At 45.2% G+C, this 227,192-nt stretch overlaps 5 protein-coding genes across 23 annotated transcripts; 2 read left to right on the top strand and 3 right to left on the bottom strand.

Moving 5' to 3' along the window:
* The first annotated feature begins 37,270 nt into the window (after positions 1-37,270).
* On the top strand, positions 37,271-82,949 carry MAP7D3 (MAP7 domain containing 3). Of its 11 annotated transcripts, XM_037407772.1 has the most exons (21): positions 37,271-37,406; positions 51,518-51,619; positions 52,468-52,548; positions 53,959-54,122; positions 56,936-57,050; positions 58,007-58,039; positions 63,082-63,183; positions 65,640-65,738; positions 66,143-66,241; positions 67,336-67,461; positions 69,585-69,730; positions 70,100-70,230; positions 70,809-71,053; positions 75,505-75,640; positions 76,760-76,940; positions 78,076-78,180; positions 78,446-78,499; positions 79,277-79,370; positions 79,816-80,014; positions 81,126-81,421; positions 82,795-82,949. In XM_037407772.1, exons 1-21 carry the CDS (start codon positions 37,322-37,324, stop codon positions 82,800-82,802), a joined length of 2,601 nt encoding a protein of 866 aa, XP_037263669.1. In that variant the 5' UTR covers positions 37,271-37,321; the 3' UTR covers positions 82,803-82,949. The 11 variants fall into 11 exon arrangements, with proteins under 11 accessions (XP_037263669.1, XP_037263670.1, XP_037263671.1 ...); XM_037407773.1 differs by having other exon boundaries at positions 58,007-58,027; positions 81,126-82,949; XM_037407774.1 differs by having other exon boundaries at positions 69,609-69,730; positions 81,126-82,949.
* A 2,053-nt stretch (positions 82,950-85,002) lies between these two features.
* FHL1 (four and a half LIM domains 1) lies at positions 85,003-118,028 on the bottom strand. Of its 3 annotated transcripts, none has more exons than XM_037407785.1 (6): positions 117,816-118,028; positions 89,009-89,190; positions 88,135-88,312; positions 87,509-87,678; positions 86,748-86,934; positions 85,003-85,991 (listed from the first exon to the last, which is right to left on the bottom strand). In XM_037407785.1, the coding sequence occupies exons 2-6, from the start codon at positions 89,162-89,164 to the stop codon at positions 85,834-85,836; spliced, it is 849 nt and encodes a 282-aa protein (XP_037263682.1). In that variant the 5' UTR covers positions 89,165-89,190; positions 117,816-118,028; the 3' UTR covers positions 85,003-85,833. The 3 variants fall into 3 exon arrangements, with proteins under 3 accessions (XP_037263682.1, XP_037263680.1, XP_037263681.1); XM_037407783.1 differs by lacking the exon at positions 117,816-118,028 and adding an exon at positions 97,450-97,557; XM_037407784.1 differs by lacking the exon at positions 117,816-118,028 and adding an exon at positions 97,450-97,557 and having other exon boundaries at positions 85,003-85,988.
* A 14,291-nt stretch (positions 118,029-132,319) lies between these two features.
* SLC9A6 (solute carrier family 9 member A6) lies at positions 132,320-157,350 on the bottom strand. The gene is made up of 16 exons (XM_037408006.1): positions 157,074-157,350; positions 149,788-149,987; positions 149,315-149,392; positions 148,572-148,648; positions 147,546-147,658; positions 145,088-145,193; positions 141,447-141,588; positions 141,108-141,213; positions 140,792-140,880; positions 140,467-140,580; positions 138,807-138,918; positions 138,226-138,379; positions 138,017-138,047; positions 136,716-136,795; positions 135,974-136,079; positions 132,320-135,699 (listed from the first exon to the last, which is right to left on the bottom strand). Exons 1-16 carry the CDS (start codon positions 157,333-157,335, stop codon positions 135,424-135,426), a joined length of 2,046 nt encoding a protein of 681 aa, XP_037263903.1. The 5' UTR covers positions 157,336-157,350; the 3' UTR covers positions 132,320-135,423.
* Positions 157,351-158,513: 1,163 nt separating this feature from the next.
* On the top strand, positions 158,514-163,469 carry MMGT1 (membrane magnesium transporter 1). The gene is made up of 4 exons (XM_037408007.1): positions 158,514-158,647; positions 159,122-159,174; positions 160,123-160,226; positions 161,176-163,469. The coding sequence occupies exons 1-4, from the start codon at positions 158,566-158,568 to the stop codon at positions 161,336-161,338; spliced, it is 402 nt and encodes a 133-aa protein (XP_037263904.1). The 5' UTR covers positions 158,514-158,565; the 3' UTR covers positions 161,339-163,469.
* Positions 163,470-173,670: 10,201 nt separating this feature from the next.
* On the bottom strand, positions 173,671-215,627 carry LOC119157168 (integrator complex subunit 6-like). 7 transcript variants are annotated; one of them, XR_005107416.1, is made up of 19 exons: positions 215,272-215,602; positions 215,104-215,181; positions 196,118-196,267; positions 195,512-195,601; positions 195,021-195,204; positions 194,040-194,168; positions 191,873-192,036; positions 190,610-190,762; positions 188,874-189,006; positions 182,906-183,000; positions 182,049-182,159; positions 180,152-180,367; positions 179,544-179,667; positions 178,829-178,971; positions 178,235-178,466; positions 177,072-177,464; positions 175,117-175,210; positions 174,396-174,697; positions 173,683-173,957 (listed from the first exon to the last, which is right to left on the bottom strand). XR_005107416.1 is itself a non-coding variant. In XM_037407733.1 (18 exons), exons 1-18 carry the CDS (start codon positions 215,380-215,382, stop codon positions 174,598-174,600), a joined length of 2,700 nt encoding a protein of 899 aa, XP_037263630.1. In that variant the 5' UTR covers positions 215,383-215,602; the 3' UTR covers positions 173,671-174,597. The 7 variants fall into 7 exon arrangements, 4 of the variants coding, with proteins under 4 accessions (XP_037263630.1, XP_037263632.1, XP_037263633.1 ...); XR_005107417.1 differs by having other exon boundaries at positions 173,686-173,957; positions 174,320-174,697; XM_037407733.1 differs by having other exon boundaries at positions 173,671-174,697.
* Positions 215,628-227,192: the final 11,565 nt, after the last annotated feature.

Below are 227,192 nucleotides of genomic sequence, written 5' to 3'. Positions count from 1 at the left end.
ACCTCCTGGTTTGCCGTGGAAGCACTCTGAGCTTCCCAAGATACGGGGAATGAGAGGGAAGCCTTGCATGCTCAAATACTTTCCCCAAATCAAGCATTATTGTGGCTTTAACTCCACATGTGCTTTTCTGATTTACGCAACTGAAGGTTCCACAGTGATTCTGAAACTAAAACAGCTGAGGAGGGATACAATTCCTCCTTATCCTGTAAGTGACATCAACTATGGAAACCCAGAACATAACCATGGGTCTTACCGCTGTGACATCTGCTTTACTTTCATCTTCAGTTCACATGGAAAGACACAAAAAGTCAGAAGCTGGTTAAAATCAACTGGCACAAGTTGGATTTTAAGGAAAGCAAACAGCAGAAACTCATTGCGCTCATTAAAATAGAGCCTATTGCCTTAAATGTTATTGGGACCTGACTCTCTCCGTTTCACAGTACTTCCAGGGGTACATCATGATAAAACAGAACATCATGGTGCATTGATGCTGCCTCATGCAGAGAGCAGAGCGGGTCTGTACAGTCAATGAGTGTGCTCACCAGAAGGCTACTGCAAAGTAGACTGCCTGCAGATGGTGCTGGGCACGTCCAGCACTCCTTTCTCTGCACAGAACACACCAATATCTATGGGGACACAGTGGCTCTGCAGCCCAACTGTTTACATGGGACACACCTACCAGACTGTAGGTCAACATTTAATCATGTCAACAAAACATAATAGTATCAAGCATTTAGATTGTGCAACTACTATAACCTCTATGCAGAGATAAGGAAAAGTAAGTTTTAAAATCAGAAAATAACAAGTTACATACATGAGTCCTCTTATAGGCGCTGTTTTGTGGATAATTACCCCTGCAAGCAAAAGAGAGTAGAATAATTATTGCATAGTAGGCATATAAATATAACATGCCCCATTCTGCTGTCACCTAAAAAAATAAATCAATCATGCAACCACAATAAGCCAGACCTTGCAGCAGAGAAGTTATCTTGAATTCAGCATGGGTATATCCACATCAATCGCCAAGACCAAGTGCTGTAACCGATATGCACCCTGCCAAAAAACGCTTCTTCCAGAATGGGACCCACCCTTCTCTTACGGTTTTCCGAATCAGACTGACCTCATGTAAACAGTGCCGTGTGTTACTGTATTGTCACTTGTAAAGCAAGCAGTAACTGTGGAAGTCAGAAAAGAAAGTAGGACGTTGAAATATGCGTCAATTAACAAAACTCCACATCTGTACAAGTGATACATTTATGAATTGCTAAATATCCCTCTCAGCTGCTCACAGTTCGGATATGAATACAGCTGGATTGGGCTAAAAGGTATGAAACAGAGGAGTCTTGTGCAAAACATGTTGTTTCCGAGCAGAGTTTTGGAACTGTAATATGCTTTCATTAAGCACTGCCACACAAAAGCCAGCGTGTACCTACTTCCACGAACTAGACAGCCCGCAGCGGTCTGCGACCCTCGCTCTGTGGATGGATGTGACCCCATGGCTCCTTTGCACTCACACGCCATCGCTGAAACAGGGCTTCAGAGCTACTAATGTGAATGATCCCTGCAGGTACCAGCGCTCTGCCCTACTTTCCATGTCCTGCAAGTCCCAAATTTTTGTACTTTTGGAATTGCCAGGAGGGCTCACCGGATACATCAGCCCACCTGACTCATTGCTCACACACTGCAGAGGCAGCGAGGTTTAACCTTCACCACGAAACAATAGATCTGGCCAAAGATCTCAGTTTGGCACCAGCTACTTGCCTTGCATTATGCAGGATATATATTTCCAGGTGAATGAGCCCAGTAAAAAAAATGTGGGTGTTCCATGTGATCGCAGTTGTACAGATCTGGAGGTTTGGTTTACACCCTTGTCAGGGGACTGGTCAGTTGTGAAACGAGTATTTGGAACCTGGCTGCAATTTCGCTCAAAGGACAGAGGGTCAAGGTGATGCCACTGTACAGCCAGAGGCTTGCTTACCTGACTTTAAAGTCTGTCACAACAAATTCTTCTCCAGTAAATATGACATTAAACTGGAAAGAAAACAACATTTTCATTAACTTGATTTATTGATATTTTATCTAGACCTGCTTGTAAATTTAGAATTGTCATCAAAATTCTAAATCCTGGTGAAAATGGCTAAAAATTTTTGCAAAATGTCAACACTCTTCCCTTCCTTCAGAATTTCATTTTATCCTGTTAAAAATGCGTTGGATAACACGATTCTGAAATGCCACAATATTGTTACACAGATACTCCTTTCTGTGTTGTCCTATCAGCTTGCATTCTGCACCAGCTGTCCTCATCATCTGATACTTGCTAGAAACACATGAGAATGAGAAAAGCAAGCTACTCACCCAGTTTTCAAGAAGCTTCCTTGCATCATAGTGATTGGGGGGTCTCTCAGTTTTGTAGAAAAGAGAGAAGTTCATGTCAACATTAAAGAAGCTGACTGTAAGAAGAAAGCATAAGTAAGATGCGTCCTGTAGTTTGCACGGAAGGTGCCTGCACCCCTTCCCATCTCCTCACCCTCTGCTGAACCCCAGCTGTGCTTCCCATTCCCATGGGGTCACCAAGGCTCTTTGGGAAACCCCAGACTCCAAGTGTCCAAGTCTAGATCACTGCTACATTGCTAGGAATCTTATGAAAGAGCCTAAGGGCCCAAACACGTGGTGATCACAGTTTAACAAACAAGTTGTGGTTCGTGCTTGTGGGTGCACCCAACTTGGCTTCTACTGCCTGCCAAGAGAGCACAGGGGGAGACAGGAGGGTCTGCTGACATACAAACACTTTGCTAAGCAGCAATAGCTTAAATATATGTGACTGAGTCTTAAATTGTCACGTGCGTGGTGTCAGTGATGATCATGTCAGCATTTAAGACAGCCATTTAGCACTTACGTGGAACGGTACCATTGGTGCTACTGGTTGGAGGTCCATTGGTACTACTGGTTGGAGGTAAGGGAGGCAGCGTGGGAGCCCTTGTTGAGGATGCTTCACCCGAGCCTGCTGAAAAGAACATTAAAAAGCCTAAGAATCCGCAGTGGCAAAAGCATGAGGAAGAGCATAGTCCAGGCGTGAGAGAGGTGCGAGTCCTTCAGCAAAGGTCATCATAAGAAAGAGCTGCTGCTGTTCCACGGACCTCTGCAGGGTGAAAATACACCTGCGTGTAGGGCTGGGGGGTTATTTCTCCAGGGGTAACTACAGCATAACAAGGGAGAAAACAGAATTTGCAAAGTTTAGATCACAAGGAAGACCAGAGTTCATGCAACGCTATCTTTTTTCATTGCTTGTGTTGGAGAGCGGTTATCTTTCTGTTCCCTTCTTGCTCATGTAACCTGTGCCAGCCTTCAGGAAAAGGCATTTGTCAAATGCTGAACACGAACAGGTTAACATGCAGTAATGCATGTGAGATGAGCATTGATAATCATGGTCTCTGGCTTAATGATAACCTGGCATAAGGATTCCCATTATAAATGCTGGCTGTTCTGCCTGCTGTTTTCAAAGTAAAGAATTCCAAGAATTTGTTTGTAGCTAATTTTCCTTGAAGTGAATCACCTTGTCAAACCAGATAGGAGTTTTACATTTCACATGCAATCTGCCACATCACCAGGCAGACAGGGACAAAAACGGGTGATGTTTGTCACATGTACTACAGAAAATTGCAGTGAACCGAATCACCGTGTAACAATACAGACCTCAGTGTTGAAAGAAAAGCAGGATCACAACACTTTGCTCTAGAGGTACCGTTTCCTTGCTATGCTGGTAATTTGTGTTTTTTCCTTCACTCACATGACTGTCAGAGGCTTGACATTCTAACTCTGACTAAGAGAAATAAATTTAACGTATGAATACAAAGCCAAATGTCTATGAACACTGTTGGAAATAAGTAGGATAAGGCCACGCTTCATAAAACATTTTCTCTACTGTAGTTCAAGGTAAGGAGAATCATTCATGCTTAAAATATAACAGCCCGTCTCTGACCCATTCAAATCAATGGCAATACATCCACAGAGAATAACAGAAACAGGGGCTGTTACCAACTTGAAGCCTCCTATTTTTATCCTAAATAGCTTCAAATTAGTTTGTGAAGTTGAAAGGACAGATGAAGTCAAAAGCCCCTTCTGAACAGGCACACTACAGTACACAAGCATCTGCTTCCCAGACAAACTAAGCCACAGGCTGTGCACTCAGCACAAAGTCAAACCGGAGCAGGAGGACAATAAATCTAGCAGAAGTCCAGCTCCGAGTTGTCTCTCCTAGATTTGCTTTTGTAGACTAAGCTCAGACCCTTCAGTCTTCATCTCAGACCTTCAGCCTCCAAAATACTCCTCCAAGGTGCCCGTCTGTGCTTTGGTGTCATCTCATGCTCTAGGAAACAGTAGCTTCACCCCCCCCAGCACCATCAGCAGAGGCAGCACGCTTAAACCTGGCAGAGAGCTGAGCCAGGAGGCTCCTCCACACCTGGAGGCAGCGGCGTGGGAAGCAGGAAAGATGCACGGGCTCTTCCAAAGATCAAACTGTCCAGTGATCTGCTTTTGCAGAGCAGTGCTCTCTATAGCACAGCCTCTGCTGCTCCCAGGGCATACAGAAAGCTGTAAAAATAGCAAGCTTGCTTTTCCCGTGATGCTTGATGAATCTTAGGTTTTCATTTGGATGTCTCTCCTTTTTACTTGGGCCTTTTGCTTCTTAGATAGTATTAAACTGTTGGAAAAAGAGAGGACTAATTTACTCGGCTTCACTCTTCCACTAAAAAACACTAGCAAGTCCAGGAGCAAGCTGCCACATCACCATTTCAAACTTGCTGCCTGCAGTAGGTCAGAAACATGACCCGATATAATGGATATTTGCTGATTCTTTATTTGGAAAAGATCCGCAGGCTCAGATCATATAGCTGCAAGACAGACCTAGATATTCAATGCACAGACCTCCTACCAATAGCTAGCTGCTAACGCTTTTAGACATACACATGAATATGCAGAAAACAAGAAGCCAGAAGTATCTACTAAATTAAAAGCAAAAACCTAGAAATGAAAGAGAACAACTCCTTGAAAGAAAACAGAAGGACCTGAAAGTAAGGGGATGTGCTTTTTCCTACAGCACCCATGCATGCCAAGCCCTCCCCATCCTCACAACACCTACTACCGTGAGAATACAATGAGCAAAACCTGGAGTACCTGACTCCCAGTGCTGCGGACAGGCAGATACTCCAGCATCCCCAGTGCCTTTCATCCCACAGCTTAAACTTCTAGGGGAAACCTCTATGCCTTCCTGTGGTGTGAACGGCAGAGATGGATTCTGCACGCACCACTGCGATGCTACAAATAATTAGTCCCTGGTTTCAAGCTGATAGAAAACGAGTGTCTCGTTATAAGCTTTTTTTAAGAACTGCTGTCATAGAGGCAGTGTGATGAGAACACAGAAGGGCCAACGCTGTGCAGACATGCCCTAGCACTAGAATAAATTCTTTTCTCCTTCCTTACAGAACTACAGACATGGTATTAGGCTATGATTTAGCAAGCCATAAACCAAACTATTTGCACACCCAGCGTTTAACTTGTCCTCCTGTCTGTTACAGTGCTGTAGATCCTCTCCAGACGATAGGAGGAATCTGCACATAGCTGGGTGATTACAGGCTCCGCTCAGTTCCGGTTGTTACCAGTGTGATGTTTCAAAAACCATTGCCTCAGGGGTGATGTACGATTACCATCCAGTGTCAGTCAGGATGAATCAGAAAAATCTGCTAGGGAAAAAAAAATAATAATAGAGAAATGGCCAAACAAAACCCAAACGCATTCTAATCAGAAATGTAAATCACAATGCTGTTTTCATCTCCTGACAAATGAAGCATAGTTACAACTTCACAGTTTTTAATTTATTTCTCTTTCTCGTTATCACCTGAAGAAACGAAATATCTGTTTATTCTCACACGTCAAGGATCATTACCAGCAGGCAGGTGTGGGACTAGACACCTGCATCCTGTAACTTAATTTGCTTTAATTAACATGCATATAATTCCATTCACGAAATGAGGGCTAAGGCGTGATGACAGATGAGATCTGAAGCTAGAAAAATACTGTACCACTGACATTTTTAAAGTCCTAGTTATGGATTTTGATTTGATAATTTAATAAATGGGGGTTTTGGCATCCTGTAAATATGTATGGTTTCCAATAGAAAAGCAGCAAAAATTAGACCAACCTATGAGAGAACTGTAATAAATACATTTCTTTATTATTAGCAGTCTTTTTCAGATATTGTCTATTCATCCCTCTCCCAGATTATTTAAAATTAAGAAAAAAAAAAAATCAGTGTGTGGGTGAGGTAGGGGGCGGAAGAGAGGAAGACTGTGAGTCAGTGAGAGGATGAGAACATGCACTTTTACTTCTACACTTCTAGTAAAGGCTGGTAAAGAAAAGGATCATCTTCAAGAACTCCGGGGGAAAAAGCAAAGGCAGAACAATAACTTTACTCCTGTTATTAAGCAAAGCCAGTGCAATTATAATCCCTTATAAATGACAATTATATCCCTTCTAAAATGTTAACACACCCTCTTAAGGCTGCTTCCTGCTACATTCATATGAAAAGCTTCACTCACTTTGTCTAAATGAGCCCTGGCTTTTCAAAAGTAACTTAAGGTTTCCAAAACAAAGCAGGTTGCCCAACTTCCCAGCACAATTGCACAAACTGCCAGCCGTCAAGGCGGACCAAGCAATGCACAGGTCTATAAACAACACATATAAACACAAGAAGCAAACCTTGCAACTAGCAGTTGTTATAGGGCATAAGTAACAACGTGAGACGTGACATTAGCATTGAAACGGCACTTCCCTGTGATATTTCATTACACAGCAACACTTCGGCACAACTATTTCTTATACGCATGCTCCAGACGTCCTCATGTAAACTCAGTATGTATGACCCCATACGGACAATCCACACAAACTACAACCGAGCGCAGCTTCCCCTGTCTGACAGACATAAATCTCAGTATGTATTTATGCACTCACTGTTATCCCTACCTAGCGCATTGTCAGTACATCTCTGCGCAACAGCTAGCTCACGCATTTCAGTTAATTATAGGAAGGAGTAGATTTATAGTGGAAGCAAAGGTCTTGCCAAGGTCTGACACATGACAGATTCTCAAACCCGATGAAATTTTATGAACACGGTTGTAACTAGGACTTCAAAACAGTCATCTTGGTTATTGCTCTTGGGAAAACATCAGACTCCAGTAACCCTTCTCCCAGTATGGAATGCAATGTGGACCCAGCGGTTCTCGGCACCATAGGCAAGAGTAGCCTCAGTGCCTGCTGGTGTAGTTCATCACTTGTGAGACACTCTACTGCTTCTCCTTGCTCCCTTTGAATATTTGGGCCAATGTTTTCCAGACTGAATGTCTAATACAGGCTGCACTGGAGAATCTGAACTAGAGGAAATCACCTGGTTCTTGGGGACTGCTTTAGAGGGAAAAAGTGTTTTGACCATTGAAAGCCTCTCTCTAACGTGCTTTGTCTCACTAAAAAGCTGCTCAAATTCATCCAGGTTATTGTTTCTGAAAAATCAAAATCCAGGAACACCGAATGGAGACGTTGATTTTAGGTACTAAACTTTTCATCAGCAAACATGACTGAGCTGCTCACAACTCTTTGCCAAGCCAAGCACATGCCTTCCCCACAGAGCGAGTGGGCCCAAGGGCCAAAGTGTTAATTGGAAAAGGGAAACTGAGCCTTCCTGCCCCCTCATCATCAGATCATGTGTGTTGTCCCCCCCAGTCAGGGACCCAAGCGAGGAAATAGCTCGGGCAACAGGCGGTGCAGGAAGAGGACTGCCGGGACAAAGGCAGCGGGGCAGGGAGCCAAGAGCAGACGGGAAGGTTGTAACTCACAGCAATTGTCATTAGTGCCCCAGTTCTGTGGTGCAGAGCAAGGGGCTGTGCAGTGAGGTGTGTGTGGGGGGAAAATCCATCTGAGCACAGGTTTCGGCAGCAGCTGGTGGTTTCCTGATGCTCTTCTCATTGCCTCGGGCCCTGGTTCAATGAAACCTGGGAGCAGGAGATGGGAAAGCGCAGTGGGAACTGAAGTCAGCAGGTGCTGCGCTTGATGGAGACATGCTGACTGACGGGGTACTCCTTGAATTCTCAAGGTGGACACCAAAAACGTCCTATTACTTCAAACTGGGCCCCTGCTTTCCCTGTGAAGCCATCAGCTTACTGACAATTAGTGAAGATGCGCTCACTATTATTGTGGAGCACTTAAATATCGTAGCTTGTCATTAGTTTTACACAAGTCAGTCAGTCAGTCAATCTTGGTCCTCTGTTTTAATACTGTGTACTTTAAATACCGTGTAGTACATACAGACATCAGGATTGGATGATAAGGTAACCTAAACCACTGCTAAGGTGCTTTTCAATGAAGCAGTATCTAGGGCACACAACGGACAGGATTCCTGCAGAAAAGTGATTGCTATCATCTGACTAATGGCTCTAGTTAAAAATATTGGAAGAAAATTTCTGCATCCAACTGACCTTGCTGAGTGCCGGGCAGGCTGGTGCTCCAGCAGAAGGATGAGCCACTAGGAGGTTCATCTAAAAGATGCCACCTGCCAGCAGCCTGCAAGGGAGTTCAGCGGCAGAGCCTGCACCTGCCCGCCTCCCCTCACCCACCACCTGTGCATCTGCTTCCAGAAAAGCCTGTGTGGGGCGAGCAGGCGACGTGTGCGTGGCTGCAGCTGGGCCCACTCCTGGCCTCAACCACAACAGCAGCGACTTGGAGGCTGTTAGACAATCCCTGTGTCCTGAGCAGTGCAGGGTTCCCTACTCTCTGGGTGTGATCCCCAGCAACACACAAGCTCCAAGGAGACAAAATATTGCAAAGACTCACCACAGTGCAGGTGACGGTCCGCAACGGGAGTGATGCTGCTGAAGTTCCAGTACTCTTCCTTCCAGCTGACAGTATTGCCCATGGCGCACTCCAGCAGCTCTTCCTGACCCATCACATGGTCCCACATTTGGAAGTAGTACAAGCTACCAATGAAGCTGCTGCTTACCTGCACAATAAAGCCATTTTTTCTTTTGTGCAGATGACCCAGCACCAGGCTACCCTTGGGTTTCAGGCACTCAGCGCTGCCAATGCTTTCGGTGTGCACGAGATTACCATTGCAATAGACCTCCAGCAGATGTTTCCTGGTGTCCCACAAGAAGCACACGCTATACCACACAAAAAGGGCCAGATCGATCTCAATGTCTCGTCTGGTGCCGAAAAGATACAGTCTCAACTGCTTGTCTTCTCCAGAGAGTCCGAGCTCTATGTCATTTATGTCGGTGGAGGTGTTGTTAGCGTCATAGGAAAAGGCTGCCCAAGAGCTGACATTTGCAGCCCGGTTTAGGTCAATGCATACCGTGAACTGACATAGCTGAGGGATGCTGAAGTTGACTAGAGACACGTACTTATCATTCCTTCCCAGTAAATCCAGTCTTTCTCCATGCAGGTAACGTGCTTCTGTAAGCAAACAACATTAGGAAAGAGGGTAAAGAAGGGAAAAAAAATGTCACTTCCAAAGAAAAAGCTGCAATGTGACCTCATTCAAGTACTTCCCTGAATGTTGCTATTTCTAGTTTCTACTGCCTTAGAAATTTAATTCTGAGACCAAGCACACTACCAGTAAAGAGAAGAGTTTCATTCTGCAAAGGAGCAGTTGAAGTCCCCAAGACATGCCAAATAGGAATCAATACTGAATTCAGGTCTAGGGTCCACATGGCCCGGTCAGTATGGGTGTCCGGTGCAAAGGTCTGGGTTCAGCACGCTCTGGGTAAAGAGCTGTTTGCAGGTTTGGCTCCCAGATGACATATCACACCCCCAACCTGCAGTTTTTAGTTCAAGCTTTCTGCTAAAAATAAAAATCATGTAGACTGTCCTTTTCTCAGGCTCAATAATTTGTTTGGGCATCTTTTTTCTTCATTACTTTAAATTATTTCATTATATCTTTACAACCTACTTAAAAGGTTTTGCTGACAGAGGCAACCTCCCTGAGTAATACTAACCGCAGACCTACACAGGCAGTGAGTAACTTGCTCACATGTGGCCCCATCTCTGACTTCAGAGTAGCAGAGTAGTAGCTGCAATAGCTCTAACTCAGCCAGCCTCCATCCCTGGAGCAGTTTGGCAGGGGCACCAGCGATGTGAAGGGTATTTCCCTCCGCTTGTCTGGGTTTTGCACTCCGGGTTAAGTGTCTTGTATATCTGGACAGGAGGCAGCACAGCACAACACTAAGACACGTACCTCCATTCTGGCTCCTGAATTTACCACAGCCTCCTACTCCGTGAGTGCCACCGCAGTCACCACCAGCTGCAACAACGTCCCTTTCCCAGGCACCGACCCCTGTGACCACGCACAAAGCCACGGAGCAGCACTGCTCCACAGGCAACACATTTAGGCAGCAGCACGTGGTCACCAAAGGCAGGAGCCAATCTTCCCACCAGCTCCGTCCACCACCAACAGAGTGTTTCTTTTTAGGGGGGGAGGTGGCCCCACGTGCACCAGCAGAATGGTAATTAATCACACTCAAATTGTGAGGCAGGCCCCTCCTGCACAGGTGATCTGCATCTCTAATTTGCCATTACACTCATGTGTTTCCATGTGCTTCGCTGATTCAGGATATATTTCTTCTAGATAAGAATTACCATTATGTCGAGTCTTTTATAAGCACATGTAGGGGCTTTTTTTTACAGCATTTTCCTCAAATGAATTTAAATTTTTCCAAATTTGATTGCCAGCCAAGCAAATCAGGCATTATAAATCCCCCTAAGTCTAACCTGACCAATAAATCTCCAGCGACTATTTGCACTTCTAGTAAAGGTCATACACATCGTGGATTGCAAAAGTAGCTGGCACTTCTCCCCATCTGCTTCACATGCTCCAAATTGGAGGCAAGTAGGAAATGATCTATCTGCAGAGTCTAATTCTCTGTAGGTGACCAGGAGTGGTGCATTGCTGTCCCAGCATAACCTTGTGCACTTGAAATGTAAAGAGAACATTTCTATTACGCATAACACTGCTGTCTTTCATGTCTGTCTCAGCAATAAAATCAGCTCCACTGAGCATCTCGGTGTGTTGCGGAGCGTGCACTCACATCCTGGTCTAGCTTCCACCACTGCAACTCCACTAAGATAGTGGTTTGCACCCAAAATAATTATTTTCCCCTTGAGTGGGAGTGCGTAGGACTCGGAACAGCAGTGTATAACATCATTCGGTGGAGGGCCCTGGGTGGGATGAGAGTTCGGTTCCTCTCCGCTAACACGCCAGCCTCTGCCTTAGTGGGAGAAAGCCCTTGCACATGACATCACATGGCCGGTGCTGGGGCTGCAGGAGAAGATCCGTGACGGAGCTTTAGGAGATGCAGAGAGGTGGGTGTAGCTACTCAATTATAGCTCGAGCAGTGAGTAATTCATTACAGCACAAGAAAATGCAGCAGCCGTCTTCAGCCCTACTTTCCAGCAGCTGCAGGGCCCCAAAAGGGTAAGAAGCCAGTTCCCATGGGTTTCTCCAAGGGATGGGAATCCCTGTGGGATGTACGATCGGCAGAACTGGCACCCATTCCACAAGTGACCAGAGCACCATTGCACCTCTGCTGAGACATCCTGAGAAATCACCCTTTCAGGGGTCAAGCCTCCCACTGTCTTACAGCAGCCGGATTGGGAACCTGCTGCCGAAGCTGAGAAAGTGGGTACCTTTGGCAAGACCCAGACGTTAAATCAGTCTTTTTATTATGCAGGCTGTACTTGGAAAGAGCTTATTTTTTCCTCGACTGCACTGCGCTCTGGAAGTGACCCCAGTGCTACAGGGTGCATTTTAGAAGCATGAATTATCTCTGTGCCCTGTATTGTTCTCGAGGAGAAGCCGAAGGAAGAAATAATAAAAAAAAAACCAACACAGAACTAATTATTGTTTTGCTGGGATTTATGGTGGAGAAAGGGTATTGAGTGTGTTCATGAAGCACAGCTTACTGTGTTTGACTCAGGGCGTGAATTATTACTGGGTAACTTGGTTCTCCCAGTAGCTTCATGCTTTTCCCAGAACACCATGAAGTGAGTAAATGCACAGCTCTTACTGTACAGCAACCAACGTAAAACTCATGAAAACTGTACAGAACTGCAGGAAGACACCCAGGAAGGAAACAATGGAAAATGGCAAAGCCAAGAGGCTTTTCACCTCCCAACATGGACAACAGCTGTGATGCAACCAAAACCTGACATTTCACTCCTTGCCATATTTTCTCGTTTGTACTGACTCATCTGTGCCCCAGACTGAGCCAGCATCCCAGGAGAGAGTGCGCATCATGCCCAGACCTGTAGGTCTGCAGGCCAACATATGCTCAGGGATAGACAAGGACCCCAGTACCAGCTGCAGTGAGAAGGGAGAGGTCCAGAGCAAGAATAACTGCTGCACTGGAGCCGAATGAGAGGAAAGTGGGCTCCTGTATAGATACACTGTGTGTGCACAAAGCAGGAAACCAGCAGACATCCCCTGGGCTGGGGGATGCCCAGAGCCCACTGGCAGCACCATCCCTGTGGTTAATCCTGAGGGGTATTACTGTACCTGCCAGGAGGAAAAGACGAGCAGCAACCATCAAGATGTAAAGAGCCTTGTCAGAAGAGCGGTGTCCAGGGCCACACATGAGCCTCTTCATTCTTCAGGCATGTTCTGAAAGCAAGATGTTGGTGAGCACCCCCCTACCACACAGCTGGCTGAGAAATTCACACTGCTCCTGCAGTTTGCTGAAATGGCATTCACAGCACAGGAGCCCAGAAGTCCTCACTCCCCACGACCAAGCTGAGTCACCAGATCAGTAGTCTCTGTGAAGGTCACAGCTACACAAACCCTCTGGTTCCTGCTGGTTTCTAAAAGCGATGAGCTTCCCACAATTACACTGTGTGTGTTTTGTCCATCTCTCACAATCTGCAAACCTGTTGGCAACTTTCAACCTGCTTTGACAAAAGGAGTCCATGTCCGAAGTGGTGAAGTTCCCACAAACGTGGGGAAAACAAGAAGGCCGGTGAGGTCGAGTTGGATGTGCTGACCCACGGTCATACCCCACAGGCTTTTCTGGGATGGCAGCAGACAGGGCGAGAGGCGTGCGGAGAAAGAGGACACAAGGCTGCTCACGGACAGCACAGTCAAAAAAAGTGTTTGTTCTCACCACTGGGCTTTGTCTACAGACAAACTTTCATCAGTTTAATTAAGCCCTGGGAACATACTTGTAATTGGGAAGGGCTAGTTCCAGGGTGTAAGCATACACTGAACCCTTAAAGCAAAATCCAAATCTGCCACTCTAAATTCAAAGGAGTTTGTCCTATTTTGTGCTTCAGTTTGATTGAAGTTGCTTCAAAGATGACTGTAGCTAAAGCAGAGCAACGGAGTGGACAGAGAGCCTCGATGCCCGAGACGCCCCGCCTGCCCCCCCGTGCCCCGCACACTCCCCCGTGCTCTGCTGTCTCTACTCACTTCACCAGCTATCAAAGGCGAGGGCTTATTCTTGGTTTAGGAGCACACTGCGTTAAATCTTCAGCTACTGAGGAGATACATGAAATGGCTGTAAGGGTGGACGAGGCCCTTAGATTGTCTAAGCGGCCCAGGAGCCGCCTGGCTTCACATCAGCCATCAGCCCTCAGCCCTCCCCTGGGGCTCCCCGCCGAGGGTTACTGCACTCACCACTGGCAAAATGGAAACTGTCCCGTTGTGCCCAGACATGTAAAATAAACATCAGGCAATTATCAAAAAACCTGAACTAGTAAAGCTCACTCCGTTTCCTTTTAGAACTGCGCTTTACAACACTTAGGAAGTTAGGGAATGTTTTCCATTTACTGCTGTGACAACAAATCTCTTCTCCCAGCCTTCTCCTTTATTACTCCAGAAATTATTTGCTGACTCTTGCAGTACCATTTAAGGAACAAATCACCATGCTTCCAGCCTGTGGTACCTAAGCAGGACTTGTTACATATTTCGGATGATTCATCCTTTCTCCTAAAAACAACATAGTCATTAAAAGGTGCTGCTTAAAAACTCACCTCCCTGTGTAGCACAGAAATGAAGGCAGATTTTTACCAGGTGCTCCACACTATTTCTTCTGCCAGATGCCAGAAGACCAGTGAAGAGAAATATGAAGAGAAAATCAGGTGGGATGCTGTGATGTTTTCAGTGGTTCAGGCAATGAAGAGCGAGGGATTTCTGTTCTGAACTCACATTTCTTAGGTCCTGGAAAACCTGCTGTGACAACAAATCTCTGCTCCCAACCTTGTCCTTTATTACCCCAGCAATGATTTGTTGACTTTTGCAATAACATTTAAGAAACAAACCATTATGCTCCCAGGCTCTGTTATGTCACAGGGTTTTATTAAGCTTTGTCCAGAGCAAAGTCCAGATCATGGTGCATTATAAAGCATAAATTAGAAAGAAGCAGCTGACCTGAAGAGCTCCCCTTCTTTCTCATTCAGAAGTGACTTCAACTAAAGAACAAGAGGTTGCAATTTTCCCACAACAGCTGTCTAGCCTCTGTTTGTAGTATATAGCACTATAATGTAAAGATCAACCAGTATCTTTCTTCCCTCCTGCAAGAAATTGATCAGTTATTGTCAGTTATATAAATTTTAATTATATTTATAAATCAGTTATATAATTGTAAAAGTATTAAATATTGCTTGCTACTGAGAAAGACTTTGTGCGTTGAGATTAAGGAGGGAGTGGCATGAGGAAAGGATGGTCCTGCGCGGCTGTCACTTTGGCTAGCTAGAGGTTAAGTCTTGAATTTTGTGAGTTAGGTCCAGAGGGGTGAAGTGGCTTGCACAGAGCCCTGGAGGGCTTGCTCCTCTCTCCTGCGGGAGTGTGATCATATATATTTTGGCAGTGGCTCCCAGCAGTTCAGCTCCCTCACTGGGTCTGATTAGGGACATAAGAGGAACTGGAGACAGCTTGAACCTCCCAAGACTGCTTAACTTTGCAGTTCATCCTGCTCCTCCAGATGCTCTAGTCTCCAAGCAAGATGGAATTGTCCCTGTCTTCTGCTTTTCTAAAGAATTTAGCCATCCCTCTTCACCTTCTTCCTGACAAATCTGTTTCTTCCTCTTGGTTACCCCCGTATAAACTCCAGACTTCAGGTTTCTCCCCTAAGAGCTACAACATCACCCCTTAGCCAAAGTGCTTCATACCTCAGGAACGCCTCCCCTGCCTTGTCTTCTCGCTGTGCACCAGCACAGAATCCCTCAGAGCCAAGCAGCCATGGCCCAGCAACCTCCAGCCACAGCCAGCAGGTTTCTTCTATTTCTCTTGTGGGCAGATCATATTCATGGAAATTGCTAGGCATGCCCTGCTTGCCTCATGAAACCCATGATGCATCGTTTTGAGTATTCACGTGAACTCTTGCATGGAGAGCCTTTCTTCAGGCAGGGGACTGATCAGGGCTTTTCAAGGGTCGGTGCTTCAGAAGTCATCTTTTTGTCCCCATCAGCATTTTGTACCCATTAAACAACTATCGTGGCATCACGGTGTGGAAGGAGTTTTTACTGCCACCCCTGAGCAGCTATTGAGAAGGTTTAGCTGTTCCCTTTCTGTACTTCCTCCATCTTCTCTCTGTTCCCCTGGTTTTCAGTTTAGTTTGGTGTTGGTAATTATTCAACACAAGCTGTTTATCAGCTTCACCAGAGATTACTGCAAAGGGTCTGGCATGCCATGGGAGGGCATCTCCTCTTTAACACTAAGTCACAGCAAAGCCTGACCTAACGGCCAGCACACCGCATCCACTGCTGCTCAAAACTTCCCCGAGAAGTTTTAGAAGAGGACACTTGGGACTCAGAGCAGAAAAACCCTGTGATTAAGGAGTACAATGAAATGAAGAGAAGCAGAAAACGAAGAGAGAACACATTCAGACTGACTAGAACCATTCAGATAAAAAGAAATTTTGCTTTACTTTGGATGTGCGAAGATTTTTGCCAGGAGGTTGCTATGGTGACTTTTCAGCTCTCCCAAAACTCCTCGTACTGTAATTACATCTCAAAGCCTGTGAGCTGTGAATCTTTGATTCTTTGGAGGAAGAATGTGGGTGGCTGACTCTTCAGGATGTTTTTCAACCAGCCATTTTTATTCTAAAATAACACAAAAAGATTCATATACATGTGCCTTTAACAGCTGCTTACAGTTTCTATGAAACCTTCTGGCCTTGCTGGCTGCCATCCTCCCAAGACCTTCTTGAATAATTTTTAACTAAAAGGCTCCCTTTTCAGATCACCTCAGTCCTGCATTATGCATCAGCGAAGGTTATTTAGAGGATGTTTAGCTCCCAGTTGGACTGAGCTTTCTTTATACCACCAGACATTTAAATGTGGTCCTTAAACTAAAACATGCATAATGATGGGAATATTTTCACATTTCCTCAGCTTTTGTTGTTTACTTCAGTTGTCACTGACTGAGCGCTGAAAGCACAGGGTCTGTGCAAATATCCCTCGCATTTTCTAGTCAATGCACCTACCCAGTTCTGCACATAGCGCACCATTAAAAAAGAGTTAAGGCCAGAAATACATACCCTTCGAATCAGGAACAATCAGACCACTGTTGTTCGAAATAAACAGTATAAAAATATTTAACAGCAAGTGGACCCAGTGTTAAGTTTCAACATACAATTGTTATTCTTTTTCTTCAAAACAGAAGCATCGGGGTGCCTTGCACGGCCACACAGCACAGAGACCTGGCTGCACGGGGCGGCTGGCCGAGCCGGGGGGGCTGGCACTGCCCTCTGGACACTGAGCTGTACATAGCGTGCTTGGTCATTAATAATCCTGCAAATTTTATTGTAAAGTATTAGATTAATTCACTAAATAAGGGCAGGGAAAGATAGCAGGCTGTTAATCTTCTCTTTCAAAAACCTTGCAAGACGTAACTATTACCAAGTATTTTCTGAGAGAGCTGACAGCTAGCCCATTTATCACAAATTGGTTTTAGTACAAAATTGACTTTTTTCATTCCTTTATTAAGTTCAAAGCTGGGAGAAAATCTTTTTGACCATGATTTATTGAATCCTGTAGTAGGTATTTTAGAAGCCTGGGTAAAACACTTATGAAGCTGTAGGCGTTCAAGAAATACAACTTAGAGAATACAACCACACCTTCAGATTTACGCGGGTCCTTTGCTCCAGGCTGATTCTAGAATGACATATGGTTTGTTCTGTCAAAATATCAAAATATCCCAAGCAGCTATTTTTAGAAGGAAAAAAAATTTTCTACATTAATTTTTTTAAAAAAGACTGATACCTTTAAAATTCAAATTGGACCAAACATTTTGAGTGACCCAAAAGAATGTGTTCTGAAACATGCTTTCCTTTTTCTTTCTTGGTTGTGTTTCAACATGGGAAGTAGTAGAAATTTTAATGAAATTACAATCCTGTCCCGTCCCCCCAAGCAGTTATCAATGGTTCCTGGAAGAAACCTAGCATCAGCAAACCTTTTGCACCTTGTTTACCGCAGTCTGCTGTGCCATCACCTCGTGTTGCCTTTCTACATGGCAGAAACGCTGCGTGAACTTCCAGAACATGATGTTCCGCAGGATTGCTGCCGCTCTCTTTCCCTTCCCCGGTGCCGTGGCTCCGCTGTTTCAGCAGAGTTGCCTGGGCAGGGGCATTTGCGTGTCTGTCCGTGCAATCCTCACCGGGGAAAACACGTCCCAGTTGTTTATCCGCTTGCATCTAGCTCATTGCCATGCAATTGCTGAGATGCTACTACCACTTTGCTCACCAGATATTACAGCTGGAGCACTGGGAGCAGTGTGCAGCTGCCTACACGTGCTGACCCATGTAACCACATATGAGCAGTATCTATTTGCTCTTATCAGCCCTTACTTTTTTTCTCCATTTTTTCTCCGTGACCAAAAAAGACACAATCACATCTGGACATCTGTTTTGCAGCTGCTCTTGGTCTTACTCCACCTCTGAAATCCTCCCAGGTCCCAGGAACCCCAGCTGGTGTCCAGGCATTGAGCTCAGGGCTATTCCTCTCCCCCCAGCCAAGCACCTTTCCAAACACTTGCACCAGGAGCATGGCCACAGCACGCTGCATCTCATGTGAGGTTCCTGGTGGCTCCCTGTCAGGTGGAGTGGCTCACCTGGCCTTTCACCTGTCAAAAATACTGCATCACCACCAAGGATCAAGCCTCACCAAAATTTCTCACGGCAAATTAAGTGGAGAACCTTCTGCACGACCCATGAATCTCTCTGCAGCACCTGGCAGGTGGTTCATCGATCCAGTCTGCTGCTGTTACAACCACAACGCGTAACTGCTGGGATGGAAAGCGTTACTTCCATGCAACACACCTACACGCCACTCCCTGGCTTAATGGCCCCAGCGAGACTGCCACACGGAGATGGACACAAATTACAATGTCAGTCTCATAACTGATTTTATTCGTAGTGTCACCTCCTAGTCCTCTGGAATTATGGATTATGAATATTGCCTTGAAAGCAATTTGATGTTATGAGACTTTGGAACTGGACCTTTATGGCATAAGTGGTTAATATTGTATTAGACTCACATTGTGGGACATTTAAGTAACGGAAGAGGAAAGAGGAGGGAAGCTGATGTAGATATGAGTGGCTGGTGGCTGTGGTGGGAGTTTAAAGATTGGGAGAAAGGTTTGTAGCAAAACTTGCGTGAAATGAAAAGGCAGATACTAAAATGACCTGTTTAAACCTGGCTGGTCTCCACAACAAGGTACGATTAAAGACCCCAGGTCTGCTCTGAGAGAGCTAGCTCAGCTGCACTGCTCTGCACGAGCTGATTTACCACAGTGCTGTCTGGAGCACGGGACAGCTAAGTCCCAAGCATATCCAAAAGGGTAATGTGAGTCTCTAAAAGGGACTCTTACACAATCCCCCCACTTCTGCCGCAGCAGTCTTCACCATGTGAAGTGCTGGATTACATTTAGCTGCCCTGGATGAAGCCAGCTTTGCCCTAGGGGCTTCCCCCGCTCCCCAGGAGAACGTGATGCTCAGATACACACAGACCGGCCAGGGGAGCGGACTGAGGGGCACAGGGCTTTGGACTTGGTGAGCTGCAGTGAATACTCCTCACTTTCCCCCACTTCTTCAATTTTCCTCACTGGAATCTCAATCCCAGGTGTCTGCCTACCAGGCAATAAGAAGCAGCAGTGGTTCTTTCTGCTACAAAAGAAACTTAATTAATAAATACACCCTGCGATGCTGCAGAACTCTGTGACTTCCAACTTTGGCTTGAGAAGCATGAAAAGTAGGTCATCAGAGTAAGGGTTCAGCCTAACTATGCCTCTTACTAGGTGAGCACACCAAAGATGCACAACAAATAGCAGAAGGACCTCCAGCCACATACCATAATGGTTATGCAGATAAGCCACCAACACAGGTTTTTCTTTTTTAAGGTATTTGTGACAAATAGGAGGAACTATTTCTTACGAAATTTCATTTATACCTTATTCTGAGCAAGTTCTTGTCCTTCCTTTGTCAAAAGTGTAATCGTTATAGCCAAGAAAAGGCATGCAAGGTCTTAATTACACTGGGTGAAATGTAAAGAATTTAATTTAATGGCTATTAAAGAAGTGACAGATATCCACTGACTTCGGTGGCGAGACAGTTTATTCCTCACACACTCGGAGCTGAACTCTGGCAGACTGATGCATGCAGATGTTTGCAGATCATGGGCTGACTGGGGACCACTGGATGTCACTGTTGCCCCACACAAGTTTTGCTGATGGGCCTTTTCCTGGGCACACAGCAGGTGGCTCCTGCAAAGAAAATGCTGTCATTGAAGCAAGAGTAAAAGCAGCAGCATAAAAAGAAGGGAGCTGCTTACTTTTCAAAAGCAGCATTAAAAGAAAGAGTAGAATTGCAAGAAATGGGGACTGAATTTTTGCTCAGCGTTCATTGCTGTCCTCCAAGGGTGACGTCAACTCATCTCCTTGGGGTCTGCAGCAGCGTGAGCTCAGAGCCCAGGCACACACACAGTCCTGCAGAAGGTATCATGTGCCAAGCTGACACATGCTGGAACGAGACACGGATTGTGTCCCTGTCAGCTACGTGTTACTGCTTAATGTATGAGCCCAAGAGACCGAAAAGGCGGTTAGGCACGGCTCACAGCGCGCTGTGATCCATCTGCAGAACAGGAGAGCTGGTCTGCAGCATCAGTTAGTCCTCTGCCTCTCCTTCAGCTCCTTTTAAAATATGGTCCTGTCCAGATCCTGGGCAGATGTACAGTGCAGGAACAAACCCAGAAAAACAAACATAACAAGAATACTGTCCCGTGGTTAATAATTTCCACTGCCATTCTTCCACAAGCCAGAAACACCTTCTGGAAGAAAGGTAAGCACTGTAAGCTTACTTCCTTACAGGGCTCAGGTATTTCTTAAAGTCATCTTTAAAATCGTTTGTGCCAGTGAGAGAGAGTCCCTCTTGTGCAAGACCACCACAATTCCAAACCAGAGATTTGGCCCTGTGCCTTTAATGTGTGCCAGGTTACACTTCAAATTCCCCCTTCCTTGGTAAAATCTTAGTGATATTCATGTAAATATGATGGAGTAATGGTCCTCATCTGAGCTTAATACTGCTGTCCGGGCAGCAGTTCAGAAAGACAGGGACCTCCATAACAGTCTGTAGAAGGAGCTTCCTTCAGGTTGCTGAGGTCTGATTCTTCTCTCTGACTTTTCCATGCCTGGTGGTTGTGGTTTCAGGAAAAACGATCCCCTGCTTCAAATTTTGCATTGGACCATTTGCATTGGAAACATGCCCTGGTCCCACTTTCTGGCTGTTCCTCCCCATGCGCAACGGGACTTTCCCTGCTGCCCTTTTCATTCAGGCTGTTCCACCAAGTGTGCAGAAGGGCACTTCTGATCAGTGGTCTTCTCAAACAGGGTTCATGATGGGATTCCTAAATTCTCCCACATTTGCAGCTTCCCTCAATACATGTGAATGGAGGAAAACGCTGATCCGAAGTTTCCTGATACATGTGCCTACATTTAGTTTCCTGAATACATGCGCCTACATTTAGAAATTACTTAAAGGCTGGAAACTCACTGTTCGTAACTTGAGGATTTCTGCATTGTTATGGTGCTGCTAGTCAAAAATATGAAAACCCTGGGTAGTCCTGAGAGCCACCAAAACTGGGCGGTTCAGCAGTGATAAAAGACTAAAAATTTCGGACAGTCAGCTGGGGCTGAAAAGACACAAAAGCAACAGGAAGAAATCTTATTCCATAATAGCCTGTGGATATACGGCTGCAGATGTGGAAGACAGAGCAGCACAGCAGTGGCAGTATTTCCTCCACAGCCACTGCATCCAGCTGGGGAGTCAGAGCTGCCTGAGCGATGCGAACTATTCTGCTAGGAAAGTACGGATGACACAGAAACTCAAATAGATAAGTGTCATAGCCAAGATTTTTTCCACAGCCTGAATTCAGCGTTTCACTCATCGCTGCTTTTCTCATTCCCTGTGGCTGGGGAATTTCTTAAAGTGATAATAACACTTTCCCGAGACATGAACTAAAACCCTGTAAGAGCTTTACAGTTAAACATAATAGGATGAGATTCATAACTTATGTAAATGGATATAAATTTCTCCCTCTGCTTATGCTAGATCTGGTTGTGCAATCAGGGACCCAAAACACAGGGACTGTTACCAGCTAACAGGACAGTGCGCTGGCACATCAGCCTTTGGTACCCCCAGGACAACTGAGCTGCTAAGAGCCAACAGCCCTTCTCTAACATGTCTTATAGGCTATGATTTATCACTAGATTTTATTTTATTTTATTACCAAGCAATGCTGGGAGTCTTTTCACTTAGGCTCTTGCTCACCAGAGAGAAATGTGGTTTACCCATTAATTATGGGTACTAGATGTGAGTGGGAGGAAGAGCTTTCGTTTTCTCTCCATTCCAGATTAACATTCCATATGTTGACTACGTATGTCTGGTGAGATGGAAAAACAGTGATGCAGAGGTAAAGCCTGGTAAATCGAAACACTCTCTGTGGCCTGCCTTGAAGATGCCTGTGATTCTGGTGCACTTCTCATGCAGATAGTGTGCACCACACATACAAATTCTGCCAGCAGATCCCAGTGACTCCTCATTTCATGAGCTGAAAAAACAAGCCATGTCTTTTCCCTCCAGAAATTCCTCCAAGCTGAGGTTGCAAGTGGCCTTCAAAGGGAGAAAATGAAGATGGTACCCTATTCTAAGATGGACAGATAGAAGCCGGAGTGGTTGGTTGTTCTTCAACTCTATCTCAAGCCATCCTTCACCATCACGCAGGGAAAAGGGGCCCAGGGGCAGGTCAGCAGGAGGGATGATGTCCTGGCTGCCAGAGGGCCTCCTGCCCTGCCTGCAATATCCAGACCACCGTCACAACAATGCTCATGTCACCAGTTTTTGCTGAGGGTAGAAATGGGTTTGTCCTATGGCTGACCATCTGTTTTATCTCTGCTACCACAAGGCAAACCTTAGGCAATTCAGTGGTTTGATCCAAACGTGTTTATTTTAAGTGCATCCTGATGCCATCCGCACTCTGCTCAGAAAGTGTTGATTGGGAATTTCATGAGACACCCCTTTAACTCTTTTAATTCCTCTGCAAATAGGCAACTGCCTTTACTTAGCAACTGCCTGACTCATTTCCTCTCTGAGCAACCCGCTGGGTTCACCCTGCAGTACTTGCAGTACTTCCTCTTCACATTTTCTACATCTTCTGATATTTTTTCCTTTTTTAGCTGAGGCAGGCCGTTAAAAATAGCAACAGGATTGTACTGTGTGTTTGTAAAATCAATACTGCCACCCCAGAGATCTCCTCAGGCCCTTTCTCAGAATCATTCCCTTTTCAGTTTTATAATTATTGTTAAATCTTGAGGCATGAGAAAGAATTCATTTTAGTAGTCTTAAAGAAAATAAAAATCTTTATGAACATATCAACTTCTTCAATATAATTCAGATTTATGTTTTTAAATACTTCTGAAATAATATTGACATTAACGATCCCACCAGAGTAGGAAAAACAGACTTAAGGGATGAAAGCTTTTTGCTATCTTTTTATTTTCACCACGTGCCTAGAGCATATGCTAGTTTTTGATGCACTTTCCTATACTAGTTTAAGTATCACCTAGAACTGACCTAATACAGACTACAGACTTTTTTTTTTTTTTTTCTTGTAAAGAGAAACCAAAATTTCAGTGTGTGAAAGCCCAAACCCTTTAACTGCTCAGGGGAACAAGCTGTGCTGTGCCAATCAAGACCATTTCAAAGGGGGAGAAATCAGCCCTGCTTTTAGGTAAAGAAGTAGTTTGGGATTTATCAGCTGTGGTAGCATTGCTTTAAGAAAAAGGTGAGCCTGTCCCATTTCAGAGCAAGGGCTATGCTCAGACTACGGAAAATAAAGCTTAAATCTGAGACTTCCCCATGCATCCAGTAAAATGTCCTTTCTGAAACCAGAAATGCTCAACAGCTAGTGACATGCTATTGCCACCCATGCTGGCAGAACCCCAGCCTGCACTGTCCCTGGGTCTAACCCATCCTCTGGGAATGGTCAAGGAGGCACCTCTTCCAGGAGCACGCCATTCAGCCTGGCACTGCTCTGGGCAGAAATGAGCCACAGCTGAAAGGGTGTCTGAAACTTCTGGGGCATGGGAGATGCTTAAATCTAAACCTCAGTCTGAACTCTGACCTTTGCAGCCCCTCCGAACATTACATCTGCTCTGCTCGGGGAATTTGGGAGCCAGAACTAGCTTTTCATTGTGCTCTCCCAGCTCACTTCTAATTGAATTTTGCTTTAACGCTTGTACATGAGAATGAGTGGTAATTGAAGGGGAGGGGACCCTGCTCAAGTCAGAAGTGTGTACGTTCAGCTGATTTATAGCAGGTAATAACCAGGGCTGCACTGGGTTGTTCCCGTTGGGAAGAGAGGCTGAAGGCAAAAGTCAGGTATTTACAATACTGTGCCTTGTTTTCTTGAACACAGAAGAAGAAAACCAAGCAGGGCTTCTCCTACTCACCATTCCCAAATCAGGGTCATTAGCATGGCCTATGCCCAAGGCAGTCTGTCCTCCTGTTACTTCAGGAGTCCATTAGATGACTCCTTTTCTCACTGACACGCAAACCACCCAGCTTGCCCCACATCCTCTAGCCTTTACCTTTGCAAGCACAAGCTCTGACATGCAGCCCATTGCTTTGGCTGGGAAACCAAAGAGAAACGTCAACCCTTAGCTGTCATTTCAGAAATAGGTGGTAATTGGTCTTTCTATTCAGTTTCCAAGAGCACAGTGGGAAGCGAACCGCCAGCTTTAACTGAGTCTGCACCCTTCACCGCACATGAAGCATTCATAATTCCTTATTTATTCCGTTCTGCCACAGCCTGCTGGAGATAAATTCCAGATCAGATGCTACATAGTATCCTTCTGTGCTGTATCCTGCATTTAGTCACTCCACACAGGCTTGCACCTTATTTCATGTGTTAAACCACGCAGTGTGTTCAGGTGAATGGTTTCTTAAGAGGTGTACTGCATCAAAGGCTTTTAAGGGAAATTGTCCCATGAGGGCAGGATGAAATCTGAATGCAGAATACAGCTTTGTGCTTGTACCACTTCTCTCTGGAAATGAGGTATTTGTCAGAAAAGCAGCAAACAGGCATGAGTAGTTCTCTCTATATTTCTGCAGGTGGCACCAAGCGTTTAGCTCTGGATATATTTGTTCTTTTCAAAAGCTATTTTGAATATCTAAAAGATGCTCTCTGTGCTGTTCTATGAACTGTTCCTGCATCACAACCTATATACTAGAATTATGCATAGACAAAGCCATAGGGTCTGTTTTGATCCTTATCCCTAGATGGTGGTGACATTGGCTACATCTCACTGAAGTGATGCAACACTTCTTCCACCAGCTCTAAGTCCCATCTCTCTGTTCTGTACCAGTCCGCACTCCTATCTGCAGGATTTTGGGGGTTTTTTTTTACAACCTCATAAGCCTCATTTAATATTTCAAAATCTTAAATTATTTTTTTTGTTGTTGTTTCAGGCCCTCATTCCTCTGCTTTGCTTCTACAAGACGGTCTCCAGAAGGAGTACTCCCTGGCCGATGACCACCACAGCCATGCGTGGCTGCGATGTGTCAGCTGGTGGAGAAGTTTCATGGTGCAACCTGCTTTGCCACAGCTTCTCCCTCCATCCAGAGAGAAGCGGATCAACACTCCACGTTTACATTAGCCAAGAAAAGGAGTGAAGGGCACAGGGGGAGGAATGATGAAAACAATGCAGCCTTCCCTCTTGAATAGCTACCTATGCAATATGAGGCACACAGAGGTAGCAAAACCACATTATAAAGGCATTTAAAGGCAAGGCTGTTGTGCCGCACTGTGCAGAGCCTCTTGCAGCAAAATATCCTGCTCATCTGCACACCCTCCGGGGGCTGCACAGCACATGGCCCCTCTCCAGCTCTGAGACCCCACGTGCCAGGCCCAGCTGGTCAGTGGTTCACCCATCAATCCTTGTTGTTTCTGGGATTGCGGTGGGAACCGAGGTGTGAGGCATAGATAGCCCCAGCCAGGAGGAAGACTGGACAGAAGCCAGTGGCATGAGCAAGTATGGGGTTACAGCTGAGGCAAGCCAATAGCTTGCTGCACCCAGGGAGGGGGTATCACTAACTAGTCCCCTATCCCCAGCCCCGCAGTCCCACCCACGCCTTGCACCATCCACCCAGCCTTGCTTGGGCTGCTGCGGGAAGCTGTGCCCTCACACCCCGTCCACAGGGCCACTTGTCTGCCCACTGAGTCCTGCAGAGACACCACAGGGCTGGTCCCACAGGGCCAGGGCATCCTTCCCTTTGAGCAGCGAGGGCTGCACAGCCCCGTGTCAGACCGCACCAGAGTCCTGCTCCACGATAGCTCTGGCTAACCCGCACGCCCACGCCGATTCAGTGACCCAGGGAAGGACCCAGTAATAAAAGTGGACCCTGGTCAAGAAATACAAACTAAGTATCAATATTCCTAACTGTTTGCCATCACTATAAAACTTCAGTGCCACAAGCTCTCAGATTTGCAAATTTTAAGCTCCTCCACAGCTAGGCCGGGTGCTTTGAGTTTTCGAGGCTCAGTTGGGGATTATCAGTCTTTGCCAGTTACCTTTTTGGGTGCTCCTTCACACAGATGGCCTGACTGGCTGCATTGTGTCAGAACCAGATTGCATTTCACTGCAGCCTTTTGGAGCTGTTACTCTATCCCCAGGCTGACATATCTCCCATACTTGCGTGCAAAGCAGAGAGAGACAGTTTAGTGGCCCAAGCCCAAAAACGTTATGACTTATTAATTTAGCAATGCATTTTATTTACCATGGGCAGCACTGGCCAAAGAGCAAAGTGAGGAAGTCAGAGTCATCTTTGTCTCCAATGTATCAAAATAAAAGAAAGTCTATAGCACTGTGCAGTCACACCCAGAGCAACCAGGAGCTGCTAGGCTGGACACTGGAGGAAATAAATGGAGATAGATGATGCTATACCTGTCCTATCCTCCTCCAGTCCCACCCTAAAAAGTACTCCGCCTTGAGAGGATTGTACGTAGGTTTGGCACTACACCCACTACTGTTATATTTGACAGCGATTTGTACTATTCTTGATTTTCTTAGCTGGGCTATCCATGTTCTCAAGGTACATACACTGTAAATTGAGAACCGATGAAGATTTTCCTTAATTTCCTTGTGTCATGGGGACACCAAGTCCTGGATTATTTCACTTAGGAAACATTTCTGGCCTACAGCCGAGTGTGCTGCTGTGTACTGGAGCATGTACTTGTTACAAATATGTTATAGAAACATTATAATACTTAAAAGGTAGATAGTGTCTTATAATTTCAAAGCACTGTGTAACCACTAATTAAGGTTCACGGCATCGCCTTCAAGCAGATAAGGAACCACCACTGAAAAGTAAATAGCAGCCAATGCTTATTACCCTGAGGTCTGAACTACAGTAGTTATTTTTCCAGGTGTGGAACAGCAAAATAATTGAGTTTGCTCAGATGCCGCTGCACAATAATAACTGGCAAATGTCAGTATTTAAATGGAAACTCCAAATGGAAACCCCCCACCCCCACCCACTCTCCTACCCACTCACCAGCAGAAGCTGCACAGCTGAAGCGCTACCACAACAGGGCTTGTCAGAACTTCTTTTCACACGACTTACACAGCCCCGATACCGCCCTGACTCAGCGGGGTGCAGGCTGGCGGAAAACCATGTCCCCAGGAACCCCCTGCGAAAAGACAAGGCTACAGACCTGGTGGGCTGAGCAGGTCGTTTGTCATACTAAGAAGAAGAACCAGTGTTGCTGGTGGAAAGCAAGCACCTCATGCTCAGCCCTACCGAGGCACTGGGTGTTTCTTTCTTTTTCATTTCCAATAGCAGAGCAAGCTTCAAAGGGCTCCTGCGTGAGCAGCCTGCTTTGATCCACTGCTAAAACACCTTGAAATTAGGCATCTCAGATGCCAAAGCAGGCGCTGCATCACCACAGTAAGGCAAAGGAGAATCTTCAGGGCTTTTCAAACGTCTCTCCCTGTTGCTTCTTCACTGCACAAACCATGCAACCTCAGCAACACGCTTGCAGCTGATTCTATACACATATGGGTATTATCACCGTGTTCACAGTAATTTATAGTAGGCCACTTACCACAGGATTTCAAACCACTTGGGTCTCACCAAATGCGAAAGCAGAAGTCATGGCAAATAAACTGGTAGAAACTCTATTAGCAATTCTATGACCTGTGCTAATAGCAGTCATACTGAAAGCCATTAACTCCCAGAAAACAAGAGCCCTAGAGGTTTCTGTTAGCTTGGTAAAAGGGTTGGAGCGTATCAAAACTGAAGAGTTTGCCTTGCAAAGCTCACTGAGTATGTGCTCAATGCTTTACCGAAGCTGTTTTGCTGGTTACTGGGTGTTCAGGTGGTTGGTGGCTGTCGTCTGTGGTTTACTGTACATGGGTACGGGAAAGAACTGCAATGGGTACTCTGGAGGGTTCTTCTGGAGTTAATATAATTTATATCATCACCCAGCATTTCACAAAATATATCTAAAGGATTCCCACATGCTGTTCCTAGGGTTCATTTATGTCAGAAATATTCAAATGTCTCGCTAGTTTGGCCCTTAAATTCCTAGAAGAAAGAAACCTCATTGTCCTTGCCAAAGATGTAAAGCTAGAAGGTAACAGACTGGACAGAGTGGATTTCTCGGAGGGCTATAACCCTGCATGTTGCTGAATTCATGGCCCACAGCATCAATTTACTCATCATGATGCACTTACCTATTATTTTACACTCACAGCGCTTTGAAGAACTGAGCCAGTGCTCATTACAGGCAGCGACACTGGAGGCCTAATTGCAGAGTACACCACTGATTACATTTGAGGGGGGTGTAATAACTGATTGGCTGTGCATGCAAAGTGGAACTGGCATACTTTTAGCATCTGCGTGATTTGTATCTCTGACTTAGAGAACTCCAGTTACTGTAGACAAGCCTCACATATATCACCTTCACACAATCCAGTCAGGGATATCTTGTTACCTGCCTTGATCATTTTATAATAGGAATTTTGATTAATTAATTACCTTTTTCATAAATGGAGCACATGCCCTTTTTCTGTGGTGGAAAGACTACTTCTGTTGCAGCTCACAGCTGTACTTTGACAATGCGTTCTGCTAGGAAAACTCTTTGCTCAGTGATCTCCCCAAAGAGCAAAGCACTCCTTGCTTTATTGCTTCAGAGCTGAAATGCTTTCCTTAGATTTTAATCCTGAAGACTTCCCAAAACTTGACATTAAATCAAAAGGAATCATGGAATGGTTAACTTTTGAGGAAGAGACGACTAGAAAATGCTCAAGGAGAAACATCTGGCTTTTCTCTTCCTGCTCCATGCCATCATTCAGGGCTTTAAATGAAGAGTAACCCAAATGGGAAAGCATGAAGCCTGCTTATGACAGATGCTAGCGATTTGCTATGGCTATCCCTGCAATGCAAGGCACAGTTTCAAAAATAAATGGCACTGCTGTGATTCTGTAGCAACCTCACAAAACAACCCTGCCAGGCAGGGAAACTGGCCGCAGATGGGCTGATGCTTGTGTTTTAAAGCTGTCGGGTCCAAATCCAGCCACTTATCACTCCTTCCAGACTCTGAGGTCCTCAGTAGCACAGTTCTTATTGGGCTAGTGTTTACCAAGAGCTGTCTAATGGGTCCAAAATTGGCTTTTGGGTTAAATTAAAAAAAAAAAAAAAAGTGGAAAAAGAGATTTTTGTTTGGATAAAGTGAGCAGAAGTCTGATCAGAATCTGACCCTGCATCTCTCACTGTGTGTGCATGGATGTGTGGGTGCAGGGAGGCAGAGGAAATATGTGAGAGAAGTCATAAAAGCTCCTAGATAATGCTTCTAAAGTATTTCTAAGCCATTGCACAAGCAACAATATACAGAGACTTAAATTCAGACACAAGGGACCTATTTTACGTGGACAGAAGAATACTCATGTGGAATACGCTTACAAAGAAGCTTCTTTAGGCAAAACAAACAAACAAACACTGGAGTCATTTATCTCCTTGCCCTCTTTTTGTGCTGGAATACAGGAGCTTCACAGTGTTACAGTCTAAAACCGTGGCAGGGGCCTCCCGCTGCCCCTGCTGAGTTCATCTGCAGAATCCCACTTCAGTTCGTTCAGCTGGTCAGGAGTAGAGGGCCCATTTCATGGGAGGACAAGGTAGGGTCTATGGCAAAGCAGCCTTTGGGACCAGGGTCTTTCCAAGCCGTGTAAGAAGCCAGTGGGAATCGCCAAAGCAGCAATCTCCAAGCCAAAACAGGAAGGAACACCGCGGATTTCTGTAACAACTATACAGCTAGAGCCTCTTCTCTAAATACTTTTCTTACAAAAAGGAACTACTTTGTGTTTGCCCAAGCGTTATTTCAGTATGAAATTGGTTTTTAAAAACTGATGAAGTAATCCAAAAGCTAAAAATCTTTCTTGATACTGCTGAATAGGACCCATGTTCAGTTCAATACCACATATTGGACTTGGAAAGGTTGGATTAATTGAATGGGGAGAGGCAAATTCGGCAGCAGAATTAACAGATTGTAACTCCCAGACAAGAAATGGAGCCACAGCTTCTCAGCAGTGTGAATGCAGCCAGCACCTATCTGTGCCAGACATGCATATGGTCTTTTATTGTGCAGCCCTAACAGCATCCATCTCTCACATGAGCATCTTTGGCCTCTGACAGAGAGGAAAGCAAATTTGACGTACGACTTGCTAGTGCCCACTCCCATGTGTAGGGGAAGGGTCCCCTTACAAGCTGCTTGAAACAGCAGCTAGATGGCATTGGGATAAAGGAGGGATTTTCAGGGAAGCAAATCCCAAAATACTGCAGGAAATTGAAATTTGGATTAAATTAGCTCCAGCTATTAAGTGCATTAATAAAATCGTTATTGGATTTTTGAGTTTTGGTGGATTTTTGCTGTTGCTGCTGAAAAGCAGTTTCTTCCTCCTCTTCCCCTTTGTGAGTGGGGTAGTGTAACTGTCATGGCCAAGGTTCTTCTTGGCTGGAATTTGCTTTGCTTTGGCGTGGGAACAGCTGGGCAAAAAGATACACATTGCTTATACCAAAGCTGCACAGGGAATCACAACAATGTAATGAGGCTATTAAATGTAGGCCTGCCAAGATATCTAGGAAGAGCAGGCAGCAATATGAAGCACAAGGTCTACACAGAGCTTGGGAAACAGGAGCTGTTTCTGACTGCAGGCAGAGCTTGAAACTCCAAGCAAACATCTTACAACAATCTCGGAAAGCAAAGACTTCAGACAAAGCTTCTACCCTTGCACTAAGAACCTTCCCCATCATCACTACAACCCGCTCTTTATTTTTGCTTTTTCCAAAAGCAGTGAGGCAGTTCTCGGGGACTCTCCTCTGCTCTGCCAAGGAGCTTTGCACATAATAAACCCAGCATGACTGACTGCTCTTCTTTTTTGTCCAAGGAGACTTCTTTGAAAACTGATCTTTCAAAAGAAGCCACCTTTGAGCTGTCAGAAAGAAAAACATCTAAGCAGCATTGAGTTACTGAGAAATACTTTCATGCTCAGGTAACTGAAAAATTATTCTGTATTCTCAAATTTCCCACAAGGACTCACTTCTAGACAGGGATCAATCAGAAGGATATTTAGATCATTACACAGATTTGAGGAGTCTTCTAAGAGTCTTCAAAAAATATCCCCTCAGTCAGATGCGCAGCACTGTTAGCGTGATACTGTAACTCCACAACGGTGTTTTATCTCAACACCACTTGGAACAATACAATATTCATAAAATGCCACTGCTGGAATATATTATCTCATCAGCACATGATGATAAGATTAAATTGTTTAGCATTAGAAGTGATAAGGATTACCGTATTAGCGTTTAGCTTGTTGGAATTGTATTACTTAGTGCCATTGACAGTAATCACATCAAAATTCTGGATAATTTCAGATGATTCAGTAATACCTACCAGATTGTGCTGTAAGCAAAGGGAAATGCTGGAATCTTCACAGCCAGTGCAGCATTTGTACAATGACTCAATGTGATGGGATTTGTACCTTAAGAAAATTGACTGAGCTGATTCACCTTAATCTTTTCCTTGGGAAATGTACTGCTCCAAATCACAGCAGGTCAAGACAAAAACAAGTAAGAAAAATATTATAAAAATTAGCCAGCTGCTCTACAGATCCTGCAACAAATTCTGGACCAGATTTGACCTCTCTGGGGCAGGGAGTAGCCTGCTGCCATCTCTGTTTAGCCACTACTACTGCAGGCTCCCAGACACTGGCAATACAAATAAAAACCGATGACAGCATTAGGTGAGCACTTGCAGTGAGCACTTGAGCACAGAGCATCTCAGTTTAGTTGAACAGATGCAGCTCTTACACACAGTGTTTAAGCAATCATTTTCACAAAATTGACCCAAAAGCGCTAGCTTTTATTTTTCACCGTTATTTGTTTACTGCCTTCAGTGTGCTCAACCTACCAGACACACACACACGCATATACACATAAATACAGTAACGGTCAACCTCAGGGAGAGCTTCTGCTTGATGGAAAGCCATCGAATAAATAAGTACATACATAAACACTGAAAAGACAAGAGATGGTGAGAACAGGCCTCCATATCCCTATTTTGACCCCAGCAGTAACTAAAATGTGGATGCGAATACGTACGCTAAGGCAACACATAGGTGTTACTCTATGAAATGAGAACTGGTGGGCTTGCACAGGATTACAGAGAGGAAAGGAGCGGACTTGTTTCCACATGTATTACATGTGTATGTTCTTTCTCGCTTTATTCCTTTTTGTATAAATGGGTCTCCTGTCCTTACAGAACTATTAAACGGCAAAGGATGATCCAAGATAGAGAACGGGTGTCACGCAGTGAAGTGTCAAACCTTTTCTGCCAGCTGCCCAAGGCAGCCACACGATCACAGTGTCTTCCCATTTTCCCTTGGACTCATTTATCTTTTGTCACTGCTTAGTGTACTCTATCTAAATTTAGAAGGCAGTTCTGCAATCCTTGCACTGAACAATACTTGTTCTGGCCAACAGTCCCAAAACCCACAAGCAGGAATTGTAGAATCATGGAATCACAGAGCCAGAAGAGACCTCAAGAGGTCATGCAGTCCTTTTTCCTGCCCTCTGATCAGACCTGACTTTCTGGGCCGACACTCGTTCAGCCAAAGATCGCCCATGCTGGAGTTTTACCACTTCCCTGGCAATCCATTCCACCATGCTTCCCTATCCCTACCTGAAAATGTTTTCCTTAAAATGAAACATTAATCTTCCCTGATTAAAATCAAGTCTATTGTCTTCTATTCACTCTGTTTCAGTCAAGGAAAGCAGATTATCACCCCTCACTTGCCTCTTCTTTTAGACTAAAATAAATTTCCCAATTCTTTAATTTTCCTCATTCGTCTTCTCATAATTTTTGCTGACTTCCTCTAGATCGTCCCCAGTTGGCTTGTATCTTCTAGGGCAGTAGTCCTGCTGATGCTTCACCATCGCTGAACTGAGTGGAGGATCGCCCTATGTCCAAGAGGCTACTCTTCTGTCCGTGCTCTCAGGCAGGGCACTTCCCTTTTCACAATACCATTGCACTGTTGACTCATGCTCAGCTTGTGACATGATTATTTTCTGCTCTATCTGCTATTTAGCAAGCTGCTCTCTGCCTTGTCTTTCTGCAATTAATTATTCCTGTCTAAATGTTTTATCTTGCATCAGTCCCTATTTATCCTCATTTCTCCTGGACTATATTGCCAGCTTTCAAAATAATTGTGAATTCTAAGCTTGCTCTCTAACATATTAACAGTGCATACAAATGTTATAGAAATGCTTTCCGTTCCATCATCCAGGTAACTAATAAACATACTGGACCAAGGACAAACTAAAGGCTTGATTCTGTATCTCCTGTATTAAGCAATACTGCCTGATAATTTTACATCTAAGGAGTTATTCACCCAGATAAATAGAAGTCAGCTTGAGACAGGACTGAGAAATGAGGTATAGATATATTAGTAACACAGACTGTTGCAGGTACTTGTCCCAGCAGGAGAGTAATAAAAAAGAATGTGCAGTTAAAGCCCATTTGGAAAAAAGATTGGACGGCTACAGTAATTTTCATGCCACCAATTTTCTTTCCATCGGCCCTGGCAGTTACATTCACCACAGGAAACCCACTATAACCTGTCACAATACGTGCCTTACACTTTTGGATTTAAAACATTTTGAAATACTTTTTCACCATTTTTCAAGATCCTATGGACGGATATATATATATACACACACACAGAGATACATCTAATTTCCTTGGTTTAGCTCTTATTCAGCGAGACACTGACATAAACAAAGTTGAATACACATGAACATTTCACCATTAGATACTTCAATGATCAAAGCTATAAGGATCTGTAGGCTCACAGAAAATCTGGGGGCTGTTTTTCTGAACTAGAATATAAAAATTGTTATACCAGATTTCAGACTAAATCCAGTCAAGCACAACATCTAATATTGTGTAACACTGGATACTTTAGGAAACAGAGTAAGAAATAGATTAATGGGTGGGTGCTTCTTCCTTGACATCCCATCCTCCCCCGATCTACCAATGACTTAACTATTTTCCTAACTAGCTGCTTTTTTTTTTTTTTTTTTTTGCATGTGCAAGCTTCTACTTGACTAATTTCATCTACTATTAATTTTAACTAATTTCAGTATTTGTTAAACTGAAATGGATAGTATAAAACCCCTGGAATCTCAAATTGCATGCAGTGCCAGGGCTCTATTGATTTTCATCTCGTAACGCAAATATGCAGCCATCAGTGATTTGGCCTGAAACAATTTTGAAAGATTTGTCAGAAACTATCACATGAAAACTAAAACGACAGAAGAAATGACTGTAAACTTAAATTATTCAGTTTTCCACAGGGACAGTGGAAAAAAGGACAGTCTTTAGAGGATTAGAATAAATTGGCTACTGCAATCAAATCTGCAAATGCTGCAGAATTGATTGGAAGTGCTGCTGAAGCCACGCAAGGTCAAAATTTTAATGAAGTTCCACTAAAAATGCATAAGCAGTAATTGCATGACTGAACTGGAAATCCGAGAAACAAGGTTAAACAGGAAATAAGATGGAAGTTACAGTTACAATTGCTGCTGCATTAGCTCAAACATTCCTAAATGGCTCATCATAGAAAAAGATAACACATTTCCACATTGGGACAGATTTTCTCAGCTCAGTTCCTGTGTGTCTAAAGATAAAAGATATGTATATGAAGGAGTATGTATATGTATGGAGAGCAGAATGGGACAATGCTCCACTTCTACCTCAAGAGTCCTTTTATCTCTCATGAATTTGTATGTGCTTGGCCTTTTTATTTTAAGTTTACAGCTTCCACTGTCCCACCATAAATATCCTGAGTGTGCAACACTAGGTTTATTTCCCTTCCTGTAATTTATACCTTCTGCACTGAAGCTTTGCATGTGCAGAATATCAGACACGGTAAATTGCAAGCACTGAGGCCACTTGTATATGTGTCTGTCGAAAGAACAGAAAATACCATTTCATTCGAAAATTAATTTTAGCTGCCCATTCCGTTTGTGAGTGTTGCCTTCAGTAGAGCGATTGCTCCTGTGCCAATTGTCTCATTTCTCTCAAAGGAACAAAAAAATGGATAAATAGACATTGACTCCTTTTATTGCACAGTGTGTTAAGGAAAATCTGTAAGCTAAGGAAAATATTTGTAACCTAATGAAAATTCAGAGGCACCCCAAAACATTCATGAGAATTTTACTTTTGCAGATTCAGAAAAGTACAGCCTTGTAACTACACATTACTTATAGAGCTTGCAAAAACATAAAAATTACATTCTATTAGGCAGTTTGACCATTTTTTTTGTACCACACCTATTGTACATTATGCTGTAGAGAATCAATATAAACCATTTTGGTGATATTTTCTGATAGCTGTTGATGAAAAGAAGATGGAAAAAGACCTGGATATGGAACAAGGAGTCAAGAAAACAGGGCTGGTTTTTTTTGCTGTGCTGCTTTGTTCATGACATAACTAGAGACTTTGATTTCAGTGACTCAGTTTTCTCATCTGTAAAATGAGGATGACATCTGAGTGTCTCCCGGTGGAATGGTGACATTTAATTTCAGCATGTGTATAAAGGACATTGAAATTGCTGCATGACAAGGTATTATTACTACATATTATAAACACAAACTTGGGAAATTTGGCACCGCATGTTTCGGGTTTTTTCACCCTTTAGCTGCCCTTTTGTTTTAAATAATAATAATTGGCATTCTATTAACACTGAGAGGAAACAACAGAAAAAGGATTCTCTGTACACACATGCGAAAGTGGGGAAAGCCAATATAACAAACAAGAAACAAAGAACAGGGCAAGTCTGTGGTCTGTTATATTCAAGTTAAAATGGAGTCTTGCTCCGAGTTCTTGTAAAGTTCCTTTTTACTCTTTTGAAACACGACATGATCTTACTGCTACTTTTTTCTGGATTCTTCCCATTCATGGGATAAATCTTTGGCCTGCTGACAGGTAAACTTTCCATTTATGATTCAGATGGAGTTTTCTGCACAAGGTCCAGCCTACTCTTTAATACGGCCACAGATGCTGTTTTAGCCTCACTCTTCCCAAAGCATAAACCCAGAGGCAAAACGAGAAGAGGCTATTCCAGAATTCATTGATAACCAACTAGACAGCTGACAGATTCAAGTTAACATAGAACAGTATCTGGGAATTCATTCGATGGGGTTTCAGTAAGTTTTTTCCTGACTGGCTGGACCACTTCACCCTTAACCACACTCTTCTTTTGGGAACGCGTACACCAACAGGGGTACTTGAAACACGGGCCTCAGCTCCCAGCCCTGTGGCAAGCCAGCCAGCGCTCCGTTACGCAGGCGTGCAATTCAACTCGTGGATCTGTCTGCTGCTTTCCTGTGAACTGGTGAACCTAAATTTCCACAGGACTGATAAACAGAGAATGGGCTTTACCTTTAGCCCCCGGGCTGCTCAAGCTAGCAGGCTGTCTGCAGCACCCAGCCGCATCGGCAGCTCCAGCCCGTGCGAGCGCTGCCTGCGTTCTACCGCTTCAGGCCAATGCGGCGTTCTCTGCAGCAGGGAACTCTGCCGACACACTCTCATCCTCTCCAGGTGAGACGAAATTTTGGGTCAGCATCTGGAAACATAGCCCGCTTTCCCCTCTGCTTCAGCCTCTTTGCTGGAAGGTGAGTTTACAGGCAGATCGTTTGTAATGGCAGGGCAGTGCGGGCAGCTGGCCCAGAGGTGTCCCTCTGATTGCTCCCGATCCGGAGGCCATTCCTCACCATTCACGGTGGGATAAATCTGCAGCTGTGGGGCCATAAATGCCCCGCGGGCCGGTTACTGAGCTGGCCCTGCCGGCCCGGTGCGCAGGCCGCGGCCTGGGGTGCTGCCCCCCCCTCAGGGCCGGGCCCATGGGCCCACTCCCGTGGAGCGCCGGTTCCTAAGGGCCTCGACGCCGCTTCCCGCGGCCGCCGCCACCTGCCGCCCCAGGCGGGACCCCTGCGGGGCGGGCCGAGGGGCAGCACCGCAGCTCGGTACGCCCCGGCGCGGCCCCCAAAGCCCCGCCCGGCCCGGCCCGGCCCGGCCCGGCCCTGCCCCGCGGCGGCGCTGGCGGGCGGTGCGGAGCCTGCGCACTGCGCTCCCGCGTCCCCTTCTGCCCGGCCGCCAGTCGCGCGTCCCGGCGCTGAAGATGGCGGAGGGCGGCGGCGGCGCGGCCCCCCCCTCCTGCTCTTCCTCCTCCTCCTCCTCCTTGAAGGGGCTGCGGGAGCAGATGGGTGAGAGCGGGCAGCGCGGCCCCGGGAGGGGACGGAAAGGTGGTGGGGGAGGGGCGTCTGTCCCGGCGGGGGCCGTCTGGGGACCCCCGTGATGTGGTGGCCCAAGGGCACGGCCCGCCGCTGGGGCCGGGTCGTGTGTGTCCCCCCCCCCCGGTGGCCTTCAGCCCCGCAGTAGCCCGGCCCCTCCCCGGGCGCGGGGCAGCGGCAGCGGGGCGGCGCAGGCCGGCGGGCTTTGTGTCCGGCTGGCGGCGGGCTGAGGAGCGGCTGCCCCCGCGCCGCCCGGCCCCGGCCCCGCTCCCCGGGGCTGTGAGGCGGCCGAGCGCCCCCGCCCCCCCCCGGGCGGTAACTGCTGACTTGGGACCTCCGGCAGCTTGTGGCAGCAGCGGGGCGGGATGCGGCACCGCTCCGTGACACCGAGCGGCCGGGTTTCACTCGTTTCTTGACGGTCTCAACTTGTCGGTTCCTCCGGTGGCTCCTGGCGGCTGCTGCCGGTGCCTTGTCCCGGCGATGTGGCCGGTGGCTGCTCTGATTCCCAAGTCGGGGACGCTCTGCGGCATTGATTCCTAATCAGAGATCAGATAATGCCTCAGTCATTTTAATTACTTGGGGTTTTTTTTTAAATCTTTTTTTTTTTTTTTTTGCCTTTCATTTTTGAACCGGTGTTTTAAGGCTAAAGAAATTCTGCGTTGGTTTTGGCCTTGGGTGTGTTTGTGTGCCTAGTTATAGTTAAGATTCTTAATATCGTACCCTAAAATGAGTATTGTGCATGCATGATGTATGTTCCAAGCATACTTCCATGGCACATCTCCACATCAGCTTTGTGGGTGAGCCATTAGAAAAGGTAAACATTTTCTTATCCCAGACAAAAAATAAATAAGGGAAGGAGAATTGTGGTTTGATCTAAACTAACTAACTTGGACCGAGTACAAAAACTACTCACTTGATTGTTTTCAATGTACCTGGGTAATTAAATAAAGAAGAGTACTGGCAAAAAGTCCTGGATGCACAACTTTCATCTGGCAGTCTTTCTCCTGCAGTGTGCTCTGTGTCAGAAATATTACTTAATTACTTTTTATTTCTCTTTCAAAATTAAGGCAACTTAGCGCTCCAGAAGGATAACAATCAGCCAAAAGATAGTGCTTTTCATCTGCACAGACCACATCTATTTGATCCTTATCCTTCCTGCTGGAATTGCCGAATTTTCTTTTGAGTATTGGATGCACTTACGCTGTGGCTCCAAAGTTTTTTCTAAAGAGGGGCACCCACATTTGCTGACAGCTGTCATGACCTAGATTTAGTCCCAGAACCAGAGGTGAAATCTTCCTTGAACCGGGCAGCTCCATCTCCCTTTAGATGTGCACATGTTCTAATATGCATGTCATGTTAAAAAAAAAAAAAAAACAAACAAAAACCAAAACAAAATACACCAACCAAACACTCAAAAAAAAAAAAACAAACCCAACTAGATCCTAGAAAGGCTAGACCATGAATTTTTTTGCCTGAGGGGTTAGAAGTCACTGAACCAGAATCTAAACTTCAGTTTACATAGAATGCATTTCTAGCAGTTACATGCTGGAAGATGAACTCACTGCTAATGTGGATTGAAGCAATGCTGCCTGTGAGTGTTGGGGCCACTGCAGTTCTGCTCCTGACTTCTTGTCAGTAGCACTCCCACGCTCTCTGGGGAAAGCAAATGATGTTTAGAAACCATCCTTGCAATCCGGTGGTCAGCAGTGGAATTTGCAAGATAATTGCTGCTGCATTTGCTGCTTTTGGAGAAGTTGTGAGCAGCAGCAATCGAGCCTGATACTGCAGCTGCTTGGAGAACAATGTAGAAAAAAAAAAAAAAAAAAAGCAGGAAGAAACTGCACCCCCATGCTACCGTTTGGCAGCTTTGGAGAGGGACATAACTTTCTGCCTTTCTGAGCTCAGTTGGCTGCGTGGAGAGCTGCTCAGTTCCAAAATGCCTGCTAACTAGAATGCTCGCACCCAGTTTCTGCTGGTCTGTGGGCAGTTACGCCCTTCACAGTCTTAATCAATCTGGAGAACAAACATCTGTACAGTACAAAATACGGTGCCGTGCACCTTCAGGCATTTATCAGTGAACTTCTGGTTGAGAATTTCCTGTTTAAGGGCAGTAAATATGAATGAGCAGTGTCTTGCTGAGAAGACACGGCTCTTTCTAGTAGTTTGACTAGGAGCTGTATGTATACCTTCTGTATAGTTACCTTTTGCATAGGTTTCTGTGTGGGTCCTTATTACAGGACGCTGCTGGGTTCCTGTTCTCTGCCTCTGCTCTCTATTACCGGCCTCTTGATACTGGTGTGATCTGTGGCTGATTGGTGCTTGTTAATTATTTTAGGCCTTGAAAGTGTAGAATCTTACAGTGCCACTTCTGTACCATTGTGGTAAGTTTAAAGAGAACATTTTTCTTGCCAATTCAAGCTAGCATTGAGGCAAGGAAAAGGTGTTTCTCTTTCTTTGCGTATCAACTGTAATTAAGACTCTGCAGGCCAAATCATGCCTGCTGTTGAGTTCTGCAATTCCTTTGCAATAATTTTCTGCCCTTACACACTTGTCCTATCTTATTTCCCTTAGGTGCACTACAAAAAGCAGATTTTGCTACTACAACTAGAAGCTAGTTAATGTTTCTGTCAATGATGCATGAACATAACATCAGAAATTAATTGTGACTTGTACACTGTGAAACAGCAGTGCATAAATAGCAGTTGCTTACTCCGTTCTTGTGATCCGTGCTTGCTGCTGTCATCCTTCAGGGATGAAGAGGAATTTTTGCTCCTATTCTAATACCATAAGCACTGCTGAGCTTGTTAAGGTTTGAGAAGAGTGGAATAGTCAGTTACTTGTGGTTTACCCAGTAAGTGAGGTTTTTCTTGAGTCGTATGAATAATCAGAATAAAAATACATATAATTCAAGCAGCTGTAGCCTACATTTATTGTTTTATCTTCATTTTGACTGAAATACTAGAATCTCCTATCCTGTCTTGTAGTATCAGTGGTAGAGAATGTGTATTTGCTTTTGCCGGAGCTCAGCTGCACTGTTGCTAGGATTTTCCCCTAGTGTATTGAATCACTGTTCTGAAGGTTGTTCGAAACAGTACATTAAAATGCTAGATGTATACTTTCCCTTCCAAGACCTACACGATCTTTTGGGAAACCTGTCTCGGGACATGTGAAAAAAATAAAGTGCCTTTTCAAGAAATCTAGCTGCAGGCATAATTCCCATGACCTGCATGGCCAAGCCCAGTTTGGTCAGAAGTTGTCTAATAAAATAACAACTTCATTCTGCCTAATCAGTTGTTTCTCTCTGTATAAGTGACACTGACTTTTCCATCTTGCCTGGAGCACAGTTCCTAGTAACTTCTTTACCAATGTATATACACAGAATTGCAATGAAAATAAGCATCTAATATCTAATAATGAAGCATCGTTGCTCAAGCAAGTAGTCAGGAGCATGTGCCGATTTGTCTGGTCCCTAGGTAATAGTTATAAAACGTAACTTAAGTACACAAGTTTGTACCAACACCTATGGAAGTACTAGAGAGTGCCATGGCAGAGTCTCACCGCAGAAGATAGCGAGTGCTGTCTAGAGAAAATAATTAGTGATTCAGAAGTGTGCATCTATCAGCTGATGAATTGACCTCTGCGTCAGAGCTGCCTGCTGGAAGAGAAAGCATTTACTTTTGCATTTGCCTCTTGAAAACTTGGGGTTTACAGAGTGTTCGTGAGTAGAGGTGGGCTTCAAAACTTGTCTGGGAAGCTGCAAGACCAGGAGACTATTCCTTTGCCAGGTTTCTGATAGCATGCGTGTGCTACAGTAAAAGCATCTTGAGCATTCAGTTGTCCGTCTTGGTGGTTTTTGTACATATGACTCGTACATATTCCATCTGTGGAGCAAAGGTGGCCCAGTGACTGGGGCATTCACCTGGCATTCATGAGGTCTGGCTTCAGTTTCTTGTTTTGTCAGACTCCTAGTAACTTTGGCGAAGGTCTTTAAGATTTTTCTTTTTTCCCTGCATGGAAGTAGTACTATACCGCTTTACAGAGAGAGTGCAAGGTGATAAATGCAAAGAACTGCACAGAAATTGGATTTCACGTAGATCCCAGTGGCGAGAGAGAACATTCCCAAGTCAGGCTGAGAACTTAATTTAATTGTAATGGCTATGAGCCTTAATTTCATTTTCTTCTTGTTCACGGAAATGCAATAGCACAGAGTAGGGGTAATTTCATGCTGATTCATAAAGATGTATGCTATGTATTAGGTGCTTAACATTTTGAAGATTGCTTCCAGTTGTAAGTGGTTTATAAAAAAGGTTTTATTCTAAGTTTAAATTCTTGAGTTTTCTCCAAGTGCATTCAAAAAAAAAAATCCTCCTTGCTCTAAAGCAAAAAAAAAAAAAAAAGGTGCATATACAGCATATTTTTTTACTTTCTTATACAGAATGTTCCATTCTCTACATATGTCTTCATGTGTCAAAATTATAAAAGATAAATTTGGATTCCATGCTTCAGTTCAGATGGAAGCATTAAACAAATAATGATTTGCAAGGATCTTAACTCTAGTGGTGTGAGCACAGAGATGCTGTGGCTTGTACTATCCCTAACTGTGTGTAGCCTTAAAATGTGACTAGAATTTTAAGGACTGCTGCTTCTTGTGTTTTTCAAAAAGAAATCAGGAATATTTAAAGTACTGATAGGCTATTGTTAATTTTTAGCTCTTAAAAGTGGTAAGAGGGTTAAGAAAAGCAGCATTGTGTTACTGTGAGACAAACGGAAGAAATACTCTGATTAGTCCTAATTGTAGGGGTGTCAAATGCTGTCGTCTTTAAACTTGATTAAATAATTGGAGATGCTTGCAGTCCTATTGTAAAAGGATACCCTGAAAAATAAAATTCTGAGCGTGCAACTCCAGTGACTTCTGTGGATATGATTGATCAAATGACTGGTCATATTTTAAAAACAGACTGGGGACTTCAAATTCCTGGTCTGCCACAAATAAATTAGCATCGTTTAGCTTCCAATTACGCAGCTTGCAACCAGGTACTTCTTAGTGGATGATATGCTTTGGATGTGTTTGCATGTGCCTGTCCAATAATTAAAACTGTTTTAGATGCTGGCGATTAACTTGTTTGGAGTATGGGATTCATGGAATAAAAATCCAATGTTGCTCAAACTGTTTTCGTTTGAAAGAGAAGCCTCAGCTGCCCGGCATAATGCCTCAGCCACCCACCCTATATGCCTGTGGTGTTCACAGTGTACATAAATGGACACGAGCATTTGCTTTTAAGGAAGGATGGCCTAGTTGCTTGACATTTGTTTTCTTCTAAATTATTTTTATTTTCCAGTCAGTTTGGAACTTCTGCTTTCTAGGTGAAGGATCTGCAGCTGAAGTTGCCTTTGAAGAAGACAGTTACCGCTGTGCTCAGAATACCTCTGTCCTTCCTCATGGTGTTTTTGCCTTCATAATGCCCAGGGAACTTTTAAAATACTGTTTTATAAGTACTTAATTGGCTCTTAATTTACAGACACCCTCCGCTGCTTAAATGCACTGACCTGAATCTTGGGAGGGAGCAAAGATACTGTAGTGGCGTGTGAATTGCCTTCTCTGAGCAAGTGGTTTAAAGCTTCCAAGTGTTAAAATTCCTCTCCCAAGTCTGAGAGGGATTGTCTACAAGAATATAGAAACCCTGTAGAGATCTTTATACTCAAAGAATATAATTCTATAGAACACATTGGTTCATTTGAAAGTTTTATCCTCTGCTTAGTTTTGCCAAGATAATTTCTTAAAGAAGCATGTTTTTGCAGCACAGTATTGATCAATGATACGTAAGTTGCATTCTGGACATTCAAAACCAAGGTCAGTCATCTCCAGAGCAGATCAGTGAGTATCACCTTACTTTCAGATTTCTCTGAAAGACTTTCTGCCACTGGGTAATGAATTAAGCAAAAACATAGTTTCTTTATTGGTCTCATTTGCCCTTTTATCCTGCTTGGTTTTTTTTTTTTACACCCGTTTGTCATTTTTCATTTAGCCATTCTTTAAGCTCTTTGGGGCAGGAACTGATTACTTTCCACTTGCAGTGGGATGCCTCAGAGCTTCTATTATTTTAAATAGTTAAGCATACAATTTTAAGAAAACTTGTAGTTTAATTCCTTTTACTTTTTATACCACTGTGTTCTGCTTTAGATGGTGGTTTGCTGCATTAAACGCCCTGTGGACCTGTCAGTGTCTTAGAGCACTGTTCTGGAGTGATTTGATTTGAATCTGGAGGCTGGTCTCTGAGGGTAAATGCCAGCACAGTCATGCTGCTTCTGAAGCAGAAAGAGTGAATGGGCTCTGAAGTTGCATCAAGTGTAAAAGGCAAAAGCAGTAGTTTTCACTGCTATCATGTAAAGGAGCTATTATCCTTCCATCTGAAGAAAGCTCAAAATGGTGTTTTCACAGGGTTTGTCTCAAGTTTGTTGTGACTTGCAGTGCTAGGCAGTGTTCTTCACTGGCATTGTTTGGGCTGGGTGTATTAAACAATAGCCAGCCTGCAAACGAGAGGACAAAAGCATTTACACAAGAGCATGCTTGGAGCAAGCAAAAGAAACCAAACTGCTCAGAAGGGGGAAAGGAGCGGATAGAAGTTAGCTGATTTCCAGCATTGGGGATAGTACAATATAAAAGAAAGAAATAATGCAACGTGGAACACAGGTGTGAAAGAGGAGAACAGAGTAAAAGTTTATTTTGAAGTTGCTTTTTGCAGTGGCTATGCAGGAGTGTGACCAGCAGTCAGTTTAAGGCAGCCTCCAGAGCTGGAGGAGTAAAGCAGAGAGCACTGATTTCGGTCTGTCCAGCTTTTGCCAGCACTTCAGCTAGAAAAATCATAGGAACTAAACTGCTCCCAGCAGGTAGAAGTGGGACTGCTCTGACATCGGTTAAGCCATTCCAGTGTGAGGGACAAAACATGCACTCCTGAGGCATCGGATTAAAGAAAATTATCTGTGCAGCAGAGTAGTACTCTGTGTTTAAAACTCCGCCACTTTACCTTTTTGGTCCTTCTGTAGCTCTTAAACTAGCATCTGGTTCTGTCAGGTTTATAGTGTTTAATCTGTATACACCTATATATAAGTATTTAACTTAAGTCACATAACTGCTAAATTTCACAATGAATCCACGTGAAATTATGTAAGGGCATATAAACTGCTTTTATTTTAGTCCAGTGTATTAGGATACTTTGGAATTTCTGCTATGCAGAAACAGGTAAATTACTGATTTCTGTTACACTTGGGAAGGTTCACAAGGGACTTTTAGTCATAGTTTATTGCATCAGCATTGCAGTCAGCATCCAATCTGTCTTTTAAAAAAATCGCTCAAGGTGGATGAAAGCAATTTCTGTTTTGCAGTTGGTGAGAAGAGTTTATAGTTGCCAACCCGCAGGAACTGTGCAGAAACATTCTCTTTACATCTAAAATGCAGCTTTAATGTATTCTGGTGGAGAATTTTACAGATTACACATACCTTAGTTCCTTGCTCTTTCACTGAGAAACACGAGTGCACCAACCTTTCCAAAGCTGGCTTCCCTGTGGCTGTGTCTTACTAAGACTGTGCCTCTAGACAGCAAAGACAAGACAGCAGTGAATGGCTGTTTGCTAAAGAACGTGAATGGGACTGTAAAGCTTGTATATCCTTTATGCAGGAAGCATCAGCTCTGAAGAGAGGTCATTGTGCGGGTGAGCTTGGTAAGCACGATGCAATAAACAGATTAATAACTAATGCCAGGTAGAACAGGGAAGCAATCTGAGTTGCAGAGCTGGGAATGTGTGAATTGGAGAAGTGTCATCTTTGGAGGGCCTTTTTGTACAAATAGTGTTAGCATTATCAAAAGACATGTGAAAGATTGTGTTCTTTTAAAGAAAAGGGTGACAAGTGGGTCATGCAGAATGAAAAACCTTTTCACGTTTCTTTGGTAAGGTAAGGAAGAACCATGGGGAAGAAGAGAGTGGCAAAGGGGAAAGTGAAGGCAACAGAAAGCCAGTAAGTTGGTGAGAGTAGAGAGTCCGCTCTGGTTCATTTCTTTTTTTCAAGTGGTGAATAACATACCTTACTAATAAAGAACCCCAAATTGTGAAGCTGAGTGTTTCCAGAGAAAGGGGTGGATTTAGCTTGTCAGCCCTGTGTACAGAGTACAGGCAGTGCTTCTTACCCACGTTACGATGGCTTCTGCAAGAGTTAGTGGCATCTTTTTCCTCTTCAAGCATTGTGCTGGCAGTTGCTTTTCCCATTAAGTAGAGAAACGTAAGTCTTGGCTGAGCAATGTGAGTAAGGTTAAAATAAGAGAATACAAGTGACAGCAGTAATCAGTAAGACTCCATAGGAGATACGTTCACAGTATGTATCGCTAGCGTTTGGACTAAGGGTGGTACTCGTCTGATATGGCTGTTGGACAACGTTACAGCATCTCTGACTGTAGAAAGTTTTAGAGGCGACTGCCAATTTTTGTAAGGACAAACTTTGATTCCTTGGTCTGTGTCAGTATTATATGCAAGTTTGGCTTAGCTTATGTGCTTCCCCTAGGGAAAAGTGTACAGGGATCAACCCACAAATTAACTAGCAGCCTTCTCTGATTGTGATCAAGGCTGAATGAATACAGTAACATGTCTTTGAGATTGCTTCAGCTGTATCTTTGTAGGTTTCCTTTTAAGAAATAAGTAGTGTTTTGTTAATTATGTGTATAATTTTTTGTAATGTTTCCAGCTCTTAATCTGAGTGTGGATGCTTAAGGATAAGTAAAAACATATTCTTGCAAGTATGTCTCAAATACTTACTTGTGGAGCTGCTAACTCATAGACTACAAAGGAATGCTTCTGTCAAGTGTTTTCCAGTGGGATCGATACTTGTGATGAACTGAAGAAATCATCCTAAACTGCCTTGAACATTGGGAAGAAAACCATGTTATTGTACAGAATTAACTGCAGAAATGGGCTTAAGGGGAGGAAAGCATATAAAGGTAAGAAAATAGGTATCCCGTGCAGGGAATAAGTATAAAACAGAAGTCTGGAATAAGGATAAGACAACAGGAAGTCTTATGGCCTGCTGAAGCTGAGAGACAGCGTGCATTGCTTTCTGGAGATCCGTGTGCTTCCCATCTGGTGACTGCCCAGACAAAACAGGAGAACCATCTGCCTTCCAGCTGGTCCGTCAGAAGGTGCCTACTGGGAGGCTCATGTGTTGCTTGTGGAGCCTGTCAGTCCTTGCAGCCCAAAGATGGGACATCAGGATCACTGGGGGAAGACAGGGAAAAGAGGAATGCACGCAGAGAGGGCTTTTCTGTTCATCATTAGGAACTTTGTTTTGTCTACCAGTTTTTGTGAGGGTGCATCCTTCTTCTGATGTCCTTTGAACAAGGAGTAATGGTGTAAAACCAATACCCAATTTTAAAACATCTAACGTATGATCTTGCATCTGTTGGTCTTAATTAATGAGTGGAAATCAGCTTAAAAGACAGTGTGCAGAAATCTCAAATTTGAGTGCTGACTTCCCTTGACTTTCCTGAAAGCGGGTACAAAAATTATTGAAAGAAAAAGGATCTGAACAGTGTTACTTAAAAGGATTACTGTCTGCTAGAGAAACAGTAGCTGTTTGTAGTGGAGCAAGATTAAAATGGTATCTTGCAGATTTGACCTGGTTTGCTATAGAATCAGTTGTTTTTCTGTGAAGTTCACTTTTAGTTTATGGATTGCTTGTTGGCTTCTTGTTACCTGCTTTAAGCATTTATGAAAACACTTTGATTCATAACAATGCTTAACATTCAGGAGACCTCCTAACTTTTGTTTCAAAGGCTTGGTCTGGGATTTGTTTGTTTGTTTGCTTTGCATAATGAGTCATTAAATCTGAAGAACCAGAAGGATTGCTGTGAAAGTTGGCACATTCTGATCTCCCACCCGGGAAGGGAAGAGTGAGCAGGGCAGCATCTGACTGGGTCTCGGGTACCAGGAGAGGATGGAAGCCCTAAACCTCGCTAGGTAAAGGGATGGAGCTGGTTCACTCCCTAATGAGGTTTACTAAGAACAGCAACTGTATGAGTCCTTGGATAGTCTGGGCAGGGGCCAAGGGTATTAACTCGGTGCAAGGATTGAAATAGAAATCAAGTTTTATTTTTAGCAGCAGTCTCTTCAGGGCATATTGGAAACCTGATCGGTGAAGGGAAGTACCGTCATGCTCAGTACAAGGGAGGCACCTCTGTACCTGCGCCGTTAGCGTGATCGTGAGCTGGAAGGTGAAGTTGGGAGAGTTGCCTTTATCTGGCATGTTGCTTCCCACCTGGTGCTTGCCGTGGTTTGGTTTATCCGTGATATGCTTGGGCAGGCGCATAGTGCTAAATGGTGAGGAGGGTGCAGAAGGAGAATGGCTTCCCAAATTACCTGTCCATTTTATGTTCCAAATAGCCCTATTTTATTATGCATGAACACAGATATTATTGGCCACATGTGTCGCTTGTACTTTTACTAATTTTAGCTGAAATATTTAAGGTAGTCTACTGTAAAACAAGCACAGACATTATGCTGATCACAAATTAATAGTTGTGAAGGCCTTTAGTGACTACAGTGGGAGGGGAAGCTCAGAAATGAGAATTAATTTGCCTCTAAGAGGATTTTTTTTTTCTCCGGGAAGCGGGCTGAATGTGTCTGTGAAGACACCCCCCAGTAATGCAGCACGTGACACAGGCTGTAGTGAAATGGTTGTTAACTGGTTTCCTGTTCTTGGGTATCCTGATTAATTACAGAAGTATTAGGCTTATTTTACAGAGATAGTTAGAGTTTGTGGGAAATTCTTTTCAGTGAAGCTTTTCTCCATAGCAGACTACTACATTCGTTATGGAAGACTAGGCAAAAAAATGACAGGCGTCTGTGCCAAATAATATTTAAATGTATTAGAAATTAAGATTTCTTTTATCATACTAGGGCAAAATAAAATTGTATTTTTTTAAAGGTTGCAGGGTAGGATAGTATGCAATTAATTTTCTCTTACTGAGGTAGAATGTGGATTTTGAAAGTTACAGTTTCATACTGTAAATTTACCGTAAAATTGACAAGGGCTGTAAAACCTGTCTGTTGACCTGAGACTGGGTGAAATTGAGCTCACGCATCTTGGGGATGCATGTCATGTGATGGCTGTGTCCCTTTTAATAGCCTTTTGTTCAAATCCCCCGTTCACCTTAAATGTAATAATGGCTTTAAACTGAGAGCGGGTAGACTTAGATTAGATATTGGGAAGAAATTCTTCCCTGTGAGGGTGGTGAGGCGCTGGCGCAGGCTGCCCAGAGCAGCTGTGGATGCCCCATCCCTGGCAGGGCTCAAGGCCAGGCTGGACGGGGCTGGGGGCAACCTGGGCTGGGGGGAGGGGGCCCTGCCCATGGCGGGGGTTGGAGCTGGGTGGTCTTTAAGGTCCCTTCCAACCCAAACCATTCTATGATTCTGTGAATTTTAGCTTCCTGTTAGTTAAATGGATTGCTTTTCTGTAACACAGAAATGCATTCCTAATACCTTTAAATCTGCTACTTTCAAATTTGTAAGCATGTTGTTTCTATGCAAATAATGAAGTCTTGAAGCACTGAACATAAATATTTTTAAGTGACGTACAAAAAAAGCCCCTGATGTGTAAAATCCTTTGGCTAAGTATTTCTGGACTTTTTTCATCTCTGTGTCCTTTGCAAACTGTACTGTTTCTGTAACCCACTTTCCTGTTCTATAGAAACTCAAGTAATTTTTTGCAACTTTAATTAATTAGGATGAACTAATTGCTTTGCAGATATGACACATTTTTTAAATGAGTGCCTTCTAATCATGAACATTACTCAAGTGTTTGTTTATTTTTTTAAATGAATAAATACATAATCCCCTACATGCATTGTGACTGGTTTGTTAAGCAAGATTCTGATGATAATATTTCTGCAAGTAAAATAAGATGATTATTCTGCCAGTTTAAATTGCAGTTTGCTTCTTACTATAACTTGGTTACAGAAACTTCGATGTTTCAGCTTTGAGAGCCGAGGCAAAATTCCAGTGTTTGGTCTTAACTAAACCTGGTGTAGGCGTAGGGTGAATTTATTCTGTTGGGCTCATTTCCCAGCTGCGCTGGGATGGATTGGCTCGGTCTGCCTGTGTGCCCGCTGTCTCTCCTCCCTTGCTGATGGAGACTGAAGAAAAGATGCAGCTGGGTTTCTGTATTTGTCTTAACTTGAAATGATACCTGAAGAAGCTTATGTTCTTTCAGCCTTTGTGATCCACAGAGGTGTCGTTGGATATAAATGCGCTGGTTCTATATTCTTCCTCTTGGAAAAACTTGCAATAGACGGGTTTTCCTCAGGCTGTTTCAACATCTAATTGTGTTGAGAATACATAATTTTGTTGTTCTCCACTTCATGAATTTTTGGGCTAGATTCCCATCCACATGACATGCAGCGGTGTACAAAATCAGGTTTTTGACTGACTTTTGGTCTACATAGTGAAATTACAGTGAGCCCTTTTTTAGCTGTTCTCTTTACCAATTGGTAATCTTACCGTGTCGCGGTATATCTGGTCTCTGACTTGTTTGAAAAGAGCCTCAGAGATGTATGGGATGGAACTGAGGAAGACTTTTGTTTGGTGCTGCAATGAAAAATTAATTCAAGACATGGCAACAGCTGCGGGTGACAATTTAGACTTGCTGAATAAGTATTGTAATCGGCATTTATCACTGACATCACATGGGATTAAACACTTTGAGGTGATTGTTCTTGGGCACAGCCTTAGGGAGGGTTATTACCATGACACAACTAGTTGTCATGGCAATGCATGGAGAAGAGGGAGACTCTTCCTTCCTCCTTTGCATTCTGCACTACTCTATTAAAGGGAAGCCTGAGATCATTGGCAAAGCTGTCATCGTCTTTTTTTAAATGTAACACCAAATTCTGCTATTCGTCCTTTGCGTTATGGTTGAAATCACAGCATGTTATGCATTAATGTTATGCATTACTTCTGTGGATTGCCTTTATGTTTAAAAGAGGCGTCGACTTCTGCTTTCTTATATTTGCTTGATTGTGTGGTGTGTTCTCTTGCTTCCCCTGAAGTTGGGTGTTTCTGGAAGAACCAAGTTTATCATCCCGTATCTGTCAACCAAGGTGAGAAAAAGGTGTCACTGCTGTATAAGGACGCTCCTGTTCAAAGCTGTGCAGGAAAATGGGCTAATACTGTCTTACAGGTTGCCCTCCCTGCTTTTCCTGTAAGGCTTCACCTTCACACCCTAAAAGGTGATTAGTTAAAGTGAAAGTTGATACAGAAATAAAGAAAATCTGTGGAAAGTGATACAGTAAATTAGTTTCCTGATGACTTAATGAGTTTCGTTATTTAGTGAAATTAATATTGCTAGCATTTCGTTTCTGTATGATTAACTGGGAGCCGTAGCCCTGCCACTCACTGTGCTCACCTTGGTGAAACTCGAGTAAGGTGAATGGGTCTCTGCACAAGTGCTCAAATTACTGTTTTAGAATCCAATTTATAATTAAAATTTATTTTTGAAGATCCAGTTTTAGAAGTACATTGTAAGCATCCCTTAATGGTTTACTTTATGCAGCTAATCCACTTTCTGTTTCATGTCCTGAACTAATGAAAGGTCTTCATAAACCTTTCCTTGCTTGGGTCTCACCAGAGTATGACTCTACTGGTGCTGATCAGCTGTTACATATATGTGTTCAGCCCACAAATAGCATATGCTGGCAAAGAGTTTTTATTATTAAGTGTAAGTCAGACTCATAATTTTGCTAAATGTTGTTTTTCCTTCTTAGAAAAGTTGTTGAAGTTCTATTTGTTTGGAACTCTATGGTCCTTTACCACACATTTTAAAACATAAGGTTTTGTAACTGTTGTTTTCACAGAGAAAAGTTGTGCCAGGTTTGAAGTCTCATTCAATGAGTTTGCTTTTTTTTTCTTGCAAGTTGAGCAGTCCCAAGTTAGTTATTCAATAAAAGTATCTGCAACCTCGGATAGAATTTTATGTGTTTATTTGAAGGATTGGTTAAGTCTTGGTTGTAGAGATTTTCTTAATATGGTACCATTCTTTCTCACAGTTGCTGCAGCCCAAGCCATAGCAGAAGAAAGAAGAAGCCAAAGTGGTGTTAGCCCTATTGCAGTCCAGACCTCAATAAATATAAAGACAGCAACTAAACCAGGTATAATTATTGGTCACTGTTGTTAATGAAGTGCCAGGTTCACAAGGGAGAGTTAGTAGGGAATGAATAAAACGGCTTTTAAAAAGAAGTTTGATGGTCTTTTTTTGCAGGAAGCATCGGAGTGTAAAGCACCTGGTAGATGGTTTGTAGATTCATTGAAGGTCTGGTTTTGATGACAGACTTTTTCTTTTGACTTGCTCAGAGTTCAGTTCATAAAATTGCCTGTATTTTCAGCAGGGTTTTTGTTCTGGTTTTTGAGAGGGGGGGTTGTGCTCTGGTCAGGTTATCAGTCAGTTCACTTCTTGCTGAAATTCAAGTTTTTATACCTGCAAGGACTTAAGCAGTCTTGGTTCTGCTTAGCCTGCAAACTACCTATCCTGCGGTGCTTTGAATTTGTCATGACAGGTGGACTACCTGTTCTCAGATTGAGTTTTCCTAGATTCCTGTAATTCTTGATCATAGAAATGAATATGTACAAGAATGAGGATCAGAGCTGAATTTGGAATAAATGTATGTTCTCACACATCTGACTTCTGGTCAGGCTTGCTTTTGACTGTGCATGTTGGGCCTTTTAATATTGTGTCTGCTTTCTGCCACACCTACGAAAAATAGTGAACTGGTTGTTGTGAGGGAATGGGAAGGGGCAGGAAGGAAGGAGGGTATTCAGCTTCCTAGGAATTTTTCAGATGATGCCTTTAATCTCTATATAGGTTGTGCAGTGCTTTGGTGGTATGTGTGTATCTCAGGAGGTTCTGTTATCCTTTTGATACTAAAGACTTTTGACTTTTAAATTTGAACATTCAAAATAACTGATGATTATGTGTCTTCAATTTTTTTTCTTTTGACAGTGATAGATGGTTCCACTCTAAGAACAGAAGAAAGACAAAGACTGGCCAGGGAGCGCAGAGAAGAGCGGGAAAAGCAACATGGTATTTTCATGTTTCATTTAAAATATAATTTCCTAAAATGTTTGTGATAAGGGAATAACTTATTTTCTTACTCCTTTTGTTCAGTCATTGGGGCTTTTTCAGCTTCCTGAGGACCAGAGACAAGGTCTGCTCTTGGTCTCGCATCAGTGACTGTCTGCGAACCTGAATGGAGAAGGATTAGATTTGAATTCCAGAGATTTTGGGCTTCTTGAAGCTGTATGTCACTTTTGACCTTCCATTTCTTAGTGACCACCAAGCGAATTTAGCCAGTTTCTTACTGAATACCTTAATGAGAACACTGCTGAGAGTAAAAGTTTTAGCTTAGAACTGGTTCCCTGAAGACTGATGTTTGGGGAATGCTGATTCAGAGAAAACGGAAAAAGATTTAGCTAGTTGAATGGCTTGATTGCCTTGAACACTGCTTCCCTTGTTTCCTAGCGCACTGAAATGACTCCTGGATTGAAGTGTCAGCAGTATGCACTTTATCCTAGCAAAGAATCTGGGACCCAGAGAAGAGCGTAAAACTCTTGCCCAGCTTTATGCTGCTTGTGACGTGGATCTGTGCAGCAAGAGAGGAGAGAGTCACAGTATGCCCTGCAGTCCTGTTTCTTGTCTCCCAGCTTGTAAGGAGCACTGTCTCTCTGGCCTGTGTGTTTGTTAATAGAAAAGCACAGACACACAGCAGTGGGAATGATTGTGTTATCCTGACATGGAGAGAGGAAAGGACTAGAACGCGTATAAACTCAGAAGTGGTTTGGGGACCTTATATGTGTAGTAGATACTGCCTGTTCATTTCTGGTGTAATTATCTGGTCTCTTGGTTCATTTTATCTGTCTACCCATGGAAAATACTTCTGTGTATACAACCACGAGCTTTTTTTCACAGGACTTGAAGCTTCCTCTTAAACCGCGCACAGCTGTTCCTAGGTGGAGGCTGTGGAGAATAGTGACATAACAATTACGAACTCAAAAGCAGTAACTGTGGGGTTTTCCCATCTTGTCACTCAGTGCTTTAAATCTTTTCATTGTATCTTGTTCCAAAAAAATTAAAATCGCAGCGTAGAAAATTCTGTCTTGTGACACTCAACTTACTACTTGCTTATAAAAACTTGGCTATTATGATGGCAAGAAAAGTATGTGCCTAACATAGGGTATATGCATATCCTGACATTGCTGTCTAGACAGTAAAGTCTGATGGCAGGAAAGGTTCTAATTCCAGCCTAACCTGAGGACAGAATTAAAGACTCCTCTGTCGTCAAGTGCAGCATCATCCAGCTCTGCAGGCTAATCTTGCTGTATCTTTCAGCTTTGAGTGGTGGGAATTCTGCTTGGTAGTCTCTTTCCTGTAAGTTGCATTGTCATGTCAATGAATAGTTAAGTTTGATTTTAATTTTTTCCTAAAAATTTACAGCTGCCAAAGAGACACAAATCCTTGAAAAGGAGAGAAAAGCAAAACTCCAATATGAAAAACAGTTAGAAGAAAGGCAGAGAAAGCTAAAAGAACAGAAGCAGAAAGAGGAACAACGGAGGGCAGCAGTAGAAGAAAAGAGAAAACAAAAAATAGAGGAGGAAAAGGTACTACATATCTAAGTTCTGCAGTTTTAAAGAAATTCCTACATTGTTTTCCTACGTTACCATGCTCTGAAGTGCTGTGAAATAGAAAGTTACAGAAGTGGTAAACGTATTGGAACATAAAAATATTTTCCACATCTCTACAGTGGGCTATATAGACACATGTCCTCCTTCCTCACCCCAGGCCTAGCTTTAGCTATACCCAAGGCACTCAGGACTTCAGGAGCTGTGGCTGTTGCTTGGCTACTGGTTGTTTTTCATATGAGCAAAGACCTCACCCCATATTCCTACATTTCTAGATTTCTTTTGGTGCACTTTGTAGATTCTGTTTGTAAACCAGCATGGGTAGCAGGTGTTAGAGTTTTCTTATTTCTGTGTTTTGCTTACTGAGAGCCCCACGGTGGCCTAAGAGGCTCGTGTTCTTTCAGTTCTTCAAAATTACGATTTGTTACTCTGTGTTGAGCAGTTGATAATGTTATCTGTGTAGTTAACCATTTGCTGCTTTGAACTGTGTATTGACTGATTTCACTTGATTCTTTGCCTTTGCTTTGGTTGCACATGGACCAGCAGAGCAGATTTTGAGTTACGGAGCTCATTGCAAATTGATAGAAGCTGAAAGTAGAAATAAATACATGAAGTTCTGCCATCCCTTGTGAAGAGTAAGTCTGTTAGTGCATATTAAATGTGATGCACGTTCTGAAAGGGTACATTTCCAGGGTGTCAGCAGTAAAGGTATGGCATGCACTGGGCTTCCATAAGGTAGTTGTAAGAACTTGCTGTGGGTCATTGTTGAAGAGCCTGCCTGGCGGACTGTTCCGTTGTAGTCCAGCCATTGTTACATTCTCCTAGCAATACATCTTTTTTTACCCTTTTTGACTGGCAGTATTGTACACTGGTGTTTGGTTATCTTTAATCAGCTTCTGGGTGTGTTCAGATTGATATTCCATTTGAACTTCATGGAATAGTTTACATTGCTGGAGAACAAGCAGAAATGTTTGGGTGGGCCTTGACTGCAGTCCAGTGCAGTATCATCTCTTTAAGCAACTACTTGAAGCAAAAAGTGTCCCTTATGCTTCAAGAGGTGTTACCCCAAGCCTGTAGTACATTTATTCGTGTAATTTTCAGGATGGTGGATATGTTCAAAGTGGCCACTGGAATGAATAATCAAGGAATACAAAGACTAGCCAATGACTGGCTGGTGTTAACCTTGTCTTTTTGGTCCCTGGAGGAAGGTGACCTTGTACGTTGAGAATTACATACGAAGAATCCAGCAAGTGGAAAAATAGCGTGCATTTGACCTGTAAACTTTGTTTTCAACCAGAAGGTGAAAACAGATCATGACTTTGATACTCTGACATTAGAAGATCATTGCTTTTAAAGAAACTAGGGCAATATTTGCCAGCAAGATACCACCTACAGTTGTAAATTTAGTAGTGCATCAAAAAATACATAGCCTCCAACATTCTTGTTTAGTACTTCAGCCAAGTCTTCCTTGGATAAAGTAGAAGCAGCAGCACAATAGCAAATAACATGGAAAAAGTAGTTCACTACCTAAGAATCTTGAAGACAGCTAGCTGTGGCTAAGATTGAGACATCTGTCTTCTCACAGTTACTCTTATTCTGTACAGCTGTGCAACTTTGTATGTTGCTATCTTGAGCTGATAACTCATGTTCCGTTGTTTGTAAAGTGAAGCTTGTGTCTTTAACTATGACTTTGAAGAATTGCCGTACTGCAGATACCTCTGTGGAAATAGCATCTACAGATGACATAATGTCTGGGTACTTCGGCACCTTAGGTAAACTCTAGTTCAGGGTTCCTTAACAGAGGGGAAACTAGGCTTTATATTACAAACAGAAAATTATTTTTTTTTTGTCAGTGAACAGAATCATTCCTGCAAAGTTTACTTTGTCTGTTATACACTACAATTGTTTTAGTTTGTGTTGTGAAATGGTGTTGAAAGAAGGTGAAAGTCTTGTGTCCTCAAGAGGGAGAAATGTTTGGATAATGAGTCCCCTTGGCATCTTACTGCAATGTATCAGCAGTAAATACTGCTTCAAAAGATCACTTGGGATACAACTGTTCCAGGAGAGAAATTTGTTGTTGACATGTGGAACCTGGCTGAGAAGAAACAGTCTAGTGTGGTTGCAGTTCATCTTCATGCACAAGAGAGAGGGATCCCCCATTAGTAGTTACTAGTCCTGGAGACAGTAGTGAAAGCTTCTTTCAGTCCTCTTTGTCCTGTCAGCAGTGGTTGCTGAGGTCTGGACTTGGTTGGTCTTTTTTGTAGTTTTGCCTTCATGTCTTGCTATTTCTGCTTTCATCATATCTCTGTTAATGCCAGTATCTGTTAAGACTTGGGTCAGTGTTTGCATAGTTCTCTGAAAATACAAATAACCTTATACTTGGTATGTTATAATGGAGAATTTTTATCACCTTTTAGAAATAACTTCAGAATATAAGTAGTTTAAAGAGTGAGAAATTAGTTTTGCTCAGATTGGCATTCATCCCTATTTAGAAAATAAGTAGTGATGTTTGCTGAATAGGAAATCTGTTTGGTGGCTATTTTAAGTAAAGAGTAGAATAGATAATCTGTGCTTTAGCTCAACCTAATCATGTTTGCAGTGTTTTGAAACCATTAATTGCTCTTAACATTCCTTGCATAATAGTTTTTGTACCAAACACTTGTTATCAGGCAGTATAGGTAAACCAGATTTTAAATCATACTGGGAGAAAAAAAAAAAATTGCATATTTTTGTCTTCTGGCATAGCTGTGCTTTATAGTTATAAGCTTCATAGGGATGTTGTTTGATGATAGGAGCGATATGAAGCAGTTATGCATCGTACCTTGGAACGGAATCAGCGACTGGAAACACGACAGAAGAGATGGTCGTGGGGAGGATCGGTAACTCCAGATTCAGAGAGCAAAACAGGTAAGTAGCACCTTTTCTAGCGTGGCTAAAATCACAGCATATTATGTGTGAACACTGGCAGGTGCAGCGCTATTCCTAGGGACCTGGGCATGCTTTCCTATCTTGGATCTTATAACAGGATCTACAGGTAGCTCGTGAGGAAAGAGTCATATCCATACTTGCCCTGAAATGCTGCTCAGAGCTATTTTTAACTTTGGGAAGAGCTACAGAGAAGCCACAAGGGAAATGCAGCACCTGGCAGCATTGCATTGCCAGCCCCAAACCATCAGATAAAGGGAATCGTAATGCAGAATGTTAAAATAATTGAGTCCTTCAAATGCAGTGCATGTAATGGTGTGCTAGGACTGATGATAAACAGAACAAAAAAAACCTGTTGTACTGTAATGCTACATCTAAAAGATTTTAAACACAGCCTTAGAGTTACAGAATGCTAACTGATTATTTGAACAACCAGTAAGGAGATGCGGTGGGTAGTGTCTGAGCTTCTTGGAGGACAGGTTCTATTCTGGATTAGGTGATGCATTTTTAACACTGTTCAATTTGAGCACAGATTTTTTTTTTGTATTTCACACAATTAACTGTTCCTGCTTGTAAACATTCTGAAATCAGAGCAGCAAATCAGGATTGTAATGGAAGGGATCGTTCCATGCACTACCTAACTGGAAAACACACCCCACCCCCAATAAGTAACTTAACATAAGTTATTGTCCAGAAATGAAATAAAACAAAAAATGCTTCAAGTCAGCCTATCTTCTTAATTGGTGGAATTGTACTGAATGTGATTTAGTAGTCTTCTGTCAGCTTAGTGTGGACTTTTTAGTGTTTGTTTATAACATGTTTGAAAGTGCTTTGATATAAATTATTGTTACGATACCCAGCTTCCCCATTTTTTGGTTAACTTGCATTGTTTGCTATTTGACCTTGTGACTTAGCTTACAAACCTTCTTCTTCTACAGAACAACAGACTGCAGATGAAGGTGGATCTGGTGGTATTGATTTCTAAAATGTCCTTTTTCTGTTTTACACTCACTACTAACCTTTTAAACTTGAGCTCTTGTTTCTCTGAAACTAAGGAAAACCATCTTCTTATAGATCTTTTCCTGGATCTTGGCCAGCCGTGCAACAAATGTGATCCCTAAGTAGAAAGCAGCCCCCCTATGTTTTTAACTATCCCTCCCAGCTAATTAAACTACAGCTTAAGTTGTGGCATCCTGAGGGAATTTTCAGGGAAAGGATATGTGCCTTTGGGTTTTTAAAGATGAGTGGATACAGCATGGGGGAGGAGAATAGAAATTCTTAGTGGCATTTATTTGAATATAAATTAGTTCAGTAGTCTTAAGCTTTTTTTTTCTTTTTTTCTTTTTTTTTTTTAGGGAAATTTCAAACCCTTTCATTGTTTCCTAATTTGCAAAAAGTACATGGCAGGGTTTGGTCTGTTTTCTTTTTGCTTTATTTTACCAGCAATTGAAGTAACATTTGCAAAATAAATGATATTTTGCTGAAACTGTGTGAAAAGGAATGAATGCTTTGTTCAGTTTGATACTTTTTCCATGAAGAGTTTTGCAAAATCAGATCTGTCCAATTATCTAAACATAATTCTATGTATTAAATGTGTTTTCATTGGATTTCTGGCACTTCTCAGTGCACAGACTGAGCCATTCATATAAATGCTTTGGATCACTGGTATATTTGTCAAGGCTACATGGTTAATAAGCAAAATTATTTCTTGTAGCTGGTTTAAGATGATAGCTCTCAGCTGAGGCCTCGCTAAATCTGAATTCTAAAAATCTGTGCATGCTCACAGCGTTACTAATTCAATACAGCTGTCTCGTAATGCTGACAATATGAGACTTGAAAATGCAATGAAAGTCTGACTGAGTATGATTTAACTGCTGTGGCTTATTCTGGCAACACAGCAAAAGCATATGTATTTTATTTAACTTCTCTCTACCCTTCCTCTGCACAGCATGAATCCCTAATTTTCTCCAAAATTAGCCAGTTTGACTGGATTGGTTTACCTGTTTAACATGTGTTCCTTGGATACATATATAAATCCAATTACTGTATTGCACTTTACCGAATGTCATTTAACCTTGAAATGAGGAAATCACATTTGCCTTGCACGTTTAGGAAAGCACTATTTTTTTCTCCTCCATTGTTTTCTACCTTAATTTTAAAGCTAAACTTAATAACAAACGAAAAAAACGTGCTTTGCTCTCTCCTCCAGTCTTGTCTGTACTTCTGATCTAGAGGAAGATTTTCAGTGCTGGTGAAACACATAAAAAATGAAGTGTCTTCCAAAAAACATCTCCCAATGTAATAATACATGCTTAAGCTATACCTTATGCATCATACAGTAACGAGGAGGAGCAGATAAGTTCGGCTACAGTAGATCAATTTGGAGAACTTGGCACCACTTTTGAAACAAGTGACTGGAGATAAACAGATAATGCAGTGTTTGACTAGGACATTTGTGCATCCACTCTGTTTTAAATTTGTGTTTTGATTTGATGTTGAGGTTTCACATGTATAGCTGTTTACCTGGGGTGGATAATGTGAAATCATAATTGGATTTACGCTTGTTGTATTTATTCCTGTTTCAGGATCATTCCTGGCCTTTTACCTTTCCGGGAGCTCCTCACTTAATTGTTACTTAAAATCTACCCAAACCATATAGGATGCCTAAGTCCAGCTGGCTTTCTAAAAAATCCATATTTGGACCCTTTCACCTTACGTTTACATAATTGCTGGAAAGACAATGATTACCTGTTTTTTAATACTCTGGAAAATGACAGCCTGTGAGCTTTATGTCATCATGGCTGAGTAGTGCATCTTGTCAAACAACATACCTAGAGCAAGTTTCAATAGAAATTACTATTTTTTTATCATCAGTTTCTGTGGCAGATCTGGGTTTAAAGGCTCAGTTTCTTGAAATGAAAACCATTGGAGGAACAGATTTCACATACTCTTTACATTACTTTAGGACTAAAGGCTTTCTCGTCTATTGTATTGCTGTGCAAAAAAAATAGAAAATCAGCTATGTTCTTCCATGAACTGACTGTGTCAACAGTAATATTTAGGAACATTGACTGGTAAAGCAGCATTTGTGGGTGATAGAGGTAGTGTGCTCTGGAAAGGGACCCCCCTGTAATTGAACATTTCACTAAGCATCAGCCATTCTGTATTCTGTGCAGAATGTGATTCACTGAGACTGCAGCAAGTACCCCGCTGATGGCCTGAAAGTTAAAAATTGATGAAAGCCCTAGAGTCAAGTGTTACATTAATGACATTGCTGTCGGTGCTAAGATGAAACGTGCAGGGTGTGGGTCTGCCAAAAGAAATGGCAAGGCTGTGTAATAAAGCATCCTTGAGGACAGTCCTTGTAAATGAGGGAGGTTTAGTGATGACTGCTAAGCAAAACTAGATGTTCAGGTGCAACTGTAGTGGAGACATGTGCTATTAGAATAGAAATTGGGCTGCCAGAGTCTCTCCTTTCTAAATAAAGAGCTTTGTTGTCCTAGTAGAAATTTGGAAGGGAGTGAGAGATGGATAATCTCATTTTATTTAGCCTAATTTTGTCCAACCTCTGATAGGCGGTGCTGCAGCACCCTCTCTCAGTGAAACTCTGAGAAGCTAAGATTTAGAACTGTTATGTCTCATAATGATTTTCTTAAGATACTGAGTTTCCCGGCTCCTTACCCAATTGCAAGCCTTGCTGCATGGCAATTATATGCTTTCTTTGGCTTTGCTGCTACAGTGTGCTTTCCCCCTTCCATTAAAAAAAAATACAAATGTTTGGTATCACATGGGATTTCGCTGTATGCTTCTTCCACTTCAGATCACTTGATTTGTATGTAAGTGTTCAAAACTTTCCCCAAAAGAAGATATTTGAAGTATTTTTTCAAAAGATACTTTGTAAATACCTATATAACTGGACTAACTTATTCAAGAATATCCTGCCTGTCTTTTAGAGGTTTTTTTCCTAGTGAATTGTCCAGACCTTCAAAGTTTGCAGAAGCTATTCTGTGGGTGAGATATGGAAAAAGTTGGAGGCCATTTGATTGTATATCTGCAAATTTATTGATCAAAAAAGCATTGATGTCTTAAGATCTTATGCAATTAATACAAACTGAAGTTTTCTGGAACAAGAAAACTCACATATCAGTATGAATACCCTTTACCAATTCGATTTTTTTTCTGTCAAGACATCAGTTGAGATATTAGGTCATGCCCTCACCACTGCCCACTGAAAAAGAGACGTTTGTTGGGTTTTTTTGTCTGAACAGTCATGTTTAGCCTGTACTTTCTTCTTTTTTGAGTCTTGTAGAAGTTTCTTTACTGAACAGCATAGCCCACCTGCAGAACTTGTAAACCTGCTGGAAAATAATTACTTTGCTCAGCAGTTTATCTCAAGGAAGATCTCATTTTTTGCCCTCAGAGTCTTGGTAGGTTATAGACCAATTCTCAGATTTCATGCAAGTGCTGAAGTGCTAATTTGAACCAAGAGAAATATGTATGAATCATCTTCATGATGTTTGGAGGCCTTAGACTCACATGCTTGAGTTCAGGCAGGAGCCAGGGAGCAGACACTAGAGGGTAGTCTTTACCTTCACAAAGCCCCAAATGCATGTATTCCGTATATAAAACCTCTAAAGGCTGTCTTAGTTATCCCAGTACTCAGACTTCATTCATAAAATGGCTTTTTTTTTTTTTGTTTCTTGTTATGTCAGGAAAGTATCCACTCAGCTCTTTATTTCTTCAGTAGCCTCAATAGATCCCCCTTTTTCCCTCTTATCCCGTGGAGACTTGGCTCTTGTTCGCTGTGACAAGAGCTTGCCACTTTTGTAGCTTCAGTGCCGAAATCTTTTTCACTTGGTGTGATTTTGCAGGAGGGCCCTAGCTCAGGAAGCCTGGGTTGGGTACGTGTTTCAAAACTACAGTGCAGGGTCAGGGCTGTCCCTAGGAGTCCCTGTGTCCTGGCTCTTGCAATAAGTAGCTGCTACAGCATGCTGGCCAAAGGGAAAAGGTGCTGCCTCGGTGGTGAGTAGTGCTGCTTTTTCCTTTGGGTACTTACGCGCTAATATGCTCACATTAATCATCTTTGCTATCCAGTATGCCGGTAAAATTGATTACTTGTGTTTGATGTATAGAATTCCTTGTATTTATTATGCTAGTCCGCGCTACTTTGTGTGCATTACTGTTTTCTGCTTATTGAGTTTCCAATAGCAACAGGTATATGCTTTTCCAAGGCTTTCACACTCTGAAGTAGTGTTCATCCTGAAAGCACGTTATTTGAAATCAAAAAGTAGATATTTATCTAGAAAACTTGAAATTTTGCCATGCAGGATGTGATTTTTATGTGTGTATATGTATGTCCGTGTGTATACACGTACAAAAAAACCCCCAACTAATGCCTCTTGTGTCAATTTTTTCGGAAAAGTTGCAAAATTGATAGGAGGCATTAACTTCAGGACTAGCTTTTAGAGAAAAATTGGAAATTTCTAAAATAGTTACAGCAGCCCTTGGGAAGTAATCAAAAAGAAGAATGCTTTCTTGCATTTCCTCAGGACTTGCTTTTATCCCTCCAAAAGCATTTGTTTTGCTTTTGTTAACTAGTGATTGGAAAACGGCTTAGACATTCCGACGTAGAAGGAATGAAGACAGAAATTACTGTTTTTCAGGTTTTGTTGTTACTTTCTTTGTCTCACCAGTCTGGTAACAGCACACAACCTCAGCAGCTTTTGTCTTTACATGTTAGGAGCGCAGGATTTAAAAATCACTTGTTTGCATACATATGCATAATATCTTAGCATGACTCCACTAAAGTACATGCCTTTTCTGTGCACGTTACAACTGGTGCTAATTGTATCAAGTCTGTTCAAAGGAAAAAAAATATTAATTCTGTTTCTCATTAAGCAAAACTAGAAATAGCTTTCAGGATGTAATACTTCCGAAGGTAGCTCACAGCAGTGTGCCAAGGTTCTTCCTCAGGTATGAAGATGAATTCTAAAGTAAGCGCTTCTTCACACAGCCAGCAAGCGGTCCACCTCCACAGCAAACCTCAAACAGACAGAAGCTGTCATGAATAAACGGTTGTCATCATCTGCAGCGCTTTTAAATGCTTCTGATCGAAGTAAGTGTTTGTGTGTCTGCTGGTAGCAGGTGTACTGCTTAACTGTTACTTGGGGAGGAGACAGGAGTGGAATGATGCTCCTTTTCCTCCCTTGCTGTGTAGCTGACTTGATATTTTGATCTCAAATACATTTCATGCAATTTGTTAATCCAGCTTGACTGTTGAGGGCTTTGACCCAGTTGATGTGATCTCTGTTAGAGGAGAAGAGTAACGGTAAAAATTGCTGTTTTTTTATTTTTTATTTCTGTAATCATTCTACTGAAGTCAAATCTTGGTGAATGATTGATTCACAGATCATTTCATATCATCTTTACGGGTTTGCATGCCTTAAATCACACCCTAAAATTTCAGCAAAATAGAAATAGTACAAAAGTAGCGTTTGCCTTTTTCTGTTAGACAGTTTCAGTCATTTGATTGCCTGTGGAAAGGAAAAAATCAACTTAGTTTTGACATCTTTGTGTTGTGCCAGCCCTGTACTCTATAGACACACACTTTCTTTTTAATGTTAGAATTCTGCTTTAGGTAGAGAAGGATGCATGAAAACCCCCTGACACCTGTGGGAGTTTTTTGGGTGGGAGGAGGTGGTTTTGTTTCGATCTGGAGTTCTAGTATGATTGTAGCCAGAGCGTGCAGCTGACATGGTTTCCTAGACCAATAAATTGGTGTAATCTTGACACTGCTACTCAAATTATGCATTTCTTAAACGGTTAGTACACGCCACTGCTTGCAGGCATTCTGCATTACTTACTGTGCCAATGACTACCAAGAAATAGAAATGGCCTGGAAGTCAACTATTTCTTTAATTTTATTTTTTTAAGGGTTTCTGAGAATGTTTGCACTCTAGAATAGAAATCATCTACCAATTTCTGTGGCTTCCAGTCTCATTTTGAATTACAACTTTGGGGTGGATAAAGCTCCTGACTGCAGCGTGTCATGTTTAAAATGTGTCCCACACAACTAGTCTTAACAGGGTTGTAGAGAATGACATAGATCTCTGGTTTTCCCACTGTCTGATAAACCTGTACGTGTGAGTCTCCTCTCTGCCACCTCCCCTTTGCCCCGTCTGGATACATTCTGTAAATCATGGCAATCTTACCTTTTCCAAATAAAAACCCGAACAAATTATGAGACACAAGGAATTTTCCTAATCTACTTGTTAAGAAAAATAAAAATTATTTGCATGAGCACATATCATCTTGATTTAGCCTGAGATTTCCTTGTGGGGAATCTCCCCAGTGTTTCATAGGAGCCTGCCTGTATCCCAAATGTATTTTTGTTTTGGTTTGGGTGGGTGGTTGGTTTTTTTTTTTTCCAAAATGAAAAACTTTAATAAGCTAAATGTAAATGTAATGTAAAACCAAGTTCAGCTAGGTCTATGCTGCAGTATTCTGTCAGTCTGCAGCCTTTGATCAGATGAGCTGTGCTAGAGGAATCCCTAACGTGGACACAGCTAACGGTGATTTTGCTGGTTCATGTTGGAAGGTGATGCAGCAGAAAAGCTTGTACTCATACTCTGTATGCCGGCTAGGGAATTCAGTGAATATATCTGTACTGGCAGGGTTCTGAGTCACTGGAGACTGCTTGTGATTTAAAATTATTTTTATTTATAATGTGTCTGCAGGGTTCAGCTCTAAACATGAGTCAGAAACAGGGCTGTAAAGTACAAATTAAGGCACTAACAAAGGAAGTCACTAATTATCAACTAATTGGGATTGCTTTCAAACTTACTATCATACCTTGAAATCCTTTGTGAATCCTTGTTTGCTTTGGAGGCAGAATTCTTAAGTGGCCTGAAATACAAGAAGTTTGGACAGGACTCGAACTGATCCACGTGGTCAGAATGTAGAGGTGGACTGACTGGTTTAAATCACTACAGCAAATTAGAGCAGGTCTGTGCTTTTGATCTGGCATTCAAGAAGAATTGGATGTTTCATAAAAGATGGCTAAATTCAGATGACAGAAAATACAGTCACAGAATTAACCAGCTTCCTTCTGCTGTGCATAATGTGTGCCTGGGAAGGTGGAGGAGCAGAATGCGGAAATGGGAGGAAGATGCTTGGCTCTGGATCAGTGGAGTATTTCATCAACTGTGTTCGGTGTTAATTCTGAGCTTACTCTCACTCATACAGAATGTGAGCAGCGGCCTTTTTTAATATTATTTATTGATTTTTAAAAGGTGCACAAGAATGGCCTTGGTAAGGTCAAACACGAAGCCTATTGAGGCTGGCATCCTGCTGCTATGATCAGTAACGTACAGGAATCTGAGAAATAATGCTTTATTTCTTATATTATATATATATAGAGAGAGAGAGAATAATTCTTCCCTGATCCAGTTTTCCTGCTTCTGAAGGATTCATACTATAAAGTGACTTAATTATTCATCTGTATCTTAGGGAAGTGTTGGAGGAGACTTCTAAGCTTTTCAACATAATTAATCCATACGCTTTCACTTGCAGGTACCACAAAGAGAAGCGCCTCATTAAACAGACTGAATAACAAAGTTCCTCTACATTCTCAGCAGTCAGCCCTCAAAGGTTCACAGGTGGAACAGAAAGGTGCTAGAAACCAATTTGTTTTGGAGGAATGGGAGGCAGTAAATGGGAAAATTGAAGCCGACTTTAAACCATGTCCCAGTTTCATGATAAATGTTTTTACTCAGGCCTTCACTGCTGTGCATGTAGTCTGTGCACTGTGGCATAAATAGTTCTGTGCACTGCAGTGCCAGATATTGGGTAACTGGGTCTATAAACCAGGGTTTTCCCTCTGAAAAGTGGAAGGGTGGGGGGCCGAATAGAAAAATGGCAGCCAAACTGTTGAGCTCAAGAAAAAAAAAGTGCTTCGTCATGATAGATCAGTAGATTTAGCTGATTGGCAAAAACAAAGCATGGGAATGGCAGTTTAGAAAATCATACATATTTATATCTTGTTAAAAATAATCTTCCTTACGCTTGGTCTCTAGGAGGAACAGAAAAGAAGAGGAGCACATCTTTGAATAGAATGAGTAGTAAACCCCAGTCCTCTCCAGAACTAGAAAAAGTGAAAAAGGAAGAAAAAACAGGTGGTTGTTTCATAAAGCTGAATATTTCTTTTTAAAGCCATTCATAGTAAAGTTTGGATAGGCTTAATTTCACTAGTTTCCTTGGGGAACTTAAAGTTTTAGGACTTTTAATGGCTTTTTAATTACCCAGTGGTAAAGATAAAATTGTAAGGGGTAAAAGGTTAAATCTCGCCCTTTGGACAAAAAAGAAATCCTGTAAGAAGGACTTGGACTTTGTTAAATGGCACTGTAAGTAGATAGCAAAATGTCTCTCCACTTAAGAGAGCGACGTATTTGATAACTGGTAGGTTTAAATGTAAGATACAGTAAAAATGTCACTGGTATGTTCACTACTTAGTTAAATCTTACCTTTCCTTTCTTAAGCTCTCTTTCATTATTCAATTTAAAAGCAACTTCTCTGTTCCTGCTGCTGGCCTAAACTTTGTGCATGCAAATGAGGGAAGAAACCTGTTCTCACTTAAGTCTCTTTTGGTCTGTGTATTCTCCCCTAGGTTACAAATAACCTCTTTTCTAGGAACTCTTCCTAAAGCTGAAGACTAGCAACTTTTCTAATGTGTTTTTCCCCTTATGAGTTAATAATTCTGAAACTTTCCATTTTAGCAACTATTGCCAACAGTGGAAATTATACTCTGCTTCAACGTCTTCCCTGTATGGGAACCTGATGGGTGTTGTCCATGTGAATTTGTGTGTGCAAATGATGCCTGACAATAACCTTTTGCTTTGACTTGCAAGTCTTCTGTTTATTATGTCAGAACAGCCTTTCCTGCATAGAGAATATAGCTCTGAAGAGCTGGGTCAAAAACTTTTCGTACTTTGACCGACTTCAGCATTCATCTGTTGTATGCATGCCAGTCTTTGCGCATTAAAATGATCAGTATTAAGCAAGCCAAGGAGAAGCAGCGCAACGTAAGAGATTGCAATGTTTAACCCTTCCGTGCTTTTAGTTTGGATTTCCCTCTCCATGACTTCAGTATTTTTCTTCCAAAACTGTTGATTTGCAACAATGCTCACAGTCTTCCTTTGCTTTGTGCTTCTTGTCTTTTTCATTATATGATTTCATGTTGGATCCTTTTTGGTTTGTTCCCATCATTTAGCTCGTCGCTCCCAGCTCAGTCCTCTGGACAGTAGCGTAATCAGTCGCCTCCTCGCCCCCACACAGGCATCCTTAGCTAGGAGTAAAAGTGCTGCTACATTATCGGCTGATGGACAAGATCCCTCAGGTAACAGGAGGGCAGCAAAGCCTGAAAGTTTAATGTGGTTGCTTTTCAAGCAAGAACTTACATGATGGTTGCTAACTGTGCTACACTTCAGTGTGAATCAGACAGTTAATATGGGGTTATGTATAATATTACTTATCCAGACTTTTCTTTGGTCAGTAATAACCAATTCATCTACTATGTTGCATGTTTACAAACCCACAGAATAATACTGGCTTTTAAACTCCAGTGCCAGTTAACTTGCTGTGCAGAGAACCAGATGCTGGTGTTTGCTTTGGGTTTTGTCTGTGGTTTGGTTTTTGGGTTTTTTTGTTGGATTTTTGTTTTTGTTTGTTGTTTTTATTTTAACTGACAGAGATCTGCATTTGAGCATACCCTCAAATGAATCTGAGACTGGTCAGAGAACAGTGCTAGGAACTGAAAGGGGAAAACCCCAAACAAACATGTAATTTCAAAGGAGGCTGAAAGGAATAAGTGCAAAGCCTAATGTTCTTTAGGGGGAGAAATTCTTAAGAGGAACATGACAAAAGGGTTATCAACATAAAGACAGGGAGCCCTGAGCTGGCTTTGCTGAGGCTGATTGTAGAAGTAGAGGCATACTAGAAGGAGAAGGTACTGTAGAGAAACGCTGGCTGGCTCAAGCAATTTTATGTTGGTCCAGACTGAGCTGATAAGCCCACACTGTGGCTCAACCTAGTACTAGCGCAGGAATCTCTGCATCATGGGCAAGTCCTGGCTGCATCCCATATATGTCTTATAATTGTTATAGGTTGTAAAAATGCCCCAGTAAATACATACCTGGAACCAATGTGGAGTCCTTTCTCCTCTCTTGCCTTACAACTTGCATTCCCAGTTTTGCTTTTTTCCTCTTTAAATATGTTATTCCATCTTTATTTTTTATCTTCTGCCACTTAATGTGGTCCTTGATGACATTTCTACACTGCTCCCCTTGTGTAATAATCAGTTTTCACTTTTTTGGTTTGTAGTCAATGGTCATATTTTTGCACACCTATCTATGTGCTGCTTTTATTTTACCATGAATATTGCAGTTCATGTCATGTGGGGAAATACCATCTTTTTCACTGTTACTGACAGCATGTGACTTATTCACTATTGCTGATTTAAACGTAACTTTTACATTTTTTATCAGTTCACTTAGAGGTACTTTCTTCATTTCAGTAGAAACGTACCTGTGCTATTGCACAAACTATGCACAAACAGAATGCAGTTCTCCTTGCACAAATGCTGTAGATATAAAAATAAAATGTGTTTTCCATTAAGTTACAAAATTAGGTGCTAGCATCTGTCACAATTTATTCAGTCTACAGAAAAATCCAGTATCCAGTTTCAGAAGTAGATTTTTACATCTATGTATGCTTATCGATCTATAATTATGTTACTGAAAAAAAGTAATTAGAAGATCCAGTTTCCATCTTATGTGTGAAGAGATTGACGCTTCAGGTAGGAAAAGTACTTTAGTTTAACAGTTGACCTTTTTCTCCTGATAGGTTTCCTTTACACCACCTATTTTGATTTGTTAATGTGGATAAAGGGCACACACAGTAATAAAGAGGTCAGAGAGGGAAAGTAGAATAAAATAATATCGCACAAATGCTTATTTCACCACAGAAGTTTGTAAAGTAATGCTCACGTTCCTAATGTAATTCTGCTTTATAAATACTCTTTGAAAAGAAGGAAGATTTCCTCCTTAAGTATGAGGGAAGCACGCTTAAAATTTGAACCTGTCATGAGGAACTTGTAAAGAAAGATGCTAAGCCATTAAAACTCAAGTATTTGGGATTAGATGCAGCTTAACTAAAATTGAAGTAACACTGGTGTATTGCAAATTCAGGCATTTTTTGGAAAAGCATTTTATTTTTATCTGCTCCAGACTGCTGCTTTCAGAATGGTTTTATTCTTGGTGCTGTTGCTTCCAAAGTACTAATCGTGTGGTGGTGGTGTCTGTGTCCGTGACCCATTGCAACGTGCACTGCCTGTGGTGTTTCTCTGTACAGTTTCTAACACACACAATCTTTCTTTCTCTCTTTCTCCCTCTTCCTTTTCTCCTGTTCTTATGCTGTGCACTTGGTTCTCGTTTTGTCTTGTCAAATTCCTAACTTTTATAGAATCTCACCTCTGTCCTCGTTCAGCTTCAGCCAGTTCCATCAGTTCCCCAGTCCCAACTCCTAAAGTGCCCGTGCGCAGCCGTAGCATCGACAGATTGAAGTCCTCTGTATCTTCATCTGATGCAAGTTCACCAGATTCAACCCAGGTTTGTTGAAAATCCACAGGAATTAGGTTTGTATTAACTGGGGGAGATTTGAAACGGCTCAGGATGGAATCCTGTTTCAGCAGTTTCCTTGTTTATTGAAATGTTCAATAGCCTTTGCTTAAAAAACACATATTGAAATCCAGTTGGGATTTTCGTGGTCCTTGATCTCTCTGGTGTCATAAAGGCATATTGTTTGCTGCTTATGGTTCCCAAAGTTTAATTTAGGTAAACGTACTAACTGGGTCTGAGTTTTGGAACATAAAAGAAATGTACATCTTGTTGAGAAGTTGTGTGTGTGTTGGGGTGGTGGCTCCTCTATCTGTAATGTATTCTAGAGAGTGAGCATGGTTTTGGTTTTATGTATCTTAGAAATCAGAGACAGAAAAACCGTCCCCAGGTTCTGGTTTAAGACGCCCTCCCTCACCATCTGTGTCTGCCCGTAGAAGATCCCCCTCTCCTGCTAATTTGGTGAAGCGTCCTCCATCACCTTCTACAGTTAGGTGAGCATCCAGGCTAAGTATCTGCTTTTATTCAGAACAAAATGAAGTTTAGTTCCTATCTCGACAGCTGTGCTGTTAGAGTTTGGATGAGTTACACTATGCCGTGTTTATATGCATAAGGACTTCATTTTTGGTCCGATTTCCCTTTTCCACGGTAGGGATACAGCTCTTACTTGAACCTTTGTCTCTTCTGTGCAGACAAAATACACCCTCGTTTTCTGTACAGACTGTGCACTAAAACGAACAGGAAGCACGTGAGCTTCAGAATAAGCTGATCTGTCTGTATTAGTAGGAAATTTCTTGGATTGGAATTGCAGGGTTCATCCTTGCTGTGGAGTAAATGGGGGTCTAGGCTACCAGACCTGTTTTGATGTTAGCCCACAAGTAGTGAGTCCAGGTGCCCAGGGTATATTGGCATCCTGTATTTGATTTTTTTGTGAGGAAGGCACCAGTAGTCTGTGGGTGGATTTATTTTTAAAAGCAAGGTATGTAAATGTAAACTAACCAAAGTAGACTGCTGTCCACTGAAAACTGAATTTTTCAGTGTTGGCCCTGAGAAATATTCTTTATTCCAACAGACAGAAGACTCGCCCACCTTCACCTAGCATGTCAAAACAAAGGCCACCATCTCCTACTCCAGTCTCTAAATCTGTACCTGTCCAACGTCCACCTCTCACACCAGGTGTTATAAACATTACCAAAAAGAAAACTGAAGCAGAGAGCAAACCAAAGGATAAGAGCACAGAAGGAACAGGACAAGAGCAAGGTGTTTCACCAGCCTTGGACAAGGATGCGGTAGCAGCTAGCACAAAGACCAAAGAAGGTGAGTGTTTCTCAGTGACTCATGCACTTTTATTCAGGACATCTCCAGTGTGTGCTAGGACTGCTGAAATAATTTGTTCGTGAGGCAGACCGCTGGACAGTAGGATGCTTTAAGGCAGAAGCTGTTCATTGCTGATTATTTATACAATAACTTTATGTGGTATGACTTTTGGGAGTGGATTTTAGTGCAGCAGTCAGTTTGTTTGACTTGCAGATTTAAGTCAGGAGCTTTCGATATTACTGCTCGTACTGTAGTTTTAAGAAAAGCAGAAATCCAACCACGGTAGCTGAGGGAGCTACTAGATTAAGTTTGCAATGTCAGTAGTTAAACTATGCAAAGGTCTTTCAGTTCAGTTGGTAGTTCTTAAAATCGCTTGTGTAGAGACCTGCTTGGAGGAAGAAATCAGCTACTGCTGCATCACAGGCTGAGGGCCAATTTTCACAGAGCTAGAAGGCTGCCTCCGTTTCAGTTCCAGTGAATGTATAGTCAGTGCTGCCTCAGGAAAAAGTGGTCAGTTCACAGGTCACACTGAGAAATTATGATGGTGTATTAAGGAGAGCCATATACATAAGCAATTAGTCTCCTAGTCCTCTTCATTGTGCCAAGTAAGCACAGCCTCCATCCCTCTTACCGGAAGAATGCCATCTGCCATCTCCAGAACAGAATCTAGGAGAGCCTTCTGATGAGGTCTGACAGGCACTTCTCTGTGGAGAAGGACTTAGGGGAGACTTAACAGGAAAAGGAGGGATCTCTGGAATTTAAGCTACAGCCGGTGGGCAGTGCTGGGGGTGAAAATCCTTCAGACGCAAGGTAAGTGGGAACATATGCTTGCTGCACGTTACCGCATGTACGGTTCCTGTTGTGCATTCCTCAGCTGCTGCAGTTGTCTGTTATTTCTGAGGCTCTTCCTCGCACTGCTCAATGTTGGATGTGAAATAGTCAGCTGAAGAACTCATGTGTGGTACAGTTCTTCGAGCATGTGTTCCTCTAGAAGGAAGCCTGGATGTCATCGTCAAATGTGGATGTTTGTATGAAGTTGCACATCAGTCTTCAGTGTCACGTCATTTATCTTCACAGTCAGAATGTCTGTCCCTCGATGCGTTACTGTGATAAATGTCTTGCATGCCTCAGAGGGGGCATAATCAATTGTGATCAGCGTTGTCGATTGGTTGAAATCTCCGTTACAATGTGTCCTATTTCTGTAGCTTCCAGTTGTTCTGGAACAAGAACACCTGTCCTTGTTCTTTGGATGCCTCACCCGTCTCCTCTCTACACTGACTTCTGGAACTGTATTAACCTAGTTTATCTGATTCCACTTTATTCTATTGCTAATCTGCAAGCTAGTCATCTTTGTAGTGACTCATACTGGAGCTGGGCGAAGCTATTTTTCTTTGACGCATGAAAGATAAGGAAAACAGTGGACATGTTCTTCAACATAGAGATGATTTAATTTATGTCTTTGAATGTTTTGGTACACTGCAATATTGCTAAGTGAGGCAAAAGTCTTTGTTCTTAAAAAAAAAAAAAAAAAAGCTTTCAGTTTTCAAAGCAATTTTCATTTTACACATCCGTGTAGGCAACTCACCCTGTAAGTTGGTGCAATACCATATTCCAGACAGCTTCTGAAGTCAGAGTGCACCAGTGAATGGCATGAGGCAAATCAGTCTCTGGGTCTTGTAGGTTCAGCCTTATTTTAGCTTTGTGCACCTTTATCTTCATACCATCTCTTCTCCTTCAAGTTGAACTTGATTGCCCATTGTTGACAGACAGCAATCAAGTTTTTGTCTCGGTTTTTGTGTCTTCTTACTAAAATATACTGTTCTGCAGTAAAACACTTTTTATTTTTCAGTGACTTGGAGCAGTTGTCATTTCTGGCAGCAGCCTTTCGCAGCTTCTCTGAGAGTTAAAAGGCTTGTTTCAACTTAAAGCATAAGAAGTGCTCCTTCATGAGCTCTCACCTTATGCATGATGATAGGTAATAAACTATCATGGAGCCTCACATTTTTGTATCTGGGTAGCGAAGGCTTTGGAATATGATCCCTAGATTAATTGTGAATAAATGGCTTGCCTAGAAATGTGTTCGAATCTTCCCACCATCCAACTAACAGTACATTTCACAATTGTTCTGAGATACTTCTCTTGCCTGTTTCCCTCTTCCCCCTTCCTCACCAAAAAGTTCCTGGAGAAAAAGACCATTCTTATCAGGAATGGCAGTGGGAGTATAAGGAAGATAGAGCTGAGTGTAAAATGCTGGAAGAATCTTCTTAAGGCATGTTAGTGATCATGTTGGGAAGTCCCATGTCCTTACCTATGGAAACAGACTGTACAAGGGGTGCATGGACACAGAAGCACTATTGAAGTAACCCTATGGAAAACATCAGCAAAGCTTCAAAAGTGAAAATGCAGTGCGAAGGTCCCCCAGAGACCTGACATCTCCTACCCTTTCTTTTTATGCCCCCTGTTCTTTCCATATCTGCGGTGTTCTGAAATTGTGACTAATTCTCTTCTATCATTTTCAATACCAGATATTCATCGTCTTTCAATCTGTCATTATCACATTATAACCCTATAACCTAAAAGCCTAAAACCTTTAGGGCTTCTTGCTAAGGATTAAGTTGTCTTATTTAGGTTCAGTTTTGAGTTCCATTTAGATTGAACCTGACATTAAATGTCAACAAATTTTCATACACCTGAGATTCCAGTAGCATTAAAATAGGAGGACCACTGCATGGGTTGCTGTGCAGGTGCACAGTAGAAGATGGCCTGTGCTGTAAAAAGTGACTAGTCTAAACTGGCAAGACATTCAAGAGGTAGAGGGGAAGAAAGGCTTCTTGATTTCTTCACGGTTGTATACTGGCAGCACTAAATGAAACCTCCCTACTTTAAATTAAAAAAAATGCAGAATATAGGAGGAAAAGCACGTGCAAGTCATGAGCGGGCGGATCCTGCTAATGGTCCTTGTAACCGCAGAGTGGTCTGTCCTGCTCAGGGAGGAAGATTCCTTTTGACTGAGTTCAAATTTGGAACTGTCGTGGCTTATTCTTGTTTATACCAAAGTGACTGCATTTTTGCCCAAATCAGAAGCAATGCATGTTCTGGGGACATGCTTCTTTTTCAGCATGGATAAATCTAAATATTAGAAAACTTCTCTGTGACTGCACTCCCATCAGTGCTGGAATGCTTTTCCTAGGACTGCAGGAGCAATTTTTATGCACGAAACAGTGCCGTGATTCAGCTGCTGAGGGTTCACTCTGTGTAATTATGCCCTACAGCTGCAAGCAGTGATTACGTGTCCATGGGGCTTAAGCAGCTTTTCAGGTATTTAAAGTTCGTAATGATGGCATTGTGTTTTGAATTGATTTGTCTTTAGGTCGGAAGCAAAATAACCAACCAAACCCTGATGTCATTGTTCATTAAGATTACCTTGACTTGAAGGCTTTATAAATGTTAAGCAAACATCTAAGTGCTGATTTGTGAAATATCAGAAGGAAGGGCAGGCTCTCACCAACACTATGATGCCGTTGCTCTACGGACATCAAGAGCAAATCTTTAAATATCGAGATGCTGAGTTCTTAAGTTACATTCAAACAGTAATATTTCTAGAGTGGGAATAACTGATAAAAATCAGAGTTCTTTCAATATACATTGAGAGCCACTGGATGACAAGGAGTGTTGTTTTTTCCCTAATGTTAATTTATAATAATAGTATCTCTGATGTTCCGACACCGTAACACCAGGCAGGACATGAAGAAACATAAGCTGCAGGACTGTCAAATATCTACTAACTTAGTGGCTGGAGCTGTTTTAATCTCCATGTAAATTGGAAATTGATTTGTTGCTAAAATGTGTAGAAATACGGTATTACTGAAGTCATCAGTATGTGCCTTCAGGGCCAGATAAAATGGTGATTATTTGCACCATAAGATACTCTATAAATATAAAGGCATGAATATTAATGTTATGAAACGAGAAATCAAAAAAAACTAGTATTTCTTCTTTAGGGCTATGTGTGTTCAGTTTTTTTAGAAGGTAGATATGTGTACGAAGTTAAGTGTATATCCTAAAGCAGGTTTGGTTTTGTGGGGTTTTTTTCGTTTTTTTTAAATGTTTTTAAGTGTTATGGAATAAATATCTCTTTTCAGAATCGTGTTTCTAAGTACCGTGGGAACTGGAGAATAACTTATCGCCTGGAATATGACTGGATCAGTGTGGCTGAAATGAGTTGGGTTTATTTCAGTGTCAGTGAGATGTTGTGGCTCTCATCTCTTTAGGACTCCCCTTTGGCTCTTGTGGGCCGTTAGATCCAGGGCATATTCACTGAGTGACGAGTACTGATCAAAAAGATAGTGGGTGAGCTGGGCAGAGGAAAGATCCCACCTCATAGTGATAATGTCTTTCTTAATTTTAAGTTACTAGGGCTTTTTAACATCAGTTTCTTTTAACCTTTGCAGAATCAGGTAGCAAAACAGTAGCAGGGACCACCACAGCTGAAGAAGCTGCTAAAATCTTGGCAGAGAAACGACGTCTAGCACGGGAGCAAAGAGAGCGTGAAGACCAAGAAAGAATTCAGAGACAGGAAGAGGAAAGGTAACAATTCAGGAGAAGGAAGGGGTGCTTTCAGTGGTGGGGTCTGCTTGGAGTGGACGCTATGGCTGTACATGTTTCCTAAGATTTACAGAAACTTAAATTTAAGCTTAATGCAGTTCCTGAAGCAGAGACGGGCACTACACCATCAGAGTTGGGACAGGTTGCTGTGTGTATCGTTAATCTGTATCTCAGTAGATATGTAACGCATGATCCCTGTGCAAATCACAGCTGTTTTTTCCTTCCAGTCACCACTGGTGCTTCTATTTCAAAACTAGAGTGTGCTTTTTACACCACTTTGTGTTTGGTTTGTGTGTGTTTGTCTTGAAGTAGTCAGCCTCTATGTATTGAACTTTCCATTGAACTCGGGCAGGTAGTTTGATGGTACATTACACCTCCTGTTAGTGAGCCAAAATCTGGATCAGAAATGGTGCAGCCAAGTAATTCAAAGTAAGATACCACTGTGCGTTTGGTTCACTACATAGAAGTTGTTAAAATAAATTATTAACTTTGTGCTGACTAACTTTATTCCAGATCAGGGTTCACCTGTCTGTGCTTCTGTGAATGCAATGGAACATCAGATTGTTGACTGTTTCCACTCATAGGTCTAAAACTGTCATAAATTTGCATATAGTCTGCTATAGATGTTTTATCAGAAACATGTCATCAGATCTGTTGTGCATGTCTGCGTGATCTGGAGCGTACACCTCCAGTATATCTCCGGAATTCAGACTATAGAAGAAACAGTCTTTTAGGAAATCCAACTGGATTTGGTTGGCAGGTGATTAAAAGCCTCATTCATGTCATGGATGCAGGTGGCATTTATTAGATAGTTGTCATTTAATCCAGTTCTCAGTCAGTCGGTGCAACCAGCCTTGGTCTTGACTTACTTGGCAAAGAACGTTTATGTAGTTGTAGAGACTTTCTTCCAAGTTATTCTGCTTTTTCCTTTGACTGGTCTGGGTGGTGGCATTTGTAAATCCACACCAGGAAGTATCTTTATGCAGGTTTTTTGTGATTGGATAACTTAAAACTTTCTTGCTTTCCTCATCTGTCTCATGTGCATACACACTTGTAAAGAAACGAATACCCAGTCGGTAATCTGTGTCTTGGAAACACTAGAATCAGAGAAGAAGAAATGGCCAAGAGAGCAACTGAGGAGAAGGCACGACGGGAGGAGGAGTTCCGCAAGCAGGAGGAAGAAAAGAGACTGGCTTATGAAGAGCAACAAAGACAGGCTGAAGAAGAGAGGATCCGCCGGGAACAGGAAGAGCAGGAAAAACTCGCAGAGCTTCAACACCAGGTCTGCTTATCTGTAGGCTCCAACTGTGTTCCTCACACAAGCTGCTGACATGTTTTCGAGGGGGTTGTCTTTGATTTTTCTTCACAGAACAGTTTTGACAAATCTTTGTCAGGAATGATGTAAAGCAGAGTTCATCCTGTCTGAGATGGATTTCAGAATGTCTTGAAGTCCTTTCCTTGCCCTAGTCTATGTTGTGGGGTTGGTTTTTTCCAGCATTTAATAAATTCATGTGCGGGGCAGAAGCATATTTTGGAAAATTTTTTTGCCATCTGGGATGCTATTTTGCATATGTAAAGTATTTGTACTGAGCCCACTTCACCAGCTTACTGCTACGGATTATAAAGAAGGGGTCTGTCTGGAAAGTCATTTGGCTTGCTCTGATTTCTTTAAGAGAAAGATCGGTAGTGTTTCGGAGTCCATTTTTCTGGTTACTAGTTTTCTACGGCTGCTGTCTGTGTACTTTACAAAGGCATCCTTCCAGCTGAAGGAAGCTGTTTTGCAGAAAGTGGACTTTCTTTAAATGAGACTAATTTTGAAAATAAAAGCAGATTACATTCTTTGTGTTAAAAGAGCTGTATCTTACGGATACCATTGACATGGGTCTGAACATTTCTTTAAAAGCTTATTTAGGTTTATAACAGTTACTCAGAGTGTTAACTATGCTCCTGTCGTCTTTCCAGTCATACTGGAACAGTTCTTCCAGTGTAGAAGGAACAGAAGATACTCAGCACCAAGTATCTTGGTAGTAATACCTGACTGCCAAGGCTTCTAAGTTAATCGTGCCACATTTGGAATTCAATTGCGGTCTAGTTTATAAATTTTCCTTAGACAAATCTTCGTCCTGAAGTATAGTTTGAATCCTGAGTAGTTCAACAACATTCAAAAAATTTGCATAATGACAGTATAGCCTTGTGCATAGTTTTTCTTTTCAGATCAGTTTCTGAATGTCGTAGTAATATATATTTCATGTCAGTAGCTGGGTAGTTGGCATTTAGCTGCAATGTATGGTTAATATTAATAGCGGTTGTCTGGTGTTCCTGTCTGTGTTGAACCAGAATTTCTGTAACAGCTCTGCTTTTCACTTTTGAGAAGGAGTTGTGCACTGGGTGCTTTCTTCTTTTTGTCCTACCTTCAGAGAGAAGAAGCTGAAGCAAAAGCTCAAGAAGAGGCTGAAAGACAGCGGCTGGAAAGAGAGAGAATTATGCAGCAAAATATGCAGGAAAGGCTTGAAAGAAAAAAGGTACGCTGTTTTGAAAGCGGGGAGTTTCTCAGCCTGGCATAGTGGTTGAAGTGTTAAACTGCACAGGCAAATGGTCTCAGATGCATTTAATTAGAAGTAGTGCGTATGTTTTAAAAAAAGCTGAATCTAGCTTGTAAGCTTTAAAAACAGTGAATAAAGTAGTAAATTTATGAAATATGAAAATTTATTGTGATGAAAATTTAAACGAGGATCCTGAAATACAAAGCTCTCTATGTCATTTTAAATATTTTCCCTGTTTTAACAGAGAATCGAAGAAATTATGAAAAGAACACGAAAATCAGATCAAAATGAATCCAAGGTACTTTTTTGTTTGGATCTTTATGACAGAATAGGCCCTTCCCAGAGAAGGCTTTGCCTTGTATCGTGTCTTCCTCTGTTACCCTTACACAAACTGGCTTCCACGTGAAGTGCAAAGTTCTGGTGCACCAGAATAATTCTCAGTAGCTTCCCATTGCACACACATTCTTCTGCTTTGCTTGTTCTGACAAAAAAAATCTTTGATGCATTTTTGTTCAAGGCATATAGAAACAATGTGATCCGGCGTTACCACTTGCAGGTTGGTTTAAAAAAACCCACCGGGTAGTAAACCGTATGCATTCTACTGGGGCTATTTTTCCCCAGAAAACTTCAGTTCCTGGCTTTACCTGTTTGCTTAAAGCAAGTCTTGCATGCCCCTTGGATTGCTACAGTAAATGGGATATATTTTTGTTAGTGACCTAGAGTTTGTGGTAAATTATGTATATATTGAGGAATAGTTGTTCTTCTCCGAACATTTGAAGACCCAAGTCTTCATATAGCTGAAAATCATAAATATTTAGCACATACCTTGGAGAAATGAGGGGGAAAGGAACTCAGGAATAGTTCATAGGTAGGTGATAGAAGTGGGTCCCACACGTTTACGGGCCCTGACTCAGCAGAGTGTGTGTCGCTGGGTGACCTGATCGTCTGTTAGCCGTTGGGCTAGTGTGGCCTTACTGCTGGGCACGGAACAGTCCTGTGTGGGAGCTGTGATTTCACCAATTTGTGGAACACTGGAGGGTAGTGACTTATTTCAAATAACTCTCTGGCAATTCAGTTGCAGAATGAAGGGAAGTCTGCCTCTGAGGCTATGGAAGGAGAGGATATTGAAGAGGAGGAAGAGTTGGGTCTTGAGAAGCCTGATCAACAAGGTAAGGAAACTTGATCAAAAGTCAGGTCTACGTGGCCGTCAGTGTCTCAGTGATGTTTAAGCATTGTTAAAAAAGTCGCTCATGTAATAGCGATGTGATGGTCTGAGACGCAAGTCCCAGGAATGCTAGGGGGGCTCTCTGCTTTAACAGAGTAGATCATTGCCTGTTCTGTACCACAAGAGACAGTCAAAATGATTACAGAAATAATTTGAGTGTGAAATGAAGGCAGAATGCTTTCATTTTACAAGTGTATTTTTAAAGATGGAAAACACATTTCATGTCATTATAGGCAGCTTGTCTGTAGAGAAATGGATCTGTTGAAGCCAAGTGCCTCGAGTTTTGGCTAGGAAAGGTCATTTTGGCACTTGTATTTTATTCATTTAGAATAGCAATTCTGTTACTGAGGATTTATTTATTTATTTTCTTTCTTCCCCCCCCCTTTCAGGAAAGCTAAATGGCGTTGACTTACTTGAGGAAGCCAAGGGGGAGGCAGAGGGTTGTTTAGAGACCACGCATAGTTTGAACTCTACAGAATCTGAGGAACAAGATGTGTCAGAGTTGAAGGCCAGTGAAGTGTTTATGAATGGAGGCGATTTGAAAAGTGATGAGGGGTCTTTACTTGTTACTGAATTAAAGGATTCCAGGTGAGTCTATGTGGGTGGCTGCTTTACTGTCAGATCAATTACACAAGAAATCTCTCTCAGTTTAAATTAAATTTAGTGCCGTATGTAGCATTGCCTCAAATTTTGCGCCCCGCTAGCTTTGTGGTATTTCTCTGGCTTGCTCCAGGCATGTGGTGTGTGCATGCTGTCAGTTTATGGCTTCACACGGAGGCAGTTAGTTCAGGAGAATTGTTTAGATGGCACCGTGTTAACAGTACTGGCTTTGCTAAGAAGTGAGACCCACAGCCAGCAACATGGCAGTGTTATTTATAAAGAATGGTATTGGCTTGAAATATTTTCCCTTGCAATGGCTAGTGGTTCTCTTCATTAACAAACATTAAACACGAGGGAGAGGAACAACACTGAAAAGGAAGAATAACCTAAAAAAAGCTCTAGAACAGTTCCAGTTGCACTGAAACACCAGATACAACACAAAAGTCTCCCTTAATGGGATTTTTTTTTTTTAGTCTTTCAAATTTTATTTTTTTGAATATAAAGCATTTCCGTCTACTACTGGAAAATCTGTCCTCTGATGCTTGCTCCATTTGCTCATCTAAATGCTAATCATTTAGCACTGTGAACTCTTCTTTTTAAAGTGAAGGTGAATTAATACCGTTCCTCCAGTCATGGAATATAGACATTGTCATGGTTTTTTAAGAACGAATGAAAATTGATCACTCTGATTTAGGTTTAGGTTTTGAGTCCATTTTAAATATTGCTAGTCTTCTGAGGCTCGGTTTTGTGTTTAAAAAAGTCCTAGCTGGAGAAGAAAGGAAAAGCGCACAGTACTGAAATAGGAGATTTAATGGTGCAGGACTTTAAAGTTGTTGCTTGCTTCTACCAAATTTCTGGAGCCAGATCTTACCTGAGAGCTATTAGTATAGTAAAGGTGGCTATATGTTGGCGAGTTGTTCTTCCCCGTTGGCTCTTGGAGGTCCTGCATGGCAGATGGAGGAGCTTGTCTGGGAACGCCCTTCAGGATATTCAGTGCTTTGCAAAGTATGCAGACTGCTAATTGGCTGGCCTGTAATCAAGCTAAAGGTTAAACATGTAGAAATTGTAATACAAGTATCCATTCTCTTTTTTTTTCTAGCCACCCTGCAAAAGAAATGGTTATTGATGACTCAGTGAAGTTGGGTGTTAATGAAGCTGATCGTACAATTGAACTTATCCAGAATCTTAATGGAAAGTCTGGTTCGTGGACTTTTGAGGAGTTTATTGACATTGGAGTACATTCCAAGTCAGCCAAACTAAGCTCGGACAGCATCTCTGCTGGTAACTGTAATCAAAACTTGAATGATGCTGCTACAATACCTTCTAGTCCAAAATTGGCTTTTGAGGAAGATGGTGCAGTGAATTCATTGACCAAACCTATAGATGCTTCATCAGGTAATCCAAGCTGATTTCCCTGTCTGTCTCTTCCTCTGGCTAGGTAATTAACTTCCTTGCATTTTACTCTCCTTGCCTTAACTACGGCTTATTTTCAGGGCACTTTTTCCAATGTGTAGGCTGGAGGGAAGGCTCTTTCTTTAGTGCTTGTAGCTTGAATTCTGTCAAAAGGAGTCACCAACTGATGCCTTTTTAGGGACTTGCTGTAGACAGCAGCTAAGACTTGACATTAGGGCTCTTCCAAAGACAGAGCTGAGCCCCTGTGAAGCTCCTGTATCTCTTACCAGCACTCAAACCCATCTGTTGTATTTTAAGCTTCTTCTGAGATATCTTAAAAAGGCACGTGTTACTTTTGAAGATGCTAACAGTTTAAAAGGTGTCTGATGTAACTCTACAGACAAGACCTTTCCAATCCTATGCGCATTCTGTAACTTTTTGATGCTGACCTGCATGGTCTTACAAGGTCTCTTCAGGCTCTGGCAAGGTATTAGCTGTCCTCTCTACTTACTGTAGAATAGTCTTTCACTTCACTGAGGGGGGTAACACCAACCTTAAATTCCACAGACGGTTGTGTTACATTGTGGGAGGAGTAAGAAAGCTGCATACAAAATATACCGAATTTTTTGAAAGAAGCGGGGCTGCATCTGAAGCCACGTATACTTGAGAAGCCGAACCCTGATGCAGTACAGCATAGCATGTCAGAGAGGCTTCGGTAAGGTAGTTTCTGTAAGACTGAACTTGTCTGGTGTTGGAGCTAAACCCCAAATGGACATACTCACAGCAGGAGATCTCTTTCCGTGAGGTAAATGGCTGTGTGAACAGTTGAAATGAATGGTAGTGGAAAAAAACAAGACTTGCTCTCCACATTTTCTTTAAATGATGTGTAGCACTTTTGTTGATTAAAGTGTAGCACTTTTCTAGACTGAACTGTTTCCCGAGTCTCCTCTGTCACTCTGCGTCTTGTGAATTTTAGTCCCATGGACATAGCCTTATCGAGACTTTCCTTGAGGACACGACTAACCGGGGCCATGGTAATGGACAGATTTAATGTGACACTGCTGATCACGTTTTGTTCTGATCAAAATAATTAACTTTTTAGTGAAGAAAGTGTTGCCTTTTAATTTTGAACTTGAAAATGTTTAGACATTTAAATGTTTAGACCATGTTATGGTTTAAGAATTCTGTACGTAACTTTGAAAACTAATAATTGTATATAAAAAAAGAAAAGCTACTGCACTGATTTTTGAGCCGTAAGTAACCAAGTGGTTCTGTGCTCACTCACTGGATGTAGATTCTGACAGCGATGATAGACATATGTGGCATACACACAGTTATGATGGCTAAATGTTTTCTTCTCTTTGCTCTTTGGACAGAACTGTGAACACTAGAGACCTGGAAATATGATTGCACTTCAGTAATCCAGTGTTTTATCAAGTATCGAAGGCCTTGTTTTGAAAAGCTGCTTGTTTACCTTTATCCATCTTCAAGTTTGCAAAAAAAACAAAAAAAAACAAAAAAAAAACCAAACCACCAGGGGAGGGATGACAGACTTCTAATTTGCACCTTGAAACCTTTCAGGGAATCTACTGTGCTGATGTTCCTTTTCCATTCGTTTAGCTAATTGTTAGAGAAGATGTCATTGTTCAGATATCACTTGTTTCCCTTTTACAGACTTTACAGTAGCCCATTAGAGTCTATTCGTGTCGGTATCGTGTACAGCAGCATGCCACTGGAGGCTCCCCACTTAGCTACTGGCCAGGTTTTGCATATTCCTGAGATGGCACTTGATGAAACAGAAGACTCGTTAAGTGTGTGTTAAAGCTGCTCTTGCTTGTTGGTTCTTGTTCTATTTAAAAATGGAAAATTAAGTATCTTCGGTTTTGAATGGAGAAGAAAAATTGCCAGTTTTCTAATGTGATAAGATTGGCAGTTTCAAAATGCAGTATTGTACCATCACTAAAATGTTTTAATCTATTGGCAGACATCAAAACGTTCTACAGCATGTGCACTAATATATTACCAAAATGTTGAGTACCTAGATGTGTCTGTCACAGTGCAGTTCAACATGTCACGCTTTTAAAAATGTTTTCTTTTTGAATTACTTATTTAAATATATCTACACTTACAGAAGTATTATTTTATTGTGTACATAACAGTATTAGACCACTGAAGTCATGTTTTGTTCATGTTAATTATTCTAAGTGTTCTTGTTCTAGCTTTGTAACGGTGGCTGCAAGCTGCATATGTATCTCCCTTCTCCTAAAGCCTGCATTAAGTAATCTATTTAACCTAAACTTGCCTGCTCTTTACAGCATGAAGAGATTAACTAAGCGTCTTCTGAAAATTGCTACTAAAAGTAATAATGCGGTTTTGTTCTTATGTCTCCTGTAACAGATATATTGGATAAGTGATTACTTTAAAGAATAGATGTCTCAAATCCTGCTAAAAACCATTGGCTGATACTTCAGGTCAAATGAATCATCCAAATGGCAGCTGTGTTTTCAGTGGTTAAATGCAAATGGTTTTGCTGGAACTAAACGTGTTCTTTCCTGGACATCGCAGTTACAATAGGAAACCCTCAACCCTCTTACTCTTGCTGTTCGCTATTCAGAATACAGTAGAACTGTTTTAGACTTTAGAGCAGTGCCTTAGGTAAAAGGAAAAATGTATTTTTGTATGATAGCTCTTTCATTCTGGCAGAGACAATCATTCTAACAAAAAAATGCCAATATTTTTTTTTCTGTGCTGATGATATTTGTTGGATGGTCTGTTACAGCTCTATGTAAATATGTGCGCACTGTTAAATAAACTTTGCATTCGAACAATGCTTTATTTCTGTAATGCTAAACATTACCTTACTAGGAGTCTCCAACCCCTTGCCATGCTGACCTGCTTTGAGATGTACTCTGGTACTGCTCTAACTGCTCCACATTGCAGATTCCCAGAACTAGCAGCCTCTTTGGCAGCTGCGTTTGTGTGGCTGGGAAGGTATTTGTACTAACACCTTCAGACCTTGCTGCGTTTGTATATGCCGATGATGTGTTCATAACTGTTGAATTCTTTAACTTGCTTTTCACCGTAAGCCTTTGCCTTGTAGTACCAGCTTCTTTTTGTTCTAACGGTAAGTGGAGCAGTGACTATCTGCCTGCCTTTTGTTTTTCTTGCAAGGGTTCTTTGTTTCAGAGAGGTGCTTGTGAACAAAAGGGAATGACTGGAACAGCATCCAGTTGGTAGCCGTTTCTGTATTTCACAACTGTAGGGAAAAAAACCCCTTAAACCAGTGTTTGGTTTGCTGAAGGGTAGTAGATTGTGTATGGACAGTGGCTGTACATATGTTCTCCAAAGGGCTTTTTCACACAAGCTGTTCCTGGCAGATGGTCCCATGTCAGTTATATATTAAAAAAAATGAATTAGTTTATGGAAATTGTTGCTTTGGTCCTCAGCTATTTAAGGGTGCTATGGCAGAACAGCTGACTTCTTGCTTTGCCGGTTTCAGTGTATGAGAGTTGATATCAGCAGCTCAGCCATAAGAGGTGTCAGTCGTGTAAGACGGCAAAATGAAAAAACAGTTTTCCAGACTGTAGGACTCCAAGTAGGCACTACTCTCACTTTTATTAAATGGTAAGTCATACATTGACATGATAGGAGAGCTATTTTTAAGGCACTTCTAAATGCATATGCATTTTGTTGTAGTTGAAAGTTTTGTTGTAGTTGAAAGATTTACTACTTATTAATGGATTAATAATTGTATGTAGGCAGCCTCATTTAAACAATGATACAAAAGAAGCTGATGCGCAAACCATGCGGAAATCAAGACTAAAACAATTTTATGGAAACTTAACTAAAGCTGAGTCATCCTACCAAAACACTGTTATATGTAAAATGAAGCCGTTCCATACACGTGGTGCAATTTGGTATGGTAGGGTAAGCTAAAGTACGTGTTACTGAGCTGCTGTTAATGGTGTGATGTACGTAATGTACCTGTGCTTGTAAAAGCACAATAACGGATCTGTTTGATCCTGGGTGCAATCTTTACATCGCTGAGGTGCATGCCTTGTCAAACCCACTTCATTTAAGTGCCAAGCTTAAACGGATACCAGACAAGTTTTAAACTAGCTTTGGTTTAGTTTAAGCCACACGCAGATTATGGAGATCTCTAATGCTAAATCTAACGGCATTTCAGGCTTTTACACGAAGAGTTATTTGGAAACAAAGTTAGATTTTTGCAACGCTACATGCTTTTGTACTGCAGGAGCTTCAGAAGTCAAACCAAGTGTATTGAAGCTACTTTAGTTTTTGTACTAAAATGGAAGAAGTTAAAATCATTAACATGCAAAAACCTGCTCCTTTACCAGGACTGCTTTGGAAAGCAGGGCTCTAACATCCATTTTACAGCAGTTGCTGTCTGCTCGTTACAGTCGTTTGGGACACTCAGCACAGTAAATTTTTCCATTATGGCAAACAAAGCGCTTGTTGGCCAGACCACGGGCACACTTTGTGCATTTGAAACAATAATCGTGCCAGGATTCATCTTCGTAGTTAACCACACTGGTTCCTCTTCCAAATCCTGCTAGGAGAGAAAACAATTATAGGACGGCGATAGTAGCTTTTCCCTTGGCTGGGTTAGCCCACCAAACAGCAGATCCCATTCTTACTGGGTCCTGTGCTTCTGTAGTCTTGCAGACCATATTTGCATGCTTAAAATACTAGCCAATATCGCAACTGAACCACATCGTTTGCTGCTCTTAGAGGAACAGGCAGCTTTGCATAAGGCTTGTGTGGCTTGTGTCTCCAATAACATTTGTCCCTTGGATCTTTTTTTCTCCAGGAAACAGTCAAACTGGAGGAAAGATCAAGATGTAGGGCAAGGACAGGTTGGACTAAATGCCCTACCGGTTGGTATGGGCTCGGATCCATGCGCTAAAATGCAGAATGGAATGCGTCGCAGGGGACTGGCAGGATAGTGTGCACATTTCGGGGCACAGCTTTGTAGTCCAGTAACTGCTACTTGTAAGATACATCAGAAGCAAACGTCACTTTGGGGCAATAAACCACTGCTCTTTTTAGACATGAAAGTTGGGAGCCGTTCTAGTCGGAGAAGTTTTGAAGGTGGTAAATTTGAGGTGTGCGAAGAGCTCAGTTACTCAGGCTCCTCCCAGCAAGCGCATGTGGCTTCTGGTGGGATCACATGTGAATTGCTGGGGTTGGACTTTGCGATACTAGACCTGCTTCTGGTGTTAGCAGCCTCTGAGCTGCGTGTCATTGGGGATTGCTGTTCTGACCTTAAGCACCCACTGCCATCAAAGCTGCATTTAATCCAACATACCTGTAATAGGATTCTTGCAGCCAGCACACTTCTTGGCAACACATTCCTTGTAGCATTCGACACAGTAAAACTGATCCTCTACAGCTGTGAAGCGCTTCCCGCCCAGTTGCTTCTTGCAGTTGGAGCAAATGAAACACTCCGAATGCCAAGGCTGTTCCTGGTAAGTGAGGCCTCCAGAAGTGATGGGCTAGAAGGCAAAGAGCAGAGATGCGTTTTATAATTGGGAGGGAGAGAAAGAGAGAGGTGATGCGGGCACGGGATGTAGGGTAAGAGGGTTTTGTCAGGGAGAAGATCTCTTGGAAGTTTTCATTAAAATTAAATAGTGTAGCACGCTAGAGTTCCTCCAGCATGAAATCCTACGTGCCTGGAGCTTTCATAATTTTACCTGCAGTGACTGCAACTTACACAAATCAGTTGCCAAAGTTGTAAACCAGCTATCTTATAAAATAGTGTTGCTGCTTGAAGACACAATACCTACTAGACATAGCTTAAACCATCCCAAAGCACCTACAAGACCAGTGCCCGCTCCGTTTCGGCAGAGCTGCCATCGGCTAACCCTACAGCCCCTGCTCAGGTGCTGTAATGTGCAAGAACCACTAGCTCTCACATTATTATACCACCAGCTGCTTGCACCAGTGTCTCAAGGAAAGAAGCAGTGGTAGAGCTTCAGCATGATAAGCCTACAGGTTTGCTCTCCTAGCTTCCAAAAGATGTGTGAGAGCTAGTTCTGGCAGCTGCCTTTGCAAAGTGGAAGGACTTACGTTCTTGCATTTAGCACAGGTCTTGGCAAACTTGTGCTCATGGCAGGAGACACAGTAGAAGTCATCGCCCTTGGGGAAGAAACTCCCGGATCCAATCACTTGCTTGCACTGGCTGCAGGTGAAACAGTCCTTATGCCAGACCATCTTCTTGTACTCGACATTTTGGTCTCCTACAACAGACAGAAATAACTTGTTACATGGGATTTTGGACTGGTGGCAAGCTCCTCGCTCTGTGCAATGTAACATACCTGTAGGCAAGACCTGTCCATACCTATGCCCAGGATTCAATTGTAACATGGGCAAGGGATGAGTTGTCAGTTGCTGCATCAGACTTTAGCCAGGACCTTCTAGATTTTCTTAAAATATTTGTCAGACATTGTAGCCTAGTAGTAGTTCAGTAGTAGGGTGAACTAGCCATATAAGGGTTAACTGCAAAGCAGCCTTTCAACGCTTGCATAAAATGGACAGGTAAGAGCAAGAGTTAAAACTTGCACCATTTTGTGGCGCTCCAGCCTTCCACCATGATGCCCATACCCCTGACTGCAGCTTCCACAGCGCAATAAACCGCTACGGTTGTGCCCTAGAGCAGAACTTGGCAGTCGTACCCCTGTCACTGGCACCAGTACCTGCAATAATAGGCTTGAAGCAGCCCTTACACCTGGGTGCATCCTCGGTGGCCGTGCAGTTGCTGCACCAAACCTTGTTGTTCTCCCTTAGCATGAAGGGCTCGTTGACCAAGGACGTATAGCACTTGAAGCAGCGGAAGCAGGTGTCATGCCAGTAACGGTTCTTGAAATGCAGCTCCTGAAATGAACAGAAACCGAGTGAGCAATAAGCCCTTCTGTCTTGCTGAGCAACCCTAAACCCAAGCTCCTGTCTCATCAGCAAAGGACAGGTTCCTAAGCATGTCTGCATTCAGTGGCTGGAGGTGCAGCTTGTCTGCAAGCAGCTGGGAGGACATTAAACCAAACCCACTGACAGAATCACATTCACTTCAGAGTTCCAGGGTAGCAGAAGATGCTTTAAACCAACAGCTTTGAGATTTGAAGTTCTGTAAGCGTGAGATTCTCCGGTCATCAAGTTCCCTCTGGTTCAGGTATACGTTATTATTGCCATAAACCTGAAGCAATAAACATCTGACAGACTGACAGAAACCAGACCCCTAGGTTCCTGAGTGTTTCACCCAGATGGGATTTCTGCAAGTCCTGGGCAAGCTGGATTTCCTGCAGTACACTCTTCAGGACAATCCAGCATTTGCCAGCAGCTCACGTGACTGAATCTAGACCCTGAATTTAGCTCTTTGTCAGAAGGAGCCCATCGTGAGCATCCCTACTGCAGTGCTCCAGAACCTCTGGCTCTTTGCCCAAGGAGCACATGGCCCATCAGCCACAGGACTCACACAGAAGCTCGCAAGCAGACCAGAGCCAGGAAAACAAACAGGAGGGTTATCAGCATCTGCCCCATGTCTCCTCATCACCCATTTAACTGCTCAGCCCTCACCTTGGAGTCAGCTCCGATGGGTTTCTTGCACTCAATGCAGGTGTTGGCACAGATCTTCTCAAAGCACTTGACGCAGCAGTGGCGGCCCTCTTTCTGCACGTACTTCTTCCCATGCAGAGGGTCACGGCAGTAGTGGCAGTCAAAGCGCTCCGACATGGTGCCCACAGTGTAACTGCCAGGCCCTGCAGGAGGAGAGAGGGTGACGTTACAGCACGGAAGCCCTGATCACTGCTCCAGCTTCTGGGGAGCTACGCAAATAAGTATCAGGAAGATGGGTCAACAGTGAGCATGTGGTGACATCACACTCCTCCAGGGCTTGTTGGCAGGAAAGCGCCTTCCATGCAAGCACAGTTAGGGGCAATGTTTCATTCGGGCAGGTCAGTGGTTTATAAGACACACAGCTCTACCAACTGCACTGGCATTTTCCAGGTGCCTCCAGCTTGGGTGTATGTTGGGCCAACAAACGCTCGGGGAGGCTGGGTGCAGTAGGCAACCTGGGTTTGGTCACAGCAACCAGAAACTTGTACCCTTGCTAAAGACGGCAGCTGGGATGTCCCGGGTCACACACTGCCATTCAGGACGCAGAAAAAGAAATAACCATGAAGTCTCAGAAAAATGTGGGCTACAGCGTAAGGCCGTATGGGCTGAGTCCTGGCTGTGCCATGGAGCTCAGCAAGGGCAGGGGCTGCTCTGCCTCCTGGACGCGTCTGCTTGCCGCTGCTGTTGGCATGAGCAGTTGTGGTGGGCTGAGCCCGGCTGGGTGCTGGGTGCCCCCCGCTGGGTGCTGGGTGCTCCCCGCTGGGTGCTGGGTGCCCCCCGGGCCGCCCTGTCCCTGCCCTGCTCAGCCGGGCTGGGGGCAGAGACACAGCGAGGGGCTCCTGGGGCGGGATAAGGGCAGGGGGAGATCTCTGGCGCCTGGAGCCCCCCGGCCCCCTCCTGCCCCGGCCTGGGGGCTGCAGGGCTGCTGCTCCCACTTCTCACGCCTCTCGCCATTATTGTTCTTCCACAGGTCATTTCTCCCCCTTCTTAACCGTGTTACCCCAGAGGCGCTGCCACCGTCACTGCTGGGCTCAGCCTGGGCCAGCGGTGGGTCCGTCTCGGAGCCGGCTGGCACGGGCTCCATCGGACATGGGCGAAGCTTCTGGCAGCTTCTCACAGAGCCGCCCCTGCAGCCCCCCCGCTACCAAACCCTCGCCATGCAAACCCAACACAGCAATGCCCTGGTAGCACAAACACGTACAGCTCTCCCGACAGCCATCCAAGACACAAATGTGAAATTTCTGCCCACAGAGCGGCAGGACAGGCTCTGGCCGAGCACAAACCACAGCACTCTGCCTCCCGGGGCCCGGCCCGCGGCGAGCACGGCACTGCAGGGTCTGCTGGCTGGCAGGGGGACCAGAGTCCCACCCCAGTCTTTCCCCGTCACCTTCTTAAGCAGAAGGATACCAGACTCTTTTATTGACATATTTCACATCAAGCAGGGATAACGGTACCTGATCATGCGCTGAGAGCCGCTTAGCTCATAGCGGCCAGCCCACTGCAGGCCTTGGCGAGGTGCTGGCTGAAGCACCACATAATTTGTGCGCAGAGATCGCCAACCATGAGCACAGCAAAATAGTTTCCATGTTTCCAGCCTAAGCCCGCAGCCAGCTGCAGCCCTCTGAGGCCTTTTGTGCTGGATAGTTGTGCAGCTTCCAGCTTCCTCTTTTCACTGGGCTTTCACATACATAGTCATAAGAAAAAAGCAAGAAAAGATCTCCCTACATGTAAAGATACTTCTTTAGTTCGTGCCAGCAGGGCTCTGCCGAGGCACGATGCCACCATGGCCAGGGAGCCAGCACAGCAGTGGGTGTGGAGGCTCTTGACTGGAGGATTTTCCACTTTGACCACTGGTGCACACTCACACCCTGTCCCCAAACGCTCATCCCAGCCTGCACGCCCAGGCTCAGCCTCCCAGACAGCTCCTGCTAACAGCTCCCTCCGTTTCCCCACGCCCTTCCCCAGAAGCAGCCAGCACCACTCCTGCGAGGGGGCTGCAGAAGCTCCGGCAGGATTATGCAAGCCCACGGGGTCCCAGAAGCACAGCTCCATCCCTGCCGCTGCCACCCACGCCTGCAGCCCCCAGCACGGCAGCGCCCCGGTTCCCCCGCACGGCCAGCAACCCAGGACACAGCCCTGAACCTCCTGCACCACCACCGACCCGACGGGAGATGCGGCAGTGGTCTGGCAACGGGGGCTGCCAAGAGGAAAATTTAATTATTATTTTCTTGATAGAGCTGCAGCACCAGCAAGAAAGGGAGGAGGACATGGTCAGGCGATATAAATGGCTGCTGCTTCCTGCTGTGAGGAGGGGGAGGCGGTGAGCACCCCCATCACATATCCTCAGCCCGGAGCACCCCACCCAGCCCTGGAGCTGAGGGGCTCCTGACCGAGCTCCGCAGCACAAGGGCTGCTCGTTCCAGCCATGCTGCTCTAAGCCCCACCACGGCACCTTTATAAGCTGAAAGAGAGATTGGGGCTATTGGGGTGCAGAGAGGGCACACCGTTCCTGGCTGTACCCTCCTGGCAAGGGGGGGGGGGGGGGGGGGCGGGGATCAGCAGGACCCCGCTGGGCTCACCCTCGGCTGCAAGGTGCTGTGCAGCAGGGCTGCCGTGTTGGTACGGCGTGAGGACCTGCTTACGCAGCTTCTTCTTGGACGCTTGCCCACCCCAGCGGCTCTGGATTTACCATCAGCTGCATGGCCCGACCTGTCACCGTGAGAAATCCCCCGGGGCTGAGGGACCCTTGCTGCCACCTTCGTGAGGAGCAGGGCTGGGCGGCAGAGGCACCAGTGCAAGCGCACGTCGCCAGGTGAGCACACGGCAAACCTGACCGATCCTGACCGGGGCACAGCCCTGCCCAGCAAGCCCAGGCACTGCAGCAAGAAGCACGGGTGGCTGCTGCCTTCGCCATCTCCTTTGCCCACCCAGTTTTATTTACTTGGAGAGTAACGTGCTGCTGGCAGCACACCGTGAGCAGCCCTGACGCAGCCAGGTGCAAAGCCCCGGGAGGTGCCTGCCTGCAAATAGCTGTTTTGCTGTTATTTCAGAGCTCTTCTGCCACAGCTCTGGGCTCAGGCAGCTGTTGGGTAGTCAATGAAAGGTGCTGGGGCAGGAGACAGGACTCATGCCGTTACTTAGCAGATTTTTAAACCCAAGAGTCATCTCACTGTCTCCTCATTGTCACTCTTTCAACAATGTCAGGCCAGAACAAGCTGGAACGTTTCCCTTCCAGAAAGCAGGCTAGAATTCTGGAGAGGAGCATCATCACACAGGGAGGCTGCAGGAGAGGTGGGGACCAGGTTCACACCCTTCCCCTAAACCTTACAGAAGCGGGCTGGATGCCGAGCAGGCAGGAATTACACCCCAAGGGGACTGAGGTCTGGAGACGGCCAAGGTCAGGAGACGGCCATATCCTGCTGACTACACCAACGGTTGTGTTTTGCTGGTTCAAGTAAGTGAAACAAATAAACAGCTGGGAAACATGGAAACTATGTGAGCCACCGCCAGCTCTGCAGAGCTTTATCAGGCAAGCGGGTTTTATTTAGAAGAAGTGCAATTGCACAGAGTCCAGGGCAAATGGTTTTGAAACACTCCTGATCTCAGGTTTAGGGTTGCTTTCAACTAGAACACACAATCGTCAACATAGGGCTCAGGGAGTAACATGAACCTGTGTTCCCATGTAATGCATCATGCACTAATGTGAGACACACACACAGAAGCTCCACAGACAAGTTAGCACTGGGGCTGACAGCCCTGGGAGGTGTGCTGTACATGCAGACAGGCCAGCCTCCGCCTGCTTTGTGCCACCTCATGGACCAAAAAGCCCCTCTCATACGTAGGCTAGGGCATGAATTTGCTTCCAAGCTTTCTTTCCTCAGCAATATCATTCCTGATCCAGACCCGGGAAAGGCGCCACCATCCTCTTGCCTGCAACAAAGATGCACTGACCACGTTGTCCCAGCAAACGTGCTGGCTGCTCACCGTCTCTGCTCACCCATGCCACGCCAAGAGCCCACATCAGCCAGACCATCTCCTATAACCCTCCCACGGGAACATCCTGCCCAGGGGCTGGCGCACAAGACCCCAGAAGCTGTCAGTCTGTGGCAGAGCAGGGCCCTGCACTGGTAGCAGCTCTGCTGGAACCACCCAGATAATTTTCCCAGAGTGGAGCAAATGTCCACAGTGACCTCAGAGCTCTGCTGCCCTGTGGAAGGTGAATTTAGCGTCCTACTCCTGTTCCCCTAAGTGGTCCTGTCCCCTCTCACAGAAGGTAGACAGAACAGATATTAGTGGTGCTGTGTAAAAAAAATAAATAAATAAAACTTCTAAAGCCTGGTTGGCAGCAGATCATGCCTTGGAGATGTTTATCTCCTTAATAACCTGTTCACCCTCCAGCTGCACCATATCCCCACAGCTTAACTTTCCAGAGCTTCCAGCTATATTAACTGAAGCCTGTCTTTGCTGTCTGGAAAAAAGGCAAGTCATGAACCTAAGGACACACTGGCTGTATGGAAAAACCATGACTCCTCCTTGCTCTTCGTTGGGGCCTTTATTTTTGTGCACACTGCATAGCTTCCCCGAGCAAGCTGCGCGGCAGCTGTTGAGCACGCAGTAGGGATTCACACCAGTGGTACAACCACGCTACAGCAACGCAGTACTCAGGGTAAGCACTCATCAAATCACTAAAATCACAACTGCTGTACCTTTTTGCTTCTTTTCTCAGTGGCGTGCTTAAAACTACAGCAGTACACGCAGTTGGTTTAGCTTGCAAGTTATTTGAACACAGTTTCTTTGGCTGTACCTTTACACCAGACTACAGCGTCTCAGAGCTGGCAGCCTGGTTGAGTGTCTCCTGCTTAACCCCAGGAAAATCACATACCCTGAGGCCACGCACTGATCCAAACCTCATTGCAGCTTGAGTCTGGGGCCACAGAACGGGATTTAGAAAACAAGAAAACTATGGGCAGACTGGAACTATTCTCTGGTCCAGGCTGACGTCCACATGCAAAGGGTGTTCTGCTGGAGAGAAGCAGGTGAGAAGAGAGTGCAGGCTGCTGGGGAGAGGGGTAAGTGCAGTACATGCCCATCCTTAAATAGCCTAGGGGACCTTCAATAAAAATAAGAGCTCAAGAAAAATCCAGCACTACTTCCAGAAACTAATCTCCCTTTAAGCAAGGTGTCCCTCTCCCACCAGCCCTGGCAGGGTGCTGTCTAAATGTAGCTCCCTGATGGATTTGGCTACAGCTGGCCAGAGGGCAGCTGGCCAGATCAGTGGCCTTCTCAAGTATCAGGGTATTTGGCATGAAGATGCCCTGGAATTCAACCTTAACATTTACCTGACCACAGAGGTGCCAGTTAGCCACTTGCCCCAGAGAGCATCTGCTGCTTTTCAAAAGCAGCTCCTCAGCCCTTGAACAACCATGCCTTCATCTTTCAAAGATCTCAAATGTTCAGGGCCACCAGCTTCCACGCACCTCAAGGCAGACTGACAGTATGCTGTGGGGCAGGCACAGGACTGCCCCAGCTCAGCAGTCGGGATCTGGGCTACGTCTGCACCCTGCAGCATGGCAAGTTTTGGGACAGGAAGAGTACAGACCTAAGAAGTGCCACCCCACAAAAGCTGTTGCATTAACACAATCCCCTGCCTTTTTTGTCGGTTCCTGCCTGCCATCGCCCCTGTGCCCGTCCCGGCTCAGCGGAGCTGTGTACCACAAGGCAGCGTCGCAGAGGTTTGCACAACAAATGAAACTCAAGCGCTCAGGAAAGGGAGCCGAAGGCATAGCTGATAAGCAAAGCACTTAGCACAGGATATGTGTTAATGTCTCTGGGGAATATGTTTAGATGTGATAAACCACCAAAGAAGAACTTGAGGTGTGGTCTCTAAAAACAACCAGGGAAACTGTACCTAAACTTTAGGGATTATTCTGCCGCTTGGGAAAGATGAGGCTGAACGTGTTAAGCCTCTGCCCTATGCACAGCTGCATACTCTATGGCAATATGGAAGGGAAAGAGCAATTGCTCTTTGACTCTCCATCAGTTTTATTTTTCTCAGTAGACTGAGTACACGCAGCCCCCGCACCGCCAGGCATCGGCTACACCTGCCTATTTCACCTCAGGACCTGGCATCCCCATGCCTGTCACCTGGGGTACTATTCTCAGCACTCCTCTATGCAATGTCAAGTGGTTTGCTATAAATACCAGGGAATACCCTTAAAAGAAGGGTCCCATTAATCCAAGATGCAAAGAAACACTCAGGACTGCACTTCAAGGTCACTGGCATGCTGCTCCGGACAACAAACATTTGCAAAGCCAAAGGAAAGAAAGAAATCATTTGCAGGTCATTTTTGCTGGGGGGGCTGGCAGCAACGAGTGGAGAGCTGTGCTCTTCCATTGCCAGGCTGGGGCACGTGCAAGTCTCATACTCCATAATTCAAAAATTAGTCTGTTGATAAAATGGAAGCTTCTTTATTTAGACCAAGAACAGCTCCGAGTTCCTCAGGCAGTTGCCAAAAACATTCCCTACGGTCCTATTGCCACCATGTCTGAGCACATCCCAATCATTATTAAATCTTCACAGTTCTCAGGGGAAGTAGGGACATGCTATTAAAAAACACACCCCAGCCCCATAAACACTTCCCCCAGGGCTTGCTTTTGCACTTAATACAGAGCTCAGCTAAAGCTAACAAGGCTCCCCGTGTGCACAGCACCACTGCCTAGAGTAATGCTGAGCACTTAGAGTTTAAGCAGCGAAGCCCAAACCTTGCAAAATGAACCAAATCAGCTAAAGCAAGAGAGTCCTGCTCAGTAGCTGAGCCGTTCTGCAGCTGCCTTAAGCTTTGACCCTTGAGACTCCTCACTTATGTCCCCAGCTCTGCACAGATCTGCCTCCACCTCGGTAGCTGAATGCCTTTCTCATACCCAGGTGCCCCCAAGAGCCCAACGTAGTAAGCCTTTCTCCTGCTGTGGAGGATTCACCCCCCCAGGCCAGGCACTACAGCTGTCCCAGAGAGCGGGGCTCCCTGTGGCGTGTGGGAACAGACAACACATTGTAACTTGGGGGGGGCAGCACTCCAACCGCAGCATCTGATCAGAAGACACTTTAGCATTTTATATTACAGCACAACATCAAATCCATGGGTCCTTGCTCCAGAGGATACCCCCCCTGAGGAAGAAGACAAAGATACAGCGGGGAGTATAATGAAAGGATGCTACAGCATCCGTCACTCTTGTGAGCTCAGTTAAAAAAATAAGTCTTCTTACATTTTAATTGAATGGATTTCTCTTTTCAAACACCTTTGAGGTGCTTAAAAATGGTACTACAGAAATCAGATTTTACTCAGAAAAGTACCTCGAGTAATGTCTGTCTGCATCACAGAAGCAAATCCTACGTAGTTACATGCCATGCAAGAAGCCTGCTCTTGCCTTGTCCTGGGAGGCTGAGCGTGAGCTTGAACACCATGCTGTGACTTTCCTCCCCAGTTTTAAAGAGCCTCTATGTTCCAAACCAAATTTCACGAGCACACTGTCCCTTGGCTCCTGGTGTGCTGCAGCTCGATGGGATGCCCATGGGACCTTCCCCTCAAACTTGCCACCCTGTCCTGTCCCCAGGCACGTGCACCCTTCGGGCTATGTCTCATCAAGAGATGCAGTGCCCCTGCCATTGTATTTTGTCATGTGGCTGTAGAGATGTGCGGGTTGTGCACACAAATATGGTCATCTTCTAAGAATCAGATAAGATCGTAAAAATCCTGAAAGGCTTTCAGGTATCTGTAATTAGAGGGCTAGAGGAGATCAGTCACAGATGGGAAGATAAAACACATCTTTGTGCAACGGGGGACATGCAAAATGTGCTCTCAAGGTTCCTGTCAATATTAATGGGAAGGAAAAGTTTACATTTTCCTATCACTGGTGAGGGTCATCCCATTTGATCTACAAGCCAAACACAGAGAAGAGGGAGTAACCACAAACTTCCCACCAGAGCAGAGCAGAGCAAACCACCTGGGTTTACACACTGGGCTTCTGCATGCTCCCCTCTGCTACAAGTTTCCCCTGCTCCCTGCAAGGAGGAGCATCGTCCCCCGTTTTCACCTAGTCTTCCTCAAAAAAACAGCTGAGCCCCAGCCTTCCCACAGCAGCAGATACAAAAGCACTTACCATCCAATGCATTTTACCAAATAGATGAGGCTGCCACCAAAACCACGCTCCCAGCACCAGTCCCCCACGCTGCTTATAAGCCCATTTGCCATCATCAATTACAGCTGCAGATTACTGAGGCTTAAGGCCACATCCAAGAGCTATTTCCCTGATGGAGGAGCCTGCTAGCAAACCTTTGTCCCCATTTACCAGGCACTGCACGCACAGGGCTTCTCCCACAACGCTCGGCACCACGTCCACTTTACCTGTGTGCCTGTGGAAAGCCATGATTAACAGCCCAAAGTCACCAGCAGCCTCTTAGCGAACAGAGTTCACAGTCTCTTGGCCGATTAGGAGCTGCCCCGTTTGATAACATACATTTAAACGGAGGCTATTAATATGGACGGGGCTCCTACCAGATGTCCACTCCCCTCCACAGAGATCACAACCTTAATCCCCCTTGAAAATTCTTACCATTTTAGGTGATCCAAGGGAGAAGAATAGGATCCAGAGACCTCTAGGTCTCTGTAGGCAACATGTAAATACCTGCTCAGCTACTCAGCACCCAAATTAGTCCCAAAGGCAGAGTGTGCCTCAGGAACTTGACCCCATGCTAGTACTATTTGGCCTTGGCTTTAGAGCTAGATTGTGTCTCGTAACAGTCCTGAGCTAAATTACAGACCCAACATGAATTCCGCAGTGCCGTTGCTGAAGGCGAGAGGTGAATCACAGCCCCATGGGGGCTGGGGGGGCTGCAGTCCCAGAAACCAGCAAGGGGTTGTACCAGACAGGTACAACCTAGAAAGGATGTGGCTTGTACCCCTGGGGACCCAGCTGGTAGCCCACAGAAGTACCAAGAGATACGTTCACGGGTGGGTTAGACTTGGTTTCAACATGAGGGTCATGCTGAAGTTTTACTGCCAGTAAATTACCATACCTGGTCCTCCTCCAGCTTTTACCCTAAGGAAGCTCAAGGCATTAACTGAAGGAAGCAAGTCCCTGAACGGGAGCACTAGGAAAGCCAGGTTTCATGATGACGGGGCTTCTCTAGCACCTAACACGGCGGCTGGGCTCATTCCCCAGCACACGGCTTACAGAGGGCACTGGCTTGTGCCTCTGTCCTCTTTACTCAGGTGTCCACAAAGCTCCCTGGGAGACCCCAACTCCGCGGCTCCAACCAACCTATTCCCACCGCAGTCGTGACCGGGATGTGACCGGGAGTGGCGGGAGCTCTGGTTCTTAGAGCTCGCCCCGCGGGGACGCGCAGCCTGCGGCCGCACGCTCACTCCAGGTTATGCAATTGGTGGCAGCGCACGCTCAGGGCTGGGGGCCAGGGACACCCAGCTGCTAATCCCGCCTCGACACTGACTCACTGCATGGCCGTGGGAAAGTCAGTTAACCTCCCTGACAGACACTGGGAAGAGCCAATGTTTATCATTCCTTCCAGGGAGCCCATCGCGGTGGTGTCTGGCCTCCGCACAGCAATCAGCATCTCCAGCCCCAGTGGCCCTGCTGCAGCCAGGGGCGGGGAACACCTCCACTTCCCACGCACGCAGCAGGCTGTGCACAGCCCCCAGCACCAGGCTCAGTGACCCCCTGAGCCTTTGCACCCATCTTAGGGCCCCCGGGTAGCACACGCTGAAGGGCAACCTCTCACCAGCATCCCAGTATCTCCAGGTTTCCAGCGTGGCCTGGAAAAGGCCACACTTGACAGCATGCCATCCCAAAAGAGCTCAGCGTGGATTCACTTGTAGAGCAGATTGAGGCTGGAAAACATGCTAAAATACTAGCACGCTGAAACACTTTGGCTAGGAAAAACCCAACGTTATTCTGCCCCAGCTCATCTATAAACTCAAGCAAATTGTTTGCATAATTCAGATGGTAACAGGAACCCTAACAACTGGTATTTTCCTGTGCTAATCTTGCTGCTCGCAGTGTAATATTTACAGACATGAGTTCATTTTTGGCAATGCATGTAGAGTTTGCACCATTAACCATTCTCATTCCTTTCTAGCTCCCTACACAAAGCACTGGCATCCCTCCTGCCTGGCTCTACATTTCCTACTTCCCACAGTATTTCTCTTGTATTTCAACTGGAAATGGTAACCTTTGCTCCCTGTCCTAAAAGATGGAACAGCATTGCTGTGCAGTGTCAGCAGCTGCCATGTCCTACCCCAGAGGCGGCTTGCAAGTCAGCAGCAGTTTGACAGCATTGCGGAAGAGTAGGGACAGACACCTGGCCATCAAAATATTTCACGTGCATGAATACATGTGTGTCTGCAGCACGACAACATGGGCTGGAGGAGGTGGGAGGGAGGAAGCTCGACCAAACAACAGGAGGAAGACGCAGCCCTGCTTCATGAAGCTTCACCATGAAACTCCCTGGAGAAACATTTCATGGCACAGCTCGCTGCAAAGCCTCTGTAATTAAAAGGCCATTTTGTTTGAATTTGTGACCGGCTGGGCAAGCACAGCAGAAACGGGGTGGGGAACAACCCTTACTGAGAAGACAGGGCCGCTTTTGGGTTCAGCCATATGACCTTGGACAATTCTCATCATCTTCCCAAGCTCCCCTTTGTCCAATAAGCCCAGGTGATTAAATGCACTGGTGGTGCAAGGTGCAGCACAACTGCCAAGGAGGGACATAGTTGCTCTGTGAAACACGGCAGGGAGCAGAAACCCCCCAGGAAAGGGAAAGTGCTCCAGCCAGGAGGTGCGGCAGCCCCATCTGAGCCCTTCTCTTCTAGCCAGGCACCACGCGTCTGCAAGTCCCAGAGGGAAGAGTGCTACAAACAAGTCAGCAAGTGCACAGCAGGGCAGGCAGGCTTGGGTTTTCATGTTTTTAACATTAAACCTGTCCTGTAGGTTCTTCAGGACTCCAGGGAGCTGATGTGGACACACTGATCCCACCACACGGGTCTGACTGCAAAGCGCCGTGGCTGGGACATAGTGTCATCCACTCGGATGGACAAATGATTCACATTGTGGTTTCCAGAGTATTTTCTTGCCCCAACAATCCTGCCAGAAAAGGTCTGGGCGTCTCAGCTTGCTCACACATCCTGCTGTCACTCAACGGGAAGAAAGTCCTAAATAGAGCCGGTATAACCCAGGCATTGATGAACTATTAGTCACCATCATCAAAGAAAGAAGCAAGCAGCAGTAAATACGAGCACGAGGGGAGCACCTGTCCACCCCTTAGGGTAACGCTGTACCTTCTGCTTCCATACACACTGCTTAGCAATGCAGCTTGAACCTGCGCAGAGAAGCACACTAGCCATTCACCGGGCTGCCCGTAAAACGAGAGCACCGTGTTGCTCCCTACCCTCCCCGTCATGCAGGCAGGCACTGGGCACACTCCGTGCTCTCCCTCCAGCTGGAGAATGCCACTGGATAGCACAGGACCGGCACAGCACCATCAGCCAGGGCTGTGCCAGGCAGCACCGGGGGTAGAGGTCCACATCCAGGTTTGCTCCCACTCACCATTCATACAAACACTTCTTGCTTTTCAGGTAACGACACAGCAGGTTTAGCCTTTTTTTACATTTTAAATCTATCTTAGGTTGCATGCAATGTGTGTTCACCCACAGCAGAGAGCACTCCTTCTGCCCGTTGCAGACCCCAGTTAAACCTCCCTTGGCTATTCTGAGGCAGAAATCACGTTTTTAAATCATGAAGCCATCATGTTCTGAGGAACAAAATCATGTTTTTAAAGCTTTTTTGTTTTTCTAATATCAAGACAGAGTTTGCAGGAAACCAACCAATAAAGGAGTTGGGCTTAAAAGGTGAGAGGACACAAATACAGCTCTCCAAGAAAAAGTCTGCCTTTGTCCTTGCAGCTGGTCCATCAGCAGGATGGAGGAGGCAGCAGCCCCACTGACACAGAAATGCCAGGTAGGTTTGGGATCCCAGCCTGGCACCTGGGGCTGATCCAGCCCTCCAAGCACTCAGTATCCCATGTGCTTCCCGCTCCCAGCACTGGCTTCGCGCTGATGAAAGGCACTGCAGAACAGTGCTTGCAGACCATCCGGAGAGGGCTGCCAGGGGATGGCCCCTGCTCCTCCCCCCCCAAGCCAGGGATACTGCATGCCACCCACAATCACATCTGAGCCAAAATGGGGAGGTTCCACCTAGTCCTTTCAAACAGCCAATTCAGATCAAAACCAGTTTCTCTTTGCAGTGTCACAAACATGCTTCAGAAGGCTCAGCCTGGCTCAGTTCCCCCGTTCTGCATACAAGGATGCACCTCCGCACCCGTGAGGCATCCTGCAGGCACTCACATAAACGCAAGACAGAGACACGCTGGTTCACAGGGGATGTACCCACATCCAGAGCAAAGGGCATCACTGCAGTGACAGAGGGGACAAAGCTACCAGCCATCAGTCAAGCCCCGTGCCCTCAGGCAACCAGCTCGGAGGGGACGGTGGAGGAGGAAAGGGGCAGCACATGGCAAAAGCACACAGCGCGTTTTCCTTTCTTCAATGCTGAGCTCCAGCCCACAGCTGGGTCAGATTTGTGTGCTGCCCCTTTCAGTGCCAAGGGAAGCTTTTGGGATCAGCTATGGAGGTAGGGATAGAGGAACCGGGAATTGATTTATAAGGAAGCGGACACAGGCTGAGTAACCCTTCATGAACTCAGCTGTAGTGCGAGTATGAACAAAAGGGGGAAAAGAAGGCAGGATAAGAAGAAACAAAAAAATAAAGATGAGGATGTAGTAACAGACAGGAAAGAATGGTCAAGAGATAACAGAGCTGGAAATTAAGGCCTCTGAAAAACAGAAAAACTGGGAAGAAATATAAACTGCATTTTTCCCATCTGCCTCCATCCACAGGCTGGATTGTTTCCAGGACTATTCCCATGGCAGCTCCAAACTTATTTCCCCGCTGCCATCTGCTCTGTGGCTCCCCTCCACACACGCTCCTGACTGGCACTTCTTTCCATCACCTGTTGCTGACATGGCAGACCTCTGGCTGCTGCTGAAAGCCAAGTGACACCAAGGCCTGGGGGGAACATCTGCACATAAATCAAGAGCTGCTTTGTAGACCCAAAGCTTTGTTCAGCTTCTGTCCCAGCCCATGGCTATCCCAGGGTTGGAGCAGAGAAGCCGCAGCATGGTGGGGTGCAGGCACCACACAGACCCATGGCAGCTGCCCCAGGACCTGCAGGCTCCAGAGAGGACCGGGGTGAGAAGAGGCTGCAGCAACTCTAGGTGCTGCACAGGGCTGGCTTTGAATCAACTGCACAAGGAAGTCCATTTCCTCCTGTCCCTGCTCCCTGTGGCTCTTTGCTGTGTCACAGATAAGATGCCAGCTCCATCTTCCAGCAGCAAGGATGCCAAGTGCTTGCTGTGGTCCCTGCAGTTAGATTCAGATCTTCAGTACAAGCTCAGAAAGGGACAGTCCCAAAAGGTTGAAGATGATTTTTTTTTTTTTTTAAATAGCTTAGAAAGATAAATGCATTAGTCTTAAATACACTAGGTTAAACCTGGGCCATCTCTCCCTTTCCAGCTCCGTCTCCCCCATGTCCTTCTGCCTCAACTCAGCCTGCAGAAGGGAGATGTGAGCACACAGGCAGCAGACTGGGAGGCTCGCAAGGCTGCCCGCCACCCCCTTGCATGAACGGCAAGGTGAAAACAACAGATCTGAATGTGCCTGGACATCAGCCAGCCCTAAGGAGACACAACAAAGACTTCCTTTGCTCCTCTTTGGAGAAAGATCCACATGCGCTGCCAAGACTGGTCTGATTCAGATACCTTTTAAGAGCACTAAGCCCTTAACTGGGCTAAAAAGCCTCAAACCCAGCATTCGCCTCCTTCCTTCCCAGCAACCTTACAGCTGCACCAGGCACAGACCCACCCAGCGGGGCCCAGTTTGAGCAAAGCAGCCTCAACGCACTGCAGCCCAGTGTGAAGTCCTCCTCAGAGGTCATCTGCCATGAGAGGAGCAGAAATCAGCTCATTTACCGCAAAAGCAGCCAGGGGTGCCGCAGTGAGGCGCGCGGCGTTTACCGGGGAAGATGAGCCAGCAGGCGCAGGGGAAGCAGCCCGTGTCCAGCCACACAGGAGCCATGGGGACAGCATCCAGGTTAGCATCTCGGGGCCCCAGCAGTGCCACGCTCTCACCCACGCTGGCCAGGCCCCTGCAATCCAAGCTCCCACGAGGAGCCCTGGGGTTTCTGCTCACCGCAGTGCCAGGAGCTGTGGCTGCAGCACCGCAGCCGCACAGCACCCTGCCCTCACAGGTGGCAGGGGCGTGATACTTCTCGGGTACCACCAGCACTGCCACCAGAGCTGATAGGGTCCTCAGAGGAGCCCTCCCTGGGGCCAAGCAAGCTGCACCACAACTCAGCTGTTCTCCAAGTTATTCCACAAAGCTTCACGCTCAGGGCAGTGGAGCTCCTTAGGGAGGTTTTGGCCAGCTGCAGGGGTCTGTCTTTGTCCACGTTCGGATGCAGTCACGTGGAGGAGGAATGACCGCTGGAGTCAAACATGAGGCAAAGATTTGCCAGTCACAGCTTTCCCCCAATGGCTTAGCCCTGGCTTCAGAGCTGAGAAAAGTAACTTAAGTCCCTGTCAAATAAATACCACGCTGATCCCAGCCAGGCAGCACGGCAGTCTTTTCCAGGAAAGATGAAGTCTGATGAACACTCACAGCAATATAATCCTATCATACCCACACAATAAATGCTCATGTCGGGGCTTCACCGAGTTGTTAGTGAGCTATCACTGAAATAATATTTCACAACCCCCATCACTCTCTCTGCACTCCTAATTGCTTTCAATTACTTCTCATGGGCACAGCAACTGGCTGAGCGATGCTCTCTCCCAGTGAAGTTAAACAGCTCACTGTGGGGAGCGTGGAAGGAAGTTCAACTATTAGTTTGCATCACTGCTTGAAAGCTGGGTCATTCACCTTCCCTGGAAATCTACTCACAAGCCAGAAATTAGCAGCTAGCCAGACACGTGCTCTCCAGCATCCCCTACATGGGTTTCCAGTAGCTCTGCCATCCTCCTGTGTTCATTTAACGGGACCTGGCAGCAAGAAAGAATTGCAAGGCAGGAGCTGCAGGCTATGCCCAAGTTTTTCCTCCAAAGTGCTGGGAATGCTTTTGATGTGCTGTTTTCTAGTAAAACATCGTGTTCCCGGGCAGCTGCTGGTCAGATGGTTCTGCAAACCTCCCTCCTTTGCCCCCACAGCACGGTGGACCAAGCCATAACCCCGCACAAGCAGTGCTCTGCAAGACCAAAAAGCCTTGGTGTTTCCCCTTAAAGAGCTTTATTTTCAGAGCAGAAGAAATGGCTGACTGTGATTCTGGCAAGACATCCTCCAGAAATTCACCACTGGGAGACACTGATGACGGAAATCTTCAGCTCAGGTGGTCAGAGAAGGGTAAAGCAAAGGCTTCTCAAAAAACAGCTGGGCAGAAGCACGCTGCCTGGCTAAGGGCAGAGACAGGCCACCACTCCAATGAGAAGGACATGCCCTTCCAAGCCTTGGCATGCCAGTTGGGAAGACTCTCTGGCATCCAGCACACCATCAAAGCACCGCCCAGACTTGGCAGAGGCGCCGGGGCCATGCCCTAAGTGCTGATTTAGAGCTGAGCCTTGGCGTAGGGGTTTAGCAGGATAACCAGCCCATTACCCTGGGTGCACGACAGTCGCCTCGAGCAAGATTAGCATTTGGCTATCTACACCTTCAGTTGTTAGACACTGCTGGTGACTGAAAGGACCAAATCACCCTTGTTATGTGGCCATTTTAAAAATAACCTTTCCCAAAGCCTCCCAGTGCATAACCCTCTGTCTGTCTCAGCTCCAAGAGCTGAAGGAGATCAGCTTGCAGGGCTGACGGGTATTTTTGGGCACTCTGACTAACTGTCAGGACATATGCTGGGCATTCTTTACAAGGAAAAACAAAGCTGCAAAGTCCCCTCCAATGGGGGTGGATTGGTCACAAAAGTGATTCTCAAAACCTCCGATTTTGGGAGGGTTTGATTTAACTTCCCACTTCAGATAAGTGTGTTTTGAAATGGAAGAAGGGGTGGACTTCCTTGCACCCCGACACAATGAAGGCTCAGCCCGGCTGGGCCACATTGCACCAACAACAAGGGCAGGAGAAGTGAAAACCCTTCACCGTGGGACGGCTTCAAATCCACAGCTGCTTTTTTGGCACCACATCACATGGGCACTTGCTGGCCGTGCTAAGGAACATGCTCCAGGACAGGCTGGGGATGTTCTCCAGGACAAGCCAAGGAGAAGACACCCACCAGCGTGGGGTGAGGATGCCCACAGGCACGTGCTCGCTTGTAAGACAGAGCCGCGGTGCAGCCTTCCAAGACACCTTGCTCTGGTCCTGTGTTATCACACATTTCTTCTGCCGAAAGAGATGCCATTTAACTTTCCGCCTTGCCTAGGTTTATCTTGTAGCTAGAGCTGACCTCGGCCACCATTCGTGTTAGTATTTTGCAAATCAGCCCACCAAGCCTCTCGTTAAAGCCTTGTGCGTTTAACGACCACACATCCCGCTGCTCAGCCAGGCTCTTCACCTCTGTCCTTTTTCAAGGAAGTTGGAGCCCCTGCCCAACTAGGAGACCACTCGCACTGATCCTACTGAGCTTGCCTTGGCTGCTCTTCCCCAAACTGACCTCCAAGCGACTAAGGACTCGGGCAAAACCAGGTAAGTCAGCCAGACTTTGAGAAGAGCCTGGAGGCCGGAGATAAAGGGGTATTTTGCCAACGGTGTCCCTCTTCCTCCCTCCACACTCAGGAGCAAGGCACTCCCAGCTCAGCAACCCCAGAGCCTCGATGCCCTGCAGCCACTTGTGAAGTCCTCCTCAGAGGCCATGTGCCCTGAGAGGAGCTGAGATAGGCTGGTTCTTGCAAGTTCACTGACCACAAAAAAAAGAAAAAAAAAAAAGTTAAAAGCAACATGATCTGGTGTTTGGTTTTTTTTGTTGCAGTTCCTTGCCGCTTCTCCCAAGAGCATCTTTCACCAATCTGAGCATCTCAACAGCACTTCACTCCTATGCCAGTACACCAGCACTCACCCAGCTCAGTTTCTCCATGCTTACTAAGACAGCAAATATAGCACCTGTGTGCAACACCTCCCCAGCACCCTGGGACAGACAAGCCCAGAGCACCCCACATTTCCCCAGCACCGTGCAAGGCCTGGGGGCACTCTGCCTTTCACCCCAGAAGCTGTCCCGATGCTTTGAGCCCCAGTGCTGTCTCACCCCATGACGCTGGCTGGCCCATGCACTTGTGCTTTCCCCTTTCTCTGGCATATATCAAACCTTGCTCTTGTCATTCAGCAGAAACACTGCACCGAAAGCACACACAGCTTAGGGTGATGAGAGCTCTCTGAAGTCTCCACCAGTGCTTTCTGCATATTTTTCCCCCTGAGCTGCACGACAATTTCCACCGAGGATAAATGTTGTCAATTCAGTTTCTAATAACGGCATTAAAATGTATGAGCCATTTCTCTGGAGTCAGGGATAATATTTTCAAAGTGCCTATGTGTACAGGAATGTACAGGTCATTTTTCATAAAGTGATAAGGATCCCAGGTCTCACTGGAAATCATGTCAGATCAGAGCTGGGCAGGGGCTACACCGAAAAGCATGCTCTGCGGGGTTGGTTAGAAAACACCGATTCAAATGGTAAAAAAAAGGAACAAATATCTTTAAATCTTTCATCAGCGTTAGGATTCAATTTTAGCCAAAGCTAGAGAGACCCATCCCAGAATGGCTATCAGAGCCCTGCCCTGGCTTGTGGTAGCCCAGCTGAGTGTCATCGCCTGCAGGATGGAGGCTGTTTCGGAGAGGGAGGCAGGGGAATTGTCCCCCCCTAACACAATCCCACCGTAGGTTTTGGGTAACCTAGCAAAATTTGAGTTGCTTTAGTGTCTTTGAAAACGTTAGGATCGGTAGACTAATACTTGGCGAGAGACAGTTCAGGCAAAAGCAGGACTGGGAGGTGAGATTGCTTAAGCTGCTACATTTAATTTGCCTCTCATTTGCTGAAACAGCAAATACCTTCATCCCCCACCTCCACAGGGGCAGGCCAGGGTGATCAGAGGCAAGAGAAGGTCCCCCCTCCTCTCCCATGCTCCCACTGAGGGTCCCATAGCAGCACTGCACATTACAGCATTTCTATCTGTGCTCACCCCTGGAGTAACGGGCAAAGTCTATGGGCAGTTACACCTACTAAACACAAACTCTGAATAAGAAAAATAAGATACTTAGAAGAGTGTTTGATTTTAAACACAGAAATAAACCAACTGGAGTTGGTACAACCACTTATGTGTTTGATTAAGCCCTCCTCTGCTCTGTGGCTGGATCCAGGCCCAAAAAATTATTTTGTTTTCTTATGTAGCAGCAAGACAATAAATTCAGGGATAACGAGTGACACGGTCTGCAAAGGGAAACAGCCCTTCTCAATACAATTGCTGCTAGCTGTCAAACTACCGTCCAAATCAAACTATTAGAGGATCAGCTCCATGTGACAAAAAAGCAGTGCTAATTGCACACAAGTGCCAGAGAAAACTGTCAAAAAGCTAAAGCAGATGTGAAACAGTGGCTTGCTTGCTTCCACAACCAGCCTGTGCAGCTGCATCGCGTGAGAGCCCACAAGCACCCGTGTCCCTCTGGGAATGCTGCAGGACAATGGGGAAGGGGTGAGGTTTCCAAACCGTGGAGGACTTTTCCTGCATTAGCAAGGACTCTACTGTCCCTTTGATAAAGTTACTCCTTGAGCCAAATTCTCAGCTGTGCTAGAGCAAGCCTTGCCTGCTTTACGCTAGCATTGGGCAAGGTTAGTCTTGACCCTGGCCAAGTCCAGGCTTTGCAGAGTACAGCAGTGTTTTTAGCTGCCCAGAGTCGGCCCAAAAGCAAACGCGCCTCAATACCAAGTAGGTGAAATGCTGGGGTGGGGATACGCTACTGGGGGAGGACATGGGGAAGAGAGACATTGCAGACCTGCAGGGATGCCTGTCCCACTCCCAAACACTAGAGTCCTGTGCTTCACCCCACAGAAAAGAGGTGACATAAAGGAATATCAAACACCACATTAAACAATTCATTAAACAAGTTGTGTCTCACTTCCAAAGAAAGTGGAAAAAACCTAGAAATGCCCCCGTGGCATTCTTTCTCTGCTGAAAGCCAGGGATAGAATGCCACGGGGGCATTTGTAGGTTTTTTAGCTGCCTGCCAGCTATGGGGTAGTACAGGGGCTGGGGCATAGGGCTGTGCTATGCAGCAGTCACAGCTGCAGGGCCACACTGGGGTGGCCCAGGCACCCACTGACAGCACTGCCAACCCTCTGCCAGCTGTAAAAGACAGAGACCTGCAGCTGAACTCAGGTCTCTCACCCAAATCTCACTCAGCTGTAACTCCTGACATTAAAAAGCACGGTCTTTCAAATGCCAACGTACTCCAAGTATTAGGGTTTCATGAAGCCCTTCTCTAGAGCTGATGGCTGAATGCACTGGTGGCTGTGACGGAGCTGCTTCTGAATGCTGAGGGACTTGGTCATGTCACCAAAGCATTTCTCACATGGCTCCAGAACGGAGCTGGAAGAAATCCACCCACAGGCCTGGAAGGGACTCACAAGAACACAGAGACAGATCACTCCACGCTTGCAAAATTATAGTAAAAGACTTCCAAAATACAAAAATACCCCTACTGAAACCAATGCCTTTTATTATAGATGCGACCTTCATCCCTTGCTCCAGAAAGCCATGAGGTTAATCCAAAAAAAGACTGTGTTTTTGTACCATGTGAGTAGGTTCGTGGATTACATTTCAGGGGCTCAGCCTTTCTCTGCATTTGCGCTGTTGATAATTGTATTTGTTTTCAGCCACTGGCAACCATGTCTTTTAAAAGATTTGGTGAAATCCATCAGTGGGCCTCTGGGAAGTGGTTTATGCGTTCCTTTGTCAAGACAGCTGCCAGGTGATATGCTGATGTATTTCTACATAATTTTATGTGTTTGATAACTTAGCAACGGGGAGCAAAAACCAAGAAAAGGGAGCAGCAGAGACGACTGCCACACCTTTGCCAGCAACCCCTGTGCAGCAACCTAACGCAGAGGGACAAGCAGTACTTCCTCCCACAGACAGACTTTTTTTAGTTAAAAAACTTATTTTCTTCAGAAAATGTGAATTCATTGCAAGTATGTCTGGAAACATCTCTGTTGTAGCAGAGAGAGGTGCAGGCTGCTATCGGAGCCCCCTCCAACCCCAACCAAAGCCACGTCTCTCTTGCAGGGGCAGGTCCCACACCACCCTGCTGTGCCCTGGCAGGAGGTGATCCCAGCGGCTGTCCAAGCACAGGTCCTCCTGACACCTAGTGTCGCCTGCAGGCTTATTCCTGGGAGCAACTGCAGGGACAGGCAGACACAGAAAGCTGCCAAACCCTCTAGCATCGGTGCTTCAGAAGTCAAGTCCTGATCTACCTAAACTGGGGGCACTTCGGGGTGAAATAATGGCAGAATGCAAAATTCTAAGCTCCAGCCCTAGATATGTTGCAGAAGGTGGTGAGGATTATCCAAGTCCTTGCTGCAGCCCCTGGAGCGGCAGCAGAGGAAAAGCTCTGCCTGTCAGATACACCTATCTAACTAGCTGTTTAAACTAACCTACACGTCAAGCATCTCAGTTTTCCCCACAATCCTTGCACCCAGGGAGGTTTCAAAGATAGGGGAGGTGGTGGAGTAGGTCACCTCTGCAGCACCTTAACCCACCCCAGGGCTCTCCAGGCCATAGTCCCACCAGGAATGTCATTGCCACACTTCCAGGAACTGTAAAAGCCCAGGCTCAGCAGCCAGCATCATGCATTATCCCCTGCATGATCTCGTTTACAAGGCAAAAGCTCTCTGGCAAAACAGCTCACACAGCATCCAAATGTCAGTGGAGCAGACAGCGTTACTGGTGCTGGCTCCCTTTCCATCCGGCTGCTCCAGCTCAGGCACCAACATTGCTCAGAGGATGAGCTCATTGCTATTTCAGGTTGAATTTGCACTTGGCAATCTCCCTGGTAACCAAAACAAATTACTCATTGGTTTGTAACAGATTTATAGGTTGTTTGTTTCAGTGTCTAGTGAAGTACACAGAGAGTTTCACCACATCATAGCACCAGCACAGCCTGGGGTGTAAGAGTGTGGAGGATGGTATTTACAGCCATTGCTATGGAGATGGGCTGTGTTAGCAGCTCTCGAGGTCAGAGGGAAAGCTGATTTTGGGCCTGACCCCAGTGACAGAAAACTGAGAAAAAGAGGTGTGAGGCATGGCCATCGCTCACACACACCACAGGTGACCCCACATGGTAGCCTCCTGCCATCCCAGGCACCAGACAGGTGTTAAAGCTTAGTCCAGCACATCAGAGAAACCAGGAGATGCTGTCTGCAATCCTCTCCAGCTAGAAATCCCAAAATCTTTCCCTGAAACAAGTATCAGGAAGGTCTGACACTAGAATATCCACTAACACCAGCCATCATCAGTATCATTTCACATGTCAGGACTGTGAGGACACAGGACAGATATAGGACTTGCTGCTAGTTTATGTTCTTGGGCAGGAATTTCCCCCCCGTTCATCATCACATGCATCAGCACAAAGGGCACTGAGAAGCAGCACCAACCCAGGGTATTGCCTGCTCTGATCTGCAATGTGTAGAGTGCTCGAACGAGATCGGCGATGTCTGGTTTTGTCACACCTAGACCTGAGCCACAATACAGCTCAGAAGTTGCCCAAATCGCCTCTTACATTTAACAAAGGGTTTGGGGTTTTTTTGCAAGAAAGAAAAACTCTACCCTGATCAGCTCAACCCACTAACTGAAATGTTGGTCAAGATACATAATCCATGGCTAAGCCCCCAGCCCAGCCTGCTGAAATGAAAGCAGGCAAGTTGTGTCCCTTACCCACTGCAAAAAAATCATCCCACCACAGAGATGGATCCAGAGTCAAAGTTTCCACCTTCAGCTAAAGATCATTATAGCAATAACGGTGTAAGAGAGAAGGGGAGATTATGGCAAGAGGTGGATGACATACTCATACATCAAACAAAGTAAATCCGGACAGAACTAAACAGATTTTCATCCCCACCGACTGCAGGGTGAACAGGGGCTGTGCTCCCATCCTGCTCCAATGCTGCCATCCACGCCTTTTCCAGAGGCAGCGCTGAAATCTACTGAAATCTGTTATACATCCAGTGGCATTTACCAGGCAGGCTGTCCCAGAAGGGAAGCTTGACTGACTTTCAATGGGCAGAGCAAGGGTAGATAGGAAACAGTATTTGCATGTGTTGAGTGAAATATATAGCTCTGTGTATTTTTAAAGTTAAATGAGACCAGAGAGAGGGAAAGACTCTTGCACCCTGGACTGCTCTTTACCACCTCTCCTATGGTACTGTCAGAAGACGACCATGTCAAGTCAACGCTTAGACATCCCCAGGGAATTTTGAAGTGGAAGCAGATTAGTAGGAATTACTCAGATGTCTGAACAAGGATCATACATCTCTGTGCTTCTGGAGGTGCTGTCTGTGTTTGTATTCCCTCGAACCAGCGGCTGCCCTGCGACTAATGCTGTACTAAAAGAGCAGGACGTGGTGCCAGGTCCCCAGGATGCTTGCAAGATCCCAACACCGCCTCCGTGGGCTGTTCATCTGAACAGACGTCAGCTAGAACCACTCACCCAGCCCGTCGGCTGAATTAGGTAAATCACGCTAGAATCTCTGTAGTACCCAGCAGCAGCATGAGTGCACAGAGCTGTCCCAGGGCAGCATCTCTTCTGGGATGCAGGCAGTCCTGGGGATGACAAAACTACGGGATATTTTAAAGAGCTCTTTGCTATGCCAGTGCAATGAGAAGAGGGGCAAACCAAGAGGCACAGAAAAGTGTGAAAGGCTCAAGAGTCCAAAAATGAGACGGTAAGACAGAAGCTGGAAAGGCAGGCAGGCAGTGCCTCAGAAATGACTAATTCCAAACCTTTGCTCCAGTGTTTATTATAGAAAAGAGCAGATAAGAAAGGCGGATGATGATAACAACTGCCAGGGGCAGCCAGTCCCAAGTTAAACAAAGAGCAAATGCCTTGCAAGTAGCCTGCCAAGTCAGAATGGTTCCCACAACTTGGGGCACTTCTTTAAAAGAAAGGACATTATTTTCTCCCACCCCAGCATCCTATCATCAGTGGGGAAGCTATATTTAGGGCACTTTCATCGTTACTCTTAAGGGGATCTTCGGTCAGGGACCACTGGAAGCACACAAAACCTGAACATTCCCAAATGAAGGCAGTGGGGAAATGCTGAGAGCCAAACCTCTGCAGGAAAGCCAGCTAGCAATCACTGTGGGCTGGACCAGCCATGGGTTTAGTGTAATGAACCACTTTATTTTATTTAGCAAAAGAAGAAAGGCGCGTCCAGCACCCTCATTCATAAGACAGAGTTTTGGAGGACTGAGCAGATTTTTCACTGCCTCTGGCCAGCAAAACAGTGGAGAGCAATTCTTGCTCTGCCAGAAGCTCTGAAGTCCTCTGTTGCTTAGACACTGGTGTGACACAAGAACCCTAACATGCTGGGGTGGCTACTTCAGCATTAAAGCTAGCTTGAAGCAAAATAGGTGGATTATAGTTCCCTGGACCACCCATGCCTCCCAAGTGGACTCCCTCGGCCTACCCAGCACATGCAAGTGCTTGTTAACAGTGGTCTTTTAAACCCATCATCCCAGCAGATAGACGCCACGGGAGCCAGCCATCATTTGATTTGAAGCTCCCCCTATCTCAAAGAATCATAAAGCATGAAGGTCTCTGATGTCTTGAAGAAATACAGGAGTGGGATGATTTTCCAGGAGAGAAAACTTTTTTTTAGCTACTTCACCTTTTCTTCCTCCCCACCTGTATCACAGTAGAGAGAACAGGCTTGTCTTGTTGTTGCTCTGCAGTTCAACGAGTGAACTGGCTCTGAAACATTTTGGTCCAAATTATTAAATCTCAAGCTACACCCATCAGGCAGCCTCCTGTGAGTCAGGTTTTAGTCTCTTCTCTTCCACTCTGCTCCAGTTTCCCCTTTCCAGGGGTGGAAAGATATTAGAAACACGGAAGCCAAAAAGCTGCCCTGCAGCGCGTGTTCCCAGCAGGAAGAGTTTTTTCCTGTTCTTCATTAGAGGTCTGGGTGACAACTGATGCCAACAGACCACAAATGCAGCCATGTCACACCACTTTTAATCCCTCACAGTTAACGGCTGTTGACTGCCTACTCGTGTGCCAAACAGCCGGCTCTGCCCAGCAGGAGGAAGAGAGGGATGCATCCCAAATTACGTCAATCACTAGGGTCACCTTAAGGAATAATAATAAAAAAAAAAAATAAAAAATCAGGCACATCTGTGGAACGAGCAGGTCTTCTGAAAACACCAGTCCAGAGTCAAGAGGTTTTGAATTTCCTATTTACCAAAACAATGCAATTCTGTAACAGCATCCAAACCAAAATTGTAACTCTGCCTGCAAGTTTCCAGTCAGGCACACAGCAAAATACCAGCCCTTCCACCCTGGGCTGCAGCTCCATCACTGTCGGGAACTCTGTCCTGGCTCTCCAACCTTTTCCAGGGCACTCTTTAATACAGCCTTTTTTTGAAAGAATACTTCCTCAGGACCCTGCCCATCCCATTCCAGCGTGGCTATAAAGCAAGCCTTACCCTGCTTTTGAATAGCTCCAAAGCCCTAAATGTCCTTTTAGGGCTTGCATCCTATGGCAGGACAGGGCTCTTTGCCATCTCTTCAGGGGGAGATGAAAAAGCTGGAGAAGCACAAGAGCATCCATCCACCCACCTCTGTGCCCCAGACGACGCTGCGCGCTCTTGCTCCGACAGTGGGAATTTGCTCTGGCAGCGTTCTTGGCACCACACACTCCTGAATCACTCTGAAAGCATCAAGGGCCAAAACCTGCTTCAGTACATGTCAGGGACACGCAGGGATGCTGGACGCTGCCCCACCGACACTGCTTTCTCGTGGCTTTCCACATAGCAGCTTGGAGCAGAGCAAAGCCTTTGCGGGAAATACTTTTGAGCAGCAAAACGAGCCCATCTCTGGTAGGAGATACTTGGCTGTGGGCCTGGGGAGGGTGAGGGTACACACAGCACCTGCATCCCCTGGGAATGAGGGGAAGAAGCTGGGGCAGGGCTCTGTTTCCCCTGCCACCCTTCGTTTTGCGCTCTGCCTGTTCCATGGGGCTGAGCATCACCCAGGCTGAGGCTGCCCCCCAGCAGGTAGCCCTCATCACAGCCCAACTCTGCGACTGCCTCTAGCCACCGCAGGACAACCTCCCTGCACCCAGCAACTCTTAATCCTTCTTTAAGTGATTTTATTCCGCTAATTTACACGTTGTTCCAGAGCCGAAGTTTCCACAGTATTTTTGCCAAGTTGGCAGGCTCCCTTTGGATACAGGGGGTTAGGAGGGAGAAATGCTCATCACCAACTAGCCTGGGCCTCTCAGCTCCAGTTCATTCCCACAGAAACCAGCTGGGGAGACATCCCCAGAGCTGGTTTTGGGCTGCCTGTCTACAGAGAGCCCCAGTCAAAGCACATCAGGGAGTCAAAACACGCTGGGCTATATCTTGTCTCTGAACTCCAGGGAAGCCCCAGTGCCTTTGCTTCTACACCCAGCCAAGTGGCTGCAAACAGGGGTTTTACTGGACCCAAGGATAAAAGAACTGAAACCAGAACAATAAGGTACAGTCTTTCTAAAACCATGCTGCAGAAGTGGAAGCATGCATTTATCTAAACCACATTTAATCCTTTAGAGTCCTAGTGTCTCAAAAGCCATCTGCTTAAAACTCCTCTCCAAATCAGGGTATCTAAATGAAACATGAGGTCTCTTTCTTCCTCCCACACTTGCTCTGCCAAAATCAGACATGAAATGACTGATCTCAGATATTTCTGCTTTGTTACTCTCCCCATCCGCATCTTCCATAATAGAGAAATAAATAAAAATAAAAAAATAATAATAAAAAAGAGATCCCAGTGATTCAAAGTGAAGTATTTTGACTTGCAATGCATTTTTTATTATAAAAATCACAGGTCAGGCCTGAGAAGATTTAATGTACAGACTTTATTTACGTTACCTTTTCAAGCAACAGTGATTCCACATAGCTAAAGTTGCAGAACGGCCTCTGAAATCTCAGCTTTGCTACCTTTGCACTCCTACATGCACAGCATCAGGTGACAATGGCTGAGGACCACGAGGGTGAGAGGCAGGCACCAGCTGCACAGCTCAGCCCTCCACACATCTGCTGGTGACACCCACATCTCAGTGTGACCCCGGAGGAAGCCTGGCACCAGCCAGCCAGCACTAGCTCGTTGCTCTCCAGGAAGCTGCTCTGATGTAGGAGCATACCCAAAGCCTGAGCAAACGTTGCACGTTGCTGGTGGCGAGGCTTACCTTACCGCCTCTAGTGCCACTGCGACTTCATGTCACAGCAGCACCACAAAAGGGGAAGATGCTAAACACAGGCTGGACTGGATTGCCTCATCAGCAAAGACCAGAGGAATTTTCCAGAGTTCTTTAAGGCATTGACACCTAAATCCCCCGGTGCATCCACCGGACGGGGAGTAAACGTAAAAGGACATAATTCACACAGGCTGCTGCTGAGGGGACAATGTTATTCCTGGCTCACATCATTAGTTTTTTCCACTGAAGCACTGGAATTTTCAACCATTTCCCAGTACCCACCCAGAGCCAGGACCCGTATGTACTGACAGCAAGGAGGCGTTTCCAAGATGGAGATGGGGAAGGTAATCACAGCCGTGGTACCCAGGGACCACACCAAAGAGCACAAGTTTCCACCAGCAGGCACACAGCACAGAGAGGGCTGCGGGATACCTACTAACACTGAGCAACCTCCTTTTCGCATAGGTGTTACACCAAAGGAAGCAAGTTGTTCCTTGGGGGCAAGGAGGGCAGTGACTTAAAGTTTTTTTTATATCCTAGTGCAATGAGTGTGGACTGTATGGTCACATTCGTATGACATGAGTTTAGATCAGAGATAGAGCCCATCCTACAGCATTGTTCCCCTATTCATGGATGTGAACAGGGACCTGGCAGAGCTCCCACCAGCTGCTTTGTACTATATGCCTGGATTTTCCATTCACGGTACAGTTTGATGGAAAGGATGCTTCCAAAATAAAGGCCAGACAAGATGGACTGGAGAGTGTTTATTTTCAGGTATTTGAGTACCCTAAACATTGCCTCCTTTTGAGCAGCAGCCATTATTTACATCCAGGCAGAGAATTATACCAGCATACGTGGAGGCAAGCCATCATTCACTGCAAGGAATAACTTCTCCTGTTAGAAACACTTCAAGAGCCCAATCCTACAAACCTCCCCCAGCCAAAATTCCCCAAGAGCAGTACAAGTCAGAAACCACCTGTAAAACCCCAGCCCTGAACTGGTTTCCTCAGAGCCACGGTCCAAAATCTGAGGAATTACTTTCTGTTGGACTAAGCTCAAGGGGCGGGGGGGGGGGGGGTTGGCACTTGTGGTCTCAGCTCTGAAACACCTAACCCACATTTTTCTAGCAGGTATTAGTCAAGAATGAATTGTTATATACTGAGTTCACTGCGCTCTTTAAGGACAAATTAAGAACTGGTTTGTATTCAAGAATGCTGTATTTGAGGGGGGGGCGGCGGTGGAGAGGATGGTTTGTCACTGAAGTGTGTGGGTGCTTTTATCATTAAAAAAGAAAGTTTACATTTTAAAGCCATATTTGGTTGTTTGATCAGCTTTTTTTCTTTTTTTACATCATGGTTTAAGAATTTAATCAGTTTCCTTTCGGAAGTTTTTTTGTTGTTTTAAAAAAACACTCTTCCTCTCAAAACAAGGTAAAAGAGCAATTGGTAGGTGGATTGTTTTAATCATTTCCCTCCCTTGCACGTGCTAGATTGCAGCGATTTAAAAAGCAGCCACATCAGGTAAAAGCTTGCATTTCCATATTCCCCAATTCTGTCACTGCCAGCCTGCTCCCACAATTCAGATACTGTCCCTCACTTTCCAAGAGCATCGCACCACCTGAGAGCCCACAGAACAGCCACTGCTTCAGCCGTTTCCTCCCCAGCTGACATTAAAAGCTTCAAACAGGCACACCTGGTTGCCTGCCTAGGAAAACACACAGCTGACAGCTCTTACACAGCTCTGTACCACTGCAAACACTCCCTGAACAACCCACTCGGCTGGGAAGCAAAGAGAAAAAGCTGTATTTATACCCCAGTGGCTGCCTGTACTTTCAAAGCCACCACCTTCCAGGAGGGAATAGGTGTATCAGAAAAAGAGGATGCAAGAGAAATCTGAAGCAAGAATTGAGATAAATCCCACCTTCAAAGCACCCCGTAAAGCAGAGGCAGTTTCTAAGGTTAACTCGGGCAATCCATGAAGAAAACGCCTGCTAGAAAGAGTGTATCAGAAGTACATTATACACCCACAGACTTCCCATTTTCCCCAGCCCTGCTCTCACCAACCCTTCCCCAGCAGAGCAGTTACGAGGCAGAGAAAAGACCCAGCACAAGCCCTGAAATCCCAAGATCTGCAAAGCGTGGGATGCTGAAACGCTCCCTGCCCTGCTCAGCGAGATGATGCTCAAGAGGGAGAGACCGAGGCATGTGCTTACTGGCTGCCGGCGAGCCTGGGAGCTGCTGCGAGGCGGCTGCTGCCTGGAGGAGGGAAGGGATGGACCAAGCTCGGCGTGCGGCTGTGCACAGCACCTCGGCAGCAGGATGGATGCAGGAGCGCTTTGGTCCAGGGCCGTGCCTCCAGCCTTGTGGAGGCAATGCGGCTGGGCTGGGGTGTCCAGCTGGCGGGACAGCGGCTGCTTTGCCACTTATAGCAGGGAGGCGCGTTGCAAAAAAACGTGAGTCCAGCCAATAGTACCGTTCCTGCCTGGACAGCAGCTGGAGGGAGGTGGGGAACAGCCTGCTCCTCCCAGGGCCTCTGCACCGTCCACAGCAGGAAAACCCAACCAGCGATGGCACGTTGCCAGCATAGCCGTTCCCCTGCTTCCCCGTGACAGCAAACCGCCGTTACTGGGACCCATGGAACTCACAAGGCTTACTACCCCTAAAGTGCTAGGAGTTGTGCTCCCAGTCTGTTTCACACCAGGAAAACGTGGTAGAAAGCTTTGCTCATGGGCAGATTTGTCACCAGCCTCCCATACCATCCAAACTGCCCTCTCTCAAAGCTAAAGCTTTTCCTGGCAGCTGTGTTACAATATGTGTCACCTTCAGGTTCATAGACAGGGTTTCCAGGACAGAAAACAAACAGAAGGGGTGCGTTTCAAGTCAGCAGCCTGCAGGGAGGGAAAGAGCCCAGCTGAAGAGAGCACGGCAGGAAAAAAAAAAAAAAAAAAAAGCCAAAAGAGGAGTATTTTCTGCAAAGCAGATATGAGAAAAAGTACCGGCAGGTAGCAAGTCATTCCTATTTTTAAGCAAATCTTCCTGTTTGTGCTGCATCACATCAGACAGACCTGACAACATTCACATCTGTTTTCTTTTCCCCATCCCTTATCTGCCCCCCCCCCCCCCCTTTTTTTCCCCTGTTCTTATGTCTTCCTACTTTCTTCCACACTTCTGCTACTGGATATGTGGTCCAGCAAGTAAGTTGGGTTTTTAAAGGAGGTGCTTGCATTGGAGCTCTTGCACTACAAATAGGCTTTTGTGGTGCCCTGGAGAGCCACAGAGCTTCTGACTAACGGCAGGAGAGGCTGCATATCCTGGTGGGTATTTTGTGGATACACCACTGGTATCTCTGGAAAGCAGATCATTATACTCGAGCCAAGGAATTCTTTTGTTTAGTGTGTAAGGGCAAACACACTCTTTAAAAAAGCGTTTGTATTTCTGTGTGTCTCTATTCTTTCAACAGGTAAATCCCACAGATTCTTCCAACGTCGCATCATCCATATTAACAACATTCCTAGAGGGGACAAGAAATCAGGTGGACGGGAGGTTCAAGCTCAAACTGTCACCACTTGCCAAGAGCAACTTCAGCCACGAATAAAATACAGATATGAAACACCAACATTATTTATCATTATGGACTGAAGGTTACGTTTGATTTTCAAAGGGATCCAAATACCATTTCTAGCTCATTTTTCCAACAGCTCTCCCAACAAGCATAACATTTATTTAGCATCAGCACGAGCTTTTCTCTAGTGGCTGTCTGTAACCAACCATCGCCAACAAGAACATTAGCAAAAGCCACCTGCCCCTGAGGTATGATGTTGCTTACAGGAATGCAGCTGCAGAGCTCTGGGACTCAGGAGAGATCACAGACACGAGGATCCCTCAAGGATGGGACAGACAGAACATTCCCTATTAGATAAATCAAGCCAAGAGCTCCAGGAGAAACCAAAGCTGTAGAATGTGGGGATAAAAAGACAAACTAGGTTTTGCACAGCTGTAGAAAAATGTCACCAGGGGCAAGTTACTCCGCAGCCACCTCCTGCAGGGTTTCTTCCTTCAAATGAAGGAGCCTTCCTGCTTCTGGTCATAAACAGAAGTAGGAGGACACAAGAGTAGCAAGGGCCCTGCTCCAGGAGCACCTGTACCAGTGGAGCTTAGTTAATGCCCCTTCCCCAGAGATTGGTCATTACCCCTGCAATAAAGAATAGGAGTATGTGGGAACCGACCCTGCACCTTTGCAGATGCATCTTGGAAGATCACAACCGTGTTACGCATCCTGGAGAAGCACAAGTGCACCAGTAAGAAAACAACGCTGACAACAGGTACCTGCAGCTCACCAGCAGCATAAGCATTCCGTATCTGCAGGGAACATCATCAGGCTGCTATCAGCATCCCCTGCCTCTTATTTAAAAATATTAGAGGCCTTCCACATAAAACACAAACTACAGATTGCACCGTCAAATCCCAAAACCAGCTACCATCAAAACCAAGTCCAAGGCAGCGTGTCTCTTGGCCTTGCAGAGTAGCAGCTAAATACCAAACTGATCTATTTAACATGCCTCTCACTGATAACAGCAGAGCAAGTTGTTATTTGAGTAACTTATTGCTGTCGTTGGATCACAGCTCGAGGCCCGATCCTGCACTTGCTGCATCCCCCAGGTCCCCTTTGGCTTCCCTGGTCAGCCCCAGGGACACAATGTCACATCCAGAAAAAAGCAGCAGAATAAAGGTCTGCAAAGGCACGTGGCACAGAGCAAGTGCCCTACCCCACCTTCAATATTGCTGCTTCTCTCAGCAAGTGAGTGTTTGCAGGATCAGACCTCAAGTCTGCAGACTTAAAATGACCAGTATACCTGACAGAGAAGAACATAAGCACTCAACCTCATGCATATTGCAACAGTGGCTTTATTCCGTTTGGAAAAGAACAGAATATGATTTAGAAAGCAAGGACAGCAAGCAACCAGAGTCAAGAAAAAGGCACTTGGGCATTGCTGTATTACAGATACAACATAGCACTATAAAAATCTCTGCCAAAGCATTGGTTAAACAAGAATAAACTGCAAGAATGACACAACTCATTTCAAAGGATTGAGACAACTCTGAGTCAGCCCCATCCTATCACCATTGCTTGCTAAGGAAGATAATCAGTTACCCTGCACATTAATTTTTGGCAAACACAACACATTTTAAAAAAAGAAAAAGCACTCCAATGCTCCAATATATCCTTGACTAGTTATCCAAACAAAGTGAACTATGAGCAGAAGCACTTAAAACCAAGTCAGTTTAATTACTCACTCAAATCTAACTGCTAGGAAACTTTATTTGGAAATTGTGGAGCTTGTAGAGTCATGCAGGGAAGCTGCTCTACAGCCAAGCACTCTGCAAGAAACCCCGCAGGGGTAGGACACTACCCCAAAGCAAAGGGCTCACCTGAGAGCACAGGCTCGTCCACACCAGCGAAGACAGAGATGTATTTCGCATCGTCCTGTGGGTCTCCATACTGTTTTCACTCAATCCCTCTGCAGCCATAGACAGGAGGAAAGTCTTTCACGCAACGAGGCCGGTTTTTACAAGCTGATGCTCTGTGGAAGAAAGCCACGTGCATTTTAGGGTGAATCCATGCAGAATGATACTCACACACCCCTTGGGTGGGCTTGGCTGCCCTGGTTCCCACACACCAGGGACTGGGGATGATGCAGCCCACCCATGGTGTCCCCAGGCCAGGGCTGACAGCAGTGACAGCCACCCACTCACCTCTCCTCTGTGGGATACCATGGCCACACAGAGCTCTCCATGCCGAGAGAGATGACCTCCCTGCAGAAACCCTCCTCCTCCCTGTGTGCCAGGGAAGCACCTCTGCCCTCCCTCCCACAGCTGCCTCCACTCTCCCCTCAGCTACAGGTGAGAGTAATTACCACTCCCCTTCATTAACTGTCTCCAGACAGGCCTCCTTTCTCACAAGCAACATTGCTCCTTCATCCAAAACAGCTAGGAAGGGCTCTTTTTCCTCCTTTTTTCCTTCCGGTGTGGCCACTTGAGGGATGCGGCTATTCTGGGGGGCAAGGTGCCATCACAAACCTTCTTACTGCCCCAGCCGTACTGGCTCCCCGGGGTCACTGCCCTGACATTTGCCTAATTAACAGGCTTCATCCACGTAAACACAGCCACCTCCTTTCACCAGCCTCCAAGAGCGGGAGGCATTCCCCGCAGAGGCCCCTGTGCCACCTAAGTGGCTGTCCCTGAGGCTGCGGGGAAGTCACATTGTGCCCTGTTTTGGACCGGTTGGTTTCCTACCGGTACATAAAGCACCGGTGGCCCACAACAGGCCTCCCAGCTGAAAGAAGAGTCACAATGGAAAGTTGATCCCCTGAGGCCCCAGTGATGGCTTCCCCCCTCAAGCTGTCCTCTGGCTTGGGCTGGTTTTAGCCCCGATGCAGCACCCTGCAGGGAGACGCTTTAGGAGATGTGAGAAAAGGAGGCAGGGGAGGGAGAAGAGAAAAAGAATTGGGGAAATAGAGCTAATGTCCCTTGTGTCCCATCCCCCTCCCCTGAACCATCCCGCCATTGTGTTGCCGTGGGGGATGACTTGTGGCCAAGTTGATTCCTCACCCTGAGCAGCTGGGGCTCACCTGAAACCGCCTAATTGCCTCGCAGGCCATTAGCAAAAAGTCTCCAGGCAGGCGAAGTAATGGAAAAGCTGAAACATTTCAGAGTCATTCCTCTCAGGGAGCGAGTAAGGGTGGGGTTGTGGGAGGTTTTATAATGGTGTGGTTAAAACATCAGTGATGCAAACCCTTTTTCCATGGAGTTTAAACACATAACCTGCTGCTTTCCAAGTCGATGCAAACGAAAGCATCACAACCTGCTGGCCACGTCCCGCGATGCTCAGCGGGGAGCAGCCAGGCTGCCAGGCGCACCTCTGCAAAAAACCAGGCCATCCGTCGGCTCCCTGCCTTTGCATCCACTCTAATTCTTCCTGTCAACATGGTTTGGAAATCATATATGTGCATGGGAGCGAGGGGTCAAATTGCTGCTGAGGGGTGTCGATGGATTCATCTTCATCAGTAGTTGTACAAACCAGCACAGGATGAAGTAGGAAGTTCTCCTGAAGTCAGCGGGCAGGACAGTGAGATGCAAAAAAAAATAAAAAAAAAATTGTGGTTGTATTGGGTGACATGCATAAAACTGCTCAGCTTTCCACCATTTCGTGTCAAAGTGTGTCTGCAGCACAGCCCTACAATGCCAACCTGGATCGACGGATCAAAAGAGGTTTCCAAAAACTGGACAACCGCCCACTGAAAAGCTACTATCACATAAGCCCATGAGTAACGACAGTGACTACGTTATTCAAGGCATCACCACTACTCAGACTTTCCTGAGTGACACCAGAACCTGCACTTTGAGAACGAATCTAGCGAGAGATTGTTCCCACCTTTAAAAAGCAACTGCAGGGCTGGCTCAGCTATCAGATTAAGAGGAGCAGCCGTGTCAGCCCGCTTGGCGTCCTTTGGCAGAGGCCAAAATGCTTCTCCCAGTACAAGTTGCTCCTTCTGTGCATGGAAAATTACAAAGGTGACTCCCATTTATAAAAGATGATGTACCCGGGCCCCAAAAAAATGGACCCATCTGTTGACTCTCCGGCCCCAGCAAGGCTACATTTCGAAAAGACAACAGAAACGAAGGCTTCCAAGCATCTTTCCAGCAACAATATAAGTTTTCAAGGAATGCTGGCAGCAGACACAGCTATTTATCTGCAGCCTGCAGGGGGCTATTCAAACGCACCAGGTTTTCTGCCAAGGGTAGGGCTCGAGGTTTTCTGCTCTGTGGTCATTTGAACCCCAGTGTTTCCGTCCACATTCATGTGCCGGATCCCGGTGTCGTTTCCGCTGCCTGCTGGATCGCAGGCAGGGACGTGGGAGCAGCAGGCAGCTTGTGGCCCGGGTGTCACTCCACATGGGCACGCACCCACGGGACGTGGGAGCCCGGCGAGCACACACACCTCTGTCCCTCCACCCCCGTATGCCAGCCTCATCTGATCCCATCACTTGTGTAAACCCTGTCTAATCCTGAGCAGAGCCCAGAGGCTGCAGCATGGGCAGCAGTCCGGGCAGACAAGTAACTGCTCCTGCAGAACTACTGCTACGACTGAAGTTTTTGAGCCACCATCTGTCCAAGTCAAGTAAATTTCCATTGACTTGAACAACTGCTGGGTCACAATCTGCTTAAGTGTTTCCAGACTTTGGCCCTTCCAGCAAACACCTTGGCCAGCCATTCAACAACAGAAATCCATCAAATATTTGAGTATTTGCCTAAGAAAAACAGATAAAATTTGAGATGTGGTTTGGTTCTTGGTCTTTATCAATTATTAATTACTGGGTGGATACATATCCAGAGAGATTTAACAAAGTATTTAATAGCAATGAGGTAAAGCAACAGCAATATAATACAAAGGTTTACTTTTAACAGAGCAAAGGGATTTATGATGGTATGTATGATGGACACCTGAAACATGTTTATCTTTATCTTACTCTGCATAATTACCCTAACAGTGGTCTTTTTCCTTGGTTTCAGGCTCACCAGGAGTTTCACGTTCTGGATTTGAAAAGATGACTTCCAGGCATCAGACTGAAATTAGGCTCCTTTATTAATTTTAACTTTAGATTTTAGTCTTGGAAAAAAAAAATTAATTCAAGGTACCCACAGGCTAGTGTAAGTAAAATAAGTGTTTTAATAGCAGAGGAGGTTTTCAAAGCATGACAAATTTCATTTTGCTTGAGTCTGCAGCTAAAAATCAAATCAATTAGAAAGCTGAGGACCATGAAGAAATGCAACTGGATTCGATCATTGCAACGAACATGAGAAGCGATAGGCACAGCATGGGCTGTGACTTACAGCATTTGCCTACAGCTCAGGGGACCCAAATTAAATTTCTCATCCTGGTATAAACTTCTCGCTTGACTTTGGCTGAGTCACGTAACACCAGTCCCCCAGGCACTACCTGCCTGGCTCCAGGGCTCCTGGCTACACTATGGACGTACTCCAGAACGGAGCAGTGGTGCTCAGTGCCCACAGCCCCTCGCTTAAGCTGGTCTGGGGCTGCCTTTGCCCTGTCTACATCGCCAGGCTGGAGAGGTTCACCTCGTCTCACTGTGCCTCGGGTTCCTGTGCGTACAAAAAGACATAATAACACTGTTTGCTCCCCACGTCTCTCCTAGGGAGGTATGTTATCAAAGACATGCGAGCAGCTCGGCGGCGGTTTGAAATGCAGGTTTTACGACGACAGGTAGAAAGAGGACGAGCTTTTGGATGTAAAATCACCCCATGGAGGAGATTCATGTTCAAAAAGCATAGCTGAAGACATGGCATTACTGCAAGGGACTCACACAAACCTCCTTTGCTGCCACAGCCTCTCCCAGTCCGCTCCACTCAGGCATGGGATGGGATGCAGGAGTCACAGCCCAGCCCGCTCCCCTGCCCGCTGTCAGCGTGTCCACATCCCTCTGAATGCAAAGCCTCAGGCTGCGGAGCCTTTAGCAAATGATTTTCTGGCTCTTTGCACAGTGATTTTGTGTGACTCACAATTAATGTCAGCGAAAGCCTTATTTAGTAAGATAGTTAATGGCAGCTGTAGCCGTGCACAGGCTTGGATTTGGTGTGCTCCAAGGTACCAACCTAAACTACCCACGATGCGCCCATGGCTACACCGGGGCCAAAGTGAAGAAAGAAGCCGTTTGTCCAAGGACATGGATGCAATCTGGCCCAGGGGCTGGGACTGACTTGAAGACTGAAGTGCCTCTGGCTAAATCAAAGTCAAGTCTTTTTCTTATATATGAGTGCACTGGGACTCATACTTCCTACTCAGGCCTCCGCTGATGATAACAGAGAAGCCCCATCACCCCTTTTGCCTTTTCTGCACGTTCCTTGTGTCCTACAGCACCAACTGTATTTTTAGTTTCTCTGTCAGATCAATTTTCCAATTTTCCCTTTGCTAGAAAATATCATATTAAAATTATAAGGCTGTTTATGGAAGGCTTAGTCACAAATAAGGTTGGGGGTTTTTTTATTCCCTGTGCCAAACAATTTTTTTCATTCCCTGTGTCAAACAAATCAAGTGAACAGTATCTCCTTAAACTATATGCTTCGTGTTAACTTCATAGTTAGGCAAAAAGTAAATCTGTGTATGCTTTTCAAAGGCTTTGCTTCACAAACAACAACAAAAAGGAATAGTCATGGGAAAATTACAAACCTTTTGGCACTAAGGAAATTATGAATGCAATTTCCTGAGCTCAGTGTGCTGAAGGAGCTGCAGTAAATAGCTGTCAGGCAGCTTTCTCTACCAAAAGATTTTAGACATGATACCCAGCCGTGAAGGAAATTTGTCTGCGCTGGACTTTTGCTCTCCTTGCAGTTCGGATGGGATTTTCAACCGGTTTACTTCAGCTGGCATGAAGGGAGCATGGCTGTGCTTTCTTTGGTTTAAACCAAGTTTTCTAGCAATCACCTCTTATGTGAAAATGAGAGACCTCACTTCTTTGCTTGAATTCTGCTAAAGTGATTTAAAGATTATTTGAAGTCAAAGCTGAAAGAGACTCAAGAGAAAGATCTCAGATATATGCATGGATATAGAGGAGCTGTCTTCCTGCCATTTCCAAGCTGAATAAACGTCTTCAGTAAAAACAGACTGTGATTTTTTTTTTTTCCCCTCAGCAGCTCAAGCAAGGGTTGGAAACAGAAGAAGAAACTGAACCAACGGCGAGGGAAAATATTTGGCATTAGAGAGTCGGGATTTGAGGAAGAACGTGAGAGTTATGCAGAGGCTGTTTAGATTTTGATGAAGGAGTCTGTCTCAGGAGAGCGGCACGCGACAGCAAGGGGTGCTGGAGCCGTCCCCCCCGCAGGAAAAGGGCTCTGGGTGCTGCACGTGCACTTCCCACCTCCTTCACATACACCTGGCCCGGGCAGTGAAAATCACTCTAGACCGACTTCTGGGGGCTCATCGGTGACTTGTGCCCCCCTTCCCCGAGCTGCTGGCTGGGATGCAGGTGCTGGGTGGGTGCAGCGGGCGCTGCTGTGATGTGGCACGGTGTTTAGAACCGGCTCTCCCTGCCAGGACAGGTCAGCCGATGCCCTGGGTGCTGCCAGGCTGGCCTGGCTACCTCAGAGGAGTGCCGCAGCAACCCCCGGCTCCCTTCAGAGAGGCTTGTGCCCCTCCAGCAACCCCCTGAGTGTCCTTGGCAACTCAGAGCCACAAACATCAAGTGGTAGGAGCCAAGAGGGACCGGCCAAACATGAAACCTGGTAACTGGGCTATAAATATTTACACGCTGCGCCTTGGCTTTCCTCATTCTCATCAGGAGCATGGCCAGCCACAGAAGTCCAGGTATTAACTGTCCTGCTTGTTGTGGCTCAGGACTTTCAGCTGGACCATAACACCCACCATCTCAGTGTCCTGGGTCAGATCCGCTCCCAGGGAAGACAACAGATGCTCCTGTCCCCAGCCCAAGGGGCCAATGCATCCTGCTCTGATTCTGAGGTATCTGCAGCATTAGATTTGCCCACCGCCCCCCAGACCAGCGGAACGTTGTAGCCCAGCCAGCTCCATGCTGCTGTGAACACAATTTCTCCAGTGCCTCTGGGCACGACTGCCCGACCCCCAGCTGGGCTCTCATCCTTAGGGCAATGAAATTCAGTCTTGTGAGCATTGCTGGGGCCCAATGCCAGCTATGGCATCTCAAATTAAATATCTGTAAAGCCAGGATGATCCATTTTTTCCAGGGAATTTTTTACTCGGCCCCTACACCCTTGTCACAAGTGCCATCAGTCTATTATCAGCTCTGTCATCGGAGCACGGACAGATTCCAGCTGAAGCAACAAGTCACTGATGGGAGCTGAGTTTAGGCGTGTAACTGTGCCAAACGGCGCTGGCTTCTCTCTAGTGGGACAATAGCATTCAGCCCTCTAAGGCATCTGACCCAGAGCTGAGGCATGTTATCGACAGCAAATATCTCAGCAACAAAGCTCCAGCTGGTGAACCAGCCCATGCAGAGCAGAAACAAAGTCACAGTCACAAGGGAAAATCATTTGCCTTTTGTAAGAATTTGGAAATTCTCATGTGAGCAGCTGACGCAGCTCTGAAGTCCCAGAGTGGAAAGCAATCTGGACATACCTTGTACACTTGCAGGATGGTGCCTTGACCTGCCTCGTCAGAGGAATCCTTGATTTTGCACTTTGAGAAACAGACACCAATGCAAATAGTGACCTCAGACCACTCCACCAGATGTAATTTAGCTACAGCTTTAGGATGTTCATGTCTGTTCCAAACCTAAAAAATTATGACAAAGTATCTGGCAAAGGGAAAGAGTGTGTATTGGATCTGGCCCTTCTGTCACTGAGATCCAGAGGCATTTCCAATTCTCTCTTATTACACATCTCAAAAGCTTCAGAGACTGGGAGAATTTACACAACTTATCCAAACCCACCAGTGATTAATATTAACTGCCTGGGAAAGGGGAAGAACAAGCAATGCTGCATCTGTTCTCCTTCCTCTTACGCCTCTGGGAATTTTAGGAGCAAGCCGTATCACAGAAGAGCAGACTTAGCCATCCATCATCAAAGGGTACAGAGAAGATATTTCAAGGCACTGCAGAGAATGAGGATGCTGTGGGGATGTGGGAGACGTACTGCCCTTAGCTGTCTTTAAGGTTATGTCCTTGGAGATACTAAGCAGGAAAGGTGTATTTTGGTACCAGCACTGAAGGAGACAACAGCTCCTCTTGCGGCATTTGGAGAATGAACAGAGCAGGAGCTAGCCATGGGCTGCAGACACCAGGCTACAGAGCAGGGAGGAGGGGGAAGGTGTCCCTGGCAGAAGCATCAGGCAGAACTCAGGCTACAGAAGTCCCTCACAGACAAAAAAGACTCGGGTAGCTGCTGGGTATCTGCAGCTCTTGGGTGTAGTTTAGCATGTGCTTATAGGAGGAGGAAGGGCAAGGGAAAATATTTCTGTTGCTGTCTCAGCCTAGGCACATTTACATTGCAAAATGCCTTGATGTTCAGCCAGTTGGCAATTTCCTATTCACAAAGCATCCTCTGCACTGTGGTGCCTTCCCAGCTCAGTGCAGCACCCGTGTGGGTAGGCTAGAGTAACTAACCCTGCTGCTGCAGGTAGAAGAGCTGACACGCTGTGTAAAGCCCAACAGCTTTAATTTGTACACTTTTTAACTTTGTCCACATTCCTGGGAGCTGATGCATACAGAAAAGGGAGCAACGTTCACACATATCCTTAAAAGTAGTTATGACCACACTATTCTGCGAAACACACGGGGTTAGGAGATTGCAACCATATATGGGCTCCTCGGGGCTGGAGCATCTCCAGCACCCCTTGGAGGAGAACAGCTGGTGGAATTTCCTATGAAAGGCCAATTAATGAAGACCAAATCGTTTTGTATATACACATGTCTAAATATTGGACAACAGATTTAAGGCTCTATTACCCCAGAGTCCTGAACCTTACAGTCTCTCCTGCAGTCATTAAGGAATCTTGTAGCCTGTGACCGAGGCATCCCACATGGACTGCAAGGGCTGGAGTAAGGAAAAACACCAAGATGAACTATATATCCCAAAGTAATGCTCTCACCTCTGCAGCAGCCAGCACATCAAGACTTTCCTTGCTTCTTATCAGGCTTGTCCGAGGGACAAGAGCCTTCAGGGACGTCAGACCCACTGCATTGCTGTGCTGCTCTCCTTGCCATGGCAGAGACATCAAGGTATTGGGAGCCAAATTGTCCTCAGTGCTGCTCCTGCCAGCAAGGTGCAAATCAGCTGTTAACATGGTTGAAGGGACCAGGTGAGTTGTAAATGCCTTTATGTTAAGTGACAGCCACATCGCTCCCAGTTCAGCAGAGAGCAGAGGAGATGGAAAGCAGCAGGCATTGTTGCTTCACTTGCACTGGACACAGGGGTACACAAACACTCCCAGAGCCTCTGGGTTCTCTCATCGACTTGGCAGATTTTGTTGGGATTGTCAGCAAGGACACCATTTCTTCATTTCCCTTTTACTTGCCTTGTCTTCCAATTACTCTCCAATTACAGACACATGTGGCCAAAAGATTTTTTACAATTTAATATTGTAAGAATATATTTGGGCATCTAATCTAACTAGCACCTGAGAGGCACTTCCACCCCCACCTCCTCTCTTAATCTCACCAAGGTATTTTCTGCAGAATACTCCCCACAGCTAGTGACAAACATTCTTTGGGGGCTGTGACGAGCAGGAGCCAAGCAGAGAGAAAAGTCCCCTTGCAACAGTGCAAACAGCCATCATGTCCATGGACCAGCTGCAGATGACAGCAAATTCTAGTGCTGGGAATGGCTTAAAGTCTAAGCAATGCCCTACCTGGGAGACCTGAGGAGCCTGGAGGGAGAAGTGCCACGGAGGATGGGGCCCTGGCAGGATTGATGCTGCATGTGTGGCTTGAACCAGCTCTGAGATGTGCCAGCAGCTCCAGCAAGGGCTACAGCTTGTTTCTGAGGGGCTAAAACTGATACTGCAACCAGCTTGTGACCATCAGCCCTAAACTCCTGATTGGGAAAGCCTAACAGGGAAAAAAAAATGCCAACAAGCAGCTGACCTTAAAGAGGAAAGCAAGATGCAGGGTCCAAGCAAAAGGTCGCCTCAGCTGCCTCCAGACCCCTGAATGTTTGAGAAGGTGGTGGCTTCTGCAAAGGGCCTCAGGGTGTAAGAGCAGTCGGTGTAGCGACGGGGTCTCTTCTTTGGGCAGCTGAAGGCTGGAGCTGGATGGTGCCTAAGGCAGGGTGAGCGTGGCAGGGGATGGGGAGGGTCTCTGGAGCAGGGCTGGGCTGGCAGCCCCTGCCCTGCCGGGACCTGCAGGGACACAGCAGCGATGGACACTTACTGTCCTTCCCGATGTTGCCATCTAGAGGACCCAGCAAGGACAAGAGCTCCTTGCAGGCCACGATGAGATAAGGAAGAAGAATCAACAGCTTGCTTTTCTTAATTTTATCTCGCATAAGCGCTTCCCCAGCACGACGTGGAGACGGAGAGCCGAGTGCACGGGAATACAGGATTGCTCTGAAAACAGCCCTGTGATTTTTTTTGAGGCTGTAGACACCAGGCATTGGCCCATTTCCCGGCGCTTCACTGACCCCCACATGAACGTGGCCGGGTGGTCCGACAGCTTGACTGAAAGCTGTCCCTCATCAGCTCAGATTGAGCTGAACGAATAAAACGGGGACTGTTCAGCAAGCGGCAGCTCTATGGACCTACCTGGGGTGCAAATCCCCCTCCCCAGGCTACACAGGGATCTGCCTCATCCCTGCTTCCAGTGCCGCTGAACAGCACCTATCCAAAACCTTTTTGCATGGCTGAAACAACATGCCAGTTCGTGGCACAGCGAGCCCATCCCGGAGGATGTCTGCCTGCACGCTGGCTGGTCCCGGCTTCGTTTTTGGCACTGGAGATAGCCCTCACCAACGGTGAGCCCAAGGGCCTGAATCGTACCTTACTTCAACAAAGCAATTCACGTGTAAGGGGTGTGCTGCACTTCTTTTTGAGGGTTTGTGAGGGTAAAGAGCTGCCAAAAGGCATTTGCTCAACTGCTAAATCACATCCTTGTTTGTTTTAGTTACGTGCCCGAGTACGACACAAGCCCGGGCTGGATGGCATGTGAACAGCGGCATTAGCGGTGTTTATTCTGATTATCGGGATTTTGAGGTGTGAGAGTGCACGGTGGAATTAGCACCATTTCACAGTAAGAAAATAAAACACCGTTGTCTCCTGTCCTACTCCTGTGACTTCTAGTAGCAGAGGCCACCCATGACCAGCATGACACGGGACAAGTCCTTCTCACCTGCAGACTCACAGCGCTTTCGTGAGCTGCAGCCGCGTGAGGACCACGGTCCCTTTGGAAAGCAGAACAGACATTCCCTCGGCTATCCGCTGCTATGGATGGAAGACAAGTGTGTTTAACTAGGTTTCAGGGGTTACCCTCCTGCAGAGATACAGAGCTATGAACGATGTATTTTTATAGCATTCAAAAGATGAAGGTTGTCCTTTGTGAACCAAAGCCCTCAAAAACAGATTCCTGAAGTTTCTGAGGTGCCCTCTGTATCGAAGGATTGTAAAGCATTTGAACAACCAACCTCTCCAGCTGCTCCAACCGCACACAGCACCAAAAAAATCGTACAGATGGGAGACGGGGCAGAATCACCTGCCACAAGGCCGACTGCAAATTCAACAAAAACAGGACATAAAGGCCCACAAAAGCTCAGGAGCCTCGATTTTGCAAACACTTGGTAGCGATGCCTATCACGCAGGTCCACCCTCTGCCCCAGGGCAAGTGTGAGTGATACCCCCAACTGGGTTTTGCTGTTCACGGAGCCTGTTGGAGTCTCTGCTCCCCATCACCTGCTGCTGCAAGGGAAGACGGTCCCAGGGCTGGGCTGTGTCTCCGGAGCCGGGGGGGGGAAGGCAGGAGGTGTGCACCCCAGCCTGGCTGCCCTCCAGCCCGCCGGGTTCAGCATCTCCATCCATGGCTGCCGCCTTACCCGTTGGCCAAAGGCCAGGAACAAACTCGTCTGGAGAAGGTCAAGTGGCACATCGTCACTTTGCTACAGATTTATTTCTGTGTGAATTAATGAAACGGTACACACAATTCCAGAATTAAAAAAAAAAAAGAAAAAACAACCAACAAAAAAAACCAAACAAAAAACAAAACCCAAAACTTTTATAGGCCCATAATCCTTCTTTCACAGTACAATGCAACAGTAAAGGATTTAGTCAGTGTAAACAGAAGGTCCAACAGTGATCATCAGCTATCACAGATCAGCTGCACAAACACCACAACTACGGGGTTAATGCCATTACCACACAAATTGACAGTACCAGTACAAATCATAACTTTACCTACAATGCTTTTTCATGTGCAAAAACCATGAAAATTCAATTTACGGAAGGGCACCTTCTCTAAATCTTCGTGGGAGCTGTAAACTGCCTCCTTGGCGCTGTCTTATCTATTTGGCAAAAGGTCTCGGGGGCTGATTCTCCAAGGTACCCTGAACTTCATCTGCAGCAGGCAAGCCATCAGGGCTCTGCATCTGAAAAACAGGCACTCGCGCATCCTCTGCTGCAGCAGGACAAAGCAAATCATCAGCTGAGGATGAGTATCAGTCAGGTATTAAATCAATCTTGAATTTCAACTTAGATTCATTCACCAAGACCATTCAAAACAGTCCTGGCTATATTATGTATGGATCATAAGAGCTCACAGGTAACCCACAAAATCATCATTTAAATACTTGCATTTCTTTAGTGTACTAACTGAACCGTCACTGGCTTCAAAAGCTGAGGCTTACGGTAATGAGTTGGCAAGCTTAAAGAGGGTGGATAAATTACTGAAGTCAACGGGCGACTGAAAGAGAGGAATGCTACCAAGGTGATGCTAAAACCTTATGCTGCAGCCACCCGGCAGCGCTGGGCTGCAGATGTGCACCTCAGCTGAGGATGGCCCGGGAGGGAGCCCTGCGCTGCCCTTGCACCGCGCCGCTGCACGGGTCCTGCGATGGGACCGGGGGCTTGCAGGGGGAGCAGAGCCACGCTGTGCCTCCGGCTGCACCAACGCCAGCTTCGTAAATTGAATTCATAGTCAGACTATACAGGAAAAAACAAGAGGTAGTTATTTATTATACCTCTTCAAAAAGGCAAAACAAACAAAAAACAGGATGTAGAAGTGATGCGGTAAACCTAAAGTCAACAGGTACCTATTTTTTTTTTTTTCCTCCTTTTTTTGGGGTTTTTTTTAAACACATGAAGTTAAGTTACAGACATCATATCAAATGCACACTTTATGGAATTCCTGCATAGTAGGAAACAAAGAGGCTAGCGCTAATCCAACAGCTATGTTAACAGCGAGACTGCCATTTACTGGTGCAAGGAAGATGCCCTATCTCAATATAAACAGAGCATTACCCCTCTCGTAGAGGGGTCCGATGGCAACACTTATACATTTTGTTCAGAAGGAAAAAGAAAGCGTTTTCTTGGGGATAAACTGCCAAAATAATCAGCTTCACATCCATAAATTTAAGGCAATGTTACATTAGACCTGAGAAAACGAAAAAGAAAAAGTGTAGATTTATTTTCTCAACTATACATGTACACTCAAAATTTCAGTATTTTCTGTCTCCTCCAACTCTCAGGTGGTGCTGGGGAAAACAGCCGTGGGGACACTTCTCTGAGGTCTCAGGGTCAGATCCTGACAGATGCAGAGTTTGTTCCAGGGAAAGCTCACGGGAGCTGTGAGTGCTCGGACTCACCTGGCTCTTTTTCATATATTCTCTTTTTAAACATCTCTTTAAGCTCTCTGGAGAAGGTTAACTCCAGTACGAGCTTGTAGTGCACCAGTAACCCTGAAAGGTTTGTATAGCAAAACTGTAGCTAAAATAGACAATAAAATTACATACAGCAAATTTCTGTGATTTCCCCTTTTCAGGAGAAAAAGAAGGATGTCAGGGTTAACAATTTCACTGCACTTTTAGCCATTCCCACAACGACAGAGTAAATCCTTTTAACACTAGTGTGAAATCGCAAATTGTTCTGTGCTCTTCCTTAGAAAATAAAAATTTATAAAACCAACCAAACAAAAAAAATCAACTCGCAAACATTTCTCATTAAATGGTAAGAGACACGAGAGAGATCAGGGAGGGGATTACAGACACACAAGCATGCTAAGGAGTTATTAAACAAAGTGCAATGATTTTTTGACTATACAGGACGGACGGACAACTCCCCTTCAGCACCACCTGGATGCTCAGCACTTCTGGAGAGGTCCGGAGGTACCGTGTCTTTTTTTTGTAGCCATAAAGCTTGTGTTCAAGGTTGGCTGGGCTCCACGGCCCCGTGTGCAGCTGCGGTAGCTCTGCACATCTTAGCTACGCCTGTGACCGCAGGAGAAGAGATTGGCTTGCACAAAGACACAGCCGCTTCCCAAACGTGAAATTTAGTTACCAGTTGAGGATTTGACGCCTGGTTCTAGAAAGCTGCTTGAGCCACAACTGAAAGATGGACTCGGCTCTAAAATCTGTGCATGCCTGGTGTAGTGTCTGTGGGGTCACCTCCTCCTAAACGTGACTACAGACACAAACCCTCTCTCCCTCCTGCTCCCAGCCAAGCAGCCAGACACCCGCAGCCCGTGCTGTCAGCTTTGGCCGGTGCCTGCCGTTAGCCGGCTAAAGCAGGGCTTGGGCAGAGGGTCCCTAAAAAGCAGAAAGTCTCCAGGTGCCAGCTCAGGTTCCCACAAAACAAGCTCATCGCTGGTCACTGCCCGGCAAGAGGGTCTATGGGCAGATTTTTTGTGATATTTCAAATGTGACTACCCAAATATCAGAGACAAAAAAAAAAAAAAATATTAAAAAAATCCTCATCTGAATAGAAAGCGATTTCCACTGCTCGCCAGCACCTCCCTACCCTCCTCTCCCAGGCTCAAAGGATGAACAGGGAGTCAGCTCCTCTACTTACCCTGCTGGGAACTACACCCTTCGTCAAATCACACATTAAAGAAGCTCACTGTGTGCAAAAGACTCTTACGCTAAAACAGTTCCACCCTACACAGTGCAGTCAACACAGTTTTTAACTTAAATTTGCAGCTTGTTCTTCACAAGTGCTTGGCAGAGAATATTTATATTCTTCTGACACCATATAAATAATATTTATACAGCTTAGACATTTTGAGACATGCATTAGACTTTAGGTAGTACATATTTCTTGATCATATATGCAAATATTACTGTCAATTAAACTGAGCAACCTTATGCTGGACCATGTCTTGCGTTATCCAGGACGTTTGACGGTGGCTCTGAATCGTCCATGGGAAGGACCAAGCGTGTTCCCCGGATTACGAGTTCATGGTCCCCAAAAGCGAGCTCCCGATCAAGCGCATCTTCAGAGCTGTTTCCCACGAATCGCCGTGACGTGCCGCTGGATGCGACAGAGTCAGTGTTGACGGTGGAATCCCCGTAGGTCAGACTGATGTCCCCATCGTTCAAAATGAGGTCAGAGTCATCGTCCTTCAGCTGCTCTTGATTCTGGGCAACGAACAGGAGGAAAGGGCTGTTTAACTGCTCCTGAATAGCCGTGTTTGAAATCGCACAGTGGCGGTGAACAAGCAGACAGAGGCACCGAATCACAGACTCTCCTGCACCGTGACCATAACCAGACGTGCCATCCATCAGCCCCAGCACCGGATCCCCCCACAGGCTCCCAGCTCAACGCTGCAGAGCAGCATCCAAAAGCTACTCAGAAACATAAACATGTCAAACTCCACCAACACCATGACAGAAAGGACACTGATGGACTCACCTCGTACGCCTGTGGACTTGTCAGGCACCGGGCAATAGGCCCACAGCACCCAGGGAGCGTGGTCGTCAGAGGAGGACCGCTGTGTGTCAGCAGAGGCTTTAGATAGCTGTGCAGAGGGTTAAGGAAGAAAGAGGAACTGGCCAGTATCAGTCAAGTGTGGGGTGCAGAGGTAGTGGTGAGGGACTTGGTGTCTCCAGGCAATCGCAGGAAGGAAAGAAACACAAGTCCCTGGAAGCACAAGAATTACAGGGATGAGCAATAGGAATGCAACTACGCGCAGTGGGACGAGTGGACCAGGGCACAGTCCCGGTGAGAAAAGGCTCAGCAGTATCACTTATCCCATCACCCTGTCCCTCTCAGCCTGGCAAATCGCTCCTCCGCTGATCCGTGGCAAAGCATTTGCAAGAGAGGGGAGGCACAGACTGAGCAACGGGGCCACAAATGAGGAGCCCCCCTGCCCTTCCTGCGCACCTGCTACTGGCATCAAGGAGCCCCTGGGCTTCCAGCCTTGGCGAGCCCAGCTTTGAACTGAGCTACCACCGCAACCCCACAGACCGTGGGTGGAAACGGTCATTTCTTGCAGCTGCAGACATGAGGAGGCGCAAATCAAAAACCAGCGGTGTAATGGGAAATAAAGGCTGGCTCCTCTGCCAAGCAGGGAGCGAGTCACGCTCCAAGTCAGCAGAGCTGACCAAGCGGATGGGATGTGACATGGCACGTGCCAGCTGCCGTTCAAGGATACTTGTGATCAAAGTTGTACCACATGCGGAAAAGCCAGGCGCTTTCTGCTTTCGTACTCCTCCTCTCGCTCTCCGGGACACCCTGCAGGAAAGCAAAACATTAAACAGCAGCAGGGCAACGTGCCACGACCTGCATCAGGGCCAGGAGGTTATCCCCAGGGGAACGTAAGAAGACACGCACCTTCCCACTGCTTCTTCAGAAGAAAAATTTGGGTTGCCGTGGGTAAAAGCACGTCCACACCACAGCAGGTGCTTCCAGCACCGCACTCTGCATCTAGCAGCGTACGACAGCCTTAGGGAGGTGGTATCAAAGCACGGAGTGACCATTTCTCTGCTAGAGCCCTCCTGTTTCTGGCCCCAAGGTTTAAAGTGCCTCGGAGCCAGCAGCTGCATCTGGACATCACATTTAATAGTGACTGACAAGTCCAACCTCCATCAAATCTCACCTGAGATTTTTGTGTGCAAATAATTGTGTGTTATGGGGACTCCTGGCTTCCTTTTAGTCAGAGAAAAAATATAGAACTGTTTGGAGGGGACTGTGAATACAATTATGTATTTCACAGAAGTCTGGGTTTCAGATTTAGGGCTCTGGGCTGCCTTTAGCATTTGATGCTTTCTCTGCAGGAGGTGAACAGCTCAGTAAATGGCTCTCAATAAAATGAACCTCCAAGGTGCAGAGCCCACACCAAAATCAAGTCCAGCCACAGCCGCAGCACGACCAAGCTGCTGGTGCACGAGTGAGACAGCTCGGGGCTACCAGGCAGGAAAACTCCCAACACCGCAGGGCTCCAGCATTTATCCCAGCGTGGTCGGTGGTTCCTGGGCTGCCACATAACTACCCATAGGAAACACAGAGGCAAAAGAGAGGTTGAGGGTACCCTCAGGTAAAAGTTGGACAGAAGATGCTACATTAAATGAGTCAGTAAATGGCATTTCTGTACTGCTCTGGACACTGGGATGAGGCAGAGCACCTCCATGTCATGCACATATTGATATTTACTTCAAACCCAGCAAGGGAGAGACCAAATCTATTCTAGCAGTAATGTGGACTTACTAAACAGTCCAGCAGTTATTCTATGCCTTGCTCTCTGACCGAATAAAAGCAAGCCTCATTATAACCACCGAGAGCACAGAAAAGCCACGGCTCGGGCTGACTGCAAACTCATTCACTAGAGGAGCTAAAATCTCTCCTACAGCTGGGAGTGGAGCACAGACGGGCATTCACGGGCTCTCGCTGTAACCCCTGCACGGATCAGCACAGTGCGAACCCCTCTACAGAGGCTGCCAGCACCGCCGCACTCACCACGTTCTCCTGATCCGCATCCACACCGACTCTGTGGAGCAAAAAACAAGCAGAGGGTTAGCACAAGCAATGCCAGGTGGGTACGTGCCGTGGTCCAGGAGGGAAGGATGCGATCTTCCTCTTGTCTCTTCAAACTGAGCACCTTGAGATGAGAGTGGGATGAGGGAGAGGGCGCGCTGCGCCAGGAGAGCCCCACGCGTGCCACTCACCGGATATTCAGGCAGGACAGCATGGCCGTGGTGCCCCCGCCGAAAACCCACACCGTAAAGAAGACAATGAGAAGCGTCGTGCTGAACATCATCTGTCGGGCGTACGTGGCCGTGTCGCGGATGGCCAAGGCGAACGCCATGGCTCCTCGCAGCCCTGCGGGGGAAGGGACGGCGGAGGAGCTGCGTTAGCCCACAAGCCCAGGTGGCCGCCCCCACCACAGGCTTCCCCACCCAGGGCTTCCATCGTGCTGCCCACGTGTGGTCCTGTCCCTCTGAGGGACATTCACCACTGGAGGAGACCGCAATGCTGTGAAAGCAGGCGTTACCACCACTCCTTCCAAACCCAGCAAGGCAAACCCTCCTCCTGCCCCACGCTGTGCGCTGGAGCGCAGGGCAGGAGAAGTCACTCCTACACCTCAAAACCAAGGCACTCACACCACTGAGCCTAAGGGAGCCCTTCCCTGCCCGGCTAGACATTGCCTATAAGAGATTTAGAGTTGAATAAGGAATATGTCCAGGCGCTCAGGGGCAAGGAAGCGCAGATGGGCCACGTGGTCAGAGGCAAAGATGCGGTAACATACCAGCAAACATCATCATATGCTGTAAATTCGTTCCGATCTTATTTCTTCTCCCCAAATTCAGTAAAAATGACAGTGGGTAAATATTGGCAGCTCTTCCTAGGAAGATAGCAAGCTGTATTTGCACACGTTAAGGGAATGGCTCTTCCTATGTCTCCCATCGCATCCCACCTCTGCACGCAGAGCCAGTTTCTACTGCCTGATGGAAATGCTGGGGAGCCTCAGAGGCGCCAGGCACTGTGGGAAGAGCATGTTACTACCTCACCAAAGCAAAGCATGCATTGCAAATCAGGAATATCATACAGAGACAAGCACAAATAAACAAGGGAAATGATGAGAAGACAGGTTAGACTAGCGAGGGGAGAGAAAAAACACCATTTCCCACTGTATGCTCTCCCCTGCTGGGTCCGTTTTCCACCCCAAGAATTATTTGTCCTCTGTGAAGCTCAAGTTACCACAGCTACCACAACCCCTCTGACATTCCCCAGCACACCACACTTCACAGCTGGGTTTCAAGCTTTGAGCCAAGTCCCGTTCCCAAAGATTATTCAGTAAAATGAAAGCAGCAGCCGCTAAGAAGGAAAAAAATAATAATCTAATACTCTTTCTGTTTTCATAGCCTGCGAGATACAAGAATCACCAGCCCCTTCATATTGCTTTTTATCTTTGAAGCTGTATCTTTTAATACCAGCACCCAGATGGCAAAAATAATCTTGGAGCCAGTATTCAGCTCAGCCTTGAATAATATGGAAAATGCTTCCAGCTTTTATGTTCTTTCCTGAACATCATGAATTTGCATAAGAGACACATTTCATGATCTCTCTCATGAATGAGCTATTTCATCAGCGAGTTAGCCAGTTCCTACTGAAGAGGCACAGCACAAAATTTCCATCTAACCACACAAACGGCACTTCCCTGCTCTTCACTCTCTTTACCCCACTGCAACTCCACAGAAGCTCATCAGGGAAATCCAGCCGACCCCGCTGCAAACCCATGCACCAGCACTGGCAAAGATAACAAAGTGTTATTTACCAGTATAAACCTGCTTCAGTGCAGGCAAAGGGTGAAAATAATTCTGCTCAACTGAACTAGCTTCCTCGTGATACGAAAAAAATTCCTTCAAAATCCTTGTTTTTCTGAGACATACCAGGGCCGATAGCTTGTTTCTGTTAGCATCAGCCTACAGAAGGGGAAATCTTTCTCATGACATCATTCAGAGACATCTACTGCAGCTTTAACTGTGCTATTTGACCAACAAAAGAAGGGTTAACCGAGTGGAATAGCAGAGAAAAGAGGAAATAAATGACTATACCAGGCAGTTCCCATTTGCAAAGCCACCCCTGGTGCCACGCTGCACCACATTTACATCGGATGCCGTGTCCCTGCAGCAGCTGATTTGAATGCCCACAAAAGGAGAGAAGATGGGAAAGAAAAAAAAAAAAAAACAAACCAAGAAAACCCCACCAGAAAAGTTGGGAAAGAACCTCCATTTCCTTAAAATAACCAGTAAAGGCACCACTACATGGGAGAAATCCCCTTTTAAAAATAAATCTAGACTGACTGGAAAAAAGCCCCATACATTTGAGTGAAAAATACAAACTGGGAATGAGGCACCTCTCCTTTTTTTTTTTTTTTGTCTTGTAAAACGGGCTCCAAAGGATACAAAAGCCCCCACCACAAAGGTAGGGTTAAAGACGTGGTTCTGGAAGGTGAACAGTGCAAGTCCCATGTAGGAGAAGATGAAGTTTTCTGCCAAGAAATTCAGAAGCTCGAACAACTGAGAGAGAAAAACAAATTAAAAGCAAGTTAGACATTACACAGATTTAACAGAAAAAACATGTGACCCCATCCATCACGCAGTAAATACTTCTGCAGAAGCAACCCTAGTAAAATCCATCTGTAGAAAGACAGATACACCTAATTCTGGCTAGAGGGAAGGAAAAAATATTGAAATTCAGAGAGGCTGAGGGGGGCTGCGGAGCTCTCACCTGCTTCGTTCTGTGTTGGGACTCCGTAGATAAGTTGTTATAGGTATAGTGGGCCTGCGTGATCCCGCAGAAGAGCACGGCCACCACACCTGGAGAGCAGAGCATCACATTAGACCCCTGGTCACGAAAAGGGAACTGAGCTGCACCCCAGCAGTGTAGGCGACTTAATGCAATAACCCCAGAACCCAAAATAATTAAAACTTCTGAAAGCAGAGGGAGAGCCCCGGCTGCAATTGATACTGGGAGAAGCAAAACACCGTAGCCCCATCACCCCTGCCGATCTCTGTCCCAGATGCAGGACTGGGCTGGAGCTTGCCTGTAAAGCCACACGCTTCAGCCAGCAGGAACGTGCTCCAGGACATCAAGAAGAACAAGCCGGTCTCCAGCAACGGGAACTCCCGAAGTTTGGTGAACTTGGTGACGTTGCAGATGGTTAAGGATAATTTGGAGAGAAACTGTAGGCTAAGAGCGCTTCAAATCCAGCTGCGTATCACAGCAACACTACACAGCCTGCCCCTAACAAGGCTGTGGCGCTGCCTTTCATTAATTTAAGCAAAAAATCATGAAACAATGCACCTGGGTGAGATGTAGCACAGCAAAAAAAAAAAGAAGCTGCTATGCAAACACTTGGAAAAAAACCCAACAAAAAGGATATTAAAGCTGTCACAACTCCAGTAGCTGCTCCCATTGCAAAAGATCCACTGAATATCCCCAGGAAGATCCCGATGGACTTGAACATCGCTGTGACATCAAATGTATGGCTGTTGTCGCCCGCTGGCTGGTACGCAACAATTGAACTGGAAGAGAGAGGGAAAGCACACACAAGAACAACACGCTCCTCAGGCACCTCCACCATGAAGTGCTACGACCGCTGCAAACACCGAGCCTGAGAAACCAGGGAGACAAACCCCAAGGGATTCTAAAACTCCCCTGGGATTGCAGCATGCGGCGGCAGCACGCCCACCCCGTCCCCGCGAGTTCGGGACCCCCTTCACTCCGGGCTGGCTTTCTGCTGTTCAGCCACCCCTCCTGGGCACGGATCTGCATTTGCTCCTTCTAGATCTTAGAGAACATTGGACCGAAGCCCGTCTCTTGCACGATCTCCCACAAATACATTTGCTAGTCATCAGCCCGCCATTTATGATGGTATTCCGGGGGTTTGGCATCACCTTTCTATACAGTCAGGCAATCTGGGACCACAAAGCATTCAAGTGGGAAGCCTACATTTCTCCGTCGACTCCACAGAGGCGGCTGATGTGAATATCCCCTGGAGAAGTTATGCCATTTTACCGCATTTAACATGCACCACATTTATTTTGCACTGCTCCGAGTCCAAAGTGAAACGCTGCAGGGCAGCAAGGCAAACAAACGGCACAATGCGGTTCGCAGCAGCCACGCTATTACCTTCATCCACCAAACTTCAACAGACCTTTGCGATGAGATGGCAAATAGGTCTGCCGTGCTGATCCCGTCTCTGAACCTGCTCCCTCCTAACTCCTGAGGAGCTGAGCCTTGCGCCAGCCGTTTTGCTGTTTTACTTGGAAAGGCTGGGATACAGGGGCAGCCTTATCCATCTCCTAAATCCCGTTTTTTGACTCCTTACATCACTTTATTTGATGTAAACATATCAAAAACATCAACTTCCTAGTTAGCAATCCCTCGGCTGGCTCTGTTAAAACTCCTGGATGTGAACTTTCATCATTTTCTGTTTAATCCCTCAAGTTACGCTCAGCGCACACATCCTGCAGCCTTCCCCCCTAACGACACACAAACATTTTTCTGCAACACAATGACAATCCTCCCCTTTCCAACGGGTCACAGGTCACTTCCCTTGCTAAACTTCCTTGCTTTTAATACATTTCATTTTTCTGCATTGTCTTCTACGCTGCAAGCCACAGATTTCTCCCTGTGATTTAATTTCTTTTGTCAACCCCATTTCATACTTCCCATTCACCAGCATGCTCTTATTCTGGGGTTTGGGGTTGTTTGTTTTTAAAATCCAGACTGATTTCATTTCCCCTCCATAACCGACTGTTTGGATGTCGGTTTTGCATTTTAACCTCTTACAGTTTTGCTTCTGGTTTTGCTTTTTGCATCGCTGATAAGACATTATCCACAGCTGCCCTTTGTGTGCTTTACTTCCCCGCTCCCTGCCCACGGGGCTCCCTGTGGCATTTAGCCCCTGTGACACCTCCCCTCCCCTCCCAAACCGCAGCCCCGGCTCCTCGCTGCCCACCAGCTTTCGGTTCTGGGTTCAATTCCCCTTCATCCTGCAACTGCCCCGCCGCCACTACGCCAGGCCAGGGCAAGCCAGCACCAGGCAGGACAGAAAGGCACGGGGGGTCCCGGACTGAAGGCAGGGAGGAGAGGAGCCTCGGGGACACCCAGCTCCCGGTGGGACCCACAGAGTCCCCCAAGCTCCCCATCCTCCGCCGGCGTGGGGACAGTGCCTGCAGCGCCCGCTTTCACCATGTGCAAGGAGCTGACAGTGCTTCTCTGGGCAACCGCCGAACCCAGGCACCCAGCCAGCTGTGGCTGGAGCCCCTCTTCACCCCTGGGACAAGGTGAGACCCACCACCCATTGTCACCCCGGTGGCAGCTCCTCCATCAACACAGCCCACCTGCCCAGAAGCCACCCCATTCCCCATCTTCCCAACACACCCCTGCATCTCCTCACTGGAGAGCAGGTCCTGCCGTGCTTGGGGGAGCAGAACCATCCCCAGGCAGTTCCCCTACTTACGTCTCTGCCATGAAACAGACAAACGCCAAGCTAAATCTAAAAAAGAGGAACCATAAACGGGAGCTCTGGACTGCTCTTGTAGGCACTCTCCTCCTCGGTGCAAGAGGTCCTCACCTCCTCCTTGCACCCAAGATGTGGTTCTGTCCAGGTGGCTCAAGGCTGCCCTTGAGATACCTGCAGCGACCGATACCCACCGTGCTGACCCGCCTTACACTGCTTACGGGGACCCTGAAGACAAAGACCACAGCGAGCTTTAAAATGGGTACGGGTTCCCTGCTGAGCCGCCCCTGGCAAGTCAGCGTGCTGCTGGGCCGGTCTGCACAAAAGCATGGCTGCAAAATAACTGCTGGCTGCAGCTCAGAGCTGCTGGTTTGGTGCAAATTATCTTATTTCAGGGAGGGGGGTGGATTGAACTCAGCTTGTGGAAAGAGGAAGGCAGGAAATCAGAGCAACGGCTACAAAGCTGGTACCAAAACAGTGCAAGAGGCAAATCGCTGTGCGCTGTGCCGTCACCTACGTGCGCGGAGATCCACCACAGATTTCATTACTCTGACGTCGAACCCACCCAGTCCCACTCTGAACCTCCCGGCACAGGCTGAAAGACCCCGTCCCTTCCTCACTCAGGATCACTGCTTCAACACGGCCTGGCTGCGCAGCATTTACTCTCGCACTAGCAGTGACACATCCAGCACAAAAGCCAGAGCGAGCAATACAAACAGTTCCAGAAACCTCAACAGAAACATTCAATTCAGTAAATACAACCCATGCGGGTGGCGATACACAGCTCACAGTATGTTACTTGCTGCCTCCACCTCAGCAAAACCCACGCAACCAGCATGCTGGAGTGACATGTATTCCAGAAATATTTTCCGCATTAGTCTTAGCTATACATTAACCTGTCACCGTTGCAGATATTATATCTTTCCAAACAAATTCCCGTGATGACAACACAGTGAAAACGCAGATAAAATACGTCCTACATGCACAGGACATAAAATATTAAAGAATATAAAACATTTTTTAGAAAGCTAGCAAGTTTCCCGTGTGTTCAGTCCAGGGTATTAACTCTGGCTGTAAGAAGGACCATCTTCTTGATGCACAGAAAGCGCAGAGAGAAAGGGAACAGCTGCTTTGCCAACTATTTCCACCAAAACAAAAGCAGGTATTTGTGAATGGGAAGGAAGGCAGGCAGGAGCAAAGCCACCAGCAAGGGGTTTCAGTGGGATCCTGGGGCTGAAAAGCAGACTTGGTGCTATTCCCATTTCAGAGGGACATAAAAACTTCCTTCTGGCTGGGTCAACCACCATAAAAGCAAAACAAAACTTCCCATCACGCAGGGCAAAGTTGCAGGGACAACCTGCAATTTCAAGCTGCCGTCTGCAATGAGGAAATGAGTCAGAAGGTCACTACAGCTTTCCAGGACACTTAATAAGGAAATCTGTGCTTGCGAACACTAATGCTCCTATCTTACAGGAGCAAGGCCTAGTGGCTCCCCCCATGTCCCCCCTGACATGTAACATACATAACAATTAAAAATAAAAACAGAACACACTTACGAAGACAGCACTATGGCAACGGCATCATTGAGGACGCTTTCGCCAAAGAGAAGGGCATACAGCTCAACATCAACCTGGAGTTCATGGAATATGGCAAGAACAGTCACTGACAAATAGAAAAATAGAAAGACATTTAAAAAGGTGCCATTAATTCACTGTAATCAAAGACAAAAAGCCCCTTTTTAGAAAGCTGCCTTCCTGCACATCTGTGCAACTGCTGCGATGGTGCCAGCCACCCCCCATGCTCCCTTTGATAGTCATCCTTCTGCCCTTTCATTTTTAGATCTGCTTTATCATTTCCCTCCTCCTCCTTTCACTAAAACACATCCCGGGCATTAGATCTATTGAGTCTTTAGCGGGCAGATATGAGCACACTCTGCTCTTGAGCTTCCTGAGGGTTTGAGCTCATGGACTGGACCATGACACCACACTGACACCAGCTGGTGTCACCAAGCTTTTGGGATGCCGTTAGCTTGGAACACCAAGGAGAGCCTTCCTCCACCTGCAGAAGGCCAGACTTATCCAGGATGATGGCTATCTTTTCCCTCCATCCCTGATACTCCAAGAGAAATCCTCAGATTCAACCCAGGTTGACACACTGCAAGTGCCGGCACAGATGTGTTAACGTTTCAGACCTATCTGGAAAAAGCCAGGCATCGGCTCAAACCCCACGAGGGGGTTCCTTGTGATTTGCAGCCACATGGCAGAGATCGGAGTACCCTCAAGCCCTTCCGCGATCCAGCAGCTCCAGGAAGACAATGAAAATGCAGCAGATTTTGCGTATCAGCCTTGCAAAAAGATCACAACATCTAAAGCAAGCAAGATGTCGCACACGGTGCATTGTGCACAGCTCAGACTGCTGTGGAGGGCTGAGCTAATTCCAATTAACTTCTGTGAAAGTCCTTTAAAACAGCATTCAGGGACTCATCCATGCACACTGAAGGGGTTTAACCCATTTATGCCCAGGCAAACGCTCCATTTTTACCTGCGGGATTTTCTTGTTCCCATTTCAAAGCCTGAAGAAAGGATGCAACACCGACAGCCCGTCTGCAGCATTTCTAAGCATTACTTCTACCTACAGTCCTTGCCTGGCCTCTGCCCACCCGCCATCAGACCTACCACACTGCTGTCGTGTCTGGGAGCTGCTCCTTGCTTTGCCAGCGTGCCCCCTTCTCGAGGGTGACACCCTGGCTAAGTTACGGGGAGGATGCTCGGCCTCGCAGCCACGTGGGAACAGCTCCCTGCTAAAGGAACCAGTGGGCTGAATGTATGCCCACGTTTGGAGAAGTTGGGCAATGATTTTACCTTATTTTTTAAGTTTGGGTTTGGGGATTTTTTTTATAATAAAAGTATCAGCTGCAATAGCCGCACACCTGGCAAGTCTTAGGGAAACACAAAAAATAAATTATTAAAAACTCATGGGGAATACACATCTCAAATCTCCACCTGGCAGACAGATGCGGCTTACTCCCACGTTATGCTGCAGGTTATGTTCTGCAGCATCATTCTTGTTTATATGCATATACATACAATGCTCCTCATTTTGCCTTTGAAAACAGACATGACTCATTGTTAAGATGAGCAGGTAAAAGTCCCAGTTCATCTGGAAACGACAGCCACTGGCACTTGTTTCAAAAGGGCAGAAGGTTTGGTTTATCCAGGTGTGTGACCTCTCCCTTCCAAGCAAAACTGACCAATATCTGCATTTAAAAAGATCCACCAAAGCTACGTAACATCGGGAAGGAGGAGATGCTGCCACTCCCCAGCCCCACCAGGCTGGCCTCGAGCGCAGTAGCCAGGCTGCAAAGGAAGAAATTCAAGCCCTGTTCAGCAAAGGGAAGGAAGAAAGAGAGGCCTTTTTGTGGTCCTGTGGTTCTAGGGGAGGGTGGAACATGCAAACAGCTACCACGTAAAAGCAATCGTGAACTAAGCAAAACTCGGTTGGACGAGGCATGTTCTTCATAGTCTGGATTTATAAAGCCCATCAGTAGACCCAGATGTCACTACTGTCCTCAGTACTGCTCGTTAAGATCAATTTTCAATTAGATAAGCCCCTTCCAAAATCCCACCCACATGGAAGCAGAAGAAAAATCACTAAACTAAAACCATCAGCCGAACCTTCCCCCCGTTACACATCTTGCTGTTGGCACAGGGCGGCAGGGCCACAGAGGACCTGTCCCAGACCCCGGCAAAGTCAAGAGAGAGGCTGCCCAGGACCTCCCTGGAAACCAAGGTTCGGGAAAGCAGAGGTTTGGAAGGGATATCACCTGTGCCTGGAAGGAAACAAAAAGGCACGGAGACAAATTTGACTTCTAGGAATGTCACAAATAAATTAAACTCCAAAATTCAGAAGGAGGGAACTTGCAGGGGTTTCAGACTTTCTCCCCCGCTTCACCACAACTCAAAGCAGATCAAAACGGAGGTAAAATGAGGGGGAAAAATAAACCATGTAACATACCAGGGTCAGTAGCAGACACGATGGCACCAAATAGGAGGCAGTCAGTGAAGTAGAAGTCTCCTCCGAGCTGCCCAGTGACTTTCATCAGCGCTACGCAGCCATACACAACAGAGCTGGTGATTAGAAGAAGCAATTACTCATCTCTGCAGTGCATTAAAACGACATTCAAATGGGCTCAATTACCCTGAATTTGCCAGATTAACCCCTGAAGTTATCCAAACACAGGAACACCAAAGAACTGTACTGGATGAGCTGAGCCCAGCGAAAGCCCACAGCCACAGTCCTGGAGGCGAGTGTCAGGCCACGCACACCACAGCAGCGGGACTGAAACTCCTCCACACACATAACGTGGCTAAAGAAAAGCAGCAGCCACGCTTGTGGGGTCTTGTGAAAGTTTTGCAGTGTTTCACATTAACACATTCCAGTGGGATGACCTTGGCCTGACTTTGAAATGGCTGAAATTTTCAGCAAGGAATAGATAATGCGGATGCTGAGTTTGCTTGAAACCACCGGACTCTCCAGTGGAAAACACCCTACGCCAGCCTGCGTGCTGCTATTCAGAGTGGGAATCATCTAGCTCCCTCTGCGCGCCGGGATAAATAATTTGAAACACAATCTGTGCTTGCTAGGCACCTGCTCCCAGCAAGTAAGGACAGGACATGCGTTCACGATCCTGCCCTCTACTCTTGTGTCTCGCGCTTGTTAGGGCTGTGCTTTCACTAATTTGAAGTTACTGGTTTTTTCAAGACAATCTTCAAAGAAGCGTGAAATTTTCTTTGCCAGGTGTATAACTACTTTGCATGGGATGCTGAGAAATCACTGTGCAATCAGACAGTAATCGCCCTGTCCACGCAGCAGAAGTTTGGACAGTAAATAGTGGGTTTGGCCTCTGCTGAGCAGCGGTGGCAGGGAGCCTGTGTGATCCTTCAGGGCTGGGATTAGCAGCCGTAGCTCTGGTCTCAGGGCACTGCCCCCGAGCACGGCTCAAACCCCCACGGGAGAGCCCGACCAGCTCCAACCACTCACCCGATCACCAGGCAGGAGATTGCAGTGCCGAGAAAAGCGTACGCTAGGATGGATCCCAAGTTTCTGAAGAAGTGCCTCTAGAAGAAAGAGGCAAGGAAAAAATAAAATATCAAACCCGAATTATATTTTGCTAACCATTGATTTCAAGCCTGCACAGGCACCCGCACAGTGTCTGTAGCAACTTGGACCTGGCTCAGACACCACGAGCTGGCCAAGCACGGCTGAGCAGTGCCCAGCGCCACGGCGTACACTGCCAGACCAGCAGATCTTAATGCAGCCTTAATAAACATGAACACACCATTTTCTTCTACCTGTGTGTTTAATAAGGTACAGTCCTGGGAACCGATTTCCTAACCCAGCAGCATTCCTCCTTCCTTCTCCCGCCAGCTAAGCAGGATCATTTTCCTTTCCTTCCAAATCAGCATTTCAGAGAGCTGCTGCTTCCTAAAACATTCCCACCCTCCTATGTGTTTTGAAAGCAAGGATGGCTGGAATGGCCCCAGCTGGCCTCAACCCCCCCTGTGCAAACCCGTGCTGGGTACGGCTGAAGTCACTGACCTTCCCAGGGCAGAGGGGCAGACAAGACTGACCCCTCCTGCTTCCTACAATCCCACATGTCCTGGGGAAAACTGTACCCAGCTCCACAGCCTGGGCCTGCTGAGCAAGCATTATAGCACTCCCAAGTATTAAAAATGCTCTGGAGGCAGAGGAACTAAAAACATAGGCACTGTAAAGGCACGTACCCTTTTCAAGCTGTAGCCTGCATAAAATATAATTGGAGGAAGCAAAATGTTGAAAAACACTTCAGGATCAAAAGTCACCTGTTAAGAAAAAAACAAACAAAAAAACAAACAAAAAAAAACAACCAACAGTAAAACGGTTTGTTAAAGACTTTGAAAAACAAAACACGAATAAGAATGTCACATAAAATGTACGGGAGGAAACCTTGTACCCCTGACAGATGAAATGCTGTTGGGTCAATGCTGAGGATGTGTCTGGGATCTTTTGGAGACACAGCCCAGAGTCTAAACACTTTAAATTAAGATCAGCTGAAACTAGAGTTTCATTACATTGTGTTCAACTTATAGCTGATGACAGTCTGACCGAAGTTTAAAAGAAAATAATAAAAAAATCACTTAATCCAGCAGACAGAGGACTGGTCCCCACGGAGGGAGGGGGGAGCACTGCTCACCTCTTCAGCTGCTGACTCCCTTACCTTTCTCAGCATCTCGTTATCCTGGACATTATTGAGCTCCTGGGCACTGATTTCCCCCTTCAGGGTGTACTCGTAGTACTTCCCGCTGACATTCACCAGCAGTGTGGCAGGACTGGTCTGCACTTGGCAGCTCAGGGTCACGTTGTTGACATCGCTGGGGACATGGATGCCGTAGCGCAGGACCACACCGACCAGGACCCCTGGAGAGGGACACGTGTCAGTGAGACAAGCCATGGCAAACTCCCGGGACAATCTCTTTGAGCATGGGTGCAGCATCAGGCATGTCAGGATCCTGACCCTCTCGCTCAGCTGCTTAGCCCAACCACCGTCCAAAACTGCCTGAGCGGTACTGAACCATCTGCGTCCTTCCGTGAGCCATGCAAATGCTTCATGCTCATGTGGACTTTCTAACACCAGCCACAGACTGGTCCTGAAGGCTTTTAATCACCCAGCAATCAGCCAGAGCCTCCCTCCAGTGCAGCAAACAGCTGGCATTGAGGGCACGCTGGTTTTCTTAGGACAAGCACTCTGGTATTGCCGGGGCACAGCTGGGGACCTGGGCAAGGTGCTGCTCACGTGTGCCCGAACTGCCCACTGCACCTGGAAATGTGATGGCATCACATTCTGCCACTACAGAAATCCATTAAACCCTCCATTTTGGTAGAGGATTAAAACCAATACGCAGCAACCACCATGAACCCTTTGAGGATGGTGAGCATCCTCCACAAGATGCTGCAGCACCACACAGCCTCCTCCCACACCCGGGAGCTTTCGCACCACACCGCAGCGATCCCCGTTTTATGAAAACCATGGAAGTTTCCCAATCCAGGCCGACCACCCAGGTCTGGTCCTCACCCCCCTGCAAGCCTCAGCACTGCACCGGGAGCAGCAGCCCCAGGGCAGCCCCGTGAGCCAGCTCTGCCTCCGGCTCAGCCGCTGTGCAGGAGTATCGTGGGGTTAATTTGCAAGTCAGCAATTTATATGGCACTTTTCTTTTGCAGCACAGCTGATGAGCTGCGCTCTGAGGTCTCGCATCCAGATTAATGGTATTCACACAGTGCAGGCTCCTCCAGCTCCTTCTCACCCACACGGTGTGCCGAACACTCTGCTGGCAGAGCTTTTTGACATCTGCAGGCTGGGGAGGAGGGATGTCCCACAAGACACCTTTCCACGTAGCCTTCAGCACAAAAGGGTTTGGAAACTCCTTGATTAAGGCAGCACTGAGCCGCCACAGAAATCCCAGATCTTAACCCCATCTCTGAACCACACATTTATGAAAAGCTTTCAGACACGTGGGAACTCAACAGAGACCGCAACACTCAGGCGGCTTCTCCATTTGCCTCCTAGGATGCTCTTGCTGCTTTACTGTTGCCTTAATTAAGATCTTGCTCTGTGCTTTCCTACAGGCAGGGCACAACCCCGACTGGAGAACACCCAGCTCTTCCTCTGCCACCATCCCATGGGAGCAGAGCCTGGGCAGGAGTTCTGCCATGGCCAGGCAGGAGGCTGTGGAGTCCCAGCACACCCAGAATCTTCTGCAGCCAGTTCCCCATCTACCACCTGGTTTTTGCCTTCTCTTCCCTTCACAGTGGTTTTCCAGGATGAGATTTGCTCATTTTGCCTATGGCCAAGAAAAATGCCCCCGCCGCCCATCCCAGGGGATGTCGTGCACAGCAGGGCCACCCAGGCACGCGTTCAGACCATGAGCAGAGGCAGAAGAATCAGCTGCAGGCAGAGTCACCGCTGCTAACCCACCACACCAGTGACACAGGGTGGCTTGTCTCAGGGACCGGGCTGACAGACCAGGAGCTGCACCCAAAGCCCATCCCTGGTCTAACAGACCCGGGAGCTGCACCCAAAGCCCCGTCCCTGGTCTAACAGACCCGGGAGCTGCACCCAAAGCCCATCCCTGGTCTAACAGACCCGGGAGCTGCACCCAAAGCCCTGTCCCTGGTCTAACAGACCCAGGAGCTGCACCCAAAGCCCCGTCCCTGGTCTAACAGACCCGGGAGCTGCACCCAAAGCCCATCCCTGGTCTAACAGACCCGGGAGCTGCACCCAAAGCCCATCCCTGGTCTAACAGACCCGGGAGCTGCACCCAAAGCCCATCCCTGGTCTAACAGACCCGGGAGCTGCACCCAAAGCCCATCCCTGGTCTAACAGACCCGGGAGCTGCACCCAAAGCCCATCCCTGGTCTAACAGACCCGGGAGCTGCACCCAAAGCCCATCCCTGGTCTAACAGACCCAGGAGCTGCACCCAAAGCCCCGTCCCTGGTCTAACAGACCCAGGAGCTGCACCCAAAGCCCCGTCCCTGGTCTAACAGACCCAGGAGCTGCACCCAAAGCCCCGTCCCTGGTCTAACAGACCCGGGAGCTGCACCCAAAGCCCCGTCCCTGGTCTAACAGACCCAGGAGCTGCACCCAAAGCCCCGTCCCTGGTCTAACAGACCCGGGAGCTGCACCCAAAGCCCCGTCCCTGGTCTAACAGACCCGGGAGCTGCACCCAAAACCCATCCCTGGTCTAACAGACCCGGGAGCTGCACCCAAAGCCCCGTCCCTGGTCTAACAGACCCGGGAGCTGCACCCAAAGCCCTGTCCCTGGTCTAACACGGCACTTCTGCAGCGCAGCTGAGCTGCTCTTGCAAGGCTACAGGTGGTTTTAAGGCATGCACAGCTGACCATGTGCTCACTGCTTCACCCTGCACTGCACTGCTGGTACAGAACCACCCCGACAGTAGCAGAAAAGGTCCCTCTCGGCACAGCCAGGCACGGCCAGCAAGGAGAGCTGCTCCAGGGAACATCATGCTGCACTGAGCTGCTTTTACACCAGCGTCACTAAGAGGGGGACACCAAAGAGGAATGCTTTTGCTTACTTTTCTGCTAGCCTCTTTGTTCCCTGCAGTCATCCAGTGCTCCAGAAATAATAAGTACAGAAATGAAGGCAAGGATGTCAAGAACACTGAGATGCCACAGCACGTATATACACGAGCATGTGGCGGGGGGGTGCATGGCACCGCAGCATCGGGATAAAACACCCAGGCTTCCTTTCACCCAGAAGATGATGACCCCCAAGGTACCATGGCAGGCAACCAAAACTCTTCACTGAGATAAGATGAGCTTCAAAGGGTTATTAGGACTGTTAAGCAGCTTTAAACAGTCACAGTGAGAAGTCAAATGAAAGGGAGGAAAGCCAGACCGGAGCTCATTTACCTTCTATCCTTGCAACTGCTCCTCCACTCCTACGGAGCAGGCAGCACCAGGCACACCGCACTCTGCAGCCCTCCAGAGCTACCTGGGGTGGCTTTTAAAAAGCTGGTTTTTAACAAAAAAAAAAAAAAAAAAAAATTGATTTTAGATCTTCACACAGGAGCCAGAAACCTCCAGCAGCAGCAGCTGCCTGCCTTTGCTCAGATGGAAGTGCACCCAGTGACCCCTTCAATGCCCAGGCTCAGCACTTTGAGATGAGAGGCCCTGCAGGAGGAAGGAGGGAGGGATGGACAGACATCGCTGCTGGGAATTCAGAAGGGATCCTGACTCACCCTCCTCTCTACTCTTAATCCCTTGCCTGTCCTCACCGTCTCACTTGCCCGGGCAGCTGTTCCCTGCCCCGCGTGCCGGCCGTGCTCCAGCCACAGCCAAATTCCCACTCTGGCCAGGAATGAGGTAAGGGAAAAGGGACAGATAAACCTACAGAATCTGCCAAGACCACTGTGCTTGGGGGTCCCAAAATCAGGCATATTATCTTGCCCTGCAACATGCTGCCTGGGAGGCTCCCAGAGCTCTCTGGAGCAGGGTGGGAAAAGATGCCCACGTGCAAATATACATCCGCACAAATTGCTCCTGGGCACCGCACGTGAAGCAGCCAGCCATCACCCCAGCAGCTCCCGACACAGAGGTACCACCAGAGCTACTTACAGGGGAAGCACGGGGCTGCTCTGCTTAAAGCCAGTTATTCTGCCAGCGTTAAGATGACCCTACCTCCAGCCCGACGGTGGGTCTTTAACCGACCCCCTCCGCCACCTAATGATGCTCACCGGAGGCACCTGGGGCAAACCTGACGTAGATGCCAAGGTTTTTCAGACCCCAAACCCATCCTGGGCTCAGGCTACCTGGACCAAGGCCAGGGGAGCGTGTAGGTCCTCCTGGTTCTGACGGTCTCTTAGGAAATGGTTCAAATTCTCTTGGCACTTGAAGTGCCATCCTAGCAGCAACCCGTGAGCCGCTCTGCCAGTATCGACATGCTTTTGCAGCCAGAAGTTTTACAAAACTGAGCCCTGGGAGGGAGATGAGCAGAGGGAACCTGACACCGAGGAAGCTGCCAGCTGAAAGTGCAAGGAGTAGAGAAGCTAAAGGCAAAGCTGGTAAATTAATTGAGTTCTTTTATGCAAAGTGTAAGAGATTATTTTCATTGCATTTCTCCCAACTTCATTAAAAAGAATAAAAGCCCATAGGCTTTTTTTTTTTTTTTAAGGTGCTGTTGAACATTTCCGAGGTAAGGGTTTAAATGAAGACTAATATATTCACATCCAGGCACTTAACAACAATGGAAGCGCACAGGATCCCCAGGCAAGCATTAATCTGGACACCGAAAGGAAAGAAAAAATGTAGCAAGCAACTGAAGACATCCTGACAACAAGCAATTTAGACATACGTAATCCAGAGGCCAAGTGGGAACAAGTACAAGGAAACTACAGAAGTTCCTGCCACATCCACCATCAGACCCTGAGAAGAACTGAAACAAAATTGTTCAATTAACCATCCTAATGTTGAGTACCTGGAGGCAGAAACCTCATTTTAAACACCGGAATGAAGCTTAGGGGCTACCAAACACCTACTGTCTATCACCCTGAGATGACCCAGCCTGTGTCCAGCTCTTGATCATCAACTCTGAGGTGACAGCATGATTTGTAAGACAGAAATCCACTCAGAGCCAGAGCTTGTAACTTAGAGTAGAAAGAGAAACACAAAGGAAACTCTGATGTATTTCGGCAAGAAGTATGCAAAAATTTTATTTTAGTTGCTGGGGTTTTTTTAATTAGAAGAAAAAAACCAAATTGCTTTTCTCGCCCAGATCTCAGGGTCTGTTTTGCAGCCTGCCTGCTGCCACACTTCCACATTTTCAACGGACTTCCCCGGGGCTGAAGGCATGGCAGGGGGCCGGGACACTGAAGCAGAAGCAGTACCCGCTTTGCTCCCTGCAGCTTTTAAGCGGTCGCTGTAAAACAGCATCTCAGCATTCCTTGGGAAACTACACATCCCTTTTCCTATGCAGCTTTCACAACCTGAGCAGCAAATGCCAAGAGCCTCGGTAGCAGGGAAAAACTTGGAATTTTCTGCATGACCAGATGGGTGATGTTACCGATTTCACCAGCAATTCTCTAAGTGCAGTCTGCAAAAGAGCAGACAGAAAAGATTTGTTTTACAAATCCGCAGGAGACCGAACCGACCTGAGTTGTCCTCTGAGAGCAAAGGAGAGCACTCAGGTGGGTCAGGGAGAACAGAGGACCACGAAGCAGCAAACTCCAGGAGAAGAACAAGGTTAATGGCAAGTTTGAAAGCATGAAAGGAGTAGAAAGTCCACGAGCCAGCGAGCTCCAGGGCAGCAGAAGGAAGACCTGTGCTGGAAGCACGTGCTCCCACAGCACAGCTCCTGTCCCCGGGAGGTGACCACCCTTGCCCTGGGCAGGAGGCCAGCGATGCCTGCACCTCCCTCAGCGGTGGCTTGCAGGAATGCGAAGAGGCAGCCAGTATTTTGTGCCTCTGGGCTGATGCAAGTGTCTCCACCCCTTCGTTCAGAACGGACACTTCCAATGAACCGAAACGTAGGATCACAAAATCCAACAACCCAAATAGGTCAAGCCATAGCCTCCACAGCAACGCTTTCTGCTGGGCAGGGGGCTGGCCCACACTGGTGCTCTGACGGAGCTTGGTTGCCCATCACCCACAACCAGGGGCAAGGACAGCACAGAGAAGAGCCACTGACCACAGCACTCAGCAGAAGACACCTTTCCAATCCTAAACTCAACGTAGCTTGTCTAGATAAGGACCCATAGCTGTGTTAACGACTCCCCCAGCACAACTCACAGTCCTAGTTTGGTTGAACTCCAAGCCATGCCAGGTAACGCGGGCAAAGCCACGTACGGCACCTTCATACAATGGCAGGGCCACTTCATGTCACCTCAGTAAATCACAGGCCACCATTAAAACCCAACCAGCTATGGCTCCGCTCCCCCGACCCACGGGCACACGTGTGGGACATCTCACCCAGAGGTCCCGGCACGGCAGGAGGAGGAAGCCCCTGATCAGAGGCTCATGTGCACAGGTCCCTGAGCAGCAGGACATAAAGCTGCTGGCCCTGCGGGTCGCTGAGCATGGCAAAGGGTGGAACCATCTCCCCAAACAGCCTCTCCACTCTTCTTGGACAGCTTCTGGAAATTCAGGCCCTCTAAACACACAGTGGAAACATAACACCTGGCCACAGCGTTCAGGATGCAAGACTCCTGACCAGAGCACAGCCTGGTCCGTGCTGCCCCCAGCCCCACTCTCAGCCCTGGGGCAGGTAAGCAGGACTTGCCATTGCTTCGCGAGGTGGCTTCAAGGCCACTCGGCATGCGGTGATCCCCGACCCCACCAGCTTCACCCATGCCACCCTGCAAGACTGCCTGGGAAAACCCAACCCATTCCTCACCGCCAGAGGTTATGGAGTACCCCTGCCCCCAATAGCCCCCGACAGCCCCTGATAGCCCCCGACAGCCAGGGTTTGGGAACCAACCGACCCATCCTCCAGCAGCTGCCACATAACGCTCAGCACGGGGCCAGCCAGGACAGGGCACGCAGCCCAGCCATCCCAGCGAGATGGGAGCATCAGGCTGGGGATGCAGAGTGTCGGGGGGATCCCCGCATCAGGCTGGGGATGCAGCGTGTCGGGGGGATCCCCGCATCGGGCTGGGGATGCAGCGTGTCGGGGGGATCCCCGCATCGGGCTGGGGATGCAGCGTGTCGGGGGGATCCGCGCACCCCTCAGCCCACGCAGACACCCACGTCAACCCTGTCACAGCCCCTTGGCAAGGGGCCACCAGGCACCAGAGGAGGGAGCGGTGGGCAGCTGGTGGTCCCATGAAAGCGGGCGGCGAGGCGCCCCAGCTGGCCCAGCACAGAGCAGGGACTGGTCTGGATGGGGGTCCCAGTGCCCGGGGCAGGGTGGGCGGCGCTCGCTGCCGCTGTGCCCTCGGTTCCCCGGGGAGGGGGGGAAGGGGGGGGCGGGGGGGGTCCCGGCGCCCCTCACCGTAGATCATGGCCAGGCCGGTCTCGTGGAGGAAGCGGGCGCGGCGGTGCTTGAACAGCCAGATGGTGAGGATGGTGAGGGTGAGCAGCAGGATGAAGACGAGCAGGTTGGCGCTGTCCTGCCGGTGGCTCTCCTCCGCCGCCTTCTCCGACACGATCTCCTCCTCCAGCGCCCCGGGACGCGCCGCCACCACCTCCCCGCCCGCCGCCCCCCGCGCCCACAGCCCCGCCGCCGCCGCCAGCACCGGCCCCGGCCCCGCCATCGCCCCGGTACCGGCCCGGCCCCGCCGCCACCAGGAAGCGGCGCTGGGCGCAGGCGCTGCGGGGCGGGGACAGCGCTGCCGGGAGCCCGGATAGGGACGGGGCTGGGAGGGAGCGCCGTGCCGCCGGGCCGAGGGGAGGCTCTGCGGCGGAGAGAAGGGTATTTTGGCTTGAGGCAGCCAAGGAGAAGGGGGAGCGGCCGGGCGGGGGGCGAGGGCGGCGCCTGGGAGCTCGTAAGGCGGAAAGCCTGTTGCAGGCGAGCGGGGAGGGCTTGCGGGAGCCGTGCCCGGGCGGGGAGGGGGCTGCCGGCTTGCAGGGGGGCGGCAGCCCGGCCGCGGGGGCTGGAGTGGGGCAGAGGGGGGAGGCTGGCGAGAGGGGGGCTACAAGGGAGAGAGCAGCTCGCGAGGGTGCAAAACGGGGTTCGCAAGGGGGAGCCAGAGCGTGAGGAGGGGAAAAAAATTATCCCCCCAACAGACTTGCAGCAAGGAAGAAGTTTCGCACCGGCCCTGGCTCCGCACAGCCACGCGGGGGAGCCGGGGGTGGGTGTGCGGGGGGTGGGGTGCAGCACGTGCGGCTCCCCAGAGCCGGGGGGTCCTGGGGGGCGGCGGCGCCAGGAGCCGCGGCCAGGGGGAACTTCCCGCCCGGTTTGGCAAGAAACAAGGGGGATTTGTGCAGCCGGTGAGGCGAGGGCTGCGCGAAACGCCACGGTGACCCGCTCAGAGGCGGTTTGTAGAAAACACCCGCAAAGAGTTGTTGTGCCCCCGATGGTGGTGCCGCGGGGGCCTGGAAGACCGTGAAGGCTCGGCCGCGCGCGTGGCAGCGGGGTCCCCTTGCTCTGCTCCAGGCCCTGCTGGGGTCGGGGGTCCTGCCCCCGCACGCGCGGCGCATCCCCGGACGCCACTTCCTCTTGCACGGGCTCCTCAGGCTTTGAGGCTGAACACCTGGAGAGCGGGAACGACCCCGCTTCCAGCCCGGGGGAGGGGAGCGGGCCCGACCTGGGGGCGAGGGCTCCGCTGGACCCCCGCGGGCCCGCCGCCCGCCCCTTGGCTTTTCTCAATGGCCAACGGTCCCGCGTGGGAAAGCGGCGGCGCGGCCACGCCCCCTTCCGCGGAAAGCCACGCCCTGTCAGCCACGCCCCTCGGCGGGCGCGGCCCGGCCCCGCCCCTGCCCGTGACGCCATCACCGGGCGCCGGGGGGCGCCCCTGGCGGCGGCGGGGCGAGCGGCGGCGACGATGGCGGCCGCCTCGGTGTGGAAGGGGCTGGTGGGGCTCGGGCTCTTCGCCCTGGCCCACGCCGCCTTCTCGGCGGCGCAGCGTGAGTGGGCGGGCGGCGGGGGGGGGGTCAGAGCGGGCGCAGCCGCCTGAGAGGGGTTGCGGCGCGGGGAGGCCCCCGGGGGGAGCGCCCGGGGCGGGGGCCGGGCCGCGGCGGCATCATCGTCATCATCATCATCATCCTCAGCACCATCGCGGCCGGGGCGGCCCTGCCCTTGTGGGCCGGCTGCGGGCGGAGCGGGCCGGGGCTCGGTGGGCAGGACCGGGCGGAGCGCCGGGGCCGGGGCCTGGGGGGAGCGGGGCCGGGCCGGGCCGCCGGAGCGCGGCTGCCTCCCCTGCGGCCGGGGGAGGGGCAGCTGGCCGGGGCCGCCCGGGGCTGGGGACCGGCCGCGCACCGGGAGCAGCCCGGGGGCGGCGGGGGTGACACGTGTCCCAGACCGGCCGCAAGTTCGCGAGGGGTTTGTGTCGCTGGGCGCGTACGGGGGGCTCGATGCGTGTCTGTGTTTCCGTTTTGCAGATCGTTCTTACATGAGATTAACAGAAAAGGAAGATGAAACGTTGCCCATAGATGTAAGTTTAAGTTTTTACAATGTTTGAAAGGTGTAACGCTGTGCGGATAGTTTTGTCTCTCAGTTGCTTTTTTTTTTTTTTTTAAAATGTGATAGGCAAGAGTAAAGGGTGAGGTAGTTTTCAAATTGCACTTTCATTTGAGCTCCTGCTGTCAAAAAGGACCCGTGTTTTCTGTCCCAGCTTCCTGTGCTGTGTTACATCTGCCAGAGGGAACAAGCCCCAGGTCCAGACCTCCCTCTCCTTCTCAAGTACTACCCTGAAGCATCTTGTCCAGGAATTCCCTGAATGTAGCTCAGAGAATTTTTGCATCCATCTCCTTCTTTGCAGCATAAACATCCTCCTCCCTCTGGCTTTTGTTGGCTGACATTTGTTTATCCAGCGTGGCTGCACACCCATTTGATCCCAGCACAACCTGCTTCGGGAAGAGGTTGTTTTTATTTGCTTTATTTGCTTGGGTTTTTTAGTTCCACTTCAGTTATTACCCATTCCATTTTTTGCTTACTCAGAAAGGTAAGGAAATCAAATACCCACAACAAGCAGGCATGGTGTTTGGACCGAGCGGCAGCTGCCACCGCTGCACAGTGTGTGCTGGCAGCCAACTTGCTTCTTGGAAAGAGTATTAGATCCTTAAGTGCACAAGGACACAGTGTTTTGTTCTAGGGATCTCGCTGAGGAGCCATGTGATTTGGTTCAATTCATGCAGCACAGACCAGTTGTCAGGCAGCTGAAGCTCTTCTTAGCTCTGCCACCGATTTGCCATGCTAAATAGGTGGGGTATTAAATCTTCCCGTGCCTCAGTTTCCCTACTGTTGAATTTCCCAGCTCTGTAGAGCACTTACTATCACTGGATGAAAAGCACAAGAGACACTGTTTGTTTGAAAGATGAGATTTTTGGGGGGGTAGATATCAGGAAATGTGCGTGTTGCATTGTGTTTCCCTCTGTTACAGATAGTTCTTCAGACTCTGTTAGCCTTTGCAGTCACCTGCTATGGGATAGCACATATCGCGGGAGAATTTAAAGACATGGATGCCACTTCAGAACTAAAAAATAAGTATGTTTTATTTCCTCTTTTCATAAACGCCTCTAACTGCTACTCTACAAACAGAACACTGTGAAATAGTTGCTCTTTAGCTCAGTTCTTCTTTAACGCACATTGTAGGCAGTTACACTGAGAGGAACAGTCACACCTGGGAAAGCCAACAGTGTCTTGAATTTCAGAGAGAATTAGATAACTGAAACAAATTAAATAAACTTCTTGCTTTTCCTCATCCAAAATCCTGCTGTGCAGAGTTCATAGAGGAATGAAATGTCTATGTGCAAAGTAAGAGCTCAGCAGCCACAAACTGCTGTCGTGAGGTGGTCTCATAGTCTACAGGGCAGCGTGCCTGGCTCGCTCTTTCTCTGCTTCCTTACAAGAGCCTGAGTTATTTGAATCTTAGCACTAAACTACTCGAGGTGGGATATCTGAAAGCCTTTTAAGAAAATAAGGGATTTTGAATCAAGGTTTTGAAAAGGATATGAAAGCGGATGGGCAGACACGGCCTCTCTGGCCATTTCCAAAAAGAGAGGGGAGTGTGAAAAGTACAAAAGTTGACGTTGTTGTATTTTGTAGTATTTACCTAAAACCCTTAGCTTCAGGCACAGAAAGGGACAGGAAGGTGACAGTAAGCAGCATCAAGGTTACTAACACAAGTGCCAGCTGCACGAAGGCTGGCACGTTTGGTGTGTGTGCGTGCAGCGATACTGCCTCTAGGCTCAAGGAAGGAGGGTGAACTTTGTGGGGTGGGCAGCCTCTGCACATGGAGCAGTTAGTAGTTTTCATGCTTGGCTTTGTATTTCCTCTGTGTTTTGGTTTAGGAAACTTACAAAGCAAGCAAGAGTTTTGGATTGAAAAACTTGTATTTCTGTGTCTGTAAAAGCTGGTACACCTTAAATTGACCTCTTCTAAACCCCATATTCTGAAAGAGTATTGATGTTGACTTTTTACATTTATTTTGAAGGACATTTGACACATTAAGGAACCATCCATCTTTTTATGTATTTAATCATCGTGGTAGAGTATTGTTCCAGTCCCCAGACACAGTGAATTCTTCTTCAAACCAAGATGCTTTGTCATCCAGCTCATCACTGAAATTTCGAAAACTTGAACCTCTGCGCCGCTAAGACTTTTACAGATTATAATAATAATAATCCAGGACACTGAGATGTAATATTCAAGTCGGGGATGTAAACACTTTTTTAATTTCTGGAGCAGTATTTATATTGATCTTCCAGACTTTATAAAGTATATATATATAAACTAATGACCTTCTTTGTACACTGTTAATGAAAATGACTGAATTGTGAATTGGCAATGCAGTGTAAATTATTCTACAGTTATGCTGTGAAACACATCTTCAAATTTTCATATATTAAACCAAGTTGCAGCAGACTTAACTTCAGTTAAAACAAAAAAGCAAGCTAGTTTTTACTGCAATTAATGTTCTTTGACAAGAGGGAATGTTTGAGTGCTATTTATTTTTTCAGTTTGCTTGCACAACAGTTTATGAAACTCCTTCAGAAATACTGTGTGCACTGCATCACTTAACAGCAGAAAAAGGGGCAGCGCCTCCTGTTCTTAGGATGCCTGGGAGACCTGCTTGGTGTAGGCACAGGAAGTCAGAAAGATTGCTTTCATTTTTATTTTTTTACAGTGCTGAAAAATAGTTGTGCAAAGGTTTTTGGTTTGGGGTTTTGTTCCCCCCTCCCCCCCCAGGTTTTTATTATCACATCATTTCCATGTTGCCCTCCTTCGTTTAAGTGTAAACTTGTCTTATGTTGCCTCAAGTTGCCTGGGGTGCGGCTGTACATTTGGTGCCGGTGCGGGGGAGGCAGCTCACATCTGATCACGTGGATAATCTACTCTGCTCAGCTTGTGTACCCACTGTATTTATGTTCCTTTGGTTGTGAATATGGGATTGTTCATCAGATGGCTGAATGCTGTGTGGCACCAGATACAAGTTCCCAAGTTATCTTCTACGAGAAGTATCTCAGCATCAATAAGAAGTATCTGTTCTGTCAGCAGTCCAGGGGTAGGGTCCAGCAGCTAGCTCTGTTTGCTGGCACTAGTACAGCAGCAGTAATCAACTGGTCGTGGCACAACTACGCCCTTTTCTGCCCGCAGAGCCATTCAGTTTGATTTCTTTTTTCCAGCTGAGCCCCTCATTGATTTAAGATTACTGTCTTGATTTCATGTATTATGACAGATGATGCAGTTCTTAACTCTCACCAATGTCTAAATTCTCATCTCCCCTTAGGGGTGGAATCAATGCTAAAATTTCTCTTGGTCTGGCATTTCACCCATCTGACATAGCAAAGGGATGGCAGTCGGACATACTGATGGGCCCAACTAGAATTTTGCTTAGTCTGAGGATGTCTCACTGCCACCATAGAAACTCAGCCTTTTGTCCTAATGTTTTGTTTTTGTTTTTTTTTTTTAACAGTTAAAAGAACTGTCAAAGGCAAAAAGCTTAGCAAAAATACTGTGTAAACCGAAGCCTCTTTTTCTAGCTCTGCCCGTCCTATGGAGTGGGTGCCCCAGTGCTAGAGCAATATCCGTAGCTGCTGCTCTACAATCACTCTTAAGCATCTGGGTTTGGTTAGAAAGGGTTACTCTGCCAGCTCAAAGCATCTGAGCTGCAGGATTACTTCCTAAAGTGTCCTGGCTCCCCCCTAGCTGGTGTCACAAATCTGCTCCTGCCAGATGCAGTCACCAAAGGCCACCAAAAAATAGTTACCGGGTCAGCTCTCTATTGAGGACAGAGCCCTTTCCTTGGGGAAGGAGGCTGCTGTGCAACAGCTGCTGCAGAGAGGAAAGGGCTGAACATTGGCCAGGTGACCTCGTGAGGCTCAAAGGAAAGACAGAATTAGCGGAGGGAGGGAGGGAGAAGCAAGGCAGAAGGTCAGTAACCACTGTACCAGACTGATACCGCAGCTGTGGTGGGCAGTGAGCCATTTGCAGAGGGTCTCTTAGAGCAGGGCTGCTCACCCCTCATGTCTAAGAAGCCCCATTTGTGCTACCGTAAGGCTACGTGGAGCTGCCCGAGGGGGAAGGTGCTGCTGTGGGACAGGGTGAGTGGAGAACATCACCTGCTTCTGGGAGCAGGTCCTACCGGGAACACCCTGTTCGCTGCATCCAGTCTCTCCTCGAGACAAGTAGCCTTACCCTTCAGCAGCAATGGTTATATCACAAAGCTGTACAAATTATTTTTTCTTATTGATCTTGCAATGTTCAATAAAAATTGATATCCTTGAAGTGTTTGGGAGTTTATTTCTGACCAACCTGGAGCCTGCTGCAGCAAATCCCTGATGACCGAATATTTAAAAGTGACTGCCTAGCATTGACAAGAAGTGATTGCCTTAATTACAGCAGCTCTGTGTGAAAGTGCATGCCTGGCCTGGTGTTCATAGCTATGAGATGAGATCAGTGGGGGGAATCAAAATAGCACGCTACAAGTAGCTAAAAGAAACAGTTAGGAGGGAAATGTTACCAGCCTGGGGGATCTGCCTGCCTTTGAGGTTCCTAATTAATGTATCTGGCAGAGCTGACGTATTTTCTGTCTTCCATTTAACCATAGCAAAGGCTTTTCTACCATGCGCTAATCCCCTGCCAAGCCACGGGACAGGCCCCTGCAAGGTCTGGTGTTGCAACAGTCGCTGGGGAAAACTGCCTACTGGCAAGGCTGGAGACAGTTAAAATCTTGGGCTTGAGCAAGATGGCTTTTCACTCGCTGTTCTGCTTTTCAGTTGGGGGAGGTTGAAAAGTTAGCAAAGAACTCGAGGAGTTTGCTCAACTGCAGCATCCATCACGCTTGCACCCGAGAGAGCAGCAGGCTCCCGTTGCCACGCCGCTGCGGCTGCCTGCATCCAGCACCGAGCGGGGGTAAGGAAAACCAAACGGTCCGCAGCCTTCTGAGGAGGGGGCACTTCAACCAGCGCCCAGAGCTACCTCGTGCTTACCTTGCAACATGCAGTTCTTCACAGAGGAGCTTCCCTTCTTCAAAAGCAAAACAGAAGTTTTGCCAAGAGCTTCTCGGGTTAGACAAGAGGAGGAGATGCCAGCCTCGCCCCGTGCGCCCTCACTGCCATCGCGCCTTGAGTTGCTTTGGCTGCAGGATGCGATGTTTCTGCTACGTTAAATACTAAAAATAATGTGCTGATAAATTGCATTCATTGCTGGAGTAGCAGGTTTAATCTGCATTAATTTTGCTGGGTTTTTTTCTGCTTTTCCTCACCAGCCAGCGAGAGTTCAGGGGGGGCTTTTGTTTAAAGCTAAGGAGAGCAGGAGCCGTTTAGACCTTCACAAGGTGAGGAGACAGGGACCACGGTTTGTGTCAGGTTTCTTGCTGTCACTTGCCCTTTCCATATCGGAGGCTGGGGTGGAAGCACAGCTGGCAGAAACCCCTTTTCCTAGAGTTCAGCGAGGGCTGAACTGTAGCACCGCTTGTGACAGTAGCTCCTGATCTCGCACGTCTGAGAGCTGCGGAGGAGCATCGTGGCTCCCTCCCCGCGTGGGCAGAGACTGAGCGCGCTGGAACCAGCGCTGCCGCGCAGGAAAGCAAAGTGCAGCCGTGAGACCCATCAGCGCTGCGTGTGAGGGTGAGCCCGGGGTGCCCTCTCCCCACTGCTGCAGTAGGGCTTTCTCGGGAAAGCCGGTGGCTCACGGCCCCTTCCTGGTCCCCTGGAGCACCAGCGCATCTCCCTCCCTGGAGAAAGCAGGGAATGGCAATTTCTAACTCTAAAATGATTTTTGGCTTCCTTATCACTTGCTTCCCATGCTTTGGGTTCCCTTGCTCTCCTCCATGCTGCAGCACAGCCACCCTTTTCCGTCTCCAGCACCTCCAGTGGGGACATCCTCCAGCTGGATACACACACACACACACACCTGGAGAGCGGCACCACTTCTGCTCCTTTTTGGGGGCTACCTACGCCAAGAGGCAGTTTTCCACCAGGCCATTCGGAAAGGCTGAGGCTCAGCCCACAGCATCCGAGGCTGCAGTGGTCCCTGTGTGCAGCCCCCCCCGTCCCCCAGCCCCATCTGAGCAGCGATGGCACAGCTTGCCCTGCAGCCCCCCACTGCCTGCGCGGAGGGGAAGGGCACAGAAAAGCTACTTTGAATGTGAAACAAGCAGGAAGAACTTCGGTACCAGCTTTCCACGGTCGGTACTAGCAGTGCAGGCACAACACTCCTTTGATCTGGCCTTGAGGTTCACCTCGAAGCCGTAACCACCTGGGGGAGAACCACAGTGGAAACCCGCCGGTCCGGCAGGTAACAGCCCTTTAACCAGCCCCAGGTTGGTCTCGGTGCTACAATGTCATTTCAAAACACTTTGGACTAGCAAGGAAAGCTACATCCTTAAAATGGCAGCTAATTAATTTTCCTGTCCTGCTAACTTAATCCTTTTTCCAGCCAAGAAAGGCCAATGGGAGTTGAGGGAGCAGCGCAGCAGCCAGGAGCCTGGCAGCGCAGGCAGGAACACAAGCCCCAGGGCTCCCTGGCAGGGGCCCAGGCTGTGCCGTGGCACCGCTTACCAGGCCTTTTTAAAAAGGGAGAGAAGAAAAAAAATCTGAGGTCACATTTGGATTATCAAACCAATGGCTCATCCGGTAGCAGTGGTCCCGGGGAGCCCGCAGACCACACGCGGACACAGCTATTTACTCCCAGTTCATATCCCTGGTGTAACCCCTGCTGCCAGGCGGAGCCCGTGGTGCTGGCAGTGCCCTCTGTGCCCACACTGGTGCTGGCTGAACCATTTTCCCCGGGATTCGCTGGAGGCATGCTGTGCTGCGAGAGGACTGCACTTTGGATTTAAAAAAAGAAAAAAAAAAGAAAAAAAAAGAAAAAATTTCCCCTCCACCCCCAAGGTATTTCTGCTGCATGTTTTAGAGCAGTTCAGGGCCAGCCAGCCAAGGCCAGCACTGATGCCCTCTGAGCCCCAGGCTGCTCCAGCATCCCCGTCCCTGGGAGGTCCCTGCTGCAGAACGGGATGCAGGAAGAGCGCCCGGCCTGCACAGCAGATGCTTAGGCAGCCATTTACTCCCCCATCCCGGATGCAGAAGTGCACAAAATGAGCCACTAGCATCCAAGAGCAGTTTTGGAGGAACCAGTTTGGCAGGCGCTCCAAGAAGCGGCTCGCTTCCCCGTGTCCACACGATCCCCACCCCGTGACAGGGGCCACCAAGGAACCCCCAGGCCTGGGCTCAGCCCCAGCAAGGGCAGCCCCACCAGTGAGGCACCACCTCCTCGGTGCAGTGCAAAGCACGGGGAGGGAAGAGAAGGGGCCAAACACTTCCCCCTCCTCCAAGACCACGGCGCTGCTGCTGATTTGCAGCCTCCCACCCCATACAGATGCCTCCCAGGGACCTTGGTGACAGCTGTGCCATTTCAATGTCAAAGCTACCACCACCACGCTGAGGCAGAAGCTGGCTGCTACCTCAAAGCCTGTTTGAATACAGCAGCTCCTGATCACACATGAAAAACCACAGCAGAGCGAGACCCATGTTCATCTCGCACGGGAGGCACCCACATATCCTATGGGGTGCGACAGGGCTGGCAAATAAACCCAGGTCTGCTGCACATACAGCCGTGCTGCTGCCTTGGGTGGCCAGGGCTGGCAGGAGAGGACAACCTCAACCAAGGCAGGCTGAGATGTCCCCCAGCCCGGCGTGATGGGAGCTGTGGTCAGGGCAGGTCTGCAAGGCGCTCTGCCCTCTGCTTCTCATGCTCAAGCCCGAACTGCAGAGCTCGAAAGGGCCAGAATTGAGGCCGAAGCCCACCACGTTCTGGGACGCAGCACAACGGGATGCTCAGCAGAGGTCAGCTAACGGGCGAGCAGAGACACAGGCACTGCAAGAAGAGTGGCGAGTCACGTCAGACGCGGCTCCAGGGAGAGCCGAGCAGAGCAGAGATCCCCGCACGTGGCACCGTGACAGCCCACTTGCAAAGCACCGACCCCAGCCCCACACGGAGCACGTGCACCAGCCTCCCCAAGGACACCGGCTTGGTGCAGGTTTCCACCTTTCTGAGCAGCTCCCCATCTGCGTATCCGTGCCCCGGGATGAACGGGACAAGGCTTTCCTCAGCATTTTCAGCCTCTTACTGGTTTCCTATCGTGACGAGAGCAGTCCCTTTCGTTTCCTTGCTTTCACAGCCCCCTCTCGCCTCAACAGAGTGGCCACGCTTAGCCCAGGGGTGCAAGGCAGACCCTGGGAAGGAAAGCCTGCGCTGCTCACATCCACAGGAACGCACAATTTGGCCACCTGGAACCCAGGCAAAAATCTGCTTTCAGCTGCCCCACAAGGTCAGAGCTTCCTCAGGGTCCTGTTGTGTGCACTTCTGGAAAAAGCCATCACTTAACCTATTATCCAGCAAGTTTCCCATCACAGCCAGGGCCGTGACTCACCAGCAACCGCCTTTCCTGAGGGGAATTCACAGCCAGTTCCCAAGAGTCAGTCTCACCCCGTTTCACCTGCCGCCAGCCGCAGAGATAGCCGCAGCAGCAGCAGCTCCATGAGCATCCTTCCCCGCATCCCTCGCCAGCACGCGGAGCCCTGGCGTGCCCTGCCCACAGCCAGCAAACAGGCAGCCACACCGCCGCGGCAGCACTGCAAGTGCCACGCACTTGTCTGCCCGTTTTCTAACAATACTCCCGGCAAGAGGATTTGCTCACTATGATACACTTAAAACAGCCTCTTCCAGAGCTCATCAGTTCCCCACCAATCTCCTTTTTACGCTACCAAACATTTTGGGTAGCGGCTACAATGCTCTGTCCACTCCCGGCATGCAGAGGGAGGAGCCCTGAATCCAGGGGATGTCAGCGGAATTTAAAAATACACTTTTACAAGTCTGAGAAAAAAAAAAAAAGACACCGGAGCAGCTCAGGTCAGAAGCCAGAACTCAGCTTTAAAGGAGAGGCAGTACCGCAAGTGCCTACAGGCTTGGGCAACTTCTCTGCAGCCCTCCCGCCTCCCTCTTTCCAAGCTCCTGCTTTTTTCCAGCCCCAGAAGCGCACTTCCAGCAAAAGGCACCCACTTCAGCCACCTCTGCGTGGCAGCTGGCTGCAGGGACCTGCCCCAGCACCACCCCACGCTCCCCCCGTGACAGACCCAGGCTGGCAGGTCGGAGCCCACGGACACACAGCCCAGCACAGCCACCGTGTTGTTTTGTGGTGGGATTTTCAACACCAGGGAAATAATTCAGGGTACAAGACCAAATTAGGGCATGGATTTTATAATCATCTTTGCTAGTGACACACTGTATGACCTTGGGTAAGTCCCTCCATCCATCTTTAAAGGCGCTCTCTCTCAGAGGACTGCCACAAGACTTTTAATTAGCAGCCCTAAAAGTACTTGAGATAGTTTGTGTCTCTTCCAAAATAACCAACTGCAGATGAATTGGAACAACCTTATTTTTGAATTCTGCAAGCAACTGGGATCCAGGCTGCTCTCAGATCAGTCACTTCAACAACATAATCAAACTTAAATGTGCCAGCTGTGCATGAAGGATTTTAACACACTGCACAGACTGGAAAATAGCTTGAAGAACCAATGTTATTTTTCCATGGCTGGGATGTCACTACTGAGCAGCTGCATTATCATCATCTGCAATCAGCAAAATGCCTTTTTTTTTTTTTTAATCACTTTTTAGTCTTGGCAAGGAGGGCTCGCTTTTATTTCTGTCCTACTTACGAAAGCACCCTTGAATCCTGAGGCACCCACTACCAAGAGACCAGGCAGCTACTACAGCAGCGTACACCGACCACAACACCTTCAGCCGCCTGCACTCCAACCCCAGTTTACACAAAGAGGTTTCTAAGCTTTACAAGTTGTGCCCAGACAGTAACTGCTCACACTCCTACCATCACCTCAAGAAACAGTATCTACGTTTCCACAAATCCAGCAAAAAAATCCAGCTCCAGTTACCACGAGGCAGTTGCCTGTTGTCACATATCCCAGACCTGGGATGGCTCCAGAGCAGAGTCCCTCCCCAGGGAAAACCTGAGCGCAGCCCAGCACCTTTCTCTGCAAGGGCCAATTCTGCACAAGCAGCAGGTCACAGCTACAAGATGAAGCAGGAGGGGAAACCTTCCAACTCCATCCTTCACAAACAGCTGAACCTCTCTTTGACATATTCTACATATTAACTGCTTACAAATAAAATTTAACATTAAATATGCACGCACTTTGGAGATGACAGACAAAAAAAAAAAAAAACCCAAACTGACCACACAGAGTTTTTGCCCTGGGAAGTACCAAAATGCTTGATAAACCTCTCCTCCCATTTCACCATCCTGCAAGGCTGCGTTTTACAAATAGGTACACACCATGAAAATGCTCCACAAATAGCTGCTCAGCAGTGGCGAGCAGAGCACTCGATTACAGCAAATTGCTAGAGGTGCCCGATATTTTAAGGGACATTATGCAAGACTGCTTGCACTAGAGGAGCAACAGTGATTGAGATGACAGCAAGCACATACAGACGCCAAGGATCCAGCTACTTCCACTGCTGTTGGAGCTGATCCAGGACTAGGAAACGGCCGTGAAATTCCCATTGCGGATGTGAAGATGAAACTTCCCCAAGCTCTCAAAAAAACCAAATAAATCTCCAGCAAAAATCTGATCAGAGGTTTCCATTCCACTGCCTTTTCCAGGCCAAACTATTCTTTTAAGACCTCACCATAAATTAAGAGCTTCAGCCTAAGCTCAAAATCTTAATATGCAGCTGCTTTGGTAGTTCCCAACTCATGGTAAAGGTTCATTTTGTTTTCTTTACGTGGTCCCAACCTTTCCTGGCAAACCCACGTGGCTGCCAACTCAGGGAAGGCACATGCAGCTATGTTCTTCCACTCCATATGAAAATGCTTTCTGGCGAGTTTAGCACAAGGCTGTACCAACAGTTTAACTTCTTCCTTGACACCTTCTTCTGAACTCTGAGTAACCAGCTGCTAAGTTACCAGGTTGGCACTACCAGCCCGGGGAAGCATCTCATACACTTTTAAAACAAAGGCTCTAAAGTGGAACAGATGGAAGCTGAACCGGCTTTTCACAGCACACAAGCAGCAGCTGCTTTTCGCACAGACTATCCACAGCCCCTACCTGTGTTCCCTGCACAATGGACAACAGCATTCCCACAAAATTCCAGGCCGTTTTAGCCACTGCCTAGAGACAGGTGCACACACTGTCAGTGCTGAATGAAAGAAGAAAAGCACCAATGCTAAAGCCAAGCCAACAGTCTACTTGCAAGGGTGAAAACAACATGCCAGGTTGCAGTCAAACTGGAATGAGGAACATCTGACAAGTCCAGCCTTCCCTTCCCGAAATGATCACAAGATCCAGATTTAGAAGTACAGTTTAACAATTCCTGTAGGCCACAAGATTCTTGCTAAATCCCAAGGCATTGTTCTTCTCCAGTTTCTTCCCTTTCCACTTAAGACAGACTTCAACTTGTTTTTGCAAACCTGAAAGCAGCAGCTTCTTTTAAATCCAATGACTAACATCCTTCCTTCAGATCTCTGCCAAACCTCATTTCTGCCAGATTTGAGGTGTCTTGGCCTTGTTTTCAGCTTAACTAAGTCGCATATTCTTCAAGACAAGCGTTCTAGAGTCCATTTGCTAAATGTGTGATGTTGCCATGTTGCTGGTATGAAACACTTTTTAGCTTTATAGGCTTTTTTAATAGTTTGTTTCTGTTGGCCAATGCATTTCCATTTTTTTTTTCCATCAGAAGTTTCTCAGTAGATATTAAAGAACTGAACAAATGGAAACAAACTTAATACCCTACATTGCTGCCATTTCAGCCAGCCACTTTAGAGGCTGAACCTGGAGAAAACTACAAGAAAAACAGGAAAAGAAAAAGAAAAAGGGGGGGGGCGGGGGGGGGGGGAAGGAAAAAACAAGGAAAAAAAGAAAAAAGGTCTGGGGCTTTTTTTGTTGGGTTTTTTGTTGTTGGTTTTTTTTTTTTTTTACGGTTTCCTGTAAAGGCAGATACACAACTGCTTGACCACTGCAAAGTCAAGCATAGCACAGGAACAGCCTCTGCAGCTTTTATTTTGGAAAGTGACAGTTGCTTTCTGACGCCGATTAGAGCTGGGCAAGAATACACTTGCCCATCGTAAACGCACTGCACACACAAACTGGGAACAGCAGCACCTAACAGGCATCTGCCATCAGTGACTGGATTGGGAGGTGCATGGCTACGGGTTCATTTTAAGAGGAAAACTCCTTGATGTCTACAAGGGGAAAAAACACAGGTAACGAGCAATGAGGACACCTAGTTAAAAAAAGCAGAACACAGAGCTATCCAGACTCCACAGTACCACACAACCCTTCTACCCACAGCAGCAAGGTAAGCGCTTAACGATTTGGAGTGTTAAGACAATGTTCCTTACGGGGATCACAGCACGCTGGACTTTTCCCCCCACTTTCTAAGATCCCAGTTGAACATCCATTATTTCAACCTTAGATAAGGGCTCAAAAATCTAGGTTTGAGCAAAGCACATACAGCTTTTCCAGACTCCATCCACACATACACGTATTTGCAGACCTGTGCCGTCTCCGGAGCCCTTGCTGAGGAACACTGCTGTTGCGCAGAGGCTCCGTCACACAGACCAGACACGCTCTCAGTTACACAGCTGTTGCTTGTGGGGTCATGGTCTCTACCCAGAAAAGGCAAGCCTTGACACTCCCGTAACCTCTCCTGGCTGTCCCGGTCGCACGTCCAAGTGTGCTATTCAAAGCTTGCAGCTGTGTTCGTTCAACGCACATTTCACCCACATCCAGCACGGCCGCTTGTCTTACAACAAGTTACCTCCATTAAGAGTCTCATTAACACAGTCATGGAGCATTTACTGTTTCCTACGCAAGCGATGTTCATTTTGTGGTCGATTCGGGACACACTTTGGCGCTCTTGGATGAATTACTGCTGCTCCTTTTTCTTCACCTCTTCACTGACACAACCTGTGAGGACGGCACATCTTCCTTCCTTCTTATGAAGACTCATGTCCAGTTCACTATAAAGTTTCTTTCCCTCCGGTATTTTGATCCAGTTTCAATTTATTCAGATAAAATAATGGTGGGGTAAGGGAAAAATTCTCACTGCTTGTAGTCAAATGGACTATTTTGATAGCTTCTGAAGTACAAGATTCCAAACAAGTGAATGAAAGTCACCAGCTTCCTGCAGCAAATTTGGCAGCCAACTGCATCACGTCGAAGAGCAGGTTTACATACTAACAAGGTCACTAGTTAAGAGCTCAGCCCCTGCTCAGACACACTATGATCAAGTGACTGTCTCTGGCATCAGGAAAGAAAATTAAATAGCCATTAACTATATTGAAGAAAGCTGTCTCCTCTTACCACCTACTATTTCAAAAATAGCGTATTACATGCAACTTGATCCACGCAACCGGGCCATTTTAAAATGAGATATGCACAGTATATCTAACCCTCCGTAAATAAATTCCCTTGAAGAGTCCAACATTAGCCATGGGAGGTCTATCATGGCAACATACAGCTTCCAGACAACGATTCTGAAGGAGTGAATCCCCCTTTGTATCACTCCAAGCTATTTCTGTTTTTTTAAAAAAATGTTTGGCTGTACAGAAGAATAAAATCTACTTCTAAGAGAAGAATTAGGGTACATTTATAGCAATGCCTTTCCCTATATCACTTCATTCATACAACAGTGTGACAGAGATTTGCTGTTGCTGGATTTTGTTTTCTTCTTAAATTTCACTAGCAGAATTCCAATGGTCAAACTGCATCTTTCCAGAAGGCCACTGCTTCAGAGAGGATGGAAAAGATGTCTCACAGGCTGGCTAATACTAAAAATACCACTAAGAACAGAGAAGTACAGGCTCACCAGCTAAAATCTGTTTCCCTGCCTCTCATGCGCTGGCTAGTCAACTGGAATCTCTAGGATATCTGCAGTAGGAGGTAAAGAGCTAGTTAACATGAGCACAACTTCAACCTGTCTTCAAAAGAAAGCTGTTAGAGGATGAGAGGATATTACGTGTGAACAACTGAAAATACACAATTATCCAAAGAGCTGCTTTACGACTGGCACATTATTGCTACTGCTTTAAAGGAAAAAAAAATAATTACATGCAGGTGCTTCAGTCTTCTTTGTATGTTTTGCGATCTATAAGATTACCTTTGGACAAAACAGCAAGAGGAACGGAGGAGAGGATACTAGCTCAGGTAACCAAGGGTTTGGTAAATTGGAACTTAGTGCCTTTAATACTGAGTAAAAATGTGCACCCCACACAGGCTAAGCGGAGTGATGGGGCAGGTGCTCCAGGGCACGAACACATTCTGCAACTATCACCACAAGCTGTGTTTCAGGGTATGCAAAATCAGGTTCAGCTGCAGTACAGCTGCACTACTCACTGGTTTTACAAAAATATTAGCAGTCTGTTGGTAACAGTAATTGGAGGAACTCAGTGCTGCCCGCTACAGACTCCTCAGATTAGCACTTATTAAAAATTAATAAAATGGTTTATTTTATATATACATATGTTCCAAAAAAATTATACAGTTAAAATATCAAATTAGTGATCTGGTAACAATACTGTTCAAAATAATCTCTTTTGTATGAACATTAAAATACACGTTTTTAAAAGCGTTTCCTTTTAGTGCTTCCAAAGCACAGCGTGTGCCAAGGCCACCTGAAGAATCTCCGTCCTCCTCACAGGATGAAAGAGAACTGAAGTCGGGGACCTGGGAAGCCTCAGGTGCACTTTCATAATGTCTGCAGACAAAACAGAAGAGAGTCTGAGGTAGATTGTTTAGTGACCATCGGGTGGTAACAGTCACAGGGCTGTCTTTAGCTTTCATTAACACAATAGCAGTTTCTTTACTCTCAATCTACACTGAATCTCAAGTTTAAAGGCATGGCTAGCAGTTCTTGGGAACAGGACCCTTGTCTCTGTGGTGGCAACATGCAATTTTACCAGTGCAGGTGTTTCTGGGAGGGTTTTTTTGGGGAACACACGGGCTCTCTCCACGATGCAGACAGTGTGTGCATTTGACAGTGCCCCATTTTAGTGCAACCTGCTGCCTATAGCACGTAAATGTCTAATGACAGCGTTCAAATGAGTAAATTCTCATCACCTGCAGGAGGGGCAGCAATAGTTATTTTCTTCAGCCTGTTGAGCAAATAGCACCCTCCACAGGAAAAAAGCCACACCTTTCATAGCAAATCCTTAAGGTTATAGCCCAGCTTCTGCCGATAGAGGTTCTTAAAGTTAAAGCTCCACTGCTTCTTCTCAGACTGCGACAGTAAAATCACTTGGCTGCCAAGATGGTGAGGGCAGCAGCTACATCCTCTTCCACTCTTCTGCGGCACAGCAAACTCATTCCTGGTCCATATTCGTCTGGCTGGTATATTATTATCTACTGTTGACATGATTAACTCTGTTGGGTAGGCTGTTGAACTCTAGTTCCTCTAGTATTCTCTCTAAGTGTTGTATTAAGACCCGTTTTTTAAACCTACAGAAGAGAGGGAGAGCAATTTAATTTTTTTCTTCAAAAAATACAGTTGAATAACTCAAGACTATTCAGCCATGACAAATCATATTACCAAAGGCTCTCTGTTTCCAGTATGAAAGAGCTTGCTTTATTTCTGGCATTAGAATGACCAGAAAATTTAGTTTAATACAACCACCCTTCCCCAGCCCACCCAGATTTTGGATTGGTCTTCAGTAACAACCCACCTCTCTATTTCACGTTTAAACTTTAAGTGAAGACAGTTTACGAAAAATATAATGGTAGCTTGACCACTAGAACAACTATAGGAACTGAAGTATGGTCAAAAAGAAAATATTGTCAGTGCAGAAGTTCATGATTTACTACCATGACCTAAATTAACATTTAATTTACGACTCGGAATAATTTGTATCTACACAAACCTTGCTGCTTCCTTGATAGCAAATTCAATGAAATATTTCTGAATTGCCATAGGTCCTTGTACTTCCTCAAGAAGAGAGAAAATCTTTTCATAATCTAAAAAAAAAAAAGATAAAAATCCAACCATACATTAGAAATAAATCTTGTAAATGCATCTGCAATAAAACTTAACAGCCAAACGAAAAAACAAAGCCCTGTTTCATGCATCTGTGTATGGTAATACATGCAAGGCAAGAAAAAAAGCCCACGTTAGCTTTATGCACAGAAAGCAGGTGATGCCAATAATTTGAAGTGATACTGATGATCTGGTATTCAAACATGGCACCGAAGAATTAGGTTCTCTTTAAGAGCAGCAGCTACAAACATCTGTCCTCAGAAAATGCAGGCTAGGTAGAACTTCGTATCTCCCTGACCACAGTGTCATCAGTTAATATGCACATATGGCCAACCAAGCCCTCTTTTAACCTTGAGCTGTCATTTCTTAAAGCACAGGTTAGGATTAGTTCTCTCAGAATAATTATCAATGCTTGGTGTGAGCACAGTTAATATGGTACACAGGAAATACATCCACAGCAAAAGAATGAAATGGGCACATTAAATTAGAAACAAATTAAAATATAGCACTGGTTCAGTATTTTCCAAAGTTGAACCCAGTATGAAGGTATTATGGTGCTGCGACTAAGAGCCTGCTCAGAGTGATGCAGCAGGTACAGAGAGGATATACGGTCAGAAATGTGAATATATGTGTATATTTAACCCACTACTATTTAGCTTCTTTTTTTGATGACCACTTGAACTCTGCAGTAAGGCAGGTAACTCATTCTGAACATTGTACTATTTTACTCTACATCATCTTTTACTAGACATGAATTTGATATAAGATTAGATGAGGCCACTTTGTAAAACAGTAAGAAAAGACATACCCAAACAGGAAGTTTTAAAACATCTTAAAAATGAAATACAGATGCAACATAAAAATGGCTTCACTTCTCAGTAGCCTCATTCTGCCACAGTGACTATATGCCTCAACAAAATATGGAGTTTTGGCAAAGCAATGCAAGATCAGAGTTAACAAAAGAATTAAGAACAGTCCATTATACTAATTACTGGCACTTGACAATGTATTAGAAAAATATTCAGTAGTTTAATTTGTAGAAATAATTCAGACAAACTACATAAGGGACTTAAGAAAAAACCAGACAGATTATGCCTATGGCAAAACCTACAGCATCTACCTTAGTTGGAGTTTCAGATTACTGTTTTGGTTTTGATCCTGTATCGAATTATAGGCAAAACATGTAACAAAAGCTGAGGAGGCAAGTTGCTTTCCTCACAACGTTTTAGATTTTCAGGGGTTATCAAACTTTACAGGAAAAGAAAAAAAATAAATTAATTTTCAGTCTTCAGTTCGTAAGAGTTTGCGAAGTGTTCCATCAGTAATTACACTGTCTCACAAAATAAAAAAAAAGTATCACTTCACTATTATCTGTCAAGATTCCCTTTCAAACATATTACAAGCCGCACCCTTGCAGCTACATATGCCTTTGCCCTCCAAAGGAAGTACTGACAGGCACGGAGCAACCTACACACGCGTATGCAAAGTGCGGTGTAGCATAAGGCAGTCTATCTAGTCTCATTAGATCATCAGTAACAAAACCAGAACCTCTAAAAGGTGCTTTCACAGGGTACTATTTGTACCATCTAAACTACCTTCAAGGGCAAACAAGGTCACTTGGCACTCAACTTCCCAAGTACTGCTGCCTAAACTTCAACTCACCTGCCCAGCATGCAAGAACTTTCCTCCTTTTTTGTCCCTCCATTGCTCATACGCAATCAGAAATTACTCAGAATCTGAAGTTGTATGTATACTGAGAATACCTCCTTATTTCAAGAGTCTTCTCTCTAGCACCATGTGTAATATATTAATTAAAAAAAAAAACCCAAACCCACAACTTACTTCTTCCAGGTTTGCGAACCTCTTTCATCACTTTAATTTTGATATCAGCATTGTTTCCCTCCAACATCATAGGTGTTATTTTAAATGAATTTGGCACAGATTCGGAAGTAGACTCCATTGCCCGTTTTTGGTCATCTCCAGTCACACTGTAATTTAGAGGCCCTCGAACAAGCGCGTTGGTACCAGGTTTATGATCCAACCCATCTTCGCTTAAACAATTGAATTCAACAGGTAGAGAGTCTAAGTCATTGGGTAACATTTCATCCTCTCCCACAGCAGCTGGAACCGAAGCAGCCATTTGCACAGGTAAGCCATCCATTTCCTTTTCCAGTGACTGGCAATTTTCTGCTTTCTTCTCTCCATTGCCATCTTGGACAACACTGTTATTGGTATCTACAAATTAAAAATATGTATCTTATAGTGCGTAACTGCAGTATCAAAAAACCAGGAGGAAACAGTTCTGTATCCTTTCTTGTTTGAAGTACTGTGTAGTGGTATCACAGTGCTGAAGAACTCTCCAATACTTCTATTCAACCTTTGACACAACCAAAGGAATACTTCTCTTTGGGCTGTTACCATCTTTTATCACTATTATGAAGTCACCATTTTCTGTATTCCTATTGCAACGTTATGACTTCTGGCATACTATATGCTTTCCCTCCTTCCTTCCCCCAAGTCCAGCTAACAGATTTTTCCTCCGACTCCATCTGCTGCAATAGGTGGGTAAGAAAATCTGTATTTGTGGGAAATTAAAACCTAACCATATTTCAACTTTCCTTCTCCAGCACAGAGTACACAGATGAGAACTAAAAGCTGATCTGAAACCCTTGCTACCTCCAAACTGTTTTAGCAATAGGTTCAGTATTGTTTTCTTAAAAAAACGGTACATAAAAATTATTTTTTTATTCCAGACCATTAGCTATAGCAGCAGTCTTTTTATCTAGGCCAACAAAAGAAACTCAGTTCTTGTAACACTAAAGCATACATACACACTGATATACCCTTTTGAACCAACTCAGAAAGCACACAGAGGCACGGGGCGGGGGGGGGGGGGGGGGGGGGGGGGGTGTTTTGCGTTTGGTTTGGGTTTTGTTTGTGTTTTTTTAAAACACAGATATTCCCACTTGTGACCATGCAAGCGGCTGTACTACAACTCAATATACCTTTATTTGCTGGGATGCCTTTGAGGTTCAGATAAGATGGGGATCCAGAAGCAGAGGGTGGCCCTTTCCCACCTACATGATTTGTTACGACAGGTGGTGACTGTGGCCGTCTCAACAGTGGTGACATGCTACGCCTTCTCTTTAGTGACGCTGGAGTATTGGGCTCTCCAGGACGCTTAATCTTATTCTGAGGCCCAGCAACAAATTCATCTGCTTCGTCTATCATCATACCCTAAAAAAAAAAAACCACACACACAAAACCACAACATTTTAAAACAGTACAAAATAGAAACTGTTCTATCAATTAATTGATGGAGTAAGTCCCTCTGTGATAAAATCCAGGTAACTTTCAAAACACTTTACAGCTCTCAGAACAGAGATATCTAATGTACACTGTAACCAGAGACAGACCAGTGCCACTGCAATCAGTGTAATTCTTTACATGTTTCTCTTGGACCACGTGAAAGATGCACATGATAGAAGAGCTACCCAGGGTTAGCAACAAATGCAATTGTGGGAGAGTAAAATCTACTCAGCAATTATTTCAAGCCATGTTAAATATAAAGATACAGCAGATAGTGTGGCTCCTCATACCTTCTTATCCTGTTTAAATGGATTGCCAAATGTATGAAGTCTTTTTGGTTGATCTGGGTCAATCTCCCGAAGGGGTGAAGGCATCATTTTCAGGTATTCCTGATAATTTCCCATTTGAGCAACAGGAACACTATGAAGGCAGTCTACAACAGAACAAGAAGCTTAATTTAGTCTACCTTAAAAGTAAGGCAATATAGACTTCACACACTTCAACTGCAAGTGTCAGCATTTAAGAACTAGAAATTACTATTTCTTTTCACTATGGAGGAAGAGATGAAGACTACAATTTTGAAAATAAAGCTGGCATGAGTTGAACTTAATTGGCAGAAGAATGAAAAATAAACAAGTTTGATTTCTATGCTAACAACTGCATCTTAGACCACCAGCACCTAACAAGGGTAAAATGCCATAAGCCCCTCTCTCCTTTAAGCCACCATTGCTACAAAAAATATGTCTACTGAACCCTAGCATATGGGAAAGCTCTGCCATGAAACTTATTTTTAAAATTCAAAGCAAGCACATCATCCCACATGACAGAAGGCAAGAATTTCCTTCTATCCCCTTTGGAGTCCAGAAAAGGACGCTGACTGACTCAACAAATGATGCAACGTCCACTTGTGCTCCCACACTCAGGATAGAAAACACTACTTCAGGGAATAAAAAACTAATAGCTGTACTCTAACCAAATGGTTAACGAAGAACAGTGGCTACTTACCTTCATCCTGCCCCAAGATAAGCCTGTGTGTTTTCAGAAGATTGGCTCTCATTCTAGTTAGCTGGTCTAGAAGACTGCGACGAGGAATATCATATGCATTTCTGAATGCCTGTGGCTTCAAATCCTAGTTTTATAACAAAATGGGTAACATTCAGTTAACCTATCAGTCCTCATGCAGAGGAATTCCTCTATGAACTGTAATAACGTTAAGTATTAAAAAAATTATTCTGAAGTAACTTCTGAGTTTCATAACTGGATACAGCAGACTCAATGACTGTCTTTTCAACAAGGCCTTATTCAGCATTAGGGCTTTCAGCTCCATTAACAATAAACATGTTAATTCCTCAATGAACACTAGTTGTCTTTTGCAGAGACTGCCACTTAAAACACAGTAATCTTTGTTTACTACCACGGGATTTTCAAACAGTGTCCCCAAAATCAAGTGCAAAAAATTGCATTTACTCTTCTCACTATTTATGTCTGTGCTACACTCTTCACAATTCAGTGAAAGTGTTTACTTCCTTCTTCTACACCAAGTCCATAAAAGTTACCCATTCAAAACAGATGAGATTAACTGCTTAATCATGCAAGATCACTATGCTGTTTACCTTGTTTAAAAGTCCTATGTGGAAGCCAGCAAATTCTTTAACATTCATTTCCGCCAGTCTCAGTGGAGATTCCCCAGTGATCCCTTGCAGCAGTTGCTTAAAATCCCTACTGTGTACCAAGGAGAGGCCACTGGAGTGATTTTTCACTTTTATTCCAATTTCTTGTGGAACTTTCTTACCCACTGAACCTATTATCCGTTCCGACTCTATTTTTGTCTAAAATGGAATCACACCATCAGTTAAAGAATCAGCAGGCATTGCACATTTCCAGTATAACACCCATAGTACACTAGCAGAATAAAACTATAAATTTAGTTCCCAACTTCTCAATCGGGAGAACTACCTACCCAGGGATATATTGGATTTACACAGACTAGATCTCAAGTAGAAAGAAATCCTAATGTGCTAGCATATGGGAAAAATATTTAGCCAGTGTATCTAAATTTATATGCCAGTAGGAGGTCTGTGAATATCCCTGATTTTGCTGCAAGTCTGTGACTCTACTTTATGTCCCTGAAGAAATATGTTTGAAGGGAAAGGGGAGGGGAGGGGGGCAGGAAGGTGGGATGCCTTAGGTTACTGTAAAGTCGCATCTTAAACAGCATTGTTCAGATATAGTAACATAATTTCAGACTTCATTTTTGTAACAACCTACAAACTACAGTTTGTACTGTATGCAACATAAGGGAGAAAAGTTTTTAAGAGAAATAAAATTTGTTTCACCAGCAATTTTCTAAAAACATATTACTTCTTCAATTAGCACAAATTTCTTATTATAGTTACAGATAATTTTACTGTATTAAGCTTTTACTGTATTCAAAGTAAGATTTTTACCCACTTGCAATACCTCCAAAAAACCCCAACCAACCAAAACCCCAAAACCCACAGTGATTGCAACCCACTTCCCAGATCTCATTCTCTGCCGAGTTTGCTTCATTGCTTGTGGGAAACTGATTTTAAGACAGGAGGAGCACAGCAGAATTCTGGAATTGCTTGTCCCTATACAGGAGCTTATAATGCATCCAACACATTTAAACTGTTTCAAGTGCCAAGAATGTCCGTGAAAACAACATAGCCGTCTCAAGCCATTCCAACTCCATATTGCAGATAAATAATATGAATTTTCGTATCATTAAGTTACCAAAATATCACAGGAAGTTGTATGTCTAATAGATGCTCAGTAATTCAGAAGCTTTTGGAATGTATTTTGTGCATTCTTTAAGGTGCAGGATTTTTTTCTTTCTGATTTTAAAGGCTGCACTGCTTCCCCACCGACTTCTACACATTAAACTACTCTTTTAAGAATGATTCGTGCTAAGCAGGCATGGCTTTCAGAGACAGTTGCACATGAAATGGCATTCTTGACAAAGAGAAAAAGATACGTAGGACTATTTCCCACCAGGTCACACTTAACACACAGAATGAATTTGACCTGAAGGAAATAGGAAGCTCAAATATAAAGCTTGAGCTATGATTTTATTCCCCGTGGACAAGAACGTATGCCTTTTTTTTGGAACATACACATTGCCAAGGCACACATGGAAATAAACATGAGACTGAGAGCAAGCCTCTGACTTCAGCTGTGAAAAACAATGGCAAGAGCAGTCATGAATCCAATCAGTGATAATCTTTGGAGTTTAATGGTCTAGCAGATAGTTAAAATATAGCCAAAAAGGTCTCCTTCGCACTCCTCTCCACCACTTACAGAAGGCACAACCACTGGCTACAGAACCACTCCGGATTCATCCATATCTGTGGTGGAAATTCTCACCAATCTTCAATTAATATACGCTGTACACCCATATGAACTCCCACAGGGATTAACTGCTTTATAATAAGATTACCACAAACTAAATAATCAACGCACTTCTAATTGCAAAGGTTTTATCAATACTACCTGTTGGCTGAGTTTTTTAAGGTAAGAGATAACACTGTAACTAAGTCCACAATCTAAATTATCTGATATCAGATTTGGAGCTCCCATCATCCTTAGGGCTTTCTTTAATGGCTATAAGGAAAACAAAATACACAATAGTAAGAGAATAAGTCTTTAAAAAAAAAATTTATAAGATCAATTACAGGAAGCTAAGGCACATAGATTAGTGCTCTAGCTTTTCCACTTTTGGCCACTAAAATTCAAGTCTATTCAGATAACATGTGACATGAGTTTGGTAGTCTAACTAGCTCGCAATGGACGTTATGCCACATCACCAAGACACCACACAGCGTGGTGCCGCTGGCAATTTCCACTCAAAGGCTTCAGTACCAGAATAGCCGGGATGATGCAAGTCCATATTGAGGTGCATTGTCCAAGCTACATGTAAAAGGTGACACAGTGCCTCCCCCCACCCTTTATTTGGCCCAGCCAGTTCTCTTAGTATCAGCTTCCCAAATTCTAGCACTACACCCTCATTAACAAACAAATCTGCGTTTTCCTTATCAAAGTTACAAAAATGCCAAATTGGGTTTCTCTGAACAATCTGAAGTACTTTAGATCAAAGCTTATATAACATTTAATGTACAGAGAACACATTTAATATCTTAATATAGTTACTGTTACTCAACATTACTAGAAATTTATTATTTCTTAGAAACATTTGACCTGATGTACATACCTCTGCAAAGCAAAACGTTTACTACCTAAAATGTCATGCTAATTATGTAAACAAAATTTACTAGTAAGAGGTATGATGCACAGGACTCTGGTCACACCAGCCATTATACCCAGCAGGATGAAATGAGAAAGGAACATACCAGTAAGTAGTAAGGAGGCATTGTTTTTAAGTAGTTGTCAAAAGCTTGTCGCCACTTCAAATTTGGCTTAAGTTTGTGAACCTTAAACAAGTCATCTGCAACAAGGAAAACAACAAAAGAAGGTTTCATTTATATAGTCCCAAACCATTAGCACAATCCAAAACTGAACGTGCCAGGTTTCCCCCCTTTTTCTTTTCTCCCTCCACCCATCTCCCCAAGGGGACCTTCCCCATAAAAACTGTTCTTAACCTTAGGTTTGAAGGATTGTGAATCCCCAGTCCTAGCTGCAGTAGACAGTCCAGAACAAGTCCTCATTATAAGCAAACTTACAAGGTACACCAGACTTAAATTGCAACTACTTGCAACACAGAAGGTGCAACAGATCCACCTGTTAAAGCGTTTCACCTCCCTTGCCTCTCTCTGGCATCATCAGGGACTCCCTGTACCTGATAAAACCAAACACCACCCATTTGCTTCAATTTCCGTATTCAGCCCAGCTTTCTTTTGTTCAACCTGTATGATGAATTCTGGTCTCCAGTAAAAAAAAAAAATTCTTGGGCATCAAAGGGAAAGAAAAAAAAAAAAAAAAGCAAAACCCCATAAACATCAGAACAGGGAGTCCTTCTAGTCAGCTTTGCTGGATTCTGCAGGCGGCAGCAGCAGCTGCCCTCGAGCAAACGGGTGTACCTCCAGCCACACTGCCTGCCTCCTGCCAGAGCAGCAAACTCTCCCACGGACACAGATAAGAGACAGTGATTAGCTACAAAAACAGCTGCCCTTTAAGAGAGGGGCAACCAGACAGATTATTTCCTTTGGATACCACTTTAGAAATACCTTGCTTGCACTAGAGGTGTGCATATGGTCATTTAGGGATCACCGAGTTGAAGCATGTGCCTATTTGTCACGCATGCTATAAACTGCAACAGTGACCTCTGAACATCAAAAACAAACACAGTATCCTGCAATTTATCATTCAAAATTGCAAATTATAAACTGAAATAAAGCTTCTCCTTAGTAGGGCTGTAATATGCTGGCAAAGTGAGGCTAATGGAAGGATATGCAGGACTGGAGAAAGGGATGTCCAAAAATTAACTGCAGAGAGCTGTAGGAGACAGAGATGCACAGAAGAGGGTGTGCGAAAGACAGATGCAGCAAGGAAATTGTTTTCTCCAGACTGAGCTTTCAGGAAGATATATTTGGAGAAGAAAATTTGACTTGCATGGTATTCTGCACAAACCGAACAGATGTTAAGATACAATTTTCCAAGTTCTCAGTCAAACCACACTCAATTACAGGTATTTTCCAATCTAAATGAATTCTGTATCACATATAAAAAGCACACTACAGATGCTACTTGTTCTCTTTCCTGGCCTGAAGGAAGTGGGGTGGAGTTGGAAAGGACAAGTTAGAACTCCATTTAAAATCTCAATATACCATATGCTTAGCACTATTATCCAGAAGAACCTGTGATGATATCATGACATATGGCAAATACAAAATTACATCCACTCTTATCCTATAGGCCTATTAGCTTTTGGCAGCAAAATGGAAGTTAAAACTATATCCCTCTCCCAAAATAAGTAAAAAAAGATTCAAAATGTAAAATGTTCAGTACTATAGTACACCCTAATATTTTATAGTCTGCAAGTTGGTTACAAGTACGCCTTGAACCTTAAACCTCTTATCAGCACTTTATTATTGTCTCACTTCCTGCACCGTGAAGGCTGGACCAGTATATAATGCCTGCAGTTCAACTGCACAACTACTCTTAAATAGCACAGATGCTCATAATGCTCAGCCAGCTATGATTCTTAATCCACAGCATAGCCGTATCCGAGACATCAAATGCAAAAGCACCTCCCTGATCTTCGCTATCCAAGTTCTCAAATCTAAGCAGAGCTTCAGCAAAGATTTGTCTATTTAAAATGAGAGCATCCCCAGAGCACGAACTCACCCTCTAAAAGGAAGGCAGTCACGGTGGTAAAACACAGCCACAAGTTTCAAAGAGAACATCATCATCAACATCTTACCTTGCCTCTACCAGGAGAGTTTGAGACATACACTGTCAGCAGATTGCAACACAGGCACTTGAAATGTACTTTCCACTGTGCCCTGGGCTGCACATAATCATTTATATAAATAAGCAAACAATCAGTAACCCAGTTAACTATGTCTTTCATATATTAAATCCCAGATTTTTGTAGATAAAATCCGAAAGTGTTGTAAAATCCTTTTGTAGGTTAGTTTGAATTCCATCTATTAACTTTCAGGTACTACTCCCTGTATAGTCCATTTAATGCAGAATTCCTTTCACTTCTAAACTCAGAGGGATCTAAAAGCACTGGATAATTGGGAAAGGGCCACAGCTGCAGCAGTTCAAGAGATCAGGTAAAACTACAGACAGACCAGTCAATTTAAAACTGTGTGGTGAAAGTCTTTATCCACTTCAGATTAATGTGCGAAACCACCACATTGTGACAAACAGGATACCCATACACATCTTTAATACCCAGAACTACACAAAAGGGGGCTTGATGAACTTTCAAGCTCAGTGAACAGTAAAAAAACCCACCAAGAAATAAGAGCATGAGAGAATGGTCAGCAGGTAGTTTCAGTAGTTCAGCTGGAGCCTAATTACAAGAACAGTTCATGTGACAACAGACTAGTTGAGTGACAGCTTGCACCATGTTAACTCCCAAGTAAAACTTATTTTTTTAATCACCACCCACATCAAATTCCACCTGAGCAAGTACACCACTATTCCTTATTGACTCCTATAGTTCTCTGAGCTTTTTTATACCTCTTCACTAACAGATACACTCTTTTGTTTTAAGCAGTAGAGACATGATTTTACGTTCATGGAAAACAGTATCCTTCCCTGCAAACAATCTAGCCAAAAATAAGGCACTACAATGTGAAATAGTACCCACCATTAAAAAAGGTATTATGGCACACTTTTTCAATTGATTCAAAACATTTGGCTCTCCCTCCCCGTACCACAGCATGCTGTGTTCACATTTGTGAGAAAGACAGCCCTTCGTCTCCAAAACACAAAATCATTACTTGCAGGTTCTCTCGGAGAGCCTGTAAAAGCATCAAAGGAAACCATCCACACTGCAGTCCTTCACAGGCAGACATTTTCTAAATGCTCGTCCTTCTGCATATTTAGACCCACAGAGAAAGGGTATCAACCACCTTCTCGTGGTGTTTTCATCACTCGCTACTGCTTCTGCTGACAATCCCAGGGAATAATCACTCTGACAACCCAGCAGTGCCTGTCCTCCCATTAACGCAGCTACAATCAGCCAAAGAAACATCTGAGGCAAGGCAGGAGCATTTAGAAGTACACCTCATCTTTGCTAAGCTCACTCTCAAACCCTTCATTCAACTTCTACTTTATAAACTTGGCTGTACAATTGCTTTTAAACAGAACGATATCTGAACGATCACAGCTTTGCTATGATCAGTTAAAGGCAACAATCCATCCAGAGGGAATTTCTGCAATCTGTGGGCCAAACGTACTCAGCAAAGTACGTCAGCATCTGCCTGTGAAAGCCTTGGTCTTCAGAAGTCTGCCTCACACTGAACAAAACAAAAAAATACAAGAACTGCACCCCACCTCCTCAGTTCTCAGAGCAAACCACCACCCCAAGCCACTCATATGGCCTCTCTAGCTGTTCCCATGAAAGCAAAAAGGAGCTTCTCAGCTGCAACAGCACATCCCACATGGTCTGTCTTACCTCTGTAAAAGAGCTAGAGACCAGAATTTTTGTCAAGACAGTCAGATTACCATGGCGCATGGGTCAGGTCAACACACAGACCGTGCAGCTTCGCTGTTTTACAAAGTCTCATTTAATTAGCTCCTTCCCTTTCAAAGCTTCAGACTCTAAAAGCAGACCCATTAAGATACAAGCTAGGAAAAGCTACAGCATTCCCAAATCCACTCTTGCTGAAGCAGAGATATAAAATCACCAGATCTGAAGGATGTGGTACAATTTACCTCTTTCAGTCGCAGACCACTACATCTTGTTTCAGTTTGCTCAAGTATCATCTGCAAGCTTACTCACGCATACCTATTTTACTCGTCCTTTAGGGCTCTTACATAATTTTCCAAAAACAGAAATAAAACTTCCCCTGCTCAAAATGCAGAAGGAAAACGAAAATGCAAGAAAAAAATATTCTTAAGCATCTTACTAGCTGTTTTGTAAGGTTGAACACATATAAGCCACTTGATAAGACAGTGCAAATAATACCGTTGTGAAGCGGTTTCGGCTTGGTCTGAAAGAGCCACTAGAAGGAACAGAGAGAGATTATCCATGTACTATCCCAAGACAAGTCCCAATCCTCCAACACAATGTTCTACCAGTAAGGTAGTAGCCACCAGAACCACACTGATGCAGCAGTATGGGTGGCAGTGGCCGAATAGAGCAGGCTTCTCCTGGGCTTGGAATTTCTCACATCCTTTTTAATCCAGGTGAGAGTCATCAAAGATTGGTTTATCACCTTTGTTGTTTTCTGCACTGCTAAGTAGAAAAGGGGCCAGATCTGCTTTTGTGTTTTATGTATATTCTGTAGAATTCAATTCCACCGTGCCTTAGACACCAAGGATAAACAAAGTCCTGGAACAAGATCTGAACGTAACACTTTGTGTATGTGTTTGTGTTAACTATACGGAACGCACAGTATTTGCACCCTAAAGAAAGCACCCCCTTTGTAACTCAAGCAACATTGAAGCTCTGCATTTTCCTTTAAACCTTCAGGAATTTAAGATGGGAGACACCAGGTGACTAAGCTGCAGAATAGCACTACACATACTGAAAAATGCCTTTCTCCAAAGAGTAGGAAGAGCTTTACACCCCTGCAAAAAAGGCAGGGGGAAGACAAGAGCTGCGAGGGAAGACACAGCAGAACTGCAAATGTCAACATCAAAGTGAATAGGGAAATTCATTTAGTATCAGTGATGGCTTTTCAGCTAGCAGATCTGCTGCAGTAATTCAGTAGCCACAAACTTGCAGAAACGCTGATTTAGTCTAGAAGTATCCTACTTGCACCCTGTGGGACCGTTATTAGGCTACACGGGTAACTATATAAGACACATGCAAATTATCAGCAAGCACAAATTTCTTTTTTTTGTTATGACCAGCATTATGAAAAAGCATTCCTGAACTGTGTTGTGGGGCTTCTTTTTTCTAGAAATGAATGGAAAAATCTGTGTAAGACAGTCAGAGTCAATGTTAATTCTCTTGATCTCCACTGTTACTCTGTATCACTAAACACACCCACAAAAACCAGAACAAGACAAAGCCTTACAGCATCTGCAACTAAAAGGGTTAGTAGCACCCAGGAAATTCTTCTTTCTGCCATTACCTTTATACCGGAACCCTAATAACCACAATAATTGTGGCAGTTATTCACACACAGCACCTTTTCATACCGTCTTTCCTGTAGAAAGTAATTTCATTATGGGGGTGAAAAAAACACTGGTCCTTTGGGCAGGGAAGAAATGTAGACTGTTTCACTGCTTAACTCCTCCTTACTGCTCTAAACTGCATCAGGGAATTCCCTCTTCCCAACACCCATGACAAACACTGCATCTGATCTTCCAGTAAAAAATTAGCTGCTACAAGAGCAACTGCAAAACCTGGATACACCACACCCTAAATGAGGGAAAAGAATGGAGGTTGAAGCTTACTCCAGGTTAAGGAAGAGGCTACGTGTCTAGGAGGTGAACAGCATCAAACATGCACTGGAAGCAGGTAGCTCTCCTCCTCTGCTGGAGAGAAAAAAAGGGAGAGGGGGTATGAAAATCCTCTCCTCCCAAATTATGTTAAAGAGTTTGCAACATTCTCTACTCTCTGATCTCCATTATTTTATAATGTCTCAAACTAAGGCAGAACACCAATCATTATTGTTTTGCTTTTACTTTGACGTAGCTGCACTGGCAGTCCAATGTAAATTTATTACCTACCTAACAACGGAAGTAAAACAGGGTAGTTGTAAGGCATCACAAAGAGGTTTACACAGGTTAAAGTAGTGCTTGCTTTTAAATACCCAAACGGATGGCCAAGTTCGCTGTATTTTCCACTGCTACTCACAAATACCTGACAAAGAATAAGAGATATCACTGTATTAGAAGAACATTAAGAATATTAAGCATAGGGCATTTAAAAATTAAAATCCATCTGAATCCAACTGCATTTAAGATGGCAAATTGTCAAGAACAGCCAAGCTTGAGGTTGCACACATCAGGATGAGTATGCACCTACATCTCCCAGTCACAAAACTGAGACTTGCAACATTTAGTGTACCCCCAGTCAGTGTGGAAATTCTCTTCGCAGTACCATCTTTAGTGCTTTAGTGAAACTACCTTGAAGTGATGCTCTAAAAAGTTTTTGAAATTATTTAAAATAGGTTAGGGGACATCTGTTGAAGGTATGTTAAGAAACAATCTATTTGAAATTACTCTTCCAACATAAAATAGCCGACTAAAATTTAAAACACTGATAAGAGAAATATAAAATTTTAAAGTTAAGCAATTAAGCAAAACAAAAAAAAAATTCAACAAACATATTTTAATTATGCCAAGCACCAACACTCTTAAAATTGTCTTTTTTAAAAATATGTAATACATATATATGGGGGTATTAGCCTTGAAAAGCAATACAGACAAACAACTATTTCAACAGGATAAAGACGGTATGTATTCTTATTGAGACAGTCAAAATAACCCACATCTAACCAAAAACAGCTCTCAAAAAAGAAGTAAACCTCGAAGTAAAAAGGAAGTGGGTTTCCTCTATTTTTTCAGGGCATAAGAAACAGGGTTTGTTACACAGTTTCTATCAGAGTGAGCCTATTTCTCTAGTTTTTAAGGGTCTGCTATGTAGCTGGGAGAAGAAAAGCAGTTTTTGAGAAACAGCAGTCATTTTACTAACAGGCAAATAATGTATCTATGAATGTTTAAAGGACATTTCTGAAATTTTATTAAAAGTAACTTCCATTTTTCTTCTGAATCTGCACATTATATTTTCAGTTAAGTTGTAGTGTTTATTAGGAAAACAGAAACATGAAAAAGACATCTCCAAACTCATCTTTCCAGCTAAACTGTCACACTAAGTGAACGCCTGGTGTACATATTAAGCTATTCTTTACAAAAACACCACTGAGAAGGGAATTAAAAGCCTTATTTTACAGGGGATGCAGAAACAAGTCACTTAAAAAACTGACAAAAGGAGCATGTGACAAAGGAATTCAGCAACAGAACTTTGACCTCTTCAAGGCCAATCTAGTCAACAAGATCAACAGCTTCCATTCAATTCCCATTAGCAGCTTCAACCATCTAGTGGAAATTATTTGCAGCTGTTGATTAGGTAGCATAATGGAAACTAGTGCTAGGTTTTCCCTGTAAGCAAATGGAAGCCTACAGAGGATTTCAATTTAGCCAAAAATGGAACCTGAGGGACACATTTCTTAGCAAAATGAGATGGACCTAGAAACAGAATTAAATGAGATTACCAAGCCTGTAGAGGAAACACTTATTCTGACTCCTGATAATTCTATTAGAAAGGAGGTAACTGAAACCTTGACATGTTTCTTATCATCAACTGCAGAGTCTGCAACCAGACCCCAATTTTCCAGGCTTATGAAGACTGAAGTACCTTAAGATACCCATTACATTTCTAGAATCAAATAAAGGGCAAATACCTGCCAGCAGGTATGCGGAGACTTTCGTTCCAAGATGTACTGTGTTAAAGGTGAAGGCTCAAGCTCATACTTGTCGAAAGGAAGCTTGTCTATTACCATTGGCTCACAATCTACACAGGAGAACCTCACAACAGGGTGAGCTGTGCGTGGAGGCTAAAAGGAAGGGGGGAAAGCATATCAATTGTCTCATATTTATGGTAAACAAATCAATTCTCTTAAAAAGATTCATAAGCAGAAATTCTACCATCCTATGGGCTTAAACTCTCCATTTCCACAATTTTATTTAGAAAACATAACGAGCTTCCACAATAGAATACAGAATAACCAATATTTTTCTCCAACTTAAAAAAAAACCAAACCACAAACCCAAACCAAAAAGCCACACACTGATACACACATTCTTCCCACCAAGAGAAAAACATGGTTAATATTCAACTCTTTATCGTGGTATTTAAAAGCCTCCATGTCAATCAACCTATAACACAGGCAGGTTTAAAGAAAACTCCAACTCTGCTTCCCAGCTTGATGTTCAGAATTACAGATGTGAAACTGCACTCCACAAAAGATCTCCCCAGATATTCCCTGCAAGTCTGATTTTTTTTTTTACTCTTCAGTCGAGGGGTGGGGGTAGGGGGGAATGGATAAACAGTACCTTGAGCATTTGCAAAGTACAGAAACAGAACATGCCTAGCAAGGCAGAGATGTTTAGAAAGGCTAGTAAGGCATGCCAAATGTACGAGTATTTCAGTACGAAAAGGAGAAACGAATGCTGTTTTCTCCCCGCTTTCTGAAGGGGGTAGCCCTTCTCTTTCAGTTTTAATTCTTCCTGCTATTGAAGGAAGAGTCCACATATGAAGTTAATACTAAGCAGAGAAAACATGGTTGATCTTCTGTCAAAACCAAATACTCCTTTTTCTATACAAATGCATTTTATAAAGCTTTGATTAAAATTTAATAGGCTATGATTTGTCATGTGAAGTAATTTATAGTTATGTTTTATGATCTTTTAAAACCATTTACCAAACTAACTAACCACATACATGGAAGAAAACCTTCCAGATGAGAAGAAAAAATTGAAAAAACACAGCATACAGTATCAACATTAGATTATACCATTTTGTGGTAAAAACAGTTTTAACTACCCTTTTAAAGCAAAGTCAGATCATATTAGTAAACGCAGAAAGTAAAAAAACTAATGTAGTATTCGTTTTCAGTCTGTTTAATTAGGTGTAGCATCCTTTTTTCAGTTCTTATTTTACTTACCAGTGTTGGTGAATTCTGATCAGGCCAAAAAGATTCTGGGATTGGCCAGTGCCCAACAGGAACACCCGTTTTAGGGTTAGGCCGTACATAAATGAGTTTATGACAACTATGCCACGGTTGAGAAGCAAATGAATTGATGGGCCTGGATGAATCAACAAGTCCATCTAAAATTTAAACAAAGCAAAATAACAACAAAAAGGAAAAAAAAAAAGCTACATGCATGCATTTGTCTCCTAGCAAAATTTCTGTATTAGCAACCAATAAGGTGTTTCATTACAATTGTTTCAAAGACATACAGATCTTTACATCAGTGGCTGAAAAAAACTATACATCCAAGTGTAGAACAGCGTCATCTGAGAAACAATGCTAACATTTGCCCGTATCTATCCTTCTGCTCCTGTGGCACAGACATGAGATAATTAGTGCAGCAAGGTATACTCACGTATTATAGAAAACGCTATTTACTTAAGCTTAGTACTTTGACATAGATCTAATAGGCGACAGCAAGCCTATCGGGTTTAGTTCTGCTGCACCTGTGGAGACTGGTCACGTGCATTTACAGTCTTTCTACATCAGATGCAAAGCTCACGGACTGATGCTGCCATTAGTGGAAACAAAGTGGAGAAAAGTTTCATGGAGAAGTCAGATGCATCTTGCAGGAGCAGCTTTTGTCACATTTTTGATCAGGAAGAATTCAAATATCACTTAAAAACCACCACCTACTGGAACCAACCAGCATTTTCTCCCAGCCCACTGCAGCACAGACTCCCCACTGACAAAGAATTTTGTAGTACAGATTCTGACCAGTAGTTTCCAAAGATTGCTCTTCAGAGCAAACATCACAGCAGAGATCACCTATTTAAAGAATCTTCATTTTGAAAAGATTTTATATTACTGTTTTTCCTTGCTTTAGGCAACTGGTCAATAATACTGTGGAAAACACCTTTCTGTTACGCATCAGTTTGGTTTCTCTGCATTATATCCACAATGATTTTTATAGCTTTGGTAAAGCCCATCGTATTTCTCTCTATTTTAGGACTTTCTCAATTACCGTAAAGATGGAAAGTCTCTCAGTGTTTTTATAGATGCACTTCCACAGTGCATCACCACTTAAATGTGACAAAAATAAATAAAATAAAAGAAACAACAAATGTCACCAATCATTTTGCCACACAGGAGTGCATTTAGGCCAACAGAGACACACGAATTTGCTGAGGTGCTGTCGTGCACCATGTTATAGGAAAGCCTTCCAATAAAACAACACTTAAATAAGCAAAAGGAGAAAAAATATATACAAGTAAGAAAAAGGTGATTCAAAAATGGAAGTGGGAATAAAGCTGGCTATGCTAGGATGGTCAGGGGGTCCTAAAAGCCATTATGTTTCTGACATTCCAGGAACATCTTCATTTCCTAAATATGAACTGGTCAGCTCCCTCTCCTTCCTTTCAAGCATGATGTCTGCAAATCATAAAAACTGCTCCACATTAAGAGTGCATTTTCCTTTTCCCTGTTATGCACTTTACTTACAGCTAGCATAATAATTCCTTGTTCTTTCCACGCAGTTTTTCACTTGTGGCTAACATTCAATTGAAGTTTACTGTGTTGTGATCAATTAGCAGAATGAAAGCATACAGAAAATTAAGCATTGAGATTACTTTAGAGTTGTTTAAGCATTTAAATACACTGGTCCTGGATTTAATTATTTTAAAACCAAGTTTTGACAATACCGTAATTCAAACTTTACTGCCTCCTGCAAACATTCACTTTCCTCAGCCCCACCCCCGAAGAGAGGTAGGAAGAGTGACAGGTGAGCTAGCAAGCAGGTAGATCATCCATACAAGTATGTGCAAACTTATGACACCATTTAACTTATCAAGGATCAAACTAACACTTTTAAAAATATAACGAAGATGAGACTAAACATAAACAAACAACACAGAACTACTCAAAAGCTATGAACAGCACATCCATTATGATGTGGGGTATTTAGATACCAGAACACTACCACTGAAGCATTTCTTATTAGAATGTATTAAGCATCTGATGCATCCTGTACACTACAGTGAGAAGCTGGTAGGAAGGACACTGAAGACACTTAAGGACATTTGCATGCATACAAAACATTTCTTCTTGAACACCAGGGGGAAAGAAAACCCAGTTACTATACCTTCTCCAATAGGAGCTGGATCTGGTCCTGACTTTTCAAAGTTAATAACAACTCCACTTTGGACTTTTTGAACTAGAGATTCTAAACATTGATTCAACATTCTTTGTGTCCGAACACAGTAAGAACGACCTATGCAAGAGATAAATTACACAGGGAAAATACAAAAGCAAGTTTTGAGTAATCTTAATAAAGGAAGATGTTTTATTACGTAAGTCACACTGCCAAGGCTTTCAGTTTTATCCAAAATAATAGCAATAAACTTTGTGTAAGTTTTATATAAAAGGCAACATACTTCTCAAATGCAATATAACCAAGAAAAAAAAAACACAAACCTGCTGAGCTTTCATTCATTAATAAAAGGCGCCATTAAGGCTAAATCAGGTTGGTTCAAGGCCAACTCTATAAAGGTACTTAAGAACATCCAATTTCACCAAGTCTATGTCATATATCTGATTTTGTCTACCCAAACCTTACCAACTCCTATACATGCCCAAACTTCCCCCTGCCAAGCAACATTTTTTCTCAAGCACCAATTAAAAAAAAAACAAAACCAACTGATCAACACATCAAGGAACAGGCTCCAGAATTAGTTCTTTTAAAATGAAATTCAGCCTATTAGCCCTGTAGCAGAATTAACATCTCAGTAATACTTGTCCCAGTCAGTTCAACATTTAAATAAAAAAATCTTGTGACTGAGCAAAGCCAGCCACTGGAAGGACAATCTAAGAGATTTTCCAGTCCCTCCTACTGGTGCATTAATAAAATGCTCTCACATTTATAAGCTCTGAAACAGAAATACTGTTTTATTTTAAAGTTATCTTGTGATGTTGGAAACCAAGCTCAAAAAGCACCACACAGATTCACATGGACACTGAGCAATTCAGATGGAGAAAACAGGCATAGGTGAATTTGAATCAAAGGAAAAGAAACATTTTAAGGCAAATGCCAAATATTAACCAAAACAAAGGAACACCCAGTTACCTCCTGTAACTTCACACATCTGTGTGATGGCAGATTCATCAGTAGGCACACTCCCAAGCTGCTCTGGTTCAGCAGATGCAGCTCCTGGCAAACGCAGCACTAGAGCAAACAGCCTTTGATCCCAACGAAATGGTTCTTTGGTTAGTTCACTTCCAGGCAAAGGAGAATTCAAGGGAAGATGAAGCTGATAAAAGAAGATTTAAGAATATTTTCAAGTATTTGCAAACTATGTAAAAACGTAATACCCAAATTCATTCATTCCTCTGTAAAGGACCCAATTTCTCTCCTATCCACTACTTTATCTGAAGTCTGGAAACCCACATGGGCTATGAATTTAAGCACTGGGTAATGACAGCATAGCTAGTTTCTGTTCTCCATAAAACAGGCTGATGAAGCAGAAGTACAATTAGCAGGAAAAAACAATTAATATTCATCTCAGCATAGCACCAACTTGCAAGATCATAACTTGAAAGAATGTAATGCAAGTTTACCTCCTCTTGAACTCCAGCCGTATTTGTCAGTTTGTTTCCGTCTGTGATGGTAATCAAAATAGATGGCTCCAAAAAGAATGGATTCCTTCCCTAGAGACAAAAAGCACAGGAATGCTAAGAGTAACTTTAATGCTCCGCTATAGACTTGTATTTTTGTCATTATAAAATAAATAGTAATATGAACAATCTTTCAAAATAACCCTGGAATTTTCTTTTCATGTGTGGAGCCAAACAGAACTGTACAAGATGTGCTACTCTGCACTCACACACCCATCCTAAAGACATTTGTAGAATTACGAGTCTTTTTTCCTCCAGTAACAGTATGAAACCCCTCCAGCTCACAAAAGTGGCCTATAAATTGGTAGTAATACAGAGAACTCAGAAACTCATGATGACAGTGGGGCAAAAGCAAAAGAACTGGACCCTTCAAACGTGAGAGGGGGGGAAGCCAGGGCATTTAACTACAGATAATGTAAAAATCCAACATTTAAGAAAAAAAAAAAAAAAACTCAAAAACAAACTTGAACCACCAAACCCCCTCTCCCACTAGAATTTCAAGAAACATAGAAAAAGTAAAAGACTGAAGACTACAAACAGATTTATTACCTGTCCATAGTTGTCTATTCCAGACACTAATCTATTGAGATTTAGCAAGTCAAATGATGACCTGAGTGCCTGACCAAGGGTTGTCAGTCCTGAAGCCTGCAGATTTTTCAGTTCATTCATAAACGTTGCGTGGTTTTCCTTCCATCCAGCCTATACATAAAACAAAAAAACCTTATTAGTTATTCTAGCAACAAGCTGAAATCAACTGCAAGTTATTTCCCCATCAAAAATTGTATTCCTGATTAATGGATACACTACATCATTCACATGCTACACACACCTAATCCACACATGCACAACTTGATGTGAAATATACAGTTAAGCCTATAACGGGAGGCTTGCAGAACACTCACTGTCGAGCAATTGAACAAATCTGCAAATACCTATCTCTTACATTGAAAACTGCCGTAGAGGTGATGCAATTAATAGAAGTATTTGGATTTGGCATGTGAATATTTTAGAAGAAAGTGTCAAATCTAGAAATCAGAAATGCAGCTGCCAAAGTAATAGCTAAGATACAAGCAGCACAATGTTGCTGCTTCTTCAAATAAACACCCATTCCCCTTTCATCCTCTCCTCCATAAATTGAGGCTAGAGGGAAAGAAAGGATGTATTTGCAACATGTACTAATGCAGGACTTAGAAATTTAACTGTTAAAAAGAAGAAAGGTAAAGCAGCAGTAGCAACAGTGACGGTCACCTTTGCCCCCTTGTCACAGCCTCCCCTTCTCACAATTTCCCTAAGTGGGAAGCACGCAAGCATATGAATTTAGTAGAAGGAATATAAAAACAATAAACACCACAACCAAAAAAAAAAAACCATAATCAGCTATTTTTAGTATTACACGACTCTTGCTCAACTTTTCTTTTTTCTTGTACTTCCCCCCATCCCAGCCCTGCAGGCTCAGTTCATGCCTTTTAATGCGCTGTATCAAGCAACCTCTGTCACTTCTGCATTACAACTCCCCTGCCTTTCTCCTACCTCGGTATTTCAACTGCCAGCCTTCTAACCACACCCTTCTGTCCTTACTTCCCAACATAACATTTTCTATGGAGTAGTCACAAACACCCCACGTAACGCAGAACCAAATCACTGTTTAGTGTCTCAGTACCACAGCTTGAAATTTTGGAGGTCTTGAAAAAAGTTATTGCTGACAAAGCCCGCAGACCGTTCAAAGGAACAGCAAAAAGCGATGAAGATGGATCAGTCCTACCAAGCACTCTGGATCCTATGGCAAGCAGGGCTTACACACATCAGCATCAGCTGTGATTCACATTTCTCTTAAAAGTGGTACAGTGCAGGGTCAGGAAGCTATTTTAGAAAACACTAGCTCACAGGAAATTGGAAGAGGACTTAAGCTGCCTCAACTAAGAGAAACAAAGCTTGAAAATCCCAGCTCTTCACTCAATTATCAGCCTTGCTATCACATCATACTCTCCAAACCATTCTTGCAGTAAGCGAGCAGTGAATACACCCAGGCTCCACGAGGAATCCTAATTACACACATGCAGAGAGAATCATTTCAGACAGTCTGACTTTTGCTGGGACAATCTCTGAGCAATACATCCTCCAGGGTGAAGCAGACTCTCTCCTCCCTGGAGCACTGGGTTCAGTAGCAATCACCCGCTGACTATGCCATGCTGTTCAAGGACCTGAAAGGACAGATTTTCCTGTACTTTTTAAATCACTATATCCCACTTCAGTACACACACTGTGGACTGTGCAGGTGGTCACAGGGTAGACAAGTTTAGAGCCCTAAATGAATACAGGAAAGGAATAGAAAGGAAGGACATGAGATGATCAATATCTGCTGCTGAGTTCTCAAGCCTGAGTTTTTCAGAATGAGGAATTATTATCAACAGGTACAAAAAAACCCCAGGTTTTGGTCAAGTTTAGCTCCCTGGACTAGTTCCTCAGGCTTTAGATTAGCACAAGAGAGACAGAAAACTCTGCAATGGAGTAAAGAACGAACACTTTCAGCAGGTCTGGCTTAGCTGTATCATCAAACTGCCCTTGAAGCTCAAAAGGAACAGTGTAGTTCGATCAGCCCGGTAATTCTTAATAAAACACCATCAACACCCACTCACAATGACAGCTTAACAAAATACAGCATCTCATCAGCTGAGCCACAGACAACTCCCCACATGTGCTTTCAGCCTAAGGCAAGAACAAAGTGCAAACGCAGGGTCATTGTTTTGAAGTCAAAGTGATTTAATGATCTTTTTTCAGAGAAAAAAACCCACCAAATCCCAACAAGATCATCTGTGTTATCCTGAAAAAGTCTGTCTTAAAACAATTTAAGTGAACAACTGCAAAAGATGTTTTTGCATGAATTCTATGAACCCCTAGATGTAGGTAAAACTGCTTCATTTTGTCTGGTAAAAACACCTATCAAATGAGTTCAGCTCCTTGGGAATAGCCAGGCTACAGTTCAAATGGTGTTTTCCAGCAAAGACTGCTGTTTCAGTCACTTTGTTGGAAAAGCACATGGGGAAATAAAACATTTACAAAGGAAACTCTATTCCCAGCCTACAACTCTTGATTTGAATTCTAACGAATTTAAGAGTATTTCTTTGTAAAATAACCAGCAACAGTCTTCACTGATATTTGGAGATTCTGGTGCTCTCCCATCTAACAATGTTTGCTCAGCTTCCAACTCCTACTGTGTTTGATCTAGCTGCAGTGTGGTCAACTGCCTGCAAAACATGTTGCCATTTTTCCCATGCATAAAACTAAGCAAGCTGAAGGTATGAGGAGCAGCTGATCACCACTGATCTGGCCTTCTAAGAAAACTACTTTTCATCTTCCAGCCTCTCACAGGATCTCTACAGATAAACCCTGAGGAGAGCCGCACCTTTTAAACAAACAGACTTAACACTGAAGAACAACTCGTTAGAGAACAGCAGCAGCAAATGCAAGATTTCCTAATTCCATACCCAGTTTTAAAGGAAGGTACAATTAGCTGATGTACTACATTCTCTACCTTATACTCAAAACAACCTTCTTGAATTAAAAATACCGAAATCAATGACAAGAAGATCTACTTCCATAAAATGTTTTTTCCAGAAAGACTCAAGCCAATGTACATAATTCAACATGTATTTCAGGGACAGAAACTCCAGCCCCAAAGAACTCTGTATATTCTCCTCTCCATACATACAGTAGGATCGTTCTTAGAGCAAAATAAAAAGAATCAAGTATGTAACACAGAGCATATTCATGAGTTCAACAAAGCACTTTAAAGTGATTAAATAATTATCCTTCCTAAATTCAAATATTGCCACTAACGCTGCTTAGAAAAAGCACTGCTTTAATGTAGCACTGCTTCCACTTGCCAGCAGAAACAGTAACGACCAAAAAACCCCACCAACCAAAAAAACCCAACCAAAACCCCACAACCTTAGAGGACCAAATACAAACATATTCTGCAAAAACATGTATTCTCTACAGGTCAGTAATTAGTAAGTCAGAAGTAAACATTATGAACCAATTATAACATTGAGATTAATTTCTCATAATCTTCAATATTGCATTCCTACTTACTCACTTTTATGCCCAGAATTTATTAATAGCAAATCTGAGCAGCCTTTACCTTGCCATTATGTTACTAGCGTCTCCTTTGGCAATTTGTATGAACAAGTAATTTTAGTCTGTATCCACATACCAAAAGACCTTCAAACGTAGCGGGGGAAAAAAACAAGTATTATAAGCAAAAATCTCACCCTGTTTGCTTGTGCCAAGAACAGGCAAAAATGCACTGTCATTTAGCCGCCTGTGTTGACAACTGCAAGCTTTGGATACAATCCTATGAAACCCTGAGATCTGGAAGCAGCATACCACCTTCCAGCTCCTGGCTTCAGCTTTGCAAGCAAATCATACTGAAAAAAATTATGTACTTAAAAAGTAACGTTTCTTTTTCTGATTAGACAAATCCATGCCCTGCTCTATTTCACCATACAGCTACAGAAACACTTCAGCTGCTTCAAGAAGCAGGCACAGTCAAAATAGCTGATTTTGGCAGCAAAATAGGCCCAGATTATGTAGCATTCAGACAAACACCAAGGTGAAAAATCTAGTGAAGAAGAGGTCTTATTTACACCAACCAGAACCAGGATTAACTGAACATCAAAAGGAACAGAGCTGAGCAGCAAAAGAAAGTCTCAATTCAGAATCAGCTTAAGACGACCTTCAAGATTTAAGAAAAACAACAGGAGATATCAGTTGCAAGGAGACAGGAAAAAGAACCTTGTAAAATGCTTGGGGAGGGGACACACAACATAACACCAAACACAGCCCACACTACCTTTATCACACAAAAGACAGCAATATCAAACTACAAGTAAAACATTACCAAGTTTTACGTATGTGTAACAAACGTGTTGTAATCTCAGCTACACTGGCTTAACTGTCATATTTACTGGTTTTATTGTAGTTTTTTTGGTTGGTCAGTTGTTGGTTTGTTGTTTGGTTTTTTTAAACTATACATTTCTGGGCAGCATGGTTGTTTCCAGCTATTTCTTAGCCTACAGGGGCAGACCCAGAGGCTGGGCATGAGAGCACAAGGTCCAAAGCAGAGTCTCCAGGTTTCACCAGCTCCATGAAATCCAGGGAGCTGGTGCTTTTGAGACTGCAAGTCTTCATCTTCAGTGCTTCTACAGGCAATGCCCAAAGATGGAGCTTATTGGCAAATGCCAGGCAATGCCAAAACTGTGCAGTTTAATGTCCAATGGATTGCTTACAGATCGGATTCAAAAAGTGTAACATTACTAAAAATAATCTTCCAAGTAAGAAGACAACCTGCAATCTAGCATGCCAATCACAACAGCCTTTATTACAGTAAGCACTCGGTATTTATTTAAACATACAGATTTTTAAAGTTCTGCTAATGTCTCCCTAAAAAGAAGAACTGCATTTCAGAAATTACAATTTCATTGAAGTATTTAAGTTGCTCAATAATTCAAGCCATTATTAAATGCACCCATCTTTGCAAAGTTGAGACTAGTTCAGGATAACATGCCTGTGGCATCCTAGGTTGTCAGTGACATCCGTTTGGAAAAAATAAGGCAAGAAAAAAATCCAGCTGCTGAAATCTGAAACTGTTCCTGCTATGGAATTTCCAAGTACTGTGGGAAGACAGTGAAACCAGCAGAGCATTTTGCCTTCCAAATAATCAGAACAGATAATTTTTACGTTGTATTATTCTTTTGGACTCCCTACATTGCAAGAGGCTGCTTCTCAAATACCAAAATACCTTCACCCCCTCTGCAATCTCCTGAACGCAGCCCCAGCATTGCTCAGTGGGTTCTGCAGCAGGGAATACCTGCTATGTAACTTAAGAGCTTCCCCTACCCCAGCTTCAGCAACTTTGGAAGAGGAATTCTAGCAAACACAAAGACTATCTTGATCACCCCAGTTTTGTTATGGCAAAACTTAGCAAAGGGGAGAGGAGGAGAGGTCCTGGGACCACGTGTCTCCCTGCCCCATAAAGGATGGGATAACGCTGCTTGGCAGTACAGAACAGCCAGTGCCCACTCTACCCTCATGTTTTATTTGATGTTCAGAGATTTAGTAGTTGGAAATAACACACAGTAGAAGAAAGGTACTGACTATGCTATAAACATTGTGTACATTTTTATTTAACACTTAGAAGTCCTAAAATAATTCAACATCATACAACCTATATCACCTACTAATTTACCCTCACAAATTTTTGTCTGCACTGTGCAAATGGGGCAGAAGGAATAGCTCTAAGAGATACCTACAGATACTGACTCCCTTCCACATCCTCATGAATGCCACTTTTGAGGCAACAGAGCTCTCAGGTTCTGCCTGTAGCTCAGCTGCAGAGTAACTCTTCTCTCATTTCAGTACCTATGCTCTCTAGTTACTTTTATGCAACATACCAGCCCTGTCACTGCACAATATCAAACAGCCTTTAGTAAAGAAACTCGCAAGATCAATTCTTTTTTGTTCTTGGCACAGGACAGCATCACAACACCCACCTCTGAGATAGGAGATTAGCATACCTTCAGCACAGAATGATACTGGCACACAAGCCTGAAATCAGCTTATCATCGGGGCAGTACTGAACACAATGAGCCAGCTCGCATCCAGGCTGTACTGTCCTGGATTTGGAGGACTAGTGCTGGTGGGGGCACATCAGCAGATCTTAATGGTCTGATGCAAAGCTTGCAGGAAGAGGAGGAAGGTTTGATGGGACCAAGCCTGCTGCGTGCAATTGCTATCACTGTGTTAGGCTCTCCAGCACACTGTAAATCATTTCTATTAGTTCTATTCCCCACTCTTCCAGCCTCCTCTTGCCTTAGATAAGGGTTTGAATCACAGACAGCTTCTACCTCTATACTTCACTGGAACAAAGCAAGATTGTTTTGGCAATCTTTTTGGCAAAGGGCAAGGATGGATGAAAAGACAAATACATCTTCGTTAGCAAGCCAGGGTAGACTATCTTTAGACTTTCACATAGAAATCTCATTTTCCAGAACAGGGAACAGAGTTTCAGGGTAAAAATTAAGACATGAACCTGCTGCAGGCACAACAAAAACAAGCCCTGATCGCTCAAGCAGCGTATACCTATACACTGCTATTTACTATGAGACCAGCCTCACAAAAACCCACCTTCTCAGTTCTCTCATCTGAGGAGTATTTTAATGGAGAGTCAACTCACAGGTTTCCTAAATAAGCCCACACAGCTTTCAAGTACACTGAAGAGTCTACAAAAGCATCTCTTGGTCCTCCTTACATTACAGCTAGCGACCAACAGACTACCATTTTAAGGCTAAAGGGTTGTGAACAGCAAGCTAAGTGTTTCTTCCTGTGAAGTTATTTCTGCTGGGTTTGTAGGATGCATAAACCAAAACCTAGTGGTCAAGCACTGCTTTAAATCCAGCGTGGACTTCTTAATAAAAAAAATATTAATTTTTTAAAAAACACTTGCTTAAGTCCTAGTCACATAAAGTTACGTAAGTTTAATATATGTAAAACATCTCCAAGAGAACAGAGAAGCATAAACTGCTTTAATACATCTTTAGAAAAAATACATCTTTTTTTAAAAATAAAGACATTGAGTAGATTGTTCCTTTAATCCCACACAGCTGATATATTTTGACACCAGATTTTACCAGAAAGCTGTTACTTTGCTTGTCCACCATCTCCATCTACTTCCAAGCACCACAATTCTTCCCTTTTCTCTGGGACAGAGTACGTACCTCGGTAACAAACACAGAATCCCTCCTCCCCTCACCCACATTATATTTCCCTACGCAACTGGAAACGGCTTTAGTGCAAGGAAAAATGTGTCATGCACTGGCTACCTTTAGGCCAGCAAGCAGTACAGCACAAACAAGGCAGTTGTTTCTGAGGAGATGACAGCCATACAGCTGCATTTCCATATGGCGGCATTTCAGGGGGTTTACTTCACAAGAACTGTTCTATAGTCCTGTAGACTCAGCACTGCAGCTGGGGCGCTTCTTCCACTTTTACTTCATCTGAAAGCAATCCAGTTCTGACACTCCAAGGCAGGTCTGCAGGGTGAACTCAGGTGCACAGGAGAGCCCCTTCAACTGCCCATTTCTAAGCTGAACTCTCCTGTAGGTGCACCAAAGATTATTTCATTATAAATGAAAAATAGACTAGACCAGCTTGTTTTCTAAAGCATGTATTAGTGACCAAGATCAGAACTGCATTCTAGTCCATTATGTGCCAGTTGTTACGGACAGGCCATCAGTTACATCAATTACCTTGTATAGAAAATAAGTATTTCCCCATGATACCTCAAAGAACAAACAAAAAAATCACACACTTAAGAAACAACCTTGGTCAAACCACATCATGTGATTCACTGTCCTTTTAAGATAAATTCAACATTAAAAAAAGATACAGAAATGCTTTTTCATCAAGAAGAATTCAAGATGTTCCTGTAGGAACAACTCACGGTATCCATGCAAAACACTAGTAGAGAGGTTCTTTAACTCCAGTTATGAAAGTAGTACTGAGGCCTCCTGTTAGTATTAGCATTTATACAGAAGCAGTACCTTCTCCTGTTAGAGACGTCTAACAGATGCTGCATGAACAACTCAAAGCTGGAAACTGTGCTTGGCATCAAGTGATAATAATAATCAATGCCAAGCAAGGAAGAAAAAAGCCTACTCTACCTTTTTATTTATTACCTGCTGCTCCTCCTTTAATCAGTCTCTGGATTTAGCTTTTTGGTCAACAATATTTCATGTGTTTTGACAGCTACTCTCACCACACTTCTTGCTGCACAAAGATGAAAGAACTACACATGAAGAAAGGGAAGTATAAACGCCAAAGAGATCACTTTATCACCTTGATCCAAAAAGCATTTTTTATTAAAATAAAGGAACACTATCCAGTTAAAAAAACACCTATTTCTGAGAAACACTCAACAAACTAGAGTATTTCAGTACAGAGTTGAAGTAGAACAAACTATGTTTCACAGAATAGCTTAATGGAGAGGCAACACAGATGTAATCATACAATCCTACAAGCTCTAGTACAGCAAGCAAAACAAGAGGCTATGGGCTTCTGTTCAGAAACATAGCAGTCATTTTAGAAATACCATCACAGGCGCATCTAAAACAAACACTGTAGAGAGGACAACCATTGAAACATGGAGGTTTCAATCAAAAAAATCCACATTTACCCACAGCACCCATTGCTCTTCCAGACTATCAAACATGCTCCCAATGCCATTCAGCCCCCAGCTCTGTCCTTTGCCTGGTCCCTTCCTACTCTCAGCACAGCTGAAAAAATTGCAAGAAATAAAGGCAAGACCTAAGAGGTTACAAAATTTGGGCTATCAGGACAAGGTATTCTTCATGGCACATTTTTGGGAATTGAGTGGAAGAGAATTATTGATGATCTCTTCGCTTTACAGCCCAGAGCTGAGATGACACAGCATGATCCACACTCATTTTGAAAACTGTCACATTCCTCCCTGCTCCTTCCAAAAGCACATCACACAACTAGTGCAGCGCACCAAAGCACTACATATATTACAAGTTTACTTTGAATCTCAAGAACGTAACGAATCTAGAGGGGGTCATGTAATCAACAAATGTCCTTAATTCACGTCTGAAATGCTATCCAAGGAACTGCTGGAGGGGAAAAGAAAAAAAAAAAAATGACAGACTTCAGAGCACAAATTCAAATACTCACTGAAGGAACACAAATTGAGAAATTTTTTTTATTTATATTATTATTTAGCCTAGCAAATAACATCCATTTCACCTTCAAACCTGATACAGCAAAAATATGTTGGCGGAGTTGGTACCATAGTTGTAGTCAGTTTTGCATTTTTAGAGGAGGGTAAGTCACATCTTTCCTCTAGAGCTGGCCCGTTCAAAAATGACGATTCTGAGCTTCAGCTCTTTTGATTAAAGAGACACCCACTGCCTCACTCTACCCCACAGCATCCTGCATCCTTCTTCATGCTGGCCCAAGACAGTGCCCATGCGCGTCCCCAGAGCTTGCTGGCTGCCTGCCGCCCAGCAGGACCAGCCCTGCTCCAGCCCAGGCTGCTCACCACGTCCCCAGCCGGTGAGCAACACCATCACGACACTTGGCAGCAGCAAAGGGCACCAAGTGTTCTGGTTCAACAGATGTAGATTTTCCCACAAAGCAGTCTAACTTTTTTTTTTCACCCCTTCTCTTTTCTTTTTGTTAACAAAAACTTATTAGCTCTACCACTAACATGCTATGAAGACCAATACTAATGCATTATTCCCACTTACAAGCAAAGCATAGCAACACCAGCTTAACTACACTGTAGATCTTTGTTTTCGGTCAAATTAGTTGTTCAACAACATCCACCTTATGAAAATGTGTATTTTTTTAAATGCTATTTTACACTTCAAAGAGTTTAAAAACATCTATGAAAACACAAGCAAATCAACAATCATCTTCATCTTTAAAAAGCAAAATTAAGGTGTTCTGGAGTGTTGATTTTGTAGCCTAGGATAATTATTTAACACATCTAGTGATGCTTTTGCTGGAGAGTCTGCATAGGAGCCCAAGCAAAGACTCATAATAACAGGGTAAAATGTGAGATTGGCCCTTTAGTTGCAAAAAGGAAAAATATAGAGTAAGGGGGGGGAAAAAAGCTATTTAAAAGAAAATAAGGCTCTGGTTTACTCATCTGGTAGTAAGTAGTTCTCAAGTTTCAGAGATTCTTGTAAATGCCAGATCCTACATGAAAAGAAACCGTGTCTTTCAAATACTCTGCAGAGTGAATATATAGACCAATGCAAGTCTATGGGCACCTTACTAAAATCTTAACCCTACAACATGCTCCTTACAGCTGATGTCAATTAGTACACAACTACTTTCTGACTATTCTAAAATTAGCAAGAAAAATGCAAAGCAAAAGATTTCTTTAAATTAGTAGATTTCTTTAAATTAGTACTTGCTATACTTTTTTTGGAGGGGGCAGAAATGTAAGAGTTACATACTACGTGGTACACTAAGAATAAAGTTCAAGAAGGAAGAAAAAATGCCAAGACTCTACATTCACAAGAGTGAATTACTTAACAATCTGCATTTAAATTCAGAACAGCAGCAACTGTTCTTTCAATTGATTTTTTTTGTAGTCTACGTTATTAAATAAAATCAGGGATACAAGCATTCAAAATATAGCAAGCGAAGAAGAGAATCACTGAAGACTAGAGACATCCAGAATCTTCTCACAGGGCCCTTGGACTTGGCACTGCTCTTCCCTCCAAAAGCACTGATCTCCAGAAGACAAGTCACACAGTACAGAAATTACTTTCTCCCATTTAATTCCAACAGTCTGAAGTATGAAAACACTGTAGGAGACAGCACAAAGTTTTGTCCTTCCTTGTTCACAATAAGCTCAGAACACCACTCTTGCACCATTGCAGCAAATCAGGTATTTCTGGCAAGCTGTTTTGAAAAATACGCAAGTGTGAACATTGTAGAAGTGTCTGCAACCTTCAGCACCTTTTTCCATTGTTCCAGTGTGAGACAATCTGCACTTAATACGATGTTAGTTTTTCACAAAGCTTAAAAAGAATAAATGCCCATTTTCAAGATATCACAGAAATATTTTGGGCATATTTTTAGCTACACCACAAAACCAGGTTACAAGGCCTAGGCCTTCTGTAAATATCAACAAAAAAGAAGCCTTTAAAAAAAAAAAAAACCAACAAACATGTGAAACTCAAATAGTAAACGCACAAAAGGGGAGGAGGCAGCCAATAAAGATTATACATGACAGGAACCACCAACTTCACAAAGCACCTTTCTTCTTATGGAACATCTCACTACAAAAATACAACCAGGGAGGATCCAGCCCAACTGTTTAATTCCACATTTTAAGCTTCTATTTTTAAAATAAAAGCGACCTTTGCACTGAGGATGAGTTAAGCCTCTTAGTGCAAACATATCTACTTTTGTCTAGTTTATCCTGTAGTCTTAAGGGCTTACATCTTTGAATGTGTCCAAGATCAAATAAAGAACCAAATAAAAAGATGAAAAAAATAAAATGGCCACAACAAATGGCTATGAACAACAGATACTGGTTTCCATTCAAAGCCTCTGGCATCTCATCAATAGTACAAAGCAGCAACCCACTTCAGATGAAAAAGCAAGCTTTTAGTTTGTAGGTTCCTGTAGAAACAGAGCAAGTTAAAATATCTTCATTAAGAATTAGCCTAGCAACACAGACTCTCCCTTCCCATGAAGACAGGTTGCAGGTGAAAGCACAAGTTCAAGTATTTAACTAACTTCAAAAACCAATGATAAAAGTGACAGTCAACCAGAGTTCAGCTGATCACATTTATGATTAAGTTAATTTCTGAACTGCCCTTCCATTTAAAATAGATTCCTTTCAGAACCTTAATCACCTTTTTGCAATTTTTAAAGAGAAAGGTACATTACCATGTACAAAATCTCTCACTATAGCGCTTTCTCCTCATCACACCCCTGGCTGCAAAAGGCCATTTACTACAACTCACAAACAAAAGGCGGACAGCAAGCAGCAGTCACTCAGGACAGGGAGAAAGTAAGACTAGCATGCTTATGAATGTTTAAAAGCATTTTAACATGCTTTGCACTTACTCAATATGTTGTCTCTCAAGAAAGGCAACATGCTTTTTAAAGGATGCTCTCTATTGGAATTCTTTTAGTACCTTTATAAGCTAAAAGGAGCTACAATACTGTATTGCATGCTTGCTACAGGGATGCCAACCGATAATTCTCAAGTCTGTAGTAAAATAGGGGTTTTTTTTCAGATTACGAGACATGCGCTACAGTATATAAAATAAAACCTACCACATGCATCAACAAGAACCGTTTAACTATCTGGCCTTGCCTGTCCAACTCAAAAATAGATGCTTAATGGGAAAAAAAAAAATCTTTTTGCATGCATGCACACAGAGCACACACCATTCAAAAACTTAAGTGATAAGGCAGTTAAATAGAAAAGAGCACGTAAAATATGTTTGGTGGGGGATTCTTGAACAGTATTAAATGCATTTTATTTTGTCGTAAAAAAAGAACTAGACAATTAGGACTTGCATGAGTGCTTCTTAAACAATTAAGTGACTTCTGTTTCTTGTCTTAAATTCATTGTGTTTAGTAGAGGAAGAGCAATTGTTGGCTTTAACCTGCCAGTAGCTTATGCTGAAAGTCAGGCTTCCCAAAATGCACAAATTCCATGACAAAGCGCAAACCAAGCACAGTGGAAGATGTTACTGCAGGACTGGAGGAGAGGTGTGCTTAGTACTTACAGGCAATGGAAGCTGTTAAGTGTTCAGAAAAACAAAAACATTGCTATTACTGTCTCAAAATCTGTACAGTGGTAAAACAGTAATGGCTTGCTCCTTCTACTAAAGAAATACAGAACATAGCCTCCTGAATTAGTTATCAAGAATAGACACTGTGTATCCTATCTACACTTAAATCCACTTCTTCAGTACTATATGCTGCAGGGTTTTTTTAGTTTGTTTGGGGTGGGGGGGTGGGGGAGTGTCCTTCCAACAATGCTTGGCTAGTGGGTTCACTTAGTTTGTACACTATTTACAGCGTATCTGAAGAGAAAGACAGGCCTCTCCCATTTACCTCAGCTTTCTTTCCCTTTTGCACCTCTCTGATAACAGCTTCCCTCCTGCCCCTGCAGCTGTTATCTACCTCGCACCAAACAATTCTGCCTGCATAACTCACTACCAACTTGTAAACCTCCAACCGTATTTCCAGCTGTTCATACATCCTTTTCCACAGCGTAGGTCAGACCACCAAGTACTTGCATTTGCCAAAAGCCAGACCTTTTGCATATAAAACCGATGGGTTTTTTGGTGTCTCAAGGTTCCTGTAAAAGTTTAAATTACTCCTGGATTTGCTACAGGTTAGCTTAGGTATTCCTCCGGTTTTCTTCCTTGACAGAAGTTAGAACACACACAAATGCATTTCCTATCACCTCAGGCAGCCTACATGATCTCTGCCTCAAACTCAACAGGTTTCACAGTTGGGTTTCTCTTTCTCCCTGCAGCTCAGGGTCAGAAGCTCCAAACTAATTTCTGGAAGAAACAGACAAATAGATCTCACATCTCTGTTTTGCAGCACAGTCCATTCATTTGCCACCTCCCTTTGCAGAGTCAGTGGTAACTGGGTACATTCTACACCAGCACAGCTTCTATGTGAAAGCAGAATTAAACAATGCAGGCAAAAGCTTTTGTGCCACTAAAAAGAAAAAGGTAGTAGTCTCTCACCGAGTTTGACCTTATGGACTCCCAGTTTTGAAGCACTATTTTAGTACCATAAATGAACAGGTTATCCTCATATTAAGTACTCTTTGACAGATGCTTAAAAGAACCTTCTACAAATGCCTATTCCAGTGTCTAAAGTATCCCAATCCAACACCAAAATCAAACGTCATTGAGCTGCTACGCCTTATGAGAATTTTAGGAAAACAGAAGAGGTTGCTCAGAGCCCATCACAAAGGGCTGCTTCCACAAGACAGCTCTTTAGCACTGAAACATAGGTTCAGACTAGCAGGGAACAGCAACAGAACTGGAAGGCATCCTATCTATCAGCCCCAGCTTGCATTTCTCAAACAGTGAAGTGTTTCACACAAACTGTATTAAGTATTTTGAGCTACTTTTCAGACAGCTACGTACATATTTCTGCACTCAAATTCAGGGACCCTATTTTTATAGTGTAGTCACAAGTGACTCTTGAATTCAGTATAACACATCACAGAAAGAGGAAAAGACATGTCATTTCAGATTCAGCAGAGTAAGTTAAGTTCTTTAAGTCTGACTCGTGGTCAGATCATTTATGAAGATCATACTACAGAATCTCACAAAAACATAGAACAAAAGCCTTATTTCTGTGATCCTACCATAAATAATATTCCTCAAGCACTGAGGAAAGGCCATGTCACTGCCAACAGTCAGGTATCAGTCACAAGTGAACAGGGCAGTCCAGTTAATCAATAACTGCACACGAGACTACCATTGTTGCTTTTTCGCCTGGGCCTGAACTAGCCATTTGCAGCACAAATCCACAAGCAGACCACAAACTGGAGGATGTGAGGTTTAACAAAAATCAAGAAGTAAAAAAAAAAAAAAAAAAAGGCGCCAAACCTTGCTTTCCTTTTTAAAAAATCCTTTTAAGTAGAGATTTTTGGAATAAGCTCCATTTACAAAGAAATCTAGGTAGATCCTGCTGAAAGCTCACTCCGCCTTTTCTGCATCACTGGAAAACAGGAAAAGCTTGGGGCGAGGGGGCAGATGAGAAGACTCTTCTCTTCTCCCTGTATTTCTGCTGTAGCACCACAACTTCAGGGAAAAAAAGATAACATTAAATGCCTTAAGATTCTGTCCATTTATACTGTAGCATATGCTTCGGTGTAGAGAAACACGTATTTTTGATAAAGGGAAAAAAATGCAGCTAAGAATGCTAAAAGTTTACATGACTTCAAAAAAAGCAACTGGGTGAATACATAGAAGAAGCCACAGAAGGCCCTTACTGACATACCACCCCTCAGCAAGGGTCTCTGAACCACAAACTGTGGGAGCCTGGGAAAGTGCTCTGCAGAACTCTCAGTAATGCGCTTGGCCTGTTTTCACCCTCCTTCCTAGGCAGTCGGAATCAGCTATGTTTTACAGCAAGGGATGACAAGGGTGGGACCAGCACACAGGGCTTGGAGGTACCACAATACCAGGTCAAAGCACAGATGGGATGGAGCAAGCTCCGAGTTCTAGCAGTCCCTGTATGTGAAGTCTTCAAAACAAGGACATACCAGGTACCGTATTAATTGAATCAGATAATGCATTTATCTCAGCTAGAAGGCCAAGAATTTCAAATACTGTGCCAGACAGCAAGCAACCCATTTTTCTCACCCAAGAGAACTGGATACACACAGAATAGATTCCTTCAATACCTACATTTAAGCTCTAGTGCTTTAATTGTATTAGACACCTGCCACATGCTACTGGTTACAAAGGAGTTTTACTATAGGTATCATTAGCCTCCCAAGTGTGCCACATAACCAAAATCAGAACAGACTGGCTCACTTCATTGTTGCTAACATGCCACTAGCCTGTGACAGACTCACTTGACAGCATCGTATTACAATTTTAATCCAAACACAGTGGAAGAAAAACACACTATAAACATTAGGCTGAGCATTCCTCATGAGTTAACGTATTATTTTTCCTTCCTATTCCATAAAGTGAGAGTCTGACCCAACATTCAGCAGAAATTACATTATCTTTCCATTGACCTATACAGGATCACATCATTTGACAACTACAGATTTATATGTTTCATAACATGCTTTTAAAATATTAAATATTTGTCTCTTATCGGAGTGTATTTTGGAAGCAAATTAAGAGTTATAAATGGCTGCATCATAATTACTGTCACAAATCATTATCTATACATTACGTAACAACCAGGAGCAAAACAGCTGACAAGGTTCCAGAGGCATTTGCTGCGGGAGTGGAACCGAGATTCCTACCATCCCCATCTCCCTGTCCCCACCTCCCCAGGGCAGCACCCTGTCTCCTCTTTAGACACATGGCACCAGTTCCTTGCAGAGCCACACTACAAACTCAGAGACTAAATAGTCCCATTTTTAAAAAGCAGCACAAACAGAAAGCTATAGTTAATTAAAACACAAGCAACAGGTCTCCTAAATAATTTCAAACCCTCTATACTAAGGAGAGTTCCAAAAACATCACCTTGCATGTATTTTTAGGAAATCATTTGTGCAACAGCGGGATCCTTTCACTTAGCACAATACTACCATATGCATGTTGTTTTCTTGAGATATTCTTGCTCATCAAAAGTGCACCAGTGCTGTTAATTTAAAACACTTTAAGGCTACACGTAAACAAATTCTGAAACAAAAAAGAAATTCACTCGTCTCACAGTTACTCCTGATCCAAGCTGAAGTTCCCATAATACCTCTACCTCCCAGGAAGTCTCAACTCCATACAAGATTATTACCCTCAGTTGCTTCACTGGTAACCTAAAGAACTATCTGTGAGGTTATATAATTTAATTAGTGTAAATCATGAAGAAAAAAAGACATTAAAGCAGCCACTAACCAAAACCTTACTGCACTTACTTGGAAAGCAGATTTGCAAAACATTCACTTGTCAAGTTTCTTTTCTCCTTCTCTAAATCAATCAAGAGAGATTAAGTGTCTGACTATAGCAGCGTTAGCAAAGAAACTAAACTTTATTTATTTTACAAGCATCTTTTGTAAAACATACAGAATATAGCCTAGATCAGAAAGTTTTCCTGGCCTAACTGTGGTTGTTAGAAAACACACGAGGAGCATCAAAAATACCAGTAAAAGGTCTTGAGAACATGTGTTCAAACAGGGGAAGAAATCATGCTGTTGCTGTAAAGCTTTGTCTGCTCTAGTAAGAGACACGATGACAGCCTAACCACACTAGTTTAAGCCATGAAGTCTTTACATAATAGTTCAACTGGAGTTGTAATCATAATTATTATAAATTTATTTGTTGGAGCCGTAGCCTGTTCCTACACAAGTTACTAAGTTTTGAAAAAATATTTTAAGACTGTTTAAGGTCAGATTTAAAAAAATCGGTATGCTAAAGATCGAAAAATAAATTCATAAGAAATGATGCTAGCAAGTTACAAGAACTACAATACCTTTTTTTTTTTTTCCCCCCTTGACCATTTACTGTATGTTAAACAAGATTGAATACTTTGATGGGTATCACACAGTCCCATTTATTTCAATTACTATTTACTAAAACTGGGAACACAGTCAGATGCTCATTAGTACATTAGAACGTACACAGATGCTCATTAAACGTAAGGATCTTCCTCAGCAAATCTGAGTACGTATGTGGTAATAACCTGTAGCATTACCACACACACTGCCAGCAGAAGAGTTTGGGGTTTTTTTTATTAAATCACCAGTATGCTTGCTGTCACTGCAGTGGAAAGGTTTCCTTCTCAAATGTAATACAGGTATACTTGCAAAATACCCAACACAAAACTAGGAGAAAAACCCCTTACAAATGTACAGTTCACACTGGGATAACAAAGATTTGGGTTTTGCATCCAGCCAGAAACATGGATGGGGGAAAGGATGCGTGTATTATGTCTAAAAAACCTCTCTCCTAGGCAGACCTAGGCTTTTTGACAGACAGCAGGTTTCTGTAACTCAAGAAGGATGGTTTCAGCTCACAGAAGTAAGATTACTTCCACACCTTCTACCAAGGAAACAAAAGTTGCAGTAGCAAACAGTAAATACTGACTCACTAAATCACTCCTGTCACTTTGGAAAGCAGGCTGTACTTTTTAGCTCTATAAATATATTGCTGATGAAAGGAGCCAAGATTCATAGTTCCTGATAATTAAGTTTCCTCATTATCAAAGATGTCAATAGACAGCAGCAGTCAGCACGCTTACTTTTAAAAGTTCTTCTCTTCCATAAGTTTTAGCTGGGGGATCTACAGAGGGTTCTCTTTTCTTCTCTGGGATGACCAGCAAGGAATTTTTTTTACACAAAACTCTTCGGCCCTGGCAGTACGGGCACAAGGCCCGGCGGATACAACAACTACTGTCTTAGTCGTGGCAAACACAGCCCTAACCCAGGAGTGTTCAGGAAGGTTCTAAAGCTCCCACAGCGATGATGTTTCCTGTGGCACACTTTATTTGAATGTTTTAGATGAACGTTTCTACCAGCAAGTTGAAGGCTACGGTATAAGGGACACAGCGCCCCGATGTTTTTCTGCTCTTGGCATAACCTGTGGCGCAGTGGCCGTGACAAATGGCATGGGCCTGCCTGCCTCAGGGCCGAGGCGGGAGAAGCCAGCCCGGGCCCGCCGGGCCGCCACGGCCCCGCAGCGAGGTGCCCACCCGAGCCGCGGCCACGGGCCCCTCACGCCAAACCGGTGCAGGAGGGAGGGGGCAGCCCCAGCGTCGCCGCTTCTCCTCGCCGCGCACAGGCGGCAAACGGCGCCGGGCGCCTCCGTCCCGCGGGCGGAGCGGCGGGAGGTCCCGCGGATGTCAGGAGGGCGCTACCTCCCGCCGTGCCCCCGCAGCCCGGCCGGGACACCCCCACCCAACGGCTGCGAGAGGGCCGGGACCCGCGGCAGAGGCCCGAGGCGAGGCGCGGCCCCCGCCGGAGCCACCGCCTCACGGGAGGCGGTCGAGAAACGGCCGGGAAGGCGGAGCGGGGCCGGCCGCCCGCCTCCCTCGCCACGCCGGGGCGGTGAATCACGCTCCCGTCCGTCTCCTCCCCCCCCCTCCTCCATCTCAGCAGCGCCCTCAGCCTCTCTCCTCCATACAAAAGCAAAATGTCCGCCATCTTCACAGGCTGCTGCTGCCGCCGCCGGGCCGGACGGGGCTGCGCCGCGCCGCCGCCACGCCAAGGGCGGCCCCGCGGCGGGGCCGGGGCGGCCGCGGGGGTTCCGGGGTGGCCGCGGGGGGGTTATTACCTTGATGCAATAGGGCGGCTCGTCGAAGGTAACCAGCATGTACCTGTCGCCGCGGCTGGCCGGGTCCCGGGCCCGCAGCTGCGGAGAGAGCGGAGAGAAGCGGCGTGAGCGGGCGAAGGGGGCGACCGGGGCGGCGGCGGCGGCGGCCCCCCCCGGCCACGCACTCACCTTCATGAAGATCTCCACGGCGCCCTTGGCGATGTCCAGGTAGCTGGTGCCCAGATACGCCCGCTGGTTCATGGAGGCGGACGTGTCTATGAGGAAGAGGAGGATCGGCATGGTCCAGGCAGAGCCCCGGCCCGCCGGGCACCCCGCGGGGAGGAGGGAGGGGGGGGGAGCGGCTCACTCGCTCCCCCTGGCCGGCCGGCCGCCTGTCCGTCCGCCCGCCCTCCCCGGCTCGGCTCCGGCTGCGGCCGCTGCGGCTCGGTACTGAGCTGCCTGTGTTCGCCGAGACTCAACTTCTCTTCCCTGAGCTTCCACCAGCACCATGTGACCAGCGCGCACGCCATTGGCTGCCAATTATACCGACATTTGCATATTCATGGCGGAGCGGGGGAGCGGGGAGGCGGCGGGGTGACGAGGGACGCGGGAGGCGCCGCCACCGGACCCCTGCGCGCGCGCGCGCGCCGCACCTGTCACCCCGCCCCGCCCCTCTGCGGGGTTCCCCGCCCCTCGCCCCAGGGGCGCCCCGCCCCGCGGGCTGCCCACGGCGGTCGGCGGCACCGCCGCCTCCCCACAGACCCCCGCCCCCCGCCCGCCCAGGTGACCGGCCGGTCCCTGCGGCTGAGTCACCGCGCGGCCGCCCTCTGGCCGGGCCGATGCCTCACACCTGCCCGCCGCGGCCCGGCATCGCCGCCCGCACAGCCCTCGACGACCGGGGAGCCCTGCTGTGGCTGAGGGGAGCGGGCAGGAGCCGCAGGCTGGCCCTGGGGGAGCGAGCAACGCAGCTCGGCTAATCACCCGGTGATATAATCCCTCCGGTTCTGCTCTTTCAGAGGTTTCAGTTAAGCACTAAATCCTCAGCCCTCCACGTGAGGTAACGGCCATCTTCAGGGGCCGCAGCAGAGCGGCGTGTCACACACAGCACCTGCGGCAGGGCCGGGTGGCAACAAATTAACCGTGGCAACGCTTTTTGAAAAGACATAAAGCCCTGGGCAACTTCCTCCCGCTCAGGTGAACACGCACCAGAAAAATAAAAAAGTTTTAGCCTGAAAGAAGGGATCAAAGTGTCCTCAGGAAAAAAAATGGAGGCCTGAGCCTTGGAGCAGGCTGGGACGGGACAGGCCCCTGCCCTGCACAGGCCCGAGCAGCTACTAGTGACTGTAACTGGATAAGTGGAATGAGACTGAGGAAATATTTAGCACTATGCCTGCTCGTGAATGCTTGTTTGCTTCCAGGATCGAATCCAAAAAACACAAAAGCAGCGCTGTCAATATGAATCTTAGTTTAAAACAATAATTAAGAAACCGATAGTATTTTCCAACGCTTTTACGCTCCAGAGGCTTTTTCTGCTGATTTTGTTTGCCATTCGTTTGAACAACAAGCAAAGAGGCAGTTTCAGTTTTCACTCCCGTTTTTGTGAAGCGTTTGGACGATACTAGTGTTTCACAACACCACAGGTGAGTTCTAAAATCCCCATTACAAAGCATTACAAAATACGAATGTTTGTGAAGAGATCATTACCCATCTTGATCAAACTATCTGGAGATATAAATTCATTTAGTTCAGAGATGTAGTTGTCCCTTTTGTCACCGAAAAAAACCCAACATCTGAATCTAAGACAGTGACAAGTCTATATAGGTTTCAGAAATAAGTTTTCTTTTCAAAAATCATAACATCTGCAAATATTTTTCATCTAACATTATCAAATTATTTCATTTTAGTGAACCAAAAGTGGATAAATTAATAGCTGAAAAGCAGCTTATTTTGAAAACAGATAGTATCAAACTTGGAGGCTCCATTGTGTTACCCAGACCTCCCTTGGTTGTGTATGTGTGAGTGCAACTGTGATCAAGGTTTCTGAATTTTAACAATCATGTAAGAAATGCCAGGAGGGATAAACCGATACATATTTTTACGCAAGTGATTAGTGCACATGAATAGAGCCAGACTGAAAGAAATGAGATTTGAATCTCTATAGATAAGGCAAAAATGTAGATACCATATTTTTGTACAGATGCATGGTAGTCTGGAAAGACAACTCCTCAATAGGAATAGATTTGCTAAGGGGTGAATGGAAACTAAACTATTGGTAGAAGATGCCAGCTAATACCGCTAGGTCCCAGCACCGAGAACTTGATGAGGCCACCTATGCATTTCTCTCGCATCAGCCAGCTGAGATCAGAGACTAACTTCTGACTCCAGCTGACCTCAGCCAATTCAAACTGGCAACCTAGAGGCCCTGCATCGTACAGTGTTCTCAAGTCAGACTATATGAAATGCTAAGCAATTAGAAGTTCATACCCTCACCCTTTTTTTTTTTTTTTTTTTTTTTATTTCAGACTGCCAGATACCTAAAAGCCGCTTCTCTCGCATTCAAGCATAGTGTTTAAAGGTCAAGATGAAACTCTCTTGTTTCCCATTTCAGAGGCTGACCTTTCCAAGGGCAGCAGCAGGCAAGGTTTACATACTCTCCCCCTTTCTCTGCTGAAGATTTTGGCTTTTGAAGCCTGTTCCTGCTGGACACCACAAGAGCTGAAATCTAGCAATTTTCTGGATACAATGCAAGACATTTTTTTAGTTTAATGAGACTCTTTTTATTCCTGAAAGTAACAGACACCATGGTTGCTAATGTGTATGAATGCAGCTAGAGTGAGTGGTTCTTTGCTGTTCCACCATACAATTGGTGTTTGCAGTGCTGGCTACCTGGCAGCCTATGGCAGCAGACATTTGTTACATCTATAAAATTCAATTTTTTCTTGGGTTTTAATTGAAATTATGCTCATCTACATTTCTTCAAGTGCAATAGTTAAAGGAATTGTTTCTATGGGGAAATTAATCTGAACAACTACTGCAGATTAAGCTCTCCTATAATTAAATATTTTGAAATAGGTCCTGCGTAGATATTCTATCCCACAGCAAAAAGGAACATAATTCAGGAAAAATAATTTCAATTTCCAACCAAACAGATCAGTGATATTTTTCCGTGTTCTGCTGATAAGTTATTATTTTCCTGTTTCTTGTCCTAACACAGCTCAACATCTGAGCTGTTCCTCTAAAAGGATTTTAGTTCTGACAGTCTGTCTTTCTTAACACTTTTATATTGCTTCATCTGGTTTTGGTTGGGTTGTTTGGTTTTTTTTCATCACCTAGCTACTTTCTGACCTGAACAAGTAATGTGTCTCTGAGACACTAGCCATGCTCCTTTAGGCACTGAAGGAGGTCAGCTTTGGCACCGATTAGCCATCTGAATTTGGGGCACACTTGATACCTTAGTCAGAAATTATCTACTCAAAATCTGGATCAACAGCTAAACCCTTCAAACCTCCCTCTGCTTCTGTGGCTCCCTATCTTGGTCTTGTAATACAGCTGTTCTGATTACTTTCCTGTTTGATTTAAAAGGCTTCAAGCCAGAGCAAAAATGGTCACTGCTAAATTACTATAAAAATACTGATTAATCCATCCCGTGAGCTGGGAGGTATTATCCCTATCATACAAAAAAGGGCCTGCCACCAGAGCGAAGGAATTTGCTTGGCACCACACAAGATACAATCTTCAGTAACACAGTGAGAGTTCAGAAGTGTTTAGCTCTTTGCCAGCCACAGATCTATACTGTCCCTTTCTGAAAGATAAAATCCCCTGTTTACATGAGTAATTTGCGTACAGCTGAACTCCAGTATGAAAGATATGAAATTGTGCTAAATAATATCTCCTTCTCAGCTCCAGTAACTATATGGCGGAGTGAGAAAACGGAGTTAGATTCAAGATGGCAGAAGCTGAGCAAATTCAAGCCCTGGATAGTGTGCTCTATCAGGGCTAAATATTCTCACTCGTCAGCAGTTAGCTGCTCTTAAGCCAGACACTAGGAAAAGCCAGGCTGCTTCTGCCAATGTGTCACACAGCCCCCTCTGAAAAAAGCAAGCCAGTATTTTCCAGGATATAGCTCAGAAGCACCTTTCCTCCCCCACCACTAATTTGTAACCACACTACAAAATTCCACAAAATTGTAACTCATCCCCTTAAAGATTTCTGCCCCTTTCACTTGCCCCATCTCCTTCCTGCAATCATTCCACTAAAGGCAAGAAAGAGTTTGGGAGCCTGATCTAAAACTTGCCTTTTAGGAGTCTGGGTTTGCAGATTGAGGACAGTAATGGACACTGAGGTGCAAATTTCACATTACTGTGGGCCACCAGGCTTTGTGTAAGCCTCCCATGGAGATATGCACCTGAATTTCTTTTCACAGGCTTCAGCAAATTCAAGAATTCAGTTTTCAAGTGAACTATAAGGAACGTACTACGGATACATGCCCTGACTGCAGCACATTTTCTCCTGATTTATTGACTGTGCATAAATACTACACTATAACTGTCATATTTAACCACAAAAAGAGAAAGCTGTACGCTCAGGAAAATAATTCAGGGCAACTCTGAGATTTTTCATCTGTCTTCCATGCATTTCAGAAAAAGAGGCCTATTAGCAAAGGGGCAGAGTCCAGCCAGCCTGATTTTCTCCCTGTCTCCGCCACGCACGTGTTAACCCTTTTCTATGCACGAGGCACAGAGTATCTTTCCTCTTTCTGCAAGATTTTTATGTGAGCACAGCTAATACTGCCCATGGTCCAAAGGTGAAAGCCAGATCACCACAGTCTGCGTAACAGCAGACACAGTTTAATTTCCATTTTGCTTTAAAGACCAATGAAAAGGGGATGAGGAAGTGATTGGTTGCCTAAGATGGTGGATCATTTTGCAATAATAGTAGATAAGCAAAATTCTCACAAAATGTCTCCGAGGAGACATAAAATGAATCCATGAAGCAGCACTTTGAACAGCAAATCAAGCTGGAACAAATTTTCAGACAGGCAAGGCTTTTAATATGAGAGGTGGTTTCAAAGTCCAAGAGTCTCTCCAAAGAAGAAACAACATTCAGAATAAAAGTTTGAAAAATATTCTGGCTACTGAAAAAGAAACTGAAACCTTCTTGGTAAATTTAGAAAACTGGAGAATTGAGTTACTCTAAACACGAAGATGAGAAAAAGAAATTAAAATCATGCATATACCTGCACATATGCAGGGAGGTACAAAACCGAAAGTGTGTGTTTCAGCTTAGCGCATCTTTGTGATCAAACAGCAAATAACAAATTAGTGGGGTGGATCTCCTAGCCCCAAGACCCTATTTTTCCCACCAAGTTCCCCCCACATAAAGATTTATCATCTCTCTCTTTTAAATTCTGGGAGACAGCAGAGCTTGTTCTGGAGGAGGAGAAAAAGAAAAAGGAGAGGAATTTCTGGCTGAGACAGGAGAGACTTGCACCAGGCAGTCACAGCCCCGGGAAGCGGGGGCTCATGGGCCAGGGATGCTCCGACCTGTCGGTGCATTTAAATTGACAGCCAGCCAAGAACTCCGTGAAATTCCCTGTTACTTCCTTTTACTGGTCTTATGCTAAGTGTTGCTAAGCTCTACCTGGGAATCAGGCCAAATCAGCTTGGGATCTTTGGATGAAAGGCATTATAAAAAAAAGTAAAATCCAGAGTATTACCCATGTGGAAAACAACAATATGAATTAAATGAATGTGCAAAGTGGCAGGATTTGGATTTTATTACATTCTACAACATAAAATGTAAAGACAGACTAAAAAATTGCCTCTTCTAAGGAAAGCTACAGCCTTCTGCCCGAGTTTCTGTGAGGAAGAGTCATGAACGCAGTATATTGTTACCAGAACTGACACCTGAAAACACACATTTTTAAATAGACTGGAACCAACAGAGACTGATTAGGAAAGTCATTTTCCTAGGCTAGGGTACACAGATTTGTGCCACTGAGTGAGAAGTTAACATTGCTTCATCAATTACCTATCAGCATTTATTTTATGACAAAATACTCGTGTGGGCTGGGGATCTGCTCTGAACTGACAGTATTCATCATAAAGGGAAAGCCATTCTTGCGTGTTTCATTTTTGGACACAGTTACGTTATTTTACCATACGTGTGGCTTGCCTGCAACAGAATTTCTCCCTTACAAAGTTCAAAGTACCTCCCACAGAGAAAGTTTATCTAACCCGACCATATACTCCACATCCTGCTTATGCCTGATCCAAAGCGGACCAGACCCTGCTGCAAGTCCCAGCCTTCCAATTTTGGCTCTGCAAGTCACTTTTCAGCCCTCAGCACCATTTCACTCCACCCAGCACACCCAGTGCCCCCACTGGCATGGCACCTTGTCTCTCAAATAAAAAAATAACAAAAAATTAGGGACAGTCTCCAAAATGTCAAGGGACACCACTCTGTGGAACATTAAGTCTGTGCTGAGAGCACCTAAAATCAAATTACTGGTCCCAAACTGGGAATCCAATGTATTATTTAGGGATCAATATTAACATAGGCAGCACCTCAAATACTGTGTTCAGTTTTGGGTCCCTGGCCACGAGATAGATATTGAGGCACTAGAGAGCATCCAAAGAAGGGCAACGAAGCTGATGAAGGGTCTAGAGCACAAGTCTTATGAAAAGCAGCTGAGGAACTATGGGTTTTTAGCCTGAGAGGAGGAGGGTCAGAGGAGACCTTATTGCTCTCTACAGCGACCTGAAAGGAGGTTATAGTGAGGCGAGTGTCAGTCTCTTCTGCCTCAAATTGAACCAGGGGAGATTTAGATTAGGTATTATGAAAAATTTCTTCACCGAAATGGCTGTCAAGTACTGGAACAGGCTGCCCAGGGAAGTGGTTGAGTCACCATCCCTGGAGGTATTTAAAAGATGTGTAGATGTGGCACTTAGGGACATGGTTTAGTAGTGGACTTGGCAGTGCCAGGTTAACATTTGAACTCCATGATCTGAAAGGTTTTTTCCAACCTAAACGATTCTGTGCTTTCCGACATCACCTTAACACATCATCATCTTACTGAACCTGAACACTTTCATGGCATCAATATGTTTACTCTATCATCATTTAGTTGTCAACCCCCCGCCCCAAAGCTACTACAGCAAAACTGTGCAATAAAAGCGTTGCATTTCACCGTAAGCATTTTGTGCAAAATATTCCCCCCCCCCCCCCCCCCCAAGGAATCCAAATATTTCATCCTAATGACTATTCATCATTGAAGACAGTTACAGAAGCGGACAGAATTATCTACTCTGAGCACAAGCTTTGGTGCTATGTGAGCTCCTGCTGGCTCTGCCACAGGTCTTCACCAGCCTCTTCCATAGGTACCTGGCTTTCCTACCTTGGTTTTCCCAGCTGCACAAGGGATGGTTTTTGTTGTTTTTACTGTTTTTTCAAAACCACACAAAACTATGCCAAGTCGTCACTAAAGAGGCAAGAAAAATCAACCCTGCCCTGTAGTTCTTGCAAGCTAATTTCAGACATGATCTAATGAGTGGGTGGTAAGACGACAGCAAGGCGGGACAGGAGAGAAAGGCCTAAGCCGCACTCCTGAAGCTAGAAGGAACTCAGCAAAAAGCAAGTGCACAGGAGAATAAAACTAAGATCTTTCTTCAATATTTTTTTTTTAAGATAAATAATGAGGAAGGGGAAGCGAAGGCTCTTCTCCTGAGGTATCTGGTAGGCGTTTGGAAGAAACAAGGTTCCAGGAAGAGCTTAGACAGAGACACAATGTTGTCTTGCAAGACCAGCTCTCTGTGCAGTGGCATGAAAGGAGGAGACGGCAGGAGCAGACAGCACAGTACAACGGTGTTGCCAGCAGCACAGACCAGATGGGAAATCCAAAGAACTGAGACACAGCAGCAGGCAAGCAATAGGTGTGCAGTCTTGAAGAGTCAGCTCAAATGCAATGGAGTAAGAAAAAAGGACACAAGGCAGAAGAGCTGTGTGATTTTGCCAGACTGAGAAGGCAGCAAGGTGTCCCCTGCACATGCTCATGCCTGGATCTGAAGACATTTGCATCTGCCTCCCAAATGGAGTACTTATGCCAAATAGGAACATAGAAATTGTACATAAAAGTGTGCTCTTTTCCTCCTCTGTATCTAAAGATTTATACACTATATAAGATATTGTGCTTATTCTGGACCAAGTAGGAAAAAAAAAACACCCCTCTGCCCTCCCTGGAGTTGCTATCTTTGTTCCTGTTTAATGCTGCTGGCCTTGCTCAGTGCGGACTGAATTACTGGACTTCCTGATCTCTCTCAGGTCCCAATTTCGTCACTTCCTTGCACTCACTCAGTTTTTGTGTGTTACATTTGAAGGTTTGTTGGCAGCAAATGAGAACTTCAAATTCAGACAACTTCTGCTTACTTGCTGCGTGCTCTTACCTAGTTTTGGACATGAATACAACCTCAAACTGGAGAGGGTTACAGGAACAGTTTTCTTTCAGAAGTTTTTGGCAATTTCCAAGAGCTGAAAGCTAATTATTTTGGCACAAAGAGGCACCAAAGAATCCTTCAACTATGACATTCCTGTATAAGGTTTCCTCGACACTTTTGTCTGAGAGGAAAAAGAAAGAGAAGTAATAAAAAGCCCACATATATCTTTTTTGAGATAAAGAACAGCTTTGCTACAAGAAGAAATTAAATAGAGAAAGCTCTTCAGGTTGAAGAAAAAAAGATGACTGCAGAGGGAAATTACAGCAGTCTATAAAATGCTGAATGGAGAAGGTAAATACAGAATAATTGTTCACTTTCTTTTGCAGTACAAAAGCTGAGGGGGCATCCAACAAAGTCATTAAGCAGCAGGTTTAAAACAAACACACCCAAAAGGAAGTACTGTTTCATACCGTCCATAATTGCATTGTGGCAGTCAGTGCCTCAGGAGGTTGTGGAGACTGAAAATGGATTTTAAAAGGCATTAAACAAATTCATGGGGGACAGTGTGATCAGCAGCAAATAAACACAGTAGCTTAGGTGAAACTTTTCGGGTTTTCAAACCCATACCCAGCTGATTTCCCAAAGCTGGGAGGAGGCGACACCAAGTCAAAATGATTCAGTATGTGGCCTTTTTCTTCATCGCTAAGCATCTGCCGCTGACTGTTCCTGGAAACAGCGTGGCAGTTCCTGTTGTTCAGTGTGGAGCTATGAAGCAGTGTGTTGCACATCAGTTACAAGCAGTAAACTAAACTGTTCTCTGCATTCTTCTGCTCGGCTCTTCTCCATCTTCCAGCAGGCTTCCTCTGAGAGCAAGAGATGCTTCTGGCAGAGCTTCAGGATCCAACCCTCCTCCTCCTCTCCTTCCTCCCCCCCATTCCTTTTCCCTAGAGCAACCACACTTGTAATTGTGCAGAGAGAGAACATTACATCAGCTATCAAAGTGCTAATCTCAGGTTAAAACAAGGAAAATGTTAATCCTATGTTTTGGTATTTAATTGTAGCCTCTGTATCTCATATTCAAAGGGTAGAAAATGCAGCTGTTCTCCATTCTTGGTCAAAAAGCTCCCCAGTCCCCAATAATAATTTGGTACTATCTACAAAAAAAGAAAGAAAAGGCAACAGAACAACTGCTCTCCATAGCCAAGTGAAAGTAACAATTTACCTCAGACAGCAAGGAAAAACAAACAAACAAAAAGAAAAACCAGAAACTCCACCCTGAAGTCACTCAGTTTCATTTTAAAAAATAGTAACTGCAATAAAAGATTTGATGTGCAACATTTACAAAAGACAAGAATTTCCAATTATGATCATGCCCAGTCTTTAAAAAAAAAAAAGAAAAAAAAGGCTGTAGTAACGCCAATTCTCTTCCAAACAATTTCAGAACAGAGTCAGAAACATTTTCAAACTTCAATTATTCCCTATTCAGCTAAACCCATTGTGTTTGCAAGGAAAATCCAACTGAACTGGGAGTTTGTGCCAGCTATTTCCCATGTCACAACATGTTCATTCATCACCCCAACACTTCCCCAGCCTTGCACAAAGCACACACACTCTACAGCATCCCTGAGACAAGGAGAGGCAGCTTGTCCCTTACCTACCAGCAGTCCTACCCTCTCCTGCTGCCCCCTTCCCTTGCCCTGCTGCAATCTCCCCTTTCCTCCCAGCACACCCCCCTCCTGCTCCTTCATTTTACCATCCAGCAGCCGGGCAGAAAAGAAAGAGGAGAAAGCAGCACAGTAGGAGGGAAGGAAAAGGATGTGGTGGGTGATGAGCGCTGGGCACAGACTTTACAGATATACAAAAAATGAAACAGGATTACAAATTCAAGGGGGAAGACCACAAAAGCCTAGTGATGGTCTAGCACAGTGGGAATCTGTGATGAGCTACTGATGACTCAAGGTTTCCATAGCACTTGTATTCTCAGCTTCAGAACACACTGAACAAAAAATCTTAAGGCAAGGGGTATACTTGCAGTAAGGCTGGGGGTCCTAAGTTGTTCTGCACCCCTGCTAACGTGACTGTCCTGGGAAGAGAGTCATTGATACTGGACTGTGCCCTTCAAGGGTTAGTATCTCGGTGCCAACACTTCGGAGTTTCCTACTAAGAGCTCACAGCCTCTTTGCCCTTCCCCAGGTGCTCAACACTCCTCAGTGCTCACACACATTAAGGAACACAGACAGGAGAAAAATGAAAATGGTAGGAGAACAGATTCACGGAAGCAAAACAAGTAAAAAACCACTTTGAAAAGTAACTGTGAAAAAAAAAGTGTAGATCAGAAGGAAAACAAGCCCAGAAAGAAGCATAGGTCTAACAAGGTTCCTGTGTTCTATAGGAAGAGCCTCAATTACAAAAAAATGCATAACTTAATAAACTGAAACCATATACTACCTTTTGATACACATAACAGGAGCTCACCTGAATCACATCCCAGGCAACCAGAATCAACTGATAAAACTAAAAAGATCATAGAAATAGAAACGAATTTTTTTTATTTAGAAATTAGTACCAAAGAGGGTATTCAGCCATTTGACTACTTTTCTTTTTTCTTCTAAATCTTAACAGTGTATTACATCTTAGTATATCAAGGCACAACACTTCAGAATGGTGGCAACAAAGGAAAAATTAGCCTCAGCCTTCCAAAGAGAATTTCAGTGAAATGCAGACATCTCAGTTAATGGGCTTTGACTGTGGGTATTTTAGCTCTAGGCAGTCTAGCCCGGTGCACTTTGAGCTTAATTCTCGGTGGTATCAATCACTTGAAACTCCAGATGAACTCAGTAAGATCAGCAGCTGATGCTAGTCAGTCAGGCCCAGCTGCCCTGAAATGGTTAATCGTAGGCATTAAAAAATGTGAATCCACCAACGTTTGGACAACCAGAGATTCATCTAGTATAAGCCTAAGAGGGCAGTAGGACCCTAAAGGCAAAGATACTGCCTGACATCACTGGCAGGGCAACAAACAACAAATAGAAAGACTTTTGTTCTGATAGTGATACCCAAACATATTTTTTCCCGTGTGCAGCGCTCCTGCGTGAAGAAGGGTTGTCCCTGGGCCTGAAGAGAGAGCAGGACAGCACCTGTAGCTACGTGGATTGCTGCTCCTACAGGGAATGCAGCCACAGCCGGTGCATTCCTTGCTAATTAAATGCAGTCCCCAGGCTGTCAGCCAATTACCCCTGCAACCCTCCCATAGCCACGTTTGCAAACCTCTGGTCAAATAAGGGGTATGTGGAAAGCTTGGAAGGTAAGTAAATGCAATTTAAAGCCCTGCTGCATACCAGATACAACCATAATATTTTTCTTCCTCATTTACTGTTTTAAAACAAAAGCAGCAAAGGGTATCTGTCATCAAGCTGGACTCGTATTTCCCCCTCTTGTGGAGCTGCAGCTCGCTTGCTTGCAGTCTCAGAAAGCTGTCCGGTGGACCCTCTGCCTCTGGGCTTCAGGACTGGCCCAGCCACAGCACCGCTGGCTACCAGGAGCTGGTGATGTGGCAAACAGGGAGGGTAGGGCTGCAGCAACGCCACAGAAAACTGCTGTAATTGCTGCAAGTATAACATGGAGGCTCTTGCAGTCAGTGCAATTTTTTGTCAAAGTAAAAAATGAGAATATTATCTT

The sequence above is a fragment of the Falco rusticolus genome, chromosome 14 (genome assembly GCF_015220075.1).
Source record: "Falco rusticolus isolate bFalRus1 chromosome 14, bFalRus1.pri, whole genome shotgun sequence".
In the NCBI taxonomy this organism is placed as follows: Eukaryota; Metazoa; Chordata; class Aves; order Falconiformes; family Falconidae; genus Falco; species Falco rusticolus.
The sequence above is the reverse complement of the archived record's forward strand: the minus strand, read 5'-3'. Positions and strand labels throughout refer to the sequence as shown.

Excerpts from the sequence above, each read along its gene's own strand:
- LOC119157168 (XM_037407733.1), bottom strand. The coding sequence starts at position 215,382 with ATGCCGATCCTCCTCTTCCTCATAGACACGTCCGCCTCCATGAACCAG. Across the intron at positions 195,602-196,117 it reads GAATAGACAACTATGGACAG|GGAAGGAATCCATTCTTTTT; the intron begins GTAATAAATCTG and ends TTTTGTCTCTAG. Across the intron at positions 195,205-195,511 it reads CGGCTGGAGTTCAAGAGGAG|CTTCATCTTCCCTTGAATTC; the intron begins GTAAACTTGCAT and ends TTCTTTTATCAG.
- MMGT1 (XM_037408007.1), top strand. The coding sequence starts at position 158,566 with ATGGCGGCCGCCTCGGTGTGGAAGGGGCTGGTGGGGCTCGGGCTCTTC. Across the intron at positions 159,175-160,122 it reads ATGAAACGTTGCCCATAGAT|ATAGTTCTTCAGACTCTGTT; the intron begins GTAAGTTTAAGT and ends CCTCTGTTACAG. Across the intron at positions 160,227-161,175 it reads ACTTCAGAACTAAAAAATAA|GACATTTGACACATTAAGGA; the intron begins GTATGTTTTATT and ends TTTATTTTGAAG.
- MAP7D3 (XM_037407771.1), top strand. The coding sequence starts at position 37,322 with ATGGCGGAGGGCGGCGGCGGCGCGGCCCCCCCCTCCTGCTCTTCCTCC. Across the intron at positions 63,184-65,639 it reads TTTAAATGCTTCTGATCGAA|GTACCACAAAGAGAAGCGCC; the intron begins GTAAGTGTTTGT and ends TTTCACTTGCAG. Across the intron at positions 67,462-69,584 it reads TGATGGACAAGATCCCTCAG|AATCTCACCTCTGTCCTCGT; the intron begins GTAACAGGAGGG and ends TAACTTTTATAG.
- SLC9A6 (XM_037408006.1), bottom strand. The coding sequence starts at position 157,335 with ATGGCGGGGCCGGGGCCGGTGCTGGCGGCGGCGGCGGGGCTGTGGGCG. Across the intron at positions 147,659-148,571 it reads ATCTCCTGCCTGGTGATCGG|CTCTGTTGTGTATGGCTGCG; the intron begins GTGAGTGGTTGG and ends TCTAATCACCAG. Across the intron at positions 140,581-140,791 it reads CCCAACACAGAACGAAGCAG|TTGTTCGAGCTTCTGAATTT; the intron begins GTGAGAGCTCCG and ends TTTCTCTCTCAG.
- FHL1 (XM_037407783.1), bottom strand. The coding sequence starts at position 97,471 with ATGGCTTTCCACAGGCACACAG. Across the intron at positions 86,935-87,508 it reads CCTGTGCTAAATGCAAGAAC|CCCATCACTTCTGGAGGCCT; the intron begins GTAAGTCCTTCC and ends TTTGCCTTCTAG. Across the intron at positions 85,992-86,747 it reads CTGCAAGAATCCTATTACAG|CAGGATTTGGAAGAGGAACC; the intron begins GTATGTTGGATT and ends TTTCTCTCCTAG.